At 36.2% G+C, this 230,813-nt stretch overlaps 6 protein-coding genes and 1 long non-coding RNA gene across 10 annotated transcripts; 2 read left to right on the forward strand and 5 right to left on the reverse strand.

Moving 5' to 3' along the window:
- Positions 1-19,497: 19,497 nt before the first annotated feature.
- LOC149805984 (uncharacterized) lies at positions 19,498-21,180 on the reverse strand. The gene is made up of 2 exons (XR_016415053.1): positions 20,644-21,180; positions 19,498-19,851 (listed from the first exon to the last, which is right to left on the reverse strand). It is a non-coding gene; the product is annotated as an uncharacterized LOC149805984 (long non-coding RNA).
- A 38,845-nt stretch (positions 21,181-60,025) lies between these two features.
- Positions 60,026-92,014, reverse strand: LOC149805985 (uncharacterized). The gene is made up of 6 exons (XM_089937196.1): positions 91,898-92,014; positions 87,232-87,273; positions 81,119-81,245; positions 71,146-71,688; positions 70,658-70,789; positions 60,026-60,293 (listed from the first exon to the last, which is right to left on the reverse strand). Exons 3-6 carry the CDS (start codon positions 81,205-81,207, stop codon positions 60,110-60,112), a joined length of 948 nt encoding a protein of 315 aa, XP_089793322.1. The 5' UTR covers positions 81,208-81,245; positions 87,232-87,273; positions 91,898-92,014; the 3' UTR covers positions 60,026-60,109.
- Positions 92,015-95,777: 3,763 nt separating this feature from the next.
- On the forward strand, positions 95,778-127,535 carry LOC149805986 (uncharacterized). Of its 3 annotated transcripts, XM_089950790.1 has the most exons (10): positions 96,126-96,150; positions 97,647-97,749; positions 99,744-99,913; positions 100,707-100,811; positions 102,640-102,717; positions 118,086-118,169; positions 120,186-120,299; positions 123,869-124,028; positions 125,630-125,798; positions 126,766-127,535. In XM_089950790.1, the coding sequence occupies exons 3-8, from the start codon at positions 99,886-99,888 to the stop codon at positions 123,961-123,963; spliced, it is 504 nt and encodes a 167-aa protein (XP_089806916.1). In that variant the 5' UTR covers positions 96,126-96,150; positions 97,647-97,749; positions 99,744-99,885; the 3' UTR covers positions 123,964-124,028; positions 125,630-125,798; positions 126,766-127,535. The 3 variants fall into 3 exon arrangements, with proteins under 3 accessions (XP_089806914.1, XP_089806915.1, XP_089806916.1); XM_089950788.1 differs by lacking the exon at positions 99,744-99,913 and having other exon boundaries at positions 95,778-96,150; XM_089950789.1 differs by lacking the exons at positions 99,744-99,913; positions 118,086-118,169 and having other exon boundaries at positions 95,797-96,150.
- Positions 127,536-149,973: 22,438 nt separating this feature from the next.
- LOC149805987 (uncharacterized) lies at positions 149,974-153,820 on the reverse strand. The gene is made up of 3 exons (XM_089950796.1): positions 153,318-153,820; positions 151,698-151,823; positions 149,974-150,907 (listed from the first exon to the last, which is right to left on the reverse strand). The coding sequence occupies exons 1-3, from the start codon at positions 153,634-153,636 to the stop codon at positions 150,708-150,710; spliced, it is 645 nt and encodes a 214-aa protein (XP_089806922.1). The 5' UTR covers positions 153,637-153,820; the 3' UTR covers positions 149,974-150,707.
- Positions 153,649-166,681, reverse strand: LOC149805988 (uncharacterized). The gene is made up of 11 exons (XM_089950791.1): positions 166,548-166,681; positions 165,666-165,705; positions 164,568-164,751; positions 163,861-164,018; positions 162,298-162,424; positions 161,590-161,682; positions 159,789-159,828; positions 158,447-158,775; positions 156,862-157,003; positions 155,989-156,277; positions 153,649-153,779 (listed from the first exon to the last, which is right to left on the reverse strand). Exons 2-10 carry the CDS (start codon positions 165,693-165,695, stop codon positions 155,989-155,991), a joined length of 1,392 nt encoding a protein of 463 aa, XP_089806917.1. The 5' UTR covers positions 165,696-165,705; positions 166,548-166,681; the 3' UTR covers positions 153,649-153,779.
- Positions 166,682-166,827: 146 nt separating this feature from the next.
- On the forward strand, positions 166,828-212,481 carry LOC149805989 (geranylgeranyl pyrophosphate synthase-like). 2 transcript variants are annotated; one of them, XM_089950793.1, is made up of 12 exons: positions 166,828-166,975; positions 169,646-169,746; positions 179,459-179,527; positions 184,159-184,244; positions 186,024-186,070; positions 189,600-189,730; positions 190,693-190,789; positions 201,422-201,482; positions 202,188-202,266; positions 204,959-205,061; positions 205,433-205,547; positions 210,997-212,481. In XM_089950793.1, the coding sequence occupies exons 2-12, from the start codon at positions 169,687-169,689 to the stop codon at positions 211,085-211,087; spliced, it is 939 nt and encodes a 312-aa protein (XP_089806919.1). In that variant the 5' UTR covers positions 166,828-166,975; positions 169,646-169,686; the 3' UTR covers positions 211,088-212,481. The 2 variants fall into 2 exon arrangements, with proteins under 2 accessions (XP_089806919.1, XP_089806921.1); XM_089950795.1 differs by having other exon boundaries at positions 189,600-189,716; positions 190,688-190,789.
- Positions 212,482-223,676: 11,195 nt separating this feature from the next.
- Positions 223,677-226,257, reverse strand: LOC149805990 (heterogeneous nuclear ribonucleoprotein A1-like 3). Its single transcript, XM_089950792.1, has one exon. The coding sequence runs from the start codon at positions 226,022-226,024 to the stop codon at positions 225,008-225,010; it is 1,017 nt and encodes a 338-aa protein (XP_089806918.1). The 5' UTR covers positions 226,025-226,257; the 3' UTR covers positions 223,677-225,007.
- Between the last annotated feature and the right edge of the window lie 4,556 nt (positions 226,258-230,813).

Here is a 230,813-nt window from a genome sequence, read left to right on the forward strand (position 1 = left end):
TGGATATATCGCGTATATACAAACATAAAACAAGCTAAAGGTCCAGAATACAACGCTCTTTATGAAGAAGTAAACACACTTTATAAAGAGAGACATAGACATAAACAAAAAGAACTCTCCCAGTATCAACTTCCTCCACCTCTGCAACGAACAGAACAAAAACAATCTTATTCACCGATGATGTCGAGAATTAAAGAGATGTTTGGAATGACACCACCTGAGAAATCAGGAGAAGGAGCTACTGGCAGTGGTCTGGGAGATGATTTTGTTTGTCCTGATAATATCATTAATGATGTGTCACGGTTAGAAGTTCTTATAGGAGGAAAACGTGCCGGAAATAATTCACCAGAAATAATTAACGAAGCAGCTGATATTTGTCGGCGATTATTTCAAGGTGGTATCATGGATATCGGAGTTTACCGAGAGCTTATCGATGAACTTGCTGATGATTACAGTAACTATTTGTTAGATAAATAGCAAATAAAATAAGATGATCATACATAATAATCATCGTAAATCTGTACAGGTCAGAGCGGTGAACTCACGATTACCAATCTACAGAGCTACTTACGGAGATGGACTTGGTGATGTTATTCAGGGATTATTCACAAGGATAGCTCCAAAAGCAGCACCTATTGCAAAACAATTATCGATGAAAGCTATTGATATTGTTCTTGATAAAGCTCCTGGAGCAATTGTCAATGTTGCTGGTAAGGCGTTCTCGGCAATCAGAGAAAGACTAACACGATTAATGCGACGAAAACGACACCATCAGTGAAACTGGCAAGTACTAAGGTGATGCCCGCAGACGTAAGTAAAATAATAAATCAGGCTGCAAATCAAAAACTAGCGGAATTATCTGAAGAAGCAGAAAAAAATATAACAGCAAATTTAATAGCAGGAAGCGGTCTTCGTCGACGATAATTTAGATCACCATTTGGAAAAATGGTAATTATAATAAAAATGTTCAAGCGTGAATCAGACACAGCATTTGATATGGAGGCACCTGTCATTTAATATGAATCGGTACGTGATTATCAATTTTATTCCTATGACGCAAGACAACCAAATCAGCGGGGGCGTATCGAATTACAGGTTCATGATACAAGTAGATATTTCTTACCCGCTGAGGCGTTTATTGAAGTACAAGGTAGACTTGTAACAAATGTAGCTAATACGCCATATGGTGCCAATTTACGTGTTGGTTTTGTCAACAACGGGATTATGGCGTTGTTTGATAGCGCCACATACATGATTGATGGGAAAAATATTGAATCAGTTCAGAAGGATGTTGATGTTGCTACAACAATAATTGGTCTAGCGAGATATTCTGATGATTACACAAGATCAGCCGGTCCAACAATGATGTTTGCTAAGGATATTACTGACCGCGCTGATCATATCAGGTATGCTAAAATACGAACACCACGAAATACTGCAGTTGATCCACAACCAGTTGCTGATGGTCCTGAATACGCAGCCAGACCAGCTGCTGATTTTGATATTGTAAGAGGTGATAGCGCGACTTACAACTTAGGGTTTGCAACACGTCAGGCGGTGTTGTCAGGAGATAATAGAAATTTTTCGTGTGCAATTCCATTATCTCACATCTTTGGATTTTGCAGAAATGTTAGAAAGGTCATCTTTGGAGCTAAACACACAGTTGTGCTCGTAAGAAAAGGTGATGATAATGATGCAATCTGGCGAGGTGATGGTGCCGCTGATGCTGGTAAAGTAAATATAACGAAACTTTCATTGTGGATGCCAGTAATGACTCCATCTATTACTGAAGAGCAAATATTAATATCTTTTATGGATCAAGGCGGTAAATCATTGCTATCATGGTTAACAGTAACCACAGATGCTGTTCAAAGTAATGTTAATGGTTTATTTACATGGCATATAGCATCACAACAAGGTGTTTCTGCACCACGACATATTTTTATTGCTCTGCAAAATAATGATCGGACAAATAATCAAGAACGTTCACATATGATATTTGACAACCTTGGAGTTAATGAAGTTTCCTTGCGGATAAATGGACATCAAGAACCAGCTGAAGATATACTGTTAAATTTTGGTCAAAATCACGTAGCGCGTGCATATCATCGTTTAATGTCATTCATGGGACGTGATCAAAATATAGATACTGGTTTGCAAATATCACAACTAGATTTTACAAATCTATATCCGATTTATTATTTTTCACTGGAACATCTTGATTTGTCCAAACAGTCTGTCGTTGATATACACTTTCGAGCTCGTGTTACTAACTCGCCAGGTGGTGGTGCCTTCTACAGAGCAATCGCGGTCATACTCAGCGATAGAGCGATGTTACTTGAAGGTGGTAGTGGTCGAATGAGAGTCGTTGATGCACCAGTGGAAAATCTTTGATCATGTTATTTAGAAAAATATATTTTATATAAAAATGTCGTATGGTCATGTTAATGTTACTCTGACTCCTGGTCAGGTCAAAAAGCTTCAATCAAAAACCGCCAGCAAATGCGGAACTAAAATATCACTAAAACGAGATCAGATTGGTGGTGGTCCAAACAAATTATCGTTGACAAATAATCAGATTAAACATTTCAGTAAAGCCCTAGAATCAAAAACCGGAGTTCAATTACATCTTTCTCCGAGCGCCATCAAGGATATGGTTAAAATAGGTGGTATATTTCCACTTCTTGCGGATATTCCAGCATTAATAGCTGCTGCCGCTCCAGCCGTAGCAAAAGCAGCCGCATTAGGTGCTGTTGGAACAGCTGCTGAAATGGCTCTAAAGAAAGCAGTAGGAAAGGGGTACAAAAAAAGGGACGTGGCCTAAGATTACCGGGATCTCGTTGGGGAAGAGGTCTGAGGCTTCCACGATAGATGTTCCAGCATCAAATTTTGATTTACTTGATGATGCTAAACGATTAAAAATAAAAGCCTTTAGAGGTGTTTTTATGCGAGATCAATTACCGAAACAACCGAACAAACTCGAAATAGGTATTATTAATCTCGACTCAAATTCAGGATCTGGTACTCATTGGGTATCATACGCGATTGATCCACGTGGAATCGTTTATTTTGATTCATACGGGTTAGCTCCACCTGTTGAATTTATCAAGTATGTTGCACCACTTCGCACGCAAGTTTGGTATTCAACGCTACCAACACAAACAATGACAGATCCGCCAATGTGCGGCCGTGAAGTAATTAATGTACTTAACGTTATATCAAAATCATCCAAACCGCCACATAAAGTCGTGCATGATTATACAAGCAACCGATTCGTTGCGCGTAAAGCGTTTTAAACAGATCTTAAAATATAATGGTTGATATTTACGGAAGAAGATCTTCACGTGTTGAGAAAAAAAACCAGAGACGTTGATCTGTCAAAGTACGCGACTAAAAATGAACTTGCTGATATTATGAACCTGGCTGGAGTTGATCCAGATGAGGGTGTTATTTTTCAGGATCGATACGGAAAACTAAAAACGAGCAACATCAAATGGAATGATATAACTCGACGAGTACTCGGTGCGGTCACGGATAATATTCCCGTATTTACTAACGGCGACAGAATCAAAGATTCAAGCATATCGTTTACAACCATCAGAGATGAAATTACAAGAAGCGTTGCTAATCGTGTAAGAAACACCGGCGACACAATGACAGGTGAGCTCAGCATGAACGGGAATAAGATAGTAGTGTTAAGAGATCCAACTTCCGACGAAGACGCAGCAACAAAAAAAATACATCGACGTCAACTACAACACCGTAGATGGTAAATTATCCACGTTGCGGGCCGAGTATGACGTTCACGTGGGCGCTTTTGGAAGATTTCGAAGAAATTTTCAAAAAACCGATGAATCCATAGATAAATTCTTCGGCACTCCGCACTCCGTTGACATAAATCTCGTTGATATCAAGACGAACATCGACACGATCAAACGAACACTGCAAGACATCGTAGCGGGGATTCCTGAGATCCTTAATAAAACCAATTTGATTAAAATTTCAGCCGGAATAACTCCCGGGCATATCACAAACATCGTATACACTGTATCATCGGGATTCGCAACCTGGTCGCAGCAAAATAAAACTATTAAATATACCGCAACAGTCACTGGCGTGTACAGGTTGTCTGTGTTTAGTGCTGCAAAATTTGAAATATTTACAACGTATCCATGGCGCCATTCAACTGATAAGTTTTCCGGGGTTGTATCTGTTACATTAAATAGCGGAACCGAAGAAATTTTTATTCTGGAAGCAGCTGATAAGAAATTAACCGCAACATTTTACTGGTGGTGTTTGGAATTTGTAGCTGAAACACCTCAGTTGGTTACTGCATAAAAATATATGGATGGTGAACAATACAGGTACAATCAAGCGCGTGAATGGCAGGCAGCATTAAAAGATCGAGTCGAACAGTATACAGTAAAAGTGAAGAAATATCGACGACGATTAGTTATCGTTGATGTGAATGTTTATTCAGTATCCGCTGTTGTTGCTGGAACGGGTGTTATATTATCAGCGGTGACAATGATGGCACCAGTAGCCGTAACTATTTGTATTTCAGCAGCAACAACAATTGCAGGTGTGCTTATCATCACAAAAAAAATATGCACCTGCATGAATGAAAAATTATCCAATCACATAATAAAATTACACACAACGACGGTAGCATACTCGAAATTGTCCTCGTTGTTATCAGCATGTCTCAGTGATGGAATTATATCTGATTTCGAGTTTTCAATGATGACTAAAATATATGACGAAGGTATCGGTATTAAAGATACAAGTACTAATAATGACAGAATTACTCCAGCAGATCGTGACAAACACAACTCCGCCAAAGATAATGATGATCTCGGTAAGTTCAACTAATCCTGAATTTAGTATTAACTTTCCTACTGCAATTCTAGTAAAAGAAATAGCACTAGCTCAATTACGGGTATATTACAGCTGGCCAAATATCAGATCAAAATCATTTAATGGTACACCAGCAAATAATTTACTTATATTTGCTAACAAGAACAAACCAGATGGTACTCCTGCCTGGATTGTTGTTGGAATACCCACTGGTAGTTATGAGATTGAACAAATTAATGAGGTATTTCAGCGTAGAATAAAATCAATAACCGGAAAAGAAGCGAAAATATCAATTAACGTTCATGAACCGACGCTATCTTCGACGATTGAACTACATTCTCCTGATTACGTCGTTGATATTTATCAATCCACGAAAAGATCCGTACTAGGTTGGCCTGAATATCACCACAGATAACACCGATACCACCAGAACCAACTCAGGATGATTTTATATCATCGAAAAGTTTTCATCATAATATTAAAATGAATTACACAAGTTTCTGGTGGAACATAGAAAAACGGGTATGGGATAAACGGGATCGATTTGATATCGATACAACTGGTGAGTACTACTGGCTCTTACACAACGCTGATGACGGTAATAACCTGTATAATTCATTTTAAGACACAAATATCAATAATATTATTAGTATCATAAATTCAGATCACGAAGAACAACTGGTTAATTTACGTACTCTTTTTAATGAATATTTGTCTGATTTGACATCTACGCGAGAAGAAATTATTAAACGAGTAGAAATTTTAAATCATATAGCTGATACTATTGAATATTTTCATAATAGAATCATAAACCTAGTTTTTGAATCATCGGGTAGTTATAGCAGGTTTTTCGCAACCAAATACAAAATATCCGAAGCTGACATTGTAACGTTTAAGTTCCCTGATTATAATCCAGATAGATTAAGAAAATCTGTCAATGATGTTATTGATGAATATTTTCCTAAAATACTCGATGCATGGAGAAAACTAGCTCCACTAGCAACTGTTCTCAGACATAATAATGATCCACACGACGGCGGCAGACACGTATCTCCAGGAATCGTTAATATAACCAGCACGATCGTGGTCAATCTGGTTTGTGACGTAATTGATGGTAGCTATCAAATAGATCTCGGAAGATCAAATCAGGCTCGACAAGGATATATTTTATATACATTTACACCGCAAGTATCCCCTGGAAGATTAATCGTGCAAGAACCAACTAATCCTGTGTATTTGCGGTGTCACAATAATGTGTTAACACGAATAAATTTTAAGCTCACAGACCACCTTAATCGCTTAATTGACATACGTGGAGAAGAGCTTGTAATAAATCTGTATGTGAAATCTTAATTAATCAGGTAAATATTATATAATGTACCAGCACGTGAGGGTTTTTACACATGACAAAGAAGTACTTGAAAACGCCATCAGAACAGCGTTTTCACAAAACACAGAGCAATTTAACGTTAATTTAGTCTTTGATGAATACGGAAACGAGGATTTCTTATTAACACAAGAACAGTTAGATGAACTCCGTCGAGAACATATTATCGAGATCATTTGTAACAGAGATCAGATTCTAAATTATACACATTCCTGTATTAAACTCGATCAATTATTGATACTCAAAATTATACAAATCAATCAGTTTTGTAATTCTGATGGGGTGATTAGATCTTTGATCATAGATCTTTGATCTTAATATTTTATTTTATTTTTATTTTATCAGAAATATTTTATTTTATTTTATTTCATCAGAAATATTTCAACATTTTTAGTCAAATTTGTTATTTTTTTCAGCTATTTTAGTCGATTTGTCAAGGAAAATTTGTCAAATTACAGTTTTTCGTCAGGTCAAACCTCAAGCGGTTCTCTAATTGATTTATCGATAAATCGTCAAAAATCCTCATTTTTTTTTTAGAAAATTACCAGAATAATTAACAAAAATCGCATGAAAAATCTCATTTTTTTGAGCTAATTTTACTGATTTTTGACGATTTATCGATAAATCTATTAGAGAACCTCTTGAGGTTTGCCCCTGATGATGTTGGAAAATTCATCAATTTTCACTGACAAATGTTGAAATATTTTATTTTTTCTGAAAATTTTATCATTTTACATAATTCTGAGTACCAACTAGCCCATCAAAATTACAAAATTGATTGGGTTGCATGATTCTGAGTACCAACTAGCCCATCAATTTCAGAAAAAATAAAATATTTCAGGATAAATATATAATATTTCAGAATAAATATAATCTCATGATAAATATATAATATTTCAGAACAAATATAATCTCAGAATAAATATAATCTCAGAATAAATATATAATATTTCAGAATAAATATATAATATTTCAGAATAATATTTCTGATCAAAGATCTACTCAGTTACCGAAACTTTCATTTTCATTTTCACCAGAATTATTGAGGTTACCCGCTGACATAATTTTTCTTAAGTATCTTATGCGGGTACTAATTGTTTTTTTCGTTTCGTACTCGCTGGATAATCCCGATCTGTCCTTTTCTACTGCAACAGAAAGAGGAATAAATTCATTTACGTGATCATCGTTCACCATAGCTAGTGACTGAAACATAGCTGCCTGAATCCGCTTTATGAACTTATACTGAGATGATAGAACATACTTATTTTCATTTTTAAGTTCTTCTAATGTTTCAAAATCAGATATTATTTTTTCAGGATTTAGTTCATCAGATATATTAATTCCGTTTTCTTCTAGTTTTTTAATAGCAGAAATAATGTCTTTGATATTTTCATGGTTCATTATATAATAAATAAATATTTAAAATAAAAAAAATATCCCTATAGAACCCCTATCGAGTGTTTAGCGAGTTCGTCGGGATGTTTCAAGGACGGCACAACACGTAGTATTTACATATTTACAGCCTCATTAAACTCGCAGATTACCACCGCATTCTACTAAATTTAGAGGATACACAACACAGAACACAACACATAGTATTTACATATTGACAGCCTCATTAAACTCGTAGCTCGCCACCGCATTCTACTAAGTTTAGAGGATATACACAGAACACAACATATATTATGAATGACGAGCCCCTATCGAGTGTTTTAGCGAGCTCATATTATGCATGTAATGAATGAATGACGCAAACATATAACTTAATTAAGGACAGTACAAACATATAACTTTATTAAGGAAATGAATATATACAATGAAATGGGTATATACATTGAAATGGATATATACAATGAAATGAGTATATACAATGAAATGGGTATATACAATGAATGAAGGACGGTACAAACATACAATGAATGAAGGACGGTACAAACATACAATGAATGAAGGACAGTACAAACATACAATGAATGAAGGACACACGCTCAGCAGACCCCCCCCCCCCACAATAATCAGCCCATGGGTGATACAAAACATGTATCAACCACCGGTGATTGTGGTTGGGAGGGTTCTGCTGAGCGGGTGGGTTTTGCGGTACCCCCCAATTATTATAAAAATCGCAATTATGCGTAAACCACAGACAGTTGTCAGCCATGGGGATTCGATCCTGGACCGCGAGCGTCACAGTCCAATACGATACCGATTGAGCTATCGAATCTTCTTACAAACATATGCTTCGGAAATTAATATATAGTTACGGTACATATATTTGCACTAAACAACGGTTTCTGTGTTAAAATAATGATTTCTACATTTAAATAACTGTTTCTACATTAAAATAACGGTTTCTGAATATATCTGTATTAAAACAACAGTTTCTGAATATATCTGTATTATAACAGCGTTTTTCGTAACAGACTGTAAATACAAACCTGCGAAATCAATAGCGGATTGTGAATACACCTGCAAATCGATTTATACCATAACAACAGTTTCTAACCTGATTGTAAAAATGCAGCGTATTCTGCCTATATACAACTACCTTGCGGATCAATAACAGATTGTAAATTACCTCAATTTCTCGTAACAGATCCGCTATGTTGTATGATGGGAATATTTAAAAACCATAAATATACTTTTACAAATAATTTATATACAGAGCTGATATCTGACGTAATTAGTTAAAACTGACTAATTACGACCATAAAAAATCAGAAATCTACGAATACAAAAGTAATCTCCCTTTCGTGAGTCAAAAAAAAAAAAGTAATGTATGGAGGAAATACTGTGACATAAATTTAAAAAATTAATTCGAGGTAGTGATGATAGTTAACAATACTGAAAGGTGATTCTCTTTTTATATTTTTTTTGAGAAAGCGGTTATATATATATTTTCTGCAACTTTTTGCACCGAATACGAGTGAATATCAAAGTATTTCGCAGCAGCACATATCGAACGAAATATTATTTCTTCAACAGTTTCTATGTTTGTAGAATTTACCGCCCTCTTTCCGATTGTTTTACATCTTCCAGTATTACCACGTGCAGAGTTCTCACTCTGTGAGATAGCTTGAAGGTTGGATAAACTATTATTTTGAGGATCCCCGTCAATATGATCAATCACAAGACCATCTTTGATTACTCCGAAGAAACACTCGTACGTAAATCGATGACAGAGATAGGGTTTCTTTCTAACAGTGAATCTAAGATAACCAAAATTATTAATATAACCAACTGGTCTTTTTAACCTACAGTGTCTAATGACATAATTACGATCTGATTCATAGTTTGTTATTGTAGGATGTGGAACAAATTTATTTTGATCCATTATAAAATAATATTATTTGTTTAAATCATTGTTTGTCTGAAATCTTGATATATAATCCTCCACGGATTTTATAGCGTTTTCACTGTTTTTTTTTATAGTCATAATATCTCCTAAGTTCTCTGAACCGTTTTCCATCGCACTTTCCACATAATTCTGTTTTTCCTCACACTCCAATACCACATCGCAGGCACAGTATTGGTCCTAGACTTCCTCGCCGTATACTTTGTAAGTACATCCAACAAAATTCCTTTCTGCGGATTTGTTGCATCGATTTACTGAACCGATCATGAGCCAAGTACAATGAGACATTGTATATATAATATTCTTTATTTAAATATTTGTTTTAATTATATGAACGAATTCGAGAGATTATCCCAAACTAGACCTTCTAAATATAAATTTAATCTCGACAGATTATCTCCAGACTTACCAGTACGAGATTTGGTTGATCCGAAAAATAAAAGTTTGATCTCGAAAATTCATGACGCCAAGAAAGAATTTTACATAGATGGTGCATCTCATGTATGGTCAACGTTTAAGATTATTCGCAACACTGTCAAGGACGCTACAATGAATGACAAACGAGCGGCAACTATCATTAACTACATCACTGAATACGAGGGTAATCAAAAATATTTCTTCATAGTAAAATTTATTGTACTAACAGAAACAGGTAGTTGGATTATCCGTGATAAATATATCCTGTCCTTGGTAATAATAAAACTGTCATATTAAGTAGAAATTCCAAACCCGGTCTGTTGACTGGTATTGATAAACCGTATTATGAGCGAGCGTACCCTGTAACAGCAGTTATTTATGGAATCTATGAGATAAATAAAAAAAACCAGCGTTGATAAACTGACACCCATGAAATTTTTAAGATTAAATTGTGTAGCCGAACGAGTAATAGAACACTTTACAAACGCGATGCGTGGAAACGGATTAACTGATTTAAGACGTGAAAAAATAAACGCATGGGCTGATTCAGTTAAGGATACCGGTGCTACAATTAAAGATGTTGCTGAATTAGGAAAAATATTAAAATTTCCAATAACAGTATCAACGATAACGGGAGAAGTACTGCACGAATCAAAATATAAATCGAAAGGAGCTCCAATAAATATTATTGATCATAACGCGCATGCATGGACTAGTGCAGTAACAATATTTCCACGTGATCGAACTGTTAGATTTTACCCCTCAGATATGGGGAGAAGCATGTTTGATTTTATTAACGAAATAAGTAAAAACGATCCCGTATCGGTATGGTTATTTAAAAGTGATGAGGAAGGTTAATTTGATCAGTTTGTTAAACCGAATGGTGAAATATATCGAAACAGAATCTCTCCATGACGAGATGAAAAATCTCGCGGAGAAGTTTTTAGAGTGCAAATACGCGGAAAATACCGATAAATTACTAACTAATTGCTTTACCGTTACTGGAAACCAACACGATTTGATTTACTCGAGGAAGTACGCGCAAGTTGCGTCGAATACGGACATGGCGGATTATGGAATACCAAGTATAATTAGAATGATGTTATTTCGGTTGATATGGTTGCATGTTATCCGGGAAGTTCTCTAGGATTCGGAGATTGTTCTGTGTATTTTAAAAGATTCGGTCACCCTACAAACGAGATGACGCGAGTGACAATTAATGGACCATTACCTGATTTTGATCTAACTGGATTCGCTTGTGTTGAATCATTCGAGTTTAACGAAAATCTCCACCAAATTTGTTATGTTTGGTTTGGTAGACATTTTTGTGAAAAACGTTGGGCACCTATAGTTTTATTACGATATATGCTAGATTGTGCGATACTGACATCGCTGGTTGTCAGTGAGGCGATTATATCATATCACGCGCAGACCGAAGTTTGGTTGCCCATGCCAGGTTCTATCAGTCTCGATGAAGTTATTAAGGAATTTAAGGAAAAATGTCCTGATGTTTCCGAAGATGATATTTTCAAAGAAGCTCCTAAAATTCTCGAGATTAAACTTAAAACCGCAAAAGATCTCGGTAGAAGAATTATAGGTAAATTTACTCAGGGTGGTGCATATGATCATAAAAGACATCACACACGATTAATTCTAGATGATGCCGAGTACGATTTTATAATCGCCGATGCAACAGCGAGAAATATATTTGTAAATCGAGAAAGTGTTTATTTATCCGACGGAACAAAATTGGGTACGATAGTTAGTTACATAAATGATGTCTCCCCACAGTATACTCATCTAAGATCTTCTATGTTGGCTTATGTTTCTATAAATTTATTATCGATGATTAATAGATTTCCTGAGACCGCAGTCAGAGTCGCAACAGATTCGTTTTATATTTCGAGTAAATATTTAGAGTCTGTTATGAAATTTACAAGTAATGATGAACGATGGAGTTCGTGGAGAATAAAAAAGGAAATATTACACAATTATACAGAATCAGCAGATGTTCCAATGAGAGATTTTTATCGTGAAGGTAATACAATATCAGAAATGTCGAAAGCGCCGTCACTGAGTGATCCAATAACTAGATATAAGACAGTATATCTCAATGGACCTGGTGGATGCGGCAAGACGACTCGAGCAATTAACGTTTTTAAAAATTCAGATATGATCGTGCTGACACCCACACATAGACTTGCACGAGAGATGAAACAACGGCAAGTACAATCGTGCACGTATCATAGTTTCTTTCGGTGGCGCGGGGATACATGGACTCCTGAACAAATGGGAGAAAAATATATACCTAAAATAATTATTTGGGACGATATATGCACGGTGTCATTAGATACATTAAAAACGTTTCTTGATTGGTTGTTGACGAAAAATACCGCTATAATAATGTGTGGCGATCATGGTCAACCGCCGCCTTTTGTTGGACCATCTTCACATGATTGGTTAAAATATTTCGTTGATTATTAGAAATAGATGATGATCATAGAGCTCTCGATGAAAATTTAAAGGAATTTAAAAAATTAATCAGATTACAATGAAACAAAATTCAGTGTGAAATAATACGCGGAGTAATCTCAGAGACCTCAATGAGTAATTTTTTTAATTTATGGAGACCCAGCGATTTGATAGTAGCAAGCAGGAAAATAATCAGAGACGATTTACAACAGCAGTTATTTCAGCTGCATAAAGAAAAATATTCAGAATTGCCCGTACCGTTGTGTTATAGACCATCAGATACACGAAAACAGAATATTGATGTTGATATTCCAGGGCAGACGGAGAAACAAAATCTCGTATTAAATGATATTGTCGCTGTTGATATCAGTGTAGTCGAAGATGCATTACGGGCTGACAAATCTCCATGGGTGTTGGGATACGCTATGACGATCCACTCGTCTCAGGGATTAACTATTTCTAATACACGAGTTTGGATTGTAGACGATCGTATCGAGTGGTCAAATTTAGTTTATTTAGCGGTATCAAGGGTCAGAAAAATATCTCAGTTACGGAGAATTATAATTCCTGAAATCGTTAATAAATTTAACATCATCGATGATGATATAATAAGAAAAAAATTAATCGGATACAAACAATCTGATAAAAAAAATAAACGCGACTTTGATTTTGATGTTGAATTTATTATTGAGTTAAAACAACAGCAGAATAATCATTGCACCAGTTGTAATTGTATAATGTTATGGCGGTATTCGAGTAATGATTCAAGACAATTTACCGTAGACAGAAAAGATAGTAGTCGCGGTCATACACGAGAAAATACTGTGTTGACCTGTCTCGAGTGTAATCGGCGTCGCGGCGCTAGTTAAGTGATCGTGGTGGTAATTGTGTATCCTCGGGAATTACTTGTAATTGTTCACGTGTAAATCCACGTTGAGGAGCAGCCGAATCTAGTCTGTAGATTGCGGGTCTACCTGAGGATCTTGTTACGGTGGATATTTTGTGTGTGGTAACACTCCAAATAGGATCAGTAGCTCTTTTTGTACCACCTTCAAGTTCACCCGGTTCATATAAATATCTAACTGTAACATCACCAAGTATTTTTTGTTTTTCAATACCTTTTCGTTGTATTGGTATATTTTTTTTTTGTAATTGCATTAATGGGTTTCATATTGGTTGTTCTTGTAATCTCATTATTTAACGCAGCTATCACACCTGGTAATCTTGCAACCCATTAACGAGACCTCGTATCCTGAATAAATTCCCTCGCGTATTGATATCCAAATAACCGCTCAGCAAGTGTTCGATTAAATCGTTCAACAATTGCCTGATCACGATGAATTGCAGTATGTCCTCGTCGTATTTTGGTATTATGTTGCTTCATCAACAATGATACTGGACCAAGAAATTCCTTACCAGGATCAACCTGTAGTAGCTGTGGCCATCGTAATGGTCCTCGTTGATAAGTTTGTTCAAACGCATTGGCTACTTCAGATGATGTTTTCGCTGATAGCGGCTCTGCATCTTTATATCTACTTGCAACATCAACAACAGTTAACGCGTGCTTGTACGTTTTTCTACGTACAGTATCATGCGGTAAAAACAGAATATCTGCCTGATGAACTTCATTAGGAACACTAATATCGAAATACGCGTACTGAATTCGTTTCTGTGGTGGTAGGTAAATTTGCCATATCGCTTGCCTGGATAACCACGCTTTAGCAGTAGAATGTTTAACCGCTGCTGCATCAGCAAGTTTACTAATTGCTGCTTTACCTTTCCAGTATCCTCTTGGACTATAATAAATCGATTCCATTATATATTACCAGACCCAAACGCTAATTTACCTTTCATCGCAGATCTTACTAACCAATTAGCTAATTTTTCTTTGATTTTTTTATTTTTTATAGAATCTAGCGCGTGAATTAATTTTACATCTGCAATATGCCCATCTTGTAGATTTTTACTCTTATAGGCAACATCATGAGCGTGACATGCTTTATCAATAGCGTTTACTGGTTCCTCGCCTGGTTTTGGTTGGTCCTGATTATCAAGTCTGATATCAAGTCAGGTACCAGGACCGCAATAATTATATCCTGGTAGATGTTTTTCTCCTGAGTATTTAGCCCATGGAGTACCTGGAAACTTTGACATCAAATTAGCAATATCACCACCGCGCTTATTAGGTAAAAACGAAAATTTCTTTCTACCGCATACAGAACATTTTCCACCATACACTATTTTTTTCTTTTTTGTTGTAACCGTAACTAAATCAGTAGTTGGAGTTTTAGTTCTGCAGCGTAAACAATATAGATTCATGTTATAAAATATATGGATATAATTAATTTCTCAGCAACTCGGCGACGAGAGCCAGTTAAACACCATCCTGCGTTACCCAATTCCATCAGAATGATTATCATAGGACCATCTGGATGGGTAAGACGCAATTATTACTTAATTTGATAATGAGATGGTTGAAATGGGATAGATTATATTTGGTAGCACCATCCGTTGATGATCAGAGGTGTTATGAAGTATTAAAAGACTTTAACGAAAATGCAAGATTAATAAATGACGGTGAAAATATTATTAATTTTATAACAGATATCGAAGAAGCACCGTCCGTAGATGATCTTGATGGGTTTATTAATAATTTAGTTGTATACGACGATGTGATGCTAGACAAACAAGCAAACCCAGCTAGAATATTTTCTCGAGGTAACATAAAAATACAGATGTCATTTATGTTACTCAGTGGTATACACAAATTCCGAAAGTAATTAGAGATAACTGTAATATTCTAGTTGTGTTTAATGGCGTAGACACACATACGTTGCAAAATATTCATCAAACCTGGTGCAGCGGTGACATGGATATAATTAAATTCAGAAATTTCTTTTCACGAGCGCAAACTACTGCGCATGGATTTATAACAATAAATTTACATGATCCAAGAACAAAAGATATCGCGTGGGTCTTGATAAAATATTTGGATAAATTAATAAATTTAATTAAACAGATATTCTTTTTTTTTATTACAAACAATAACTGTAGACGTGGTATTTACCTCTATGAAGGGTCACTATTTTTTTTGGTAAAAAAAAGGGTGACCATTCCCCATAGTGGTCTGTTGGCCCTCTCTGCTGCTAAAATATTTATATGCTTCAATACCATCTGCATGCGGAATGTTGGTATATAGTGATGTTACATCTAATGATACCAGGATTGAAATTATCAGATAGATGTGGAATAGATTTCATCTTTTTAATGAAAGTAGTTGCATCTTTAATGTATGAAGGAAGTGATTTCATTAAAGGTTGTAAAATGCTATCAATAAATTTGGATAGGTTTTCAGTATATGAATTACAACCTGATATATTGGGTCGTCCTGGAAAATTCAAAGGTAAATTATGGTCAGGATTTTTTTGAGTTTTGGGTAATATGTAGAATTGAGGTGTACATACGTTAAGAGGGAAAGTATCAAATTCCTCATATACATAATTATTATTTGTAGCGATCTCATTAATGCATGTTGATTTTTTTTCCTTAAATTTCTATTAACTGGTCTTCAACAATGTTTGTAGTATTTTTCATCATGTAACTGACATTCAACTTCTTGAACATAATCATCTTGATTCATAATAATAATAGTGTTTGATTTATCATCCTTTTTTATCACCATACTGTCGTCATTCATTAGATTATATAAAGACTTAATTTTGTCCTTAGAAATATTACTATGATATTGCTTTTTATGATTACAAGTTAATATCTCTTTTGTGATTGCGTATATATAAAAATCTAAATATGAATAATGTAAAAGATGATTTAATTCTGTTATAAAAAAGTTATTTGGTTGACAAGCTTTGGGGTGTCTTCTCCAACTAATTGGGGCGAACTTCTCCAACCACTCTTGGGCAACTTCTCCAGTTACGTTGGGGTGAGTTCTCCCAGGGCAAGTTTTCCATTAGGCAATTTCTCTGCAATCCGTAGCGATACACCATGGGAGCAAGACATTTCGACCCCAAGAATATTCCCAAGACACTTCAACTCCAGTCAAGGGACAATTCGCCCCCCACTTCATGCATATTTTAAACAATAATTAGCACTAATAATAATTTTAACTAATCATGCCGTTGCTCATTGACATCTGCTATTAAAGAAAATACCAACACAGCTCTAAGTCACCAAAAAAGATGCAAACAGTTAATCGTATTTAAAGTCACTTTATTAAGTTAATGAATGCATGCTAATCTGAATGAAAAGAAAGCACATTTACTGCGCACTGTAAATTTGCATAATAAAATCCAATTTTTTAGAAATAATAAATAATTAGCGTACTGCTAATGGTCATTTCCACTAATCACACGGTTATTCACTGATGTATGCAATTTAAACAAAAAGATGTAAACAGTTAATTATAACTAAAGTCACTTTTATTAAGTTAATCAATGCACGCTAATTTCAATGAAAAGAAAAATGGTTGAAAATTAAATGCACCACAAGCTTTAAATTTGTACAAAAGGGCCAAAATGTTCATTACTTGCTGGTTTTTATCCTAAGCTTTAATAAAATTGTTTGGCGTACTTGTGTGTAAATTTTGGATTAGTTTATAGCAATTACAGTTTATATTGTGGCATTTCGATCCGATATATTTTATAATATGAACTGAACTGTGTTAATTGTGACTGTCGTTTTATCTGTGTGTAAAATATCATAATCATGTCAGGCCTCACCAGCTTGCTTTGTCTTGTAATAGATGCGGTAAATGGCACCATCGCATTTGCGATACAGGTTAGTGTAATGATTCATTAACCTTTTTATTTTGTCAGTCTTCCTCTCTTAAATATTTATTTATTTATTTATTTATTTATTTATTTATTTATTTCTGAGTTGAACATATCAAGTAGCATTGATGTTGCTTGTATATTCATACATTTTAGATATAAAATATACATATAATGATTTTATTCCTTCAAGCTTACCAACTTCAAACAGTTCTAGAATTTCTTTATTTTTAGAACATATGTAAATAATTAAATATTGAATCAATTAATGATTAGAAAAAAAATCTTACTAATTTCAATATTTCAGACTGACTCCGACATTGTTTGCAGTAATTGCGAAGTATTAAACGTTTGACTTTAAATACCAATATATCATGTTCTGTAGTTTCAAAGGTATTTTATATCTAAATTAATTATTACTGAGTATGAAGTTAGTAGCGAAATCTTCTGTACAATAAATAAATAATAAATAAATACTAAGATTACAGATACATATAAATTCTTAATAATATTTAACATTCCAACACACAATATATATTTTATGATTAGCAGTATATAATAATAATAGCCTTATTAATTACTGTGTATTTTCCACTTTGTGATTTCATGTACTTTGATTTCTGTATGTTTAATGTCCTTGAGGAAGTTTGCAAAAATCTCTGTCTTTTGCTTTTTGGATTTGCACCTCCAGACGCTGTCATGGCAAATGTGTTCTTTTTTTGTTAACTGGTAACTTCCACTGTGTGCTTCTATCATCCATGAAATGGAGCTGTGTCACGCTGAAAAGTTTATGTATTAGGTCTTGTGCGTGTAGTGGTTTCCAGTCAACGGGAAGTTTTAGAATGTTATTGATGGACTCTGAATTGTCATTAGTAAAATTCACGTGTTCTTTATTTTTGCAGCTAGGTTTTTGAAAAAATATTTCTGTAGTCTTGGTTTCAAGTTGTTTGTAAAGTATGGTGCATATGTCGGATGCTGTTCATTGAATGATTGTTTCCAGAAGTTACAATCGACTTTCAAAATCTATTGTATTTTTTGCGCGTGTGATGCAACCGGTACCAAATATTTGGGTCATTATTATATCATGTTCACCCTTTTCCACCCATATTTTGTTTTGAAGGAAGTGCCTGAAATTATACTTCAGATCCTTAGTGCAAAGATAGCGTATAGCCGAGGGGAATACAGGCAGTATTTGGCTTGGTTATACTCTTCTCATCATCACTTCAAATTCCATCATTTCAGGCACTCTTACTTCCACGGACTCAGCACCTTTATCTAGCTCTGTAGCAATATGTTCCAGAAAGCTCTTCTAAGTTCTGTAAGAAGCATCTGCGTACAGAAGGACAGTATCAATACATATCGGATGTTCGTTTGTACTGTTTCCGACAACTCTTTGATACGTTATACTTTCGTTGTACCCATCAAGAACTCTTGATAATTACCTGATTTATAAAAAGTTAATTTTATATTTTCTTTATGGAAACATTGGAAAGTTATTTTGGTACAAATAAATGTAAATGTGATAGCTCATATATTTTCTTCTGATTTCAGCTAGAAGGGAAAAACTCATGTGGAGCTTCTAACACTCTTTGGTCATGTATTCTAAACGTCTGTCAAAATTTTTGATGCACAATTTAAAATGAAAATTTGCATATAGACAGTTTACAACAAAATAAATGAGATAAGTATGGTGCATTGCCATTTAATGAGGAAATTGTTTAAAAAATAATATAAAATTAAAGAGATTTGATGCATAAGAGTTAGTTTCTCTAGGTTATTGGAAATAGGGACATCAACCAATACTATTAATCATTGATAAAAACAATGTCCGTATGTGTGTTTGCTTTTTTTTGCTTCTTAGTACGTTTTTGAGAGTTTTGGTGCGAATAGATGTACTATTTTGGGGTGTTCTTGGGATGTCCTGGTGGGGGTGGGGGTGTGGAGTTAGAGAGACCGAAATCAAATTACCGGAAAAGTCTCACAAGACACCCCATTACACCCATAATACACCCGAAGACTCTCCAAGAACACATTGTGGGGGTGTCCTGGTTGTCTAGGGGTGGGGTTCTTCTTATAGACTTTAACGAGTTATGAGAAGTTCCCCTGGTCCTTATTCAGAAGGTTAATTCTGGACACTATATTATTTATTGACTAAATATATTTATGGCTACGAGCCCCCAGTCAGCAATGCCGACAGTTAAATTAAAAGAAATACAAAGATGAAATTTAAACAATAACAATTTAATAAATGAAATTTAAAAGAATTTAAAGTAATCAATGTCTCTCTTTCACCCAATGATCCCTTTGATCATCATTTAAGTTCACAGTGTGAGGAGATTTTTCCCTTCTTGAGTGCTACTCATCTAAATCTCTTCGTTCCCTTGTCTGTCTCTCCTTTCGTGATCTCCACTTCCGCTTCCTCTTCTATAATCCTTGTTCCTTGCCGTTATCTTGACTTCCGGTTCCTCTTCTAGTATCCGGAACCCTTGACGGTATCCCTTGAGGTCACCCGAAATTCACTCGGTATCTCTCACCGTCACCCGAAATTCTCTGAACTTCTCTCGTCCCCCGAAAGCTTCCTGTTGAAAGGTATAATGCATTAGCATAGGGTTATAAAAATCTTCCCTCACACTACGTCACTGAACTGAACCATCAGTTTAAGGCGGGACATTTGGGTCGCGCATGCGCACACATCGAAATTCCCATACACTTCCGCCGCTTACAAAAATGGCGCCATAACACAATCACACAAAGGATTCAAATATCTACATACTGAGCCCTATCAGTATATACATACAAAATATTTCAAATATGATTGTACTAAAATATTACTACGATTAGTAATATGACTATCTATATATTTATATATATTTATATATATTTCCTACACAAGCGTACCAAATCCACAATATTCACATTCAAAGGGTGATAAACGGCAATCCGTTACTCAATGGCAAAAAAAAACAAATTTCTTGTCTACCAAAATATAACTACGCAAAGTGTTACAATATTAATTCTTATAGCGGCTAGTGAGCAATACAATTCTTCACAAATACAAATCGTCCTTTCAAAAGGGCGTAAACGTAATAATCCACGAAATAATATGCACACATATTACTAGCGAAAGAAGAGAACATTTTCGCCTCACCAATAAGGTGTACATAGTAACATTATGAATAATGATGCAACGAATCAACATCGTAATCAATCGTAAACAAAAGTACTAGCTAAAGTCATGAAAAAAAAATGCAAAATATTAAGGTCATAATTAACTATTCATACTTCAATACAAGTAAAATGTATACATACGACAAATTCTCTTCAATTAACAGCAGTCGTATCAAGCAGAATCAACGTAACATCAAACTTACCTGATCGAAGCTATTTCATGAATTTCCTAAATTCCGCCAATTTTTACGAATGGCTAACGGAGTGTGTGTCACCGCGACTCTTAAACACCAGCTGACGAATTTCAGGCTTGTTCAAGTCTTATGCCAGTTTCTCGAATCAAGTCCCACCTACAACGCATCCCGATTGGATGGCGACGGACTCTGGTCATTTGATCGAACTGTCAATCATAAAAATGTCAGTCTGTGTGTCCCCATGTACTGTCCAGCCTACCATTGTCGGCTTCCGGCTCTTTGAAGTTGTCTACGTCACGTGTTCCCATGTACAAAGATTCCCGCCAGATTTCCACTCAAGAGCTCAAACAAAGACTGGGTTACGTAAGAGGATCAGCCAACTTAGGTACTTGGAAAAACAAAGCTTACCTGGCTCCACTTACAGACTTATAAATACATGTATAATACAAGGGGTTGGGGTAAAACATCACACACATTAAGAGTTTACAAAATACCTACTTTAAAATTCTAGAACGACAAAAACAAACAAACAAACAAACGTGAACATTTAGCGATTGTTAGTGTAACAGGAAAAGTAGTGAGGTCAAGAGTTGCCAAGGGAAATAAATCCCATTTTGACGATGGAGTCTTCGGGTACAGTAACATGAATATTCCTCCACATTTGTTAATACGTAGCAAATACCACAGGGGAGCAAGACATTTTGACCAAAAGAAAATTCCCAAGACATTTTCAACTGCAGCCATGCGACAATTTAACCCCAATCCTCGCATATTTAAAACAATAATTAGTTGGCATCCGTTAGTCTCTAGAGACAATGGAAGTGCGCCCATGAGAGGTGTCCAGGTTGGTGGTCATGCAGCGTCTGCTTTATCCACATGAAGGTTCCCTGTTTCCCTCATAATACTTTAAACTTTCTATTTTCTGTTTTGTTATTCCTATGCTACTGAGTTACCCTTTATATTTTTAGAGTGTTGGCTAGAGAGAAAAAAGGGAATACTAAGATTCTTAAAATTTTAAGAATTTGTGAAGGCTGTGCATGCCTTTCTTATGAAACATCGAAAGGTTTGTTGAGTTTGTCAACCTATGTTTTGATAATCAGTCAGATGAACATGTTTATAAAATAACAAACATTTCATATATGTTTTTTCAGACTTTATCATTAATTATAATTATGTTGAAAACTAGTCCTTCCGTTTGGTTAAATTATTCATCAAAATAATTTACAATATACATTTCTTTATTATGACTTCGCACGACTCTGTCAGGCTTTATTGAGCTTTGCATGTCAGGCATTGTATAATTATGACATATTGAATATTGCATTTTCTTTCAATAATCACTCAAATGAATAATTTATCAAATGATAAACATTTTACATCCGATTTTCTTATTATTTGAATTCGAACTTTGCCGCCAAATTTTATTGGTTATTTAATTCAGCACAATTATGTTGAAAACTAATCCTTCAGTTTGGTTAATTTATTCATCAATATAATTTACATTATAAATACACTTGTCTAAACTGACTTTTATGACTGTCAGGCTTTGTGAGGATTTGTTAGGCTTTGTATTTTTTGTATGGCTATGTGCGATTTGTATAAATTGAAGAAAAAAAATTGCACATTCTTTCGATTAGTTCAATGAACAATTTATAAGTAATTAACAGTTTACTTATGATTTTGTCATACTTTGTTATTACTTTTTCATTATTCAATTTTGAATTTGTACTCTGTCGTCCAATTTTCGGTCATTTAATTTTGCATATATATGTTGAAAACTAGTCTTTTGGATTTGTAAATTTATTCATCAATATAATTAACAATATAAATGCGCATTTTTTTATTTGACATTGCATAGCTTTGTCAGGCTTAGCAGTATTTAGCAGGACCTTTTGTAAAATATGCAGTAAAGACAATAAAGTGATGGTGTCGACATATATGATCTGGAGGAACACTTCAGGACAAAACTGCATGAAAGAAATTTTGAAATGAAGAAGGCAGCATCCATCAAAAGCTTCTTTGCTTAGCCAAAGCAGGAAGATGATAGTGTTATAAGTAAAACACAGCAATTTTAAGTTGAAGTCTGTGATTTTGCACCAGGGTGAATCTGTGGTATATTTAACGATGTTTAGTACATCTAGTTGAGATGCAAAGATCATTATTAATGATTATTAATCTTAATTATGTTAGCTGAAACTGGCAAGAGATGAAACTGGCAAGGTGTGAAGATTGGGTTTTGTTTATCAAAATGCCAAGGGTTGAAATAATGCAGAAATAGCATTCATACTTTTTGAAATATTTGTCATAAGTTGAAACTTTGCATAGATCGGTATATTAAGGGAAATGTAAAATGTAAAATTTTCCAACCCTGGAGAAGCATGTATTAACAACTTCAATAAGACAAACTTAAGTTTGATTGGGTAAGGTAATGATTTGGAGTGTGTTCCCCAGGCAAAGGCTCATGTTTTAAAATGAATTACGCTGCAAAATTAGGTAGTCTAGTTTATGTGTGATGCAAAAGATCTTGACTCTGGGGGATGGTGGTGAAACCCTTTAAAGATTTGTCCAAGGGATGTGTTGTTGAGAGTCTATGAGAGACACATAACCTGGGGTGTCAGGAGACAGTTCTGCTCAAGGTGAAAATGACAAACATCAACACAAAAAAAAAATACCTTTCACGACTAATTTAAGAGATTCCATGAATGAATGTGAGAGTGTATGACCAGTGTAATAGGACAAGTGGACAAGTGAGAGAGGCCACTAAAGTAACAGATGAGTAGGCCAGAGGGAACAAGAGTGTACCTGTGCAAGTTGACCCTAACTGACAAGTTACATTGATTCTGGAGAATGACCAGCAACCAGTTATCAGGTTGTGCAGACATGCCAGACAATTACAGTTCAAAATGCTCACTTGATTTTGTGATGAAATTTGCAATATCTAAGTAAAACGGAATTGCTAACTGTGTTTTAGAACAATTTTATTTTGTTTATCTAATTAATTAAATAGTAATAGTCTGTATATGGGGCTCATGTTGTTCTATTCTACATTCTCTCTCAGATCTCCTTTTATTCCATCCATTAATTTCTTATTTTAATATTTCCTCAAGCTGGGCTACAACACCAGGATTGATCATCTCCTCTAGGCATTGATAACCATCATCTATTAGAGAAGAAGTCCCATTACTATAGTTTGCTCCATAAAGATTTAATCAGAGGATTCATTTATCTTGGCAAACAAAAGTCAAGAGATGATGGCGTTCGGTAGCCATGTTTCATCTAAATGATAACATGAAATGCCTGAAATCCAACTCCTCAATACAAAGAGCATCCCATGTAAAGACAGAATAACTGTCCAAAATGAAAAAGATGAAACAAAACCCAAAAGACACATCCTAATCAAGAAAATAGTGTTCATGTTCAAAGTACATTAAAATATATAAAATAATTCTTGTGCTGTGCTTAGTAGATGCATCATTCCATGTAAATATAAAAAAAATTGATTGCCAAGGACCATAACTCTGTCCAAAATTGAACAGATAATTCAGATGAAACACATATCTGGTTCTAAAAGACAAGGTTATTATCACATTAAATCAGAAATCACTGAATGGTTCTTCAGTCATGCTGATTGCAAACAGGATTCCAAGTCTCAGAATGAAGACATGTACTGAGCAAGGGACATAACTGTCCAAAATGGACAGGATTAAACTAAACCCATAAAAGGCATGTGTAAGTCGGTGAGACAATGTTCATTCTGAATTGCATCAGAATATGCTGAGTGATTCTTGTGCTATGTAAAAAGGAACACACTATGATATAAAGTTTACTTTCAAGGGCCACCAAAAAACCCCCAACTGAAGCTAAGACAAAACCTACCAAAGGCATACCAGACAATGCACACAAAAGTCCACTGGATAATGCTGAATGGTTTCTAAGCTATGCTAGTTTGACGGTTCTGCTGTAGTGGACACTTATAACTGATAGACAATAGGGCAATAATTCCATTAAAATTGGACCTGAAAAGACAAACCCTTCAAATGTTACATCTACATGTAATATGCAATTCAATTACCAAATGGCATTTAGTTATAGGTAAGGGTTGCAGAACAATGACGATTGTAAAAAAATGTGCACAGATGGACACATAGAACTGTTGATTACTACAGACTCCTGCATCTTGAAGCTGGGATTGTACAACTGAGGTAACCTAAGGCAATATAGTATACAATTTTCACTAACACCTCCAACTGTTACCATCTTCAAACAAGAGTTCCTCAAATAGTCCGACACCCTCCTGGATGAAAAGAATTTAATGGAATTCAATATAAGACCATTTCTTCCTTTTAACTGCTTTGTGTTGAAACCATCTCTGATACTCTTGAGCAATATTTTCAAATTATCTCCCTGTGGTGGACATACTGGATATTAGATTGGCACCTTTTTCATTTAGGACTAACAAAGTCTTCTGATGGAAACCTCATGTTAATATGACTTTCTATTTTGGAGAAATCATGAAAAATTGATTTTCAAGATGGCTGAAATAGTGGCAAGTTTGGATATCAGATTTCCATTTAGGACCTAATAGACATAAGAAATCATTTAGTTGACATGACCATCCATTCTGGAGTAGCAATACAATTATCAAGATGGCCACTATGGAAACTGTATTGGATGTCTGAGTGGCAGCATGGTCATTAAGGATAAACTAAGTCATGGTGGTCCAACATCTTCAACACTGTGGGTCACATGGCCTTAAAATGTAAAGTTCATGACACCCCTCCACAAAAAACGCATGCATGCATGCAGACACACTATGTGTTTTTGCAAGTTATAAAATTGCCCATGTTTATTGGATCACTTCTGTTATAAAATCTTCAGTTTTGAGATGCACACTTGTTAATCTCTTCAGTTTCAGAGGAAAGTAAATCTAGCATATAGTCCAAAATCACATAATGCCAAAATATAAGTCATCAGTTTTGGGAAACACTGGAACTTCTGAAGTGTGTAGTAGTGTTAACAAGATTTTTAATATGGCTGCTGTGATGGCCATACTGGCTATCACACTGACTCCATTGATTTTGGACTGGACATCACAAGGAGTCTTCTGGCAAAAACCCTATGTCATTTAGTAAGCACTCCATGTTGATATAACCATCCAATCAGAAAAAGTAGTGATAACAATATTTTCAATATGGCTGCTGTCGTCGGCATATTGGGTGTCAGACTACATTGATTTTGGACCAACTAGACACTACAAGAACTCGTTTGGTGATAACCCTATGTCAATATGATTTTCAATTCAGAAGGAGAGGCAATAACATGATCTTAAAGATGGCTGCTATTGTGGCCACACTGGGTGCCCAATTGGTTAGGTGAATTAAGAACTGCTAAACATCAAAATAAGTCCTGTGTTGAAAACCATTTCTTCCTTTTAACTATTTGGTGCCAAAACCATCTGATATTCTTCACTGATAGCAAGATTTTCTAATTGGCTCCTGTGATAGACATACTGGACATCAGATCAGCACTATTGTCATTTAAGACAAATAAGACATCATAAGAATACTTTTAATGAAAACCCCCATGCTGATATGAATAGTAGTGACAAAAACGTTTAATATGGTAGCCATATTGTATGTCAGATTGGCCCCATTTTTATTTGGGATCAGCTAGACACCATAAGACGTCTTTTAATGAAAAACCAATTTTTAATATCATGATCCAATTAGGAAAAGTAACAATAACAAGATTTTCAAGATGACCACCCGTGGTGTCCATACCATATGACCAGATCAACACCGTTTTTATATAGGTCCAGCTAGGCATTATAAGAAGTCTTTTAGTTAAAACTGCATGTTGATATGACCATCCATTCAGGTGTAAAAGTAATATGATTTTCAAGATGGAAGTCTGAATTCGTAGCTGCATCATTTTCGATGAATGTGTTACTGTAAGACCAGCAGAGCTAATAAAAATCATTACTCAAGAGCAGCCCTATTTATTTAGTCAAAGAGTGAATCGGGTTTTTAGTGAACTATACTCTACTCTCAGCACTGAGGATTAACTAGACTTCAAGACTATGTTGCTGCTACTTACAGAAAAATCCATATTTATGGGTCAACATTTCAAGGCACATCCACAATGGCATGTGAACTGTATATTTCATTATTATGAATAAATTCCAGTAATTAACAAAAACCACAAAGAGACAATGCTTTACTTGCTTTATTCACACATATATGTACACAATTTGTCTTCTGAAATTAAAATAAAGTGAAACATCTTCAACAGGTACATAAAAATACATTTTGCCACAATTTCAGAACCAATCAATACAAAAACAACATTAAGTCCTAAAATGGGACTGAGACTCAACAAATTCTACTTCTTTATTAGAAACCTTTGAAAATGTAAATGTTCATTCAATGATTTTGTCAGTCATAATCAAATATTATGTTTAAAAACAAACTATATTAATATGGTAGATACCCACTCCATCCCACTGTACCTGCTAGTTAATAACATATCAGCATGAATGGACTATGACCAAGTTAAGAAGTTCATACCGCAATGCTAAGACCACAAAACTAGACTAAGACCAAGTTGAGAAAAGTCCATGCCAAGATGCTATGACCACAAAACTAAACTAGGACCAAGTTAATAAGTCCATGCCACAATGCTAAGACCACAAAACTAGACTGCAACCTAGTTAAAAAAGTCCAGGCCAAGAAGCTAAGATCACAAGACTAGACTTACAATGACCAATTTATGAAAAGTCAATGTCATGATGCAAAGATAATACTAGCCTATGACAGAGTTACAAAAAGTCCATGCCATAATGATCACAAGACTCTACTATGACAAAGTTACAAAAAGTCCATGCCATAATGATCAAAAGACTGTGACTAAGTTATGAAAGGTCAGTTCTGTGATGCTAAGCTCTGACAGACTTGGAAAAAATGCCATAAAACATACTGAACAGATCACAATGGTGGCTATAGACTAGACTTACTGCTGTTTTAATGAATGAAAAATGAAATGTTTCATGTAATAATTCAGGGTATAAAGCCTTGAAGCAAAAGATCAGGAACATGGAGATTTCCCTGCCCTGCATACTGCCCCCCCCCACATAACAGTTTACAGCACATGATACGTGATGCAGATAACTGATAATTTGTTTTACAGAAACCATTTTGCTCCTTTTACAGCAATCTTGACCATTGATTTTTAGACCTCAAATCAATAGGTTTCTATCTCACACTTAGTTTAAGCCATCCACAAAATTTTATCCAGGTTGGTGATGTGTAACTACCGGTAATGTTATTGTGGGGAAACCATATTTGTTCATTCTAGCAGTGACCTTGACCTTTTGACTACCAAATCAATAGTGTTCTGTTTTACTCCAAGTGCCAGCCTTCTGCAAAATTTGGCAACTGTTGATGTGGACAATTTAAGTTGTTGTGCATAAGCCAAACTGGCAAAAGATGGGCAGTTGGATATACAACATTGCGATACACTATTGTCAGCATCAAGGTGAATTTATAAATAATGCTGGAAAAATATTGGAATTTTAAACATAAAATTTTAAAGGCATGATTTAATATTTGCATGCATTTTTGTAGCAGTTATAAAATGGAATGCATAAACCTGCATTTTTACAACACAAGCTATGATACTGTATTCAATGTAACAGGAAACAACTCCAACTTCTTTGAATTATGAAACCCCTTCATGGGTTTTTAATACATTATTTTCTATGTAATATATGGAGCATCTTCCACGAGTGCTCATTTACAAAACATGCAACAGACTAAGATTATTCAGTAAGATTTACAAATTTTGCTTGGAATGAGCGAAAATGGAACCAAATTTTCTGGTTAAATGTTTCTTGTATAATACCTGATCATAATATCTTATGAGAGCTACTGCACTATCTCACAAATCCAGCCCTTCCAGGTTAAAATTGTTAGCAAAGAAAGCTAAAAAGTTATCTGATCCCAGAAGCAACAGGTGATCTCCCCTTGATGCATTGAATGGTGCCAATCATGCAATTATTTCACTTGCTACTGAACTGGAATGCATTTTCGATAGCAGAATGTAACAATAGGCTAGGAGAGTATTACGAATTGGTAAGTGTTACTGAAGAAACACTTTTGATCAGAAAAATTGGTTTCTTCTTCAGATATGTTACCCAATCAAATACCTCCGGAGAAAAGGTAAGATGTGGGGGGGGGTTACATTCCTTTCCATGGAGAGGCCATCTCTGGTCTCCTAAGGTAGGTGGGGCAGTTTCCAGTTAGAGCATGGACTCCATATGCCATGGCAAGGCTTTTATGATGGTAAAAAGTTCCCTCCCACAAATCCAGTGAAGTCATGAAGACATGTCCATAGAAAGCTACTGAATGTACCTTTAAGGATGAAAGATCTTTGAGGTTGAAGCTATAAAAGTTGACTGATAGATCCCACTTTTGGACACTTAAAATTTGACAGATCAGATAGGTCCTTATTTTGTCCAATGTCCTCTCTTCCATGATGATGCACTGACTGCCCAGGTCTTGGGATCTAATATAGGTGAGACAAATGTGGAGAGTTTTGCATTCCACCTTGCTGCACACAGATCCACCAGTGGTCGAATCCAGCAGGAACATAAGTGAATGAAAACCAAGGGAGGAAGCTACCATTGTGTTTGTATTAACTGATTCTTCAAGAACAGAGAATATATTGAGACAGTCTGGAGTATGAAAAAACTTATATATAGATCTGTTGTTGAAGACACTACCTTAGAAAATGCCAAAGAATGCAAAGGTCTGGAGACTTGGTTCCCATTTGTTTGTGGGATAATTCACTACAATGGAGTTGTCAGACAGAATGAGAACACCTTTTCCAAGTGAAATGCTTTCTGCATGGCTTTTATCTTGAGGATAACAATATGCAAAAAATGATCTTCAGTGGACCACACTCCACTAGCTTCCTGGAATGATGGATGTATATGTGCATCCCAGCCCTGTGCTCCCATACATACAAACCATCACCTCTGCAAGAAAATGTGTGAGCCGACTGAACTTTTTCCCATCAACTGTAACAACTATCAAAATGATTTTCAATGCATATTCCAAAGGGACACATAATCTGTTTACCTGTGTGTGTGTTTGATTAGGATTTTTAACGTAGCTTTAAAAATTTTTCAGTCATATCACTACGATGTCTGCAGTGTGTTTACCTGTAGTCAAATGGATAAAATACCAAACTGGTATGATGTCGGACCTTTCCTTGTTGACAAGAAAACCAAGATATCATGCCTTGCTCCAAAATATAACTTGTCTGGTGTTTTCAAAAAATGTCATCCAGGTAGTTGATTTCATTGCTGTGATGATGGTCCTGAAATGGGCCATTGCTGTCCAACAGATATGTGAAGACTCGAGGACAAATGCCGAGTTAGAATGGGAGTTTTCTGAATGAGCAAACTGTCTCCCTGAAAGCCAGCTGTAGAAACTTCATTGAACTTTATGAATTTGTATGTGCAGATACACATCTTACATGTTTACACTGATAGTGAAGTCTCCCTCTGTGCAGATACACATCTTACATGTTTACACTGATAGTGAAGTCTCCCTCTGTGCAGATACACATCTTGCACGTTTACACGTTTACAGATACACATCTTGCACGTTTACACTGATAGCGAAGTCTCCCTCTGCAGATACACATCTTGCATGTTTACATTGATAGCAAAGTCTCTCTCTGTGCAGATACACATCTTGCACATTTACACTGATAGTGAAGTCTCCCTCTGTGCAGATACACATCTTGCACGTTTACACTGATAGCGAAGTCTCCCTCCTGAACCGCATTTAAAATCTGCCTTGGTGTTTCCATTCTGAACCATAGTTCATGCATGAAATGACAGGACTTTTAGGTCTATGACTAGCTGAGAGTAATGTTGACCCATGGGACCAGGAACAGTCACAACTGAAAACCCAGTGATATTACATACTGAATAATCTCTATTGCCCTTTCTGATGCTATTGATTTTTTGTCACAAAGTGACAGCCTTGAATGGGTCTTTTGGGATGTCTGTATTGTTGAAAGGACTCTGGACAAAATAGATGCATTGAACGAGGTACGGCAGCCATCTGAAACCACTTTCCAGGTCCACTGATCGTGGAAAATAATTTCCCACTTGGCAGCGAAGAATAGGCACCTTGTCCCCACAGGATTATCTGACAAGGTCAGCAAGAAAACGGTCCCAGAAGGCTGGCATGAGGAGAAACTATGACAAAAACGACTGCCTTCTCTCTGCCTTTGTCTGCTCTTGTTCTTGAGAAGTGTGGTCTTCTATGGGTATAGAATCTGCAGGGCTATGTACTTGGGGCATCCTTTCAATCCTTTTGTTTACTTCTCTGAAAATCCCTTCTCAGTGTCTTGCGCTGTGTGTTAGGGAAACTGGTCTCTTTGGTGGCTTGTTTACGTATTACCTCGATGTGGCCATCGAAGAGAAGGCTAAAAGAGAATGGCTGTAATCTTAACATGGCTTTATTTTTGCCTACAACAAATGCTGAAGTGCAGAGGAGTGTATCTCTTTCTGCCAGTTGTATGTTTGTTGCTGCTGGTCAGGGTGTGCTGAGCAGCTCTGTTTAAAAGACATGTGCCATTCAAGTAACAGACTCCTGCTTGTTTCCTACAGGATTTGTGGTGGAAGATGATATGTGACAATTTACCTGTAAGAAAGGCCCACATGGAAGCTTATACAGGTAACATTGTTGAATCATTACCATCAATACTTCTGAAGACAACATTATTATTATGAGTTTAATGCCATTTTCAGCACATGATAGGCTATACATGGCAGCCAGTATATCTGGTAGAGAAGAATAGAGGAAAACCTTGTTAAGAACCACTGACCCAACAAAAATTACTGGCAGGCTTTCTCACCTACCCATGTTGGCCAGCCCACGACTTGAACTCATGTGGTGTGGACAGAGGCGAGATGTCAGTGATCTGTAAAGGTGTGTACTTTAGACCACTAGGCCACCCTGAGCTCCAAAGCGGACACTATAAATAAATACTAATATAACTTATCTGGAGGCAAGGCCAAATAGACCGCATATACAAGTGAAGTCACTAAACCATAGATTTTTAATACATACAAAGTGGACACTGTGACTAAAAACTATGTATGGAAAACTTAGCTGTAGTGGAAATTAGCAATTTACTTCCATTTTTCTATTGTACACACCATACCTGTACATAAAATAAACAATACCAATGTGAGATGGATTGTGTGGCTCTTGACAGGAGAGTGTGTGCTACTTGGCACGAGCAGTAGTAGTAACTGAAGTATTCACAGTATCTGGTACCAAACCCCGTATCAAGAGAAAGATCACTCAAACTGCCATCTATGTGGGGAGGAAATTTGTAGGTTTTGTTAGCTAAAAAGTTCAACCGGGGAGTTTTGGGCTGGTTTTGATAGGAAACGGCATATTTTTCTAAGGTATTACGACCTGATAATGATTTGAAGAAGAAACTGTAGAATTGAGTAGTGAAACATGTTTAAAATGTATTCAAAGTCCTCAGCCACAGTTAATTTGCCACCCAAAATGAACAAATTAAAAAATATTTAATAACACAAAGCACATTTACATCAAATAGTTATGATCAAACAAAAAGTTAAGAAGTTAATAATCAACAATAACAAAAAAAACAACATAACATGTACATAGAGAAGCATTTTATGGCTATATCAAACCAGATAATACAGTAATCAATGTGATTAAATTATACTTTGTTTTTCATTTCACATTAATATGTTCCATCTAATAAAGCATAAGTTTTAAATCCAAAAGGCAATACAATATTTTAAATCAACAATGCTGCATGATTTACACAAGAAATTATGGAATTATGAAGATCCAACAAGATTTTCAGATTGATTGTCTAACCATTTGTATGCCTTTTGTCTACATGGCTGAAATAAAAACAGTTCAAAATCCCCCACTTAACTCTTATTTCAAGAGGCAAAAGCTTGTTAATTAGAAAAGTATTTTTAAAAAAAAAACAATTTGTTATAGAAATTAACAATAGTAGAAAAATTTAAAATGATAACATTCAAAGCAAAAGTGAAGTTCAAGTATTTCAGATTTTGTTCATATTGTTCGGCAATGGCAAATCAATCATCTTTTATCATAGAATGAACCAACATAATATAATTATTTATCCCTTGTCAATGGTACAAGGCATACAATTCATTCTGATTGTTAAAAAAATAAAAGAGCCATTGATTTTCTACTGTCAATTTTTTTTTGTATACGTGAATCATCAAAGATTCAATATACGTGTTTCAAATGATGATGAATATAGTCCTGATAAAAACATACGTTCATATCAGTTTAATATCAATTTTCATCAAGATGAATAAGTATGTAGCTGTTTGGCGAGTAAAACTAATTTTAATTACATAATTTTTATTCCTAGTCTTATTAGATAAAACTGAAATTAGATTATGATAGTTTATACCTTGCTTTTTAAAACATCATAATCCAAACAAATCATCATTCTTTGATGCAATACGATTCATTACAATTGTTCTAAATTTCTTGTAGGAATGAATCTTAAGAAATAATAAGTATTTAGTTGTCTTGTATAAATATTTTATGTTTATGAAGTACTGTAATTTTTAATTAAAATTCTTTGAAGGATTGGGAAAAAAAATATGAGATAGTAATTCAGTTTGATTAATTTTCAAATTTAAAATCTGCATGCAACTGAAATTGAAACAATGGAAGTTTAATATTAGTAATATGGTATACCTGTCACTATTGTTAGGCTTACTCTTTTGTAATGGAAAAACCTTGTCCATGCTAGATACACCAGCTTCCTGTCCTAGAAATTTCTAGAACATGTGCACTGCACCTGTCTGATCTATGCCAGTGCCCAGTCCTCATTCTTTTAAAGGACATCTGATGAATGAAGGATATCAAAGCAGGATCAGAGGAGGGCATTCAGTAGTGACCGACCCCAAAGGACATTTTAATATCAATATTATGTTAATTCTTTACTATCGTTAAGCTGAATTTCATTAAGGAAGGATGCGGATAAACTGTCAGGGAGTAAAGTGAAATAGTTTGGGTAACTGTTTTTATAGCAACAATTGGATCCAGAGAAAAAGTTAAAACACCCATAAAGCATGAGATTCAATCCTGACACCAGTCTCTGAAGCACGAAGAACTTATTAAGATTTACCAAGGGAGATTCTGAACCAAAACGACTGACCTATATAGATTTTATTTATGCTTGTAGGCCAGCCCTATAACCTTGATTGGGAGACCGAACAAGATCTCACCCCATAATGAAGAAACTCTACTACTGCAGAAAAGATGGAGAACTCAGACTGACATGTTTCCTAGTGCATCAATCACAAAAGAATCTCCACTTTAGATTATAACCTTAGATGTAGAATGTCTCTGGGCCCAGATGATGCAGTATGACTTGCGAAGAGCTACGCATGAAGGTAGAGAATCTGATATGTAGTGTGAAATAAATATATATACGTTTGTGTTGGTCTGTAAGTTATAGATATACCTTTGTGTTGGTCTGTAAGTTATAGATATGCCTTTGAAATAGATATACCTTTGTGTTGGTCTTTAAGTTGGGAAGCATCACTGGGAGCTTGTTGCTGAGGTTTGCTACAAGCAAGTGTTGCAGAGGTCAGGAACCTGTTCTTTTTCTGTAAATTTTTTTTTCCTTTTCATTGCTTTAGTGTTAAGTATAGGTGTAGATTCATGTTCATTTGCGTAGCTTTGTTGATATTTTGTTATTGCTAAGTGTGAAGGTATGTGATTTAACAGTACTCTAAAGACAATGTTGTACTGCATGACACACAAGCGACTAAGAGATTGGGATTGTTACATACTGGCTTTACTATCTGATTACTGAACAACACCACATAAACTACCACATTCAAAAAGGCATTAAACAGAAATCTACTATGTAAACATCTTCAATACATTGAACAAGAAGCCATATGAGCTGATGCAACTCACAGGACAAACTCTGCAAATATCTCTGTCGATGATGAACCAGACAAAGTGTTATTGCTGATTGTGTACACAGAACCATGCACAAATTTATGGAAATCACATGCTGAGATTGATTTTTGATGGACTGCTTCCCAGCAGAAACAGATAATGTAAATCTTGACATAAACACAGAGTCCTTACTAACTACCCTGGACAGACAATTTTGTGTACTCGATTCCCCAAATGTCTTTCCCAAAGGCTTAACAGCAGGTTAGATCAGTCTTAGGGCTTGTGAGCTACTCTCAGAAATTTATTCTGCAATTTGCTAGTGTGACTGCCTGCCTGTCTGATCAAGTGAAGAAAAATAGACCAAACAAGAGATAGTGGTCCAAAAAGTGCAACAGCCAATAATGTTATCAAAGAATAGCTTTTCCACAGAACCAGTCCTGAAGCCATTCATGATCATGACTACTATCTGGTGCAGTAAGCTGCCAGGAAACTTCTTGATCGCATGTTATGTTACCATTGAGAACAGTATGTGCATTTACTTATAGCGCCCCATTTTAAGGACTTCTTAAATTTTTGTGATTACTTGTCTGATTATTAGAATTCAGTACAATATAAATATTCCTTTGCCCAAAATAATTAGCCAGTTACTAGGAGCAAATGTCACACAGTAAAGTACTAGTGAGTTTCCATGATGCTATGGTTCACTAATAGTGGATTCAGGTTCAAACCGAATGAGTGTCCATGGTAATAATAAAGTCCTACTAAAATCTAGTGGTGTACATTGGTGGTGTGACTGCAATGGCAGTATTTACGATAGGAAACCAGTAAATTACATAATGAAATCAATAAGAAAGGACTCGGCATATACCATTTATGTCACCATGGTGGCAAACGTAGTGTAGTTATACTGTCGGAAAGTGCCTTGAAACCATAGTTGACTGGCCTAATGTGGCGTAGTTAAAATAGTTCCCTGTGTGAAGGGACAGTTGCATAGTTTCTACAGCAAGAACTGCTGGCGGTTTGGAAACCTAACATAGAGAGGCCGTGCAGCTGGTGGATATCTGGTGGGTTGTTTTTATCTGTGGTCTTGCATTGATTAGAGTAAAATTTGTTTAGAAAACGGATACGTCAGGCTTTCTAATTTACAATGAAGTTGTATGGAAGTCTTTGGAAATCTGGAGTAAACCTATGACTTCCAGCGGGAATCATACCAGGGATTGACACCACTTGGTCAAGTGAAGACCCCTGGCTTGTAACAGTGTCTTGCCATAGTCTTGGGTATAGGAAAATTCACCCCTACCTCTATGGAAGGTAATTTATTCTTCAGACCGATCACAGACTACAGACATACCTGACTGGAAGCAGCTACAATTATATTTTGTTTTTCATTTCACGTTATTATGTTTCGATCTAATAAATCATAAAGTTTTAACTCCAAAAGGCAATAAAATATTTTAAATCAACGATGCTGCATGATTTACACAAGAATAAATTATGGAATTATGAAGATCCAACAAGATTTTCAGTTTGATTGTCTAACCATTTGTAGTTGTAGGGAAGTCTTTGGAAATTTGGGGTAAACTTATGACTTCCAGTGGTTTGACACCGCTCGGTCAAGTAAAGACCCCTGGCATATAATAAGAAAGTTTCTGGTCACTAGCGGTGAGATTTGTGAATAGTTATGTGATTGGGTTGAAAGTGATTTGTTTTTGTTATGTACAGAACAGACTGTTCCTTCGCAATTTGGAAAGGAAGACGTGTCCTATAAAATGTTTTTTTTTAAAAAAAATATTAATGATACAGCACCTTAGGGGTTTGCATTTTGGTTTCATGACATTTAGTCTGCGAAAGCTGATACATTTATTTGCTCTGAAGAAAATATTTAATTTGACTGCATTATGTTCAGTCAAGACTGAATATTTTATCTCGGATGTAAAATACACCAATAATACAGACAGAAAATGAAACTGATGAGAGGGCGCACAGGTGCAAAAAAAAGTTGGAGTGAGAAGATCATGTTACATTGTGGACGTGGAAAAAAGAATTGGGCAAAATGACTGACTCTTCGCCAGATACCTAAGCTGGAATGATCTAACAATATCGGCCATGAAGTCCTGGGCATGCCAGATTTATGAACTTGGTTGCATATGTTTTTTTATTAACAAGAGAAGAATCGCTAATGAATGATGTGTTTGATAATACACCACCTGCTACATTGTGTTCAGTTCATAAGCTTTATACTGAATTTATTGGAATTCTGTAACAGATTTGGTAGTAAGAATAAAAACAATAACAATAACAACAACACCTTCACATCTGTTTTCATCTCATTTGGATACGTTAAACTTAATACAGAATCAATTTAAATTCTGTAACAGATTTGTCAATAAGAAAAACAACAACAATAATAACAACATCTGTTTTAAATAACAATTGGTAGTTGGTAAGTTTCTTACAAAGTACATTGCGACAGGCTAATAGGGAATACTGATGGGGAATTATCATAAATTATTATAATGGCTACAGGCAGAGGTACGCCTACCTCTTTAATCGATACGCCTTTACCACAGTCTGATCATTGGCGATTCTTTTCTTTAAAGCGATGACCCTAGTCAAAATTCTTTAGTCTGGAAATTTCCTAGAAGAGGAAACTTAGTCGACTCCAAAGAAGCCTGAAGATTAGTGCTTTCCTCATGAAACCAGAAAAGGGACCAGTTGGTCATTGTTTAATAGGAAAGGCATGTTTAGTGCTAGGGTGCACAAGTCCTGAAAAACACAGCGACAAGGTACGCAGTTTTAGTTTCACACAATATTCTATTATTTGATTGCTTGTTTTGTGCAAATGTGTTTGCTATGACTAGGTTTCCACATTATGTATCGTTTATTCAATCCATGGAAATGTGTTGATGCTAGAGATGTTATGCAATTTATTTTATTCAATTTCATGGAGAGTGTTGATGATAGAGTTATTATGCAATTTATCTTTTAATTATACAGTTATTAGTTCATTGGTAGAATTGATTGCATGCAACCCAAATGTTCATATGTGTAGGATTTCATATGGTTATATGAAATAACTTCCTTTGTTGTTAGGACAATACAGATCATTGTGAGTTAACAATAATTACCTAATTATATCTAATTTTGTAGTGCTTGGATAATCTTATAGTTAAGGAATGCAGTGTGTTACATTTCTTTTGAATTTCATGCAGTAGTAATCGAACATGTAGTAGCATATGTTAATTAACACGGTAATACCTAGTAGTCGTTCATGTGGTAATTTAAGGCTTGCCGCTGGAAAACGAGGTCAATGTCCTACCATAGTAAGTCAAAATTTACGTGGTGTGTGTATAGCAACATGCTCTGAATAACATTAAGCGAATTGTATGTGCCTCTGAACAGAAGGTATATGGAATTATTGGGTAAATTTCTCCTTTAAGGAACAGTTTCGGAGAGGAAGACGAGACAGTCCGAAGACAGGACTATGGGAAAAGAGAGAAAGAAGGACGAGGTCAGAGTAAAGGACCAGGAAGTCCATGAAAGGGCAGAACCTAGAGTTTAGGAAGGATGAACTAGGAGACGTTGATATACGGTCAAAGTGAATGAAGGTGATGCAATCAATTGTGGACATTGCGCTCTTTTCACCTCTCAATATGATGATGAAATAAATCCAAATTGGACACACCTGTTAAATTCTACTTATATAATCTAACTTGAATTTGAATTGCCGGTATTAATTTGTTCTGATTAAATTTGTTATTTTCTTGTCAAAGGGGGCTCATATTGTTTTATTCTTCTTAGTATTCTCGAGCAGTTCTCTTTTGAAATTCCAATCTTCTTTCACTCCTGCCGGGCTATAATATCAAGGGAAATCATCCTCTAGATAATGACAGCCAAACCCAATTAACCACCCCTCTTTCTAAGAGGTCGACATTACACCAAGTCTTAACAGATCTCCAGGTCCAGCCCAGTCAAGTCGAATTTGAGAAGTTGAAAGCTTCTTTGGAAGCTTGCTTTGCGCCCTGTAACCAAGATGAGTACTACAAGGCACAGCTCTGAAGCTGTTTCAGGAAAAGGGGGGAAGTACTCCCTGAATTAGGTCAAATGATAGAGATTGGTTTTGCTGGCATATCCCGGTTGCCCACCTGATATTTGTGATAGGCTTGCAAAAGATCATTTCTTAGGGGCAGTACAAGATGAAAACCTGAAGCTTGAAATTTGGCATCATTGCCCTAGCAGTTAGCATGAAGCCATCAGAGATGGGGTCGAATGGGAGGATTTCCTGTGTGCTGGTGTAAGGCAGAAGCCAGTAAGTTCTGCTTGTAGAGGTTATGAAGTGTCTGCAGACAAGGGTGAGGAGAGTACAGATAAAATTGCAATCAAACAGCTTGAAACAAAGGTTGAAAAACTAATGGAACAAAAGAAGTTGAATGAAGAACATCAGGAAAGATTAGATCATTGGCACCAGTCAGAATATAAGCAATGCGATTCAAGGCAATCAGGGGTCCAGTGTTGGAATTGTAATCGTTGGGGTCATTACCAAAGCGAATGCACCAAGTCTTTAAACAAATACACTGAACAGTGAAGAAAAAGAGACCAATGAAAGGGTGACTCTAAGAAGTATAGATAATTCCAAGCCTGTACGTTATCTAAACGAAGAATCAGGACTGTACACGCAATGTCTTGTTAATGGAGTGGAGCTTGCTTTGCTAGCAGACACAGGTGCTACTGTTTCTATTATCAGCAAGAGGCGGTATAAAGCACTTCATCATCGAAAACCAAAACTCAGCACTGTGGATAGCCAACTAATCAGTGCCTCCAGTAACAAAATTGAAACTTATGGTCAGGCTGAATTTTTATTGTTTGGAAAGGCGTCAGAAGGCAACATGTTTTCGTCATTGCTGACATTAGGCCTGATGGAATACTTGGGTTAGAAAGTGCCTGGAAACTATAGTTTGACTGGCCAAAGGTGGCATAGTTAAAATAGTTCCATGTACGTAAGTAGACTTATTGTTTATTATGTACACATAAAGCAGGATTTGTAAAAGTGGCTCAAAGAGCTTTTTATAGCTATTTTGTTCATCCTTCTGTGACTACACCTTGTTACGTCAAAATCATTCAGTATGGGGAAGTGTCACAGGGGACAGGGACCTCTCCATTTTTTGGAAATATTTTTTTTCCTTTTCCCTGCATTAGTTTTAAGTATAGGTGAAGCTTTTGCAAGAGTGAGTAAGAAGCATGCATTCTACAAAAAGGAAGTGAACCACACACAAATCTACCATGCTAGCAGGAAACCTGATGTAAGTTGGCAAGAAATGTCAATCTCTGCTGAACTGCAGACTGTACAGTCTGTCACAATAGGAAGGAATACCTTTTTTTAACATGTTGGCATATGTCTGAATGTCAGTGGGACTATAACCATTGTGTAGAACAACGAATTTCAAGACGAGATTCAATGTTCACGCTGCATTATGCCATATTTCAAGCAGTGAGAGATCAAGGCCAGATCTCTTGATATGTATCAATGTGATCTTGTGTGTAGTGCTAAAATTAACTGTTCATCAAGCCTGGCTGATATTCCGAGTGCGGACATATGCACGTGTAGGACAGCATTAACTCCAGAACAGTAGACATACAAGCTTTGCTTCCTTTGATTTTGGCAAGGTTGTCAATTACCCTTGTTTTGTCAATGTCAGCAGCAGGAGGGGCTATCTGTTACTCACAAACTGCAGTATTCATCTATGTACATGTTACTCACAAACTGCCACATTCATCTATGTACATGTTACTCACAAACTGCAGTATTCATCTATGTACATGTTACTCACAAACTGCCACATTCATCTTTGTACATGTTACTCACAAACTGCAGTATTCATCTATGTACATGTTACTCACAAACTGCAGTATTCATCTATGTACATGTTACTCACAAACTGCCATATTCATCTATGAATATGTTACTCACAAACTGTAGTATTCATCTATGTTGTCAATCAATGTCATTTATTGACTGTTAAATTCATTCTGGACGCCAATGGCAGACAACCACTTTAGTAGCTTTACCAGTAATTATAGAAAATGGAGTTGTCTGTACAGCATATATATTCGTATGGAGAAATTATCTTCTCACTGTTCAAATGTTCTTGTGAATTGTCACATTCATTTTTATATATTTTATATTGTTTATCACAATGATTTGTCCCCCTTGCCAGTGAATTCAGTCCCAAACATTAATATCAAATTTCTTATCTAGGGATAGCTGTTCAGAGTTATATCCCCTAAGTTTAGGTGTCACAGGTCCATTAGAGGTCCTTTCTTATTTAGCACAGCAAAGAAGGTTCTGCATGCAGAAACAAGGAGCATGAGTACCTTCTTGTCATCTGTGATGCAGTAGGTTATCAGCCTGAGACAAATGGCCCTGGAGTAGTACTCCTATTAAGTGAGCCCCTCCCCTCTGTGAATCAGATGCAATATTGCACATATAGGATTGGCATTCAGAGGCATGCAGAGGAACTCCCATCAGTATCTTGTGTTGATTATGCCACCACTTTAGGTGTACTTAAAAGTCAACACTAGAGAAATTCATTCTAACAGCAAATCTGTGTGGTTTCCATAATGCCAACAGGAATACCAGATCTGCCACAGAATTCAAGGTTCCCAGAAGTGAGAGATAAAGGAAACATGACAGAGAAGCCTTGGCCTGTAAAATCTTCAACAAATCCAGGATTTTGTATATCCTCTATGGCAGTGGTTCCCAACTCCCAGGTCACAACCCAAATCAGGTTCATAAGGACATTCTGGAGGGTAGCCTGAATCTTTTCACAGGTGGCAAAACTTAAAAAAATGTGGAAACAGAGTCAGGAGAATCAGAAAAAAATATATTTTAGAGTTGCGTCAAAAAAGGATGGGAACCACTGCTTTAAGGGGAACATGAACCTAACCCAAAAAGGTAATGAAATTCATTCCTATGTACATGAAGTCCTCAAAGGAATGAGATCTGATTTCTCAAGGTATGGAATAATCGAGTGACTATGAACAAAAAGTGGGTCAGATAATGTAAAATAGACTATTTCCAGCTATCATTCAGCATCCAATCAAAGTGCAAGGTGAAATAGGAAGCAGCTTTTTCAGTTGTACAATGAAATGAATCCTAATATACCTAAAAGATACCTCAAGTGTGCAACTACCCATAACTCTTGTGAAGATCTGACCCTGGTCTCAGGCTAGACTCCATGGCTCTGAATTTAATACCTCCTGGCCATTACTAAAAGCTATCATGTTTACCCCGACCCAGAGTAGCCCCAGTTTGAAACGTGTATGATCAAGGTAATTCTGACAAGCCATTGTTTGATGTTAAACATTGCCGCAGGCTAGCACTAATCCCTTATGTAAGATTGCCGTGGCTAGAAGTGGAGAGCCAGATCTAGGAAATGCGAGGCCGCCAGATAGTCAATTATCAATTAGACGTGGAAACGTTTGTCCAGATCAAAAGAAGTTGCCCGAAGAAGTGGGAGTGTCTTAGCTTCTTTTCCCTGCAGACAGACAACCAGGTTGAACTGGCCGCTAAGACGACTGGACAGAGTCACAGCGCCACCCACTCAGAATCGAGATGGGGAGAGACCCTGATTTGGCTAGAATGATATCTCAGTGTCTTCTGGCAAGAATTAGTTTGCTAGAAAGATTGCCAGAGGAGAATAGCGTAACTCCGAACAGCCATTAGTTACTGGTGGGAATATCTTAGAACAGGAAATTCTAAGTACAGACAGCTTCAAATAAGGAAGCTTTGAGGGACAGACCAGTTACAGTTTGGTCCCGTAGTCTCAGATACAGAGACTGAGGAAAGGAGAAGAAAGGAGAGAAGTCAGGAGAAGGAAGTCTAGGAGGAAAAGGGAAGAGAAGGAAGGAAGAGGAAATTGGGAGCGAAATTGGAGGAGGAGATAGTCGAGAGAGAAACGGAGTCGAACAAGGTGTTGGGGGAATGGAAGGAAGGAAGGAATTAGTGGGAAAGAAAGAGATGAGTAGACGCAAAGACAGGGGGAAAATCGAACTCACTGTAAATCACAGGATGAATTAGAAAGATGGGTGATTGAGAGTTTATCATCTAAATTATCGAATTTATTAAATTGTTATTAATTGAATTTCATCTTCATGTTCTCTATAATTTAACCGTCGGCATTGCTGACTGGGGGCTCAGAGCTGAAAATCTACCTGGTCACTAATTTAACTTTCTAACCTCATGAGTCCGGGTGGAACTTTCATCATAATTTAATTAATATATATTGGAAGAACCCCACCCCAATGCGTGCAACCGTCACAGTGGGCACTTTGACCGGGATTTGAATTCGACATAAATATTATTTTACGACCTAAAGTTTATTTGTTGGGAGTATTAGTGAACAGTGTGAAATAGTTGTGAGATATTTTCCATCCTGTGTACTTTGAATTTTTATGATTTTCTCATCTTGTGTTTGTTATATTTGATATTTGCATGCTTGGTAGGTCTTTAATTACTTGCAGTAATCGTGAAGCAAATATCGAGCAAATATCTCACCTGAACAAAATTAGTTGCTGTCGACAGGTAAGTATTTGGCTGGGAACTTGTAATATCTGTCCGTTGTAGTAAGGTCGAGACAAGGTATCACTTCCTATTAGTAAAACAATATGTCTACAGAAAGGCAAATGATCAAGGAGTACCATGCCATGGGTTCGGAAGATCTCGGATACGAGGGAGATCGCCTGGCAGCATTTATTGAAGAAAGAATCAAGGAATGGATGGCAGAAAAAGCAGCAGAGAAAGCGCTGGCTAAGATAGCAGCGGACCAAGAACTGGCCAAGATAGCAGCGGACCGTGAGCAAGAGCTGGCCAAGATAGCAGCGGACCGAGAGCTGGAGCTGGCCAAGATAGCAGTGGACCAAGAGCTGGCCAAGATATCAGCAGACAGAGAAACCCAGAAAGAGCTTGGGCTGGCCAGACTCACTCACACTTTCGAAATGGAAAAGGTAAGGGTAGCAGTTGGGGACTCTGATAGGGACGATGCCAGTACGAGTTCTGGAGGGACCGGACGACCTTTCATCGACCACCGAATGGTCCAGATAAATATGCCGTGGTTTAACAATAAGGAAGAGTCCATAGACGATTTTCTCGTGCAGTTTGAGAAACTCGCTCACGCTCATAAAATTCCTGAGCAACATTGGGCGATTAATGTCTCAGCCTTCTTGCAAGGTGCAGCTCGTGAAGTCTACCACGGCTTAGCTGCAGACGATGCTGACAACTATAATGCGCTTAAGAAGGCCCTTCTATGCCATTATCGGCTGACCGCTGAAACGTTCCTTAACTTTTTTGGGACTCAACAAAGAAGGCAACGGAGACCCACTCTCAATTCCACAACCGTGTTTGTGGGTTATTTGAGAAGTGGATGAAGATGGCCGAAGTCGAACGATCGTACGATGGGCTACGCGAGGTTATACTCAAGGAACATGTCCTGAGTACTTACCGTCGCGAGTTGACAGTCTTTCTAGCAGAGAGAGAGCACCGGACGCTCGAAGAGATCGCTAGCATGGCGGAGCGATACGTGCAGGCACACTCGAAGAGTGGAGGTTCCGAGGGGTGCGGACCTACCACGACCCACTGAGTCACGCCGTGTGGTTGAGGTAGAGCCGACTGTCTGTAACTGTCAGGGCGACGGGAGGGTCGGAAGGGGATCTACAGGTAAGGATGCCAACCATAGACCTGGACAGGCCTCACCCATGAAAGCGGGACTTGCAGGTGGGCAAGGGCCGCCGACATGTTACAACTGCAAGCACCCGGGGCATATTGCCAGGGGCTGTCCCAAGGGCAGGCAGACCCAGGTGAATGCCGTCACTAGGAAGGAGTGTGAGCCGGAGGCAAGCTGTAAACCAGCAAACCTTGCGTCTGCTACTGTCAACGGACAAGGTGCCACCATCTTGTATGACACTGGGTATAGCATCCCAGCCCTTGTCGACAAGAAGTACGTTAAGCCCGAGGATTACACAGGGGAGGTAATCTAAGTTCAGTACGCGAACCGCGCACGTGACTCATTGCCAGTGTCTGTCACTGACCTCGATTCACCGTACATGAAGAGGAAAATTGAAGCTGCGTGCTTGGATGGTCTATCACATGACATCATACTGGGATGTCATTATGTGTTGCCACAACCGAACCCCGAAACCTGCACACCGATGCTGGTGAGTGCTATGGAAACCAGGTCTAAGAGTCGACAGACGAAAGCGAAGCCGATGGAAGTTACATTGACACCGGTGAGTAATGTTCTTCTGGCTGAGTTGAGGAAGCTGCATCAGGAAGACGCAACTCTGGTGCAGTTGCACAAACACGCTGCAGCAGGAACAGAGAAAGAAACTCCAAATGGCGCGGTGAAGTTCACGTACAAGAAGGGGATCTTGTATCGCCACGCCAAGAATGGTAACGAACACTTTAAGCAAGTCATTGTGCCAAAGGAGAAGTGAGGTGAAGTGTTGAAACTCGAGCACGAGAGTCTCATGGGTGGACACATGGGAATTGCCAAGACGCGTGACCGTCTTGTCAAAGAATTCTACTGGCCAGGGGTTCAGGGACATGTTAAGCGGTTCTGTCTCTCCTGTGACAAGTGTCAGAGAATGGCACTGAAAACGGATCATCGACACGTCCCCTTAAGGAGTACGCCCCTTATCGATGAACCATTTAGACGTGTCACGATGGATTTGATCGGACCGATAAAACCCGCATTGTCGCACGGAAATCGGTATATTTTAATGGTTGTAGATTACGCTACACACTATTAAGAGGCCGTTGCGTTGCGTAATATTGATTCAGAAATGGTCGCGGAAGTGCTGTTTGGGATTTGGTCAAGAGTCGGAGTACCCGACGAGATCCTCATCGATCAAGGGACGCAATTCATGAGTCGTGTGATGGCGGAGGTGAACCGACTGATGTCAATTAAGCACCTCTCTACTACACTGTATCACCCCCAATGTAACAGACTGTTTGAACGGTTTAACGGGACCCTAAAGAACATGCTCAAGAAGCGGTGCAAAGGCAGCCCCAAGGATTGGGATCGGTATATTCCTGCCATGCTTTTCGCATACCAGGAAGTACCACAAGCAAGTTTAGGGTTCTCTCCCTTTGAACTCTTGTACGGGAGGACCGTACGTGGCCCAATCGCCGTACTGAGACAACTGTGGACGGACGATCACGCTGTGGAGGAGGTACACACTACCTACCAGTATGTTGCGGACTTGTGCAACAAACTGGAGGAAGTTTGTTCCCTCGCACAAGAGAACCTCAAGCGAGCAAAGGCGCATCAGGCGAAGAATTACAACAAGCGCGCAAAACCACGCCAGTATGAAGTAGGGGACAAGGTGTTGTTGCTGTTGCCCCAAGAACACAAGAAGTTACAAGTTTCCTGGAGAGGTCCATACATTGTCACCTAGATGGTCGGAGGTCAAACATATCGGATAGAGCTACCAACGAAGGAGAAATTGTACCATGCCAATCTCCTTAAGAGATACAGAGAAAGAGAGACCATCAGCGATTTTGTTATCGCCACGATAGTCACTGAGGACACCGAAGGCGATATGGAAGGTGCCAACACTGTCCCGAGCTGTCCGTTAATGAGGGCTGAGACACCCTTGGACGTGGAGTGCAGCCCCATGTTGACTGCGGTACAGTGGGAAGAGATTGAGAAGTTGCTGGCCGGGTATTCCGATGTGCTTACAGAAATACCCGGGAGAACGTTGCTTGTCGAGTTTGGGTTAAAGCTGGTGGATGACCGGCCAGTCCAGCGGAAACCCTACCCCTTGCCCCATGCAAAATGACAAGTCGTAAGGGAGGAGATTGAGTAGATGATTGCTCGGGGAGTAATCAAACCCGCCAACTCTCCGTACAGCTCTCCGGTAGTCCTAGTGCAGAAGAAGGATGGCACCCATCGGTTTTGTGTCGGCTACTGGAAGCTGAATCAGGTGACAGAATTTCAAGTCGAAATGCTACCTGACCCGGAACATATTTTCGCTTCTGTCTCGAAAGCGAAATACTTCTCCAAGCTGGATTTGTCCAAGGGCTATTGGAAAATTCTGGTAAGGGAGGAGGATAGGGCAAAGCTTGCTTTTGCTCCCGACAGGACCTACCAATGGTTGGTCATGCAGTTCGGGGTACAGAACGCACCCAGGATTACTAGGATTATGCGGAAGTTGTTGGAATCCTTGTACGATAGGGGTGTCCACAACTTCATGGATGACCTCTTGCTAGCCACAGAGACGTGGGGTGAACACCTCACTCTGTTAGCTGACGTTTTGGAGCGGCTACGTCAGGCGGAATTGACAGCTCGCCCTTCCAAATGTCACCTTGGGTTCCAGACACTGGACTATTTGGGACATACCCTGAGCCAAGGCACGCTTTCCCCAGAGAAGTCGAAGGTGGAGCAGCTGAGAAACCCCACACGGCCCACCATGAAAACTGAGTGAGGTCATTCCTGGGATTGGCCGGGTATTACCAGAGGTATGTGGCCAATTTCAGCGTGATTGTGGGGCCGTTGTCTGACCTAACCAAGAAACGGGCCCTGAGTAAGGTTATTTGGACAGATGCGTGTGAGCATGCTTTCCAAACACTGAAGGATAGACTTACATCCGACGCAGTTGTCCGTCTACCGGATCTGGCAAAAGACTTCGTTCTTCGCACCGACGCATGTGACACAGGACTGGGAGCAGTACTACTGCAGGAGCACGATGATATGCTTTTTCCTGTCGTGTACGGCAGTCGGAAGTTGTCTGCTGCCGAGAAGAACTACTCCGTATCGGAGAGAGAATGCTTCAGAATCGTGTTCAGGATATCACAGTTCGAGCGGTACTTATACGGGCGGAAGTTCATATTGGAGACTGACCACCAACCACTCGCCTATCTCGCGCAAGCAAAATTGTCGAATGGATGATTGATGCAATGGTCACTGTTCTTACAGTAGTACTAGATGCAGATCAGATACGTGAAAGGAACTGAGAACGTAGGCACCGATTTCATGAGCAGGAGCGCTGAAATGGTATAGATCGCTGTGTATATATATATAGTCATGTTCATACTCAGTGTGTAGTGTCGCGATGATTTTGTTCTCTATTTCGTGTAGTAATGCCTTTGCATTTTAAGTAATTTTGAGGGAATAAAATCCCGATTTTATTATCAAGCATGGGGGGGGGTCACGTTTACCCCGACCCAGAGTAGCCCCAGTTTGAAACATGTATAATCAAGGTAATTCTGACAAGCCATTGTTTGATGTTAAACATTGCCACAGGCTAGCACTATTCCCTTATGTAAGATTGCCGTGGCTAGAAGTGGAGAGCCAGATCTAGGAACTGCGAGGCCGCCAGATAGTCAATTATCAATTAGATGTGGAAACGTTTGTCCAGATCAAAAGAAGTTGCACGAAGAAGTGGGAGTGTCTTAACTTCTTTCCCTGCAGACAGAAAGCCAGGTTGAACTGGCCGCTAAGATGATTGGACAGGGTCACAGCGCCACCCAATCAGAATCGAGATAGGGCAGAGACCCTGATTTGGCTAGAATGATATCTCCGCGTCTTCCGGCAAGAATTAATTCGCTAGAGAGATTGCCCAGAGGAGGATAGAGTAACTCCAAACAGCCATTCGTTATTGGCGGGAATATCTTAGAACAGGAAATTCTAAGTACAGACAGCTTCAAATAAGGAAGCTTTGAGGGACAGACCAGTTACAGTTTGGTCTCGTAGTCTCAGATAGAGAGACGGAGGAAAGGAGAAGAAAGGACAGAAGTCAGGAGAAGGAAGTCAGAGAGGAAAAGGGGAGAGAAGGGAGGAAGAAGAAATTGGGAGCGAAATTGGAGGAGGAGATAGTCGTGAGGGAAATGGAGTCGAAGGAGGTGTTAGAGGAACGGAAGGAAGGAAGGAATTAGCGGGAAAAAAAGAGATGAGTAGACGCAAGGACAGGGGGAAAATCGAATTCACACTGTAAATCACGGGATGAATTAGGCTGTCACTTGGTCAAGGGAAAGATGGGTGATTGAGAGTTTATCATTTAAATTATCAAATTTATTAAATTGTTACTACCGTATTTTCCCGCATATATCCCACAGACGCAGATAATCCGCACCCTCATATAGCCGCAGGTTTTGGGGTTTTGTGTAAAAAATCATTGGCATAACCCGCACCTTTGTATAACCCGCAACCATAGATTGATGAACTTTTTTGTGTATGTTCACATTGTCCACCATTACTGTTTTTAGAAGGACCGAATTCGTCAATGCTCACATGTGGATGACGAACGATACTACAACTACTACATTTTCACTCACCCGCCCAACATGCAAATTCGTATTTACGCTATCAAGTCAGTCGGCCCCGGTCCATATTCATCCCTCTGCATCAGTTCAAGTTAGTCACCCTGCCTCCACTATATTCCAGCTGGAAGCCGGCAGATTTGAATTTGGAAGCCAGGTACTTGTGAGCCGGATATGCAATGGTGTGAGGTCCTGAGGCTGAATGCCACAATTGTCAATTTCGAATGTAGCTCGCATGACATCAATTAACTACCGGTATTCAGGCTCAGTACACAGTGCTTGTGCACGTAGGCTGTCTATAGGAGCTGTACCTCAACTACAGGCTACATAAACGCAGACATTTCTAAATAATCTTGTATTCTTTTTAATTGTAGATTCGAGTTTAAATAATTTCTTTCTGTTTAATTTAAAAAATGCCGAAACGAAAGTCTTACACAGCCGACTTCAAGCTAACTGCCATTGTGTATGCTGAAGTGCATGGCAATAGAGCCACAGGCAGAAAATTTGATATTGATGAGAGAGTAATCCGAGGTTGGAGAAAAGAAAAAGGAACGTTGGAGAAGATGAATCCACGAAAACGTGCTCGTCGCGGACCTAAAGCAAAATGGCCTCACCTTGAAGCTGACCTGAAGCAGTGGATCGTGGCCCAGCGGGAAAACAACCAACCAGTCTCGACAGTTGCCATCAAAATGAAGGCCAAACTCATGGCAGCAGAGAAGCACATTGATGATTTTAAAGGAGGAGTGCATTGGGTATATCAATTTATGAAGAGGAACCAACTGTCAGTCAGAACACGAACGACCGTCGTCCAACGTCTACCCGAGAATTGGGAGAAGAAGAAGGATGATTTTCGTGAATTCGTTGCCACGGAAATTCAGAAGCTTGACCTTCACCATTCTGCCATTATTAATATGGACGAAGTACCGATGTGTTTCGACATTCCGGCAACAAGGTTGGTGGACGGAGTCGGCGTTAAAACCGTTAAAGTGGCAACAACCGGGCACGAGCGAACCTCTTTCACGGTTGTACTGGCTTGTGCTGCAAATGGAGTGAAAATTAAACCTATGGTGATTTTCAAGCGGGTGACAATGCCTCGTGAGAAACTACCTTCAGGCATTGTTGTCCATTGCAACAAAAAAGGATGGATGAACTGTGATGTAATGAAAATCTGGATCGATAAACGTTATCGAGCCAGGCCTGGGGGATTTTTCTCCCCGAGATCTCTGTTGATTTTTGATTCGATGGCGGCACACAAAGAAACAGAAGTTCAAGCAGTTATAAACTCTTGTGGTGCGCATATTGCCGTAATCCCTGGAGGTCTAATGTGCAAGTTGCAGCCCCTGGATATTGCTGTCAACCATCCCTTCAAAACTTACGTGCACGCGGAATGGGAAAATTGGATGGCGAATGGGGAACATTCATTCACCCCAGCAGGCAGACAACGCAGGGCAACATATGTAGAAGTGTGCAAGTGGATTGTGACAGCTTGGAACAAAATAAAACCGGAAACGATGCAAAATGGATTCGTCAAAGCTGGATTGATCCCTCCTCCTGTTGAAGCTCCAGCAAGTTCCGACGATACTGACGAAGAAGAAGAGGATCAACATGTCACCGAGCTGCGCCTTCAGAATGCTCTTGACATTCTGGACAACGACAGTGACATTAATGAGGATTTTGAGGGTTTCAGTGATGCCGCCAGTGATGAAGATGAACCAGATAATTAATTATGATATTATTAGTTTTGAATTTTATTATCAAGATTCAAGTTATTACTCATTAGTCTACCCATAGTTTATAGTAAAATAATATCAACCAAAGAAAATAAAGTTTGATTCTTTGTCTTCGTCTTTGCTATTTATAATGTCTTTGTTTTCAATCATTGGAAGCGGTCTTTTTGAGATGAGTCGACAAGATAAACAACAAAACACGTGTTTTTAATTTTTATCATTAAAATATGTAAAATTAGGTAGTTATTTCAATTGAAAACAGAAAATACTGATTATGAAAACATGACGAATATGAAATTTTAAGTTTTTATCCCGAAATGTTGATTTGGTCCCGATACTGTAAGTTGTTGTGAAGTCACCGTAGTAGCCATAATATCCAACCCTAACAAAACAAAACTAGAATAATTTATAAGTTATGTAGTTATGTTTTTCAAACAATATATTGAAATATTATTACGTGTAAAAAATTTGTGATATTGCCCACACCCTTATATAATCCGCACCCCACCTGCGGGGTTTGTAAAATCTGGTATAACCCGCGGGATATATGCGGGAAAATATGGTAATTGAATTTCATCTTCGTGTTCTCTATAATTTAACCGTCGGCATTGCTGACTGGGGGCTTAGAGCTGTAAATCTACCTGGTCATTAATTTAACTTTCTAACCCCACGAGCCCCATTGGAACTTTCATCATAATTTAATTAATATATATTGGAAGAACCCCACCCCAATGCATGCAACCGTCACAAAAGCCAAAAGTGCTTTTTGTAATGAGGACAATAGGGATCATGAGGATCAATGGAAACTTCCCAGTCTACAGGTCTGATAGTGTTCTAAACTGGAGCTGCAATTTTCATTTTGAAGGTTTTCTTGCAAAGATATTTTCCCCCACAACAACTTTGTGCAAATGGAAACCTTCAAGATGGAAACTGCAGCATTAGTTCAGAACACTATCTCTGTCTCAAGTATGATCGATGTGGAGTCGGATTAAATAATGGTTAGCTCCTTTGCTGTTGTGTTTGTGTATCCTTGATGCCCCATGGTTAAATCAAGCTGTATTCATTTATTGGTTGATTTCAATGGGCCAGTAACCAATGTGGGGAATTATGCTGACTATCGTTAGAATCCTGAGATGCAATGGCAGAAATGAGACCAATGAATCAAGTCTCATATTCCAGGGGGCACCGTAGCCCTAAGGAGTGTTCAAAGTGATATCTCTGCCAAAGTAGAGGAGTTCTGCCAACAATGTCATGGTCATAGATAATCTAACCATTTGATGTCTTGCTATATACTCCAACCACCACTGAGCAGGCAACATATCTTCCTTCAGAAGACTCAAGTTGTTGAGAACAGACCAGCAAATGACCATACAGCCAATTGACTCTAAACACCAAAATGATTCTACAAAGAGGTGAGAAAAACAAGATCCCCCTTGTGAAACTGTGGTATGGGTAGGGGTTATAGGCCAGTAAGAGGAATGAACCTTATAAATGGAGGCTGATACTAAAAGTCTTGAAGCAGTAAGGGGTTATGAAAACCCCTAATTCTGCCTTTCCAATTTTGTCCTTTTTCCATCCTCTATGCAAGTTCTCTGACCATAGAGGAAGAAAAAGTAGATCTGTTCATTGCATTGTTCCCCAACATCTTTACAAAGTCTAGACAGAATCTTTGTGTCACCTGGGCATGTTGGCTGGGACACATATTAGGGAGAAGAAGGCAGAATACTTCATTTATATCCCTGTTGAATGACCATGTCTCGTCCTCTTCAACCACGTGAGATGCTTGGTGGGAAGGGTTTGGATATTCTAGGAGGATACAGAGCACCCTCTCGTCATAATCAGCAGATTCCTGAGAATCTACTGATACTATGAGACAAGGCATTATCATTTCCGTGTTCCAAACTTCAGTGGGTTACCGGAGTATTAGACTCATGGAAGGCCAGGAAGTATGAACATAGAGATTCTGGGACTCTTCATCAGGAGCTACTAAACTGTCCATAATTGGTGCTACGTCTAAAGGACACAATTTTTCTCATCCCCACTAGGCCTTTTAGTGGAATGGAGACTAACTATATCCTTCTGTGACGACCTCTCCTGTGGTGGTACTGTAACCTCAACATAGAGATTTGCAGGTGCTGTACAGAAGACATTTATGATGATATAAGATGATTTCTCCCTTGAAAGGGGAAACTCGATATCCCAAAAGGGATGAAAGGGAATATGAAGCGTACATAATGGAAACTGTGTCCTTTTAGATTGGTAATTAGATAATATGGAGACAGGTGGGAGTTCAATCTGGTCCATGACCCTATATCTAAATTTAGCACATGTTCTTGATGCCAGTGCGCAGTATTGTGAACAGTGAAAGGTGGTCTCTATCTCGTGACTGGTCAAGGGTCAATGAATGAAGTTGATGGTGAAATAAATACATGTAAGTGGAAATAACTTTCCTCAGACCTAAAAAAGCAAAAGAAAACATTACCTTATTAGGATTGTGTGACCTGTTAAATGCCTGACCTTGGGTACCTGGAGAACATTGACCTTCCCTTGCATGGGGGGTGGGGGTGCAACCATACTCCATATTAGAGCTCAGTTCTGCTCCTACTAGGGGTAAGATTGCTTGTGCTTTTGGTAGGTGCATTCCCTCCCTCCTTTAGTCAAGGCAGTGCACTCAATCCCAGCAAGCTTACAGTTCTTAATGAAAGATGCTGCCCTCTTCTTAGAAGACTATTTAATCAGGGATGCTGCTGCTGTTCCTCCCTCTTTTATTCTGGGGAGTGCAATCAATCCTCTGAAATAGCTGCTGCCTGCATAAGGAGTGTTACCTGCATAAGGGAGTAATTACCTCCACAAGGAGTGTTACCCCCTGTCACGTTATAAGAAAGGAACAATAGCCAAATTGCAACATGCATATGCTAGACCCTGAGGCTAATTATTTGCTTCATAAATGTTGTGTCAGCCTTGCAAACAATGAGTGTCAAAGCAATGTGTACACAGCTGGCCAGCCGGCTTATGTTATAATAGCCGACATCAAAAGGACAGGTGGGAAGCCAGTTGTCTATAACATGGCCATAGGGACTTGTTACTGGCACCTTATTTGGCTGCGTGCGATTCACAGGTAAATGGCATGAATTGCCAGTGTTGGGCTCAAAGGAACATCAAGTGGGGGTCGTAAATCCACCCTTGACAGACTGCCTGGGAGGGGGCAATGTCTGCTAATTATGTAGACCATGGGTGAATCAACATCCACTCGGAATTGAGCAAGGTGTGGCCACCATTGGAATCGCAAATTTAAATCTAGTGTCTTGAAACTAAACGTCAGTAGTCGCTAAACCATCTTGCGGGAATTACATAAGGAAGTTATAAGCTACTCCTACATCATTCGAAATTGGCGGGAAACATTGTTATTCTGGGAATTATAAAGGGGCTTCGGACAGGTCAGTGACTCATTTGCTCAATTGTCGCAACCTATTATGGCAAGGTAATTGTACTTTAATTATGTGCAGGATGTATACTTCATTACTAGAATCGTTAGTACATAGAATTACCATTTATAGGGTTTGATTTATTTGTAGTGTTTGATCTACATGCATATTTTGAGATATGAGCAATGTTTATTAAAGAATTAATATTGTAATTCGCTATTAGGTTAATCCGTAGTAACTTCGTGCATTTATTCACGTGATATTCCAGATTTGCCAATGTTGAATTATAACTTTGTATAATGGTTGCAGTGTGCAACATTAGTAATAGGGGTATTTGACTATTTTGGTATACTTTGTAGGAGTATAATATGTAAGGATATATCAGCGCATGGATATGTGGATATCTGTGTACACTTTGTAGAAGTGTAATGTATAGAAATGCGTCTGATTATGTGATATTGTTCTGTATAATAAGAAAGAGAATCTATATATACTGATGTGATGAAATCTATTGATATATACATGATAATCAGTTGATACCGTGTGTACCATACCAGAAAGTATGGGTATTTTGACGTGCACGAATGCGTGACCAAAGAAGGTTATAGCTTATCTGATGACAGACTGTTGTTTAGTGTGAGACTAGATAACTAGAGGAATATACTAATGTCCTTGTGTGTGTTCGGACAGGAAGCTTTTAGGGACTGGAGGAGCTGTAGGAGACAGAGAAGGGAAATACTCTGGTACAGTTGGTCCCAAGTCTCTGGGAGACAAGAAAAGGAGAGAACGGAAGTGGAGGAAGTGGAAGGGTGAAGGACATGATTGTTGGACTGAAGGGGTACTGGGTACCAGTCAAGATATACTACAGATGAATAGAAACACAGGACAGGAGGAAATTCTATCACACTAAGTCAGATGATGAAATAGGCCATTACTTGGTTGAGTGAAAGACGTGTAATAGGGTTTTGAATATTGAATTTCATTTGAGGAAGGACTATCTGTTATTGAATGGCATTAAATCTGTTGTTTTTTTGAATTTCACCTTTTTTGTATTCAGTAATTTAACTGTTGGCATCGCTGACTGGGGGCTCTGAGCTCTGCATCTATATCACTACTTCAATTTCTAACAAAAAAGAACTAGGGTGGGTCTTCTGTAATAATTAAAGATAATCCTGGGAGCACCACACCCCAACCTAAGGTAGTCTACGAGACCTTTACACCTCCATAAGGGAGTAATTACCTCCATAAGGGTGGTACGGTAATTCTCTCCGACAAGATGCTGTCTTTCCCTCTCTTATTCATGGTGATGCAGTTGATTCCAGCAACAGGATATACAATGTAAGAATCTAAAGGATTCATAAGGAGAGGAAGAAGAATGCATTTCTTTCTTCCTTTAATTATGTATGACTATTGTAGGAACATGACAAGTTGGACATTTGTCCTTTCATGTGCACTTTGTACATGAAATAAATGTGGTGCGAGTGTGGGGCATTTCTTATGCCCATACTTACTTGCTTGTAATAGCTGAAAGAAATTTCTGAAACAAGAAATATTTTGGATGACCAAAGTAACTGATGATGTATAATAACAAGGGTTGCATCGTGTTCATTGTTATCCACCAAATTGTCTTAACTGAAAACCTTACTGATATTTCATGAAATGAATTATAAACATAAGATTTATGTACAAATCTAAACCCATTAATAAAAAATGGAGAAACATGTCGTCTCTGCTAAGTATTATTAGCAGATGAACTGCTATTAATAACACTCAGTGCATTAAACACAATAATGAGACTAATAGACACCCCCCTGCAATATGTAAGATGAACTGCTGTTAATAACACTCAGTGCATTAAACACAATAATGAGACTAATAGATACTGCCCCCCCCCCCCCCGCCACAATAAGTAAACATTCAAGTGTAACACTGAATGGATAATTTTGATGACCCATTAGTACTTATACATATAAGTAATTCCAAAACGAGACGAAATGGTAAGTGGCTCATCATGCAAAACACATTAAATAAATTACTATCAAAATTACACTTAAGATAAATTCAGACTGAGGGATAACTTTTCACTGAGAAATAGGAATATCCTGTCCTGATATAACATAACCATTACTCTATGCATTTTTTCTTCAAACAAATATTTTTTTCACATCTGGCTTTGGATGTCAACTGAGAAAAGAATGGGGATGCACACTTGTGTATGAGCTGAGACATAGGTCACACTGGGTTGATGCACATGTTCTAGGAATATCTAGAACAGGTGGATGGTGTATCTAGCACAAAGTACTTCCATTACAAAAAGAGTAAGCTTAACAATAGTGACAGGTACCATATTACTACTATAAAACTTCAATTGTTTTAATTTCAACTGCATGAAAAAATTTGAAATTTGAAAATTAGTCAAAATGAATTACTATCTCAATATTTTTTTCCAATCCTTCAAAGGAAATTTAATGAAAAATTACAGTACTGTGTAAACATCACAAATTTATCCAAGACATATTTAAATAATTATTTTTTTGTTAATTTCATTCCTACAAGAAATTTAGAACAATTTCAATGAATTATATTACATCAAAGAATCATGATTAGTGAGTTGATCCTGGGACAATGACTTTTTTGAATAGCAAGGTACAAACTATCATAATCTTATTTCAAATTTATTAGCATCAATAAACACCAGGAAAAGACAATTAAACCAAAATGTTTAAAACTAAGCGACCATGACCTGTAACTCTGTGCTTACTCTGTTCAGTCATCAGACACTGGACATAAAGGGGGCGCTCACCAGATAATATGTACTTTTGAGAGAGTGACGTATGTAAGGTGAAGTAGTTCGCATTTAAAACATGCACAATGGAGAGAATGTTGGCATACCTCTATGCTACATTAATGTAATGTGGATGATATTTCTTTTGGATATTGTACTTTTGGAAATTTTACATGATTTAAGCACACTGCTAACTAAAATGACTGCTCCCTTGTGTTAAAAAATCAGCCTGAATTAGTCTAAAGTACACTATACATAGCAGCTATTAAAATAGGGAAAATGAATTTTGCCAGACTAGACAATACCAGCTGCTGAAAGTGCAATGAATGAATTACCAAATATATAAAATGTAAAAAAGTTATCGGCTCTTTTCTATACAATTTACCTCTGAAGTTCAGGAAGCGAAAATGACCAAGTAGAGCTAGCACTTTTTGAAAGGTGCACATCTGAAGTAAGGCCAAGCTGTATACTCTATAACCCATAGTACACCCATCAATCATACATCAAAATAAAGGGAATTAAAGGTTCTTTGCATTATACCTAAGATATACAAGGTCTTTTTTAAATAACCAGTATAACCAGTGAGGAAATCTGGGGAAATTCTTTTTCTTTAAAATCCTAACCCTATGCAAAACACAAAACTGTAGAGCACCACCAAAAGTGATGGTAGCAGTCAGTGTGGACTGGTTTGCTAAGTTATGTATAGACAGGTCAGACATTAAAAACTATGTTTGACAATTGGCTAGGAGACTATGCTTCTTATGCTTTTCTTTACAAGATGAAATTAACTTTCAAAAGTGTGCAACATTATGTGAAAGTGAAGGATAAGTGGCTAACTTTAAATTTTTCAAAACCTGAATTATCACATGGTTCCCACGCTTTTCTAAATATAAATTTCCAGGTCTTTTCCAGGATGAAATTAATTTTTTCAAGGTTAACATATGACCATTACTGAATAGAACTAAAGAACGTTTTGGATTATAAAACAGGTATTTTCCAAATCTGAAGATGTTTCTGTTTCCTGACTCTCCAGAACATATATGTCAGAAATCAATTAATCATGTACAAAACCACAAAATGAGTCACATGAAACAAATCTGACTATATTCCTATAACTTGGCATTTAAAGCCATTTCAATGTACAGAATACAAATTCTAACTTTACTTTGCTGACCTGCATTATGTTGCTACGTGGAAACAACATAATAACATAAATTGTTTTGTTTCCTTTCAAACCTTTAATTCTTAAGAATTCTAGAGCAATAAATGTGCATGTTATACAAAATAAACATTTCCTATCACAGTATGAAAAAAAAAACAATAAATGCTAAGTATTAGAATCTTATCTTGTAGTGAAAAAAGTTTAACCCTGAATTTGTGTGCCAATAAAATCTCAAACAAGATTTTTCAACCAACCTAAACTCCTTAAGACGATTTGGTTAAATATTCTATCATTTAAAGACATTTACAAAAGAGTTGATTTAAATTTTGAAAAAAGACCTTCAAAATTATACATTATTGTATAAACAAGGGCTGAATTTTCTGTAAAATCAACTTGTCTTCTTGAAATTTAATAAACCAGTCCCCAAACCTGTACTGATACATGGGCTCTTATCATTTATTAATATACAATAAAAGGGACGATAATTTCCCATTTCTCCTGCGGTCCATTAAAGATCTGAAACCAATGCTTCAAGCTACAAGTCACTGTGTAATAATTTTGCACCAAAGATCAGCTCAGAGATTCAACATTTTTCTAATCCGGGTTTCCTCCGAATATTCCAACCCCATTTTTCACATATGAACATTTAGGATGGAGTGTGGGTTCAGAGCAATTACATATAACAAATCTGGAATCTGCCACCACCGTAAGATAGCTTACCAGTGGGCCTAACAAATTTAAGCTATGTTATATCAACTTATACCTGCGTGAAATTGATAGGAAAACTATTTATTTTCTCAAAAATGGCAAGTGTTATGATTGTTATGTCTTTAATCCGCTGACAGACTAGACAAAACTCAGCATAGATGAAACCTGACCCAGTACTGGCCATTTGCGTTAATAGTCACATGACTTCACAAATCTTAAACAATGACATCGGGAGTCTAATAGCCATGTGATATCAACAAAAAACTCCTTCTAAATGTTGTTGTACAAAATTTCAATTATATTAAATGAAAGTCTGATACCTTTTGTAAAAACCAGAAAGAACATATAATTCTCCACATTTTTATTTTGAAAACAACTACAAGAAACTTGGCCAGTCTGATTCATCAAGAAGAGCAGTCTGGTTCCCTGCTTTGTATGCTCCCTGCATGAGGGAGCACATGTCAATGTGGTAGTCACATAATACAACAAACTCCGGAAGTTGGTCTCGGAATAAATATAGAGAATTTTGTGCCCTTTTGTTTTTATATTTTTATTTCAACGACTTTCATTTAAAAAAAATTTGATTTAACAACGTTTAAGTTTGCTAGCCATCTGCTAAGCAGCTATGTTTTAATGCCACCATGTTGGCCTCTTGTGATGCTAGACTGGTTTTCATACCTTCCATAACAATTTAAAAATTACAGATATCGAGCTGTGAAACAAAAAGTCTACTATATGAATCTAATCCAGTGAGTGTTTAGATTGTCTCAACAAATATATTTATGGCAAGCACCCAAATGATCCATACTGCAACATCATAATATTCTAGTTAGAACTTGATAAATTTAATTCATGATCAGTTCAGTTATGACTGAATTACATAATTGTTTCGAGCGTCAAGGTGAGGTGAGAAATTCCCGTTTTCCCCCCCAACTTTTGTCAATATTTGCAAAATTCAATGACTTTTCACAGTCAGGAAAAAAGTTATCATTTCTCCTGACTTTTTCCCGATTTCCCGGTAGCATGGGAAACCTGTTATTAACCTTAATTGACATTTCCTTTCTTGTACTCATGGCATGGCATTGAACATTTTAGACATAATGATCAATGTAAATGCTCCATACCTCGATTTGCAAAATTCATATTTACTTTGGCTACAAACATCATAATTAATTTTACATATAAATAGTATAATATTCCACTGTGATTCACTTGTGTAACCAATATTTGTTTGTGGATGTCATGTACAGCACCTGAGATGCATACTCACATCTTATCCAGGATACATAATACGCTTGAAAAAGATATCCTTTGCTGCATGTATACACATTTATATTTGCACATTCAGTCTTTTAGGAGGAGGTCCCAGGCGGGGTCCCCTGTACAAGCTTATAGGGGGTCTAACATCAATCTTTACATCCCTTGCTCGTAACTTTGACAGACTTGTCTCTGTCACATCTCTACACTCCCTTATCTGGAGGGCACTCAGAGATTTACAGTACTCTGCTAACAATCTGAAAAGAAAACCAGAACTGTGTTTAATGAAACTCTTTATATATCCTTATGGACACCACCTGGGGGGCATGATACAAGGACTGGAAAGCCACAGGAAATATATTAAGTACTGTATGTGCTTGCTTGCAGGTCAATGTTTTCTACTGAAAATTTGATTAATGCAAAGTAGGGGTCATCCTAGAAGTGCAACAACAACAAAAAATGGCAAATGTGTGTGATTTGGATTTTTAATGTAGCTTTAACAATTTTTTAGTCATATCGCTATGATGTCTGTAGTGTGGCAGTTTATAGTGATGCCTAGCACTGGGGCATCATGCTGAATACATGAAGCATGATTTCACACCCAGTCATATTATCCTAACAACCTGTATTTGTATTAATACTTATGTTTTGTCCTATAAAAAATGTTTGATGCAGTGAAAGTTTTGATTGAGTTTGTATTTACCTTTTCCAAAAATTATATTTAATTCCCAAGGAATATTTCACAAGTTTTCTGCCAGTAAACATGGCTTAACAAGACATTAGCAGCACTCATTTTGTTTTCAAGTTGACAATCCTTTTGAAAGAGCCATAAATTTAATAAATGTATTTGTTGCATAATGAGTTGTAACCTATATCTGAATTCATGTATTTATCAAATAAACTGATTCAAAATGTCATACATAATGGATTTTAATGGATTTCATTAGGACAAACTGTAAGTTGTTAATTTATCTGTAACATATTCCACTCAATAATATAATTGTAATTTACACTGGTTTTGTCTTTATCTATCTATCCATTCATCCATCCAATTTAGCTTGTTTAGTTTTTCAAAGTGTAACTCTGATTCACTGATGACAGGTCACACCATCACATAGATTTTACTTGCAAAATACACCCAACTTCATGAAGGGTCAAGAAGAAATGGCTTTTTGTAGTCGTAAAAAAGGGCTGGGGGTTCAATTGCTGGTTGCTATTCAAGCCACAGTGTTGCTAGGAGAGCCATGTCTAACACAAATCTTGCCCAGCATACCTTAAGGAACATACCTTCAAGTTTGATTAAATTGGCTGAAACATTCTTGAGAAAACAATGAAACCATGTTTTCTGCCTTATTGCTAAAGAAGCCACCATGCTGATAAGGGAGCCACCCTGTAGAAAATTCTGATCAAGTTTGATCAAAATTAGCTCAGCCATTCTAAAGAAGCAGCAAATAGGTTTTCGATCTGCTATGATAGTCACAACATTACAAAAGGAGTCATCCCAAACATAATTCTGGTAGAGCAAGTCCTGTGAAAAGTTCCAACCAAGTCTGATAAAATATTGGCTCACCTGTTTTGGGAAGAAATTGAAAACAGGTTTTCCACCTAGTTGCTAAGGAAACCCCAACAATTCTAGCGAAACCATTCTGGACACAAATCCAATAGAACAAGTTCTTTGTGTGTTTTCCATGTTTTATGGCACACCAACATTTTGAAGGTTAAATATCGTCCAGGATAAAATAATCAAACTTAGGCAAAATATGCTCAGCCATGATTCTGGACAGGAAGTTACAATAGGTTTTCCACATGATTGCTAAGGAAGCCATAACACTGCATAGGGAGCCACCAAGAAGAAGAGCATAAACAAAGAAACATTATGACCATGACTGATCAAAACTGACTCAGACAACATAGAGAAGATGTTGAAAAAAGGTTTTCCATATAGTTACTATGGAAGTCATACGTTTCTAGGGGAGCCATACCAAATATGATTCTGGTAGACTATGTCATATGAAACATTCCTGTTACATCTGATTAAAATTGACTGAGCCTTTGTAGAAATTAAGCCATAAGTTCCTAAAAGTAGGCCAAACTGTTGTCATGGAAGACAAGATACAAATTTGGCACAGCATGTCCCATAAACTGTTTCTAACAGTATATCCTAAGGATAATTTCCATCAAATTAATTTAATAGATAAAAAAACTGAGTAAGATCAGAAAAATTGACATTAAATGCATGTTTTTTTTATGTAATAATGCTACATAAAGATTTATAAGATCTTTTTGGCAATTTCTCCCAAACAAACCTATTGAACTGATCAAGAGTAAAACAAAGCATATGAACATTACTCTAAAAACAATTCTTACTAGGGCATAAATAATCAAAGCATAATGAATTTATTATTCTTTTTGAAAAACTGATTGTCTACAGATGCATATTTTCAAATGAAATACCCAATATATCTCATACTATAAAAGACTGCCTTACACTTTTCTTCCCAAAAATATTCAACATTTACAAAGGATTAGTTTTTCTTCACAAAAAATGGCAACCTTACAAATGCTTGTTTCAGCAATATCAACAATATGGTAATTATATATACATATAAGTTAACTTATTACATGTGGCTCTGCTATAACACAGAAGTTGGGGTCCATAGACTGAGTTATAGACTGAACCTTGTTATAATCAACCAACCAAATTAACTTAAGAAAATGATGCCTATACCAAAAAAAGTCGGCCTGGGGATGGTTAATAAGAGCAGGTGCAAAAAAATGTACTTCTGATTAAATGAAGACAAAAAATACCTACTTTTGATTAAATAAAGAAAAACTAGTCTGAAATACACTTGCATAATGACAACTTATGTTCATTTTGTGTAGTACAGTCCATAATGCATTAAGTACTTTATATGTACATGTATGTGAAAAATCCATGAATCTGAGTATAGATCACATATTATAAAACTCATGTATCAGTTGCATCCCATTAGAAAACAAAAATAACATATATAAAAAAATGGTAGTCCTCGTTTCATCTATATCCCACTGTCAACAAACATGTCTCACTAAACAATTCACTAAGATATTGTCACCTATAGCATGCAGCTATAGTTGTTTACATGCTACATGTACATGTACTTAAAGTGGCCTGGATTTTCATCAGCTGGAGACCACTATGATTGTGCTGAGGCTACCCAGTGGATGAGGCTATTCATACGGAAAAGAAAACATGTGAACAAACTGAAAAGTAACCTTACAGCCAGATACCTATGGTTTCAAAAGATTGGAAATTTAAGTTGCATTTTAAGTTGCCGTTAGTAGCATAAACATTTTTCCTGCAAAAAGGAAATTTTAACGGAACAATAAATGTCTTCACTTTGGAAAATGCAACAATCCATCAGATTTTATTGCATTTAATGTTGGTGCTAACTTCCTTTGATGAAAGCTGCTTTATTTTTTTTATTGAACATTATAGTTGGTTTGATTTAATGAAGGGGACACAAGTTATTGAAATTGTTGCTAAAGAACAACTTTGGAACATTGATCAAGACTGAATTTTTTTGTGTGCTTAGTACATGTATTTATACAGAAGAATTTCAGCAAAACTATTTTTTTCTGGGTAAATTTTACATTAAAAAAATTGCCATCATTTGGTCAATTGTAGTCACTCTGTTCCTGCCTTCAAAGATTAGTCAATTGTAGTTAGTCCAGTAGCACGACTATATGAGTGTATCACAGCATACAGCAGGCCAGATGTCAGTATATTAAGTAGATTATGAAACAACAGCGCACTGTTAAGGTTGGTCAATATGAACAAAGGATTTGTTTATGTAACAATAGATTCCATTGCATTTTACATTAAAGTTTCTGGCTTCCTTTCATGGTGCATTTGAATTTGTTTCAATCCAAACCCAAGACTGTATATACAAGTTTAAATAGCCAATAAAGTTGCAGCAACAATTTTTGCCAGATGGTACATTTTGTTGCAATAAGCGGGACAAAATCACAATTCGTGACATTGGCAAAGCCCAGTGTAAGCCCCGAAAAATGCTTTACACGTTATTTTGCATACTTTTAAGAAACAAAACTTTCATGTATGAGGAGTTGCAACATTAGATATTCATACACAATCTCTTCTTCAAAATGACAGTAAGCACTGTACATGTTATTTTATGTACTTTTAAAAAGAAAAAATATTTTTTTTTGTGTATGAGAAAAATAAATGCATTTGAAATTTCAGAAGCCATGATACAATCATCTTAGAATTCATACATGAAAATTTCCCAAAATGACAGTAAACTTTTTTACAAATTATTTTTCGTACTTTAAAGAAGAAAAAATATTTTTTCGAATACAAGAAAAATACATGCTTATGAAATTTCAGGAGCCATGCTACAATCATGTTTTATTCTAATTTGTGTTATAACTGAGCATGCTATAGTGGAGTCACAGTGTATGTGCTAACATATATTATGTGCTACATGTAATTATGTACACAGAATATTATTAGAGACTATCCAATTACATGTATGTACACAGATACAGGTACATGAAACCTGGGGTATATGGCTATTTTTTTACGCATTAAGAGACATTTTTCCATTATCTGATGTTTTTGATCATTTACTCCCTCTCTCTCTCTTTCCCTCCCTCCTTCTCTTAAAAAACCCGGAAAGAATTAAATAATTAGATGTTCACTTATTGAAATTTAGAGAAGTGTACATGTCTCCTTGGTAAATTAAATATATGATCATTACACTACTGACCAACAGTCCACAAGAACTATTTGAAGGAATAAGAGCTAATTAACTTTACACCTAACTGTTGGACTAGAGACATATTTTAAGATATAAAAAGTCCTTTTTACAGCACCAGAAAGTCTTATTGTCCTTTTAGAACACATTCTTAGTATAATTTGAGACAATCAATTTTAGAGGTGGAGTGACCCACAAGAACAGTTACTTCTAACAGACTTACCAATTTTTCAAGTTTACTATGGTGAATCTTCTACCCACTCTATTTTTATTGCACTAGGTACAATCAATTCACAAAGATGAGTCAAGGGATATAGTCTGACACAAAAGTTATGCAGCAAAAACCTATTTTTTTTTGAGCCACAATTATCTTGACCACTGACATTTTGACCTGAAAATCAACAGGCCTTTACCATACCTTCAGTGTATGCCCTCTACATAAATTTGGGTCAAGATACTTAAATTTGGTTGCAGAAACCATTTTTCTTTTCTCAATCACAGTGACTCTGTCACTTGACCTTTTGAGCCCAAAAGCCAATATGCTTTTTCATTACCCCATCTGCAAGCCATCCATGAAGTTTGGTCCAGTTCTGTACGTACAACTAGTTTTATCATGTGCTTGCTCAATCAGTCACAATGACCCTTACCTTTAACTGTCTACACTAAAATCTATAAGTTTTTCCTCACCCCATGCATAATCCATCCACAAAGATCGGCCCAAGTATGTTATGTACAACTAATGTGGTTGTGCAGAAACTATTGTACTTGTTTCAGTCACAGTAATTCTGACTATTGACCTTTGGCCTTTTTTACACCAAATTTTATGTTTCTTCCTTACTGCAGGTGCAAGCAATCCACATAGTATGGTAACTGTAGGTGGATGAGAACTAAGTTTTCATTTGGAAATAAAATTGGTATTTGACAGATGGACATCATCCTAACATAATACACTGCTTCCTTGGTAACTCATTCCTGGATAATGACGGTTAGTATCTGGAAATTTGAATCAACATCATAAAATTCTCAAGTTATAATAAGAAGTTCTATATTTGGTACATTTTCTTGACATAAAAAATGTTCAGTACACTGTAAATAACAATCTTGCATAAAATTTTGATCAATGAAAATGTCACTAATGCCTACCAGTGGCAACACTTTTCAGAAATAAACAGCAATGAAATAAGTTTTGTCAAGTGAAATGTGTGCTTTAGTCAAAAGTTTTAATTCAGTTTCAGTGTAATCAACATAAAAGTGATATGCTCTCTTGTATTGAAACATAAAAAATATCAATCTATTCTCACATCTATGAATGCATGCATTTTTGTGAGGACCGAACTAATGTTTGTGTTTTGATCTCCAATTTGTGGATATACACCTCTCTCTCTCTCTCTCTCAATAACTTGCACACAACAATAATAATAATGAGGACTTTGTATAGTGCCTAATCTTTAGAAGCTTTAAGCGCTTTACAACATTAGACAACACCTATAAGATAAAAAACATATAATGATATGATTACAAAAACAAACACCATGAAATTAGAAAACATTAAAAAACATGCTGAGAATATTTAAGGTAGGAAACATTATTAGGTCTTTAAGTTTGTTCTAGCAGTTGAAATAAGTGAGTTTTGAGAGCACTCTTGAATGTGATCACTGTGTCTTTGTGTCTAAGTTCAGTGGGCAATTCATTCCACGTTGCTGGGGCCTGGTCCATGGGGTCCAAAAACATGGACCGCACTATAAGTGAGGATGTGAGTTACTGAAGGACCTCCAAAAAAGATGCAGCTAGACATCGAAAAAACGGCAGTGGGGGTGGGGGGGAATTGGGCTGACTGAATCCTAGTTTTAAAATCACATAGATAATAAAACTGTCACTAAAGTGCTTTGTCAAATGAAGTTGTTCGTTATTCTGTACAAGTTATATTAATTGTTTTGAACAATTATCACGTGTACACTAAAACATTTGTGTATTACGTCACTGCTTTTTGGTTTATTGAATAGTCTGATTCCCGGAGTGGTATGTTACAGTGTAGTACAAAGCACAAAGTCTAAGAAGCAAGGAACCAGGCTAACAGTTGATACACCTCCAAACAAGATTCCCTTTTCTGTTTTTAAATTAGCGACATTCATTTCGGGAGACAATTGTCTAATTGAAACTCAATTTTTGTATTGTTCAATTAGTGCAATACTGATGCCATGATTTCACTGCCAGTAATGTGAAACTTATCATCCAAAAGGATATCTCAAATGCCAATTCAGGAATTCTTTGAAAGTCATTTGCCAACAATGGTCTGTATCTTGAAACAAAGTTCTTAATTTATGAAGTGTTCTTTTCTCTTGGTTGCCTTGCTAGCTTTGATCACAGCTATGAATGAATCGGTTAATTTAAGGTTGTTTAATTATATTACACAACAGTTATAACAGTGTTCAGTTGATCAACTGAAATGAGTTCACCCAACATATGACTGGGGCCACTAGATCTTAAGCATGTAGGATTTGCTTGACTTCTAAGTTTTCTTTTATTCCGCCTCCTTTATTTGATTCGAAAGATGTGAAAATACAAAGGTGACCATCTTTTAGTTCAGTGCAACAATACAACAAATGCTTCCGTCAGATATCAAAACACGGTCAGCACTTAATTAGGTTCTCAGAGAAATGCTCGTGGACATAGCTGTTTGGGTAGATTGCCAAATTTTATGTTTAAATAAACATTGCATTTGTGACAGTTACACTTCAAAGGAACTAAAAGATAGAACTAAAACAAATTTCACTTGATAAAATATTATTTAATTGATATTTATTTATTAAACTACTGCCTTCAGTAGGCCTAGATGACATTTTGATTGATCACAATTTCCTTGAATATCGTTAATTATGGTGTGCTAAGAATGTCTTTTGAAATTGTGTGCATGATATGGATTTTTAACGTAGCTTTAAATAAATTTCAGTCATATCGCTACAATATCTGCAGTGTGGCAGTTTATAGTGATGTCTAGCACTGGGGCATCATGCCGCAGACATGTAGCATGATGTCCCACCCAGTCACATTATCCTGACACCAGTCCGACCAATCCTGACACTAGCCTTTTAATGCTGAGTGCCTAGTGAGGCAGCTGTAAGAACCATTTTTCATAAGTCTTTGGTATGACTCGGCCGGGGTTCAAAACCACGACCTCTCGCATCTGAGGTGGAAGCTCTAACCACTAGACCACCGGAGTGGTCACTTTTTTGAAAGAAAATATAACAAATTATATGACTTCTTATTAAAAGTTAATAATTTCATACATTTCATTAAAACTTTCCAGGTCTTATCTACCATTTTGAACCATAAAACGAGTGATATATCACTGTTTCTTTTACTAATTATTTAATTGCGATTTTCTTCAAGTTCAACAAATAGGTTTACATCTTTTAGTATTTTCTGGCTTTAAAAATTTGGGATCCATGCCCAACCTCGCGTTATAAGTGGGTTCGTGAGTTATCAGGGCGTGAGTTATCAAGGGAGTGGTGCATTTGTTGAATTCTTACCCTTCACTAAAATCTGTCCTGTTTTGTTTTACCACATTGTCTTTTGTATCAAATAAATAAAGTGAATGGATTAAAAAAATAGTTACTAGGCATGTAAATCCTACCTGCATAAGACCCAGTGGTCATGGTCATGTGTCAGATCAAATCATTTCAACTCACCACTTGAACACTTATAAATATTACTACCTTAAATTATCCTAGTTATTCAAAAATGTTATCAAAGATAGCAAGGCAGCTAAGCAAAAGGTGTACTGGTGAATTCAATGGTTTGTTTGGCAGATATGGTTCATGATTGGAGAATCAAGTTCCAAAGTTTGTAATGAACTTAAAAATTCTGGAATTGCACTCTGAGATTTGTTCAAGAATGAATTAAAGTTTCACTATTACTTGCAATTAAATCACAGCATCAATATTTGACTAACAAAACAATTTTAAAAAATTGAGTTTCATTGTTCAAGGTTTATTTCACTAATCAAATGTCTCTACTTTTTGAACAAAAGAAATCTCGCTCTGTTGTGATGTAATACACAATGTTTTGCTGGTACACTGCAACACACACATATATGCAATGTTTTTAAACCTCTTGGGGTTATGTTTTTCACAATCTTTCAGCGATTAGTTATCTTATACAAAAAAGGAAACAATTTCATTAGAAAAAGCTGCTTATTGATCATTATTCCCAATATAAAATGAGCATTTAGCCATTAAGCAGTGCCACTACACCCTGCCACATGGTCTTCTCAATGTCTAGCTGGGATGGCACTCCCTTCTTTATTTTTCATAAGTCCCTCAGTAACTCACACCCTTAACTTTAGTGCAGTCTATGTTTTTTGGACTCCGTTGTACATGAGTTACCAAGGAAGTGGTGTACACTTTGCCGTATGGTGGATGTATAAAAGTAGGTTGTCATCTGGTTGCTATAGAAGCCACACAATTGCTAGGGAAGCCACACACTGATACAATTTTGATCAAGCATGTCTTAATAAATATTCAAAACTGGCTCAGTCATCATTCAGGGGGAGTCAAAATTAGACATTATGTATGCTGCTATGTAAGCTGTAATGTTGCTAGAGAGCCACCCTCAAAAAAATGTTTTTCACTGAGCATATCTGTGGAAAAATTTATGCAAAATTTTATAAAACCTAACACGGTGGTTTAAGAGATGTCAAAAATTGTTTTTCCATTAGATTCCAATGGAAGCCACCCAGAACACCATTTTGGTAATGCATGTTGTTATGAGTCTAGGTCTTAAATTATGCAACAGAAAGAAGTGAAATGAACAAGTTTAGCAAACTCAACAAATAATTTATATCTCGAAGTCACAAAATGAAAATTTAAGAGACACTTAAAGTATTGTGAATTGACCCCAAACAATCCTAAATGCCCTATTATAAGTTCAAACGTATAGAATGTTCCAAATCAATTTCAATAGTCTTGAATGTAATAAGGTACCCATAGTCCTATGTGTCAATGTAGTTATATCAATAGTCTCTAAGGGTGCAATGTGTGTCAATGTAGTTCTATCAATAGTCTATAAGGGTGCAGTGTGTGTCAATGTAGTTATATCAATAGTCTCTAAGGGTGCAAAAATGTGTCAATGTAGTTATATAAATAGTCTCTAAGTGTGCAATGTGTCAATCTAGTTATATAAATAGTCTCTAAGGGTGTAATGTGTCAATATAGTTAGATAAATACTCTCTATGGGTGCAATGTGTCAATGTAGTTAGATAAATACTCTCTAAGGGTGCAATGTGTCAATGAAGTTATATAAATGCTCTCTAAGGTGCAATGTGTCAATGTAGTTAGATAAATACTCTCTAAGCATGCAATGTGTCAATGTAGTTAAATAAATACTCTCTAAGGGTGCAATGTGTCAATGTAGTTAGATAAATACTCTCTATGGGTGCAATGTGTTAATGTAGTTACATAACTACCCTCTATGGGTGCAATGTGTCAATGTAGTTATATAAATACTGTATATATGCTATGTGTATGTGTCAATGTATTTATATAACTACCCTCTAAGGGTGCTATGTGTCAATGTAGTTATATAAATACTCTCTTAGAGTGCAATGTGTCAATGTAGTTATATAAATACTCTCTAAGGGTGCAATATGTCAATGAAGTTAGATAAATACTGTATATGTGCTATGTGTCAATGTAGTTTTAATATATAAATATTCTCTATGGGTGCAATTTGTCAAGGTAGCTAGATAAATACTCTTTGTCATAGATTTTGATTATATAGTAATGTTAGCAAGTGATATTTTGTTGTACATACTGTATGGTAGCTGCAGGCAATATAAGGACATGCTGTGGTATAGAAATAGTTACCTAATGGAGTCATCAGAAATCCTCCAGCATCCCTGCACATTGAGATGGTTCAGACAAGGGCATTCCCTAGAAACTATCTCCAGGGCATGGTCTGTTATACCATAGATCTTGGCAAGAGACAGAAACCGTAACCTAATAATAAATAAATAAAAGAAAAGAAGATAAAACAAATTAATAAATAAAAGATATATACATAGTTTTTTAATTGTATTCAACTAACATACCACTTGGATCTGTGATCGTTTTATTAATTTTCCTCTTTGTATTGTGGTGGTACTATAGTAGTAGTAGTAGTAGCAGTTGCAGTAGTAGTAGTAGTAGTAGTAGTAGTAGTAGTTTGTAGCAGTCATGTAGTATCATCATCACCACCACCACCACCAGAATAGTCATTATCATCCACAACCTCTTTATTGTTGTAATTTTCATCATCACAAAAATCATCATCATCAACATCATCACATATAGACTGGACTAGAAGGGTTACTTACTTTTTACAACACATTGTAAGGACTATGACTGCCTCATCATCTATATTCCAGCATGCAGTGAGATCAACACTCTCCAACTGCCGGCAGTTCATACTGATAACATTCAATCCAGATACTGACAGCCAGTGGCATTCCCGTAGAATCAGGGATGTTAAATTATGGCAGTTCATAGACATAACATGTATGCTTGCATTAGATACTGTTGAGCAGTTTGATAAATCTACTTTTTGCAAACGATTATTTGCCCTAAACAATGATGCCAGTAAATCATCACTAATGCAATCTTTTGCATTCCTAAGGTTCAAGTATAGGATCCTACATCTATCTTTTGTCAATATCTGAAATGCTTCTGAAGTCATCCTAGAAGCTACCCGTACAATGTTGACATAAGTAGAAGTCCTGAAGTATTCTCTGACCATTTCTTTACACTGCTGACTAACAATCCGAAGCCTAAACAATGTCTGTATCGGTAGGCAGGAGAATATGTATGGAAATACAACATCTTCCCATGGAAGCTCCATAAAGGAAATACACGAACAAGTGCTGAAAGAAAAAAAAGAAAAAGGTATTGCTCATCTGGCTTACATAACAGCTGACCTGTTCACTAGACAAGCTTTGGCAGTATTCTAAGAACACAATCAGAAGAAAACAATTTCCCAAACTTTATATAATCGCAACTTTTACCAAGTTTACAACAGTCTGATATTCTTTCCAAAGATGAAACATGCTTAATATATGTAGCCTATTTTTCGTGATCAAGCTCATCCCAGATCTGCACGATATAAAGTTATTTACCATATTGCATAGAAAATGGATGAGAAATATCTACTGAGATGTAAACCAGTCGGATGCAATACATCTAATTAATATGTTCATATCTCACTTGTTAACAGTCCTAAGACAATGATGATACAATCTTATTTACCAAGCTGGAGCAAAAGCTGACTGAAATTCAGTCTACAAAGTGGCAACAAGCTTAGTCAATCAGATACTCTTCAATGTATGTACATCTAGCTCACTTTCAAACTTGTCCAACAACTTGATGATATAAGTCTATTTTAACAAGCATGATAAAAATATGATCAGAAATATAGTTGTTATTATGTAGCCTGCTCAGGAAATCACATGCAAGTTAATATCATTAATATGTATAGATCTTCTTCAAGTAATACCTATACTGTTAATATGCTGCAAGGGAAAAATTGGAAATTTATCTGCAAACAATAGTCCTAAATCAGTCTAAGATCACTTAACTGATTGACATTTGTCAAAGAGCCAAATGCAAGATCAGCTGATCAAGAAATCCAGGTGAGTGTGATGCTTTCTTAAGAAATATTCAACGATGTTACTGAAGCAAGAGGCCCAAGTGGGTGAGACTTCTGATCTGAAGTATGGTGTCACAGAATAAGGCAAGAAATAACTTTTTTTTCCCCTTAGAATGATTTGATCATTTTCGTCATACATGCATATGACATTACCTTGGGTGATAATTGTTTTTCTAGTTAAGTGACTGAGCTAACATGCATCTTATCGTAGATCGCTTGCAGCGAGAGACACAAAAAGCATGGATTGCATGGGTATTTTACCCTTGCTAATACTCATTTTTCTGTAGATTTAAGGCAATTTTCTGTTCTAATCGACACATTGGTCTTTTGGGACCTTGTCAAGGAGTGTATGCTCTCTATTTCATTCTACAGCCATAGGGCTGTGTGTGTGGGTGTATCAGGCTGTCGGTCTGGCTGTTTGTATGTCTGTCTGTATGGGGATGGAAGCATGTGCGACCATCAAGGCCATACAAGGACGGAAGTGTTGATCTGTAAACTTGTGCTCATGGTCGATCCATAAAGGGGGTATGTGGCCAATACAGGTGTGGGCTAACCCAAGAATTCAGGAGAAGTGAGGTTTGACAATGGACATGTGAACCAAGTCAAAATTTCTCATTTACAAGGTTTACAAATATTTAAATGAGTCATACGTTGTTATGCATCGTACATGCAGTACAAATGACTATATGAGTCATGAGTCATATGTTTGATACAATTTGTTTATTACAATTGATCATGTTTGTTTCAATGGTTATGTTGTGTTTCAATTGAGTATATGGAACATATGCTGTGTTTCAATGAGTACATTTAAGTCCAATTGAGTTACACCTATTTGCATGAGATTATATGAATTTTACCTTTATTACATGAGATTATATGAATAACATTTTTGTTTCCCCTCTTTGAATGATTGTATGAATTATTTTTGTATGTCATAAGGTTTCATAAGTCACAAATTCATTCACATATATCAAATGTTTGTGTGAAGTAATTGAATGAGTCATATGTTTAAAGCTTGAAAGAATCATACTGTATAGGTTGTAGAGAATATACATATATTTATTAATTCATTTCATAAACTTCCATCATTATCACACATTTAATCAAGGCATCCATTCAGGTCAAATCCTGTTACATATGGCCTATAGTATATTCACAAGCTCACCAATCCTAAACAAGAACACTTCATTAATATGCATGGATGTGCTCATAATCAAATTCATTGGAGGTCTTGATGATATAAGCTTACATACCAAAATCTGATTGAAATCTGATAAGAATGATATCCTCTACTGTTCACAAGCAAGTGTTAACTCATTAGATGGATGATGCCTGACAGACAACAGGTCCTATCGATAATAAGCTCACTTGGACTTTGATCTGAGCTAATTGTTTCAAAGTTTCCCTTATTCTGTATCTTCAGCACATCAACATCATTGTCCAAAACTGAATGTCCTTTATACCAGGAAGTTTGTCAAAGTCCTTTATGCCAGGAAGCTTGTCAAAGTTGGTCAAAAATTCAGGCATTCACACATACTTTTGTACCTGCCAGTATATGTACCCCATGATGATGAAAGTTGAGGTATATGGATACATTAGAGGGGACATTGGTTCCAAAATAATAAATGTAGCAAACAAAATATATATATATATATATATATATATATATATATATATATAGACAGAGAGAGAGAGAGAGAGAAAGAGAGAGAGATAAATATACACCAGACAGAATAGAAAGTTCTATATCTGGATTCTATAGGAGAATGCTTGATAAGATTAGGCAGAATTCATATTTAATACAAATAATGTGTGACCCCACTAAAGCATGGTAGTTGGCATCCATAGAACCCAACCAGGTTTTAGAACAAACCGTGTTATAACCAACCAAGTCAGTTAGCTGAAAAAAAATGATACATTTACCTAAAATATGGCAAAAGGAGGTGGGTGGGTGGGTAATAAATGTGGAAGCAAACAAAAGTGCTAAATGAAGACAAAACCTGAAGATCAGGTAAGGTAAAAATCAAATTTTTAACATTACATATGGTCTCAAACTATGTAACAGAAAAAGCAAAACCAACCAAGTTTTGTAAAATTTGACAAATAATTTCATGTTCTAAGCTATAAAATTAATATTTAAAAGGAAATGACAGTATTGTGTACTAAATCCACAAATATCCAAAAAGTTACATCACAAGTCTAAAAGTATAGTGTACCAAATAAATTCAAGTGGTGTTTCAAACAAATTCCAATCCTGAATGTGCAGATGTACCAAAAGTCTTAAATAAGTCAAAATACCAACAGTCTTGATCTATCACAATTATATCATCCCCTTAGTAATTTTAATGAATGATGGAAATAATTCCTCTTAAATTATATCTGAAAACATCTAACAATTGTTTTTGAGCTGAACTTAAAAGTAAGAATGAACAATCTTAGTTACTTCAGAACCTTTTACAAAGTAAAACTAGGACACAATAAGAAGACCATGATGTGGGTCATTTTCCCATCAAAATCATAAACAAGATCACTTCTAAAAGCTTCCAAAGTCAAGGGTTCATATAAACATGCTTACACATATTATTTTAAAGTGCAACACACAATCACTGACAACACTACACTATGTAACATGTTGTTTACAAATGACCCTTACAATCTACAATCATGGACAAAAGTTATACACACAATACAGATATAGATATATATATAACTTTATTCCAGCATAACATAGTTCTTTCACTATCTATAAGATCAGGGAAGTACCGCTCACCTAGATAAGCATCTGTCTAGTAGCTAAATGCAAGTGCAGTAAAAAAAAAAGTCAGGGTCAGCAGGATGATTTCTTCAGAAATTTATTCCAATACTGCTAACTGCTTATGTTATTAAAGCAACTGTTTCAAGGTTTCTTAATTTCTTTTTGTATCTTTATCCATATCCAATGGCACATTAACATCATTTGTCCAATACTGAAAGGCCTTTCTGCCATGATGCTCTGTCAAAATTTATTGAGCATTTTGATAAAATAAAGTTGTTAAAATTTTACAGGGTTCATACAGAATTCTGAATGATAAGTTCAAAGACTTTTCCCAAACTTTCAAAGACCAAAAACATAGATTTCCAAAACCTATTTTCGCTAACATTTTGTATATAAGTTATGTTATATGAGAAAACAATGAATGCAACATCCTACAATATTGTTTAATGATGAAACTATAATTAATTTCCTAAAATTACTTTAAAATGACCTGGAAGATACCCGGGTTCTTCCTCCACCATTAATACTGGCCACCATGTATAGCCTATCGTGTGCTGAAAAATGGCGTTAAACCCTACAACAATAACAACAACAACCTGGAAGATAGGTTAACTGAAATTTCAATATGTAACTTATGCATCTGATCTAATACAAATAAATTGTTCTCTTAAGAGACATCAACACTGCTTTAAATGCATTATTATTGTTGCTGTTTTTTCTGTTCAATCGTTTTGGAAAGAGAAGCCAAGTTGATAAGTCTTTTTTACACAATGTACAAAAACCTTTCATTTACGTGTTTAATCCTTTTTCAGCCAATCTTTGTATTTCTCTTTTTCAAGCTAGATATTGTTGAAAGAGCAAAGACCTGGCATTTGTAAACACGAGGTGAAACAAAACTGAAGATATAAATTGACTGAACAAATTTTGAATCCTCAAGTGTGTGTTACTTTCACAAACTTTCTACATAGAGTGAACACTTGTTCAATATGGGACCCAGAGTGGCCGAGTGGTCTAAAGCGCTCTCCGTTATGGATCACTGCCATCTCACCTCTTTCTGCGTGGGTTCGAGTCTTGGATTCGGCCAATGTGGGTATGTGAGAAAGCTTGCCAGTAGCTTCTGGTGGGTCGGTGGTTTTTTCTGGGATTTTCCCGGGTTCTTCCTCCACCATTAATACTGGCCGCCATGTATAGCCTATCTTGTGCTGAAAAATGGTGTTAAACCATACAACAACAACAACTTGTTCAATGTAACCAAAATTTGATTGGCTGAACAGTCTTGTTAAAAAATCTTGAATAAGTGTAATGAACATTTCGATTGGCCAAAGCGATGGACTCATCCAAACAAATTGAATATTTATCAAAAGAAAGAAGTAGGAAAACTGACTACATCTGAATTTAACGACCTTAGGCAACTTTATTTGTGATTACAATAATAATAATAATAAATAATAATGGGAACTTTGTACAGTGCCTAATCTTTAGAAGCTCTAAGCACTTTACAACATTAGATAACAACTAAAAACATATATAATGATATGATAAAGAAAAAAAACCATCATGAAATCAGAAGAAAAAAAAAACGTGCTGAAAATAGTTATGGTGCTGACCACGTTTGATGAAGGGTGCATTATTTTTATTGAAGATTGTAGCTGGCTTGCTTTGATGAAGAGTGCATGTGTTATTGAAGTCACTGCCAAGGGCAACTTTGGATGGCCAAACAAATGCTCGTTTGTTATTGCGGCGGCAATGAAACTAAATGGGTCATCAAAAGAAAGAAACCAGGAAAACTCGACTACATCCGAATCTAACAACCTTGGACATTTATATTTGTGATTATGGAATGATATTAAAATGTTTGGGTTTATTTCAATTTTCAAAGACTTTTAAATACCTCGGGGTAATCTGCTCAATTTTCATAAAACTTTCAAGGCCTTGAAAATGCTATCACATTTTTCCCAAACTGTCCGAGACTTCAAAAAGACCGTATGAACCCTGTTTTAGTAACACTGGCCATATCTGATGACAAATCAGAAATGTTTACATAAATTTGACAGTACCTTAAACTATGATGATTTTTTTCAGCTTTAAGTCAAGTTTGGGGTGTATGCAAGGTCTGGGCTAGATGTCCCGCTTGCCAAAGGAAGTGAAGCATCTCTCATAGCCTATCCTTTCCAGGTGAGCACCATGGGACCACTGTCCGGCTCTGCCAGGCAGGAGGTTACTTGAATTTGGCCTCTCCTACACTATTGTGTCCACAGCAGCACCTTCATGCAGGCCCCCTGTTTTCACAGAGCCTGCTCTGTGGTGCAACTGAGTGCCCGGCGGTATAATTGGGTGGGCAGACTGGGCTTGTTAGCCTTGGCAGGCAGCCAGTCTAAAAGAAGGAAAACTCTGGCTCCAAACCCAGGCAGATGGAGCTCGTTAGCATTGTCAGGCAATTCATATAGGAAAAGGAAACTCTGATGCCAAACCCACCAAGTCAAAGCCATTGGATGATGGCTCCACTGCCCTGTGGATATCTTCGGGAGAAGGAAAGGCTACGGGAGTAAACCCAGACAAAAAATCCAGTGTGAAGCCCCTAAGGTGGCTGGATGTCAACTATGACTTCCTTCCAGTGGCACCTGCAACCGAACTGGTGCCAAATGTCATGCTCAGCATTTCTTTGGACCCCACCAGCAAAGACGACAGGGGGATCCTAACATCTGGGCAACCCAGGATCTCCATACTCCATGCCCAGGCTTGCACCCTGGACAGGCCACTCTAGCCTCACTCACTCATGAGTTAACAACACGGAAGCTGGCAGTCTACGGGTTATAAGTCCCACCAGATTGGCACAGGGAAGGGGCACCACAGATCAGCTTTGATGGTGGGAGGGATCATCATGTCCCACTGGCCGACTACCGTACACCTCAAGCTGGGCAGCCACCGGTCAGTAAGGTGTTGGCCCACCAACGTCTGGAAACTCCAGTGGGTGCTTGGAGCTCAGTGTGTTGCTCAGCATGACAAGCAGACAGAAATTCCACACCAGATAAAAGAAACAAGAAACCAACAAAGACTCCAGCTCTTTGATTCGCAAGCTGGAACGTATGTACCATGTGCACAGGCATCTCAGATGACCTCAGGGAGGTGGATGACACCAGGAAGATGCCCATCATCGACAGAGAGCTCACCAGACTAAATGTCAGCATAGCTGCCCTCCAGGAAACCCGGCTCACTTCCAGTGGCTCCCTCAGAGAGGAAAACTACACCTTTTTCTGGAAGGGTTGAGAATCTGAGGAGCCCTGGCAGCATGGAGTGAGCTTCGCCATAAAAAACAGTGAGCATGTCTTGTCCACCCGCCTTGCCACTGCTTCAGGTCCTGTCAACATCCACAGTGTCTATGCCCCCCGCCCTCATGTGCTCAGAAGACACAAAGGATCAGTTATATGGGCATCTGGACAAACAAATCAAAGATAAGCCACTATTATTCCTCCTTGGCGACTTTAATGCCAGAGTAGGTGTGGACCATGAGTCATGGCCTACCTGCCTTGGGCATCGTGGCACTGGAAAGACCAACAAAATCTGTCAGAGACTGCTGGAGCTGTGCATCTACCATGACCTGTATGTTACAATCACCTTATTCAAGTGAAAGCTACAACACAAAGTGTCATGGAAACACCCCAGGTCTCATCGCTGGCACCAGCTTGACTTGGTCATCACCAGGCACTCTGCCCTGAACAGCATCCTCTCCACTAGAAGCTACCACAGTGCAGACTGCAACTCTGACCACGCCCTCATGATCAGCAGGGTACACCTACAGCCACACACACTACACCCCTCAAAACCAAAAGGTCACCCTTGCATCAACACTGTGCAGATGTTGGTCCCTCCAAGGTGGAGGAGTATGTGTCTGTCCTGAACCAGACTCTCCAGGACCTGCCAGAGCATGCATATTTGCCAGACCATGTGTTGCCAATCTACGTGTGCTGGCATGCATATTTACCAGACCATGTGTTGTCAACCAACGTGTGCTGGCATGCATATTTACCAGACCATGTGTTGTCAGTCTTTGCTGCAATAAAAAATATCATCATGTCCTATGTATCTTGATACTAAGAAATCCAAGAATAATAAATATCTTTATCAATGAATTTTGGTGACAACTGTAATCGCAAGTCACTGTGCATGTAATGTTGAATAGGCAAGTACATTATTCAATATGCAATAACACTAACATGTCCAATTGCAGGTTTCATGGAACTATTTAAATTTACTCATAAGTATAAGATATTCCAACAAAAAAAAAAGAAAATATTTTAGAAATATTTCATGTACCTCAGTTTGCAGATTTTCCCTAAAATAGTAAAGAGAAAAACTAATAGTGTATAGTACTTTACTTACAGCCTTTTAAAATGGTCCACCATAAAAAAATCCATGCAATCATCTTAACTTGAAGAAAAAAATACATCCAACAGTTTAACAGCCTATCAGGTACTAGTTCAGTAATAAAGTAATGCATGTACAGTATAAATATCTAACAATGATAGTGAAGAAATCAATAAAGGACTTAGTATCATTCTAGGCTTTGTGCCATGCTTAAAAACTTGATTTTATTTTCTGTTAGTCATGTTTAGACAGAAAACAGGAAATCACATAGTATTAGTTGTATCATACAAGATGAACATGTACATGGCTAGACTTATACTCCATGTATTTTGTCAAATGTTCACCCTTAAAGGTAATCCATTCCAATAAATGACATTTCAAAATATAGTGGTTTCCTTAGCCCAAGAAATTAAATTATGCTCAATGATGACAACTTGAAGGCAATAGATAAATAAATGAATAAAGTCACAGCTTAAAATTATCCCACACTTACTCAATATGAATAGAATTTTCATGTTTCAAACAGATTACTGGACCATTCTGTCATGCCCCCAATCACTACATTTTCTTTTACCTTTTTCTTTAAAAATCTTAAGAATTATTTGAATGTTGCAAAGCCTTGAAGCATTCTAAAAAGCAAGTACTTGTTTAAATAAAAGTGAAAGGCCTCAGGTCATGATGCTTTTGGTCTAATATGGTTAAACTGTATTCAGCAGATTTGAAAACAGTAATATATTTTATATATAATTATGGCTGCCATATCTGACATAAGATCAGCATCATTTGTGGGAATTTTAAAGGAAAATCAAATTCTGCTCAAAAGATTTTAAAAAGTTGTTAAACTAATTTGATCTATTTTTATTAACAATGACTTGATATTATAAAAATATAAAAGAGACTCACATCAGGTGCTGCCTGTGAAATTTGGTCAAATTCTTTTGAGTTGGTTTTGAGAAGACAAAAACATTAATAGATGATACATGATGAGTGACAGAAAATGTACAAAGAGTGAGTGAGTGAGTGAGATTTAGATTTTTAACGTAGCTTTAAAAATTGACCAGTCATATCGCTATCATGTCTGCAGTGTGGCACTTAAAAGTGATGCCTAGCACTGGGGCATCATGCCACAGACATGTAGCATGATGTCCCACCCAGTCACATTATCGTGACACCAGGCTGACCAGTACTAACACTAACTTCTTAATGCTGAGCCCTAGCAAGGCAGCTGTTAGTAACATTTTTAAAAGTCTTTGGTATAACTCGGCTGGGGTTCAAACCCATGACCTAATGCATCCGGGGCAAATGCTCTAACCACTATGCCACTGGAGCGGTGAATGTACAAATGACCTTGCAATAACCACACCTGACCATATGGTCATATGAGCCAATCAAAAGGTACTATAAAGTTTATGAATAGTAACATACTAATATACCTGCCATCCTTGTAAAATGATTTAAGTTTTTCAAATAATGTTCATGGAATTGCTTAGAAGAACTGGGCTACTAACAAACTGGAAATATCACTTACCATTCCTCATGATCTGTTTTCTTGCATGACTCATCCATAACAGCATCACCATCACAGAGATTCTGCATTGTTTTATTATGACTCAGCATTGCAGTCAGTGCATCATCTTTAGCATCCTAGACAAACACTAAAATATAAATCAAATTCTGACCAGTACAGATGGTTTGGAATTTAATTCAATAGATGAACATAACCTGAGAGATATTTATCATCATAATTGAATATCATAAGCATCTAAACACCTATAATGCCAAGTGTTTTCTTCTCTTTATTTTTCAACAGAGAGCTGATTAAAAGATTCATGAAATATTTAAGAAAAATGTTTATGTAATTACCTCTGATGAGCATTTTCTACTGAAATGATTATATGATTCATCTGAAATGCTAGATGGACACTGTCAAACTATATCAAAAGAGTAGTCACTAATCATTTCTCTTAGGATCAGAATTTGAATTATCATCTTTTACTTTTCTTGGCTGGTCTTTCAAGGTCAAATGGCCAAAGCAGCTAATTAAAGAAAGTGATTTATTATTAGAAAAACAAACCATTCTTAGTAACAGAAAACAAGCACCTTGCCATGGGCTTTGATGGATGACAATCCTGGCAAGTAAAATATTAATCATAATTCCCATACTTATAACCAAAAACTGGAAGGATTTTGTGATCCTGTCCATTAGTGCAAATTTTTGTAAAGTCACACAACTTATATACTGTTCAAGACAGAGAACACCGCCTGTACGTAACTATTTTATTAACTCCAGAGTTGATTGTCTTCCATGTTTGAAAACTGGTACGTCTGATAATTGACTGCAGGCGTCAAAAAAAAAAAAGATGGGGTTTTTGAATTGTCATATGACAGGGGCATACAGATGTGAATTACGAGTCCTAACCTGGAAATTAGTATCATCCCCACTAGATTAAATTTATACTTAAAGGAAATGTAAAACAAAATCAGATATACAACTGACACTGGTCCCCATGTCATATTCTTATCCTGCAATGAACCCTAAGACCAAATATTTTGGGAGTGGAGAAAACAGGGACGTATGGAGATCTGTGTTGTACAAGCAGTCTCTAGAGATATCAATAAATTAAGCATATAAAGAAAATAACCTTCTTGGATAACTTTTTTAGTCTATCTTTGTTAATTATAAATTTGAAAAACACAAACACAAAGTTTTCAGTGCTTTCTTGCACTTAATAACTATAATTTTTAAATTTTTAGAACATGCTAACTGCATTTCTTTATTCTGACCTCCACCTAAAGTTTGAACCTTCTGCGTAAGAACTGCCACAAGGGCAATGTCACTTAGGTCTGTGCATATACCTAGCCATACCCAAAAGCATGTACATGGTTATTTCGTGTGGATTTCAGTAGCTTCCAAGCTATGACCCAGGCGATTAGTTTCTAGGAGAGTTAAGGACAAACCCTGGCCCAGGGTCATTGTCAGATGCAAGTTGAAATATTGTTATTACATGGAGATCTCAATAATTTCCAAGTTATGTCCCTGTGGCTAAGTCCAGAAGGGTCAGGATGGACCCTGGAGTTAATACCAGTTGCATGTACAAATCTGTATTTTAATGCCCAGTAAGAGCAAATATTGTTATAGGATAGGGGTCTCAAAACTTTCTTTGTTATTACTCTTAGGCTAAGTCCATTTTGGACTAGGGGAATACAAAAAGGTATAACTATGGTTCCAGTCTAAAATGTTGATGCTTGGATTATTGATTATATAACCCAACTATTTAACATATGAGGCAAAAAAAGCAAGTGATATGAAATTTAACAAGAATTACCCTTAGATTCCCGGGTTTATTCTATGATGTATGATTGTAGGAGTCATGCTAATTTTAAAGAGTCCCTCAATGGGACTGACATACTACTTCCTGAAAAGAATTTCCAAGAATTCAAGATAAGATCATTTCTTCCACTGCTGAGTGTTGAAACAATCTCTGACAATCCTGAGCAATAACAAGATTTTCAAATTAACTGGAGTGGTTGATATAATGAATGTCAGATTGGCACAATTTTCATTTAAGATCATGCAGATATCATTGGAAGTCTTTTGTTGAAAACTCCATGTCAACAACAATCCATTCTGCATGAATAATGACAACACTATTTTCAAGACAGCTATTGTGACAGCCATAATGGAAGTACATCTGGCACCATTTTCAATTTGGACCAAATAGATATCATAAGTCTAAACCCCATGTCAAAATTACTTCCATTCAAAAGGTGTAGCGATAACCAAGATGGTGGCCATACTTGATGTCAGGTCAGCACTACTATAATTTATGACAAACCAGACATTATAAAAGGTCCTCTGGTGACAAATCTATGTTCATATGACTTTCTATTTTGGATGAGTACCAATAACAAAATAACATGGCCACCATGTTGGTGATAGTGAATATCAGATTTGCACCATTTCCATTTAAGACCAACTAGACATCATAAGAAGTCTTCGGGTGAAAACACAAGGTCAATATTACCAGACATCTATGAGAAGAAACAATAATAAGATACCCATACTGGATGTCTGAGCATCACCACTTTTATTTAGGACCAAATATACATATAAAAAAAGGCCTGTTTAGCAAACTCCCCATGTTGACATGATCATTGTTTTAGGCAGAATAGCAATAACAAGACTCTCAAGAAGGCCATTTTCATATAGAATGAACAAAACATCGTAAGTCTTCAAGTGAAAACCCCAATGTCAATATGATTTTTTAATCAGAAGCATTAGCAATAATTATAGGTTACTGCATTTGTATGGGAAAATATGAACAAGTTTTTCTAATGGGAATACTGCACGACTATGGGAGTGCAGTATATCCATCCGACAAAACAAGTTCATATTTTCTCATACAAATGCAGTAACCATTTTATTATATGCTAATTTTTTTAATTCTACCTAATGCTTAATTATATTAACAAAATATACTACACGAAACAAAGTAACTGAATGTATGCCACATTCCAAACTAAATACACAAGCGCATATTCATCATTACACAACAACAACATTATTACTGCACACATAACTCCGCCCAGATAAATCTGAACTTAGTCATGCGCTCTACATAACTTTTGAAAGAAATGGCGTGTCTAGTTAAAATTGAAATTTGGAGTCATATTGTGAATAAATGCGCATTGCAACAACTTTTCCATTTGATCTGGAATGAATAGATTTTGGTACTTTTTTTAATTCTACAAAATTTCGTGATTATGGACTGGATTTACAGGTGACAATTCCACATGAAATACACGGGATTGAGGAAGCGAGGGAGAAGCGTGCTGACATCTGCAAATGTGTTTCTGTTTCTGTCACTGAATATTTGAAATCATAATGTGGGAAAAATATTAATTATTTCAATTACAATTATCAAAAAGACACCATGGAATTTAATGCTTATTTCATTTTGAGTACACTAAGGAGGATGTAATTGCACTTATCATCGAAATTACAGTATAATTTTGAAATGTGTAATCAAGATTGAGAACCTATGACATGGCTCATGTATTTCAGATTTGCAGAACTAAGAAAGTACATTTTGAGGAAATTCAGGATGTAAAACTGTAAGTATATTTTTTTGCCATTCTTATCACCAGCTAAAGAAGACAGTATATGACTTGTCACTTGTATGTTATTTGTAAGGACCCTTTCTTGCATCTGTTTGTATACTGTAGCTAGCCTAAATCCAAAACATTGTATCAACAAATTGAACACGGAATGTGCCAAAGCAGATGGTATGTGGCAGTCCACGAAACATGTTTTAGTTCATTCAGAAACAAATTTAAACAACCACAATGTAAAGCGCCTCTTACACGAGTGTACATGATTTGTTTACAAATCAAAAGTGCTGGCATCTGTGTCCATTGTTTGTTTACAATAGAAAGTAGTTCTTTTATGCATGTGAATGCTATATGTGTATTGGCGAAAGAGTTCAGTATCGGGTAATACTGAACGATTCTGACAATGTAAAGTTAACGGAGGAAAATATGAGCATATAATAACAAGATTTTTCAAGAGGGGGTCATACTATACCTCAGATCAGAACCATTTTTATTTAGGACCAACCAGACATCATTAGAAGTCTTTAATTAAAAAACCCAAGCTGATGACCATCCAATCAGGATGAGGAGTAATAGCAAATTTTTCAAGATGGCTACCATGGCAGCCATACTGGATATCAGATTGATACCATTTTTGTTTAGACTCATCAAGACTTCATGAAGTCTTTTTAAACCCCATGTCTATATGACTTTCCATTCTGGAGGCATAGTAATAAGATTATCAAGATGGCTACCTAAGGATGCCATATTGGATGTTAGATCCATAGAATCCAAAGAAGTCTTTTAGTGAAACCCCATGTCTATATGAGCATCCATTCAAGAGAAATAGTGATAACAAGATGTTTCAGATGACCACTTTAGTTGCCATATTAGATACCAAATTGGGACAATTTTTAATTAGGACAAATTAGACATCATAACAAGTCTTCTACTAACAACCCCATGTCAATGTGACTTTTCGTTCAGGGGAGTAGCAACAAAATTGTCAAGATGGCTGCATGGCAGCCATCTTGAAAATCTCATTGCTACTTCCCCCAACAGAAGGACTTACAAAAATAACAAGATTTCCGAGCTAGCTTCTGCTGTGGCCATAGTGTTCAAGTGGCACCATTAACACTTAGGACAAACTAGTCCAGCTAGTCCATGTGTGTGTGTGTGTGTGTGTGTGTGTGTGTGTGTGTGTGTGTGTGTGTGTGTGTGTGTGTGTGTAAAGTTCCATGACAATCCTCCAAGTAGTTTAGCATGAGTAACAATAAACCTGTCCTGACAGATGATGCAAGAAATACCACCCCACAAGCTCTTCTAGTCTATACCTAGTCAGCTAAAACTATCAACTAAATATCAATTTTCCAAGACTTACCTTTATTTCTTTAATAAATTCCTCCTATATTCAAATAATTTTCTCCCTTTTTTCCAATGAAGGGGATATTCCCTCACCTTCCTCAATATTCACTTTAAAACATATCCTGATCTCTCTTTTCCTACCCCTACAAATGCTTATGCTTGTAAAAATGTTAAGAGTAGGCTGCTGATTAAATGGCTTGTACATTTCAGGTGGAAATGGTATTGCATGAAGTATCATTCATAAACCAAAATATATATAGACAGCTTGGCTGCTCGTCCTGGTTCCAAGACTAGTGACACCTTTCAAGTCATTAATACAAGAAACACTCAAGTCTATCGTAATTTACTTGTGCATGTACATAAGCTTGTCTTGTCATTAACTGGCAAAATTAAATATTACTCGAAGATATGAACTAACAAAATACTAACATAAACACAAAACCTCTCACCAACAGGAGCATATATGCAGTAGCCAACAATATACTAACTGGAATTTAAAAAAATATGAAAGTCTCTCAGGCTTGAAAAATAAGTCAAGGTAACCTACTTTGGACATGGTACTCACCACAAGATGGAGCTACATAACAAATTTCATGTGTATGTGAAATAGGGTCCAATAAATTGTGGGTGAGATGATGTTGCTGTTGTCATCAATTGACTTTTAATAGCACATTTAATGCACTATTGGCTCCATCATCTTGAGGAAATGGGTGTTAAATTCCTTTCCCAAAGACAAAGAGGCTGCCAAATCTGACTGCACTGGGAGTTGAGCTGGGTACCACTAAAACTTCTGTACTGCAGTAGACCATGGTATTACTGAACAAGATATATTGTAATTATATTGAGGACCAACAATTTATTGTTCTGGGGCAGAGACCTGACACTTTTTTGTTTAATTTCCATCTGTCAATAGCTGGAAAATATTTTGATCCAATTTATAGCAAATTAGCACCATATTATATCCATGATATTATCTGAAAAAATATTACTCTGAGATAAAAGAAAAGAAAATACTCAGCTCAAAGAAAATCACAGCCCCCCCCCCTTAAATGGTCAGTACCATATTATAGATGAAATCTGCATTGTGTATGTTAATTGTTGTATAAGTACCACTCTGCAATTTTTCTAACATATAAAGTCAATGGCAAATCAACAAAAAATAATATCCATAAATCCATTACTTACAGATCCTTTCAAAACTTTGATCCTGTTAAATTCCTAGAAGATCTGAAACAGATTAAATGGAATACAGTCCAAATCTTTGAAGATATTGATGATGTTTGAGATACTTGGACAGATCTGTTCATCAGTATAGTGAACAAGCACGTCCATTTAAAAGCATGCAGGATAAAGAAAGACCACCAGCCAGGCTGGATCTCCCCAGAAATTTTAGAAGCAATAAAGCAAAGAGACCAACTAAAATCAGTAGGAAATCAAACTGAATATAGAGTTTGGAGGAATAAAGTTAATAAAATGATACATCAAGCCAAACAAGTGCACTATAAAAAAGTGCTTGATGAAAACCAAAATAATCCCAAAGCTATCTGGAAAGTGTTTACAGGGTTTGGTGCAGGCAAATGTAAGAGTAAAGCTGAAATTTTATCCCTCAATCATGAGGGCATTTAATCCAGTTGACATCTCAAATATTTTTAACAACTTTTTTGTTCAAATTGCTGAAAAACTTAAAGAACCCAGAACTTCATCTGATCATCTGGAACTCAAACATTTTTGTGCTAAAAAACTACCAAACAATATAAAGTTTGAAATTCCTGAAATGAGTCCCGAATTTGTGTTGAAATATATTAAAAAAATGGATGACTGTAAAGCTACAGGACTTGATATGATTGAACCAAGGCTACTAAAGGTAGATGCACCTGCAATTGTAGAGAGTATAACTTTCATTTGCAATGAAAGTATTAGGTCTAATTTCCACAAACATGGAAAACTGCCAAGGTTATACCATTGCATAAAGCAGGAACAAAAGATGAAGTAAATAACTACAGACCCATCTCTATCCTTCCTTGTCTCTCCAAATTACTAGAAAAACATGTACATGATTCTTTTCTCAACTATTTAAACACTTATGATCTTATTCATGATAATCAGTCTGGCTTTCGCCAGAATGACTCCTGTGAAACTGCACTTGTATCTTTGATTGATAAATGGCTGAAAGCATTAGATCATGAAGAAATGGTAGGCACTATTATGGTTGATTTTCGTAAAGCTTTTGATCTTGTAGACCATGAAATTTTGCTTAAAAACTAAAAATCTATCAATGCAGTGAAAACTCCCTAAACTGGTTTACTTCTTACTTAACCGACAGAGTGCAAAAAGTATCTTTAAATGGTCAACTTTCTGAAAGTAAAAATATTAATTGTGGAGTACCACAAGGCTCTATCCTTGGGTCTCTTATTCATACTATTTATCAATGATTTACCTCTTAAGAGTGGAACTTCAATTTCTTCCACTGACCTTTATGCAGATGATACTACACTGTCTGAGATTGGTAAAACCAAAACAGCACTTGAAAATAACTTACAAGATGCTCTCAACAGACTTCAAGTATGGTGCAAGGAAAACAGCATGATCATAAATACAGAAAAAACGAAAGCCCTACTAGTTACAACACAACAAAAATGAGCAAGGCTAGATAGCGACAACTCCAGGTTCTATTTGACAATGTGAGCCTCAATATGACCTCTCAAGACAGAATTCTTGGTGTATTTGTGGATAACAATCTTACTTGGTCTATTCACATTAAACATAATTCAAAAAAGGTTAACTCTTATCTTTGGCTACTGAGGAAAATCAAAACATACATTCCTCTTCAGTATAGGGTCATCTTTTATAAAAGTTATATTCAGCCATATCTGGACTACTGTAATGTAATTTGGGGTAATACTTCTAATTCAAACATAACAACACTTTTAAGACTCCAAAAGAGGGCTTGCCATTTAATTCTAGATCAAAGTAAAGACAATTTTCAGGATGCAATGAATGATATAAAGATTTTAACAATACATGAAAGAATATTTCTTAGAAAGGCCAAATTGATGTATAAAGTATCCAGAAAAGACATTCCTGTCTATCTAAGCAATATCTTTCACCAAAGAGATGCTGATGGCAATCCAAATTTAAGGTCCATAAGAAGAAAAAATTACATTATACCAAGGCCAAAGAAGAAATTGTTTAAAAAAAGTTTTCAATACACTGGTCCACTGATATGGAACAACATTCCCAGTGACATAAGGCAGGCTCCTAGCATTTCATCTTTTCACAATCAATGTCTTAAATGGATGAAATCTTTAGAAAATTGAACAGTTCTAGTACAAAATATACCGCCTGCTTTTCTGTAATTTTACATCATTTTCATAGCTGAATATTTCAATGCAGGATTATATTTTATGTTTTATATATGTTTATGTTTTCACTGATGCCTGTGAATGTGTTCCAGGCTTGATACTTTAAATTTTAAAATTACTTAATTATTTAGTGTCAAGCCAGACTCTTCACATCATGTTGTATATACTGTATATATTGTCCATAACAGATAGAAGGCCTCAAGGTCGATTAGTTCTGTAACTAATTGAGTTACCTTCTCTAAATAAAGTCTTTATTATTATTATTATTATTATTATTATAAGTTATAATCTAAAAATTATAACTAAAGTGGGACTATTAAGCTTACACTATAGCTAATACCAATAAAACCATCGTGCTTACATCAAAGAATCCACTCAATTATATAAAAAATCATGTCACTGTGAACCAGTTGTCACACTGGTGTGACTTTTATATTATCAGCTATTGTTTGTTACACCATTAATAACTTAGTCCCTATTTCAGCTGCTATTAGTAAAATTGTTGTGTATACATATCAATGTATATAATCCTAGTATATAAAGACTGTCATTGTGACCTAATTTTAATGCTTGAGTGACATGTTTTCATCTATTTATTTGATAAATCCTCAATATCTTGAACAATGTTTCACATACACCCTGAAAACTTGGAATTTGAATCCATCTCAAGGAGGGTAACTCCACCAAACCAAAATTTGTTCACTCTGACCTCATTTTTACACTTCATTGACTTTTGTATTTTCAGCTTTTCATTCATTACATCCAGAATATATTGGACCCTATTTCAAGTACACTTTGGTAAATTGGTATTTGGATGCATCTCAAGGAGAGTAACTCATCCATACCAAAGAGAGTTAGGTCGTATTTGACCCAATCACACCGGAGTGAGTTTTTAATTGTAGATATCTTTTTGTAATTCCATTAATAATTTTAGACTGTATTTCACCTCCTTTCATGAAAACTGGTTTGGGGATGCCTATCAAGGTGGATAATCCTTCCATATCAAAACTATGTCATTGTGAGGTAATTTTCATGCTTGAGTAACTTATAAACTCTTAAAATCTTGAACAACACTATTCACTTACACCAAAATCCTTGATATCTGAATGCATCTCAAAGAGGGATACTCAGTTGTACATGTACCAAAATTAGATCCTCCCAGGTGTGTGGTATTATCCTTTTACTATAATATTTGTTTCTGATGGTGCATACCATGGTACATTTTCACTACCAGTGCATTGTAGTTTGCCTCTGTAAAGAATGTATGGAAATTCCCAAGGAATCATGTTACAACATGTTTTCATTATTCATGACAAAATATTTCAAAAAAGTATCTTTCATTTACAAAACTGTTGTATCTATCAAAATTAATAGTGAATATTACAAATATAAACACATTTGTGAACCTTTCATCATATGTTTGACACATGTCACATATGCCAATGCTGTGTCCAAATGGAATGTTTTAAAATACATCAGGACCAAATCCAAGTTTTGGAAAAAATTTCGATTAAGAACAAGGATTAAAAAAAAACACGTTTTAATTTAATTTTAGTTATTTACTAGCATACGTCAATGTATTCTTTTTAACACTGCACAACATCCAACAATTTTCAGAAGCAAACTTGTTTGTAATTTCTCCTCTTAATATTTTCACATTTGTTGAGAAAGTGTGTGTTATGTTTACAGGCCCTCTAAATATCTTGCCCAGGTGTTGGCATCCCAAAGATTTGATACTGGAGCTAGAAAATTGTAGGCTTCAGTATCAACACTTCCTATTTTTATCGTTCTAGGGAGAACAGTACACATTGCCAAAAGCTTATGTGATCATGAGCCAAATGCAAACTTGAAATGTTTCATCATTCTAGGGATAACAGTACACATTGCCAAATGCTCATATGATCATGGGCCAAATGCAAATTTGCAATGTTTCTTCATTCTTGGGAGAACAGTACACATTGCCAAAAGCTCAAGTGATCATGGGCCAAATGCAAATTTGCAATGTTTCATCATTCAAGGGATAACAGTACACATTGCCAAAAGCTCAAGTGATCATGATCCAAATGCAAATTTGCAATGTTTCATCATTCTAGGGATAACAGTACACATTGCCAAAAGCTCAAGTGATCATGATCCAAATGCAAAAACCAAAATTAATAAAAGATAAAATATATATAATTATGAGCTTCTTTTGCTTTAAATATAAAATTTGAAATGTAGGTCACAGTGACTCCTTTGTGTATGGATGTGATACTCAGAGAGACCTATACAATCATTGAGTATAACAAATCAAGCATGAACAGTAAAATATAAAATTTACACACTTCAATAAAGAATTAAATATGAACCTCAGTGATCTACTTTTATGATGAGGGTGAAACATCAAAATTAAGTGTGAAATGATTAATCAACATATCGACACATTTTCTAAATGGATACCCATATTAATACAAGAGTTGAAGAATCTATATAAAAAAAACAATACTTACCCTACACAAGTTACTTTAATCTTCAGCAGTTGTGAATAATTATTAGTCATTTGTCTTTTCATTCTTTAAATTAAAAATTCATCCGAGTCAGCCATAGCAGGAACATGCGCTCATTTCTGTCAGTAAGAAAGAAAAACTATCGACAACACCTACTCATCTTCTACCAATTAACAAACATAATGTGGCTTGAAAAATGTCCCCCCAAATCCCAACCCCACTAATTCCATGCTGATTATAGTATCCATCAACATGCTGAGCCACTAGTAAGATATAGTAGTCTCAAGAAGACAGCTCAGATTTGTACCCAATGTATGATTTTTTGTACTTTTCTGATCATTTAATAACCACAATACACTACCTGCATCAAATATGAGATATACTTCCAGTGTGTAATGCACATAAATATGTCACATATATTTCGGATTGGTGGTTATTGTTTAAGAACAGAATAAAACAATAACCATCAATAAGAACAATGGCATATTCACTGCATGACCAGAGGTCTCGCTAGGATTTTAAAACTAGGAGTCCAGAACTCCCATTTCTGGAAAATTAGGAATCCTACCAGCAAAAGTTGCAGTTCCCTCCCAGAAGCACATTGGGCATATCTTAAGTTGCTAAATATCCATATGAAAAGAACCAGTGGTTGCCATTGAGTTTAATTTTCCAAGTTATTTGCACCACTGATGTAAATCTCTTGCCTAACCATAAGAGTGAGACTGAATTTTTCAATCCAAGGAACAGTTTTATTTCAAACACTAAGCTAGGCATCATGCACTTTCTTGCACTTGGTTCCTGTTCCATTCAAACTACCAGTTCTTGCAACATTAGTGCTCATCTGAATCCCATTAAAATCTTCATCAATTTCCCTTCTATCCCCAAAATACTATCCAAATTTGCAAACGGCATTTTATCTATGTCTCAATGTGTCTTGATTTTGAGGTCACATGCACTAATGATCTGGCTACTTATCGCATCATGTTCTTTTGATGTACTCTTATAATGACAACATGTACATCTAGGGGTTTTTCAGCTTCTTAATTCTGTCATAATTGTAAATATCAGTACAGCTTATATGATCAATTGAGCAACATATTTTCCCACATCACAGGTGGTTGAAGCAGGGCTGGCAATCCCTTGAATTTGAATTTGCCACCCAGCTATTGTGTACATAAACAGGACTCCTGCATAAGTGATTTTCTGCATCCCGGATAAAAATACTGTTTCCAAATATGTGTGATTAAGCGTTTCCGAGACCTCTGATGACACAATGAAAGTACTGACATCTTAACTAGCTCAATTTATATAAAAAGTAACAGAATGTCGCCTTTTACATGGATATATGTATTCAGCAACTGACTATGTGGACAGGATAAACACATTTTTTTAACAATGCAGCAAGGGAACAGATTTGAAACTGCATGACTTATAAACACCTTGATAATTTGTAGAAGGGCAGTGGACATTGTCAACAATTCTTCACTGGCAGAACAAGTGTCAGCAGCAGTTTTGCGTCTGCAGGACGTACATTGTATAGGATTTGGTTGTTTGGGCATCTAGATAACATTTAGTTTGTACAATGAAATTACACTTTTTTTTTTTTGTAGGATAACACCAAACTGACTTAAGTAATTTAAGTGAAGAAAATTAAATTGTGTTAGAAACATTCATGCAGTGTAAAACAATGGGCATGGTGTGCCCTGCATTTGATGAAATGGGGCAGCCTGAAATGGTCTAAATGGGTGAATAAAAGTTGCTGTTGTTGTAGGGTTTAACACCATTTTTCTGCACATGATAGGCTATACATAGCGGCCAGTATTAATGATGGAGAAGGAAGTTTGGAAAACCTCGGAAAGAACCACCAACCCACTAGAAGATACTGGAAGCTTTTTCACACATCCACACTGGCCGAGCCCAAGACTCGAACCCACACAGAAAGAGGTGAGATGGCAGTGATCCATAATGGTGAGTGCTTTAGACCACTTGGGGCCCTGTGAATAAAAGTCACCGACACCTAACAGATAGTCTCTTTGGAAGGAGTATTCTTTTTTACCTTGTCAAGGATGAGAATGGCATATGAACAGATTGTAAGTTTATGTCTGACTGTAATCTGCTTACTAGAAATATAACCAATATGTCCACACATATAAAACAGCATCACCCCACCACTAACAGCCCTTCTAAAGAAGAAAAGACCATCAAATGTGATATGTGCATTGACAGTGTATCATATCATATATGCAGCAGAGGTATATTGTTTCACCTCTAATTAAAATGCATCATCTCACCAAGTTTCATGATTCAAGGTATAATTTTATTCCACAGGAGGTAAAGAAGCTATTCAATAACAAGCTAAATGCAAAAATAATCTTAATCTAAGCCAGTGCAATGTGAAATGTAGGTCACCATGACCATCTTTTGCTGTAAGGGTGATCATTAAGAGATGCATATAATCAAGTGGTTTGACGATTCTAGCATGATCATAACCCAAGAATAAACCTCAAACACAAAACTGAACCAAAGTTAGTGAATATAAAATACTGGTCACAGTGACCTACTTTGTGATGAGGTGTTTGCACACATCAAATCACATCCTCTTGCAAAGTTTCATGGTGCAAGGTATAACTATTTACATAGTTTGCAAAATACCTTTGCAAAAAACAACTAATGTTCATGCATGAATAAATTTCACTCCCTCAACCCCCATCGAGGGGATAGATGCTATGAAACCCATTTCAAACTGTAACCATGGATAAAGAATTAAAGAATGAATGAGATAAAGTGATGTTGTCCATATGTATATGCTCTTATCACTGCAGATACTGCTGCTGGTGGTAGTACAATAGCTCTCATCTACCTTGTGGAGGTGAAATAAAAATGATCTAGGTTATCAATAAAAACTATAAAGCTATATAGGAAAGAAAGAATTTTAAAATTTGTCAAGCTTCAATGTAGAAGATACTGTTATTTTATCACTGAATGCTCTCAAATACTCAGAAAGATCAAATTTATTTGAATAGTTTTCAATCTGCATCTCACCTTTTCTAACAAGAATAATTGTTCCAACTTCACCAGGTTAACCACAAATGAACTGCTGGCATTTTTCTTAATTTCCTCATGTCTATTGACAACAAAAAACCACATCTAATATTTTTTTTAAATCACAGGAGGGGTGGGGGTCTGCAGGTGATACGAAACAATGTTCTTTAATATCTTTACATTTGATTTACTCATTTTATTAGTCCTACATGTAAGACCTCAACGCTGATATTTATGTTGTGGGCATAAAGCACTAAAACAAAAACAACATCTGCTAAGTCTTACATTGTAGGACTACTCATTTTATCAGTTTATAGGCATTTTACCTTTCCATTTTCATCTAATATCATATGTACAAGTTTATATATTTAATTTCTTAAGATCAGACATTATACTTCTATAGAATAGAATCTGTATGTTAGCGACTGTGACTAATTAACTGGAAATTTCACCTCTTTTATAATTATAATACCGAAAAGGACATAAAGCCTGATAAAGAGCCCTTAATTGGACAACACAAGTTTGCTGTGTTCTTCTGTAGCACTACACTATAATTAAGCTGTGTCAAATTATTAATTAAGCTTGTCAAGTTACAAATATAAACCTCAACTGTCAACTGGTAAAAAGAATTAAAAAAAAAAGAAGCTTAAGTGATTTCTGTCATAATATTTGTCTTGTATACAGTACAGCTATAAACAGCTGGCATATACAATTGTAATTTTGTACATACAGTCTGCAGACTTCTCTAGCATGGCATACAGTCATAACGATACATACAATATTATTTTATGAAAAAGTAAGTACCAAATACGAGGAGCCTACGGCTTCGTCATTGACATCTCATCAGGATGTTAAAACTTACTGGCAGCAGTCCCACACCATTTCAGTTCTTCCGCCAGAACTCTATACTTCCATTCCATTCAATCTTAATTAGAATCAAAATAGTTTGGAAACCAGACTGCAAGAGAGTGGTATATTCACCGTATATTGGAGGTATATTATTAAACAAATTCCAATACAAGCACCGGACAAAGCACCGGATTCTCATTGGCTCGTTCGCAGGATGTTAACTGGCAAAGCCGCTCATGTACTTTAAAGAAAGAAATTGTCAAATATTGAATTTTTTCGTTTAACCATATTCAGTTTAAGTGTTGCAGAAGTCAGAAACAATGGAAAATCGGGACGCTAGATTTTGGAGAGCTTTGGAGAAGAAGGTACAGTAGTATTTCTTCTTATCAATAATATTATATAATTGTTAGGATAAAACACTGTTTTAAACAGTTATAATTTTTAGTATAAGATGGTTAAAGAAAACAAGCTACAAGTTTATTTTTTGATCTGTACATAATGCCATATAAACGATTTAAATGACTAAACTGTTTTGTTTTCCTTCTTGCTTAACTTATTTCTTGTGTTTTTATGCTTGTCAAGGAGCATTAAAGGTATCTGACCAGTGTACTGTTATTCCAGTTTTTTTTTCCATATAGCTTGCCGAGGGACAGGGGCTCGAATCGTTGCTTAAAATTGATCTGTCATACATGTACTATAATATAACTACAAGGGAGGACACTTCTCTCCTTTCGCGCGCGACCCATTAATAAATAAACGCAGTTATTTCAAGCCACATTTCTCGTAGCGTAATACATTTGGTACCAATGTTTAGCTCAGGCATTCGACTATGTATCCCTATCAAAAGTTTGACTTAATATCGTACCTTTAATGAATGCCAAATCATTTTCCCGCCTTTGTAGTTATTATATAGTACATGTATGACAGGTCAATTTTAAACAACGATACGAGCCCATGTGGCCCAAGGGAAAAGTCACAAGTTCATAGGAAAATATTAATGATCTCTTCACAGATCCCCACAGAACACTGCTGTGCCTTGTGTAACACAGGTTTAGGCATAAGATGACATTGGTTGAATTTGTTTATATTAAATTGCCGTGTAACTGATGCATCATTTTCTTGGCAAATCCAAGTCTTAAAATCATTGACATAGCTAGGATATTTGTGCACCGATGCAAATCATACTGATGGGCCCCTTCCTTATCTATAGCTTAAAATAATATTTCATGGTCCCCTGGATTTTTCATACTCTTGTTTTATAGTATAGTAAAAGTCACACAGGTCATGTAGACATTCAACACTGATTATTTCAGAAATGGGTGTAATTTTATAGAATTTGATTACATACCTTTAAGTGGCAAGTGTTCACTTCATTTGGATTTTTGTACACCCACGTTTCTTTGGAAGGTTATAATTTAGACACCACTAGAAGTTCATGTAGCAAAATCAATGTTTTATTACATAGACATTTTTGGACGAAATGAAGCTGAAGGTGTGATCCAATATAGTCCTGATTGAATGTTGCATGCTAGTATGTCACAGTGAATGCTGCACATATTCAAATTCTTACTGCTCTATATTGTGATGATTCCACTCAAAGTCCTTTTTTCTTCATCCAATTTTTAGTACATGGCCACAATCGTAAAAAAAAACTCATAGAGATGAATCATTTTCATCAGGAATGTTTCTTGGTGACACTTAAGATGCAGATCATTCTAAAATCAGGATTGAAAAGACTGGTTAAAGAAAGGTAGTGTTAAATTTTTAAAGAACAATTTATATTTAATTTAAAATTATTTTTATTTTATATTTTTAAATAGCAGAAAGATGTATGCTAATAATGTGCCTTTTATTTTTGCAGGCAAAGATTTGGATGGAAAATTCAGATGATGAGCCAAGCTTTGTGATGTTGTATTTGCCAAAGCCAAACAAGACAAGGCCAGTACCACAAATTAAATTTTTTGGTAAGTGGTTATGTTAGGATTGTATTTAATCTCATATATTTAGTGGTCTAATATATGTAGGTCAGTTAAATCATCTTTTAATTTTTAAGAGTGTCATACCTGGCATATTTGTTATTCTTTATTATGAGCTTCCATCTTATTGAAGAGTCATAAAGTTTAGCATCTAAATGCTATAAAATTTCTAAGTAAATTTGAGTATCCCCATCCCACAAAAAAGGCATGCACACAAGTATGTATGTATTAAATTTAATATGTGGTTTAGAGTGAAAATACAAATAAGTTATATTTATTTTAAGTTTTAATGTTTATATTGTAGTTTCTACAGCTTACATATTTTGTACACTATGTTAATAGTAACAGCACTTCTAATTTTCATAGAGGGTAAGCCATTCCATCAAGACTTTTCATCCTTAGAGTGATGATAATACACAGAAAGTGTACATGATATTCATTTTTTGTGTTGAGACATTGTACGAAAACAATCTAAGCATTATATTGTATGAAAAGGAAAAAATTACACATGTTCGAGGAATACTTACTTTTTATATTATTTATGCTTACATAGGAACAATTTTGTTGGAAATAACACAAATTATATTAAACTGATTTTCTTTTTTACTTATCAAAGGTATATCTTGGGCGAAAAATACCATCATATATATCAAACAAATATCCTGTAGCCTAGTGGATAGATGGACTTACAGGAACACATGGCTTAGATCCCTATTTAAAGGGGTTGGAGAGGAAGCAATACGAGTTGCATGATTTCTCAGCCGCAACAATGGCTAATACTTATCAATCTCCTGAGCACAAAACTCCAAATCAAGATTAAAACTTTCAGATTGTATAAATTATTTATAGATGGATGCTTACATTAAAAATATCAGTTACTGCATTGAACTTTTATGTCGGGCTATTGTGGAAATAATCATGAAAAATTAGAAAAGATATGCACATAGCTATGATTTAATTTGTATCTACAATGTAGTATTATGAATGTGTATATATATATATATATATATATATATATACACACCATCATAATGTATATTAGTTTTCTTTGATGTACTCATGTAAATTCGAACCCCATATTTCTTCACAAGTTTGCTATGTTATTGTTGTTATTGGGTAATTAGTATTTTCAAGATCTGTTTTTTCATTGCCCAAAAGGAAGGATAATTGCTTTGGCATATTTATCAATGATATTTGTTTCTTTATTTCTCCCGCATATTTAAAATTTTCGGCCCCTCAAGAGTATGTAAACTTTCCATTACTTGAAATAAAACTATGGTAAACATTTATGTAAGCAAACAAACTACACATACAATTCTACTAAAATACATTTTAAATCTAGTTCAAAGATTCATATTATTAAGTGTGAAGTCCCAATTGTCTGAACGTGATTAAGTTTGGTAGCAATAAATTATCATGTTTCATTCAACTTAAAATTGTAAAGTGACAGCAAATGAAACATTTTACAATTTATTTCCTGTTGAAAGAAGATTTCAAAAGCATCAGAGGTTTTAAATCAATCAACGTTTTATGATTCAAGTAAAGAATGGTATTTTTCAGAGCGTTTATGTTACGTACAGTAAAACCTGTCATGAGCGACCACCTGTCATGTCCGACCGCAATCGTAATGCACGGATCGATTTTACTATATAAACGCTCTGTTATGAACGACCACCTGCTGAACGCGACCAGCGACCGCGATTTCTTGGCAAAATATGCATTTTGACACTGCTATGAACGACCGCATCGCCAAAAAATCAAAACAGATTGACACCACTGACCTTAACTTAATCCTTTGTAAACACTAGAGCTCGGGATAAATGTAGTATGCAAACAAAGTGCACATTAAATAACACTATAGTTGAACAACCATATATCGGGATAAACACCTCTAACCATCATTTAATCCTTTGTAACAAAGACGGCAAAAATAGCAAAGATTGCTCTAATAAAGTATTTAAAAATAATTTGTCTTGCTACAGTACCAGTTTTGTGAAATTTACAACTCCAGCGTACGGTGTCATTTGTAAACTGCAGTAAACCAGACTAAAGTACATGTCACTAACCGCCATTGTAGTGCCGAAGTCATGTGAATAGCCAGTACGAGTAACATCAAAGGGAGTAATGATGGATATACGCAGTCAATTTAGAGGTTTGTATTTTTTCTTTATCTGTATGAAAACTCACAAAACGCCGGTAGTCCTTATGTCCAAGTGAGAAATCGTTTAAAAGGGCTTCAGTGTTGGTTTGAGTACGTCGTTTGCTTTCCAGTTAATCCATAATGCCTGGAGGGTGAATGAGCTCTTTGTCTTTAATACTAGTAAGTGAGAATCATTTCCGGATTTTTTTAAAATTATTTTTTATTTCTTTTGTTAGTGTTTCACCAAGCCACAATCTGTTTACGTGGGTGCAGATGGTCGGAACATTTGTTTATCGAGCTATAACGCTGTTGATTTAAATAAATGTACAGTATTGTTTCCTGATGAGTTAATTATGTATTTTGGTTTCATTCATTGGTACATAATATATATTTATTCCACAATTCCCCAAAACCTGATCAAAACCTATAGTCTTTATAACGTCAACACTAATAACAACGGCAGAATCTCCGCTGAAAAAAAGAAAAATTTTAACACTGGAAGAAAGGATTAATGTCATTGAAAGAAATGAAAAAGGTGAGACCACTCGCAAAATAGCAGTCAGGACTCGTAATGTTTCATTTTGATGGATGGCCTTTTCCTTTGTTTAAATCCATTGTTACAATGCTCTCCAGAAGTGACTAATGTTCGCTCATGCAAGAATGATAACTCTGCAGTTGCTCTTTCAGTGAGGTAAATAATGTTATCAAACTGGGCTATAAATTGCATTCATTTTTTTTTTTTATATTACCACCAGGTTTGAAGGTATTGGTTTATTAAAAACAATATCATATACACTATCTTCAGGTTCATCCAACATGAAGAAATTCGTAGAGGATGTAGTAGTGCGAACTAAGTTCGTTGAGGCTTGTGAAAAGCCCATTGAAGTTGAAGAACCTAAAAAGCTTAAAGGTAATGTGTCTTAAATAAATACCTTTCTAACTCTCGATTCTGTACTAGGCATACAAAATGTTATACTCATTAATGAAAAAGAAATACAATGACCCCCTTCCCCATATATGACTCCCACCATCACCAATGGCCACCTCCTTTACAAGGCCAGTTTTCTCAGCAGTTAAGATTTTTTGTACAAAAATTTCCCTCTGCTGAAGCATGTGGTCATCATTTTAGGCTCAATTTCTCACTCACATGCAGCCAATTTTTATTTCAATGTGTCCAGAACCAATCTTAATTTGTTAATTAAGGTAATTAATCCTATTAGTTACTGATGTCTGTTTCCCAATTTCAGGTTATCAATAATTAAAGAATTGTTTTCCAAACTACATTATAACATGTACCAATAATGGTTATTATTATATAATTATATCAAATTCTATTTTAAAAAAAGATCCATTTACAGGAGTTGGTTCAGCAATGTTGTGATAAAATAATTGTCTTTGCACAGCTATGAAAATTTTTGCTTTGATGATTATAGCTCGACATGATTAAATTATGTTACTGTACAGTTAGCAGTATAGGAATAAATCATCACAAAACTTGTACATTTCGTCATGTAAACAGAAAAGCAATAATTTAATAGAAAACATTAAAGTTATTTGACTCTTTCAACAATCGGGAGAGTTTGATAGTTTTTGTAGAAGAATTATGAACAATGTAAATGTTGGAAAGACTCCAATAAACATTAGTGTACCAGGTAAGATTATTAAGCAGTATCGAGTAATAGGGGGTAAATGGAAAGAGAATGATTCTAAATGCCAGCTGATGTTTGTACCAAGATTTACATGGAGTTTTTGAATGTTTTTTTCAATGTACATGCAAATAAATCTCCACCTGCTTATCATGCTTAAAACTTAAGTTATTAATGTATGTTTGGTTGAAATAAGTCTGTTCTTACGACAGGAAGAACCTTTTAATACTTAATATTCCTTTGAAACAAAGATATTAAATGCAATGAAGTTAGTTATAGCCATCTCACGTCTGTCTGCGTGGGTTCTGAGTCTCAGGCTCTGCCAGTGTGGGTATGTGAGAAAGCTTGCCAGTAGCTTCTCGTGGGTCGGTGGTTCTTTCCGGGTTTACCCGGGTTCTTCTTCCACCGTTTATACTGGCCACCATGTATAGCCTATCAAGTGCTGAAAAATGGTTTTAAACCCTACGACAACAACATGTAGCTTTCTTACTACATATTACATATAGTCCCTTTCTCTCTTTTCTGGTGCCAATTGGGTGCCTCTATATATATATATATATATATATATATATATATATATATATATATATATATATATATAAGAGAAGGACTACTGTACAATCAAAACTGTCTTCAGATATCATTTAATTTCTCAAATACGAGTGTATGAAAACCTATGTCTAACCTGGCATGTATGCCATATTTCTAAACTTGAAAATGTATCACATTATTCGTAGCATTAATGGTTCTTTTACCTGCATTTTGGTGGAACATTAATCTATTTGTTAAATTTATGTTCCATAGTCCCTATACTTGTTTTTATTGTATTAAAAATGATTTAAGTTTTAAAGTACAGAATTAAAATCTTTGACATTTCTTACACTGCCAATTGCACTTAAAAATAAGAGAAAATAACTTATCACTATTTACTGAGTATAAGGTGAAATGATCTTAAATAATTATGACACTTTCATTGAGTCAAGTTTGCATATGATTGAAATTTGGAGCAGTTGAAGGATTTTTGTACCACAAAAGACAAGCATTATGTATTTTTTGGAACTGACCTTTTTTTCGTTTTCATTTTCATTATAGTGTTTCATCCTCGTGAGCCGGACACATACACAATGGATGATCTCCGTATCCTTGCAAGCTGTCTGGTGAGAGAAGAAGGTAGGTTGTAGAATGAAATTTTTAAGTAATTTATGAAAATTTTGCTTGATACAAATGTTTTGAATTTTTTCATCGATTTGATTCAGGTACATTGGTTAATTGTCCATATTATTACTGGCATTGTATTTTGTTAGATATCTTTTAATGGTAGACATGTTTTAATGGTACATTATATCACTTTAAATCACGTGCTAATTGGCATGTAGTAGGAATTAATACAACTGGAAAATAATAATTAATAATTATTGATAATGAGCAGCATTGGTGTAATCAGATATTGCTACTTTATTGAAATTTTGTTTGATAAAGCTTCAGCCTGTATATGATGGTATTTTAAAAAATTGTTGTGCACACAGACACATATATACACACCCACACAAACACATAGTTGAAGGCAGGGTGACACCACTGCTTGGTTAAGAAACACCGGGCTGCCACCAATGGAAGACAAGGTGAAACCACTATTTGGTTAATAGGTTAATAGTGACATGGCCATTGACCACAGAAGACACCCGACTGCTGATTATAACATTTCTGTAGGCAATTTGCAGGGTGGATTCCATACTACAAATTTACCTCCACCCACCCACCCATCCCTGATATCAACTGAGCAATACCAATAGTTGTACTTGTTGTTATTGTTCATGTTTTGGTGGTTTTAGCCATTTTTCATGTTATGAGAAGCAGCAGAGAGGGTGAACAGACCATAAAATTCCGACAAAACAATAAAACAAACAAAATAAATCATCTCGTAGAAAGGTTCAAATTTTTACAAATGAACTTTTCCTTGAGATGTTTTATTTCTGTAATGACCGATTGTACTAATAAAACCTCAGTTCGAAATAGTAGCTGAAAAAATAAAGTACTCTACGTGTTTATTTATTTTTGTTTATTTTTTTGACGACCAACGTTGGTAGGTACCCTCTCTGCTGCTATTAATTTACCACCATACCAAGTTTGATGAATATTTTTCAACGCGTTCTCGCTGTCGTTTTTCCTCATCTGTTTCATTTTCATCTGTTTCATCTTTATTTGTTCTATGTTTCAAGTAATATTCAAGTTCTGATGGTGGTTTTTCTATTTTTGGATTTATGTTCTTTCTGTGTTTATAATATATCATCAAACTTCTGTATCGATCTCCACCGCAATTTTTGCAAATCTGATATAATCCTTTAACGCCGTTGTTTTCAACACAACTTCGTGGACCAGCATGAAGGTTTTTCTTTATAAGATAATTATGTTTCTTGCAATATTCTCCACGGCATTTTTTATTACAATTGTTAGTGGTTCCTTGACGCAGCCACGCACAGTTGTTCATTATCTGTTTAATTTAATTTAATTTTATCATCACCCCTTCTGCTGATATTAATTAAAAGATTGATATATTATATTAAAAAAATAAGGATACATCCAGAATCTCATACTGCAAGAACAGCTCGAGAACGATTAGAAGCAATTAAAAAATTTCTTCCTGTCAGAGACTCATTCAGAAAAAATCTGCAAGCGCAGCAAGAAGCACAAGTTGAGTATGAAGAAGAAACTAAAAAACTATTTAAACCCGTCACTGCAGCTACTGAGAAAGTTACAACTGTCATCAAAGAAGATCTTCTTCCGGTATCAAAACAAACTGCGGCGCAGACTGAAAAAATAGCAAGAAGAACTAAACAGACAAAAAAGATTTTACGAGATCTTCCACCTGGCATAGCCAGGGAAATAGCTGCAGCTCAACCTCCACCTGCTGGTGAGGAAATACTTGAAGAAATTGGAAAACTTCGTGATGAGATAGGTGTTATGAAAGATCGTGAATCAACAAAATCAGAAGAAGGGAGAATGATTACGCTGAACAATAAATTTACCGAGGAGGGTATCAATTTCATAAAAAAAGAAATTAGGGATATTAATACGTTATCAAAACTTGCAGTAGAAAGTTTTGATAAAAAAGAAAAACTTTTAAAGCCTGAATATAGTTCCGCTCGTATTAGTAATCCCGAAATCTGGTATAAATGGATATATCGTATACATTACGATAAAGATAGAGTTTATTCCAATGATGAGGTATATAATGATTATCGCAGAAACATAGACATGTATCTTGCACAAAAAGAATCAGAAGTATCACAATCTTTCAGAACAATAAGTGAGGAAGAAGAAGAAGTATCACCCTCAAGACTATTTAAGAAAAGATCTCCCTTAAGACTATTTAACAAATCAGAAGAAGAAGAAGGAGCAACGGGAAGTGGTCTGGGAAATAATTTTATTTGTCCTGATAATATCCTCAATGACGTGTCACGGTTAGAGGTTCTCATGGGAGGAAAACGCGCCGGAAATAATTCACCAGAAATAACCAATGAAGCAGCTGATATTTGCCAGCGATTATTTCGCGGCGGCATCATGGATATCGGCGTTTACCGAGAACTTATTGATGAGCTCGTTGATGATTAGTCACCGCAATTAGATAAATGGTAAATAAAATAAGATGATTGTGCATGATAATCATCGTAAACCCGCACAGGTCAGAGCGGTAAACTCACGATTACCAATCTATAGTGTTATTTACGGAGATGGACTTGGTGATGTCATTCGGGTATTATTCACGAGGATAGCTCCCAAAGTAGCACCTGTTGCAAAACAATTATCGATGAAGGCTATTGATATTGTTCGTGATAAAGCTCCTGGTGCAATTGTCAATGTTGCTGGTAAGGCGTTCTCGGCGATCAAAGAAAGACTAGCACAATTATTGCGTCGAAAACAACAACCACCAGTGAAACTGGCAAGTACTGAGGTGATGCCTGCAGATGTTAGTAAAATAATAAATCAAGCTGCAAATCAAAAACTAGCAGCGTTAGCAGATCAAGGATTCGGTGAATCTGGAAATAATATCTCAAGTTTGATATCCGGAAGTGGAACTTCCCGAAGTGGAATTTCCCGAAAGCGGCAATCAACGTGTTAGACGAAAAATAATTATAATAAAATGTTCAAGCGCGTATCCGACACAGCATTTGACATGGAAGCACCCGTCCTTAAGGATGAATCGGTACGTGATTATCAATTTTATTCCTATGACGCAAAACAACCAGATCAACGTGGAAGAATTGAACTACAAGTTCATGACACAAGTAGATACTTTTTACCCGCTGATGCCTTTCTTGAGGTAGAAGGTACAATTATGAAAACAGATAATACTAATTACGCAGATCCAGTAAAAATTGGTTTTGTCAACAACGGGATCATGGCATTATTTAGTGGCGTCACATATATGATTGATGGAAAAAATATTGAATCAATTCAGAATGATGTCGACATTGCTGCAACAATAATAGGGTTGGCAAGATATTCTGATGATTATACAAGATCAGCAGGTCCCACAATGATGTTTGTGAAAGATAACTCCAATCACCCTGAAAGCAATCCGTATAATATAAGACGACCAAGAAATGATGCCGATACCGCTGATGCTCCTGTGTGGCCAGTAGTTCATGGTTCTAATGAAAATTTCAACTTGGGATTTGCAGCACGTAGAAATATGTTGCTAGGAGGCAATAGAGGTTTTTCATGTACAATTCCACTATCGCATATTTTTGGATTTTGCAGGAATGTTAAAAAGGTTATTTTTGGAGCTAGACACACGGTTGTTCTTGTAAGAAAGAACGATGATAATGATGCTCTGTGGAGACCTGCTGGTGATGCTGGTAAAGTAGTATTATCGAAACTTTCACTGTGGATGCCGGTAATGACTCCAACGATCGCAGAAGAACAAAAATTGATTTCTTTCATGGATGCAGGTGGTAAATCCTTGTTGTCATGGTTAACAACAAGCACGGATAGTATGCAAACTAACGTTAACGGTCAGTTTACATGGCATATAGCATCACAACAGGGTGTTTCTGCACCACGACATATTTTTATTGCTTTTCAGGAAACTAATCGTTTAAACTCACAAACTCACTCTCATATGATATTTGACCAACTAGGTCTCACAAATATTTCCTTACAGATAAACGGACAACAAGAACCAACAGAGAACGTACAACTAAATTATGCACAAAATCATATAGGACGTGCATATCATCGTTTGATGTCATTCATGGGACGTGATCAAAATGTTGATACTGGGTTGCAAATATCACAACTAGATTTTAAAAACTTGTACCCGATTTATTATTTTTCATTAGAACATCTTGATCTATCAAAACAATCTGTCGTTGATATACATCTCAAAGCAACATTAAATACCGGTGGTGTTGATTACAGAGCGATCGCGGTCATACTTAGCGACAAAGCCATGTTACTTGAAGGTGGTAGTGGTCGAATGAGAGTTGTTGATGCACCAGTGGAAAATCTTTCATTATTCAGAAAAAATATTATTTATATAAAAATGTCGTATAGTCATGTTAATGTTACTCTGACTCCCGGTCAGGTAAAAAAGCTTCAATCAAAAACCGCCAACAAATGCGGAACTAAAATATCACTAAAACGAGATCAGATTAGTGGTGGTCCAAACAAATTATCGCTGACAAATAATCAGATTAAACATTTCAATAAAGCTCTGGAATTAAAAACTGGAGTTCAATTTCATCTTTCCCCGAGCGCCATCAAAGACATGTTTAACACCGGTGGTATATTTCCACTTCTTGCGGCCATTCCGGCATTAATAGCTGCAGCTGCTCCAGCCGTAGCAAAAGCAGCCGCGTTAGGTGCTGTTGGAACAGCTGCTGGAATGGCACTAAAGAAAGCAACAGGGCAAGGATACAAAAAAAAGGGACGCGGCTTAAGATTGCCAGGATCTCGTTGGGGGAGAGGCCTAAGGCTTCCAGGATCACTTCGTTAGACGTTCCAGCATCAAATTTTGATTTGCTTAATGCCGCTAAAAAATTAAAAATAAAAGCCTTTAGAGGTGTTTTTATGCGAGATCAATTACCGAAACAACCAAACAAACTCGAAACAGGTATTATTAATCTTGACGAACGTTCCGGACCCGGTACTCATTGGGTATCATACGCGGTTGATCCACGTGGAATCATTTATTTTGATTCGTACGGGTTAGCTCCACCTGTTGAATTTATCAAGTATGTCGCACCACTTCACGCAGGAACCTCTGGTTCCAAAGTTTGGTATTCAACGCTACCCACACAAACAATGACAGATCCACCAATATGCGGCCGTGAAGTAATTAATGTACTCGACGCTATATCAAAATCATCCAGGCCGCCACATAAAGTCGTGCACGATTATACAAGCAACCGATTTGTTGCGCGTATAGCGTTTTAAACAACGGGTCTTATTATAATGGTTGACATCGGGATTTGCAACATGGTCGCAGCAAAATAATACTATCAAATATACCGCAACAGTCACTGGCGTGTACAGGCTGTCTGTGTTTAGTGCTGCAAAATTTGAAATATTTACAACGTTTCCATGGCGTCATTCCACCGACAGGTTTTCCGGGGTTGTATCTGTTATATTAAATAGCGGAACCGAAGAAATATTTATTCTGGAAGCAGCTGATAAGAAATTAACCGCAACATCCTTCTGGTGGTGTTTGGAATTTGTAGCTGAAACACCTCAATTGGTTACTGCATAAAAATATACATGGACGGTGCACAATACAGGTACAATCAAGCACGTGAATGGCAGGCGGCGCTAAAAGATCAAGTCGATCAATATACAGTAAAAGTAAAAAAATATCGACGACGATTGGTTATCGTTGATGTGATTGTTTATTCAGTATCCGCTGTTGTTGCTGGAACCGGTGTCATATTATCAGCGTTGACAACGATGGCACCAGTAGCTGTAACTATTTGTATTTCAGCGGCAACAACTATTGCAGGTGTGCTTAATATCATCACAAAAAAAATATGTACTTGCACGAACGAAAAATTATCCGATTACACAATAAAATTACATACAGCGACGGTAGCATACTCGAAATTATCCTCGTTGTTATCAGCGAGTCTCAGTGATGGAATTATATCTGATTTCGAATTTTCAATGATAACCAAAATATACGACGAAGGTATCTGTATTAAAGATACAAGTATTAATGATGACAGAATTACTTCAGCAGATCGTGACCAACACAACTCCGCCAAAGATAACGATGATCTCGGTAAGTTCAATTAATCCTGAATTTAGTGTTAATTTTCCTACTGCAATTCCAGTAAAAGAAATAGCACTAGCGCAATTACGAGTATATTACAGCTGGCCAAATATCAGATCAAAATCATTTAATGGTACACCAGCAAATAATTCGCTTGTATTTGCTAACAACAACAAACCCGATGGAACACCTGACTGGGTTGTTGTTGGAATACCAACTGGCAGTTACGAGATTGAAGAGATCAATGAGGAATTTCAACGTAGAATAAAATCAATAACAGGAAAAGAAGCAAAAATATCAATTAATGTTCATGAACCGACCCTGTCCTCGACGGTTGAAATAAACTTGCCTGATTATGCCGTTGATATTTATCAATCCACGATAAGATCCGTACTAGGATGGCCCGAGATATCACCACCGATAACACCGATACCACAAGAACCGAAAAAGTCTGATTATGTCACGGATAGGCAATCATATCATGAAATTAATCCATCATACGGGAAAAAACTACGTATTTTTAAAAATAAATCAATGTTTAGCAGTTTTATCTTTCTCAGTAGTGTGGAGGCATGGACTTTTAGAAATCCCGAGGAAACAATTAATACTTTTGGTCTTCATCGAAGTGATATTATTGAATATTTTCAGGAAATCAATCAAGAATGTAAAAAACAACTAGATCAACTAAATCAATATTTTAACGAACATATGTTTGACATATCAGCGTCATCACGTGAAAAAATCATCACGCGTGTGGAAATATTAAATCAGCTTATATCAGATATGGAATATTTTAATAACCGAATAGTTCAAGCGATGGTTAATTTAAAATCATTTGAACTATTTAATGCATATAAATGGTTAGAAAAGTATAAATTAACAGAAGCCGATGTACCAAATTTTAAATTTCCCGGGTATAGTGTAATTGAGTTAAGAAAATCTGTCAATGATGTCATTGATGAGTTTTTTCCTAAAATACTCGATGCATGGAGAAAATTAATTCCACCAGCAACTGTTCTTAGATATGATAATGATCCACATGGCGGCGGAAGACACGTATCTCCGGGAATCGTTAATATAACACCGACGGTCGCGGTCAATCTGTTTTGTGACGTAATCGATGGCAGCTATCAAATAGATCTCGGAAGATCAAATCAGGCTCAACAAGGATACATCCTGTACACGTTTACACCACAAGTTCCCCCTGGAAGTTTAATCGTGCAAGAACCAACTAATCCTGTGTATTTGCGGTGTCACAATAATATGTTAACACGAATCAATTTCAAACTCACAGACCACCTTAATCGCTTAATTGACATACGTGGAGAAGAACTTGTGATAAATCTGTATGTGAAATCGTAGATCTTTATGTAATGGAGGGTTTTTACACACGAGGATTTCTTAACAGTTAGAAGAACATTTTGTAACAGAGATCAGACTCAAATTCGATCAACTTAAAAAAAATAAATAAAAAAATATTTTATTATTACTGGCACAAATTTGTGTTTGGTACAAATTAATCGGCCTTGCAAAAAAAATATTTTTTTTTTCTGAAAATTTGATCATTTTACACTACACGTGGTCAGCGTTGACAGGGACCCCAGTTACCAAAATTTTCATTATCACCAGTAACGAAGTTACCCTGGATCGTTTCACCAGTAACGAAGTTACTTTCTGACATAATTTTTCTTAATTGTCTTATACGAGTACTAATCGTTTTCTTTGCCTCATACTCGTGGGATAATAACGATTTAATTCTTTCTACGGCGGCAGAGAGAGGAACGAACTCCTTCACATGATCATCTTCTACGGTAGCTAGCGACTGAAACATTGCCGCCTGAATTCGTTTCATGAGTTTGTATTCAGATGATAGTGTGTGTGTCCCCTGGGTTTTACGTTCTTGTAAAATCTCAAAGTCAGAAACTATTTTTTCAGGATTTAGTTCATCAGATATATTAATTCCATCTTTTTTCAATTTTTTAATAGCAACAATTACATCATTGATATTTTCATGGTTCATTATATAATATATAAATCTTTAAAATAAAAAAAAATATCCCTAGAACCCCTATCGAGTGTTTAGCGAGTTCGTCGGGATGTTTCAAGGACAGCACAACCAAGAACTCGTAGCTTGCCACCGCAATCTACCAAGTTCATTAGGCAAATATTCCCTCTACGAGAGCCCCTAACCCGCCAAACAACGGTCTAGAAGGCCCAAGAGGGAGGACGGCACAATCCTCATTAAACTCGTAGCTTGCCACCGCAATCTACCAAGTTTAGAGGATATACACATAACATATAACTTAACTAAGGACGGCACAATCCTCATTAAACTCGTAGCTTGCCACCGCAATCTACCAAGTTTAGAGGATATACACATAACATATAACTAAGGACGGCACAATCCTCATTAAACTCGTAGCTTGCCACCGCAATCTACCAAGTTTAGAGGATATACACATAACATATAACTAAGGAAATGGATATATACAATGAAATGGATATATACAATGAATGAAGAGCCCCTATCGAGTGTATTAGCGAGCTCAGATTATGAATGAAGAGCCCCTATCGAGTGTATTAGCGAGCTCAGATTATGCATTGGACGGCACAAACATATAACTTAACTAAGGACAGTACAAACATATACGCTCAGCAAAAATCCCACCCACAATAATTAATCCAGTGGGTGATATGAAAATATGTATCAACCACAAGTCAATATTGTGGTTGAATTTTGCTGAGCGGGGGGTTTTGCGGTTCCCCCATTATTATAAAAATCGCAATTATGCGCGCACCACCGACAAATTGTCAGCCATGGGGATTCGATCCTGGACCGCGAGCGTCACAGTCCAATACCATACTGATTGAGCTATCAAACCTTGTTACGAACATATGTTTCGGAAGTTAATATATAGCCAAGGAACCAATATTTACACTAAAACAGCGGTTTCTGAATAATAACAGTTTCTGTATTTATAACAACAGTTTCTGAATATAAAACAGCGGTTTCTGAATAATAACAGTTTCTGTATATAAAACAGCGTTTTTCCTAAGCAGACTGCGAATCAATAATAACAGTGGCATGAACACACCTGCAGATCGATTACCATGACAACGGTTTCTGTTCTGTACCTGTATTACAGCTTCCTTGCGGATCAATAACATTATCATGATTTCTCGTAATGTTGTATGATGGGAAATATTTAAAAACCATAAATAATACTTCTACGAGTAATTAATTACGATGTAATTAGTTAAACTGACTAATTACGATCATAAAAAATCAAAAATCTACGAAGAAAACTATATATTACAAAGTAATCTCCCTTTTATATAATCAAAAATTCAGTAGTATACAATCAGACAGTACTGGACCCCCTCAAATAATGATATAATTCAATGTGGTGATGATAATTATTGATACTGAAAGGTAATTTTCTGTTTATATTTTTTCGAGAAAGTAGATCTGGTTATATTTTCTGCGACGTATTTTACCACACGCGAGTCAATATCAAAATATTTAGCAGCTGAATACATTGAACGAAATATAACTTTTTCGCCAGTTTCTGTGTTTGTGGAAATTACCGCCCTCTTTCCGATTGTCTTACATCTTCCTGTATTACCACATGCAGAGTTCACGCTTCGTGTGACAACTCGAAGGTTGTGTAGGGAGTTATTTTGAGGATCCCCGTCAATATGATCAATAACAAGACCGTCTTTGATCACTCCGAAGAAACATTCGTAGATGAAACGATGACATAAATAATTTTTCTTTCCCCCCTCGCATGTGAACCTTAGATAACCATGATTATTAATACAACCAACTGGTCTCTTCAACTTGCAGTGTCTGATGATACCATTAATATTTGATTCATAGTTTGTTATGACAGGATGTGGGACAAATTTATTTTGCTCCATTATAATAATATTATTTGTTTAAATCATTGTTTGTCTGAAATCTTGATATATAATCCTCCACGGATTTATAGCGTTTTCACCGCTATTATTTTTTTTTGTCATAATATCTTTTAAGTTCTCTGAACCGTTTTCCGCCGCACTTTCCACATAATTCTGTTTTTCCTCGCACTCCAATACCACACCGCAGACATGGTATTGGTCCTAGACTTCCTCGTCGTATGTTTTGTGAGTGCATCCAACAAAATTCCTTTCTGCAGGATTTGTTGCATCGATTTACTGAGCCGATCATCAACCATTTGCATTGAGACATTGTATATATAATATTTTTTATTTTAAATATTTGTTTTAATTATATGAACGAGTTTGAGAGATTATCCCAAACTAGGCCTGTTAAATATAAATTCAACCTTGACAGATTATCTTCTGACTTGCCAGTGCGAGATTTGGTTGATCCGAAAAATAAAAGTTTGATCTCGAAAATTCACGACGCCAAGAAAGAATTTTACACGGATGGTGCATCTCATACATGGTCAACGTTCAAGATTATACGCCTTGACGGAGTCAAGAAAGCTGACAAAGTCACGGACGCCACAATGAACGACAAGCGAGCGGCAACTATCATTAACTACATCGCTGAATACGAGGGCAATCAAAAATATTTCTTCAGAGTAAAATTTATTGTATTAACAGAAACAGGTAGTTGGATTATCCGTGACAAATATGATCCTGTCCTTGGCAATAATAAAACTGTCATATTAAGTAAAAATTCCAGACCGGGTCTACTGACGGGTATTGACAAACCGTATTATAGCGAGCATATCCTGTAACAGCGGTTATTTATGGAATCTATGAGATAAATAGAAAACCCAACGTTGATAAACTAGCGCCGATGAAATTTTCAAGGTTAAATTGTGTAGCCGAACGAGTAATAGAACACTTTACAAACGCGATGCGTGGAAATGGATTAACTGATTTAAGACGTGAAAAAATAAACTCGTGGGCTGATTCAGTTAAGGATACCGGTGCTACAATAAAAGATGTTGCTGAACTAGGAAAACTATTAAAATTTCCAATAACCGTAGCGACAATAACGGGAGAAATTCTGTACGAATCTAAATATAAATCGAAAGGAGCTCCAATAAATATTATCGATCATAACGCGCACGCATGGACTAACGCAGTAATAATATTTCCACGTGATAGAACTGTTAGATTTTACCCCACAGATAATTCTGGGGGAGGTATGTTTGATTTTATTAAAGAAATAAGTAAAACCGATCCTGTATCGGTATGGTTATTTAAAAGTAATGAGGAAGGTGAATTTGATCAGTTTGTCAAACCAAACGGTGAAATATATCGCACAGAATCCCTCCATGACGAGATGAAAAATCTCGCGACGTTTTTACAGTGCAAGCACGCGGAAAATACTGAAAAATTACTAACTAATTGTTTTACCGTTCCATCTGTTGCGGCTCATTTCGCCAGAGAAAGAAATTCATGGAAACCAACACGATTTGATTTACTCGAGGACGTACGCGCAAGTTGCGTCGAATATGGACATGGCGGATTATGGAATACCAAATATAATTACAATGATGTTATTTCGGTTGATATGGTTGCATGTTATCCAGGAAGTTTTCTGGGATACGGAGATTGTTCTGTGTACTTTGAAAGATTTGGTCACCCAACAAACGAGATGACGCGAGTGGCAATTAATGGACCATTACCTTATTTTGATCTGACTGGATTCGCCTGTATTGAATCATTCGAGTTTAACGAAAATCTTCACAAGATTTGTTATGTTTGGTTTGGTAGACATTTTTGTGAAAAACGTTGGGCACCTATAGTTTTGTTACGATATATGCTGGATTGTATGATACTGACATCGTTGGTGGTCAGTGAGGCAATTATATCATATCATGCACAGACCAAAGTTTGGTTGCCCATCTCAGATTCTGAAGTTATTAGCGAGTTTAAGGAAAAATATCCTGATGTTTCCGAAGATGATATTCCTAATAAACTCAAAACCGCAAAAGATCTCGGTAGAAAAATTATAGGTAAATTTACTCAAGGTGGTGCATATGATTATAAAAGACATCACGCACGATTAATTCTAGATGATGCCGAGTACGATTTTATAATCGCTGACACAACAGCGAAAAATATATTTGTAAATCGAGAAAGTGTTTATTTATCCGACGGAACAAAATTGGGTACGATCGTTAGTTACATAAATAACGTCTCCCCACAATATACTCATCTAAGATCTTCCATGTTGGCTTATGTTTCCATAAATTTATTATCGATGATTAATAGATTTCCTGAGACCGCAGTCAGAGTCGCAACAGATTCGTTTTATATTTCAAGTAAATATTTAGAACCTGTTATGAAATTTACAAGTAATGATGAACGATGGGGTTCGTGGAGAATAAAAAAGGAACTATTACACAATTATGCAGAATCAGCAGATGTTCCAATGAGAGATTTTTATCGTAAGGGTAATAAAATATCAGAAATGTCGAAAGCACCATCGTTGAGTGATCCAATAACCAGATATAAGACAGTATATCTCAATGGACCTGGTGGATGCGGCAAAACAACTCGAACGATTAATGTTTTTAGAAATTCAGATATAATCGTGCTGACACCCACACATAGACTTGCACGTGAGATGAAACAGCGGCAAGTACAATCGTGTACGTATCATAGTTTCTTTCGGTGGCGCGGAGATACATGGACTCCTGAACGGATGGGAGAAAAATATATACCTAAAATAATTATTTGGGATGAGATATGCACGGTCTCATTGGATACATTAAAAAGTTTCTTGATTGGTTGTTGACGAAAAATACCGCCATAATAATGTGTGGCGATCATGGTCAACCGCCGCCTTTTGTTGGACCATCTCCACACGATTGGTTAAAAAATTTCGTTGATTATTACGAAGAAATAGATGATGATCATAGAGCTCTTGATGCAAATTTGAGGGAGTTTAAAAAATTAATCAGATTACAATCAAACAAAATTCAGTGTGAAATAATACGTGGAGTGATCTCAGAGACCTCAATGAGTGATTTTTTGAAATTATGGAGACCCACCGATTTGATCGTAGCAAGTAGAAAAATAATCAGAGACGCTTTACAACAGCAGTTATTTCAGCTGCATAAAGAGAAATACTCAGAATTACCCGTACCGTTGTGTTGTAGACCATCAGACACACGAAAACAGAATATTAATGTTGATATTCCAGGACCCTTGACAGAGTCAAGGAAACGGAATCTCGTATTAAATGATATTGTCGCTGTTGATATCAGTGTGGTCGAAGATGCAATACACGCTGACAAATCTCCATGGGTGTTGGGATACGCTATGACAATCCACTCGTCTCAGGGATTAACTATTTCTGACACACGAGTCTGGATTGTAGACGATCGCATCGAGTGGTCAAATTTAGTTTATTTAGCGGTATCGAGGGTCAGAAATATATCTCAATTACGTAGAATCATAATTCCTGAAATCGTTGATAAATTTAACATCATCGATGATGATATGATAAGAAAAAAATTAATCGGATACAAACAATCTGATAAAAAAAATAAACGTGACTTTGATCTTGATGTTGAATTTATTATTGAGTTAAAACAGCAGCAGAATAATCATTGCGCCAGTTGTAATTGTATAATGTTATGGCGGTATTCGAGTAATGATTCAAGACTATTTACCGTAGATAGAAAAGATAATAGTCGCGGTCATATACGAGAAAATACCATGTTGACCTGTCTTGAGTGTAATCGACGTCGGGGTGCAGGCACCCTTGGCGCTAGTGCTAGTTAAGTGATCGAAATCACTGAAGTGATTTGGGTGGTAGTTGTGTATCCGCGGGAATTATTTGTAGTTGTTCACGTGTAAATCCACGTTGAGGAGCGGCCAAATCTAATCTGTAGATTGCAGGTCTACCTGAGGATCTTGTCACGGTAGATATTTTGTGTGTGGTAACACTCCAAATAGGATCAGTTGCTCTCGCTTTACCACCTTCAAGTTCACCAGGCTCATATAAATATCTGACTGTGACATCACCCAATATTTTTTGTTTTTTAACATCTTTTCGTTGTGTTGGTATATTTTTTTTTGTAATTGCATTAATGGGTTTCATGTTGGTTGTTCGTGTGATCTCATTATTTAATGCAGCTATCACGCTTGGTAATCTTGCAACCCATTCGCGAGATCTTTTATCCTGAATAAATTCCCTCGCGTATTGATATCCAAATAACCGCTCAGCAAGTGTTCGATTAAATCGCTCAACAATTGCTTGATCACGATGAATTGCAGTATGACCTCGTCGTATTTTGGTATTATGTCGTTTCATCAGCGATGATACTGGACCAAGAAATTCCTTACCAGGATCAACCTGTAGTAGCTGTGGCCATCGCAGACCACCTCGTGGTCCGAGTCCTCGTTGATAAATTCGTTCAAATGCATCGGCTACTTCAGATGATGTTTTCGCTGATAGCGGCTCTGCTTCTTTATATCTTCTTGCAACATCAACTACGGTTAGCGCGTATTTGTACGTTTTTCTACGCACAGTATCATGCGGTAAAAACAGAATATCAGCTTGATGAACTTCATTAGGAACACTGACATCGAAATACGCGTACTGAATTCGTTTCGGTGATGGTAGATAAATTTGCCATATTGCTTGTTTGGATAACCACGTTTTAGCAGTAGAATGTTTAACCGCTGCTGCATCAGCAAGTTTACCAATTGCTGCTTTGCCTCTCCAGTATCCTCTTGGTGAATAATAAATTAATTCCATTATTAATTACCAGCCCCAAGCGCTAATTTACCTTTCATTGAGGAGCTTACTAACCAATTAGCTAATGATTCTCTAATATTTTTATTTTTTATAGAATTTAATGCATGAATTAATTTCACATCTGCAATATGTCTATCTTGTAGATTTTGACTTTTATAAGCTACATCATGAGCATGACAAGCTCGATCAATAGCGTTTATTGGTTCCTCGCCTGGTTTTGGTTGATCTTGATTATCGAGCCTGATATCAAGTCTGGTACCAGGACCGCAATAATTATATCCCGGTAGATGTTTTTCTCCACTGTATTTAGCCCATGGAGCACCTGGAAACTTTGACATCAAATTAGCAATATCACCACCGCGCCTATTAGGTAAAAACGAAAATTTCTTTCTACCGCATACAGAACATTTTCCACCGTACGCTATTTTTTTATTTTTTGTTATAACCGTAGCTAAATCAGTAGTTGGAGTTTTAACTTTACAGCGTAAACAATATAGATTCATGTTATAACATATATGGATATAATTGATTTCTCAGCAACAAGAAAACGAGAGCCAGTTAAACACCATCCTGCGCTACCAAATTCCATCAGAATGATTATCATAGGACCATCTGGATCGGGTAAGACGCAATTATTACTTAATCTGATAATGAGATGGTTGAAATGGGATAAATTGTATTTAGTAGCACCATCCGCTGATGATCAGCGATGTTATGATGTACTTAAAGATTTCAATGAAAACGCGCGATTACTGGATGAAGGTAATGATGTTATAGAGTTTATAACCGATATTGATGAAGCACCATCCGTAGATTCCATAGACGGATTTATTAATAATTTAGTTGTATACGACGATGTGATGCTAGATAAACAATCAAATCCAGCCAGAATATTTTCCCGAGGTAGACATAAAAATACAGACGCGATCTATGTTACTCAACGATATACACAAATTCCGAAGGTGATCAGAGACAACTGCAACATTTTAGTTGTGTTTAATGGCGTAGACACACACACACTTAGAAATATTCATCAAACTTGGTGTGGTGGTGACATGGATATAATTAAATTCAAAAATTTCTTCTCACGAGCGCAAGCTACCCCACATGGATTTATAACAATAAATTTACATGATCCAAGAACAAGATATCGTGTGGGTCTTGATAAAATATTTGGGTAGCAGGAGTGATGATAAAATTAAATTAAACAGATAATGAACAACTGTGCGTGGCTGCGTCAAGGAACCACTAACAATTGTAGTAAAAAATGCCGTGGAGAATATTGCAAGAAACATAATTATCTTATAAAGAAAAACCTTCATGCTGGTCCACGAAGTTGTGTTGAAAACAACGGCGTTAGAGGATTATATCAGATTTGCAAAAATTGCGGTGGAGATCGATACAGAAGTTTGATGATATATTATAAACACAGAAAGAACATAAATCCAAAAGTAGAAAAACCACCATCAGAACTTGAATATTACTTGAAACATAGAACAAATAAAGATGAAACAGATGAAAATGAAACAGATGAGGAAAAACGACAGCGAGAACGCGTTGAAAAATATTCATCAAACTTGGTATGGTGGTAAATTAATAGCAGCAGAGAGGGTACCTACCAACGTTGGTCGTCAAAAAAATAAACAAAAATAAATAAACACGTAGAGTACTTTATTTTTTCAGCTACTATTTCGAACTGAGGTTTTATTAGTACAATCGGTCATTACAGAAATAAAACATCTCAAGGAAAAGTTCATTTGTAAAAATTTGAACCTTTCTACGAGATGATTTATTTTGTTTGTTTTATTTGTTTTGTCGGAATTTTATGGTCTGTTCACCCTCTCTGCTGCTTGAGATGTTATACTTGATATAACAAACCAAATTAACCATATTGAAACAGGACACCATGACAGCCATAAAATTTCATTGAACACAAAAAGTTACAGAATGTGGAGTTAAAAAGAGTTTCTCCACAATCACAGTCAATCAGTAAATAGAATGCTTCTCCATAATTTCAGGGCCTTTATTGGACCAATCAGAATCACATAAAGTGATATGTTCATATGTTATAATATAAAAAATATGAAACTGCACATATTATAGGAAATCTATACTGACTATGTGGTAACAAAACACAATAGAAGTTTTAAAATTATTTTTATCAGGTTAAAGTATGCATGCCATTAAAAAGAGATTACTCCTGTACATTTATGAATCTTTTGAACTCTTAAGCAAATATATAACAGTATAGCAAACAAACATTAAAATTTGCTCTTATTAACCAATTATAATTGATTATTAGTTGGTTATGTCGAATCGATTATTGTTTGAAAATCTGACCCATTATTGTCACTAAGACACACACATGTCATAGCAAGAATGAAAACAGTTATATACATAATTACGAAATAAAGCAAATGATTTTTTGGTTCCAGAATTTCTGTTGCTACAGTTTGCGCATTATCATTTTGTTTCATGAGCCTTCTCTCAAACCGTTACAACTGATTCTTTCATTGTAGTAAATAATATTATAGACTTTCACTCAGCAACAGTATTTTGTTCCATATATTTAAAATCTTTTATTATTATTTATCAGAGAAATCATGTAATTTTCTCACAGCTATTATTTTCTTTCAGTACTAGTTTCTTTCAAGCATGGAGTCAGTCAAGATTTTTGTGGGATTTCCATTTATAGGCCAGAATGGTGGCCCGATAATGTGAAATTCCAGTCCCCCCATGAGAGACGAAAAGGTATTTGTATTTAATATGCAGTAATTGTTTGGTACTTTTTGCAATGCATGAATGTAAGTGCAGAAAGGCTACCACCTGTTTTTCTCAGTTTTGTTATAGTCTAGAGTATCTGAATGCCTATTAGCTGTTACTACTTACCACTCAAACGGCTATATCTCTGATTTCAATTAAACTTTTTAAGATGATAGTAATATTGTTGAAGTTCAATAATCAGTGAAATATATGATCTATATTAGATGATTTTACATCACATTGTTTTAATAGGTTAACATAGATGAGTCCACAATTTCGATCTGATTTTGACCCAAAAATGTGTCTATATTTATTTATATGGCTGTGATGATATTTGGATTTGTTCTGTTGACCCACAGTCAGGTTCAAATCTCTGTAGAGTACCAATTCAAAAATCTCTAATGTGTATGATAATATTATGTATTTATTTTATAAAACATCTGCTTGTATTATCCTGCATTGCTCTGTAAAATCAAATGATAACAATTTCAATTCTCTTTGGTACATAGACCTGATGATAACATTCTGCAGTCCTCCCTGGTATCCCATGACCTTGCATCAGATCACCTCAGGATTATATGCCATCTTGACGTATCAGTCTCTAACCCTCCACCTTTATCTGCTACTAAGAGAAACCTCCGTATGATAAATAGAACCAAACTAATGCACGACATCCAAGCTAACCTAACAGCTTGCTTACCTCCTACCACAGAGCAACTCGATAACTTTCTGCATTCATTACTTGACAAACATGCCCCAGCTACCAAGTGCAGAGTATCAATTCAAAAATGTTCTCCATGGTATGGCAGTGTTAGGGACCAGCTTTGCACTGCTAAAAGAGACTGCCATAAAGCTGAGAGGCTCTGGCTTTCCACCAGACTCACTATTCATAAGCAAATCTATGAAGTCGCTAAGAAGAATGTCACAAATATAGTCCATGCAGCAAAATCAGCCCACCACACTACTAAGATCATGGAAAATTCCAGCTGCAAAGAACTCTTCAAGATTACTAACAAGTTAATGTCAAGGAACAAATAAACACCACTTACAACTACCTTCTCTCCAGTCCACCTTCCGGACATGTTTGCAAATTTCTTCCGTGACAAAGTACAAACCATTAGAGATAAGCTTGACACCACAATTTCAATTGACTCGTCGTCACCATACAGTTGGGATACAGAATTTGAGTAGCAACCATTAGCAGCATTTGAATCTCTCTCTATGGATTTCGTACGTACAGTCGTGACGAAGAGTGCACCAAAGTCATGTGAACTTGATCCAGTTCCAACATTGCTGCTGCTTGAGTGCTTAGATCCAGTATTGCCTTCACTAACTGATGTTATTAATACCTCTCTCTCATCTGGGGAATTCCCATCATTTTTCAAAACTGCCATTGTAAAGCCTCTGCTGAAGAAACCAACCCTAGACCATAACGATTTAAAGAACTTCCACCCAGTTTCTAATCTCCCATTCATTTAAAGAATCTTAGAAAAGGTTGTTCTATCCCAGCTTGTATCTCATCTAAATTCAAAGAGTCTTTTCAGCAATGTACAATCTGCATATCTCCCTTGCCACAGTACTGAAGCTACTCTTCTAAAAGTAGTTAATGACGTTCTCTGTGCGTTGGATAGCGGAACGATTAGTCCTCACCTTCCTTGATTTGTCTGCAGCATTTGACACAATAGATCATGATATATTACTTCACCGTCTCCAGCATGTATTTGGCATTCATGATACAACCTTACTGTGGTTAAAGTCCTACTTGGTCAACAGGACACAAATTGTATCTGCAAATGGAATACACTCCAGCCCAGTTGATCTATGTTGTGGTGTTCCACAGGGGTCTGTTCTTGGACCTGTTCTCTTCATTCTGTACACTCAGTCGCTCTCAAGTGTCATAGATCATCATCGAGTGTCTCACCAATTGTATGCTGATGACACCCAAATATACCAATCTAGCCACCCAACTGAAGTTGATGCTATCATCCAAGGTGTAGAGAGGTGCATTTCTGATGTGAAAGCATGGATGGATGACTTGTAACAAGCTGCAGATGAATGATGATAAAACTGAGGCCATTCTGATCACAACACACAGACTTTCTCATTCACATTCTTTACCTCAAACAATAAATATCAGCAACACCAACATTAAATTCACGCAGTCAGTACGAAACCTAGTTGTTACTCTGGACAGTACTCTCACATTGTACCAACATGTCATGAACATATGCAAGGCTGCATATCTTGAGCTGAGACGCATCAGCTCAATTTGCAAATATCTTTAAGTTGATGCCACTAAAACACTTGTGTGTTCATTAGTACTTTCAAGACTGGACTATTGTAACTCAATTCTGTCTGGTTCATTTCAATATCTACTCCAGAAACTTCAAAAAGTTCAAAGCACAGCTGCTTGGATCATACTTAGAGTACCACGATCAGAGCACACCTCCCCGCGGTTCTGTACCCTACACTGGCTATCCATTCGATCCAGAATCAAACACAAAATTTGTTCTCTGTGCTACATTTCACTGTCGGACTCTAGTCCAACATACCTATCTGACCTCACTCATGTGTACACACCAGCAAGATACTTACGCTCCTCTTCTGACAATCGTATACTCATTATTCCCACTATGAAAACAAAGTCATATGGACAGCGTTCTTTTGCATACCAGGGCCCAGCAATGTGGAATGAATTGCCCACTGAACTTAGAAAAAAAGGCACAGTGATCCCATTCAAGAGGGCTCTCAAAACTCACTTATTTCGACTGCAAGAACAAACTTAAAGACCTAATAATGTTTCCTACCTGAAATATTCTCAGCTAGTTTTTTTACTTTTTAATGTTTTTCTAATTTCATGTTGTTTGTTTTTGTAATAATATTATTATGTTTTTTATCTTACAGATGTTATAAAGCGCTTAAAGATTAGGCGCTATACATAGTCCTCATTATTATTATTAATATGTGTACTCTCTCTCTCTCTCTGTCTGCATCTCTCTCTCACTCTCTCTCTCTCTCTATATATACACACACACACACACATTATATATATATATATATATATATATATATATATATATATATATATATATATATATATATATATATATATATATATACATATATATATATATATATCAGAGAGAGAGAGAGAGTCAAACCTTACTACAGCGGACACATTGACCATTGAATGCAGGTTTTGCTATATAAAAAAAACTTTAGGTGCATGACAAATGCATGCACTATAAACTGAATAGCATTTGCATTATTATTAGTAGTAGTAACAGTATCTGTGCTTATTATTAAGACCTCTGAGGTATTTAATAAAAGTATAATTTATCCAGATGTATAAATGTTTAGATATCAAGCAGATGAAATTTCTCTCAACACGGTTGCAACAACCTTAGTATGGAGGTTATTTAGGTAACCCAGTGTCTGATAATTTCTCTTAGTATGAAAAGCCACATTCATTTTGTGGCGCTTGACTTGTCAAAAGTTGAAAACACTTTGCCTGCTTCCAATAATTGTCCTTTCTATAATGATTTCATTCATTTCAGAAATGTCCATATTCCTGGATTCGTTCCAGGCTACAGTCTCACGCAGGGAGATTGCCTGTTTTCATCAATATCCTATCTGTGGACCGGCGATATGAGCCAGATGGTTCATGAGCTAAGAATAGGGGCTGCAGCATTGCATCTTGATCATCATTTAAGAAAGGTTTGAGCAGTTATACTGCTGATCTTGTTTGGTATTTGTTTGTTTTTTATATTACTTTTATTTGTTTTATAATTTATTACAAATTGTATTTATTGTTTTGTTAATGTTGCTCAGAACATACAAATATTCATAAAGAGTATACCTAAGGAGAATGCTATTTGTTTGGAGTTTATAAGGTATTTGAAGTATACATTTTATTCAGTAATTTTATCTGTTTGCTTAAATAATAACAGCATGAAGCATCTGATCATAGGTCATATATATCCTCACTGTACACTGCATCATGAGAATTGTACATCATCATATAACATCCAGAATACTTTGTGAACACAATTGCTCAAAACATGCCTAACACAGACAAATGCAATTTGTGATGAATATATAAATGCCTTGGCTACATTCTGAGGCAAATTCTGCAATTTATACAATTTTTGTTATGGTTTTCAATATTTCGTTTACTAATACTTTTTGGAAGTATTCCTTGTAAATACACTTAGCAAGTATTGTAAATGGCTAAATTAAATTCTGTAGACATGTTGATATACATATGTATAGGATATGATACAATTTTCAGGCAATCATTTGTTCTTCTTTGTGATATTTTTCATCACTTCTTAACCTTTATATGAGGGGCCCTAGTGTCCAAGTGATCTAAAGTGCTCACTGTTATGGATCACTGCCATCCCATCCTCTGTCTGCATTGGTTCAATTCTTGGGTTCGGCCAATGTGGGTATGTGAGAAAGCTTGCCAGTAGCTTCTCATGGGTCGGTGGTTATTTCTGGGTTTTACCCGGGTTCTTCCTGCACCATTAATACTGGCCATGTATAGCCTATCTTGTGCTGAAAATTGGCATTAAACTCTACAACAACAACCTTTACATGAACATCATTGAAATTATTTCAGCAGTAATATACTGGAAGCTGTATAATGACACATAGCAGTTGGTCTGAAGATCACTGTCTGAGTGCCACCTAGGTGAGCAGACAACCTTTAGCTGTCATAACTAAAACTTATTGCCTGGGGGTGGGTGGGTGAGTTAGTGTTTATGATCCTAAGGTATTAGGATCAGACAAGTATTGTGAAAGAAACATTTTTTACTCCAAAATTTGGAATCCCTGATAATATTGGCATAGGAAAATCAGGCCTCAGACTGTTGAACATGATGTTTATGTTAAGTGTGTGTGCATCATTTATCAGTAACACAAAAAGAACTTGAAAATTTACATTTGTGTAACAAAACGGTATACTTTTTGTTGCTACAATGATTTGGCAACTCCGGGAAAGAAAATTGTTTTCATTGAGGCCATCAGCCACAAATGAAGTCACTAATTGTTTAATGTTAACCTTGTTTAACTTTAAGCACTCGTGATATTTTATTTTTAATTTACAGACTTTATGATAAATTTCATCCATTTTATGTGCATTTTTTTCACTTCCTATATCTGTGGCACATTGCATTCATTATTTTAGTGAAGGAAACGTGTTCTTGATGCAATTTGTTATCACATTGATCAGTTAATATAATTATACATTTATGTACAGTTTTGTCAATAGATACATGTGTACTAATGTATTTTATCTTTCTTTCCTTGTTTCTTAGCTCATCTCTGAAGGTTTCTCTTCAATTGATGATGTGAGGATGCTGATGGAGAGCTTCTGCCCAGAAGAAGTGCGGCAGAAATGTATGGATACAGAGAATCCAGAACAATTATTGACATTCTTATTACAAGAAGAGGCAAGATTAACAGCAAAACCTAATTGTTATGCAGGTGTGTGATGGCTGGAGAGCAGTTGAGTTGTGTTAAGTACTAGTGTTTGATGTAGATAGCAACAAATGTCTTGACTCCTACATTTTTCCAGAGAGTGGTACAAAAATTGTCAACATTACAATGATTTTTTATTTTTATTTCTTTCTTATTGTCGCTGTAGCTTGTGAAATGTGAATATTAACTTTGACTATTATGGCTATTACAAAAGTGGCTGATAATTTCACTTTTCTGTCTTTCCATTTTGTCATTTTATGGCTCTGTTGTTCATTGTGTGCCTTTTTGTGTTTTTGTTTTACATATTTTGATTATGATTAATAGTGTCACTTTTTAAATTTTATTGCTTTTAGTTTCTTTCATTATTAATTCGTTTTTGAATAGAATCCATTCAGTATATTTACTTCAAAATGTAACATAAATCTACACAATGTTTACTATCTTTACACTCTGGTTGATACAGTAAAACACTTGAAAAAAAAAAAGTATTTTTTGTTTTGAGAAGGTTTCCATTCACTGAGGATTTCATATGTGTAAAGATTTATATTTATATGGTATAACAAGTTTCGTTTTGATGGTTTTCACTCTTTTTAAAAATTAATCCTTAGTGTCACACAAAATAGGTATAAGAGTTCAATAGTCACGTTTTACATGTCAAGTAAACTTATCATATGCTTGAAGTACATATATCAGTTCCTAATTCTGTTGAAATTAATATTCAGTAACTAGCTTTTGACATGCAATTTAACCAGTTACCTGTTATGAACTAAAACAGTTGAATATAAAAAAATGATCATGCCTTAACATCCAGTCAAATGAGCATGTTTGATTATAGTTGTATAATCTTTACTATGCATGCATGTATCAATTTGCATGCATGTATGTATGTATGTATTGATGTCAAATACTAATAATGAAACAGACCACTCTCCAGTTAAATTATATTAATATTTTTTTCATAGCGCCCATTCAGGTGCGTTTTCTGGCAGGCTACCTGGATCAGAAGATCCAAATGCACTCAATCAACAAACTTATAGGGTACAATGAGTGCATTCACCCTTGTACTTGCCAGCAGCAGACAATTACTAAGGATCCAATTCATATCCTGTGGATAAATAAAGCTGGGGATGAGGTGGGGCATGTTGTTCCCTTGATTCCCATCCAGGTATATCTTCTGTTTATCTGTTTTGCTGTCTGCTAATGCTTTCAGTTGTATGTCTATATTTTCTCAATTTACATTTTCCTGCTGATGTATTTTTTACGGGCGCACTACTGTCTTTCGTTGCAAATGCCTCATACTTATATTATACAGTCATAACATTGTATACCACTTGCAAAAGTTTGTTTACACCTGCTCATCAGGAAACCGACTTTATGCTAATTTCAATTCAATATTACTCTGTTTTATAATTATCCAGGTGACATGGTGTTAGGTATAATTATAATGGATATGTTCTATAGCATTATAAAGGTCAGTACATAAACACTGATAACCATCCATCATATTCTACACCTTCTGTCCAATAATGTCAGTATGAATGAATATTTATACTTACATATTTTATATTGTTATGATAACAGAGCGACCTGAGAATAACAGGGAGAAAGACATAAAAGTTTGATGTTCTATAACTTTTATCAAATTCATATATTTCAGGATAACCCTTAACCAAAAGAGGACCAAAGTTGGTATGGGGTGTGTTTAATTTGAATGTAAAACTGGATTAAAAATATTAAAGTGAATTTCGCTCATCATTCATTTATACCCATTAAAATGATCTTGAAATGTATTCACACAATTTTATAATCCTTGACCTTAGCACTATACAAATATCCTTTCCTGACACTTCGCTCTATCACCTGACACATACCTTCACCTTAGCACCAGGCTTATTTATTTCCTAGACTTTAGCACCAGAGTTATGTACTTACCAAATATTAGAACCAGATGTATAGATGTTTTGGTCCTATAGTTAATTGCTGGAAGTGAGTGTAAACCTTTTGGGGAAACATTTTCCTCCAATGACTACCCAAGTACTTTACTGAATACTTTGTCAATTTGCATCATGACTGCTACACATCAAAATGGAATATAGATGGGTCTTAGTACAGTAACAATATGTAAACAAATTTGTTAATAAAATCTTCCAAAAAAGGATGACCTCTAGAAATTTTATAAAATATACCACAGTTCAATTTATGCCCTCTTCTTTAACTACAATATAGAAAACAAAGCAATTGTAATTTAAATTAAATTAAAAATTCAAACGTGTTTCCTAGTAATTTCTTTGTTTATACCCTTATTTAAACATAGTCATCTTCAATTGTTTTATCCATCATTTTATCCAAATCATTGCTGCAAGACAAATGGTATCATTCAAAACCCAGATGCTGCAATAAAAGGACACATCAATATGATTTTCATATTATATAACATGTATTAATACCGTCTGCACGGCGACCAAGGGGGTATATAAACCTCTCGCTGACAAATAAAAGTGATTAGTTGAAGAAATGTATCAACCATATCAGCAGATAGGGTGGGTGGGGGTAGGCACCACATTCTTTCAGTTTTCACTTTATAACAATATTTTATCGTAAGTTAAGGCAATATTCTGCATGATATCTGACAGATTCCACAAACCACAGAGAGCCGAATCAATCTCTACCCTAGAACCAAAAGTATATACTTCCTGGACCCTAGCACCAGACGTATATGCATCATATAACCTAGCACCAGACATATATACCTCCTAGACCCTATCACCAGTCATATATACTTCATAGATCAAAGCACCAGTCATATACTTCATAGACCCTAGCACCAGACGTATATGCATCCTAGAACCTAGCACTAGACATATATACTTCAAAGATCATAGCACCAGATGAATATACTTCCTAGACCCTAGCACCTGACGTATATGCATCATACAACCTAGCACCAGATGTATTTACTTCCTAGACCTTATCACCAGTCATATATACTTCCTAGACCCTATCACCAGTCTTATATACTTCATAGACCCTAGTACCAGACGTATATGCATCCTAGAACCTAGCACCAGACACATACTTCATAGATGATAGCACCAGACATATACTTCCTAGACCCTAGCACCAGATGAACATAATTCCTAGACCCTAGCACCAGACGTATAAGCATCCAAGACCCTAGCACCAGATGAATATACTTCATAGACCCTAGCACCAAACGTATGTGCATCCTTGACCCTAACTCCAGATGTATATACTTCCTAGACCTTATCACCAGTGATATATACTTCATAGATCATAGCACCAGACATATATACTTCACAGATCATAGCACCAGGCATATATCTTTCATAGACCCTAACACTAGATTTATATGCAACCTAGCACCAGACATACATACTTCATAGATGATAGCACCAGACATATATACTTCCTAGATCCTAGCACCAGACGTATATGCATCCTAGAACCTAGCACCAGATATACATACTTCATAGATGATAGCACCAGACATATATACTTCCTAGACCCTAGCACCAGACGTATATGCATCCTAGCACCAGATGAACATACTTCCTAGACCCTAGCACCAGACCTATAAGCGTCCAAGACCCTAGCACTAGACATATATACTTCATAGGCCCTAACACCAGACGTATATTCATCAAAGAACCTAGCACCAGACATATATACTTCCTAGACCCTAACACCAGATGTATATGCATCCAAGACCATAGCACCAGATGAACATACTTCCTAGACCCTAGCACTAGACGTATAAGCGTCCAAGACCCTAGCACTAGACATATATACTTCATAGACCCTAACACCAGATGTATATGCATCCTAGACCCTAGCACCAGACGTATAAGTGTCCAAGACCCTAGCACCAGATGAACATACTTCCTAGACCCTAGCACCAGACGTATATGCATCCTAGCACCAGATGAACATAATTCCTAGACCCTAGCACCTGACGTATAAGCGTCCAAGACCCTAGCACTAGACATATACACTTCATAGACCCTAACACCAGATGTATATGCATCCTAGACCCTAGCACCTGACGTATAAGCGTCCAAGACTCTAGCACCAGATGAACATACTTCCTATACCATAGCAACAGACGTATATGCATCCTAGAACCAAGCACCAGACGTATATGCATCCTAGCACCAGATGAACATAATTCTTAGACCCTAGCACCAGACGTATAAGCGTCCAAGACCCTAGCACTAGACATATATACTTCATAGACCCTAACACCAGATGTATATGCATCCTAGACCCTAGCACCTGACGTATAAACGTCCAAGACCCTAGCACCAGATGAACATACTTCCTAGACCATAGCACCAGACATATATACTTCCTAGACCCTAACACCAGATGTATATGCATCCTAGACCATAGCACCAGATGAACATACTTCCTAGACCCTAGCACCAGACGTATAAGCGTCCAAGACCCTAGCACTAGACATATATACTTCATAGACCCTAACACCAGATGTATATGCATCCTAGACCCTAGCACCAGACGTATAAGTGTCCAAGACCCTAGCACCAGATGAACATACTTCCTAGACCCTAGCACCAGACGTATATGCATCCTAGCACCAGAAGAACATAATTCCTAGACCCTAGCACCTGACGTATAAGCGTCCAAGACCCTAGCACTAGACATATACACTTCATAGACCCTAACACCAGATGTATATGCATCCTAGACCCTAGCACCTGACGTATAAGCGTCCAAGACCCTAGCACTAGACATATACACTTCATAGACCCTAACACCAGACGTATATTCATCAAAGAGCCTAGCACCAGACATAGATACTTCCTAGACCCTAGCACCAGATAAACATGCATCCTCAAACCTAGCACCAGATGAACATACTTCCTAGACCCTAGCACCAGACATATATACTTCCTAGACCCTAGCACCAGACGTATATGCATCCTAGCACCAGATGAACATAATTCCTAGACCCTAGCACCAGACGTATATGCATCCTAGACCCTAGCACCAGACGTATATGTATCCTAGAACCAAGCACCAGACATACATATTTCATGGATGATAGCACCAAACATATATACTTCCTAGACCCTAGCACCAGACGTACATGCATCCTAGCACCAGATGAACATAATTCCTAGACCCAGGCACCTGACGTATATGCATCATAGAACCTAGCACTAGACATATACACTTCATAGACCCTAACACCAGACGTATATTCATCAAAGAGCCTAGCACCAGACATATATACTTCCTAGACCCTAGCACCAGATAAACATGCATCCTCGAACCTAGCACCAGATGATCATACTTCCTAGACCCTAGCACCAGACGTATAAGCGTCCAAGACCCTAGCACTAGACATATACACTTCATAGACCCTAACACCAGACGTATATTCATCAAAGAGCCTAGCACCAGACATAGATACTTCCTAGACCCTAGCACCAGATAAACATGCATCCTCGAACCTAGCACCAGATGATCATACTTCCTAGACCCTAGCACCAGACCTATAAGCGTCCAAGACCCTAGCACTAGACATATATACTTCATAGGCCCTAACACCAGACGTATATTCATCAAAGAACCTAGCACCAGACATATATACTTCCTAGACCCTAACACCAGATGTATATGCATCCTAGACCATAACACCAGATGAACATACTTCCTAGACCCTAGCACCAGACGTAAATGCATCCTAGCACCAGATGAACATAATTCCTAGACCCTAGCACCTGACGTATAAGCGTCCAAGACCCTAGCACTAGACATATACACTTCATAGACCCTAACACCAGATGTATATGCATCCTAGACCCTAGCACCTAACGTATAAGCGTCCAAGACCCTAGCACTAGACATATACACTTCATAGACCCTAACACCAGACGTATATTCATCAAAGAGCCTAGCACCAGACATAGATACTTCCTAGACCCTAGCACCAGATAAACATGCATCCTCGAACCTAGCACCAGATGAACATACTTCCTAGACCCTAGCACCAGACATATATACTTCCTAGACCCTAGCACCAGACGTATATGCATCCTAGCACTAGATGAACATAATTCCTAGACCCTAGCACCAGACGTATATGCATCCTAGACCCTAGCACCAGACGTATATGTATCCTAGAACCAAGCACCAGACATACATATTTCATAGATGATAGCACCAGACATATATACTTCCTAGACCCTAGCACCAGACGTACATGCATCCTAGCACCAGATGAACATAATTCCTAGACCCAGGCACCTGACGTATATGCATCATAGAACCTAGCACTAGACATATATACTTCATAGACCCTAACACCAGACGTATATTCATCAAAGAGCCTAGCACCAGACATATATACTTCCTAGACCCTAGCACCAGATAAACATGCATCCTCGAACCTAGCACCAGATGATCATACTTCCTAGACCCTAGCACCAGACCTATAAGCGTCCAAGACCCTAGCACTAGACATATATACTTCATAGGCCCTAACACCAGACGTATATTCATCAAAGAACCTAGCACCAGACATATATACTTCCTAGACCCTAACACCAGATGTATATGCATCCTAGACCATAACACCAGATGAACATACTTCCTAGACCCTAGCACTAGACGTATAAGCGTCCAAGACCCTAGCACTAGACATATATACTTCATAGACCCTAACACCAGATGTATATGCATCCTAGACCCTAGCACCAGACGTATAAGTGTCCAAGAAGCAGCAGAGGGGGCGAATCGGACATTTTGTCCAATCGTTATTTTGCTTAATTATTACTTTCTGCACTCAACGATCTAGTGTCGTCAGCGCCTGGTAAAAAAAAAACGACGTCGTCGTTGGGGGATCGTCCAAACGTCATTTGGTTTAATTAACACCTTCTGCGCGCCGATCCCAGCGTCGTCAGCGTCCGGTAAGCACATCGACGACCGCGTCGATGTCATCGCCCCCTCTGCTGCTATGATCTTACAAACAGAGTGATCACTAACTCCTCCTCTTGCAGATCAATTAGGTTATTTGACTGATCGGTAAGTCTGAAATTAATTCTCGTTAAAAACCGATCATGGCATCGCATATAGACCGGATTAATCGGACTCTCAATGATCAAAAATCCCGGAGGGGCTGTTGGTGAAAACGAATAAAGGATATACCCCTGTTGAGCTTGATTTGATTGCTTGGTATCCACCTGGTAACTCCCTTCGATAACATCACACACTAGATTAATCGCTATCACCGATGCAATATTTACGTTGTATGGAGCAATATGCCTACCACCATCTCCGTTATCGTGTCTGAGGATAGTTGATGGGGGGGGTGTCCGCGGGTGGATTCTTAGGCCATCCTAGTATGGTTCTTATTGAACTGTTATAGATATCAACCATATACCCCGGTGTGCTTATTTCAATCGTCGACGATAACGTCGGTTCATGAACCGTAATAGCGATTTTTGATTCTTTTCCTGTGATCGATTTTATCCTGCGTTGAAATTCCTTATTGATTTGTTCTATTTGGTATGACCCAGTTGGTATTGTAACCTCCTTCCAGTCTGGGGTCCCATCGGGTTTATTCGTCCATGCAAAAACCAGCGAGTTATTAGGTTGTTGTCCGTTAAATGCGTCCGCTCGGATATTAGGCCAACTGTGATATACTCGCAATTTTGCCAGCGCTATTTCCTTCACTGGAACCGGTGATGGGAAGTTCACACTGAATTCGGGTTTCGTTGATGTTATCGATATCATATTTGTTTGTACCGGAGTGGTATTCTCCGCGATCCGCTGAAGTAATTGAGACCCTTCGGGGTTCAGCGACATTATTATTATTCGTTGTTTTTAGTGTCTAATTTCAACAACCAGGTGGTTCCGGCTTCCAGTTGAAAATCCTCGATTTTTGACATCGCGGAGCTATACAACTGGACCATCGTGGAGAATTCAACATCGGATATGAACAAATTATCAATCGATAACGAGATCAACCCGGATAATTTCGAGTACGCGTCGGATACTATTTGATGTTTTACTGTATACTCATTGAGTTTTTTCTGAAAACACGATGATATCTTCCTAGTGATTGCGTTGGCGACTCCAGCAATTGTTGTCATTGCGGAGACAACGATTGGAACAGCGATCGGGGCTATCGTGGTTACCGTGGATAAAATAACACCGGCGCCAGCTACTATGCCCGACACTGAGTACACGACCGCGTCGATGGCGGTTATTTTACGACGGTATTTTTTTATTTTTGCACGGTATTGTTCGGAAAGCGTTTTCAAGTTCGCGGAAAATTCTTTTGCGGTATCGAATCGATATTGATGTGACGTCGGTGATACCTCTGATTCAATTTCCTTGGTGGTCATTTTTATTTTAAAAGAGTTAGTGTTTTTAATTACTTAGATTCGCTACAAATTCCACATACCATGTAATGTTTGCCCTGGTTAAATTTCCATCAACGGCATAAATTGTAAACTGTTCAGTTGCGTTCTTGTCTATAATTGTTGATATTGTATTGTTAAACCCGGATGAACTCGACGATAATATATTAAACTGCATCATTGAAACCAGTGTCAGTCGATAAATGCCCTTAACAGTTGCGGTGATATTTACTGTATTCTGTGTAGGAGTCCAATCGAATGATCCATGCCGAATTGTGTATACTGTGTTGATGATGTTCTCATGAGGGGTTTTTATTTTTTCGAATTGCTCTGCTACTCTCGGTAGTCCGTCTTTAATCGTTTCAACATCAGTTCTGATTATTCCTACTTCCCGCCAATGCGCGTCTACATTATTTATGATCGTTACAACATTAGTTTTGATTGTTTCTATTTCCCGTGTATTCTCGGTCATACTTTTTTTGTTCGCTGCAACATCAAGTTTGATTGTTCCTATTTCATATGTATGCACGTCTATGCCTTTTTTGTTCGCTGCAACATCAGTTTTGATTATTCCTATTCCCCGCCAATACGCGTCTACATTTTTTTTGTTCGCTTCAACATCAGTTTTGATTGTTCCTATTTCCTGTGTATGCGCGTCCACACTCTTTTTGCTCGCTTCAATATCAGTTTTGATTGTTCCTATTTCTTGTGTATGCGTGTCCATATTATTTATGATCGTTGTAACATCAGTTTTGATTGTTTCTATTTTCCGTCCATGCGAGTCTACATTATTTATGATCGTTGCAACATTAGCGCCGATTATTTCTATTTCCCGTTCATGCGCGTCTACACTCCTTTTGTTTGTTGCAACATCAGTTTTGATTGTTTTTATTTCCTGTCCATACGCAGTGATATCATTTATAGTTATTGTAATCTCATCCGGCTTGGTATTTTTTTTACCAAAGAATTTATCAAAGTTGTCATCGATCCTGTTAACATTTTTTCGCAACGGTTGTAAATTGGCCGACAGCGCCATAAGTTCCGAAATAGCATTTGTTATTGTTGCAAGATTTGGTTCGGTTGCCGTCGGGGGTCCCCGAAAAAAACTATCGACAATGTGTTTCACATCGTCGAAATGCATTAGCGCCGACCTGAACTGTTCTCCATGAAAGTTAAATTCACCACGTAAACCTTTCAACGAATTCGAAATGGTTATATAACTGTTGCCAAGTATACTTATTCTTCCATCTATCATCGATATATCTTCACCCGGTTTGAGTCGTCCGTCGCTGGTATACAGCGCGATAGCGTTCTCGGCGGCATTACGCTGTCGTATTAAAACGTCATTCAGTGACACATTACCGGATTTCAATTTACCCTGGCGGTCTTGAAATACAACTATTTCGCCCGGGTCAACACTTGTTAGATTCAACGTATCAGCGATTTCATCCTCAATTAGTTTTTTTATGTCGGCGGCGGCCGTTTCCGTGGATTCTTTCAGCGCCGAAACCGGTCGCCCCCAGATATCAATCATTATTATTGTAAATGTTATTCTCTAAAATCCGTTGAGCTTCTACGACCCCACTAGTGTATTCGTTTACAACCACATGAGGTGGTTTTCGCGATGATGAAATCGCCGCAAGTACGTTCAATACCTCACGGCCACATATCGGTGGGTCACTTAACTGCTGTGTTGGCAGCGTGGAATAAAAAACCCGGGCTGAACACGCCCGGGCTGAACACGCCCGGACATACCGCATAAACTCGTTCGGCGGGGCTAACCCGTATGAATCAAAATAGACGATCGCACGCGGATCGATCGCGTATGCAACCCAATGAGTCCCCGCTCCGGAGGATTTATCGAGGTTAATTATACCGGTTTCAATATTCCTTGGTTGCGTCGGTAATTGATCCCTCATAAAAACACCTCTGAAGTTTTTTATCGCTAGCGCGTTTGCGGCGTCTATTAAATCAAAATTAGACATGGGAGTCATTGACTCCTGCGTTAATAAACGGTTCCCGGTAGTCTTAGACCCTTTCCCGAGTACCATGAATACGGGGTTCCCGGTAGTCTTAGACCCTTTCCGGCCACGGGTCGTTTTTTTTTGTAGCCTTTCCCGGTTGCCTTCTTTAATGCCATTCCCGCCGCGGTACCAACGGCTCCTAACGCCGCCGCCTTAGCCACTGCTGGTGCGGCCGCGGCAATCAACGCTGGAATCGCAGCTAACAGCGGAAATATCCCACCGGTCTTTTCCATGTTTTTAATTGCTGCGGCCGAGAAATCTATTTGAACACCCTTTTTATTCTTCATCGCATCATTGAAATGTTTTATTTGACGCGTCGTCAACGATATCTTATGATTACCACCCGCCATCTGCGACGGCTTCAGCGTTATTGTGGTTCCGCATTGTTTAGCCGACTTTGATTGTAATTTCTTGACTTGACCATCAGTCAACTCTACACTGACGACACTATACGACATTTTATTGTAAACGTGTTTGTGCTTTCAATTACATGTTTTCCACTGGCGCATCAACGATTCTCATTCGTCCACCAACACCTTCTAGCAGCATTGATTTATCGCTGAGGATGACAGCAATAGCTCTATAATCAGCAATAACGCCGCGAGTTACATTAGCTCGGAAGTGTATATCAACGACGGATTGTCTCGTTAAATCAAGATGTTCCAGCGAAAAGTAATAGATCGGATATAGTTCTCTGAAATCATATTGTGATATTTGCAAACCAGTGTCGACGTTTTGATCACGACTCATATACGACAGCAACCGATGGTACACGCGTGCAATATGGTTTTGACCGTAATTAAGCTGTATATCCTCGGATGGTTCCTGCTGACCGTTTATTCTCAGCGAGACGTCAGTAACGCCTAATCGATCAAATATCATATGGCTGGATAATTGATTATCAACTCTCGTCATATCCTGCAACGCGACAAATATATGACGTGGAGCCGAAATGCCTTGTTGTGATGCCAGGTTCCATGTGAATATACCATTGATATTTGATTGCTTAGTATCTGTTGTTGTTGTTAGCCAACTTAGTAATGATTTTCCTCCCTGCTCCATAAAGGATAGCAATCGTGCCTCTGTGGTAATGGATGGAGTTATTACTGGCATCCACAATAATATTTTAGTTAAAACGACTTTACCAGGGTCATTATTTGGATTTGCAAGATCCGCTGAAATTCTCCAAATTGCATTTCTATCATCACCTTTTCGCACAAGCACCACGGTATGCTTTGCTCCGTAGATAACTTTTCGCACGTTCCTACAAAATCCAAATATATGATGCAGTGGAATCGCGCATGAGAAAGATCTACGCGGTCCTGTTAACATTGATATGCGTGTTGCAGCTCCGAGGTTGAAATTAGGATCGCTGTTTATAATCATATTCTCAACATCAGCGTCATTGTTATTAGCATTATTTCTTGGTCGTCTTACCACAAATTGCGAGTTTCCAGCAGTGTTTTTATTATCCTTTGCAAACATCATAGATGGACCCGCTGATCTTGTATAATCGTCGGAATATCTTGCTAGCCCGATTATTGTTGTAGCAACATCAACATCGCGTTCTATAGACTCGATCTCTCGCCCGTCAATGAGATATTTTGCGCTCTCAAATAGCGCCATTACGCCGTTATTGACTAAGCCAACTTTGGTACCATCTGGATACGGTGCTGGTACAGCAGGAGTATCGGCCTCTGTTACAAGTTCTCCTTCGATTTCAATAAACGCTTCACACGGTAAAAAATATTTACTGGTATCATGGACTTGAAGTTCAATTCGCGATCGTATGTTGGGTTGTACTGCATGATAGGAATAAAATTGATAATTACGGACAGAATCATCCTTGTGCACTGGTGCGTCCATATCAAACGCCGGGTCAGCTGTTCGTTTAAACATTTTATTTAATAATACGCCGATGCATCTAAATCATCGTCGTGGTTTTAAACCACTTCCCGCTATTATGTTTGCGATGTCATCTTGATTATTGTTTACCAACGACGCTAGTTTTTCTTCCACGGCGTTATTTATTACTTTACTGACATTTGCAGGCATCACTGTCGTTGATGGCATCACCGGTGGTTTTTGTTTTTTTCTTGAAAATCCCCTAGATTTCACCAACGACATTAGTTTGTCCCGCGCGGCTGAAAGCGCCTTTCCGGCAACGTCTCCAATAGCACTAATACCCTTATCACGAATAACATCAATAGCCTTCATTCCTAATTGTTTGGCTAACGGCGCTACTTTTGGAGCCATTCTTGTAAATAACCCCGCAATGGTGCTACCGAGACCATCTCCATAGTACGCGCGGTAAACAGGCAATCGCGAGTTTACCACGTAGACGAGTACTGGTTTATCATGGTTGTAGTGTATGATCATCCTTATTAAAAACACCAGTTTTCCAATTAATCATCCACGAGTTCGTCTATGAGCGTTCGATATGCATTAATGTCCATAATACCGCCTGCAAATAAACGCTTGCAAATATCAGCGGCCTCATTGATTATTTCCGGAGAGTTATTTCCGGCTCGTTTTCCTCCAATTAGTACCTCTAGCCGTGATATATCACTGAGAACACTACCAGGGCAGGTAACGCCGTAGGATTCTTTACCAACAGAGTATCCTTTTCCTTTTTTTGGTGTTATACTCTTAACTTCCTTGTGGAATTTATCGTAATCGGGATCACCACGATGTGGTAATGCATCTTTATGTTTACTTGCTAAATACACTATTCTTGCCCAGTCCTTTAACGACTTTATATTTTTCTCGTAACCGCTATTGATATGCTTCTTATCTCGTATGCTCTTAGCAAAATTGTTGGCAGCAAAATTAATTAATTCTTCCCTGTTGCTGAAGCCTCTAATTTGATCTATTGTGCTCTTCTTGAGTACAATACGGGGTATATTCCCCTCTTTTTCTTCCGGTATTTCTTCTTCCGGTATTTCTTCTTCCGGTATTTCTTCTTCTGGTATTTCTTCTTCTGGTTCTCTTGCGGTGGCGCCTAGTTCTTCTTCATCGGCCATTGTAACATAAGGTTCTTGTGGTTCGGTTATAGCGAGTGGTGGTGGCCTCCGTGTTGTAGCAGCCGCTATTTTCGCAGGGAGTGTTTCTAAAGACTTTTTTGTTTGTTTTGTCTCTGCCGCTATCTTTTCAAGCGCATCGAGGACGGGCACAGTTGCCGCCGTAACATCTTTGGTCGCTTTAGTTACCGGGGCAAAGAGTTGTTCGCTTCCAACAGTAAAATCGGTTTGTAGTTGCTGCCGCGTTTGAAGTTGTTCTCGGACCCTGTCTCGTAACGGTATGAACTTTTTAAGCGCTGCTAGCCGCTCTCTGGCTAGCCGAGTAGTAAGTGATTCGCCTACCATTATTGCAATTGCGAAGCAATTTCTAATTTCTCGCCGGAGTTTTCGTCTATGATCCTTCTAATGTTTTTGATCTTACTAGAAATCTCCCGGCGTCGTTCATAAACACGTCCGAGTTTTTTTCGTATTATTTCAACGGCAGTGAATAGTCCAATGAATGCATTTGCGTCATTGTGGTACAAGTTTTCATTGATCGTATGTTGTAATCGTTTTATAAAAAAGTACTCGCGGGCCAGGGTAAAACGTCCCCGTTTCGACTGTTCGTTAATAATCTCATAATCGGATAATATTTTTTCACTGTCAAGACCATCAGATAATTCAATTCCTTGATTTTTTAATTTTGAAATCTCGGCTAATATATTATTGATGTCTTCGATATTCATTATTCTTATAAAACATCTTGTTTTTAAATAAAAAAAAATGAAACCCCGTGTATCAATTCCGAAGGTGTTTAATAATTCGTTTTCTTCCGGAATGGACAATTTATTGTCATGGCGACTTCGTCAGCGCCATGGGCGCCGGTGACTTCGTATCTATATATAAAAATCGAATTCTGTGGCCCGTCTTTTTTGAGATCGCTGTTTTAGTTATATTCTCTGCAACATCTCGAACTGAGGTTCTACAAATGTCAAAGTATCTACTGGCTTCATTCATCGACTGAAATGTTTTTTCTTCGTGAGTTGTTGTATCAAACGATTTGACGCCCCTTGCTTTCTTTGGGTATTTACCGGTTTGGCCTTTTTTATTGTTTTCACTCTGAGAGATAGCTTGCAAGTTTATAAGAGAATTATCAGTCTTATTATTATTAATATGATCAATAACAAAACCATCCTCGATTGGCCCCTTAAACGCTTCATATACCACCCTGTGAACAAGATACTTCTTCTTTCCGGCACCAAACATTAAATACCCGTGATTGTTTTTCCATCCAACCGGCTTCTTCAGTCTACGATTTCTAACAATGCCGTCGCGAGATGCCTCGTAATTGACGAGCACAGGATGCGGCTGAAATTCTTGGTCCATTTGTATAATAATACTACTTGTCTAATTTATTATTTGGTTTAATTATGAATCTTTCAACGTAGTCTTGAGGGGTTTTGATAACGAAGTCGGCGGTGGGGTCAATGACGGCGTTTTTAATTCGCTTGTCGTAATAACGTTTTAGTTCCCTGTATCGCTTTCCGCCACAATTAATACACAACTGCGATTTTCCTCTTACACCGACGTGACAAACCAAGCACGGGAGGGGGCCAAGAGAACCATTACGAACGCTTTGTAAATGATATCCGCAGAATTCACCTCTACATGATTTATTGCACGGGGTTATCGACCCAATCATCAACCATTTGCAGTGATTCATTATACTATATTCTTTCATTTAAATACTTGTTTTAATTATATGGATGAGTTCGAGAGATTGGCAGCAATTAAGCCCTGGAAAAATATTAAATTCAATCTCGATAGAGTCCTCAAGGACACACCAAAAGCGTTAATAAACGATAGAACCCTGTTGAGTAAAATACGCGATTGTATCAATGAATTCAAGCGTGATGGTGCATCTCATAGTTGGTCAACATTTCGAATTGATGGTGTTGTTGATGCTATCATGAACGACAACCGCGCAGCAACGATAATATCACAACTTGACGGTAAAAGGTATTTCTTCAGAGTAAAATTCATTGTCCGGGTGGAATCAGGTGATTGGATCATACGTGATAAATTTGAACCAGTTCTCAGCGACATGAAAACAGTCACTGTCAGCCGCGACTCCAAGCCGGGGTTGTTAACCGGAATTGACAGACCATACTATGAACGAGCGTATCCTGAAACAGCAGTTGTTTATGGAATATACCCGTTAAATAAGAAACCTGATATCGGAAAACTGAAACCGATGAAACAGTCAACTGGGATAAATTGTGTAGCAGAACGAATAATAGAGCATTTTACAAATGCATGTCGAGGAAACAAATTGACTGATTTACGACGTAGCAAAATCAACCAGTGGGAACTAACCGTAAAAGAGCGTGGAGCAACCATCAGCGACATAGCGAGATTAGAAACGTCGTTGAGATTTCCAATAACCGTTACAACGATAACCGGTGAAGTATTACACGAATCAAAGTATAAATCAAAGGGAACCCCAATCAAAATTATTGATCATAACGAACACGCATGGACGCCCGCGATCACAATATTTCCACGGGATAGAACAGTAAAGTATATCCCGGGGGAATTTTTGGGAGAAGAATTCTCCCGGGATGGTTTTCTCGCGGAGAGGAAACTATTTGATGCTATTCCTTGCTTGTGTAAAAATGACCCTGTATCAGTGTGGTTACTTCGCAGCGCTGAAAACGATGCGGATACCTTTGATCAGTTTGTAAGACCAAACGGCGAATTATATCGCACTGAAGCATTTCACAACAGGATGAAAAAAACCGCCATAGAATTTGAGGAGCATGATGAACAACTGCTAACAAATTGTTTTACGATTCCATCGGTTGTAGCTCATGTTGCAGCAAGGAAAAATGCGTGGAGACCAACGCGCAGGGAATTTCTACCGGATGTACAATCCAGTTGTTTGGAATACTATCACGGTGGACTATGGAACACTGAATACAACCGCGACGCTATGATCTCGGTTGATATGGTTGCCTGTTATCCAGCGAGTTTTCTCGGGTATGGATCCGCCGCTGAGTATTTCAAACGATTTGGACACCCCAGACATGAAATGACTCGTGTTGCTATTAATGGACCACTGCCTGATTTTGATTTAACCGGATTCGCTCGCATAGTATCATTTGAATTCGCGGCAGGACTCCATCGCTGTTGCTATATTTGGATCGGTAGACACATGGCTGAAAAGAAGTGGCTGCCAATAGCGCTGCTACGGTATATGATTGATTGTAGCATGCTAGTTTCGTTGATTGTCAGTGACGCGATTATATCATACCGGGCACAGACTGAAGTCTGGTTACCAGAACCGGAGCGTCTAGATAGCATAATTGACGAGTCCAGAAAAAACATTGATGCCGACGAGGAATATATCATCGAATGGTCCAGGAGGATATTTAACCAACGAAACCACGAGGCAAAAGATCTCGGTAGAAGAATAATTGGTAAGTTCACACAAGGTGGAAAAAACTGCGATTACAAACGATATTGCTCACGGCTGATTATAGATGACGCAGAATATGATTTCGTAATCAAGGACGCAGTGGCGAAAAATAGATACGTGAACTGCAAAACAGCTTTCTTGTCCAATGGAACGAGGTTGGGTACAGTTGTTACCTACAGCGATGGAGACAGCCCGGCATACCCGCATTTGAGGGCGTCTATGCTGGGTTATGCCGCTATTAATTTATTCTCGATGATAAATAGATTTCCTGACACCGCGGTTAGAGTAGCCGTTGATTCATTTTATATAGACGTAGCGTATAAGGGAAACGTAGCCGAGTTTACTAGTCCGGACGAGAGTTGGGGTACATGGAGAATTAAAAATGAAATACGACGCGATTATTCCCCGTCAGCAGATGTCACCGTTGAGAACGACTACTTACGCGGTGATAAATTATCAGAATGGTCTAATGCACCACCGTGTTCTGATCCAATTTGTAGACACAAGACGGTTTATTTAAGCGGCTGTGGCGGGTCAGGAAAGACGACTCGGGCAATTGAATTATTTCGAACGCGGGCAAGTATAATCGTGCTTACACCGACTCATAGACTAGCGCGAGAGATAAAACAACGAAATGTTGACGCCGTTACTTATCACAGCTTCTTTCGATACAGCGGCGGTGAGTGGACTCCTGATCGAATGGGTGAAAAATTTATTCCCGACATTATCATCTGGGATGAGATATGTACTGTTTCGTTAGATACTTTACAAATGTTTCTTGAGTGGTTGCTGCGCGCGAATACAGCGGTAATCATGTGTGGGGATCATGGCCAACCACCACCATTTGTCGGCGAGGGTCCACATGATTGGTTAAGGGGTTTTGTGGACTATTATGAAGAAACCGATAATGATTACCGAGCACTTGATGAACAACTGCGCGAGGTTAAAAAACTAATCAGATTACAGCCGGATAGAGTTCAGTGTGAAATAATCCGCGAGGTAATTCCGGAAACGCCGTTGAATGAATTCTGGGAAACATGGAGACCAAACGATTTGATTGTAGCGAGTAGAAAGATAGTCAGAGACACACTTCAGCGGAAGTTGTTTACGTTGCATAAGGAAAAGTTTCCAACGCGTCCAGTGCCGTTATGTTATAGACCCGCGGACACACGGCGGCAGAACATTGAAGTTGAAATCCCGGCCCCGACAGCGTCAGGGACAAAAAAACAAATTCTCGTGCTGAATGATATCGTGCTCGTTGATATCAGCGTCGTCGAGGACGCGCTACGTGCTGATAAATCCCCGTGGACGCTAGGATACGCAACAACAATACATTCCTCGCAGGGACTAACCATCACGGACACAATTGTTTGGATAGTTGATAATCGCATCGAATGGTCAAATCTAGTCTATCTTGCAGTGTCCAGAGTACGAAGGATAAATCAGCTTCGAAGAATTGTTGTTGACGGAGTCAGTGACGAAGCCACCGACGAAGCCGGCGACAAGGTCACCATCGATGCAAGCGTCATTGATAGAAAACTCTCGGGTTACCGCCAACAGGATAAAAAAAAACAGCGGCGTTTTGATATTGATGCCGAATTAATAATCTCGCTACGACAACAACAGAATAATCACTGCGCAAGTTGCAATTGTATAATGAGTTGGCGTTATTCGGATAAAGACACTCGCCAATTTACCGTGGATAGGATCGATAACAGTCTCGGTCATGTCAAAAACAATGTGAGGTTGACCTGTCTTGAGTGCAATAGACGCAACGGCGCTAGTTAAGACCACGTGGGGGTAATTGAGTATCGTCAGGTATCACTTGTAATTGCTCGCGTGTAAATCCGCGCTGAGGAGCAGTTGAATCCAGCCTATAGATCGGTGGTCTACCAGTTGATCGTGTTATCGTTGATATGTTATGTGTGGTAACACTCCAAATAGGATCAGTAGCTCTTTTTTTACCGCCTTCAAGCTCTCCTGGTTCATACAGATATCTCACGGTGACATTGCCGAGAATCGGCTTAGAAACGCTATTTATTTTTAATTTTCCGGGTATATACTCGTATTTAATCGCGTCGCTGGGTTTCATGTTGATTACTCGGGTAATCTCGTTATTTAACGCTGCAATTACACCTGGCAACCTTTTAACCCATTCACGAGATCGTTTTTCTTGGATAAATTCCTTCGCGTATTGATATCCAAATAACCGTTCAGCGAGAGTCCGATTGAATCGTTCAACAATTGCCTGATCACGATGTAGCGCAGTATGACCTCGTCGTATCGCGACGCTATGATGTTTCAGCGTTGATAAAACAGCACCGCGAAATTCACTACCGGGATCAACTTGTAATAGATTTGGCCAGCGCAGAGGGCCTCTTCGATAAATTCTTTCAAACGCAGCGGCTACTTCAGTTGCTGACTTTGTTTTTAACGGCTCCGCTTGTTTGTATCGACTCGCAACATCAACTACGGTTAGCGCGTATTTGTAACCGTTGTCATGCGGCAGAAATAGTATATCAGCCTGATGAACTTCATTAGGCACGCCGACATCAAAGCGAGAGAAGTTGATTTGTTTAGGCGGTGGTAGATAGATTTGCCATATAGCCTGTTTGGATAACCAATTAGCCGCAGTGGTCTTTGTTACCTTTGCAGCGCTTGCAAGCTTACCAATTGCGGCCTTCCCCTTCCAGTATCCTCTCGGAGAATAATAGATGGATTCCATGTTGTTATTATAAACGCTATCGTTTTCAATTACCAGCGCCAGAAGCTCCGCTTCCAATCATTAATTTACCTTTCATAGCCGATTTTACCAACCATGAGGCCAATTTTTCTTTGACGGATTTATCAGGAATAGCATTTAGCGCGTGAATTAATTTTACATCCGCGATATGACGCTGTTGCAGATCGCTACTTTTGTAAGCAACATCATGAGCATGACACGCCTTATCGATAGCGTTTATTGGATACTCACCGGGTTTGGGCTGATTTTGATCATCGAGTCTAATATCTAATCGTGTTCCGGGGCCACAGTAGTTATATCCTGGGAGGTGTTTTTCTCCTGGATACTTTGCCCACGGGGTTCCGGGGAGTTTTGCCAATTTGGCTGCAATATCACCTCCTCGCTTTTTTTTAAAACATCCCCGGGTTTAATAGAAATAAATCTAAATTTCTTTGTACCGCATTGTACGCACTTACCAGTAAGCGCCGATCTGTTATTTCTTGTTGTAACGGTTGTCATATCATTTGTGCCAGTACGCACTCTGCACTTCACACAATATAGATCCATAATTTATGTATAGAGATATGAATATAATTGATTTTTCGGCGACTAAAACAAGAGAACCAGTTAAGCATGTTGCAGCGTTACCAAACTCGATCCGGATGATTATCATCGGACCATCTGGATCCGGCAAGACGCAATTGTTACTCAATTTAATAATGAGATGGATGAAGTGGGATAAGTTGTATTTGGTTGCTCCTAGCGTAGATGATCAACGATGCTACGAGGTGTTGAAAGATTTCAACGAGAATGCATCAGCGATCGCTAAAAAAAATGTTATTGAGTTTATTACGGATATCAATGATGCACCGGGTATTGATGATATTGATGGCGACGTTAACAATCTAGTCGTGTACGATGATGTTATGTTAGACAATCAAAAAAACCCAGCTAGAATATTTTCCAGAGGCAGGCATAAAAACACTGACGTGATATATGTCACTCAACGATACACTCAGATTCCAAAAGTAATTAGAGACAACTGTAATATTCTTGCTGTGTTCAACGGCGTTGATACACACACGCTACGAAATATTTGGCAGACATGGTGTGGCGGTGACATGGACTTTAATACTTTTCGAAACTTTTTTAGTCATGCTCAGTCGACCCCACATGGATTCGTAACGATAAATTTACATGATCCTCGGACACGATATCGTATCGGACTTGACCAAATATTCGGTTAGTTGTAAATAATTTTCATTGTAAATAACCACTTAGCAGCAGAGGGGGCGATGACATCGACGCGGTCGTCGATGTGCTTACCGGACGCTGACGACGCTGGGGATCAACGCGCAGAAGGTGTTAATTAAACCAAATGACGACGCGACGATCCCCCAACGACGTCGTCGTTTTTTTTTTACCAGGCGCTGACGACACTAGATCGTTGAGTGCAGAAAGTAATAATTAAGCAAAATAACGATTGGACAAAATGTCCGATTCGCCCCCTCTGCTGCTCAAGACCCTAGCACCAGATGAACATACTTCCTAGACACTAGCACCAGACGTATATGCATCCTAGCACTAGATGAACATAATTCCTAGACCCTAGCACCAGACGTATATTCATCCTAGACCCTAGCACCAGACGTATATGTATCCTAGAACCAAGCACCAGACATACATATTTCATGGATGATAGCACCAAACATATATACTTCCTAGACCCTAGCACCAGATGAACATACTTCCTATACCATAGCACCAGACGTATATGCATCGTAGAACCAGGCACCAGACGTATATGCATCCTAGCACCAGATGAACATAATTCCTAGACCCTAGCACCAGACGTATAAGCGTCCAAGACCCTAGCACTAGACATATATACTTCATAGACCCTAACACCAGACGTATATTCATCAAAGAGCCTAGCACCAGACATAAATACTTCCTAGACCCTAGCACCAGATAAACATGCATCCTCGAACCTAGCACCAGATGAACATACTTCCTAGACCCTAGCACCAGACATATATACTTCCTAGACCCTAGCACCGGACGTATATGCATACTAGACCCTAGAACCAAATGTATATACTTACTAGACCCTAGTACCAGAAGTATATGCATCCTAGACCTTAGCACCAGAGGTATGTACTTCATAGACCTGATCACCAAAGGTACGTATTTGCTAAACTATAGCACCAGATGTATGTACTAGCAGGACCTTAACACCAGACATGTATTCCTAAGCATTAATACCATATATATATATATATACATTCTTAACCCTATCACCAGACTTACATACTTCCTTGACCTTAGCAGCATATGCTTGTGGTTTATAGACCTTAGCACTAAATGGATGTACTTCCTGCACCTTAGAACCCGATGTATCTAGTTCCTGGATGAAGCATATACACTTCAATGACTCTAGCACCGATAAGTATGTAGTTACTAGACTTAAGCACAGGACATAGGTACTTCAACAACTCTAGCACCAGACATATTTTGTTCCTTGACCTGAGTACTGGACATATGCTCTTAGCAGACCTTAGTGCCAGATGTATGTCCCAGACCTTAGCACCAACTGTAACTTCAGATACATTATTTTATTTGTTTAATTTTTATTCATAGTTATAAATTGTATAGAATATAATGTGTATGTGACCTCTGTTAAGAATGCAGATTACATAGGATCTATAAATAGATGATTATATATGTGTTGACAATTATTAATAATACTCTTACATACAATGTTCATGGAAAATGTTTAGTGTTCTGTCACATGGGGTCTATTGTGAAATACAGTTGCAGTAGATGGTGTTTATAAGGAAAGAATTTAGCTATCATATTCATTCTGATTTTGGAGTCAATCTCACTTGTGGTGTTCCTGATCTAAGTCTGCAGATGTGTTTGATGCTGTACTTAGAACTCATTAAAGAGGAAAATTGTTTGGGGGGAATGTTGAGTTGAAATAGTGTTCATTTTGGACTATAATATTATCCTGGAACTGTGATAAGGTTAGGGTTGATGACATTATGGTTCTTGGAGGACCAGTACATTTCTGGCTTTTAAATTTATAAGGAAGTTTTAATTCTTTTTGTACTTTCATAGACCTTTATAAGGATTAATTTGATTCATTTCATAATACTATACTTTCCTCTCACATTTTCATTTTTGAATTTGACAACTTAACTGTTTAAGTTTTACGAAACTGGACGATTTTGCTCCTTTCTGTGTCTAAACACATGGGATGTACACTTCCTGGATATTAGCACCAGATGAAGGTACTTCTTATACATAAGCACCATTGGTATTTACTTCCACTACCTTAGCATAAGACATATCTACTTACTAGAACTTATCACCAGATGTATGTACTTCCTAGACCTGAGCACAAGAGGTATGTACTTCCTGGACTTTAGAACCACATTTTTGTACTTCCTGGATTTATTAGCACCAGGCATATGTACTTCCTAGAACTTAGTTCCAAACACATGTACTTCCTAGACCTGAGCAAAAGACATACGTACTTCCTTGACCTGAGCACTGGATGTTATGTGCTTCCTGAATATTATTAGTGCTTCCCTGACTTTAGCAAAAGATGTACTTGCTTCCTGGAACTTACAACCAGATGTATGTGCTTCCTGACCTTAGCGCCAGCTGTATGTGCTTCCTTGAACTTAAAACCAAATGTATGTGCTTCCTGGACCTTAGCACCATCTATATGCACTTCACAGAGTAACACTTGATGTATGTATTTCCTAGACCTTAGCACAAGACACATGTTCTACCTAGACCTTAGCTCTGGGCAGACATTTGCATGTCCTAGACTAATCACCAATATATGTACTGCCTTGATCTGAGCACCTGAGGTATGTACTTCCTGGATATTAGAATCAGGTTTATGCACTTCCAGGATCTTTGAACAAGACACATTTACTTCCTTGACCAAAGCACCATAAACATTTATTACCATGACCCTAGCACCAGACATATATACTTTTGATAATGTATTCCAAATTGTGGCATACATTTTTCAGAAGTATGCTTTGTAGGTTTGTAGGTGTGTGTGTGTGTGATTTGGATTTTTAATGTAGATTTAACCACTTTTCAGTCATATCGCTATGATGTCTGTAGAGTAGCGGTTCATAGTGACGTCTAGCACTGGGGAATCATGCCGCATGATGTCCCACCCAGTCACATTATCCTGACCCCAGGCTGACCATTCCTAACACTAACCTCTTAATGCTGAGTGCCAAGCGAGGCAGTTGTTAGTACCATTTTTATAAGTCTTTGCATATGGCTCTTCCAGGGATCAAACTCATGACTCGAAGCACTAGGCCACTGAAGCAGTCTTGTATGTTTGTAGGAAATGAAACCTTCACATAATTTTTTAATGTCCTTTTTATTAACCCTTTATGTCATGTCATGAATGAATTTCCCTCAAATGAGTGGCAAATATTTCCTTAACACAGAAAGAGGAGTGGGGATAGATAGTACTACAGATGAAAATATAATGAATAACAAAAAATTCAAACTGGTTTGTATTTTTTAGATTTTATATATTGTAATTAAATATTTGCAAAACATAAGGTTCATACACTATGACAATACAGCTCTTACAAAACAGAGTTCAGAAGGCAATCACCATAATAAACAAACTTATAGTCTACTGAAATACTGATATCATTAAAACCATTTGTCACATTTACTCATGTAGATAAATTAATCTGGAAAAATACAAGGAAGGGACTGCATGTGCCATGAACAAAGACTAGATTTGACAAAATTACCTTGACAACTATGAAAGGCAAAAGAAATATATAACACTTATATGTTTCATATTTGAATTCTTCTACTAAATTCAATTTCATGCTAACGACTATACAAAGAACAAAAAGTCTAAGAAAAAAAAATAATGTTAGAACAGATGAAACTGACCACATGCACATTACTGTGTAAACACAGGAAAAGACTGCCATTATACACATCTCTCCAGCAATGATGGCTTTCATAAAACATTACATATACATCATTACAAATTAGATATCTTAACTGAACTATTTTGTACTAAAACATCTGCTTATAACACAAGCACATATGAATCACATATTTTTTTTCTCTATAAAACGCCAAAAGAATTTACCCTAATTTGCAATACAAATCAGTACAGTTTCCTGAGCTAAAAATTTCTCAGTACACATTAAATAATAACCTTTTGAAAGATTATGATCATTGAAAATGTCACTGTTGCCTACTGTTAATCATCATATATTTAACAAAAATAAGTATGAGCTTTCATTTCCCTGTTGCAGTTCCATAGAAAGAAACGCAAGCACGCATGAAAATTGTGTGGAGTCATGTATGACAGCGAGGACTTCAACTTCTTCAACTTGGAATTATTTTGTTCCACAATCTGGGTGTTGACACTTTTGAACTTGGGATAAAGTTTTGATTCATATCCCATGGAGCAGCCTGAAATGTACAAATAAAGCTCTAACCTTTTAAAATATAAGAAACAAAAATGTTCATATAAAAGAATATTTGATCAATAAAACTAAAAAATGGTAGTAAATATGCTTATAAATGTACTGAAAGTAGGAAACAGGAAATAATTACCTTAGAAATATAAAATTAAAAGTTGACAAGATTTTCTTAATGGTAAGACAGAGTTTTCAATCAATCAAGGACCATTACTTTTTTAAATGAAAAGTGTAACAAAATGAATAATGATGAGAGTGCTCACCTGGATATCCCATGATGCTCTTTTCTCATGATATTATTGCAAAAAAATTAAACTACATGCAAGTAACTGCAACAATGCTATCACGATGTGAAAAAAATAAAAAACATGTCAAAGTTTATTGTTACCAGTAGTTGCAAACTTAACAGATTTTAACATACAAAATAACAATACATGCAGATTTAATGTTATACAACTTATTTTGAAGATGATGGCAATCTTACCAACTTTTGGAAAATTTTGGTGTCAACTGTGTGCACTAAAGCAAGTATGAAACTAGTTCTTATAATCAACAACAACATCTCAACTATAACTTCATTCAAAAAAACTGAAAAAACATACGTTGCTCGTAATAGGTCAAGCGACTGAATATGCACAAACATTTGTAGAAATATAACTAAATGATATGCATTTACATAGTGATGCATTTTATAGTTTCCAACCCTAAAAATCATCAATACATGAGCAAAATCAGAATGAAGAACATACAACTGCAATAACATACAGGTAGAAATGCATTACCAGTGTGGTTAAACCAATGCAAAGCATCAACTGCAAACTGTGTCCTTGCAAAGAAAACAGGATCTCTATTGAGACAGTAAGCATGCAAGTTGCAGGCATTGTCATAAATTACTGCCTCTGGAGCAACTGAAACAAAAAGAAAACAAAATAATGAAGCCAATGAAAGACACCTTCATCAACTAGAGATCACCATGATCATGATTTTTCACTATTTAATTTATCTTTGTGACTGTGATACCATAATTTCTTATCATAAGTAAACACACATATAAATTAATTATATTATTAAAAAAACTAAAGCACACTGTATGTTCAACATAATTAAAGCCTGTTTACTTATAAGTTTGTCCAATTGTAATAAATTTTAATTGTGACTAATGTAATTTAAATGAACTTTAGCTCCTGTGTGTTGAATATATCATCAAATACTCTTAATAAATCATTACAATTTTCAGATACAACACATGCACTACAAAGTCCAACATTATTAAGAAAAGTATTTATCTTAAACATCAAAGATTGAAATCAAAATGTATAATCAGAAAGGCTAAAAACCTTCAAATCTTGTTTTAAGGAATGTGAATGGAATGTTTGGTCACTCCATCGATTTCATGATCTGGTACCCATAGCAAATACCTGAAAAAGCCCACAGCATATTAAAAAATGTTGACAGATGATTGTGTAAAATAAAATATGGATAGAAAAAAGAAACTGGGGACATTTATACAACAGAAGCATGTGGTACATATAAATGCTAAAAGACTATCATGTGCCTATTGTGGTGAGACCACTGATCATAGGTACTGTGTTTGAATGATTTTACCATATTAATATCTATAATACTGGCGATGCTAAATTGTTGTTGGCAAGACTCTCTTTATGACTGAAATAACTATTAACAACCTTAATCCTTATCTACAAGGCTGTAATCCAATTACATGGAAAATTATTTACCTCTTGTCAGCAGTACCACTCTGTCAGTTAAATTACTGACAAAATATTCTCACTGCACTGAAGGAAGGTTGAGGGGGCCTAAGTTGTTAAGGATATGCATTGGAAGCAGGTTTGAAACCAAGCCGAGTCATACCAAAGACATAAAAATGGTACATACAGTCACCTCACTTGGTACTCAGCACTAAGAGGACAGTGTTAGGACTGGTCAGCCTGGTGTCATGATAATGTGACAGGGTGTGATGTCACATGTTTGATGTTTGCAGTATGATGACAAAGTGCTAGACATCACTATAAACTGCCACACTGTAGACATCAAAGCAATATGACTGACAAATTGTTTAAGCTATGTTAAGAATTCAAATCACACACCCAATGCACTGAACAAATCTGATATTACTGTATTTCAATATAAAACAGCAAAAATCAAGCATTTTACTATTCATGTAGAACAAATTCAGCAACAATGGATAAACAATCAAAAAATATAATTTTCAAGAACTAAATTTGTAGAATATAAATTTTGTTATTATCACTTATGCCAATCTCGCATATGATGAGAAATGTCAAGTAAAAGAACTCACTTCAATTTGGTAACAAAATATAATTGTTATTAGAAACAAAGGATAAACATTAACTCATCAATAAATCAAGCACATGACATCATACCATGTTGGCAAAAGACAGTAAATATTCCTGGTAACAGTGTAGGATGCCTTCCATGTTTCTTGCTGCAAAATGGTACCTCCCATTTCTTGCCATCCAATTGATATTTTCCCCTCTTACACACTTCTGGCAGAACTGGGTAAAAGGCATCTCTGGATGCAGGTCCCATTGGAAGCCCTGTATCTTGACCCTTGTGATTTGCAAAAGTTGTCTTGACCTTGCAGATTACCTCCCTCAGTGCTGTTTTCAGGAATGAAGGAATATCATCTATAGTTTGCAGCATATCAAAGAGCACAGGACAATGTTCTTGGAGCACCTTCATTTGTGGCAAAGTTATCTTTTCTTGTTCCAATATTTTCTCTAACAAATCAATGAAGGTGTAATGAAAAGTGCCACATACTGGGGATGGGCTGGCCAACAGCTTAATCAGTTTTGAATATTCTTCAGGGCATTTGTCAGTGCTTCCTGAGAAAAATGGAAAGATGACATTTTGGTTTAGATTTGTCTGCTACACAAAACATATTTAACATAATAATACATACTTAAATTTTGTCATTAAAGCAAACTTCTTCCTCAGACAGGGTCAACAAAATGGCATCAATTTTACCACAAACCACTGAAAATGATGTATCACCACTAGTGTCATTCTAATTTTGTTCATTGATATGGATCAAAGCAGTGGAGGCATTAAAAATAAATGTATATTACCTTCTAAAGAGCTAATTTTTATTAAGAACTGGGTAAATAGTCTCATCTTCTGTGAATTGCTGGATATATGCTAAACATAAAAAACACTGGCATATACTAAAAAATTCTATGAATATGGGCACAATCAATTCAAATTGAATCCAATAATTTAGTATTCTGGACACAATAAAAATGAGAAATAAATGTGGCATACAAAACTTTAGAAAGTCAGAATGATTTTGTGCCATGTCTTGAATATAAATCGGTGCAGTGAACTTGTAATAAATTGTGTTTTTTAATGAATTGTTGCAAATGTTACAAAACTGTTTGTGATAAATAGTTACTTAAACAAGCCTATTTGCCTAACATACTCCATGAATGGAAGCAATGACGGCTGGTGTTTCACAAGCAAGGAGTTCATGGCATCAAAATCCTCTAAATTTCCTTTCACATAGCTGAAAAGCATTTCCTGGGTTGGTTTACTGTCAATGAATACCCTATCCTTGTGACTAGTAGGATGATAAAAACAGAGTCTATGAAAAAATTATTATGTTCAAACCGTAAAATCTGTACAATGACATGTATGCCACTTCATAACATATCAAGATGGCATAAATACCTGTAATTGTAACATTTAATTTGCATACGAATCAGGGCCTAGTCCACTAATAGAATACATATACATCTGGTTAGCATGCAAGCTTGCTGCACAGGAGATAACTGATCCACACAATGCAAGCAAGATGCAAACATTCCTATACCCAATTTATGAGTAAAAAAAGCCATGATAAATAAATGAAGGGTTGTTGTTGTTGTTGTTGAGTTTAATTATAGTGGCATGCGCACAATTGTGCATGTGCCACTTTTTTCTGACTGCACCGCAGCCTGCTACTTGTTCCTGGGGAAGGGAATGGTGCCACCTCCCCCAGACTTTTATGGATTGAAGGAACCCTGATAGTTTGGTCTCAATATGTGGGTCCATAAAGGTCCCTTACAGTTGAATGGTTGGCTGTCATTAGCTAGAAGTAGAGCTTGGGAACGGTCTTGCTTGCTTTACATTGCTGGTTTCTCGTTGCATTTGCCTGGTGTTTCTTGTGATTTATTTTTGCGATTTTTTTTCTTCTTCAAAATGTTCTAAAAAAAAAAGGGGGGGGGGAGATGTTCTATGCTGCTTATAGAGGTTGTTAGTAGAAATCATGTATCAAGAGAGATTTTCAAGATCATGGTATTAATAGTTGAGGTGTTTAGGGTGTGCTTCCTACGTTATGTTATGAAGGGTCAAAATGACCCCAAAATATTATGCAGTTCATATAACTAAGTTCAGAGATGTCACAGGAAAGAAAAAGACATATCTAATTATAATTTTTAACTTTGTTCATACATTTAAATCATTTATGTATAAACATAATTATAAGCTGTATATATCATAAAAAGGAAATACTTGTGCACAGACAATTAAGAAAACAAATAAAAATAATTGTGAACTTTCTGTGGATCTGGAATCTGCTTTTCAGAGACACTTCTCATTCCAATATATAACATTCTGAGGGGAAATAGATCCTTTGCATTTTTGTTATGGCACTTTTATCATATTAATGGCTATACTGTGTAGAGGAAATACAGTAGCAAAACAAATTTAGTAAGGACATACAGATGCTTCAAACCCAGGGTGGTCTGGGCAGGTAACGAAACATGACCCTTGTATTACAAAAACCAAATTCTAAAAACTGACCTACTATGGTTCTCTATTTATACAGTGATAATGTCTGCAGCTAATGAGATCTAAGATGGGTATACTGATTGATGAATAACAGGAATGATGAAAAATATACCTCTTCAATATTTTATTTCTTGTCAATACTGTTGTAACAACCTACTATAAATAAGCTAAATAAGAGGCTGTGATATTTGTTAGGTGTTTTGTTTTAAAATGATCAACATTATACATCCCAACAAGATACTTAAGTTTTCTCCAACTATGTCATACTCATCTGCCAGATAAAATGGGCCCATTATCTTCTAGGTAACCATCACTGGCCGCAGCATGAACCTTTCTGTAAGCCAGTGAGGTGCTGTCACATATTAAAACATTTGGTGTTCTCCTACACATGTCATTCATGCATATGAAGCCATCTTCATAGTTGACATCTAATAGACCAAGAAATGAAAACCAACTCAATCGAAAGTAGGTGTATGGAAACATTTTATGAAAGTCAACATTTCCAGCATCCTGCTGATGCAAAGCCCACACACTGTAAAATGCATACATGGTGCACCTGAAGAAAAAAGTTTTGAGTAAGTAAATATTACAAATTCAGGAAACAACATTGTTAATTAAGTGTGCAACAAACATGAATGAATTCATACAAATTCTTAGGTAGCAATTAGAAATTAATAATCAATAATTAAGTATTAATTAATAATAATAATCTTAAACAAAAATATTTATAAATCAGGATCAACAATTTAAAATGTGAGCATTATTTCATCATGCTTGGAAATATATTACAACTGGGTTATAGTATAATGCCCAGAATTCAAAACTGTAAATTAAAAAAAAGAAAATCCAAATATACAATTATTTCCTTATAATTTATATATAGATGATTGCATAAATACATATTTTATATGCTGTCTTGAAAGATGAGCAGTAAATAAATATTAAGACTCAATGTCCTTGAGTAAAAATCTATTTTTGTCTGATATAGTAGTGTTTAATGAAAGAAAATAGAATAGATTCCTTAATACCATGCCAGCACCAATAGTGTCAAAGTACATATGTACCTAATTTGCCAATAAAATGGATTGGAATGCCTCAAATATAAAAAATATTGACAATTTTTGACCCAGCAATTTATACCTAGAATAAAGAAACTGGAACATGAAATCTCTCAACACATCATAATGTACAAGGAAACGTTCCATATTGAGTACACATTCCGTTTGCCCATCATACTGAAGCTTTCCATCACAATCTGGAATTGAGCACAATCTAAAAAAGCCTGAAAACAAAAAAAAAGAAACAAAAAAAAAAAAAGAATGAAAAACTGAATGAAGTTAAAGTCAATGTGATATAAGATAAAAATAACAGTCAAGTGATGTAACTACAGTGGTAGCAGGTACAGTCAAGCTGTGGGACCCAGTCGACCTGGGGGCATGGCCCAACCAGGAAAAAAATATTTGACAGTAAAGGGGTGGACCAGTACAAAAAAAGATACCTGTGGGGCCCATTGTGAGGTAGTTACAACACTGGAACTGTCTCTATTGCCCAATTGTGGTTTAAAGTTAAAATTAATAACATCATCTGATAAAAAAATAACCACATAAAACAAAGCTACAGTTAGCACAATATCAACATCTTGATTTCTGAAAATGACTATGCAATTCAGCATTCAGAATTTCCAAACACATACGCTCAGTTTTTGTTACAATAACCAAATTATTTCTATGTAATTTGGTTCTAATTAATTGGTGCTATTATAGAACAGCCTTAGAACAGCTATCTTACATGTCACATTTTCAAACAAGCATTGTCAAGTTAGAATATGGAATTTGAACACTGCTTTTCATTTCATATTCAATGTGAGTCTTTTGTAACATTTATTTTTCAAAGCTGTTCACACAAGCCTACAGACAAGATATTTTCACCATGAAGAAAATAATACTGAAACACAGGAGGTTATTCTATTGTAAACATGATGCAAAGGAGAGTTTATTATATTCGGAATATCTGGATCTTGTTCACAGAAGTGGATCTATTGAAATAATATTAATACTATTCAATTAGGGTGGTACTGTTATTATCAAAAGGTGCCATCATTAACTTTATTGCAAGATGATTTTTTTTAAAAATCCCTAAACTTCCAACGGTGATTCAATGAAAGGAGATTGATTTTTAATTCTATTTTGAAAGGTCATCCATGATCATTATATTCTTCCATGCAAACAACACAATCCATAAGCATAATTGCATAGAATAAGATTTGAGGTGAGTTGACGACAAAAACCAGCGTCAAGGATGTGCTTGCAATTTACAAATATTTGAAAGAATGGTTCCTGAATGGTCATTCTATAAAACCAACTGGCAGATGCACACTGTTTATATAAATGAGACTATACTGTTATGATTGTGAATGTAAAACCAATTCACATGGAATAAAACCTGTAGTTTTAAAGAAAAAGATAAATGATTCACAATTCATGATTTTACTGATCCTTCCATTATTCTTAGAAGAGAGTATTTTTGTAATTTGAGTTGCTTAACTAATAATTCAATTGAAACAGAATGTCCATCAACTTTGATGTGTCCTGATAATATTTTGTGTGCAGTATTTTCCTTAGGTGTATAAGCAATTTTTATACATGATATTGAAGCTGTAAAATAAAATATACAAGTAACAGTTACACATTTGAATGACAATTAATTACCTTTAGTTAATACTTACACTGTACTTGCATACAACCATATCTTGTGAAGAGTGTGGACTGCTTAATTTCAGCTACGCACTCATTATGGAGTTGACCACTGCATTTAGGGCAATGTAAATCTAATGGTATAGCTTGAAGGATACCAGCAGCTGCAGGAAATAAATTCTTTGGATTTTGCCATAGTTTTGTTTTCATGTTTTCATCTGGGTTAAATGGAATTTTCTTACTAGATACTACTTTTAGCATGTACTGGCTGTACTCTGGTTTATACGCCAACAATTCAAGTATACGATCCACACTATCTGGCATGTCTTTGTCCAAACTGTCGGTAATAAGGTTCTCCACCCTGTGCACATGTAGACATATTTTTTCACACTGAAGGCAGAACAGTGACTTGTTTCTAACTGTTATTACAGCATAACCATGTAACGGTACATGAACTGCAAAACAGTTTGGAGCAAAAAAAATCTCTTGTATAGCTGCACACTGTAAATATATGATTAAATAAGTAATAGATATATTTGAATTTCAGCTGAAAAACTGCAGCAAAACAGAGACATGTAAGAGACATTTACTGTTCATTGATTATTTGGAAATACTACATCAGATAGCATGTGCTCAATATGGAATTCAAAATGAAATAATACAATATGTGATGATGTTGAGTTCACACTGAGTCATTGATAATTTGTCAAGTAGTATGATTATAATGTCAAAGAAACCATTCTATATCATTGTTTCTTAATAATGACAATAATTTATTCATTCATTACATGCCTACTGTTATTCATGCTAATACAACATAATAAATTGAAAATATGTAACATGTGTAATAATCTCAAGGCATACAAATGAAATGTCATGCAATGGAAAGCATAATGACCAAGGTATCATTCAAATAGATGCCACCAAACTATTTTGTATTCAGGTTAAATTATATCATTAACAATATGTAAAGATTTAAGTCAAAACAGATTATTTGTTTTTCATAATGGCCTTTGGAATATGAATAACTGTTACCAATGTTATAGTAAATAAAGCATGAAACTCTCTTAATTGGTGTGTAAAATGTAAAATTGAGCCTTAAGCTCAAATGATGCACCATGTCATGAAAATAGCAAATGGTGAAGTTTCAGTTAATGCTGCAGCATGTAAGTACCTGCAGCAAAATACCTTATGAAACTGTGACAATGGAACACAAGCATAATGATTTAAAACCTAGTCAGGAAACAAAGAAAACAAATAATATGACAGGTCAAAGAAACATGTACCAAAAATAGTATATAAAATGACTGCAGACACATATGAAATAATGACACAAATTATAATTAGCAATTTAATTGAATGTAGAATACTTACATCAGATTCCCTAAGGATTGCTCAAAGTAAGCATGGTCATCTGAAAGCATATATAGAGAATGTTACAAAAGTATAAGTGTCAAATAAGAAGTTATCAAATGATTTGAAAAGTTTCAATCTTTTGTGAGTATAAGCAAGCTAGAGATTGAAACTGTTCAATAATATTCATAAATTTCAACTGAAACAAAAAAAAACATAAGGGTTTATGTTATAATAGTCTGTAATTACTGAATTTTCCATGCAGAATAATTGTGATAATTCACTGGAGCCAACTGCAATTATTTCACTGCCAAGTCGATAAGAAGATAAACTCAAAATTCAAAGTTGTTCTTAGATACGTACATGGCCAAGTGGTATTGATGGATGCCTTATGTCCACATACAAAGTTAAAATCCAACACCATAACTGCTTATATTTTCTGTGCCAATACTCACAAACCACAGCCAAACATAAACAAGAAACCATGCACATCATGTAATATCCAGTAAAAAGCCTCTGTACCATAATAAACCTTGCTAGTCAATATGTTTGATTAAAAAAGAAAAAGAAACTTTGCTTGCTATGAGTGAATAAGTTATATTTCATCTCATGGGCGAAAAATTTAAGTAAAATATATAGATTATTCAAAATTTCAAGCTAATTTCTTCTACACATTTGTGACATGATGAAAAATCAGTTTCGTAAAACGACTGATGTAATACACAAAAGCCAGACATTGCATCTGTGCTGTACATAATATTGTGATGTCATCTGTGACATCATGGGGTGTTATGAGACATATTGCAGATACAAAGATTAGGACATAATACTAAATAATATGATACTCATGTAATAATTAAATAGACTGTAAAACATAGCTATAAAATGAGTACTAAATGACAATGGCTAGGATATACTCAAAGAGCTTCTTTCAGAAACATGCCATGAAATGTTAGTTTTTCAACAACATAATTTACAATAGCTCATTCAATGTTGATAACAAAGCAGGTGGCAAGACCAAGAGCTCAGAACTCTAAAAAAACAGCATCATAATTGGTTAGTATGTGACAAAACATAATGCACAATTGGTAAACTCAATTAACATATTTTGGACATTGATCTTTCTGATGACTGCAAAGAAGTTATTACAGCTTTCTCTCAATCTGTTAGAGTATAATATTTTAACACTGATGTAAAGAAGTTAATGAACAAAAACGAATAATGTTATTGATAGCATCCATTAATGAAAAAAGGGAAACATTTGTGACTACCTGTGAAAAGATTAACAAATTATGTACTCTTGATCACTTTCATAGAATAAATGCATGAACATAAAATACACATGAGGAATATAATCTGAAGTATATTTATTTGCAGAAAAAGACAATATGAAACATTGTAATGAACCATGAATACAAGATATTAGACAAACAAGAAAATTATTTTACATTTATTAAGGCTGGTATAATAGTGAGGTAAAGAATAATAGACAACATATGCAGTTTTAATCTTTGTATATGGAACTTTCTTTGCTGTTTTCATTTTGTTATGGGGTTTAATCCCATTTTTTGGCACATGATAGGCTATGGCGGCCAGTATAACTGCTGGAGGAAGAACCTGGAGAACACATGGAAGATTCAACAACCACTGAGAAGCTACTTAGAAACTTTCTCATGTGCCTGTTGGCCAAGCCTGAGACTCAAACCCACACATAAAGAGGTGAGATGACGGTGATCCGTAACAGTGAGCGCTTTAGACCACTTTGCCACTCAGGGTTCCAGAACCTTCTTTACAGTTTCAGAAAAAGTTTACTATTAATTACCTTCTGTGCTTAAACTTGTATAAACTGGTAGTTCATTAAACACAGCTCTAAAAGCATTGATATGGATGCAGGGTGGATGCAAAGAATCTATATCTGAAAGTAATAAATCTAATGGTTGGAAAAAAGTCCTAACACAATGCATGTAATGAATTTAAAGAATTGGACTTAATTCAATATCTTAACATGTTACAGCTCATGATAACAAAATGAGAATTCTTCATCTGTGTTTTTTTTTAACAAGTCATTATCCTTATATAAGCTTGATGTAATAAACAAAGCAAAAATATTGTACAATGCTAAAATCCTCAAAAGACTCAGTATTACCTAAGTATTAGATTTATTAACTAATTAATTTATGGTATGTTCATGAATAAAATTGTAAGAAATTGAATTTATGTATCTACTAGTACTGATAGTTTCTTTGTAGGCAGAACAAAATTAAATGTATTACATTATGTTAATAAATGCAACAATAATTACAAATGTTTAAAAGTATCTTATATTTAATGAATTATATTGTGGTGATTCAAATAAGGTTTATTGTAACATTTAATTCCACATTGTTTACTTTAGTAAAAATCATTTTATCAGTACTGGATGAAAAAAAAAAAAAAAAAAAATATATATATATATATATATATATATATATATAGACATAAGAAAACTTTACTTATAAGAATATTCTGAGATATGAGGGAAGTTCTGCACCTTGTCTGGAATGACCATGATGTAAAAGGTTGCAAAAAGAAACCCATCCCAAGTCACAGCTGCAGGTTAACAAAACTTCTTCATTACATGTATCTTGACAGATGTTGATCAATACTGGCAGAGACCTCTATGGATAAAGATTTAATAGTAATCATGGAAGCTCATAATAGCATAATTAATCTTTTCAAAAATAGTACATACTTTTATGGACTTTATTTATATGTGTATTTAACTTGTAATCTACACAAGTTTCATACCAGATTTGCATTTGTTTTTTCGCATCATAAAAGATTGAGTCATTTAACCCATTCTTGTTGACAGGTGTCACTCTGTGTTGCCGTTTTGTGTTCAACACCATCTCTCTGTTCAAGATAAGACACACATCGCTGCCAGTACAACTGATGGAGGAAGAATTTAAGAAAACCCAGTAAGAACCACCAGCCAAGAGAAAGTAGTGTCATCTTTCTCACATAATCACACAGATTGAGCACAATACTCAAAACCACGCAGAGAGGTGACAAAATAGTGGTCTGTAAAGGTGAGCACTTAAGACCACTTGGTCACCTGGGGACCCTATCACAAATGCAGTACCAAATCTGACTAAATTCTAATTATTTAAAAAAACAATTGTTCAAATCTAATAAAACTATTTCAAAATTAAAAATAAAGAAGCTTTATCCAACAACAATGAACAATCTACATCATACAATAAACCTTAATAACTCATTCTGTAAACAGTAAATTGGGTAGAAATAACTTAAGTAACTTTTCTGCCAAATATTACAATGTACCTTCAAGTATATGTACATATAAATTTGTCACTGTGTAAAAATCAACTGTTGCATTCCATAATCATGGTGGCAATTACAAGCATTATAAGAGCTTCATGAAATCATCAATTGGTGCAGAAAATGAACAAGTTATAAAATATGTCCTTCACTTGAAATCAGAATGAAAAATGAACCTATAAATGTACTTAAAACAACCTGAATACAGATCATCAGGTTGTCCCTTTTGAAAAAAATGTATGCAGGAAGCACATAGTGAGGCAGTTTGAGCATGATAGTTTCACACTGAAGGGCCAAATTGTTCTGTGGTTTGGCAAAAAAATGCAATCCACTGCATTATTGCTTATCTTCTCTAACAAAAATCCATGCATTTAAGTAAAGTTTAATGGCATTATATATGAGAATAAATCAGTGTATATAACATACATCTTGAATATTTGTTTTAAAAACAGGAAGGTCACTGATACATGTCAATCAGAGTCATATACACCAAAATTTCTGTTGAAATCAACCACCATTAAATACCTACCTATCACATGTTGCCATAATTTTTGCATTCCATAAATTGATTAGTTAAGACAGATTTAATTGAAAACATTTTGTATTTCACCTTGTACATAAGCAATTTAATTATCAGTACAGCTGGGTACACTATAATAAGGTCCCTCTAATTTATTACATAATTTATTAACAGAGACAACACTGATAATAGTATTACAAAAGAACTATTTCTAGAACAATGAAATGCAACCAATATTCTAGGAGTAAAACCTACTTGTAGAGTCTTCTTACTATCATCCCATCCAGCCACTGCAAAAACCTTCATTCTCTCATCCAATTCTTGATAGGCATGCTCATGTTTCAATGTGTGCCTGTAAAGCCATCCTTCATCCTCATCATCTGGTGTAATAGGAATGTCTCCTAAGATAAAGGTCTGGAAATGATTTGCAAGTGTTACATATAAATTTAATTAAACAAAGCATATGGCTCAAGCATGTAAAGGATAAAATGATGAATAAACAAATATTTGGAAACATAATTCTGTGTGTCCATTGGACAGGGATGCCTTACACTCACCTCTGTTTTGAATATTTATAAAGAAAAGAAAATCATGTGAGACAAGGAAACAACATGTAACAAGTTCAGATGAACTTAACAATTAATGACTGCAACATTTCTGAGCAATTGTTGTTGTTTTTGTAGCTGTTTTAGGGTTTAATGCCATTTTTCAGCACAATATAGGCTATACATGGCAGCCAGTATAACTGGTGGAGGAAGAACTCTGGAAAACCCAGGGAAGAACCACCAACCCATGAGAAGCTACTGGCAGGCTTTCCCATGTACCCACTCTAGCCAAACCTTGGACTCAAACCCACGCAGACAGAGGTGAGACGGCAGTGATCTGTATTGGTGAACGCTTTAGACCACTCAGGGCCCCCTTCTGAGCAATTAAACAATAGATGAGATATATATATATATATATCTGTGACGGTTCCAATATGGCTGATATTTCTGAACTGTTTGTTCTAGTTGCATGTGGAGATATTGTCTCCCTCTTAACATGACGTCTCCTCCTCAATGGAATTTTATCAAGGTCGTATGGTATGGTGCCGTCAAGAGAGATAGGATCTCTGTACCACTCTGTTCTACATTTGTATTGTACAGGCTAAAAATGAAACAAATTTATAATGCATATTATCTGTCAAAACAGAATCTTCATAGAGGTACTCAGCTTTTATTAACTGAAAGTCACATTTGTATTTGTTCATTAAGTTGTATAGTTTATGTGCCATTCAAAATTTAATCTTATGCTGCGATCTCAGACTATTTTTCACTAAAAGAATAAAATACTGTATGGCTAAAGACCAGAAATGAAAATAGAAAGTTCACACCGGCATAATGATCACCCACCTTAACGATAATCATTTCATTTTCAGCCAGTGTCTGATTTGCCTTATCCAGCAAAATAAATTTCAACAATGTTGACATAAAGACATATTCTACAGTAATTACTTAATGACCAAAAATGTAACCATAACTATAGGAAAGTTTTGGAAAAGGGAAAACATTATTGCTGATCAGTGCATTATATTTTGTTTTCAATTATTTAAAAAAAATTATACATAGAAAAACCATGTTATAAATATATGAATGTATCATCACCAACTAATTTACAAATTGTTTTCAGCACCCTACAGCTCTTTTAGTGAGCGATTTTACCCAGCCTACCTGACAATCCATTCTTTAATGAATTCTTTAATGAAAGTCTCTCTCAAAACAAAAAAACTCGACTGCAATCCTATGTTCTAGTATGTCAAGAACATGATACCCATACATATACTAACCTATTTTTAAAATAAATCCCATGCAACAACTTTTGAACAATAAAATATGTTACAAGTTGTTATAAATAGAATGTTCATGGAACTGACAAAATGATCAGGGTTGTAAAAATGCAGCAAAAATCATTACTTTTTCTCAAAGGATGAATTTTAATGGCATGAATTTATAATGAGACACTAGACAGACTTGGCCTATATACTAATTAAAATTGAACATGAAGTATTAAAACAAACTTACCTTGGAACACTTGTCTGCACTAGTAGACATTTTCAGGAATCTGACAAAGCAAAAATATGAAATATTCACATAATAGTTGTCCAATTCTACTTAATTTTGTCATTTCAGTTGAGTTTGCGTACCTAATATAAATTTTAACACAAAATGAATGAAGTTAGTAAAGAAATTTTAAATAATCAGATGCTCTCAAAAATTCAATTTATTCAGCTGTTCATATATTTCTTTTTGAGAGAGAAAATGGTCTGTATAAGGGCACATAGACCACATCATACAATTGGAAAGGCCTTGTGTTAGAATGTTTGATATCAATTATGATGAAATGGTGCAAAAATCTGAGAAGTTGTGCATTATATTTTATGTGGATTAGCATCACATTTGTAAAACGTTTTTTTTTTATATAGCAAAATTTATACTGGGCATGTATGTGTTCAAGACTGATTATTTCGGTAACGTGTAAATTTTTAGAATTTGGTTCTACATGCACTTAAATTTAAGTTATTCGCTTCAGTGGAACCTAAATACATCTATATTCATTTCAAAGATCAATATTTACATGCGCCAAGTACACGGGTCAAAATATATACTAAAGTATATTTTTGGACGGTATCAACCTAAAGGTGTGATACAATACAATCCGGATTGAATGTCGTACGCTGTAATGTCACAATCTGTGCCTGTGATAAAACAAATTCCTACTACCCTATTTTGTGATGATTAAATAAGACCCGTTGTTTTGTGTGGCCCATTTCGGTCACAATTGTAACAGACGACAGCGATATATAAGTTTAATCTGTCAGTTTCTTGATGACAGTTAAGGTGCAGACCAGTAAATAATCTGGACTGGCAAGACTTTAGTTGAAACAATTATCGTCGTTATTTTACCTCTTACTTTTCTATATTTTTTTTTCCTCAGCGTCTTGTGATTCAGCTGCTTTGCCAGTCAACAACATCCTGCGAACTAGTACTAATATTAGTACCCTTACTCGTACCTCAACCACAACAAAATCAAGTTGAGGCTACGACATCGTAGCTACCTGCGAACGAGCCAATGAGAATCCGGTGCTTTGTCCAGTGCTTGTATTGGGATTTGTTTAATAATATATTGGTTTTAAAATGATCAAATTACTATTTATTAGAATAAGCTTTAAAACCATCTCTAATCAAATTATAAAATAAATGCTCATTTGAATTACTTATTAGTTTTGCCTTTTTCTATTACAAAAGTTATACGTATCTTGAAAAAAATTCCCAGCTTTACTTATTTTGTGCAATATGGGTGACTTGTGAACGAAAGGCGTGTGGTGTCAAATGTAATTACTATTTACAGACAATAAGCAAAAATACCAAAGGCTTTTCATGAATATATAAATGTTGATCCTGGTAAAAGTATCCATCTCAAAAAGGCTAAGACTTGAAAGCTATATTTTACCTAAATATACAGCGGTTTTTTTTGTTGTAGATGCTACCTTGAGCTATTTGTAACCCTCTCGTTTGTTTCATGTTTGTAAACTCAACCACCCCACTGATTTTTTAAAAAAAAACATTAAAATATGGAGGAAAAAATGGATAAAACTTAGTCATTTCATTCATCAATGTATAATTTCTAACCTGTTTGTAGCCAGAGGGTCCCAAACACTGTCAAACAATTTTAGCATTTTGTGATTTGTCTGAAGTTTGAGCAAAAGGTACAGCTTAACAATGAACTTGATTCAGATGAAGTTGATTTGGTACGATCCTCTGTTGGTATATTTTTTTTAAATAAATTTTTTGATGTTCGTGATGGATGACCAGATAGAAGTGCTGCCTTGAAATACGGCAGAAAAAAAAAATCCACAGTGAACAAAAGATCAATTTTAAGGGTGTATTATGTCTACAAATATTTGCGATATCGAAAATCTGAGGTAGATCCAGATTCCCCAAATATGTATTATTGTAAGTTTCAGCAAGATGTCTCTATAATATAAACAATTTCAATACAAGCGTTTCAAACTCCACTATTGTAAGCAAGTGAATTTGCAAGTGAAAAAGACTATGCTACCCCTCATAAGTAATTGGAATTGTTTTACTGAAATTTTACCTGCAGTCAACCTTTACATAGATGTACACCTCGGAAAAAAATAATCAAAATCTGAGATGGTCTTCTGGATATATATTTTGACTTGGGTGATTTGTTACGGAATGATCTATTTTATCCACTGAATTGTTTGGCAAGCATAAAGTATGTATTGATCACATGTAATTATCATGTAAACAACAGATCATAAACATGACTTCTTGTTTGAACAAATTCCTCCCGGTGGTTGATCATCACAGATGAGTTCCCATTTATTTCTAATCTCATAAGTTATATTAGTACCATGTAACAATAAATTCTACTCACCTAAACATCAGTGACATGCATCAAAATAATTTTTGACATGCTGATTGTTTAGAATTGGCAAGCCCCAAATCTGCCAGAGGCTATGTCTAACCTGAAAGTCTGCAAATCCCAGATATTACAATTAAAATTTAACAGATAAGTTAAGATATAAATATTTATTCGTTGTTTGTCAAAACTTGCTTTAAATAGTAAATACTCACACAATCATGTCTGTGGAAGAAATGTGAGCCTGATCTTGACATTGACTTTAAGATGGAAATGACACACAATAGATGAAAGAAAGTGTGGTCAGTTATGCAACAGAAGACTGTGGTACATATAAACATGAAATATAGGTGCTACTATAAGTAATGTTGCTAGATCAAATGCCTTAAAACTTGCAGAATGTTGAGCATTGTGAATGAAATATGACCCCATTCCTTGACCTCACGCTTGATTTTTGGGACTTGTCTACTGACATGTGGCTTGGTAACTTGAGAATGCCTGAGCTAAATTTGAACTTGTTCCAAGAGTGAGACAAGTTTTTTTGTAGGTGGTTGGTCGGGTTGGTAGGTATGTAGTTTCACAATGTGTAGGCAGAATACTAGCCATACAGTCAATTAAAAGTTCAGACTTCAAATTTTAAAATGATTTGAAGTTCAGGTGTAAAGATCAGAGAAGCACACAAATATTTTTTGCATGATAAGGTTTGCAGTTTCTACAGGAGACTAATGAAAGTGAAGGTGATATATTTAATAGCTGATTTTACACTCTGGTTTTGTCAATGAGTACAAATATATTTCTAAAAGGACTTGCTATGAATTTTGATTCTCAAAAGCAACATTTAATTGGGGGTTTTAAAATAATATTTTGCTTCTTATTTTGTGTAATTAGCTATTTTAAGTATCTCTTATAGCTATTATATGTATGTAAATGTAGTTTATGTACATTTGCTCTTTTTTATGGTTAAAGTAATGGCTGATGCTTATATAAAAAAAGAGTCAAATTTGGCTTTGCATGGCTTGCAGGAATTTAGATTAGCAGAAAGTAATTTCTAAAGGATAGAAAAAAAAAAACATTTTGGTAAAGCCTGTATATTATGCAAAACTGCAATGCATGTTAACCATCCTCATTGCCTCTATTGCACAGTTGATGTACATGTATAATTAAATTCAGATTTTGTCAGTTAACAAAGGTTATAACCCTTGCATGTGAATTCTTGAGTCTGTTATTGAGGGTTTTATTCCTGACTGTATGTTGTGTTCATTTTTAAAATGACCAGATGTGTATTATTAATTACTGTTTATACTTGCTTATAAGTCAAGCCCAAATGCATTCTGCACAGACCCAGATTTTCCATTGTATAATGCACTGTCAGATCTGGGCTTTTGCAGTTTTTTACATGTAACCAGTGGAACAAAATTAGATAGACCTAATCTGCCAGTGCATTATGCAATGGCAGATTAGATCTATGTTGTATACAGTTGGATTCTGCTTATAAGTACATACAGTAATCAGTATTGTCATATTTTACATTTTTATTTACATTAAAGGTTTATGTCTGTTAGTTAGAATTCTCCATTTAGAGGTTCTCACCTGTACTGGTTTACATTTTTTCCAGAAAAAACGTATCTATTCTGTGCTTGAAGCAGCTTTAACATCATGTCTAATCTTGTGGATGATTATACTACTAAAGAATCTGATGAAAAACAGACAGAAAAGGTATGCACTAGATAATACAAAAGATTGTTCCTTTTTTGAAAACTAATTTTATTTTGGTACATAATGGTTTACTCTTCAGTTGAATGTTTGCGTTTGTTTTTCTTTAGAGGGCTAAGTGTGAATACATATGGTAGTCAAGTTGTACATTATGAAAGCTGTGTACTGCATGGTTCTACATTTGACTCAGGGGTCCCGAGTGGCCTAGTGGTCAAAAGTGCTCACCATTACTGATCACTGCCATCTCACCTCTGTCTGTGTGGATTCGAATCTCGGGCTCGGCCAATGTGGGTATGTGAGAAAGCTTGCCAGTAGCTTCTCATGGGTCGTTGTTCTTTCTGGGGTTTTCCTGTGTTCTTCCTCCATCATTTATACTGGCCGCCATGTATAGCCTATATTGTGCTGAAAAATGGTGTTAAAACAAAACAATAACATTTGACTCAGATTTGGTCTACATCTGACCCCGATTTGGTGCCCAAAGCATTATTATATATGATATTGACTTTGAAATTTAGTTGTCATTTTCATTTTCTGTTTGCATAGTTCTGTTGATAATAAATAGGTAAAATTATTTGCCATGTTCTAAAATGTTACACTTGTAAAAAAAAAAAACATTTTGAAGTGAAATTATTCTTTTGCATTTAAAATGTGGCAAAAAAGTAATTTGAAGTTAAATTTTGGTCTATTGTAATCTTTATTTATTTTTTAGTATAATTTTCATTTTGAAGATGGTTTTTAGCTCAAGTAGCCAAAGGTCAAGTGAGGTTATGGTATGGCCTTGCATTGGTCATCTGTTATGCATCATCTTCATCTGTCAGTATTTGCTAATGACACTAATTTTATAATACATTGTGTTAAAAAATGGTGTACAAGCTTATTATGAGTTTGAATATGAGTGGCATCTCTGCATATTAATCAGGCATTTTTGCATGCAGTTGGCTAAGCTTGTGTATGCTTCATTTTTAAGAGATTGATATGCTTACATCTTTGATCTTGAATGAATTAGATGGTGAGTAACATCTGTACATATTAATGGCATTATCTTGCATGGGATTGATAGAGCTTATAAATGCTTAATTTTGAACAGATTGTGATCAGACTTGTTGTCAAAGCTTATTTGATGGAGATCATGGATGAGTTTAACTATGAGTGACATCAGAAAATATTTATGAGGCATTCTTGGATTGGCTGAGCTTTAGAATACTCCAGAGGTGTTTGTTTTAGTTTTTCCCTGGCTGAGTCATATCAAAGATTTATAACAGTGGTACTAGCAGCTGCCTCACTTGGCGATCAGCATTAAGAGGTTAGTGTTAGGACTAGTCAGCCTGGTGTCAAGATAATGTGACTGGGTGGGACATGATGCTACATGTCTTTGGCAAGATGCTCTAGTACCAGACATCACTATAAACTGTCACACTGCAGACATCATAGTGATATGACTGAAAAGTTGTTAAAGCTACATTAAAAAATCCAAATCTCATGCAGACACATTGTTTTAGTGTGTTTTTTATTATGACTGAGAACAGAAAGCACTTTCTGTGCAGAGGCACTCAGTATCTGAAATTTGGCTCAGTTACAAAATAGTTCTCAGTTTGCATGTTGTGCATCCATTTGTTCTTTTTGTAACATACTCCCCCCCCTTTCTCTCTCACCAAGAAAATGTACATGTAGGGTGGAGTTCTCAGGGTCAGCATTGGTTTCAATGTTAGTTAACTGTCTATTTATCCATTGTTTCAAGGATAAATCCAAAATTATTGCATCATTGCAAATTTTACCTGATTTCTATCAAAATATGTGGAAATAAGGTAACCTGTCACATTGTTCCCTAGTGAAGTGGGAATCACATTGCTCAATAATAAGCAATCCCCAACTCCCTAAACATAAAGTGTTACTAGTTTCATCAATTTCTACCATTAGCTTTCAAGTTATGGGTTTGCTTTTGAGTAACTCAGGGTCTTGGTGTCTTCTTGGAAGATGAGGAAGATGTATTATAACTGTCTGATGTTTAAAGTTTATTTAGATATTGTTTTGGATTGATTGTTTCCCAAGACATAATTATCTTGAAAATAATTTTCCAACATTATGAATTACATTTGTTGTTATTTTCCAAAGTGAATTATAATTCTTTTCAAGTATTTACTTGTATACTTTTAGATTCATCTATTTAGATATTTTCAGAATTGTTAAAATATATCGCAAATAAAGAAACTATAAACTAAACTAAAAATTAATGAGTCTTTTGATGGGTACTAAAGTTTTAAACAGGTAGGACACATTGTGTTGGAAAGACAATTTTCCTATGATGCTATACTCATGTGAGTATTAATGAGCATATTTGTATGTAAAGTGGGTCAGGCTACTACCCGTTGACTTTGGGTGGACAGCTACACCTAGCTCCCTAAAATAAAGTCCTTTCTGGTGGATTATGTGGCTGAGCAGATATACTGATCCTGCAGTTGTGAAGGTGGATGGCAAGAGCTGTGTGGATAGTGAAGGGCATCAACTCAGGTGCAGTAGGAACTGATGGCCATCCACTGCATCCAGAGTTGTCTTGAGATGTCTTGATACTGTCATGCCACAGGATTCAGGCTGACCTGGACCAGACAGTCTAGGTGACCCAGAGAAACATTTCTTCGCTTAAATCCAACTCACTTGGAATCATGACATTATTCCCCTTCCCCACCAGATACCTTCAAATCCTTTGGTGATGAGTGAGCAACAAAGGAGCAGATGTGGATATCATGGGAGCTGTAGCTGCAGACCTGCACATAGGTGGCTCAGGGCATAGAGTCCCTCGTTTCTAGACTGAATCAGCAGTGGATCACACCTGGGTGACTGCTGTCATTTTTAGGTTCACACTACTCACTGGACTAGAAAAGGTGCCCTAAACGTCACATATTTAACTTTCACCCTGGTCAGCATGCCATCGCTGATGGGGATCTAACCTTAGCAGTCGAAACCTAATAAGAAGGCAAAGGTGACATAAATATCCACTTTGCCTCAAGTGTACACACACTAATTGATAGTGAATCAGCAGATAGACCAGAGAGAAGAACAGTTCTACTGGTAGATAACCAGCCAGATTCAACATCCAGATAGCAGCCTTGGGTGAAACTAGCCTAGCTGAAGAGGGACAACTTGGCAAAGTAGGAGCTGGCTACACCTTCTGGATTGGCCAAAGTAAAGAAAAGGAGAGTGACAGGAAGCTGGTGTTGGATTTGCCATAAAATCACAGCTAGTTAGCAAGCTTTCTTTTCTACCACAAGGCATGAATGGCAGGCTAATGCAGAATGAAGGTATCTGGTGGGGGAGGGGAATAATGTCATGACTTCCACTGTCTGGAAAAAAGATATGCATCTATCATCAGCACCAATTCATTCACCATGAATAACCCAGATGAGGTCAAAGACAAAGTTTATGAAGACCTGGTATCTCTTATTGTAAAAGTACCAAAGGCAGACAAGGTCATCAACCTTGGTGACTTACCATATAGACTTGCATAAAAGCCGAATAATTTAGGAAAAAATAAAGGCCTGGAAGAAGGGGGGGTTCGGCTTATCCATGGGCCAATGTGTAAACATGACAGTTTTTAGGTCTTTTTATTGAAAACTGTAATGGCTGTAAATCTTGAGACATGAAACAATAATTTTTTCCATGTCCTAAGACATAGGCTTGTAAAACAAAAGAAAATTACCTTTGGGTGACCCGACAATTATTAAACTGTTATAAAGTACTATGATTGATTTTTTTTTTTTTTGCATGTGCGTATTTTCTGATTTCTCCAACACGAAGTTAAATAAAGGTAAATACAGACTTCATAATTTGCGGGCTGGTTGAGTTTACCAGGAAGACCATGCTGAACTATAATGTACAGTACTTACACAGTAATAAGGTATAGCACTTACACAGTGCAAAGCGTGCATATCGTCACTTAAATCCTTACTTATCCCCAAACATAGATGCCGATTTTGCTTTATTCCTTGTTTTGACCAAATTGCAGTCTTCCAGATAACATTTCAGTTAGTCCTTAATAGCTGTTTCGTTTACGTTGAATCATGCGCTCACTAGTTACTCATTTTCAATGATAGAAGCGATCCTACACACTGAGGTAATATTCTTAAAAAGGTACGCACGTTTATTTTTACAAGGCACATAACCATCATAATTTACATATTCATGAACAGCGGTAATAATAAAGGCTAAAATTCTCATAGAGATCAACTAAGATCAACATCAATCAATTTTAGTTTTGTGTTTTAGCTGAACAAACATAACTTTCCACACAATGGAAAGCTTGATGTTTCAGTGTCTCCTATGTTGATAGTTGGTGAATTTGTCTTTTGTTTTGCAACAGCAGTACAGGCCAGTTAATCATTAAAACCCTGAAACTGGCTTGTGATAAGAGGGAATTTTGACTGGTAACTATACCAGTTTAGCATTGGTATATACGGTATAAAAATGCCAGGTGTTCACTTGTGTAAGTTTCTTTCGTGGGAATGGAGCTATAGCATATGCAGTTACAGCATTACTAGTGATCATTCTTGGGATTGAAATTAATTGTGGACAATTGTTGTGGTTTATCTTTTTTGTTCTTTTTTTATTTTTTTATTATTGTAGAGGTAAAAATCATTAATTTACGTGAACAATGTTCAAACTTAATATTTTATTTAGTGAAGAAGCGAATGCTTTATACTAAAATAATTATTTTGTCACAACAATAATTCACAGATGATACAACAGAACATGTTGGACTTTTCTTGTTTAGAAGAAATGAAAATCGAAGACATAATGTAATAATCAGGAGTTCTCTACAAAAATCGGAAAATATTATGAAATCGGGAGGTAGGGGTGGAGCGACCCCAAAAATCAGGAGTTCTTTTTTCCTTTCAGCGTGAAAGTTGACAGGTATGGTGTAAGTTCACTTACATCAAAGCATACTATAACTCAGCTTTTACGGTATTAGCATAATTTTCGAAGCATTATTTCCGAAACTTTATAAGAAAACAGAAAATTACATAAATTACTTTTCAAACAAGTTTATTCCATTTCTTTTTAATAATCATGCATGCCATCCTCAAGATAAGTATACATGTAATTTTTTAAATACAAGATTGCCTAAATAAATGTATTTAAGACTTATGCATCTTGAGATGCATTGGAGTTGTAAGTCGGCTTATATGTGAGTCATGCACTTTTTAGTGTTTATCCCTGTTCAGTTTGGGGGTCAGCTTATACGCGAACAGACTTATACACGAGTATATACGGTAAATGCTAGAGTTGGCACAAATCACTAGACATAGCCAGGTTCATTGTCAAAAATGGATTTGGCAGATACAACAACAGAATACTTCTACAGAAGAAGTGTGCTGAACATGAGCACTTAATCACCAACAGTCTTCGCCTGCCAAACCACAAATAAACATCTGGAAGCACTTCTGCTCCAAGATTATTCATTATGTCATCATCAGGGCCACATCACCAGGATGCCAGAAGAGCAAACGATTTTCTGTGGTGAGCTGAAGGAGGGAAGGCAAGCTCAGGGTGGTCATAAGAAATTCTTCAGACTCCATGAAGTCATTCTTGTAACACTTCAGTATTTACCCTGAGTCTTGGGAACATTATACTCAGGATCACTCTACCTGGTACAGTCTCATCCATGCTGGAGCTATGGATTTTGAAAAGAGGAGAATTGCAGGGGCAATGCAGAAGCACAAGCAGTGTAAATCTCAGAACTGCAGCTTGTCCTCCATTTATCAAGCAAACCCAAGCAACATCCCCTGTCAAGTGTGCCACAGACAGTTCAGAGTACAAATTGGTTTGATCAACCACTCATGTACTCAAATCAAACCAGTTAGTGACATCATGATCATCTTTGAACTTGAAGGATGAACAACAACACAGGTTGTGTAGGGAAAAAACATGTACATTTTTTAAATTTGTTTGCTTGATAGGAGTATGAAAAATGTTTGGAATGGGAATCTTATTTAGAAACAGAATTTTTAAGTATTTCAGACTGAATTGAGGTGTTTTCTACACTGTATTTAGCTAGACTATCAATAAATTTTACTTCATGACTTTTCATCCATCACAACACTGAGAAGATTGTCATAAATCTGTATAAACATTCATCACAGCTGTTAGTTGGCTCTGAATCATAATGGTGCTCTTTGAGACACTGGTATTGCTGACTTGACAGCCATCTTGAAAATCTTATCACAGCTACTCCTGAATCATTGGACATATTAATATGGATTTTTCACTAGTAGACCATATGCTGTATAAAAAGGCTCTCTCTCGGAGATACAATTTGTCTGTTATGGTTCCATGTTGCAAATCATGTCTGCTTCTCCCAAATGGATGATTGCATCGACATGGAGTTTTCACCAAAAGACATCTTATGATGCCTAGTTGGTCCTAATTGAGAATTATGCAGATCTGACATCTTGTTTTCACTACATCTGAATCGATGTTTGTATTGACATGGGATTTTCACTAAAAGATGTTTTATGATGCCTAGTTGGTCCTAATTGAGAATTATGCAGATCTGACATCTTGTTTTCACTACACCTGAATCGATGGTTGTATTGACATGGGATTTTCACTAATGAAAATGTTGCTGATCTGTCATTCAAATGGTGGTCATCTTGATCTGTCATTCAAATCGTGCTCATCTTGAAAATCATGTTATCACTATTCCTCTGTAGATCATATCGATTCTGGGATTATAATGAAAAGACTTTTTATATCTAGTTTGTCCTAAATTAGAATGTTGCCCAATGTTTTCACTATGCCTTTGAGCAAATTTTTGTTTTGGAAGTTGTTTTCACAAAAAGTCTTCTTATGATATTCTGTTATTCCTAAATGATAATGGTGCCAAATCACTTTGCTGATGCCAATTATTGTTAGAACTATTTCCATTTTTGACTAGCAGCTGAATGCACTGTATGATAGAGTTTTGAGAACACAGCCAGTCTCAGTGTTTGAATCTTGGTATATATCATGGTCATCATCTGAAGATGCCTATGTCAACAAATCACGGTGTTGCTGAAATTTTTATTAGAGTTATTGCCCTTGTTGAACTGGAAGATGATGAATTGTATGACAAAATCCTGTGAATGCAACTAATCCACATTTCATTAGATCATGATTTTTGTTAGAGATATTGCCCATTTAGTCTTGCAACTGATTGCAGTGTATCACTGAACTGTGTGAACACATCTAGTCCCAGTTTTTGATGACTTGCTGTACATATTTAGGTCATCATCTGAATAAGCACATTTTAGGAAATTACCATGATCCTGTGAGTCTTGTTAGAGTTATTTGCAGTTTTCCGCTTGGAGCGCTAGATGTAATGTAAGTCAAAATTGTTCAATTTATTATGCTTTTTGTTTGAGGCTGATGTAGTCTTTGGAAGAACATTGTGTATACAACAGGTCTCGCAGTTTTCAGTTGATATCCATGAAACTTTGCACATTAAATTGTCATCGTCTGAAGATGTTGACAAGTCACTGGCCTCTTGCAATTTTAAGTTATTGCCTTTTTTTGTCTTGCAGTTCAGTTGTTTTCATGCAACTTCAAGTTGTGCTTATTGAAATATTGTTGCACCCCAGCAGTTTCTAGCTCTACTGGTCATAGGATGGTCTGTTGTCTGCCATGTGATATCCATCCATCCATCCATTAGCACAAGCTTCCGCTGCTTGACAATTACTAATAATAGAATTATTAGTAAACATGTTTTATCAGATTTTACCTTTTTTCTGTTAGCTGGTTGTGTTTGGATGCTTCTAGAAGAATTAATTAATTTTCCATTCAGTGTGTTAGATCACATGAATAGATGTTTCAAAATATTAAAATGATTAGATTGATCTGTCACGTGAGGGTTTGGTTTGAAATATAGTTGTAATAGAAGATGTGTATTAGAGGAGTACTGCTGAGCAATGAAATTTCATTCCTATTTTTGGAGTCATATTTATTTCTGTTGTAACATCAAGTCTGCAGATGTGTTTTATGTTGTACGTAAATATTATTTGAGAGAAAAAACATTGTTTTTGACTGCTGATTGGAAATAGAATATGCGCATTGTTTGGACTATAATATTATTCTGGAACTATTGTGAATTATTCAAAAGGGTTCTGGAGAATGCTTTGTTGACAGTGTCATGATTCTTGGCAGACCAATACATATCCAGTTCTGAAGTTCATGCGGAACGTTTTATTCTTTTGGACTTTAATATAATTCTTTCAGGAATATTTTGGATTCACTTCATAATACTGTAAGTTCCTCTCACATTTTCATTTATAACATTGATAATTAAATTATTTGTTAAGTTCTACAAAACTTGTTGGGTTTGCTTCTTTCTGCTACTTAGTTCATGAAGATAGTCATAACACCACCACAACCCAAAGTTATCAGACAGTTTAGAGTGAAATGTCTTTGTATCCTAAGTTTTGGAATATAAAAAGATATTTATTTTTGGTCAAACATAAGGTTAAAATGGTACTTATCTTTGTTCAACTTGGAGAATGTACAGAATAAATTGAACAGATTACTCTATGAATTCAAATGCATTTCATTTAATTCATGTAGAAGCAATACAATAAATTTGTATTCAGTATGTGCTTTAGAAATCAGCAGCAAGGAAGTATTCCATCCAGTTTCAACTGTGCATATAGTCAGACCTGCCACTTATCCCAGTTTACTCTGGATCATCTCGATTTCTTTTAAAAATCCGAAAATCTCGATTTCCTAATTTTGTGTCTAAAATCCTGATTTTAAAATGTCAGTTTTTTTTATAACAAGTACTGTTTCATGATGATGGTGCAGAGAGATGCAGAAAATCTGTGATGAATACAATACATTCATACCATGAAAATCTAATTTTTTTTCTTCATCTTTTATGCTGATATTTAGAGCCAGTTGAATTAATAATAAATAACAGCATAAAGAATGAAAATGGAAAAATGATGGATTTTCACAGTATGACTGAGGCATTAAGTAAATAGCATAGGACAACTGAGAAGTTTTTGTAAATATATGAAATTATGCAACTTTGTCATAAACCTTGCTGTCTTTACCTTTAATTTTCTTTGCTTGAAAATAAATTTGCAATCAATTACATAATTTATTCTTAGATGATATAAAGATGGTAACAAAAAATCCCACCTGAATTTGGTGCAAAAAGTTTGATCTGATTCTGTATCATTCTTTGCTGGGTTATTATGAAGGAAAGAATGCAACCATTATCTCCACTGTATGTTAATATGTTTCAAAAATCTATAAAAACTCCTTTGCTTATATAATGACCTTAAAATTTACAACTTGTACATGGGGGGCCCCGAGTGGCTGAGTGGTCAAAAGCACTCTCCGTTACAGATCACTGCTGTCTCACCTCTGTCTGCATGGGTTCAAGTCTCAGATTCGGCCAATGTGGGTACGTGAGAAAGCTTGTTAGTATCTTCTTGCTAGTATCTTCTTGTGCATTGGTGGTTCTTTCTGGGACTTTCCTGGGTTCGTCCTCCACCATTAATACTGGCCACCATGTATAGCCTATCATGTGCTGAAAATGGTGTTAAATCCTACAACAACAGCAACAACTTATACTTACAAATTCCGAAAGGGTACCATTCTGAAAGAACATTCAAATACCCATCACATTTACCTTTAAATACTGTTTCTGTTGGAATTGTAATATTTATTTTTAATTTTATACTTACAGGTTCTACTAGATCCTTACCACTATATTTGTCAAATTCCTGGAAAACAAGTCAGAACCAAACTAGTAACAGTGAGTATTCATGAAGACTTCAGATCTGCCAAATGAATTTGTATATAATAATTTTGTCATTTTTATTAATAATAATAATAATAATACAGCACTCCCTAAATAAAGTCCACTTCAAGACTCCAATGGGCAATGTTATAATGAGGTAATACTACATATGTACAACTCGTTTAGCTAATTACCAGCTAATCTCAAGAGGCACTCAAGATTCCTGCATTAACTTGGCATACGGTGAATTGATTTATTGTCATAGGAATCAATTTCTCTGTTAAATACATTAACTGATCACATTATCCAAGGGAAATAACCCCCACTACCTCCAAATCCAGCCATCCTTGACAAATGAAATGGTATTTCTATCTATATATCATACACCCTCAAGACCACTATCATTTGTTTAACCAGTAAACCAAAACGCCTCAACTCCAAATACTGAAACAAATTGTGATCACGATTTTGTTTTACTTTTTGGAAAACCCCATAAAACCAAAACTTGGAAATATATTTCAGCTGAAACAGATTCTTTACAGTTTAGCAATCACTGTAGTTGGTTGATCTATGAGACCAAGAAAAACAATACTTGATACATCTCTGGGCAGATGCTGACAACAGGCTAATCTGAAGTCTTAGCACCACAAAAAATAGCTAGCTTTTAAGGCAAATTATTAGTATCTAAATAGTAGCAGGTAACCCATTTTAAAGAGCATGTTTATTTTGCCTGTTATATAATAGTGATTGATGCTATTCAGTTGTATACATGATCAGTTGAACCTTGTTTGCTTCTTTTTTTATATTATTATTATTAAATATTAGGGCTTTATTAGTGACAGGTGTGCTGCCTCACTTTTGATGGAGACACAAAGCAGTATTCTATAAGTCAGATTCACTCATTGACATACCCTAAAGTTTTAGACTTTTATACATAGATTTTAAAACAATTTCAACTGCACAAAAAATGGAGTCATTAATACAAACCTCATTAATTAAAGAAAGATATAAGGGGGAAAAAACAGACAATGTCCCATGCCTTCTTCAAGCACGGCTCATGAACTGTGAACTTTAGTAAAACAGCATTTAAGTATCATTCATAATTCTAATGGAATTGTAGTAAAGTTGTAAAAAAATATCTTGTTCCTAAGACATTTCTTGCTACAAGGACTTTATTTCTATTTGACATCTGTATTTTTTCATGTGACAGGATATCAGAATATGATTTTTGGAAGGAACATATATTGTTCTGCAAATTTTTCATTAAATTTATATATTTGAAATAAAAATAACAGCTTTCTTAATTTTGTGCTTGCTTACACACACACACAATGATGGTTTCATAATTACATTCTCATCCTAAACCCCCCCAACCCCCGTCTCTCTCTCTCTCTCATCACATGCGCACTTAGTAAAAGACATTTCTTTCACATTTGCAAAATCCTCAGTAAGGGCTATTCCATTTAAAAATACATAGTACCCAGGGAAGGCATTTAAAAAACATATATATGTCAGGGTACTTTGATTGCACAGAGTTCATATTAAAATGATATGAAAATCCTAAATTGCATCTTTGGGTTGAGTACTCCATATTCAAAGTTCCTTCCCTGGGTACCAGGTATGTTTTACTGGAACAGCCCTAAACTGAAAACTTTCAAAACCAAAAACCCCATGTTGTTCATGAAATCTAATTATTAATATTCTGTCCAAGTCCAGAGAACTCTTCTTTCATGCCTGGATCTTGTCAGAGATGCCTTGTGAAGAGAGGATCTCAATAGACAGAAGGCCTTGCAGTTTAAAGACAAATGAAGGCATGTTTTTACTGATGTCATGCTGATGAGCTAATGACTTCACTCCACTCTTACCGGTATTCCACATGGGCTAGCATCTTTCTTTCCCTTTTTGAGGACAATAAGTTAGCACCTATTACAGTCAAGGGATTTCATTTCATGGTTTCAGATACATTCTGGTATCATGGATGAGATGATATTGGCTCCAGCAAGGATCTCTCTGACTTGTCCATTTTTTACCTATCCAGACCCATCTTGCTGATCTTGATCCTCAAATGGAACTTCTCCTGGGTTTTGATACGACTTAACTCAACACATTTGGGGTCCTGGCTTCAAATTTACTGAAGCTGTTATTGTAGAAGACTTGCTTTCTCTTAGCACTAGCTTCAGTGTGCAGGGTGAGTGAGTATCATGCACTCTTTGTGGATCCGAACTGCATTAAGTTTCATTCAAATGGTTCATTTGTACTAATAATGCAACCTGACATTGTCTCTAAGAACATTTCACAATCTACATGCAGTCATAGATAAGTCTGCTTGATAAATCCATTGAGAGGTGAAAATGTGCGGTAGTGGAGTCAATTGGCCGGAATATCAAGTCTGTTTTATCCACATACTGTTTTCATGGCCTTAAAAAAGAGAGAGCTGAAACTCATTGGGCCATTGGTAACTGCCTGGACTACACAGTCTTGGCTCTGGGCATAACCTCATAGATGTCATTGGTATTGCCTGGAAAATTTAAGGACTCTTCTATGTATAAGTATAAACATTAATCTTTATTTGTGCTGCCTTCCTGTTAGGAAAAGTTCATCCTTTCAGCAGAGCAGTCATCATGGTTCGACAGGATGACACAGGTTAGATGCTTTTGCATTTCCATTTCCTCTTGCCTATTATCTTAATATTTATGTGATAAGGTATTCAACAAAAGGAAAATTGTTGGTGTCAATTTAGATTCTCCGAAAATACTTACCTGATCACATTATTTGAGTTGCTTCCATTTGTGTGTGTGTGTCTATATATATATATACATATATATATTTAATACTATCATACAGGTTAGATACTTTTTAATTCATACCCTAAGGAGATTAGAACCCAGGTCTGCAGGTATTCAGCACCCATTGCCTTACCTTGCCTGCACACATGAGCCCACATCCCACCATGACTAAGCACACATCACCAAAAAATGATACTTAATCCGTGTTATATGCACTCGTGTGATACACTCGCATGACACCCCAGTAATTAATTATCATCTATCTACAAAGTCATTCCTAATTCCTGTGAAAGAAATCAAGGTATATAGAATTAATTATAGAGAATTATAAATATACACCAGACAGAACAGAAAGTGCTATCCCTCTATTCTTGAGAAGAATTCTTGATAATAGTAGGCAGAATTAATATTTAATACAAATAATACTATCATATAGGTTCAAGAATTTCTAATTCATACTCTACTATTACATATTATGTCTACTGTTGTCAAGCATTCTTCTATAGAATCAAAAGATAGCACTTTCCATTATGTCTGGTGTATATTTATAATTATCTATAATTAGTTCTTTATACCTTGATTTCTTTTATAGGAATCTGGAATGACTCTATAGAAAGATGAGAATTAATTACTAGGTCATCATGCGAGTGCATATAACACCAATTAAGTAGCATCATTTTTTGGTTATGTGTGCTTAGTCATGATGGAATATGTGCTCATGTGTGCAGGCAAGGTGATGGGTGCCATTTACCCATGGACCTGGGTTCAAATCTCTGTAGAGTACAAATAAAAAATTCTCTAACCTGTATGCTAGTGTTATTTATGTTAAATATTAATTCTGCCTACTACTATCAAGCATTCTTCTATAGAATCCAGGGACAGCACTTTCCATTCATTTTGGTGTGTGTGTGTGTGTGTGTGTGTATATATATATATATATATATATATATATATATATATATGGAAACACTTTTGGGGGTCTTTTAGGAAGGTATGGATTCACATTTAGTAGAGGTTAATGTTATTATAATAATTTAAGTATTCTGAAAGATTAAAAACATAATTTACCAAAAAATTACTTTTTTAAAGATTTTTCAAAGAATGACATTTTTGTTGGTTTTTTAATTAGTTGAATGGAAAAGGTTTACTTCTGTTATCAAGCCTGCCTTGGTAGAAGAATCTCAACTCTGACAATTTAGCATTTACATTCATGTCCACATGTCTGTACACAAGTACATTCAGTAATTTATATACCTGTATGCTTGTTTAAAAACCTAGATTAAGCTCATGTTTAGAGGATTTTACATTTAGTGTTAGTCTGGTTTTTTGTGTGTTTTTTTTTTTTTTTGTTTTTTTTTCTTCACTTGTTTGCTAAATAAAACGTGGACTCGACAAAAATGGAGTTTCTGGTTTCCGGAAAAGAATCAATGTTCACTGAGTCTCTAAATTTCCGACAATGAAAACCTTCCCAAAAATATTGAATTCACAGTACTTGTAATAAGAAATGCATGAAAGCATTGGTTATATACCTTATTCACATTTATGTCTGTGTAAATTATTATGTTATCTTGCCTAAACACTAAATTACTTTGAAAATGGACAGTTATCAACATGACCTCATTAAAAATGATCTACTATTTAAGGGTTAAACAACTCATTTCAGAAATTTGCATGAGTAGTGTAGTGCATTTGACATCACTGACTGCATACAAATAATATAATGTTGGCTTACACTCGACATGTTCACTGTCAGATATCAAGATTCTTAATTCACTGTTAAAACCTGTAGAGCATTGGTAATTGCAAATTAAATTTACATATTGCAGACAGTTCATTCATACTTTTTATTAATTTTTCCAGGCATTCAACTACTGGCTGAATATACCCAAGCCTGAGCTTGATCTGATAGGGGAAGCAACTCAGATGCTCCACAATGCTAGTCTATTGTAAGTTGTCAACAAGGAGCATAGTAATAACTTGCATTAGTTTTTGATATTGTCTACTTATTACACCTCCAAATTTTGTCTTCATTCTAATCTCAAAGGAGTAATGTGGGTTTGTAAAGTTGATCATTCTCAAGAAGAAAGCACATGATGTATCAGTGAAAAATGAAACAAAAAGGTGCCAAGAGTTTCAGCATTTCTGAACTTTAGGTCGTAAATGTTTACATCAATGTAGAAACTTGCTGCTATATACTTAGTTACACCAAGTTATAATGGGGGGAGGGGTATACATTCAATAACTGTTTTGCACATCTGCAAACTATCCCTAGTTACATTATAATACTGCTGTAACCCAATTCCTTCTAACATGAATTAAAAATATAACACAGTTGTGGCATGGCTTCCAAAATTATGCAGTAATTTAACCATTTTCTTAAGGTACTGCAAATTTTGTAACCAAAATTAATGAGTTTTGATTTAATAATTTGGCAAGATATTTTGTGTTCTTGGTGAAAAAAATTCTTATCACACATTGTCCTTTATATGAATATAGATGTTAAATCTATTTGCAAATGTTCAAATCATTTGTGTCAATAGTCAGTCACTGCATTTGGATCTTAGTTTGTTTTTAAAAGTGTCGGTGCTGATAATTGTTAATCAAATTATTTTATTGAACCATCAACAGTAAAGCTATTGAGTCTTTTTATTTTTGTTTTCAATGCATCCTGTGTATAATTGCTCCAGGGTAAACAATAGCCAACACATTTGCTCATTCAACTGGCATACACAACCAAGCACCAAACAATGTGGTATTCAAAAATGTTTCTCACCTAGATTTATAAATAAATTAATTGACCTGCCTAATTAAGTAATTGCTAATCATCCACATTATTCTCACAGATCAAGGTTTTTGAAATTATTGGTCACTGCTGTATAGAAACATCAAGAAAATGAAAGCCATCATTATGTGCACATGGCTTAGACATCCATTTCAATACTCTACAGTTAAAAGAAGAACTGTTGTTGCATTAGATTCCTTTGAAAGTCGTTTTTGGCAAGTGTAGCATCATTCCCTTCTAGAAACGTTTGTATTACTAATAATTACAGCATACCTGAATGTTGACATTTTCTTGGTCTCTGAATGGCCATACACTCTAATCATTTTACAGAATGGATTTCTTCTAAAGTTCAAGTCATAAAGGTCATATAGGAGTTCAGTACAGCTTATTACATTAATGGGTGTAATGTTGTGAATTTGATTACATGTATATGATGATTATTCAGTAGAAGTCCTTAACAATCAATAATTCTGGTCTTGAAGATTTTTTTATGACATTTAAGGTGCAGAGCTACAATTAGGATTGAATAGGCATTGGTTAAACTTGATTAGTATTCATGTTTAGAGCAAGATTAATATTTAATTTACGAGTAAAACACTTTCATTATGGATGTCATATCTTATTGCAGTCATTATTTTGGAATATACTCAAACTTAATTTTTTTGTGCAAATTTTTTCGCAAAATTTAATCATAGATTTCAATTTTAAACAGCTAATGTGGGTATGTGAGAAAGCTTGCCAGTAGCTTCTCGTGGGTCGGTGGTTCTTTCCGGGGTTTTCTCGGGTTCTTCCTTCACCATTGATACTGGCCGCCATGTATAGCCTATCGTGTGCTGAAAAATTGCGTTAAACCTGCAACATCAACAGCAACATCAATTTTAAAAAATACAAAATACTTGTATTAGATCTTCCTGTGTATACTGTTTCTTTGGTTGTTTTTCAGAATAGATGATATAGAAGACAACTCTACTCTACGGAGGGGTGTACCAGGTTTGTACTTTATGAGAAGGTAGAATATCTGTAAAATGTGATTTGAAGTTAAATTCATTAGGTGATTTTAAGTTTTCTGTAGTGTGAATGTCCTTCTTGTCTGTTGCCTTCACAAAGATGATGTAAGTCAGGTTGACATCTTGTAATATCATGATTCACTAACTTGTCATCAAGAAGCATTAAGTTTTTTACATATTGTATGCATTCTTAAGAAACTCTCAAGGGTAAAATAAAAACAGAAAACAAACTACTGCATTTATGTTGATCAGATCTCACATTTAGTTTTGGTGTTTGACACAATTGGTACATGAGATTTAGATGTAGTTTTGATTCCTAATATTCAATGTAAAGATATTTTTTTCCCCAAAAATAAGGGAAGAGTGATAGCAGTAAATTAGGTACAAATCAAAGTAGATATTAAACTGAATATATTGACCTGTGCTGTTCCCTCTGGCTCCAGCTGTAAGATTCAGTTTAATAGTCACATGCACAGGCCAACAAATTTTACAATTGTAGGTGTAAATAATTATAACAGTATATATTGTGTCACCACAGTTGGATTATGGGCCAGAATATACGTTATCAATTCATACACAAGGTGCCAGTTGGATTATGAGCCAGAATATATGTTACAGGACTCAAAATTAGCAGTGGTCCGCTAGCCCGAGGCTAGCAGATTTCCTGTTGGACTAGTAACTTTCATAAGGTGCGTTTCTGTAACAAGAATCCATCCGATTTTGTACATTTCACTTAACAGCGTAAATTATGGTCCTATCATTGACAGCGGAAGTTTGGTAATTGATCCTAATTAATCTGATAACGAATTAAATGAAAAAATGACGTATCACACTTTATTCACTCGACCACAGCAACAAACTACAAAGCGGTAAACCACACAGAAGAACACGGCAAAAGCTATTCAAAGAAATTAGTTTGCATGTTTTTTTGTTTAAGGTTCTTCTTTCTTTTTGTTGCTCGCTACCCAAACGCTCCAACAGTCACAAACAGGAAACTACATATTTTACATTTCCATCAAAATAATTATAAGAATTAAATCAGTTTATTACGATTATGTTATCGACACATCCTTTCCATACAACTACTTTTTCTATGATGATAAGAAAAGGTTTTATATTTTTCCCTTACAAGAATGAACAAATAATTGAATACAAGTGGAGATATCCAAGCAGAATGCCATACATTTGTTGGGAATTAAAATCTCTGAGCATGGGCATCTAAGATTTGAAAATTTTCTGCCTTATTATTAATTTCAACAATACATTGAGGTTTGATTAATTAGGAACAATTACCAAACTTACGACTAATGATACCATAATTAGAGCTGTTAAATACAACGCGCCAAGTGTCAGATTGCTTTGTTTGATGGGAACACACCTTTTCCAAGCTGAAACTAACACTATCTTCTGATGCTAATATTTTATAACAGTGTTTACAATAGCCACTGCTTCAATCATGCAGAACATCTGCTGAAGTTAAGTCTTTGTTGGGGAGAGGTCATTTAATTGTGGGAGAGGGCAAAAACACGTGTTTTGAAACATGTTTCTTGCTCTGACTTTCTTTTAAAGGACACTGTGCCATTGCTTTTCTTGCTTTAAATAATTCACGTCAGCTATACTATAACATCTCGTATTTCAAAACAAGGCAGTTCCCTCATAAGACAGGCAAAATGTGGTGTTCAGCCACCGGAAAATAAGCAAAAGTTGAATGAGAATGATGAAGAATAATTCTTATGATAGGGAAAAGCATAATGGAAAGTTTCAGAAGAAATGGACAAAAGACAGGGAATGGCTGAATTATGACGAGGAAAGGAACGTTATGTGGTGTAACTGGTGTACTCAATTTGCAAAAACAAACACACAGAAACATCCAGTTTTGTTGCGGGTTGTTCGAACTTTAAAATTGAATCGGTAAACTTACATGAAAGCTGTTTGACAATGTTTTGTGAACAGGACTAGTAAAGATTTGGCAGGACTAGTAAATTTCTCAATATACTAGTCCTTCTGGCTACAAAGAAATTTGTGTTAAATTCGAGCCCTGTGTTATCAATTCATACACAAGGGGCCAGTTGGAATATGAGCCAGAATATACGTTATCAATTCATACACAAGGAGCCAGTTGGAATATGAGCCAGAATATACGTTATCAATTCATACACAAGGAGCCAGTTGGATTATGAGCCAGAATATACGTTATCAATTCACACACAAGGGGCCAAAAATGACTTCATTGTAACAAATTTAGAGGACTTTGATGAGAAGGGGTTCAGCTATGTATATTTGCTTTGTGTTGTTTTTTGGATTTTTTTATCATTATGTTAATGTATAAATTTCAGTTTAGTACTTGACCTTGTCCAACTTAAAATTATTATGTACTTCATTTGGATCATCCATTTTGGTAAACAGCATAATACATAGCTTAAATTTCCTCTATGAGTGTGAAGTAAATATTCAGATCATTATTAATATAAACATGTTTATCTAGATCTGAGCCTAGGACATTGGAATTCCTCCATGGAATAACCTGGTCTACCTGATGTTTACCATGTTTTTTATTATACTTTTAGTAACAGAGCTTATCTTCTTGACAGCTTAGAATTTTCTAAAATGGGCTCATTTTGGTTCTACTTTTATGTCTTAGTTTTTCATATAATGTTGTTTATGTTGCAAATTAGTCATTCTTGAAGTAACATCTGAAAAAGAATAAATTTTTCTTTAAATATTTTACCCAATTACTACTACCTCAGTGTTTGGACAAATTAAGAAAAATTGGTTTATATTGTTGTGGTCAGTGTTTCATTTGGGGGTTTTTATTTAAAAATTATTTATACAGCTATTCTTCACTGGAAATACAAAGTGCTCATCAGTAATAATATTCTTGGACAGAGACACAAAATTGGAATTATAGTGAATTCAAGCACATCTTACATAATATTATTGTGATCAAAAGACTGCTGGCTTTTCTTCACATCAAGGCCATTACAGGCACATCAACACATTCACGGTTGAAGTTTTTTTTGTTTAACAACACTGGAATTTAATTAGAACTTTATTCTTTAGGACTGGTGATAAAACATTTGGACTATTCGGGGTTTAATTCACAAATACTGTAAGTTCCTTTTAAATTTTCACTTTACACTTCACTTTATTATGGGTGTTACTCGTACACTCACAATATTTCATGGGTGCATTAAGTTTAAGAGAATCACTCATCATTACGAAGTAGTTCATAGTGATCTACTTTTCATGCTGTAAGTATTATTATAATTAATTTATTCCATTTACCTCATTTTTCTGACATTGTTGCTTGTATATTCTTTTAAAAAAATTGTTTATGGGAGTGACATTTACTAAATGTAGGTTGCAGTATAATAATGACTATACTAGTTTTACATAATGCACCAGGAAGGTGGTGCAGATATTGTCCAATGCAGGATCATTTTTTTATTGCCATAAACTTTTCCTAAGTAGTTGTTACACTCTTATGTATCTTTTTTTCTTCTTCACTTTAGTTGCTCACAAAATTTATGGAGTCCCCCACACCATTAATTCTGCAAATTATGTGTATTTCTTGGGGCTGGAAAAGGCCCTGAAACTGGATCATCCAGAGGTTACAAAAGTCTTCACAGGTATGGGGTCAGAGGTAATAATTTGTGTTACAATATAAATTACAGTATATGATGTTGGAATAAATGGAAGTTGTTTGTATCTTTATACTGATGAGCTTCAAAAATGTAATAAATTAAGGCAGGTGATTTGTTCAGTAATCTCTTTTGAAATTCACTCTAGTGATATTTGTAATTTGTAATTTTTAACTTATTTTGAATCATGATGCAGTATTTGCATTGAACTTTATTTGATAATGATGTCTTTTGATACAGTATTTGTTTTGAGACTGTTTGCGTTGAGAATTACTTATGTTGTCTCTTGATATAGTGTTTGCATTGAGAATTACTTGATAATGATGTCTTTTTCATACAGTGTTTGCATTGATAATTACTTGATAATGATGTCTTTTTCATACAGTGTTTGCATTGATAATTACTTAATAATGATGTCTTTTGATACAGTGTTTGCATTGATACAGCATTTGCATTGATACAGTATTTGCATTGATAGTGTTTGCATTGATAATTAATGATGTCTTTTGATACAGTGTTTGCATTGATACAGTGTTTACATTGAGAATTACTTGATAATGATGTCTTTTTCCTACAGTATTTGCATTGAGAATTACTTGATAATGATGTCTTTTGATACAGTGTTTGCATTGATACAGTGTTTGCATTGAGAATTACTTGATAATGATGTCTTTTTCATACAGTATTTGCATTGAGAATTACTTGATAATGATGTCTTTTTCATACAGTGTTTGCATTGATACAGTTTGCATTGAGAATTACTTGATAATGATGTCTTTTTCATAGTGTTTGCATTGATAATTACTTTAAAATTATATCTTTTGATACAGTGTTTGCATGGAGAATTACTTGACAATGATGTCTTTTTCATACAGTGTTTGCAATAATTAATTAATATAATTAATAATGATGTCGTTTGATACAGTGTTTGCATTGATACAGTGTTTGCACTATTTCAGAGCAGATTTTAGAACTGCACCGTGGTCAGGGGATGGACATTTACTGGCGAGACACTGTCTACTGTCCTTCAGAAGAGCAGTACAAGACCATGGTCATAAGAAGTAGGCATAGCAGCCCCATACTATGTATATGAAAAAGCCATTATCTGTCATGCTTTCAGCAGAATTTACCACATTTTTAACGGCTCCAAATCAACAGTGCAATATTTGATCAGAATTAGTTTATTTGTACTGTTTGACATGTTTATTAAATTTTACTTGCTATTATTAAATTGCTATCTCATTGCCTGGTTCCCAGAACAAGATGTAAATTCCCTCATCCAGTTAGCATTTGGAGGCTTACAACAAAAACAACACAGTCCCAGTCTGATGACTTAGTTACTTGTATTCAGTCAAATAATTTACTTCTTTTCCATGGACCTTTTGATAAAACATAGTTTTGGGCACTCAAGATTTTTGTTTATCTAAGTGTCTTTTGCCATCATTTTTATCTGTTATGTTCATTTTTGCATCCTGTTTAACTATCAGTACCCTTGTATTTAATTTCACTGAATTCTGATTGTATCTTGTGCAAGTTTAGCAATGTTGCCATAACTGATTTGTGTTTTTAACCTTCATGGGAACCAGTGTTATTGTTAGTATTACCACTGATAAAAGAATTCCAGGTTTATGTTGTCTTCACAATCTGACAAACAAGTTGGCAAATGTGGCCATAAAAAGTCTTTGTGGGACAACCACCACACTTATTTAGTGCACACCAAGTGTGAGTTTCTTAGACAGATATCCTTTCTTTGCTTTACGGACATGCAAGGTATTGGATTTAGCTGAAAGCCATAACTCTTTCTTTTTCTTTAAGAATGGTACCACCCCAGACAATCAATTTCATTATTGGTACTTGCCAGCTCAAAAAGTCACCAACTTGTTGATCCATACAAGGATTAGATGCACTTTATCCCACACTAAAGCTTCCACATTGTAAACCCTGGGAGGGATCAGGGCACTTACCAGTTAAGGGAACTCACCCTAACCTCAGAGCAAGTCACGCCTTTCCAGCATAATCCATGTAAGCCTTCTTCTTTTAGCTCATCTATGGCAAAGATAAAAGTTTGATAAGGACTCATTAATGATCTTTGTTACTTTTCTTGACTGGGCACTGGGTACCAAGTGCCACACATGGGTCACCGAGAAGAGTTATAGATACCAGTTTCTAGTCACAGACAGATACCAGGTCAAGGCACTGGTTACAGATAGTGAGTTTCCAGCCAGGTAAAATTCTGCCTCCATGTGTTCATTACCAGGGAGATTTCCACCTCCTCTGAGGAAAGGGACTACATTGATACCTCCCCCTTTAATTGGTTTCCCTTTAATCACTGTGGGGTTTGGGGACTCCCACCACACTGGTTGTAAGTCGGCTTTACTCATTATCCACCCATGGGGCCATGGATGAGTTTTTCATGGATCAGTAGGACCTAACCATCCACCTATTCACTAATTTCATCGTCTATTGAGAAGGGATTTCCATCTTTGGGGAGAGTAAAGACTTGACAGTCCTGTCTGGCCTGCCCGCAAAAGACCAGATAATGAACTGTCATTATAGTGCACTGTAATGAGGTTGAGGAGACCCCAGTTAGATCTGTTGTCTGCTGAGCTGTTGTTCCATCTCCATTCTGCATAGGATGGACAAGTGACTGAAGAGGATGATATCAGCAGTTTTAATCAAGGAGGTAAACAAAGTTTACCACCATCTTCCACAGTTTTGTGTCCTAAACCTAATGGGACTTTGAACATGAGAATTATCTCAGTTTGGGGACTCTGGTTCATTGAAGAAATCTGTCATCCATTGCTGCCCTATTCAACCAGGGTGAGAGGTATTGCACAGAAACTGGCACAGGTTCAAGAGGTAACCAGACAGCAGATAGTTTTGGTCAGTCCCTTCTGCTACTTTGTGGCCACTGGCTTCAGCAAGTAGTTGCAAGGTTTACTCACCAGCTTGGCCACATGAATGCCCTGGCCTAGATTCAGGAGCATTTAGAGTAGAGATCTTCATGGGAATCTGGTCCTGCATCTCAGCCAAGGCACTCAGAGCTGTAGGTATGTGCCTCATCTGCTATAGATTTATATACTGACCCTTTCTTGGCAGCCTCAATATACCTTGTAAGGGAGGAGTATCTTTTTTGCTGGCTGCTTCGCAGAGACTTATGGAGTCATAACGATAACAGTGAGACACTCACAATCACTGTCATTGGCATTGTTGCCTGAGCTGCTCTGCATGACAATTAATGCTGCTTTGGATTCTTCTGAGGTTTTGCTGAATCACATAAAAAACTTGTGTAGGTTGATTAGGATTGTTGCGTTCTACGAACGCTCTGTTATGAGTTGGGGGTGGGGTGCTCCCAATATTTATTTGAATTACTATGGAATTCCCACCCTGGCTCGTTTTTGTAGGAAGTGAAATTAATGATAGAGATACAGCTCCGAGCCCCCAGACAGCAGTACCGACAATTAAATTATTAAGAACACAAAGGTGAAATTCAAAAGAATAACAATTTAATACAATTTAAACGATATTAATTTCTCAACCAATCTTCTTCCTCTCGACCATGTAACAACCTATTTCATCACGTGATTATAGTGAGAGATGGCTTTCCCCTGTACTTGGTTTCTACTCATCTGTGCTCTACTCTGCTAATTCCTTTCCTCCTTCTGGCGTTCTCCATACTGTGATTCTTCCTATCCTCTTCCCCTTTTGTCTCCTTTTCTCCTCCCCCTTCTCTCTCTCTTCCTTTAGCAACTAGGCTTGTTCTCTGCCTACTGCCTTGTTCTATCCTGTCTCTCTGAGACTCGGGACTTGACTACCCGGTAATTCTGTCCCCAAAAGCTTCCTGTGAAAAACACAAGGACATTAGCATGTTTCATTAGCCATCTCGCCTTACACTAAGTCAACAATCAATCATCAGATAAAGGCTATCCACATCTTTGGTCACACATTCATGCACATCGAAAATCACACACGTTCTTATAGAAACAACGTTGCAATAAAGAGTGGTATCCTACTTATCATACAGACATCACTAAATTGCATCACATCAATATATTCTTAATAACATTATTCTGAACAATATCACAACAATCAGACGCATTTCTGTACATTAAACTCCCACAAGTGTACACAAATATTCAGTTATCCATATTATTTAAATTTACACGCTGCAACCATTTCCAAAGTTACAATTTAATTCAACAATTGCAAAATCTAGAATATCACATAAATAAATACACTAGTTTACCACGAAGTAACCAGATAGCGAATTTCGATATTAATTCTGACTACGAGCTAGCAATCTACATAATCATAGCTCATTCCCAAGTACACATGTAAATTAAACAATACAAAGGTAATTCTACGTACTAACAATTCTAGTAAGTAAATATACATACTGTACATAATTACAATTACAATGCCGTAACATTCTGCAACAATTGAGCAAATAACTCACTGACCTTTATGAAGCTTTCTGTCCTTGAATATACCAAGGTTTCTTTTCCCACCAATTCATGAGTGGCTTCCTCGGAGTTATTGCTACATCTTCTCAGCACGATGCTTCACCATGACTAACTCGTTCCCAGCCCAAATGACTGTTAAGTTCTGGTTCGAATTGATTGCCCCACCCTTCCTCTGTTCTGATTGGTTATCAATTCTACCCCAGTCGGTCGAGCTTAACAGACGAGCCTCAGGCCATCTGTCAAAGCGGGGAGATTTACAACAGCATCGAGGGTCCTTTGTTCTAGAAGAAAGGTTCCAATGTCTACATGTTAGTTTTGACACCTAACGATGTGGGCTCTTGTACAAAGACGATTCGCTATGATAGATGCAGGGTCTACATACACATAGCGCTAACCCATTCCATTGTTCCTGACTTACGTAATCGCGGGCAGGCAAACGTGACAAGGATGAATTTTTGTTTAGTAGGTTAATTCCTATGGTGGGCTCCCAAAGTCTAAGAGATCAGCAGCACTAACATTGGCACAGTTCTAGCATTGAATAAATGGGCAAAGAAGTGCCTTCAACCTGAGAGGTTTGTGGGTCCCCCACATAAATGCTTTTAGTAAAGGTTTCTGTGGAACTGCCCATCTCCTATTCACACACTCCATTTGCTAAATGGGATGACTGTAAAGGTATATTTAAGAAGTCAATCCAATCCTTCCTCCATAACAGGAAATATAGTCATCCTTTGGAAGTCACTTATTCTCCTACCCCTCTTTCTTCTGTCCCACTTGGCACCAGACTTTTCAGATGATGCACGAGTTCTCGCCACATTAAGAGATGGTTAGCAACTTCAGTTCCAGGAGCCATCACATTTGTCAAGGAACTCCATTTCTTTTCACCATTCTGGAATCATCATTGGCTAATGTGTATACCCTTCTAAGGAAGTTGGTAGTAGTGAGGGTGTTAGAAATTTAACACCTAGGTTTTCATTTTTGAATTTTCCTGGCATCAAAAAGAGCGGGAAAATTTCACCATATCATTGATCCTTGTCCCATAAACAAGTTTATTCAAGAAATATATTTCATGTTGGAGACATCAACATCAGCCAGGAATGTCATACGGTTAAATGAATAGGCAGTCTCCATAGACTGTTGAGATGCATGCCTACAAATACCAGTCTCTCTGTCCCACAGAAATTTCTTGGTTCTAGTCAAGACCTTTCAGTTTTGGACTCTTCCCTTTGGCCTATCTTTCTCACAAAAAATCTTTGTAGTATTTTGATGGTTGGTTGATATACATTGTCCTCAGAAATATTTTACTCTGATGTCTATCACTCTGTAGCAAGACATTGACTTGCCTGGGTTTAATCCTCTGTCCAGAGAAGTTGTAGCTCTTCTCAAAACTTGACTTGTGTGGGGATGAATTTCCTAAGAAATCCAGGGATGGTTTATGTACCTTCCAACAAAGATGCTCTCCCTCACAGTGAGAGTATTTGAAAAGACTTCACTGTCTGCTTAGCTCTATCTCTCCTGGGAACCTGAACATGGCAGTGGATCCAGTGTCTCAAAGAAGACTTCACATGAGGCCTCTTCATTTACTATTGCTAGCAGACTGGAGATCTCTTAGGAATCCCTTTCCGTTTTCATCCAAATTCAATCTCTCATGGTGGATCAATCGGGACAGGTGTCTGGTGGGATTCGCATAACCCCACTTATTCTTGTATACGAATGCCTCAGACTCAGCCTGGGACACTCCCCTGAAGTCAGACAGGGTATTCCTTCATTAACTGATAAAATTCATGCTATGTTTCTAGCACTACAGAGATGTATCAGTTTCATCAGACAAAACAGGATGACATTCTTGGCATACTTCAGATGCCAAAATAGATTTCTTTGTTTGCAGGTTTGGAACCTCCTTTTAAGGGTAGTCTTGAGGGACTCACTCTCTAGATTTGCCACATTTCAGACAAATGGAATATTCTAGTGGTCAGCCTGTCACGGCAAGGATACCCAGTCTGTCACGACAAGGGTACCCAGTCTTCACAGCAAGGGTACCCAGTCTGTCATGGCAAGGGTACCCAGTCTTCACGGCAAGGGTACCTAGTCTTCACAGAACAGTTTTTACACCAATCAGTAGCAGACTATTCAGCTGTGGAGGAAGCCAGTGGTAGACTTGTTTGCAATGAGCCTTAACAACAAATGACCACTTGATATCTCCTAAGTGCCAGATCAGAGTGTATGGGGTGGGTGGGTGGTTGGATGCTTTTTTGTCAGAAGTAGCATCAGTTGTAATCCTACTCCTTCCCACCTTCAGAATAACTCCTCAAGCTTTTGACATCTTGGCTTATCCTGACAGACACCCCTACCCCTATCACAGCACCAGTGATTATGTTTCAGTGGTCGTGACCTGTTTGTGGACACCTCCAGGGAGTTATTACAAAGGAGAGATCTGACGTCACATGCAGAGAGGATCCCTTTTCACAACAATTCACAAATGCTAAACCTTCATGCCTGGTTCATATAGAACAATCTATCTGCCAAGATACATTTTCCATGAGGCTAACAGACTATTATCACTCAGGATAGAAGGCAGTCTATCTCTAAGATTTATGATGCCAAGTGGGGAGTTCTTTAATTGGTACAGTTGACAGGGCATTGATCCAGTCTGCTCCTCTTCTACAACATTTGTGAATTTTCTTCACTTTTCTTCGTCTCAGAGAAAGGACCTATCAGTTTCTACCATTAGGGGCTATAGAGCAGTCATCTCTAATAACTCTTAGATTTTCTATTGGCTTCACTACTGTATTCGATTTTCTATTGGCTTCACCACTGGGTTAGATTTTCTATTGGCTTCACCACTGGGTTAGATTTTCTATTGGCTTCACCACTGGGTTAGATTTTCTATTGGCTTCACCACTGGGTTAGATTTTCTGTTGGCTTCACCACTGGGTTAGATTTTCATCTTTCAGAGCTTATTAAGCATTTTGACATCAGGAAACTAGTTTGTGATTAAACAATGCCTTGGTGAAACCTTTTATTTGTTCTGTGGTCATTATCTTAACCTCTTTATGAACCTTTGAGTGAGGCTTTTTTCAAGAATCTCACATTAAAGACGATTCCTTTTTGTTTTTGTTAGCATCAGCTTGGGAAAGTGAAGTTCATCTTTATTGGTAAAAGATGGTCACCTTTTTTCATGGGCAATTCAGTTCGTCTTGTATTCAAACCAGGTTTTCTGGCTAAGAATCAGCTGCCTATTGTAGCTCTTGAGCCATTTTAAATGCCATCATTGGTAGCATTTGTACTTTTAATGATCAAGATTAGACTTCTGTGGTCAGAGCCTTATGTTTATATTTGGCTATTTTAAATCCCCTGTCATTGGTGGCATTTGTACTTTTAAATGATCAAGATTAGACTTCTGTGGTCAGAGCCTTATGTTTATATTTGGTTATTTTAAATCCCCTGTCATTGGTGGCATTTGTACTTTTAAATGATCAAGATAGACTTCTGTGGTTAGAGCCTTATGTTTATATTTGGCCATTTTAAATCCCATCATTGGTAGCATTTATACTTTTAATGATCAAGATAGACTTCTGTGGTTTATAAGGGGCCCCGAGTGGCCGAGTGGTCTAAAGCGCTGTCCGTTACGGATCACTGCCATCTCACCTCTGTCTGCATAGGTTCGAGTCTCGGATTCGGCCAATGTGGGTATGTGAGAAAGCTTGCCAGTAGCTTCTCGAGGGTCGGTGGTTCTTTCCGGGGATTTCCTGGGTTCTTCCTCCACCATTAATACTGGCCGCCATGTATAGCCTATCTTGTGCTGAAAAATGGCGTTAAACCCTACAACAACTACAACTGTGGTTTATATTTGGCCAATTAGAAAGGGAAAAGAAATGGTAGGAATTATCTTATTCCTCTCCAAGATACTTGATATATCTTAGAAGCCACAATTCAAGGTGACTATCACTGACCTGACAGATCTTTCTATCAAGAGAATCAAAGCCCATGAGATTTGGGCTGTTGCTATATCTTGGGCCTATACTGATCTTTCCTCTCTGGATGATACTATAAAAGCAGCATTTTGGCACTCTCATTCCATCTCCTCTTTCAGTCTCTCGCACGCTTAGAGTGAGGGTATTTATGCCTAATGCCAAACTGTGTAATCCAGAAAAGTTTTCAATGTATCATCTGCTGTAGCAGTCTGTTAAAAAGAGATGGTAAGTTTTTCTTGATGGCTATTATGGGGCCATCAGCAAACTCCGCAGTGTAAGAATAGTATGTATTAGTGCTATTAAAATGTAGGGGTCTAAAAGTACATACTTGCTATTGTTACATGATTCCCTCCCCCCAATCTGCTCTTATGTCCTGTACTCTTGTTCCAAGTCAGAGAAGGAGGATATTCTGAATAAATGAAAGTGACCAAGGCATCTGATTGAGACTGTGTTGTTTTGTGTTTTAGACTTCCAATAACTAATTGGAGGAGAGTATTTTTACCTTGGACTTGGACTATAGTGCCAGGAAAGAGACATCAAATTAAAACTAACAAGCAGGTATTACTGTAGTATCATTTACTTTCATTGGGCTCAATATTCGTGGTTTTGTATTTTTTTTAAAGTCATTTTCATGGATACTTAAATTTGTGGTTTTGTCTGTCAAAGTTTGCATATTAGTCGGTATTTAATATCATGGTTTAACCTCTACAAAAAAGAATAAAACTATGCCAATGCAAACAGCGGTCACTTTACTGTTTAAAGCAATACTACCACTTGTATGAGCACAAAGACCTGGCAGGTTCAATACTTGCACCGTGTTTTTGACCAAGTAAATAGCGTCAGTCGAAGTCAACGCAGCCAACAACACTAAAACAATACTTCCATCTCTATAAGCACAAATAAAACACCTGTCAAGATTAATCACTTTTGCTATGTTTTCGTTTGAGTGCTCAACATCAAAGGAAGCCTACGCACCAACAAAACCAGGCCAATCTGTTACTAAAGTACATTGGATCTCTTACTTAAACCACTGTCCATCAAGTTGCACCATCAATATTTGATGTGTTTCGAGCCCACCAAAGTGCAAAGATGCTAACTAAATTGAAAGACAGGGAAATCACTCCTTTGTTTGTGCCTGCCTCTTGTACAGACCGACTTCAACCACTAGACTTGACAGTAAATAAAGAGTACAATACATGCTGAATGGATAATTACAGCTCACGCAACAATGAGTGAAAGGTCGGAACTAATTATCAATGGTTTTGAGAAAGCTGGACTTGTTTAATTCAGCAATTTAGGGAATTATTTACCTGAGAAGCATTTGTGAGTACCATGAGGCTTGATTGACATGATGTTGATACAGTGGCTTTATTCAAAAATCTGTGAAGAGTGAGCTTTAATACTCTGCTGTAATTAGTGTATATACATAGTGTTTCATTAATAATAGTGTTTCAAGAAATAGTTAATAGTTAGTTAAGACCGCTCCATTGGCCTAGTGGTTAGAGCAGCTGCCTTGGAAGCAGGAGGTTGTGGGTTCGAACCCCGGTTGAGTCATACCAAAGACTTACAAAAATGGTACTAACAGCTGCCCTGCAACGTGCTCAGCATTAAGAGGTTAGTGTTAGGACTGGTCAGCCTGGTGTCAGGATAATGTGACTGGGTGGGACATCATGCTACATGTCTGTGGCATGATGCCCCAGTGCTAGACATCACTATAAGCTGCCACATTGCAAACATTTAGTGATATAGCTGAAGTTTTTAAAAAACTACGTCACAAATCCTAATCACACACATGCACACACTCATGAAACAGTTACAGGATTTTACAGAATTGTTGTTCTTTTGGATTAAAAATGCATGGATAAAATTAAATGTGCTTTCAGAAGGATTTAAATGTTTAAAAAACAGTTGTACTCAAATGCAGGATTGATTTGAATAAGTATTAAATTTAATTTTCTTATACTGTTATTTTTTCTTTCATTTTCAGTATCATGCTTTTTCTGTATTTTCTCTCTATCCTTACTTACCTCACATATCAATTTAAGACAGTGAGTGTAAAATTACAGTTTCGGATACCTTATCAAACATGTGCTTTGATTGTTGTTGTTGTTATAGGGTTTAATGCCATTTTTCAGCACAAGATAGGCTATACATGGTGGCCAGTATAAATGGTGGAGGTGGAACCCGTAAAAACCCTGGAAAGAACCACAAACCTACGTGAAGCTACCAGCAAGCATTCTCACATACCCACATTGGCCGAGCCCAAGACTAAAACCCAGTAGATGGCAGTGATCTGTAATGGTGAGCACTTTAGACCACTTGGCCACTCGGGGGCCCCCCAATGTGCGCATTGAAACAATATAAAATGATCTATAATTCTTGTTTCAAAACGTTAAAACAAATACATGTAAAAGCTAATATTTAATTACCAGATTACAGTATTGACATTGATTTATCAAATACTTGTGTTAATCTCTAGCAATGAAACACTGTAAAAAAAAACGGGTGGGGGGGGAGCATCATCCTACATGGCTCATTTGTCATTGGGGATTTAAATTCAGGGTTCGAGGCAACAACAAAAACCATGAAAATTGGTCCCCCATGAAAATTGATGATACTTCAGTACGTAATTAAAATTAATTTTACCCAAAAAACTACGTTTCTGATGGCTTCTCCACCAACTATTTGGTTTCCAATAGTTACCAATGTAAAACTTATTTTCTTCCAAAATCAACGAGTCAGAGTTGATCAAATCTTATAGGATTGATTGATAGGTCCTATTGTATCAAAGAAAGTTTGTTTTTGTTAACTATCCTGACAACCATTTCAATTCTAGAACACCAGGTTATATTTTTCTCACATGCTGACATAGAAATCAATATGAACTATAAGATTCACTGTATTTATGAGATCAGACATTGTTTGCATCTATCAAAGCATTTTTTATTTAATAATAAATTTTGCATCAGGTCTTGATTTCCAGGAAGTTATATGTGCATAAAATCATAAGTAACAAATGCATTATATTATGTTTTTGCTTTTTGCATAATTTAAACACATTTCAATCACCGACTTGTATCAAAACATTTTAGATTTGTACCAGACTGTAGACAAATAAAATTCATTGCTGTGATTACATCAGATATGTGCTTTTTGCATGTTTATATTTTTTTAAATGACAGTGAAATTCGTGGTATGTACACTTTTAGCTTTATTGTGCATATATATTAAGAAACAGCTATACCACTTTATTTTTCAGAAACAGGTGGTTTATTTGGGCTTGCAGTTCGATCAATGCAATTATTCAGTGCAAATAAAAGGTACATTTTGGATGACACAAATGCAAATTTTTCTCTGAGATTTTCATGAAATATTCCTTATTCTTTATAAGGAATTAACAAAATGTTGCTAATTATATTTTTAAATACTCATATTTAACCTTGGACTAGCTACTATGGTGATAGGGGAAATTATGGTTTTGTTGGTACCTAAATTTATGGATTGGGGAAGGCCAATTTTCTTCCATGATTGAGTTATAAAGTATCTTTTTTGATGAGTATTTAAATTAATGGTTTGTAGCAACCATGAAATTCCCCAAAAACTGGTACTCTACAAAAATAGTAAATTCATTGTAGGTTATGCTTATTAGATGTCTTCAGTGAAAGATGTTGTATTTTTCTGCCCACACATAAAAATACAAAAAGCTCTTTATTTTTGAAAAACAGATAGCAGCAGTGCATTTTTCAGTTTGTGTGATATTAAGAATATAAGTTTAATTATTATGATAAGTTTAATTATTGTATCATTGATTATTAAGATATAATAAAGTGGTTTAGTATTGGTTAAGAGCAAATTTTGTAAAATATCTTAATTTCACTTTCATATGTTATTTTCAAAATATTTTGCTGGAAAGTGCTGATTATTAATAGGAAATATATTGATATTCCATTCTCCCTGCATGAAAATATTAAGGTGTGTAGTGATAGCTCAGGTAATAAACCTATAGATTAATTTTGTTTTTGCAGTGATTTCAAGCCTTTATTGGATAATCTTGGGCTTTACTTTCAAATAAGAGATGACTATGCCAATCTGTATTCAGAAGAGGTGAGTTGTGTGTGTGTGTGTGTGTGTGTATATATATATATATATATATTTATTAGACTTGTGCACCACAAAATTTTTGTTCCGCAGTATATCATTGTATTTGTGAACATACTGCGATACATACCTTTGAATACTACAGTTATTTAACCCTTTACCTCGTGCAAGCGTCTTTCGACGCCTCTACTCCATTTGCATGGAAGCGCCTTTTGACGCCTATACTCCGTACGCATGGAAGTGCCTTTTGACGTCGGCTGTAAACTTCAGCCATTTTGAGCTGGTTTTTGTAGCGCCACCTTCGGGGGAAAATCCCCCTATTAGATACTACATTCATTTCTATGAATGACAATTACGTCAGATCACGTGGTCACTGTTTATGCACTGGTCGATATCTGCTATTTAAAGTAACTGGGTCATAATCTCCACTCTCCAAAATGGTGGTCGCGGATTTCATTCAGTACTTACAAAGTTTTCACGATTAGAATCACAACTATGAAAGATTCAATAACTTAGGTAAAGGCTCTGATATTGATGTAGGCAGCAATTAGTTTTTATAAATTGTCAAATTCAGATGACTTAGTGATGTAGATGCAGACGAAAAACTTGTAAATTTTGAGTGTGAGAATGGCAGTTACGGTTGGTCACGTGGCCTGACATGATGGTGAACGAGTTCTCTCAAGATTTTGACGCACATACAAAATTCTTCAGTGAAAAATAATTACACAGCTATAACAATCGGACTCTACTCTTAAATTTTTCCACATATAATAGAGGTGTACCAAAAATGTAAAATGGTTAAAATTCCTGTTAAACATAACATGCTCTACATTGCTTAACAGTTCACAGGCAGGCCTATGCATATCGAGTCGACTAGGTAACAGGTGTTCTATTTATAGTGCGCTGCACTTTGTAACTATGCTCTATGAGGTAAATGGTTAAGAGTTTAATATTTTTTCTGAGTTTATCGTGGTATAAACTGTCAGTTGACGACTCACACAGCAAATAATGCAGTTATTGAGCTTGTTGATAAATTGAATTATTTTCTAGTTTTATGATTGATTAAAAGGTTTAGCACTGGTTTAATTATGTATAACTTGCTACAGATGACTGGTTTGTGTTACTCATATACATTGGCATATTTTCATGACTTGTATGAAGATTTCTTCATGAAATTATACCATTATTGTATTATTATGTTTTGTTTCTTCATAGTGGTGTGTGTGCGTGTGTTAACATAGCTTTACAATGTTTCAGTAATGTCACTAATCAATTTATAGCGATGTCTAGCACTGGGGCATCATGCTGCAGACATGTAGCATCATGTCCAACCCAGTCACATTAGCCTGACACAAGGCCGACCATTTCTAACACTAACCTCTTCATGCTGAGCGCCAAGCAAGGCAGTTGCTGGTACCATTTTTATAAGGCTTTATATGACTGTGGGTGGGGCGGTCAAAGCCGTGACCGCCTGCAGCTGAGACGGACACTCTAACCACTTTGGCCATCAGAGTTATAGTGGTGTATACAAGTGTATATAATCTGAAATTTTAGAGGAAAAAGACAGTTTTCATCTTCACTGCAAATAGCAAAGAAATTCCAACAAACCTTTAGTGTGTTTGTTTGCGTATAATGTGTTACCAACTCCAGATAGCATTGATGTAGATCTAGCAGAGAATAATGTTAGACCCTGGTTTAACAGTGCAGGTGTAACATTGTCTGCAAACAGTATATACATGAATCTGGCAGTGTATAATGTTAGACCCTGGGTTAACAGTGCAGGTGTAACATGTCTGCAGACAGTATATACATGCATCTGGCAGAGTATAATGTTAGACCCTGGGTTAACAGTGCAGGTGTAACATGTCTGCAAACAGTATATACTTGAATCTGGCAGAGTATAATGTTAGACCCTGGGTTAACAGTGCAGGTGTAACATATCTGCAAACAGTATATACATGAATCTGGCAGAGTATAATGTTAGACCCTGGGTTAACAGTGCAGGTGTAACATGTCTGCAAACAGTATATACTTGAATCTGGCAGAGTATAATGCTAGACCCTGGGTTAATAGTACAGGTGTAACATGTCTGCAAACAGTATAAACATGAATCTGGCAGATTATAATGTTAGACCCTGGGTTAACAGTGCAGGTGTAACATGTCTGCAAACAGTATATACTTGAATCTGGCAGAGTATAATATTAGGCCCTGATGTGTGACATATATTTGTCTATCTTATTTGCAGTTGTGGGCATGTTATAGGTACATAATTATGATTAGGAGTGTGATGCATAATTGGTACATTATGTAAATTTGTTACACATCTTAAAGAGCAGCATTTAAAGCTAGTACCTGACAGCCAGTTTCCTTAATTGATGCAAAGCTGTTTCAGGCTGTTGTTAAAATATAAATTGCTCACAGAATTTTTTTTTTTACAGTCATTCAGCCACTTCTGTTTCTTAAAACAGGTAGATCCAGAGCTGATACAGGAATGCAGTAAATATGACAGACTGAGACAAGATGATGTTGTTGTATGATATTTTGAATTATATTTCTTTTCTGAGCATATTAGTTTATACTTTAGCCTCAAATAGTTTTCATGATGAGCTTAATCATTGACTTAGGATGCAAGACAACATTTCCCACTGGTCAAGATTTCATTTTATTTTAAAGCTAACATTTTTTTGTCTCTTCCAGTATGAGACCAATAAGAGCTACTGTGAAGATCTTACAGAGGGTAAATTCTCCTTTCCACTGATTCATGCCATTCTCAGTGACCCTGAGGACAATCAAGTACTTAGTATCCTTTCATGTGATTAAGAAAAGAAGTAATATCTCATACAGGTGCATTCCTTGATAAGAGTTACTTCCTACCTATAAACTAAACATCTGAATCTTGGTACTATTACTTTCTCATCTTTTTTGTTTGACTATTGACGCTTATGACAGCAATAAGAGTTTTTCAAATGGCAGTCTTGTATCAAATTTGTGACTGTTTTCTGTCAGAGCTTTTTTGATCATCATTTACAGATTCCATGGATTTCCAACAGATCTTCCAGTTCAGGGCTGCACAAGATATTTCAGTTTGCTGCATGCAAGTTGTATGTTTTACACCCATGATAGGATATACACCGATTAAGAGACCTGCAATTTTTCTTAACTGTAACTCAGGCATTTTACGCCAGAGAACAACTGACAACAATGTCAAGAAGTACTGTGTCCAATTGCTGGCGAAACGGGGCTCATTTGAATACACAAGACAAACTTTAATACAACTAGAAGATAAGTAAGTTTGGTGCCATTCTTGGACCTGGTGAAGATTAAACATCAGGTTGTACATCATATATTACACAATGAGATTTCCAAACACCTTCGTATCAGTCAGTTTGGTTCGAACAAAGTCTGATGTGTTGAAGCTTGACTATATTTATTTATTTCTATCCATTGAAGGGAGGCATAAACACAAGGCATGATAGTGGATACAGACTTGCATTGATTGCTTTAGAAGCCCCACTTTCACATTTTAGTATTACCATTTTATTGCCAAGGTTCTGCTCTATATAGTGGTACATTGGCCACCCGATAGATTGTGCCTTGCCAACATCATTTTCAGGGATAATAATAAATAAACACAAACAATGAGAAGTAATGCTCCCAGTGTAATATTAATTGATGCATAATATAAGCAGAGATGCATATTAGTTTCACATTTTGAAGTATATAACTTAAAAGGAAAATAAGTGTATGTAGGTGAAATTGACAGACTGTATATTGACAGAGTAACAGAGTCATTATATATTTATAAGCTTGATGTTGCTACTAAAAAATCTGAGTCAGATGAAATAATTTGTGTTATCTGATATTTAATATTGTTTGTTTGGAAATGGGGTATCCAACTTTTTGCAGATGTCCCTGAGGGGTTCCTTTATTTTCATTTGAAATTCCCTTTTGGTCTCACCTACATATTATATGTGTAGCAGATGAGTAAATAAAAAACATTATGTTTGATGCAATGAACACTTGCTTTAAAACATATTTGAGGTTTATATAAGAGCTTGTAAAGATTTGGGGATTTTCCAGTTTAACACAAGTAGTGCAACTTATATTGCAATTCAGCACTTTGTTTGGCAAATGATTTACCAATTAGTGCAACTTATATTGCAATTCAGCACTTTGTTTGGTAAATGATTTACCAATTAGTGCAACTTATATTGCAATTCAGCACTTTGTTTGGCAAGTGGTTTACCAAGTAGTGTAACTTATATTGCAATTCAACACTTTGTTTGGTAAATGATTTACCCACAAGTTTTTCCTGCCTTTGAAAGATATTTCATACTCATATGCTTAGTTGAGTGTGTGGGTGAAGGTCAGGCTGGTTATTTATTTCAAAATTATACATAAGATCTTGTTTCACAAGGAATCTGGGAAATTTGTAAACCTTTATGGCTGCACTGTTGGATGTAGTCAGTTAACTATATAACGTGAGACACTTCAGTAGGATTTTCCTAGTGTCTTTGTAACAGTGGGAGTAAGTAGTTAGAATGTAGCAGATGCTTTAGCTTTTGGGTTCACTAACTGGGTCATCGAATTGTTTGTGATGACTCTTGTAATGCTTTTAGAAGAGCTTGATAGAAATGCTGATGTACTCTCATATATACTTTAGATGGAAGTGCAAATGTACTTTCATACATACTTTAGATGGAAGTGCTTATCTACTCTCATGTGTTAAGGACCAGCTTCGGACTGCTAAAAGAGACTGCTGTAAAGCTGAGAGGCTTTGGCTTTTCACCAGACTCACTATTCATAAGCAAATCTATGAAGCCACTAAGAAGAATGTCACAAATATAGTCCATGCAGCAAAATCAGCCCACTACACTACTAAGATGATGGAAAGTTCCAGCTGCAAAGAGCTCTTCGAGATTACTAACAAGCTAATGTCAAGAAACAAATCTACACCACGTCCAACTACCTTCTCTCCAGTCGACCTTCCGGACATGTTTGCAAATTTCTTCCATGACAAAGTGCAAACCATTAGAGATAAGCTTGACACTTTCAATTGACTCGTCGTCACCGTACAGTTGGGATACAGAATTTGAGCGGCAACCATTAGCAGCATTTGAACCTGTCTCTGTGGATTTCGTATGTACAGTTGTGATGAAGAGTGCACCAAAGTCATGTGAACTTGATCCAATTCCAACATCACTGCTGCTTGAGTGCTTAGATGCAGTATTGCCTTCACTAACTGATGTTATTAATACCTCTCTCTCATCCAGGGAATTCCCATCATTGTTCAAAACTGCCATTGTAAAGCCTCTGCTGAAGAAACCAACACTAGACCATAACGATTTAAAGAACTACCGCCCAGTTTCTAATCTCCCATTGATATAAAAAATCTTAGAAAAGGTTGTTTTATCCCAGCTTGTATCTACCTGAATTCAAACAGTCTTTTTAGCAATGTACAATCTGCATATCGCCCTTGCCATAGTACTGATACTACTCTTCTAAAAGTAGTTAATGACATTCTCTCTGCGTTGGATAGGGAAAGATTACAGTCCTCACCCTCCTTGATTTGTCTGCAGTATTTGACACAATAGACCATGATATATTACTTCACCGTCTCCAGCATGTATTTGGCATTCATGATACAGCCTTACTGTGGTTCAAGTCCTACTTGGTCAACAGGACACAAATTGTATCTGCAAATGGAATACACTCCAGCCCATTTGATCTATGTTGTGGTGTTTCTCAGGGGTCTGTTCCTGGACCTGTTCTCTTCATTCTATACACTCAGTCGCTCTCAAGTGTCATAGATCATCATCCATTGTCTCACCAATTGTACACTGATGACACCCAAATATACAAATCTAGCCACTCAACTGATGTTGATTCTACCATCCAAGGTGTAGAGAGGTGCATTTCTGATGTGAAATCATGGATGACATGTAACAAGCTGCAGATGAATGATGATAAAACTGAGGCCATTCTGATCACAACACAAAGACTTGTTCATTCACATCCTTTACCTCAAACAATAAATATCAGCAACACCAACATTCAGTTCACACAATCAGTACGAAACCTAGGTGTTACTCTGGACAGTACTCTCACATTGCACCAACATGTCATGAACATATGCAAGGCTGCATATCTTGAGCTGAGACGCATCAGCTCAGTTCGCAAATATATTTCAGTTGATGCCACTAAAACACTTGTGTGTTCATTAGTACTTTCAAGACTGGACTATTGTAACTCAATTCTGTCTGGTTCATCTCAGTATCTGCTCCAGAAACTTCAAAACAGAGTTGCTCGGATCATACAAAGAGTACCACAATCAGAGCACACCTCCCCGCTGCTCTGTACGCTACACTGGCTATCCATTCGATCCAGAATCAAACACAGAATTTGTTCTCTGTGCTACATTTCACTGTCGGACTCTAGTCCAACATACCTATCCGACCTCACCCATGTGAACACACCAGCAAGATACTTACGCTCCTCTTCTGACATTCGTATACTCATTATTCCCACTATGAAAACAGTCATATGGACAGCGTTCTTTTGCATATCAGGGCCCAGCAACATGGAATGAATTGCCCACTGAACTTAGACACAAAGACACAGTGATCCCATTCAAAAGTGCTCTCAAAACTCACTTATTTCAACTGCAAGAACAAACTTAAAGACCTAATAGTTTCCTACCTTAAATATTTACAGCATGTTTTTTTGTTTTCTAATCTCATGGTGTTTTTGTAACCATATCATCATATGACTTTTATCTTACAGGTGTTGTCTAAAGTTAGAGCTTCTAAAGATTAGGCACTATACAAAGTCCTCATTATTATTGTTATTATATATACTTTAGATCGAATTGGAACTGCTGATGTACTCTCATATATACTTTAGATGGAAGTGCTGATGTACTTTCATATATATGATGTACTTTCATATATACTCTAGATGGAAATGCTGATGTACTCTCATATATACTTTAGATGGAAGTGCTGATGTACTTTCGTATAGGCTTTAGATGGAAGTGCTTATGTACTCTCAAATATACTTTAGATGGAAGTGCTGATGTACTTTCATATAGACTTTATATGGAAGTGCTGATGTACTCTCATATACATTAGATGGAAGTGCTGATGTACACTCATATATACTTTAGATGGAAGTGCTGATGTACTTTCATATATGCTTTAGATGGAGTGCTGATGTACTCTCATATATACTTTAGATGGAAGTTCAGGTGCGCTCTGATATAGACTTTATATGGAAGTGCTGGTGTACTCTCGTATAGACTTTACATTGAAGTGCTCATGTACTCTTATTAAGACTTTAAATGGAAGTGCTGATATACTTTCATAGAGGCTTTAGATTGAAGTGTTCATGTACTCTCATCGAGGCTTTAGATGCAAATGCTGATGTACTTTCATGTAGACTTTAAATGGAAGTGCTGATATACTCTCATATATACTTTAGATGGAAGTGCTGATGTACTTTCATATAGACTTTAAATGGAAGTGCTGATGTACTTTCATAGAGGCTTTAGATGGAAGTGCTGATGTACTCATATGTACTTTAGATGGAAGTGCTTATGTACTTTCATATAGACTTTAAATGGAAGTGCTGATGTACTTTCATATATACTCTAGATAGAAGTGATGATGTACTCATATGTACTCTAGATGGAAGTGCTGATGTACTCATATATACTTTAGATGAAAGTGCTGATGTACTATCATAAAGACTTTAGATGGAAGTTCTAGTGCATTGATGTGACTGGTTAAAACTGGCTATTATATAGAGTTGGCTGTAATGTGGAGTTGGCTGTTATGTGGATGTTGATTATAACCATAATGATAAATTAAATGTAGCAAATGCATTTATTCCATGAATAAAAATGTCGGTTTATTTTTAGATACAACAGATTGTTGATTATTGGGTAGTCACTGTTGTAGGTTTAGAAATGGCCTAAATTGGCAAGATACTTTTTATAGGACAATTTAGGTGGTAGTTATTTTGAGTAAAGAAGTAAATTGCAAAATATGACCCCATTACTAAAACAAAACTTACACAAAATAGTCCTTAAATGACTTTTTAAAACTCCTGATTAGAATTTGATCAACTTTGACAACGCATTTGGACTTGAAAGATTTTAAATTTGCATAAGGTAATCTGCTATCAGATATGGCCACCATTACTAAAAGCCATTTCAAAAAATATAACAACCATTAATTACCTTCTTGTACAAATACTGAACAGAATTTGTCGAAACTGACAGAAGACATTCTGCCATTAGGGCATTTAACACTTTAGCAAATGATGCTTATCCATCTTCTTATATGGACACCATTACTAAAATTAGAAAATAAAACTCCATTACTAAAAATAGAAAAGAAAGCTTAAAATTACTTCTCCTAAATTACTGCTTAACAGAATTTTACCAAAAACATCATGGTATGAAGACCTTTCATATGTTTGCAATTGATGCAGATTCATTATCAAATATGGCTGCTGTTACTAAAAATAGAAAATGTTTTGCTATGTTTTCAGGTATTGAACTAACCCAGACATATAGGCCAACTACCTTTGCATTTGACTTTAAGGTCTGTGTCAGCCAGATTGGTGATTTAGTTCATCTTCTTTTGAAAATGGCACAGCTACCACAGTATTACATATTGGTATGATCTGCATTTGAAAGTGTTTTTACATTGATATATTTTTTTTTTTTACAGCATCATGAAGCAGGTAGAAAACCATGGTGGGAACCCACACCTTGAATGTCTGATGAAAGAACTAAGGAAGATCTATCAAACAACTGAATGATTAAGAACTATTTATAGTTAAAAGTAGACAGTGTACTCAAGATATTTGGCAGGTTTATTAATTGTAATATATTATGTTCCAACTTGATTGGAAACCTCTAGGTTTAATTATGTGAAGGTGAAAAGGATTAAGAATTTGCTTTATACACATTTGTTGAGAACTTATTTATTTTCATGCATGTGATTTTGTTTCCAATGAAATATTTTCATTCTTACTATAACTGGTTGATGCACCTGTGATATTGTCTTCTGAAATGTACCATGATGTATTGAGTCTTGAAATCTGGAATAGTAGTAAATATGGAATCACCCAAAATTAGGAACTGTGAGTAAAAATTAATTTTCATTATTTGCTGCAATTTCAAGGAATAAATATTGTATAGACTCACTTATAAGACAAGTCAAACTGCAAACTGCACAGACCCAGATCTACTACTGCATAATGTGCTAGCAGATCTGGGTCTGTGCAGTTTGTTAGGAGTAATTAGTAAAAACAACAACATAAACCCTAATCTGCAGGTGCATTATGCTATGGCAGAACAGGATCTTTGTTGTTTGACTCAACTTATAAGAGAGTATACACTGTAGCACACAGGACCCTCTCTATAAAAACTGTCATTGTACTACTGTCCCTCGTATTATGTGGTTATTGTCATGTTACATTGTTTGAAATGTTTCATTGCTGCTTAAATTATCTCATCTAACTCTATCTGATGAATAATGAAAATGAATTATGTTATCATTAAATAACCTATTTTTGTAATGGAATATTATGTCAGTCTTATTGGAAAATCACACAGTATAAGGTTCCTTCTCATATGATGTGAATTACTTTTAATGCTCCCTTGAACCATGTCACAGAGGTAAAAATTCCTATCAGAGCAATTTGAGTAGTCAGTACAACCTGTCAAATTTACGGATTAAATAAAAAAATTGTTTTAAAATATTTATATATGTAGTGATGTTTGCACATCAGCACAATAGTGACTATATGGTGCCAACTAAAGGTAAAGTTGGACAATTATAAAAATAGATGATGATTTGGAGTAGAAAGGGTCAATATAAGTGGACTTAAACATTTGTTCAGAAGTGTCATGAATTTAGTGTAGCCAAAGTTTTTAATTGATAAAAGTATTGAACTATCATGGGACCATTCAGTGTACTTTTTATAACTTTTTTTCAGTAATTGTATTGCATTTTTCATATTCTATGACCAGTAATATCCTAACCTTGTAGCCTTTGCTTTCATGATATTCAATTACCAGCAATGTTTCAGCAAGTTATTGCATGGTGGTAAGAGTCTAAATAAAATTTGTATTGTTTTTTTCTTTTCTTTCCTGAAATTGTTTTATTAAAATGAATCTGCATTCCATTAAAACACTTTTTATTTGTCTGCTTTATGGTGGAGTATATTATGTTAAGGCTCATGTCTGTCCGTTTGTGAACTGTTTGATTTCCTTGTGTTACAAGTCTATGCTCTTAAAATAAGTAACAGAAAAGAGTGAAGACAACAAGCTTTGTAAAATTTAACAAAATATTTTATTTCCTTGAATATAAAGTGAAAGTTCAGCCAATGTGGGTATGTGAGAAAGCTTGCCAGTAGCTTCTCATGGGTTGGTGGTTCTCTGTGGGTTTTCCAGGGTTCTTCCTCCACCATTAATACTGGCCGCCATGCATGACCTATCATGTGCTGAAAAATGGCGTTAAACCCCACAACAACAAAGTCAAAGATGAGAAAAAAGAACTTGTGAATTAAATCCAAAATTAATCCAAGAATTAAATACACATAAAAAATGTACTGAATAAGACTCAGTAAGTCCCAAAGAGATTTAAAATTGAAGCCGATGATGTGTCTGTTATGGCCTTTGAAGTGCTGATGTGTCAACAGTCTCTTGTTGCATCACATAAATATTATTCCAGGTTTCAGTATAAATTCCAATGAATATCTTTTCCAAGAATTTTGTCAGAGCACTTTTGTATTTCCAGAGAAAATAGTCACTTGAATTCAATAATTTGAAGAAAATAAAAATTCAGCCCAAACTGGTCATTATACAACTTGAAGTGCTAGATGTTAAAGCACCACTGTTAAAATCCTCACAGTCACAAGTTAATATAGTTCTCTGCTTGACCTCAGATCACAATTTGCATTTTCTAAAAACAACCATTACCTAATGGAAAATAACCTTCTAGAATGATCTAATGAACCTTGTTTATTTACACACAGAGAATAATGAAGTTATTATTTGTTGTTTACATAAATAAATTATACATTTCACACCATTTAGTTATACATTTCACACCATCCCCTTTGCTACGAGAAAGATAAATGGGGGCCTGAATAACCGCAACAAACCAAAATAAACTGAAATCAACCAAAATAAAGCCAAAACAAAATGGAATAAACAGAATATAAATAAAGTATAGCATGATATTCTGACATAGGTACTATTCAAAACATGTTGGCAACTTATACCTAATTGTCATTTATTTTTGTGTGTTATAATTGTACTAGACAAATTGTCAAGTATGGTCCAGCTCTTGCCACATTGCTTTAAGAGTTGTGCATTACCTGGTTGACCTTTGCAGTTTATGCCAATAAAACTATTGCAAGAATATTATAAAACATTCTCCATACCAAAAACTATGTATACACATAGATATCATCTAAGATACTTGCCTTTACAGATCACTCACACACCTGTGTGTGACTTTGAGTCTCAGTTCAACCAACACAGATATGCGAGAAAGCTTCCCAGAAGCTTACTGTGTGTTGGTAGTTTTACTGGGGTTTTCCCAGGTTTTTCCTCCACCAAGTGATCTAAGATGCTTGCCTTAACAGATCACCTGCACATCTCAACTCTGTCTTCCCGAGTAGAGTATGAAAAATAGCATTACACCCCACAAAACATTACATACATTCATGCGTACATACGTGATCCTTAAATTTTCCAGAGTACACAATGACATTTTTACAGACTCAATAGACACATGAATCTGCAGTTTCAAAGATATATATTCATTTTTTTAAAAATAGGGTTTGACCCCTTTGTAGGCAGGGATGGTGATGGGCTTCGCAGTATTTTTTTTACTTATTGGCATCAAAATATAGTATCTGGCAATTTTTTTGCAACAAAACGTTTGGGCTGTTTAAACTTGTTTATACAATCTTGGGTTTTGGGTGGAGAAATTCAAAGGCACCATGAAAGGAAGCCGCAAACTTGGATATAAAATGCACTGGGAGCTATCTAATGTTACACAAACCATTTGTTCGTATTGACAAACACGTCTTCACAGCATGATTTTACATCAAAATCCGATTATGAGACACTTGGCCTGGGTACTTTAGCTCTGGTACACTCAGATAGTCATGCTATCAGATTAGCTACAATTAAGTAACCTCCGAAGACGCAACAGGAATGGCAGCATATACCAAATGAGGGGTTTCTTTTTGTTTTGTTTTTATATGTGCCCAAGAATCAGTTTTGCTGAAGCTTCAAAGAAAACTTAATACTTCTGAAGCACTGATACAGAACGCATAAATACTAAGCCAATGAAACGAAAAAAACAACAACAAAAATTAGGTCTCAATCAATGCTGTACTACAATTATTTGATGTTACCGATGCAATAGCAAACTGATGTTTGGCATTTAGCGATGATTTAAATAACACATGCACCCTTTATCAAACAAGTCGACTACAATTTTTAAAAAAAACCTAAGTACCTTTCTTCAAAGGAAGTCGGTACCAAACTTAAATACAATGGAAGCTACTTGATTGTTGCATTTTCCAAAGTGATTCAAATGCATTTATTGTGCCGGTAAAGTTTCTACTTTGCAGAAAAATGTTTAGGATTACGACATCTATGTTTGGTTGCAAAGATGTTTGTGAAGCTTTTTATTTTGTTTATGTGTTCTCATTTCCCTATTAACAGCCTCATCCCCTTGGTATCCTCGGCAACATGTCTCCAGCTGACCAGAATCTAGGCCATGTACATGTGGCATGTAAACAACTATAAAGCCATATACAATCATGAATATCTCATTGAATTGTTTAGTGACGTGTATGCTGACAGTGGGATAAATCAAACAAGAACATTTTTGTTTTTGCATACGAGTTGTTTGTGCTTTCCAACATGATGTGAATGATATCTAAATTTTCTAACATGATCCATACTTAAATTTCTGGATTTTTCATGTACATCAGAGATTTCGGAAATGCTTAATTACGCGTATTTGTACGCCAATTTTTGATCTAGGATGCAGAAAATCACCGAGGTGGGAGTCCTCCGTACGCATGTAATATGTGTGCGGCAAAATTCAAAGACTTGCCAGTCCTGCTTCAGCCACCTGCTTTGTGGGAAAATGTGTTGATCAATTAGCTGTGCTGATATTTACAGTGACAGAATTGAGTTACTGAAAGACCCCTTGATGTACATACATGTTGCCATTGTAAGAGTACATCAAAAAGAACATGATGCAATAGCTGGGCAGCAAGTTCAAAGGCTTTGACTGGCGGCCGGGTGGCAAAGAACTTATATTTACAGTGATTGAATTCAGAGTCAGAAAGACACAGAGATGTACATGCGGTCATTTATAAAAGTACATCAAATAAACAACTTTAGCTTTCGTTATTGTGTTCACTTCCGAATGTATCAGAATAACTAGTGCACGTGACCTCAGAATCAAAACATGTTGAGACTTAGACAAAATGCCATTCGTAAATTTGGATAAGTATTTTGGGGTTAAACGGCACACTTACGAAGATTGTAACGAGATTCAGAAGAGTGCTAAAGCTGCTAGAATTGATAGTTTGGATAGGACAGTAGCTGAGTGTAAGAAAGTGTGTGATGCCTAGCTTAGTGTTTGGAATCAGTCCTAACTTGGATTGACAAAATTCAGTATTACTCTGATGGACGAACAACAGCTATTTAAGATGTACATTGACTGACCATACTTTTTTTAAATGCCCCTCGCCTTAGCCCGGTTAGTTTTAGTGTTGTAGCGAACTGTATTAATCAAGACATCAGTAACTAGGCCTAGTTTTGATATCAATTACGTTGACAAACAAACTCTTGCCCATTCACAAGCATATGTTTTGATAGCTGATTGACCATTAACCCTTTTCCGTGTAAGGTAGCAACTATCAATTTCCTGCATGATATCCTTTGATGATAACACATACAAACATGTTTTAAGATCAGAATCTGTGATCTGGATATATATTCACTGCCTCTTGTACACTATTTCATCATAAAATTAGTTTGAAATTGTAAGTGAACCAGTAGGCCTAACAAGAAATAATGGTGGACTTCGCCAAGTCTGCGATGTACCAGTTTATTAGATTGTCTGTTTTCGTAAATCATCGGGCAGATATTTTCAGAAAAATATACAAATCATTTAAAGCAAAGCCATGGTATTAATTTATTAAGATTTAACTTTAAAATGAAAATTATGTAGGTCAGAAGTGTATGGGACAGTGCTATGTTGTAGAATTCGCAAGATGCGCTTTAAGGTCTAAGCTGTTTTCCGACTTGACACGTATTTGCAAAAATACTGGGGGGGGGGGGAAACAGCAAATCAGATGCTATTTAACCATTGCCTAAAATTACTACAAGGTCCTAGACAAATAAACAAACCATAAATTTGCAAACCTGTCAATGGACAGTTGTAATGAAGCTATATTAAAGTGAGCGATTACATTACGAAAACGTCTCCATCTAAAAATAGATGCACTCAAGTCTGTGTTGATTCTGTAGGAAAGAACGGACTGCAACTTTTCATGGTGGGACTCCTATTTCTACCAAAATAGGAGTCCTCGACTCCTAGTTTTAAAATCCTACCGAGACCTCTGTACATGTACAGTACTTTACGCATCATGGATTCTTCTACAGAACTGTAAGTTGTCAGTACACATGTATTTCAGATTAGTTTGTCTTCAGTTAATCAAAATCTCAACTGTTTATTTTCTCAGTGTAAATTCTACTCACTGACGTCAGGTCACCTCTTATACATTTCACTTGTATGCAAAATTTTTGTAACCCTCCGCTTATCTCTACATTCACTTAAGTCAACAATAATACCCCGGTAACAGGGATATCAAGATAAATGGGTAGTACTGTATTGTGAAAATGGTGACATTTTTGGAAAATTTGCAACAAAATATTGAGGTTGGCGACTTTTGGGCGACAACTTAATGCCAGCGCCATCCCTGCGAAGATCTCATCAGATATCTTAAGTAAACCAATGGTCTATCACTACAATTTGCTATGTATTTCCCCACAAGCTTTTAATATTTTAAAATGTATTTAGACATTATTAAATACCAATAATCATAGTGTTGCTACATTTGCACGACAGTAAATCCACTGACTTAATGTTCATCAAAGAGAAAAAATATTCTCTTGGTTTTCTGATAGAGATATGTTTCAATATCCTTTACACTTCTTAGCTGCTGGCATCAGATCAAAGTCTTTTATATCAATAGCAGCAAGAATATTTGTCACACGAGTTCATCAAGATTTTCTTTACTCAGCCTGCAATACTACTTTGTTTGATCAAATTCTGGTGTGAAAATCCATATTGACATGCAGTTTGCAGGTGGGTTTTTTAAATACAAAGTATTATTATTGGAGCATAAGCAATATTTGACCAAAATTACCCCACAATAATTGTTAACAATTATGGATAAATGTGCATAGAAATACTGATCCTTAATTATCACATTGCACAGTTTAAGCTTAATTAAAATTGTATATATTCTGCAAGTTTTTATTTATTCGTTTGCTTCAGTTATAAATTAAAAATTAATTTAATTCCTGATGGTGGATTGTTTTATTTTCCTACCTTCTAGTAGCTGTTCTATTGACATTTATCCACGTTGTGTTCTAATAATTTTGTTAATACTGGTTTTCACAAGTGTAAGTGAAAGAAGTCTGTTAACCAAAGCATGTCATACTCCATAAACCTGTGATTCTCAAGTCAATATAATGGGTTACTTCCCTTCTTTAATTTAGGGACACACAGAATGTGTCTTTTAACAGCAAAATTAATTGCATGTAATTTGAAAACCATTTCTAACTGCACTGAATTTCATCATTATGTGCAGATCTTGTTGATAATAAAACTCATTGGATATCTTGATGATGTTTAAGTCTATTTACCAAGTTTACTCAAAATATGACCCTAATTAGTCTCTTGCATGGTAAAAAGTTGTCAATCAGATACCAAATCACCTCAATAATATATGTGAATCTTGCACTTGTGCGAGATCTTGATCTTAGTTCCATGTTTTATCAAATATGATCAGAAATAAGGCTACCAGATTGGTTAAAAGGTCAAACCGGTCGGATGCAAGACTGCATTATTACGCACAAATCTCATTCATTATCAAGTTCTTCCAAGTACATGATTACACAAGTCCATATTACAATCCAAATGATTACACAAGTCCAAATTACAATCCAAATTAGATGAGAAATAGTCTCCCAAATTTTTTACGAGTTCTGTCAGTCAGCTTTAAGATCACATTCTAATATGCTTGTATCTGTTTACAAATGTTTTTATATAGACTTTGATTTGGTATTGCAACACCCCGTTAAGGATCTGTGCAATCTATGCACAAAATCAAAAAAAAAACTCCAGTGATAAAGAAAAGTTAAAAGAAATATTAGATAATCTCAACAGGCAAGGAAATCAGTGCAGAACACAAAAGTAAAGACAAAGAACTGGCAGCAGAGTCTCAGAGTGAATTTGTTTACAGCATTCTTTAATTTACAAGTGGTCCTTAAAACACCAAAAAGTTTAATCATCCTACTGTGAAAAGAAACCTCACACTTTATAACCTTGGAGAATAATAGTTACAGCTTCATAGAGAATGAGAGTATATCTGGAGGAGATTTGTGTGAACTTGCATCTTGCATTTACAAACTTCTTAAAGTTTGAAGTCTGCACTGTGGTATGCCTTACAAAAATTAAATCTTCCATCAGTTAGCAAAGTAAATGCTAGTTTTTAGCTTGGTTTAGTTTTTAATAATAAGAATTATTTCAATCATAGTTTCAGATCTTCCTACCATTATTTCTCCTTCATAATCAAGTGTAACCCAATTTTTCCATGGTACATGTATTTTCCACATCTGCACTATGCTTTTATTCTCATTTTGGGTATTCATCTCCATTCCAAAATCCAAATATTTTGATATAAAAAAATTATATTACATTTTGAAACATAAAATTAGCTAGATTAGATAATCTGTCGAATATGTGTGCTTTCGGGAAGTTCATGGAAAAATGTTACACTTATTAAAGTTCACTTCTATTTTGCTTGTGGAATGCATGATCTTTATGTTATTTTGAACCAAGTATGCAAGAAATATTACTTTATTGTAGAGTCAAAATAATTATACTAAACTGTAAGATTATAAATCTAAACTGGAGTCACAGCTTGCTGCATAAATACAAAAGTTATATTTTGGTTGGTTTGAAACAAATCCAAACTAAAAACAAAAACAATTCAGATAGGCAACGTAAAAACTTCAGCTCTAACATAAATTAATTTTTCCTAATCTACAGTTGTATCGAAGTTGTTTGTATAATTTGGATTTTAACGTAGCTTTAACAATGTTTTAGTCATATCACTACGATGTCTGCAGTGCGGCAGTTTATAGTGATCTCTAGCACTGGGACATCAAGCCGCAGACATGTAGCATTATGTCCCACCCAGTCACATTATCCTGACACCAGGCTGACCAGTCCTAACACTGATCTCTTAATGCTGAGCACCAAGCAAGGCAGCTGCTAGTACCATTTTTATAAGTCTTTGGTATGACTTGTCCGGGGATCGAAACCCATGACCTCCCACATCCTAGGCGGATGCTCTAACCACTAGAGCGGTCATCTGTTGCATTGTATATCATATTCTGCCTAATAATCAGAAGCCTAATGCAATGGCCTGTGGGTTTGTTATAAATTAGTAGTTTTCCTACGCAATTATAAATCCAACAGTATCTTTTGTACAAAATAAATTACTGATTCACTATGCATTCATAAGGTTTTTTAAAACACTTAAACCCCGGAAAATTTTTATTCATGTAGCAAGCATCGTGAATGTTAAGTTCAAAATTTTACAGAAATGCATTTAATAATAATTTTCAATTTTGAATACTACTTTAGAATAGTTTAAATATACAGTATTATCAGTTTAGCACTTGAAATGTTATGTTTAAAGTTTTTAAAGTTTCAATATTTCAGTAATTATTGTATGCTTATGTTCTTCATTTTTAACCAATACAGTTTTTAAACAGACTTACATTAGCTAGTCCTATGGAAATTACTAAAAATGGATTAAACTATTTTGCAATACTATTACAACTCCCCAATAATCCACACTGACAGCACATACTGACTGGTCTCATAATGCCAAGCAAGCTTGTGAACTTTGTGGGAATATGAATAGTTTCTGAAGTATAAAGATATATATATTTCAAAGTGAAAATGACACCAACATTAATCACAAAACGTTTAACTGTATAGTTTCAGTATGCATGTAAATTTGCATACACATGCTCACAAGCATTAACTACCTATGCGAGTTTTACCGTTGGCAGCCATTTTTTATGGTGGTTTGGCATCATTTGTACAAACATTTTTGGTCTTCGATGGTTTGCTGAAGAAGTTGTTAAGGGGTTTTCTACTTTTGGTATTGCAAGGTGGCCATACTTCACGGTGGATCAACATAATTTGTACAAACTTGAGATTCTTCATGTCAGGATGCTGCGAGTTTGGTCATGTTCTACTTAGGGCTTTGGAAAAGTCATTTCAATGGTCTTTAATAACAGTTGCCATATCATCAGGTGGACTGGCATCTATTCAGCTGTGGTTGGAGAAAAAGGTTTATCATGATTTTTCTATTAGTAATGGTGGCCACATTTTATATTGGATCAGAATAATTTGCATCGACTTCAAAGGTCTTCAGACCAAGATATTTACTGTCAAATTCTATTCAGTAGTTTTGTTTTGAAAAATTTATTTAGTTTTTCTTTTCTATTTAGTAAAATTGGCCTCATTTGATGGTCAATTGGCATACTGTACACAAATTTTAAAAGTCTTAATGCCAGAAGTTTGCTGTTAAACTGGGTCAAAGTCTTTTTCATTGGAGAAGAAAACAAAAAGCCATTTAAGGTTTTTCTCTTAAAGCAATAGTGACCATGTGTATTTCATAGCACATCATCATCATTTGAAGAAACTGGATAAAGAATTCATACCAGCATGCTTTTGGTCAAGTTCTGAAGAGTGGTTTTGACGAAATATCTTTTCTTTATAGTAACTTAAGTGGCAGATTGACATCGTTTATAACTTTTTTAAAACCCCTTCATACTATTACTCTTTAAATACTATTTGGTTAAATTCGGAAGAGTTGTGTTTCAAAAGAACTCATTTCCAGAATATGTCATTTATAGTAACAGTGGCTTTAATTAATGGCTATCAATGACATTTATCCAAATCTGAAAGCCCTGAATAACAATGCTTTGTCTTTGTGCCAATCCTAAGCAGTATTTGAATAAAAATGAAGGCATTTACAACAGGATGCCATCATACTTGGTCGCAAGGCTACTGAAAATGTAACATTTTTTTAAATAGCAGGGCCTATATTTAGGAGTAGCAGCAGTAAGAATTTAATTATAGCAGCTCTAACAATTCTGGTGAAAACCCATTTTGGGAGAAGTAGCGACCAGATTTTCAATACGACCACCAAATTGGATTCAGATCAGTGCAATTTTATTCAAGACCAGCTAGACAGCATCAGCCTTCTGTTGAAAACCCCACAGTACAACTAGCTATTCACAAGCAACTATCAAAAAAAATTTCAATATGGCCTCTTTGGTGGGGATATTTGATGTCAGATTGGCACCAGTGGCCTAAATGGTTAGAGCGACCGCCTAGGATTCAGAAGGTGGCGAGTTCAAACCCCTGCCAAGTCATACCAAAGACTTAAAAAGTAATAACAGTTGCCTTACTTAGGGCTCACAATTAGGACTAGTCAGCCTGGTGTCCGGAGGGCTCACAATTAGGACTAGTCAGCCTGGTGTCCGGATGTGACCTCAGTCTTTTAGTGCAAAACCATGTCGATATGTCCATTGTATCTATTTTGAAGTATCATTAGCAAAATTTTATTTGGTGGCCATATTGTATGTCTGAGCCGAACGATTTTCAACTTGAAGCAGACATGACAAGAAGTCTTCTGGTGAAATTTGTTTGGTTTTGTGGAGTTCAATGACATTTGTAAGCCCATTATAAAATTCATATGCCCATCAATTAAAAAATACCAATAAGCTTTTCAAGATGGCTCCTGTGGCAGCAACATTATATCTTACCGTCATTTTCACTTAGTACCAACTAGATCTTGGTACTAACTAGTGTAAAGTTTAAATGGCATTCAGCCAAATAACTTTTTTGTATCAGTGTTAATCATGTGCAAAGGAATAGGTGGATGACTGCCTAACAGTCAATCCACAAAGCTGCTCTGGGTTATGATTCAGCACAGCTAAAAAAAAAAACAAGGGTTAGCATAGCCATCCACTCTGAAGTGGATTTTACAGAATTTGTCAAATTTCAACAGCTGGAATTGGTACGAGTTTTATTCAGACAAACTAAATACAGAATGAAGTGATTCTGTAAAATTCATGTACTAGTATAACCATTCTTAAAAGGGGACTTGTTAGAAAATTTCCAGGGGTTTAATCAGCATTATTATTAAAAGCCTGTAGGGCAATCCATTCAGAAAATGAACAAAATTTTCAAGATTAGGTATCTCAGGACATGTCCAATAAGCACTATTTAAATTTAGGACCAACTATATACATTGCCAGAAATTCTTTAATTAAAATCTTACAATATGATCCGATAAGGTTAGTAGTAACAAAATTTTCAAAATGGTCACCATGTCAATCATTGGGGATGTTGAATGCTGAATATCAAACTTGTACACTTCATGTAAGATCTTGAAATTAGAAGTCTTTAGTGAAAACACATGATCACTGCAACCATTTATTCTGTATGAGCAGTTAAAAGTTTCAGAACAGCCATATTCAATGTCAATGTAAAAAGCATCAATTGCAAGTTCATATTCTTGATCATTCCTGGTCAACTACCTGAGAAAGTGCTGTCTCGTTAGCAACAATGTAATCCTTAATCAGTCAACAGCATGAAAGCTGACAATTTGGTCTATGAATCAAAAGCTGAACGGAGTATGACCTTGTATTGATCAACCAACGGACATGTAAATCAGCAGACTGCTTTCGCATGCTGATAGCAGCAAATCATGGGTTATTTCAAAGCAAAAATGTGTAGTCACTAGGATTGTGAAAAGTGGGTCACAGTGACCTATTTTAAAATGTGAAAAGCACCCTTCTCTAAGACAAATTCAACCACAAAGCTTCTTTACAGTATATAGCAATATTTGAGCAACTTTGCCAAACACATGGACTCTTATTTTAATCACATGAAAATGCAAAGCATTTAACAAGACATTAGCAACAATTTTACTTTGGTACTGTGTGATTTGCAAACAAAACCAGAAAAAATAAAGTCTGAAATACCACGACTAAATCTTTATTTACAAATTGTGAGTGTTCAGATGGGTAAACTTGACCCAATCACTATCGACACTTGGAATCTTCACAATTAAAAAATACTGATGAAAAATAGCTCCGTGACAAAATTTCAATGGCTGCTTTTTGTGACATGTAAAGTAAAACTTTTCAAAAGTGTCAATAAACTAGTCTGAAATGAAAATCGCTACTGATGCATCTGGACACACATTTTGTAACTAAAACAATGTCATGTCATTGTTGCAATGAGAAAGTATCTCTAGAAAACCATACATCAACAATGTAGCCGACATAAATATATGCAATCTTGCTGTGAAGACCAACTTTAAAACGAACAGGTTTTCTCCCTCCCCCTCCCAATGCAAAGAAAAATTGGACCTCAAGATATACAAAGTACAATATGTTCATGCCTAAACATTTATTTAAAATTCTATGACACGAGGTGAACTTGGGGGAAAAAAGGCTATAATAAAAATTATTTTAGCTGGCTAGGCATTTTTTTTGACCCTACACTCACTTGCAACAAATCCTCAAAGCCAGATTTAGTTCACACATTTACCTATAATAAAAAAAAGACAGACATGAAAATCCCATTAAAATAGGAGGAATACACTTAAATCTCCCAGTCGAAAGAGAATGCACTTTCTGGTTTCAGGCACGACTTAACTTTATACAAATGTTTACTTCACTTGGTGACAAAATCCACAATCCTCCCTTTTAGTGGCAACCGTATTAAAGACAGTGCATCTCTGTCACAGGCAGATTTAACTGGATACCATCCAATATGATGAACTGTTTACACAAAATACAACACCTGACATTTAACACATGACGAGATGGAAAGATGGAATAATATGTCGAGTTAAAATGTAAAAAAAAAAGGTCTAAATATTAAACCCATTTGCTCGGGTCATGTACTCTGCACAGAATACATTTTTTTCAAACAAGTCTAATGGCATTATGGTACATTCATTTTGTTTTACTTTAGTCACCATAGATTGGTATTTTGGAGTCCCTATTGCGAGTAATAACCTCTGCTTCAAAAACTCCTGAAGGTTGTGTGGGGTTTTCTTTCTATCTTTATGGCCCCCATGATACTCTATGTACAAAAGGCAATATATAAATTCAACGACTACTAACAATACAACTCATGAACTCAAACTGTACATCGGGACTCCAACTTCTATGACAATATAATAAAAGCATGAATGTAAAAAAAAATGTTTATCATTGTCAATCAATGCAATCCAGCAGGTAGACTGCAATTTCAGCTGGGCCTGAACCTGATACCTAGAAGTTGATTGCCAAGCTCTGTTTTATTGTCCGTATCCTCCTCCATAGCTGCCTCCACCACCATAACCTTGGCCTCCGCTACCATAACCACCACCACCACCACCACCACTGCCATAATTGGTGTTGTATGGCTGACTTCTCTGAGAATAGCCACCTCCTTTAACGGCTCCACCTCCATAGCTGTTTCCATAATTCTGGCCAAAGCCTGAACCACCCCAGTTATCACCGCCAGTACTGCTGTAACTATCGCCACCATAACCGGAACTGTAACTATCGCCATATCCACCTCCATATCCTCCTCCTCCTCCACTGTAGCTACCACCTTCATATCCACCACCACCTGCTCCAAAGCCACCACGTCCTCGTCCTCTTCCTCCTCCCATGCCTCCACCACGACCCCCTCCTCTGCCAGGAAGTCCAGGTGCCGTCTTTTCCTGGGCTTTTCTAACCTCTACCATATTCCCCTTTATATCATGCCTCTTTTTGAGCACTGCTTTGTCAACACTGTCATAGTCTTTGAATGTGATAAAGCAGAATCCCTTCCTTTTGCCAGTGGACTTGTCTGTAATTACGTGAATTCTCTCTATCTCTCCGAATTCAATGAAAACGTCTTTCAGGTCGTCTTCCGAGATTTCATCCTTCAGTCCTCCACAAAACATCTTTGTTACAGACACTTTGGAATCATCAGTGCCCGACTCGTCCCTTGGCATAGCCCTTTTAGTTTCCACTTCACGGCCGTCGATATTGTGTGGACGATGAGCTTGCGCTTCGTCAACTTCTTTGGCGTATTTGTAAGTAATGAAACCAAAACCTCGTGACCTCTTTGTGTTTGGATCCTTCATCACAACACAATCAACAATCTCGCCCCATTGTCCAAAATGCTCTTTAAGTGTTTCTTCTGATGTTTCATAACTTAGACCACCGATAAATATTTTTCGGAACTTTTCTGATTCTGGATTATCATCATCATTTCGTCTGCTGCGACCACGTCCTCGGCCTCCGCCAAAACCACCACCTCTCTGAAAGCCTTGGTTGTACATTGTTGAACTGTTAGACGACCCACGTGTTGTAATGCCGAACTGGTTTTTTTCACTATAATAAGTAAATCTAAATCAAATCTTTTGATTCAGTAAGACTCACTGCTTTATGTTGCTACTGCTGTTGCTTGTTCTTAAATCAAGTGGCGCTTATTTCAGTCAAATTAAATAGTTTTTGGAGCGACCGCACTGACCCAACCGGCTTCTTCGTCTTACTGAAATGCAGAGGGCGCTACTCGACCGCGTGCTTTGAAAAATGGCGGTGATTTTTGACAAATATGCTAATATCCATCACAATGTGTTCAATATATAATAAACTTTAAATTTAAATTTAAATATAAAATAGGTATTGTTACAATGAGCTCAATTAAAAGTGTATATTTGTCTTTAAAAAAAAAAAAGTATAATATGCAGACTGGTTATATAAATATTGTTTAAATACGCAAATTTAGACTGATCTCAGCGTTAGCCTAAAGGTCAATTCAATTCTATATTGGGACATAGCAAGATGCTAATCCAGAACACCTGGTATGCGTCATGTACAAGGTGTAACAACACATCAACACAATCCTGGATATAGTGACAATTAAGTTGAAGTAACCCCAAACGTCATACAAAACAAAGATAAAGGCAAAAACGGCTTCTCGGCTGGAACATCGTCTCATGCAAAAAGATTGCCTTGCAAAATTGAAGTACAAAGTAACCAAGCAACCACAAATTCAATTTAATTAAATATGTGTCCTTCTGTATGTAAGTATGTATGTATGTATGTATGCATGCATGCATGTATGTATATATCCATGCATGCATGCATGTATGTATGTATGTACGTATGTATATTTTCTAATATCTCTGGCATGTATATGCGGATGTATACGGTTTATCGGCACATCAGCACAATCTGGATATAGTGCCGATTAAGCTGAGGTAACGCCAAATTGGCCATACAAAACAAAGAATAAAACAAAAATGGATAAAATCATTCAAAATACAATTTCAATTTTTTTATACAAACTCTAAACTATTGAAAGACTTATCGTCTCGGGAGAGAAAAGGGTTGTCTCAAAAAGAGACGTAAGTACCAAGTAACCAAGCAACAAAATGAGGCTAGCACATCATTGCGTGGACCCCTTTCCGAAAATCCCCCCCCCCCCGAGAAAAAAAAAGTGTCATGGAGCTTACAAAATCAAAACGTTTTGTTGGGAGAAAGTATTTGCGAGTAAATAATCATATTTCTAATATTTCCGTTTAGTTCATTCACTCGCTGTTTCGGCAATTTGCATACGTATTTTTTTTTATTGTAAGTAGAACACATTGAATGTTTCGTTTGCATTACAATAAGTATCGTTATTAAACATTTAATATAATCAAAGTAACCATATAATATTGTTACCATTGATACATTCCACAAAATAAACGAGCACGCATATAAAAGTGTGCGATTAGATATAAAATATATTTCAGGTGACAAGTAGACCGAAACTCTGTCCTAATACATTTTGGCATATGTTTTTCAGCTATAATGTTCTGTGGCTGGGTGTTTGTTTATAGAAACGTTCCAGCGACAAAATTTAGGACAATTACTACCATCTTCTCCAAGAGGTATATTTTATAATATCTAAACTTTTGCTTGCTGATAATTTAACAATTTAAAACATGTTGACATTTTAGCAAAAACATTTTTGAACATGCTGACATGTTTGCAGAAAAATTAATTCCCATACAATGACAAATGCCTATGTACGCAGTTTTTAACAAATTGACACAAATAACTCATAATTAACCTTTACGACAGTCGTCATGGCAATGTTATTTAGTTATTATTCATCTATTTGGAATATCTAAGGAACTCGCACATTTAAACTGTTTCTTTTATAGCAAAGTATTTAATCGAAAATTATTAATGACCGCTGATGTCATTAATATAGTGGTTTTCACGAAAATGAAAGTCTGCGGGAAATCATTTTTCGTGAAAAGCGCATTGTATGTGAATAAAGCCTATTTCGCGAACAAAATGTTTTTGTTCACGAAATTTGTTTACTCATACTGTCACAGCTTTTCCATGAAGAAACTAATTCTGGTGAATCAAGTTTAATTTGTATCGAAGGTCATTGTTTTCTGGAGACTTGTATTCTAAATGAACGTTTTCACGCTAAAAGTTCCTTTTTGTGAAGCCAATACCTTTCTTCATGGAAGGATTCCATCAACGTGGAAATGCACTTTATTCTAAAAGATTAACATTTTACTTGATCATTACGCATTCTGCGCCGAAAACTGTACCTGATAAAATGAAGATTTTTTAATATATCTAGCACCACCTCTGCGGACGTTATGTCTATGTAAGCAGACCATATTTACGCAGGTAATACCCCAATCTGTATTTTGCGTCTTAATTCAATTTTTGCCCATCTTGGTGGGACACGTGAAAGTAATTAAACGTACTTTATCTATCCTTTGTGTTCGCGGGCTTTGGGATGGCGGATATGCCACAGGGTATTAAATCCAGGCAGTTCTTTGTTCCTATACGTAATTATTGGTTAGGGTAATGACATGTGCATTCCAGTACTACAATCTTTAAAAAGACTGGTTTAAAACAAGAACAAAATTTAAAACAGTGTTATCTTGACTTAAATTAAGAAACTAGGAGGGGAAAAAATTACTTTATGCACGAAAAGGGGTAAATTGTCACTTCAAATTTATAACGTATACAGCAAATTTCTTGACGAAAAGAAAACTTTTTGACCTCAAGTTGTGCAGTATTTATGAAGAATGTTACTTTCACGAAATAAAGGTGTCATTACATGTACTAGCAGTTTTTCAGAAAAGTAATTTTTTATGAAAAATGTCACTTTTTTCACGACAAAAAAGCATTTTTGCATATTTATTGGAGTCTTTTCCTGAAAAAAGATGACGTTTTTGCTTTATTTTTTTTCGACCAAAATTGTCCATGCAGATTTTTTTTTCTCCAAATGTTACGCTTTCCATGAAAGTTCAGTCTTAATTAAAATTTGATGTTTCCGCGTCAAAATAACCTTCTTGGAGCCTGGTGATCTTTCGAGAAATACAGAGGATTCATTAGAAACAGTTTCTTTCTAAGAAAACAAGCAAACGCTTAATTTTTGACATGTTTGGTTTGGGTATTCGTGATAAAAGTTGTTGCAACGATTGGTAAGACAGATGTTCGTGAAAAAGGCAATGTCTGGACGAAAATAAGAATAGCACTTTTGTTATGACAAAGTTTCTTATTTTGCGAAAGCTTTTCTTCGCGAATAATTATTATTTTAACGGCATCAACGGTCATTTATACATCACTAAATTCGCTTTCTTGATTAAATAGACAAAAAGAAAATCAAGCTGTTAATACTGATATGAGAAGATAAGTTACTTTTGCTTTGTAATATTTATATAATAAATATGTATTCCTTTAACAGGGTCCAACTTAAACTGGGGTATAGTGCTGTGGGAATGCATGAGAACGGTGTTCCCTTACTTTTTTGCGCTCCCCCCCACCCCACACCAGCATCTGAGGAATATGCGTCCCATTAGCTCTGTATTGCTTTTTCTCTCTTCTTTATTTATAAATACACCAATGAACTCATACGAAATCGTAAATGAACACTAAATAGCCTGTGATATTCAAGCGGGTAAAGCATCGATGCGTACCTTCTTGGTAATCATATGTTCTCAATCTACATGATATCTCGATACAGACACTCTGAATTAAATTGTTCCACATGACATAGCCGTTTGGCGTGGTTTACTTATCTGGGTGGGGTGGGTGTCTCCACAACAGTCAAAATGTGCACAATTTGAATTTTTTTTTACATAATGTTCAATCAAGATGAAACTTCTTGGGAGTTGGTGGTAGCTTTCTGAACTAACTTTGACAATGACACACTTTTATTTAATTTTTTATCAGACTACAAAGAAACAAAAATCGCACGTTATCGCGAAATGCATATATTCCCAAAGTTTATAACGCGTTATGGAGGCGAATAATTTTATATGCAGAATGATTTGCATTTTCTTCCCAGTGCACTCCGTAAAGACGGACCATGACCCACAAACCATACTATTTAAAAGAAATACTTTATGCTAAACTAAATTGCTTTAATATGTAATTAAACCAAGATGTATTTATTTTTTACATTTTCCCAAAACTTTTAATAAGCGTACAAAAGTAATGTCAAATTAAACTAAAATCATTATTTCCGTTTATAGCTTTTATGACCTTTGACTGATTTTTCGGTTCCTGTTGCATTTCGTTTGTTCCGTCATTTTAATTTGCAGTGATTTTATTTATATTTTTTTTTTTAGAGGGTGTTCACCCCGGTTGATCTTCGCATACCATTTATGGAGGCCCTCCTGCCCTACTTGTGTTTGTGTGAATGCTATATTTTTTTTTATATATTTAAAAAAAAAATTAAAAATAAATTTAAATTTTTTTATTTTTTTTTAAATTTATGTAATTGGAAATGAATTCTATTCCAGGCATTCGTCGTCAAACAATAGGCAAGTTTCGTTTGTTTCTGCTTCTTGTCTTCTTTTTTGTCTCTTTGTTGCTCTTTTTTTCTGATTCTTCATTCATTTTCTCTAATTTCATTTCGCTTTCGTTGATTAAGTATGTTGTGCTTGCAAACATACTCAGAAGAGAAATTCCATGCTATGACCTCGTTTTCTTTACACTAAAATCGGAATTATATTAATTAGAGGGTAAATGGTTTATATGCAAGTGATTTGAATGAAATTGCAGGTACTCCAGAGTCATTCCAATTAACTCTAAAAGCACAAT

Source organism: Sinohyriopsis cumingii, chromosome 2 (assembly GCF_028554795.1).
Source record: "Sinohyriopsis cumingii isolate HCF-2022 chromosome 2, ASM2855479v2, whole genome shotgun sequence".
NCBI classification, from domain to species: domain Eukaryota; kingdom Metazoa; phylum Mollusca; class Bivalvia; order Unionida; family Unionidae; genus Sinohyriopsis; species Sinohyriopsis cumingii.

What these genes read in the sequence shown, in the direction of transcription:
- LOC149805985 (XM_089937196.1), bottom strand. Translation starts at nt 81,207, where the DNA reads ATGCTGAGTCATAATAAAACAATGCAGAATCTCTGTGATGGTGATGCT. An exon ending in AAAACAGATCATGAGGAATG is followed by an intron (nt 71,689 to 81,118) that starts GTAAGTGATATT and finishes TTTTTCTTTCAG; the next exon opens with CACTTGTTCGTGTATTTCCT. An exon ending in CTTACAATGTGTTGTAAAAA is followed by an intron (nt 70,790 to 71,145) that starts GTAAGTAACCCT and finishes ATTTATTATTAG; the next exon opens with GTTACGGTTTCTGTCTCTTG.
- LOC149805986 (XM_089950788.1), top strand. Translation starts at nt 96,106, where the DNA reads ATGGAAAATCGGGACGCTAGATTTTGGAGAGCTTTGGAGAAGAAG. An exon ending in AGAACCTAAAAAGCTTAAAG is followed by an intron (nt 100,812 to 102,639) that starts GTAATGTGTCTT and finishes TTTTCATTATAG; the next exon opens with TGTTTCATCCTCGTGAGCCG. An exon ending in CTGTCTGGTGAGAGAAGAAG is followed by an intron (nt 102,718 to 118,085) that starts GTAGGTTGTAGA and finishes TTGATTTCTCAG; the next exon opens with CAACAAGAAAACGAGAGCCA.
- LOC149805990 (XM_089950792.1), bottom strand. Translation starts at nt 226,024, where the DNA reads ATGTACAACCAAGGCTTTCAGAGAGGTGGTGGTTTTGGCGGAGGCCGA.
- LOC149805987 (XM_089950796.1), bottom strand. Translation starts at nt 153,636, where the DNA reads ATGAAGGTGCTCCAAGAACATTGTCCTGTGCTCTTTGATATGCTGCAA. An exon ending in TACTGTCTTTTGCCAACATG is followed by an intron (nt 151,824 to 153,317) that starts GTATGATGTCAT and finishes TTTTTGTTTCAG; the next exon opens with TTGCTCCAGAGGCAGTAATT. An exon ending in GCATTGGTTTAACCACACTG is followed by an intron (nt 150,908 to 151,697) that starts GTAATGCATTTC and finishes TGTACATTTCAG; the next exon opens with GCTGCTCCATGGGATATGAA.
- LOC149805988 (XM_089950791.1), bottom strand. Translation starts at nt 165,695, where the DNA reads ATGTCTACTAGTGCAGACAAGTGTTCCAAG. An exon ending in GTGCAGACAAGTGTTCCAAG is followed by an intron (nt 164,752 to 165,665) that starts GTAAGTTTGTTT and finishes TTTCATTTTTAG; the next exon opens with CCTGTACAATACAAATGTAG. An exon ending in TTCCAGTTTCTTTATTCTAG is followed by an intron (nt 156,278 to 156,861) that starts GTATAAATTGCT and finishes TTTTTTCTTCAG; the next exon opens with GTGCACCATGTATGCATTTT.
- LOC149805989 (XM_089950793.1), top strand. Translation starts at nt 169,687, where the DNA reads ATGTCTAATCTTGTGGATGATTATACTACTAAAGAATCTGATGAAAAA. An exon ending in TCAGAACCAAACTAGTAACA is followed by an intron (nt 179,528 to 184,158) that starts GTGAGTATTCAT and finishes TAATTTTTCCAG; the next exon opens with GCATTCAACTACTGGCTGAA. An exon ending in CAAGACCATGGTCATAAGAA is followed by an intron (nt 190,790 to 201,421) that starts GTAGGCATAGCA and finishes TTTATTTTTCAG; the next exon opens with AAACAGGTGGTTTATTTGGG.